This window comes from Microplitis demolitor, chromosome 4, assembly GCF_026212275.2.
Source record: "Microplitis demolitor isolate Queensland-Clemson2020A chromosome 4, iyMicDemo2.1a, whole genome shotgun sequence".
NCBI lineage: Eukaryota > Metazoa > Arthropoda > Insecta > Hymenoptera > Braconidae > Microplitis > Microplitis demolitor.
Window position 1 is genome coordinate 14377580 of NC_068548.1, and position 247130 is coordinate 14624709.

Genomic DNA, 247130 nt, shown 5'->3' on the forward strand with positions numbered 1-247130 from the left:
CGCAGCAGCGGCAGTAACATTGGCAACACGTAAAATTGGGCTTCGACAGATTGGGCACTCAAAGCGTCGATTTTCAGCAATTAATACTGCTCGCCAATTTACTTTGTCCACTTTGTGCCGATGTTGTCACATCATTTGAAATGATATTTTAAATTTTTCATGTCAATTTTTATTTTTGAGTGTATAATCACTAGTTAAGGATTCCGATTATAATCCGATCCCAATCGAATTTCAATCGCATTCAATCGGAAATTACCAATTGAATCCAATTGCAATGAATCGGATTTCTCAAGCCAGGGTATATTTCCACAAAAGTATATAATTTGTTTTAAATAAAAAAAAATAGTTGCGGTCTTTGATGTTGCGGATAACTTGTCCCGAAATTTTTTTTAAAGTTTTTCTGACCAAACTAATACTTTTTCTTTTATTATTATTATTATGATTATTAATTATAAATCATAATAATATTTCCACGTTAAAAAGTTTTTGAATGTAATTTTAATTTTAATAATTTAAAATGTTTTAGAATTATTTTTGGAACTTAATTAAGACAAAAAATTTTTTACTTCCACTCTTTATATAAAAATATAATTACATAATTAGTTATAAGATAATTTAAATGATTGTATGGTTTCTGAAATAAAAAAGAATTTAATAAAAAATGTAATTAAAAAAATTATGTATTTGCAAAATTTTTTACATGGTTTTCTTTAGACTAATTTATTATTAATTACTTTATATCATTTAAGCATTTTACAATAATTTAAAAATATAAAAAAATTTTTTAAATTCCATTATAGCTTAAGACTTGATTACCTAGTTTGTCAGTTACCTACCAAGATTTACTTTACCGACGGTTGAATTTTTGTTCGACGTGATGTGAATTGTCTCTTTTTTAAAAAATTTAGCTTAGATACTTTTTAAGAGTTTGTTATTCATACTATTTGTTTTTTTCATGTTGGTAACTGGATTTTTGTTCAATTATCACATTTTACGATTGAAGTGTGAGTGTCATATCAATTTAGAGTTTTTATTTTGATTTGTTCTTCATTTAGTGTAATATATAAGCTGTGGAATGTATATATTTTGATATTGATCAATTTTGCTTTTAAATTTTCTTGCATTTGTAGCGTTGGCTACATTTTCGTTCGGATCTCTCTTATGCACCCGTACTTTTTAAACAATAGCGCGCTCTACCGGGAAAAATCCGATCTAAATTGATCCCATTCTTTTAACATTACGTTCGGACTCCTGGTATCTATACTTCGTGCTCTTAACGATTTGGGAATCCACCCGAAAACGACATGTGGGAACCCACATAGGAATTTAGGCTGGATTCCTATATAAATTTTTTGACAGGGACAACTTAAGAATTATTTTAGACTTTTGTAATAGTTTATTATTTTTATTTACATAATCATGATCAGCATACAAATTGTGCCATATAAACTAATCTCTAAGTGTCAGAATTTGTTGACCGTGATAACAATAGCCAGTGTTCTACTCTCTAAATGTTGATCCTTTTATGAGGTACATTCACTGGCCTAGGGACTGGCTGGACCTGCCAGACCATCTCATAGAGTCTTCCGTACGTATAGTATTTATGTGATCTATGATACTCTAGGGGATGTGCGGGGTCTGACGAGGGCTAATGGCGAGAAATCTATGACTCACCAGTACGAATCGTGGATGGAAACCGGTCGTGATCACAGGCCATAGATCCACTGCCGCAATTAGAAATAATTATTACTTTACGCGTCGAGTAATTGACGGACGAGTAATTTTATAAATGCTTAAAGAAAAATGAACCGAAAAACAACTAAATTTTATACCATTTTACCATCACATTGTGACTCGCAGAATGTATAAAGATAAAAAGTTTTACTTAAAATATATGAAGAGTTGAGTTTAGATTTACCACTTAAATTAATTTTTATTTTAGTTAATGTTGTACATTCTTTTTCACTATGTCCCGATTCCTAATCCGTTAGGTAGCCTATGGCCGTTATTATTACTGACATTCAACTGCCTACTTGCCATGCCACCTCCACATGAGCTACTCCAATCAGCAGTAGGCAACGGGGTTCGATAAAATTTCGATGAAGTCTTGTTAAATATAGGTAACAGCTCGTTCGCTTCATTCGATAATGCCTAAAAAATAAACAAACAAAAAAAAAGAACAAAATTTGTCAAATCAATTTAAAACTATTATTGCAAATGGATCATTCAGCCAAATTTACAATTTTAAAAATTCTAGTTGAATTTAACTAAATAAAACTAAATTTACTGTTAACTTAAAGGGAACTGCTTGCTCTTCAACACTTTCCTGTAAGTTACCTTTAGAATACGGCAGTAGCTTGGAGTTAACTTACGGTTAGGGTGGCTATCAGGGTGGGTGATTGATTATCTGTATCATCGGGAAATACCTTAAGATAAATTACTGCATCAGTTCCATATCCCTCACAGCTGAGAAGTATAAGATCACCATGAAAATATCTGGCATATAATCGTGATAATGGAAGACCGTAACCATATCCAGCTAATGGAACCGTATGCGCATCAGATTTGCTTGGCTGTGGCGCTGTACTGTACATGTATTTAAAGAGCTGATCCATCTGCGAACGTGGTATTCCACCACCACGATCTGACATCTTAAATAATTTAAGAGACGTGATTGTTAAAGTAGACGTGTTAATATATAACAAACAACGTCGTTCACACCTTCACGCAAATATCCTCTTTTCCACGCACAATATTAACTTCTATTGGTGGATAGTTATCCGAGCGACCATCGTAATATTCCATTATTGCTCTCATACTGTTTTTGAAAAGCTCAAATAGCATATGGTACAAATGACTTGGAACGTAAATTATTTTAATTACTTCACCATTTTCGAAATCTGTAAAAAAATATAATATCGGAATAAACTTACAAACTAATGAACATTAGTAAAAAAAAAAAAAAAAACTTGTTCAAATAACTTGCCATTGTGCTGTTTTACGATCAGCTCTGGACTTGCTAAATAATATTGATCACAAAGGAATCGCGCATTTTCATACGCGTCTTTGATAACACTTACTACGTCACAAGAAGGATCAATGCAACCAACGCGTCGATTATCATTTAATACTCCACCAAAAAGCAACGCTAAAATTTCCAAAGATAAATAAAGTTCAATATTTATACGACTGTTGTTTTGTTACTTAAAAGGGGGAAAAGGGTTTGAAACACAAAATAAAAGAGCATATTTATGTGACTTTTTTTTTTTTCAGAGTACTGTCTTTATTAAAATTCTTAAAATTTGTGACATTGGCTTATTTATCAATATTTTTTTATGAAAACTTAGCAGAATATTCTTGGAATGATGCACGGAAAAAAAAATATTAAAAATTAATAAAAAATAGTAAAAAGTGTAATCTGTTATCAATAATTAGTACTTTTATGTGCTTAATGCAAAGAAGTTTACTAATTTTTGTAGATTCCTAAAAACTACTATCAATTATTTCAAAAACTAACTAAATATTATTACTTTTAGGTATAATGCGTGACTTATCAGTGAAAGTTAATTAATTTATGGCATAATCTATTAAAAAGTAATAATTGGTCAAATTAACAATTGCTATCTTAGATACTGATTTTTACAGCCGACAAATTGCAAAAGTTACAAACTTTTATTTTATAAATTCGATATCACTGATCAATTATTAGCTTAAAATATCTTTTATTCATCAGTATAAATTGATTTACAATATACATAAATCGAATAAGTGGTAAATAATAAAATGAAAAATTAGTATACTAGATACTGATTTTTTGCTCATAAAAATACCGAAAATTTTTGACTCTTATTTTATAAATTCTATCTCATTGACTAATAATTGATATAAAATGTTATTTATTCGTTATTATAAATTAATTTATTGTATACATATTTCGAATAAATGGTAAATACTAAAATGAAAAATTGCTATACTAGATCTTTATATATTATTATGTACGTTTACTAATTTTTCGGTTCCTCATTTTTTAAATTTTTGTATGTTTATTTGAATAGTAATAACTGTCGATACCAATTTATCAATTCTTTTTCATATTAATGTTAATATACGAAATTACAAATTTTGCTCTATGTGTATCAAATTTTAATATAAATAATAGCCATTTTGTAATATATATAATGATCCTGGTTTGATATTAGTATCGAATATACTAATTTTAAGTCGAAAATAAACTACAAACTATTAAAATTTTGAGCATCATTTTTTCCGTGTGCTTAATAATTTTTCAAATTTTATGAATTTTAATAAAGGTACTCTAAAAAAAATTATATGCTCTTTTTTAGTATCTGACCCTTTTCCCCCCTTAAAGGGACAGTTGAAATCTATTAACTCGGACAGTTAGTCTACGAAGGAGAGGAAATATGGAGATTTCGACTTATCAAATTCCCCTTCTTTAATTAAAGAGGAAACTACACGCATGTGCTCTTACATTTACGTGTATCACAGATATATAAATATACACAGATATCAATGGGAGTCACGATTGAGGGGAAGTTCCGGGTTAATGAACTTCGTCTGTGTATAAAATATTTAAAATACATAATACTCACTATGTTGATTTATAAGCATTCTTATTGAAACTCTTGACATAAAAAATCGGTCTAAGAAGTATTGAATATTGCTTTCCATTTGCACATCAACATCATGAGACTCTTTCAACTCAAGAATACCCTTTGCCATTACTTCTACCGTATCTGAATGACGATTTCGTATTTTGATAAGTGCTTGACAAAATCTATTGAAATTATGTATATATACATATATATACATGTATTTTAGGGTAGGCCAACAAATCAATTATTTTGATTTTTTTTTTTAATTACTATGGAAGCATTGTTGAAAATGACGAAAAATAATTCATTTGAATAAAAAGTCGGAAATTGCGACAAAGCTGTTCTAGTTAATAGTAAGAGCTTACATTTAATAGAATTTCTTCGCGTTATTTTCAACAATACTTCCTTAGTAATTTGAAAAAATAAAAATAGTTATTGTTTGGTCTGCCCTAAAATATATCAGTATATTTAGTAGGATGGCCCAAAAAAACCGACTACTTTTTTTTCGAGTTTCTTATGAAAATTTGTTGGCTTACGATGTTTTAAGAAGCCTCTCCAAAAATCGACGATAAAAAATTTTCAAGAGGTCACTCAAGAATTTTGAGAATATAAAAAATGATTGAAATTTGGATTTTTTACTTCGAAATTTTTTCTTTTTCGTGGCAGCAATAGTTTATATATGTAAAATCATGTCTATGCTGAAAATTTCAGCCCAAAATTTGAATATTTAAATGGCGCTCAAGAATTTTGAATATTAACTGATAATATGTGACTAATGCTCTGAATTAATTTCTGTATTTTTTTATAACTCAATTATTGTCATTTTAGTAAAATATAACTTTTGCATAGCCAAAAATATACAGGACAGTCTTAAACAATAAAATTTGCTAAGTTTTGAATAAGCAAAAAAACCTAAAAATTGAATTAAAAAATAAAAAAGTATGTAGATAACTTATTACTTCTATTTCTCTGTCATATTTCCATTCATTGTAATGCAAATTGATGGTGAAAATATCGAGAAGCTTTATTATTAATATTCAAGGGTCGCTCGAAAACGTTAAAAGACAGCACTCTGAAACATTCAAAATTCTTGAGCGAGGTTTAAATATTTAAATTTCGGGCTTATATTTTCAGCGTAGTCATGATTTTACAAATATAAACTATTGCTGCCGCGAAAAAGAAAAATTTTGAAATCAAAATTCAAATTTCGATCATTTTTGATACTTCCAAAATTCGTGAGCGACCTCTTGAAAATTTTTTATCGTCGATTTTTGGAGAAACTTCTTAAAACATCGTAAACCAACAAATTTTCATAAGGACCCGAAAAAAAAAATAGTCGGTTTTTTGGGGCCACCCTAATATATTCATTAATAAAAAAAAAAAAAAAAAAAAAACATCCATACTTATCCAACGTTGTTTCATTAACTTCAGCTTTTTCAAAATGAAGTATTTCTTCAAATGACGTAACATACAAGTTGTTAACAATCCCAAGACTTGGCATTCTCAATAAATGTTCAGGCAGTAAATGAATTTCTTTCATAATATTAGCAAGTCGTACTGGAAGTTCTTTTCTTAAAAATATAAAAGATTTTCTCTCGCAAGCACTTAAACCTAAAAGAAAATATTAAAAATTATTTAAGAATTGATTAGACGGTTTACATTATGATAACAAATAATAGTAATAATTAAGCAAAAATTATCAGTATCGATAAGATTATTTTTATTTAGGTTGCTTTCGTTTCAATTTTATTAACATGCAGACTAATGTGCTCATAAATATGACGTTTAAAACAATAGCTATAGATATTTTAACCGTTGCATCATTTTCCCTTGGGTAAAAATTATGCAAACAAAGACCGGATGCATAATTTTTCTCACGTACTTACTTAATTAAACTATTTTTGTTCAATTGATACTAAATATCAAATATCATAAGTCATTTTTTCAATATATATGTGTATATTTGTTTCAGCAATGTAAAGAAGAAATTCTATATGATGTGTACACACCAGATAAAACCGTCAATCTACAGTCTGTGTAATTATTCATATCATTGGATATAGTCTCTTTTATTACTCTTCAGTGACCTCAATTTAGCAAATTAAAGTAAATGCGTCAATGAAAACTTTTTAAACATCAAAGGAAAAAATAAAAAAATAAGACAATAAATCACCTTGTTTTGAAAGTGAATAATCTTTTTAAAGTATGAATAATAATAAATATTTTTTTTTTTTTAATTTAAAAATATTTGGATATTTTGTAAACCTTCTTTACTATTCATTTAAAAATCTACTAATTTCAAAAATCTATTACGTATTTTTTTATAGATACAAAAAAAATATCTTATATTTTTCTATGTGAATTTTTTTTCTCTAAAAATTTTGTTTGAAAGTTTTCTACAAATTTTTAACTTCCCGCTAAGAAAATCGACGATTCTCAAAAATTTCGGGAAGTTGTTGTTTTCACCCCGATTTTCGAAAATCGAGTTTTCATCAGATGTCGACGTTTTGAGGTCCTAGGAAGCTATTCTGACTATTTTCAGAATGATGTCCGAGTGTGTGTATGTATGTGTGTGTGTGTGTGTGTATGTATGTATGTAAACTCTTTGTAACTTTTGAACTAATGAATCGATTTGGATGGTTGAGGTGGCAATCGAAAGAGCTTGTTGGCCTTCAACTTTTCTGAAAATTTCAGATTATTTGATCGAATAGACTCGAAAATATTGGCGAATTACGAAAAAAAAAAATTTTTTTTTTAGTTTTTTATTGATTTCTCAAAAACGACTTATACGATCGACTTCAAAATCTAATCAGCTCTAGTACTCAATAAAACGCGTCGATTGCCACCTCAGACATTAAAATCGGATAATTCGTTCGAGAGTTATCGCGGGAGAAAGAAATGGTGAAAAACGGTTTTTTCTAAATATTTTCGAAACGACTGACGCGATCGATTTCAAATTTTAATCAGCTCTAGAATTCAATAAAACGCGCCGATTGCCACGTCAACTATCGAAATCGATTGATTAGTTCAAAAGATATCGGCGTTGAAATGTTAAAAAAATAACATTTTATGTTATTTTTTCCGGATAAATCATAATATAACGTAACAAAATGTGCCTGATATCATACCAACTCATCTTTTTTATGGTTTCTTTTAATCATATAATGTCATCGAACTTGGTTTTCAGTTTAAATCATATTATCAACAAAAAAATCGATAAAACGTAGTTTTTAATATTTTTATCGGATATTTCATATTTTATTGTTTCTTACATGAGTCAAAACTGATTTAAATCTTGATTTTGATCCCTGACATTGATTTCTGCCTCAATACACTTATTTTACTGAACATAATCAGGAACTAAATTTTAAAAACCGCTTCATTGATGATTTTCGATTCTTAAATTTTCAAACTTCAGCATAACAGGTAACTTGTTAGAGCTTGAAAAGATCGTAAAAAAACAATTGCATGTGATAGCGTTTTCGAGCTCGATGAGCTCGAAAATATATCTACACTAATGTTTTCGAGCTCTTTGAGGTCGAAAACAGCGGGAAGTTTTGGGGCTGGCCCGCAGGGTCAACCGACGCCCAGATTTTTTTGTTGATGAAATAATTGCGAAAATTATGTTTTTGGGGGTGTTTATATTTTTTATTTTTAGGGTTGTTTATGGGTACCATCATAGACCTTTAACCACATTTGTGCCAATTGTCAAGAATGACTCCTATTTCGGAGCTTCAACTGGATTATATTAACTTTTGTTCAAATTCGATTTCGGCGGGAGAACAATTTAATTATAGTCTAAAACTGTGTAAAGAAAATGTTGAAAAAACGTAGACTATTTTAAACTTTAAAACGTGACACAACGACTAACTTTTTTTAAACTTCTGAAAATACAAAGAAGAAAACAATTAAGGTTTTTATACAGAAAAAATAGTATATTACACACCTAGGGAGGAAAGTTGGACATTCTAACTCACGTGTAAAGTTACCTACACGTGGATTGGGATGTCTTACCTTTTTCTGTGGTGTGTATAGAGTAATGTGAGGCAAATATGCGCAAACTCATGCATTTCAGTCTGAAATGAATGGGTTTGCGCAAGCTTATACTGTATAACTCTACGATTTTTTACCAGAATTACACCTGAAAGTTAGAATTTTTGCCTATGTTTGTGGGAAGATTGGCGCATGCGCGTTTTCTCATAAAATAAAAGAAAAACTTTCTTCCCTTTAAACAGGACAGGAAGTTAAACTTTAAGTTCAGGTTTGGTGAGAAAGCTATCTTGAGTCAAGAAAATATTTTGGAAGACAAATGTTTTCAGGAATCAAATCATGATTTTCTTGAGCCAAGAAAATTTGTCGTCAGAGGAGATTTCTACATTATCCGAGAAAATTAACGTCAAAAAAAGATTATTTACTTTCAGTCGAGAACTTTTTCTGTATAATTGATATTGTTTTATATGAATGTTCGTAATATATCATATTTGAATAATAGACTTAAACAAGAGATTACAATAAGTCATTAATATATACTGATTGTTGATAATAGATAGTAAATAGTTTGAACATTTATTCGAATTTTTAATTATATAACAGAATGATTAGACATGAGGGTCGACTCTCGTTGACGAGCAAGACGAGAATTAAATATCCCGTAGTCAAGGACGACCTTCTGAACTCATGATCGCTTTAGTCACTCGAATCGTTTGTCAAACAATTCGATCAGTCCATCTTGATAGATTGCAGCCGGAATTGCACAATCGTTCTTTGTTTCAGTGTTGGATGTCATTCGTTCCACGAAAATAAATTAATAATTGTTTTTATGTTTTCTCTCGAGAAAATGTGACCACTTAATACTATCAGTGGACGTCTTTAAACTTTTGTTGATTCTATTAAAAGAGACAAATTTTATCATTTTTTTGTCAGTGCAAAATACGGTCAGAAAAATCTGATTTTGAGCTATTTCTTAAATTTTTTTCGACCATATTGCAATAGTATCAAGGCAATTATTGATTTTTCCTATGAAGTTTAAAAAAAAACATTCATATAAGTTCATTGTGACACGTTTTGAAGATTAGAATAGCTAACGCTTTTTCAAGGATTTATTTTCTACACGGGAAGTTGAGTTAAGATACTTTAGTCATTACGAACAATATGTGAAATGTCACCATTCAACGATATGAATATTGATAGATTATTTAAAAGTATGCGTTTATTCATTATCGTTCATCAGAGTAGACATTAATCTAGACTGAAAGAAAAAAAAATTAAATTCGTAATTATTTTTCTTGTTTTTATAAATCTTCTTTAAAATATTAAATATTGAAATTTTATTATTTAGTTGTGTAAGTTAATGTTTAAGATGACAAACATCGATAAGTAACTTAACTAATCTGAACATTAGATAAAAAAGAGATATGTCTAATAATATTTTTATTGACAAAATCAAATTTCTTATAGTTATATTAGTAATAAGCAAGTAAATAAAATACTTGAATAAGGTAATCATTTTATGATACTGAAAGTAGCAAATTTTTATAACAAGCTCAATTAGATTTTTTCAAATTTTTAATATGCAATTTTCGAAAGTTTTTTTCATTAATATTTTATTACTTTATTTAAATGAAATCGATTTTTTAGTGTCTGCTACGCAGAGAAAAAAATATAGTAAATTTTACTAAAAAATATGAGAATAATTAGTAAATTTGGATAGTAATCTTGAAACGCTTATGATTTATATAAAAAATTAATAAATAGATAAGCATATTTTACAAGTCGTTTAGTAATTCCTCATATACTGGCTATGGAAAATATCCTATATTGCATATTCATTTTTAGTTACATTTAGTAAATTTCACTATATTAGAATGAAAAAAAATTAAATTAAATTTTTATTAGCTTTTAACTTTTTTTTTATTATTGCTATCATTTTGAATATTATTGTTATTTATGTCATCTGTATTGGTGTTGGTGTCAATTTTTGTTTTTTAAAAAATCACCTGGTTTCAACCGAGATTCGAACCCTGATCTCCCGCGCGCGAGTCCTTTTCCTATGTCTGACGGCCCGATGTCTCCTTTGGACAAAAGTTTCAGAACTTGTAATACATATTTGTATATGCTATCCTCGCCAACTTTTAATTTTATCTATGCATAGTAGAATTTACTATACAGATAGTAAAAAAATGTAATCGTGTTAGCAAAAAATACATTGCGTATAGTAATTTTTAATATTTTGTATAGTAACAAATCCTATATTGTATTAGAAAATTAACTTTCCTAAATTTGTATTTAATAATAGTACTTTTAGTAAAATTTACTATACAAATAGTAAAAAATACAATTGTGTTAGCAAAAAATCCATTACGCATAGTAATTTTGAATATCTTATTATGCAATTATTACTAACTAGTAAATTTTACTGAACGTTTAGTAATAATTACAATACAGAATGTATTTTTTCATATTTGTTAGTAAATTTTACTATCGTATTGTAATTTTTACTATACTTTTTTCTCCGTGTACTTTCGGTATCATATTGTTTTACTTCATTCAAGAAAATAATTGCTTGACATATTTAAGTACACAGAAAAATGAGATTTCTTGTTCCAAGAAATATTTTGCATTATGCAGATTAAAATTTTCTTGGAACTATAAAAAATTTCTTCGTGCAAGAAAGTTTTTCTTGCCCAAAAAATCTTTTTTGCTCCAAAAAAATTTTTCTTTTCAGTTTGAAATGAAAAATTTTCTTGAGCTGAGTTAAAATTTGCGCGAAGGAAATTTTTTTTAGTGTAACTAAAATACTTAAATCAATCATTTTTTCTTGAAAATTCAAATGTTTTTCTTTCAGTGTATTCTATAAAGAGTGTAATTATTGTAATACATAAATTCGTAATTTCAGTAGTTTTCCATCTTTTATTGTATCGAAAACTACTCAAAAACATTGATAAATAAAACATATGCAGTGAGTCATGTAGAGAGAATATTATAAGATTTCGACAAATCAATTTTGAGAGGCCTACGTGACAACTGAAACATCTGTCACTTAATGACTTTTTACTGTTCACCGAAACTAGTCTTGTCATTTATTTTATATTTTTCAATTTAACAAACTTTTTTTTTTTTAAACTAATAACAATTTATTCTAAAAAAATTATCTTTCATTTTATTTTTTTTTTTTAATTTTAAAAACAAAATATTAAAAAAATTTTTAAAATTTATATTTTTGTAACTATTTTTAATTGATGACAGTAACAGAAAAAAGTTTCATTTTTTTAAACAACTCTATGCAGAAATATATGTTATAAAACTTGACATCTAAAAATTTTTTTATTGTTTTATCTAAAAAAATAAATATATGTAATTTATAAAATATTTAAATTCAAAACTTACCAAAGTCAATAAATTGTTTTATTGAAAGCGGTGATGGATTGAATTGAGAATAAAAGTCCAACATTTTCGTAATATTTCCTAAACACCGACGAGTGAGCTTCATCGTAATTATTGTTCATAAACAACAAATATAATATTTATCAATAAAATATCCACATAAATTTAATAAGAATAATTTATATATATTTTATCTATGTTGCAATTCACATCAACATTCCATACGTCTTTTATCGTTTTCGACCGAACGTTCTAAATCGGATTAAATGTATATACATTCAAATTTTCATATATTTATTTATTTATTATTATACCACGCGAAAGTAAATACTGCGACAACTTTTCATATATCGATCACGATAAAATATGTTACATACAATAATATATAGTGTAAATATATCGAACTGGACATAACAAACTCAGCTATTGAGTATTGAGTCTGGTTATATACGAACACGATATGGGGCATGGGACTGTTCGATACTATCAAGTAATTTCGATTATTTCCGACTCGATTCGCTTTTTATTTTCACGAGAATAAAAAAAAACTCGAAACTCTAGTCTCTCCTCTCTTGTAAGCCACCTACTGAGGTTTGAGTAGCGCGCTCTGTTGACAGATATCGATAGTAGAAACGAACGAGTGAATGTAACAGATATGAATTTTCAAAGAAACTGATTTTTTAAAGTTATTGATTTTAAAAAACGCGCGTACTTTTTCAGTTTTCTGGACCCATAAAGTTAAGTGATTTTTGTTCAACAATAGTTTAAAATGAACATGTAAAATATATGGATCATTTCAAACCAAATGACTAAATGTTTTAAATAAGTATATATTTTTTTATTTATTTTTTGACAACTTTTTGTATGGATCAAATGACTTTTACGTGTAAATTTTTATAGTCTTTAATATTCAAAAGTTCTTAAGACATCAATTTTTGAAATTTTTTAAAAACTAATGGAATGGCAAGTTCAAAAGTTTTCAACTTTAAATTCAAATTATGATGTAGTCTGTGTTAAAATATAATGAGTGTGAATGTAGCAGACATCAGACAAATTTAAAACTATAAATAAATAGAATAAATAATTGAAAAAATAATATTTATAAAAAATGCACTTATTAATTTAAAAATTTTTTCAATGTTTAGAACACAGATTATTTTGATTTTAACACAATATCTTTAACTGTAAACATTCATATAATTAAACATACACGGAAAAAAAAATATTAAAAATTATAAATAATAGTAAAAAGTGGAATCTGTCATCAATAATTAGTACTATTATGTGCTTAATGCAAAGTAGTTTACTAATTTTTGTAGATTCCTAAAAACTACTATCAATTATTTCAAAAACTAACTAAATATTATAACTTTTAGGTATAATACGTGACTTATCAGTGAAAGTTAACTAATTTATGGCATAATCTATTAAAAAGTAATGATTGGTCAAATTAACAATTGCTATCTTAGATACTGATTTTTACAGCCGACAAATTGCAAAAGTTACAAACTTTTATTTTATAAATTCGATGTCACTGATCAATTATTAGCTTGAAATATCATTTATTCATCATTATCAATTAATTTACAGTATACATAAATCGAATAAGTGGTAAATAATAAAATGAAAAATTAGTATACTAGATCCTGATTTTTTGCTCATAAAAATACCGAAAATTTTTAACTCTTATTTTATAAATTCTACCCCATTGACTAATAACTAACATAAAATGTTATTTATTCGTTATTATAAATTAACTTATTATATACAAATATCGAATAACTAGTAAATAATAAAATGAAAAATTGGTATACTAGATCTTTATATATTAATATGTACGCTTACTAATTGTTCGGTTCCTTATTTTTAAAATTTTTGTATGTTTATTTGAATAGTAATAACTGTCGATACCAATTTATCAATTCTTTTTCATATTAATTTTAATATACGAAATTACAAATTTTGCTCTTCGCTGTGTATCAAATTTTAATATAAATAATAGCCATTTTGTAATATATACAATGATCCTGGTTTGATATTAATATCGATATACTAATTTTAAGTCGAAAATAAACTACAAACTATTAAAATTTTGAGCATCATTTTTTTCCGTGTGATCAAACTCTACATTCATGATTAGTTTTCATATTGGCCGCCATTTTTCAACCTTGAAAAAGTCTGTTACTTAACCGGTTAAAGTGGTAACCTAAAAAATAAAAACCGGTCATTTTACTTTACTGATTCGCCAATGACAGAAATGTCAGGTGAGCCTGAGAAAATGGCTCATGTGAACTAGTACTACGCACGACGTCTGTTCTATATAAAGGATATTAATTTCTCAAGGAATTATTAATTTTTTCAAATTTTATAATGAGATATTATTGTTCTACGTCGTGATTTATTTAACTCGCTCGGTAAGTCTATTTAAATATATAATTAAAACAAAATATGCTCTACTATATTTAGGATGTCTTATTTATTTATTTTTTTATTATAAATATGAACAAACGTGTATAAAAAAATTTGTTTCAATTTTAAAAAAGCAAATTCACAAATTTTTTATAAATCATTTTAATATGAACTATTGGATCTAAATATTTTCATGTTAAAATTTAAATTTTTCAATTTGTTAAATTATTTGAAAAAGTCGACATGGCTAAAAAATTGTTTTTAGAAAGAGAAAGTGAATTTACATTGAATAATAAATTTAAATAGTGAAGAAATTTTAAAAATAGTCCAGTAAACAAAAACACCGTTGTAATATTAAACATATGGCCTCTATTGATAAATAATATGAATTTATGAGGTCTAATTGTTTACATTGCTTTGGTATATTTATTTTAAAGTAGTCTTATGAATTAAACTAATTAATATTAATTATTTTTATTTATTGATCTACTGACTAGTAAGTATTTTTATTATAAACCTTGATATATTTTTCATTACGTTCTTAAAAAATTAATAATTTTTGAAAAAATTTTGAGCGGTTTGTAAAAATTTTTTACTTTCTGAATGTCGTGATAATTAAATAATGTTATGCATTTGTGTAAAAAATAAAAACATATGTCTGGGAATAACAGATGGCTCTTGCCACGTAATTGATTTAAAGAATTTTTTACTTGTTTGATTTTCGGTAAAAATATATATATGTAGCGATTAAGGATCTAATGCATATTTTTTAATGATTTTTTTTTTGTTATCTATTTTATATACAGAAAAAAAGGATTTTTTGCGCAAGAAATATTTTGCACTATGATATGAAATCAAAAATTTATTGGCGCGAGAAATCTTTTCTTAGCTCAAAAAATTTCTGTTTCACCCTAAGACAATTTTTATGTTTAATTTACGATGCAAAACATTTCTTGGAACAAGTGAACATTTTTTGCGTCAAGAACTCATTCTCTGTGTATATGTTCAAGTTTTTACAGTAATAGATCTTGAGATTAAAATATTTAGGATGTTAGTTATCAGACGTTGTTTCAGTAATTTTTAATAAAATTTTATTAAAAAGTACACGGCAAAATTATTTTTGATTGAAATGATATAGTGTCATAGTGAAACCGGACCATGTTGGCCATCTGATGGAAATCGAAATAAACACATGCAAAAATTACTATTGCCATGGTAAAATTGATAACAATAATATCACAAATAAACTGAACATTTAATTTGATATTGATGAGATTTGACAAGTTACTAGGTACTATCAATTTCTAGATTTAAGAAGAATTCAAATGCTTTATTTTTAAAACTATTAAGAGAATAGGTGTTTATTACATCTGATAGAAGCTCCTGCATAACCGAATCGCAGATACAACAAACGAGTGCTCAAAAGTTGTAGTACTAAAATTTGGTATTTTATAGGCAACATTGTTGTTTTTAGCTGGAAGTTTGACAGCATCCTCATCTTTAAATATATCTCGTAGAATTTTCGGTTTACTAGTTTCCAGTATTTTAAAAAAATTCGATTCTGTTGGATATATTCCAAAAATTTTCATAAAATCGGTAATTTTTACTATGATTTCATGCTGCCCTCATGCTACTATTACTATAGTAATTTTTCTATAAATCTTTGATGTGAAATATACTGTAAAATTTTTCACGTGTATAATAACTTTGATGAATACTATTCCTTATTCAAAAGTTCCCATTTGAGTCGATTCTATGGAAACTTTCAGAAATGGTTCATTGAAAACTTCTTTGATCTCATGAAAACAGTCGAATTCCTCATCGAATTCAATTGTTTTTCACCATACCTACAGCGAAAGTTTAAACTCCTGCCTTGTTTAGAAGGAAGAAAGTCATTCTTTTCTCTCAGAGAAAACGAATGATAACAATTAGCGTATGCGCCATTTTTCCCCTCAAATAGAGTTGAAATTTTGATCTTTTAGGTGCTGATCTAGTAAAATAATTACAAGCGCAACACAGAAGATACACGTCAAAAAATTGCAGTCCGATTTATTATAAATAAAGACATCACAATTACACATACTAGTAATTATATGACATTCAATGTAGTAAAATTTGCCTCACTGAGTGGTTCACGTGACCACTCGAGGTGTAACCATTACATAGTGTAGTAGCTAAAACCGCAAGTGTGGTTGTCGATGCTACAGATTTTTTTACTTTAATCGATTAGTAGATATAACTAGCCCTACTGTTGTAAATATCGCGATTTTACCTCGAGGTTATTGGGTAAACACACAATATAGTTGAATTCATACCACACGGAGAAAAAAATATAGTAAATTTTACTAAAAAGTATGAGAATAATTACAAAATTTGGATAGTAATCTTGAAACGGTTATAATTTATATGAAAAATTAATAAATAGATGAGCATATTTTACAAGTCATTTAGTAATTTCTCATATACTGGCTATGGAAAATCTCCTATATTGCATATCAATTTTTAGTTACATTTAGTAAATTTTACTATCCCTGTGTAAATTTTACTATCCCGTTTAGTAAATTTTACTATATTAGAATGGAAAAAAATAAAATTAAATTTTTATTAGCTTTTAACTTTTTTTTTATTATTGCTATCATTTTGAATATTATTGTTATTTATGTCATCTGTATTGGTGGTGGTGTCGATTTTTGTTTTTTAAAAAATCACCTGGTTTCAACCGAGATTCGAACCCTGATCTCCCGCACGCAAGTCCTTTCCTATGTCTGACGGCCCGATGTCTCCTTTGGACAAAAGTTTCAGAACTTGTAATACATATTTGCATATGCTATTCCCACCAACTTTTAATTTTATCTATGCATAGTAGAATTTACTATACAGATAGTAAAAAAATATAATCTTGTTAGCAAAAAATACATTGCGTATAGTAATTTTTAACATTTTGTATATTAACAAATCCTATATTGTATTAGAAAATTGACTTTCTTAAATTAGTATTTATTAATAGTACTTGCAGTAAAATTTACTATACAAATAGTAAAAATTATAATCGTCTTAGCAAACAATACATTGCGTATAGTAATTTTTAATATTTTGTATAGTAACAAATCCTATATTGTATTAGAAAATTAACTTTCCTAAATTTGTATTTAATAATAGTACTTTTAGTAAAATTTACTATACAAATAGTAAAAAATACAATTGTGTTAGCAAACAATACATTACGGATAGTAATTTTGAATATCTTATTATGTAATTATTACCAACTAGTAAATTTTACTAAACATTTAGTAATAATTACAATGCAAAATGTATTTTTTCATATCTGTTAGTAAATTTTACTATCGTATTGTAATTTCTACTATACTTTTTTCTCCGTGTAGTTCATTGGAATAACTGTTACTCCATCATTTTTTTACGTGTCGGATGTCCCAATTCGCGTGTTTGCCACCCTCGCCTTTGACTCGTTTAGGCCATTAAACACGCGGCTTGGAATGTCCTACTTTCCTCCCTATGTGTGTAATATACTATTATTAAAACACAGCCGTAGTTTGGATCATAGATCCAAATATTATATTTTCTTATCCTGATGAAATCATTGTTCGTTTTAGGTCTTATGAAAATAATGTAAATTAGTATACTAAATAGTCGATAATATTTACAGTACGTGTGTAGTTGTCAAGGATTGGAAAATATTTTCAACTTGAAGCGTACTTTGCTAATTACATTTAAGTAGTTTAGCTGATAATGTCATTACCTACTTATGATCCAGGACACAAAACCACTTCTACCTTACAACTTTAGTATGTCCGAATAGCGGAAAACATTCTGCTTATGTTGCGTGCTCTGAAAACAAAATAGGTGTTTTATAAACTATCAAAGTGAAATAAATATTCAGTTGATACATCAGAGCATAATATACCAAGGTCTAGTTTTATTCCAGAGATCATTTAACTCGAGTGTTCAATTTTTTTTTTCCACATTGAAACTCTGATTTGACGATTGAAAAAAAAAAAAAAAGAGAATGTAAAAGCGTGGATTAAAAAATTATTAATCGATCTTTCACTTACAGGCTCATTTCGCGTACTAAACTTGCTATTATTTTTTGCAACTATGTACATTAAGATACAATGAAAGTATTAAGGAAAGTATGTACTGTCTACAATTAAAAGTGAAAATAATCAGAGATTGATCATTTTAATTGATAAATAAAAATACATACAATTTTACATATACTTTTGATATTTTTATCTTACGGAAGAGGAGTGGCTTAGACACGCGGACGCACCTCTGACGAGTATAATCACACACACTTAGTTATTTAACTAGAAACCAGAGTTTCTTGAAGATGGAGAGGGATATGAGATGACACTGAAGCGCATAGATGCGAAAAGAGAATAGTCCTTGATACAGCTAGTTAGTAGTAACGGTAATCTTTGATTATTTGGTTCGATAAATTCCTATGTTAGTCATACTTTATTGTACTTGAAAAAGTAATTAAAGTAGTTTAGCTATTAAGGTATATTAAGCGTTAAAAAGCAAAGAGTGGCAATGAAAAAACGCGGTTATTAAATTATTTTTGAGCTATTTACTGCATGTTTAAGATAGTATTTAAGCATAATAAATCATCGTTCGATACTTTAGTGACGTTTCTGAAGGAATTATTGTCGCACTAATAATAAAGAGACGTGTTTATTTTTAAACATTAAATGTACGCAGTGAAAAATATTGGGTATTGGTGTTAAATTGTTTGTGTTAATTTGTGTTAAATCAACACATTTCACTGTCTGACTTGGAAATTTTTAATTGATCTACGATTTAACACTTCAGTGTTAACAAGTAGAAAAATTCGAGTTATTATTTATTAGGTGTTACTTTAAAATTAACACTAAATTTATGTTGAAAACTTAATCGAATAAATTTAATTTAAAAATTTTGATTATTGATATATTAAATTTAGCATTTATCATATTTTTAAAAAATTTAATTATAAATTTGAGTTGTTTTATGTAATGAAGAAATTATTTTTTCGCTAAATAAAAATATGTTATTGGTTTCTTAAACGGAATCAATTGATTTACTTTTTAAAACTGGTATGCAACATTACGCGACTTTTTTGAAATTTTGACTAATAAAAACATTGATTACTATCAAAAAAATAATTTTCTTAATCGAAGAAATCTGAGTTCAGCTCAAAATATGTTGACTGTCTTGTTTGGAATGGAGTAAATAAATTGCGATTTTCTACTGTCAAGAAAATTATTCTTCGCCTTATAGATATGAAATTAATAATATAGTAATTTTTTTTAGATTCTGCTGCAATTGTTTTACTAGATAAATCATGTTTTCTGTATTTTTATTTTTATAAAAAAACAAAACTCTCATTCATTTTTTTTAACAAGTCTGTGTAACAAGGCCGGTTGTTATGTCTTTAAATAGTTTGTTTCAAAAAGAATAACAACTTTTTGTTTTGTCGTAAGAAGAAAGTTTCCTTTAGTTTGTTATACAATATATAGAATATATAAGTCAAGTACTACTGTATATTTTATATTGTATCATTTAAAATAGGAAAAAATTTTTAAACCTCATATTCAGGCATATTTGAAAAGTTAAACAGCTGCAAAATACATACACCGAAAATAAAGATTTCTTGGCGCAAAAAATTTTCCGAAAACTCCTTTTTTTTTTTTTTGTATGTCTAAGATTATGTTTATCGATATACTGGTGTCTAGTTGTTTAGTATACAGTTAAATAAATTTAAAATAAAGATTTTTCGAAAAATTAAAATATAAATTTTTTGGTTTCAGAAAGTAAATTTCTTTCGGATGACGCGATGACGCTTCACTGGTGGATGCATTGGTTCTGGGTGACCTCGCAATTTGTTGGTGAGTCATTTGTAAATGTTAATAATTAATATAGTTATACTGTTCTTCAGTTTAATTTTTATATAGAAAATGTTATGCTAAAGCAGACGGTTTAGAAAATTTAAATTTCTGCTCGATTTTTTTTTTTTTTTGTATTTTCGCCCATTAATTTCTTAAAAAACAGACTACACGTGTTATGTTATTATTATTGTTTTTATTTATACACGTAGAGAAAAGAATAGTAATGATTACTATGCTACACTGTGAAAAATTTCCAACAAATTTTACTATGGGTGCATTGTAACCCCGGACCATAAGAAAACTGGTACAAAATTTACAAGCGTCCTATAGTAAACGTATGCGCAGACGACACGATTGGGACCTATGCGCATACGTTTACTATAGGACGCTTGTAAATTCTGTACCAGTTTTCTTATGGTCCGGGGTTACAATGCACCCATAGTAAAATTTGTTGGAAATTTTTCACAGTGTACATAGTAACCAGACTCTTTTTTTATAAAAAGGTAAATAATGATATGTAGAATAGAACTCATTACCATTTTTCTGGTAATGATTACTATGTTACATTGAAACAACTAAAATGGTAAAAATCGGTATCTCGCATGGGAATCAGGGCTATGTAGAATGCTACTCAGTTAGAGGTGGGTAGTTCCGGACATGTATAGTTCCTTGAACTGTGTCTTTTGTGGGATACGTATCCGGTCGTTCCTCAAAATTCACTTTAGTATGCTCACTAGTTCTCTTTTTCGCGCCACTGTCATCATTACCAACAAGCAGTCAAGCAGCAGAATAATTTTTGATTGGTGATTTTTTATGGAATTTTGAGTTGAATAACAATCATAATTTATTCTCTATTTAGTATAAAATAATATAGTTCGCCGTGAATGCGTCTTAAACACGTAGGTCGCATAGCATGATGTTGTGTATACTGGAATATTTTGTATGTATACGTTCTAAATACTGAACCTTCATGAGAATTAAAAACATTAAATAGTTCCACGGATATGATTCCAGGAACTAGTTCCTTTTTGCTCCGGAAACGTTCCAGGTTCAATCCGGAATGTTCCCGGAACTACCCACCTCTATACTCAGTCCCATGCTGGAATATCTGTCGTTACAGTTTAATAAGAGAGACAAGTAAGTTAACATGCGCGGACGTTTGCGCAGTAACCTGTGTGTATGTGTATTAGGGTGGCACAAAAAAACCGACTATTTTTTTTTTTCGAGTCTCTTATGAAAATTTGTTGGCTTACGATGTTTTAAAAAGATTCTCCAAAAATCAGCCCGATAAAAAATTTTCAAGAGGGCAGTCACGAATTTTGAAAATATCAAAAATGATCGAAATTCGACTTTTTTATTCCAAATTTTTTTCTTTCTCATGGCAGCAATAGTTTATATTTGTGAAATCATGACTACGTTGAAAATTTAAGCCCAAAATTAAAATTTTTAAATCTCGCTCAAGAATTTTAAATGTTTCCGAGTGCTGTCTTTTGAACGTTTTCGAGCGACCCTTGAATGTTGATAATAAAGCTTCTCGATTTTTTCACCATCAATTTGCATCACAATGAATGGAAATATAACAGAGAAATTGAAATAATAAGTTATTTACATACTTTTTTATTTTTTAATTTAATTTTTAGGTTTTTTCGCTTATTCAAAACTTACCAAATTTTATTGTTTAAGACTGTTCTGTATATTTTTGGTTATGCAAAAGTTATATTTTACTAAAATGACAATAATTGAGTTATAAAAAAATACAATAACTAATTTAAACTATTAGTTACGAATTATCAGTTAATATTCAAAATTCTTGAGCGCCGTTTAAATATTTAAATTTTGGGCTGAAATTTTCAGCATAGTCATCAATTTACAAGTATAAACTATTGCTGCCACGAGAAAGAAAAAATTTAGAAATTAAAAATTCGAATTTCAATCATTTTTGATATTTTCGAAATTCGTGAGCGACCTCTTGAAAATTTTTTATCGAGCTAATTTTTGGAGAGGCTTCTTAAAACATCGTAATCCAACAAATTTTCATGTGAGATCGAAAAAAAAAAATAGTCGGTTTTTTTGCGCCACCCTAATGTGTATGCATGTATATATGTGCGATGTATGTTATTAAATATTTTAATTTATTTAATTATTATTTATCTGTTATCAAAAAATGATATTTCTTTTTGAGCAATATCTTAATTATTTCAATAGATTAATTCAATTTCTACATATATCTATTTATAGTAACCTGAGTTATTTGTTTTGTCATAACCTTATTTACTAAAAATGAAATAAATAAAAGATCGTAAACGTTACTAGGTAGCATTGTAGTGATGTCCATTTACATATTTCTCTCGTCAATGTAGAATGGTAATGTCCTATGCTAGCCTAGTCACCGTTACTATGTAGAATGGGGGGGATTACTCTGCCCGGTAACTCTCGACGATAAAAAATCCTCGTTTCTATGTAACATAGTAATGGTTACCATTCTACATAGGAATTACAACCATTTTCTTTCTCCGTGTAGTAAAATAAAATTTACATAATTTTAAGTTTTTTTATGTCTTACAAGAATGTCTTATTAATTTTTTTATGGGACAGTCATTTTAGGAATTCCTATTTCATTGGAAACGGGAGATCCATCTATTAAATATGAGTCGACTACATGGCAAAGTGTCACTGACAAAATGACAACAATTTCTGATCAAGTTTCAACCGAACCAGAACCTACTGTAGCTAATATGAGAAAAGCTAAAGCAATTAATTTTTATCAACCGTCCATTAAAGGAAATTTAGCTACTAATCCTTTGATAAGTAGGCCGTCCACAAATGCTTCCATAGCTTTAAACAGCCCCCAAGAAAATCCCGAGTATCGTAACAACGGTATCGTAAACCCGTATACATTTAATCCTGATGAGCGTACTGCTAATTTCTGGAGTGGTCAAACTGAAATACAGAGAGAGGAGCTGATAGATAATTTTCGTACTAAAAATGATAAAGTTTACGAGAAACGAAAAGATACAAGAATTACATGGATTCTAACTACTGTTAGACCACCAACAAGGAGGAAAAGTGATGACGAAGAACCAGAGAGCAAATTTCAAAACTTCAGTACTACCGAGGAAAAAGATCTTACTGTTCTGCCCTTGAGGCTTGAAGAGAGAATAAAATTAGTAGTAAATAGAACCCAAGTCACGACTGGTGACGACAATGGAACGATATTTAGTACTGGGATTTTCAACAGTTCCGAAGATATTGAAATAGATCAAGAACTGGCGGAACCTCGGGTTTCTTCAGCTACTAGAGTACCAATTTTTCATACTGATTCTACGCGGCTTAGTCGGACTAGGAATGCTTTCGTCAGTGACTTCCAATTAGATCGGGCGCAGGATCGTTCTTCCCAAGATGATGAAGAAATTGACAGTGGAAATATTATTAACAGTATTAATGTTCGACCTACAGCTTTCGATATTGCTGTCATTACCGGAAGCTGTTTGGCTATGGTTGTTTTTCTTAGTGTGATGATCAGTTTTGGATTTATTATGTATAGGTTTGTAAAAGCTCTTTATTTAAATACAGTCGAATTCCATTAACTCGGAACTTCCTCTTAATCTTAACCCCCATGTGCTACGATGAAAAAAAAATATTGTAGAAATTTGAGTCCTTAATATTAATACTAATTAGTCTATCATCGCAATTTTCGATTTTTTTTTTACTAAACGGATTTTTGTCCATAACTCCTTAACTATCGAGATAAACGAAATTGACTTCAATACATTTCTTTAAAAAAATTGAATGTTCTACAAAAAAGGTCTGATTAAAATTTTTTGTCAAATGAACCATTTCCTTATAATCATGCTTTGAATATTGGTATGACTTTACTATTTGATTTTTCGACTAGAACTTTGTAATTTATGTAAGAATCAGTATCCGGAAAAAAAACAATGAATATTCTTGAAGGAAATTAGATGCTCTACAAAAAAAGTCTCTTAACAATTTTCGCTAAATTCACGCCTTCAAAAGTTGTTTACGGTTGAAGTTAGTCAAAACGAATATATTTTTTCCGCTGTGGACTTACTGTTTTGGTTCAATTGAAAAATTGGATTTTTTTACCAGATAATTTTTATTTTATTGACAAAATTACTCAAAATTTCAGAAAGTTACAATATATTCGAATTTGTTCTCATTAAGTAGTTGTCTTCTTTACACGAAGAAAAAAGTATAGTAAAAATTACAATGCTATAGTAAAATTTACTAACAGATACGAAAAAATACATTTTGCATTGTAATTATTACTAAACGTTTAGTAAAATTTACTAGTTGGTAATAATTACATAATAAGATATTCAAAATTACTATGCGTAATGTATTTTTTGCTAAGACGATTATAATTTTTACTATTTGTATAGTAAATTTTACTACAAGTACTATTAATAAATACTAATTTAAGAAAGTCAATTTTCTAATACAACATAGAATTTGTTACTATACAAAATATTAAAAATAACTATACGCAATGTATTTTTTGCTAACGCGATTATATTTTTTTACTATCTGTATAGTAAATTCTACTATGCATAGATAAAATTAAAAGTTGATGGGGACAGCATATACAAATATGTATTGCAAGTTCTGAAACTTTTGTCCAAAGGAGACATCGGGCCGTCAGACATAGGAAAGGACTCGCGCGCGGGAGATCAGGGTTCGAATCTCGGTTGAAACAAGGTGATTTTTTAAAAAACAAAAATTGACACCAACACCAATACAGATGACATAAATAACAATAGTAATCAAAATGATAGCAATAATAAAAAAAAGTTAAAAGCTAATAAAAATTTAATTATATTTTTTTCCATTCTAATATAGTAAAATTTACTAAACGGGATAGTAAAATTTACTAAATGTAACTAAAAATGAATATGCAATATAGGAGATTCTCTATAACCAGTATATGAGAAATTACTAAACGACGTGTAAAATATGCTTATCTGTTCATTAATTTTTTATATAAATCATAAGCGTTTTAAGAATACTATCCAAATTTAGTAATTATTCTCATATTTTTTAGTAAAATTTACCATATTTTTTTCTCCGTGGACTAACTGTCCGAGTTAGTAGAAGTCGACTGTAAATATGAAATTATTATTGACATTATTATTATATTTATTTACAGGCGGAAATATTTGAATCCACCGCAGACTTTGAACAGTGATAAATGCAGTAATCCTGATAGTTCTGGTTACATTGATGATTCTACGATTCGAGTGAGTTCTTTTAAGTTTAATTGTTTCATATTCTCTTATTGATTATTATATTCATAATGAGTATTATGAGCATAGTTGATTGTTATTTATATACGTATCTTTTGTTTCAAGGATAATTCCGAAGAAATGTATAGTTTGGACAATGATTCCTTTTTAAACTCTCTTGAAGCAATGACAATACAAAATTATTGGACAGACAGTGTGAAGCACACTAAGCTATGACATTAAACCATAATGCTTTTAGTCCTAGAAAATAAATTATAAGAATAAAAGCCCAGTAAAAAATATTGTGGTAAAATCAACATAATCTGTGTTATAAACGGTCCGCACAATATTTGTGTTATATTTTAACACAGACTTGTGGTGAAATTTAACTGAAAAAAAATAGCTTTTGTAAAAATAATATTTTCTCAAGTAAGTCAATAAAAATTATATTATTAATTTCACATACAAGGTAAAAGCCCTTACCCGCTCACTTTTCGTTGGAGTGAGATTAAATCACTCAATATAAATTAATAAATAAAATGAAAAACCACATTTTTTTTTTATAGTTATTTTTTGAAGTTTTGAGTATTAGAATAAAATTATAGTTTGAAAAATAATGTTGGTGGTTAATTATTATTAGTTTTTAAAATAAGGTCCTTGAGTGTATCCATAGTCGCTCACTACAAGTTTCGATGTACCATTACTCGATCAACACATAGCCCTACAGTCGCTCAAAGACAATATCAATTAAACTATGATAAGTTTATTGACTTGGACAAATAATTTATAAATAATACTACTTTATTCTTTCATAATATTAAATTTCATGAATTTTAAAAATGTATCTAATAAGATATGTTTATAACAATTCTTAAAAAATTTGACGCAGCCTAAATTTAGTCTAACGAATGAACGTTAAAGTAAAAAATGCCCGGCTAAGCGCGATTTTGAAAAGTCATTTAATGTAAATTTATAATCTATTATAAAATAATTTGATACATGATATTTTAATATATTTAGATTCGCAAATAATTATTTATCAATAATAATATTTTTAGTTGTAACTTCTTTTTTATAAAAATTATAAATAAAACGCCTTAAATAAAGTGAGCGGGTATAGGGGCTTTTACCTTAAGGCGAAGAATAATTTTCGACAGTAGAAAATCGAAATTTATTTACACTATTCCAAAAAAAGACGGTCAGCATATTTCGAGCTAAACTCAGATTTCTTACATTAAGGAAATTATTTTTAATAAAGTTTTCGAATTTTTGCACTAAAAATATATTGGATTGAAAATTTACAATAGCATAATTTCTTGTAAGAAGAAAGTACATTTACTGAAAGTTATTTTTTCTCTGTGTTCAACACTGTGGTAAAATTTAAACACAAAATCCGGGAATACCAGAAGTAAATTCAACACTTTTTAAATGACAGGCAACAAAAAACAATGTTAACTTTAACATTTTATTTTTGTACTACGAATATTTATTAAATGTAATTTATATATTAATTTAAAGTTATCAAAAGTGACAACAATTATTAATCCATTGGAGTATTTTTTGATGTTAGACAATGTTTTTATTAGTCAATTCAAAAAAAAATCACGTGATATTTCATACCGGTTGTAAATAGTAATTACTGGGGGGGGGGGGGGGGGTTATTGAGGAAAAATTTTCATTTTTTAAGACGAAATTGGGTGCACCCTATAAAGGTGAAAATAAACAAATTTCGGGAATTAGACACTCGATTTTTTAGGAAGTATAACGAAAAAAAAAATCAAAATAATGCTCAATTATATTTACAAAAGTAGTCTTGGAATGATTAAACATTTTGAAACTTTTTTTATAAAATTTTGAGAGTCTCCCATTTTGCCCCCTCTCCGTGATTTCTTTATAAAACAAAAACTCATTATTAGAAAGTGTAAAATTTTTACATGACATAAAATAATTCAAAATTATAACTAAATTTTTTTAAATATTTATAATTAATAATACTATATAATATATTAGATTTATATTAGAGTGGCCCAAAAAAACCGGCAATTTTTTTTTCGAGTCTCTTATGAAAATTTTTTGGTTTACGATGTTTTAAGAAGCCTCTTCAAAAATCGACGATAAAAAATTTTCAAGAGGTCGCTCACGAATTTTGACACTATCAAAAATGATCGAAATTTGAATTTTGATTTCAAATTTTTTTCTTTCTCGTGGCAGCAATAGTTTATATTTGTGAAATCATGACTACGCTGGAAATTTAAGCCCAAAATTTAAATAATGAAACCTTGCTCAAGAATTTTGAATGTTTCCGAGTGCTGTCTTTTGAACGTTTTCGAGCGACCCTTAAATGTTGATAATAAAGCTTCTCGATTTGTTCACCATCAATTTGCATCACAATGAATGGAAATATAACCCGAGAAATAGAAATAATAAGTTATTTACATACTTTTTTGTTTTTTAATTCAATTTTTAGGTTTTTTTGCTTATTCAAAACTTAGCAAATTTTATTGTTTAAGACTGTCCCATATATTTTTGGTTATGCAAAAGTTATATTTTACTGAACTTGAGCACCGTTTAAATATTTAAATTTCGGGCCGAAATTTTCAGTATAGACATGATTTTACAAATGTAAACTATTGCTGCCACTGAAAGAAAAAATTTAGAAGTAAAATCCGAATTTCAGTCATTTTTGATATTTTCAAAATTCGTGAGCGACCTCTTGAAAATTTTTTATCGTCGATTTTTGGAGAGGCTTCTTAAAACATCGTAAACCAACAAATTTTTATGAAAGACTCGAAAAAAAAAAATGATCGGTTTTTTGGGCCACCCTAATATATATTAATAATTCAAAACTTTGAAAAATTGGCATTCATAAAATGTCGATTAGATATAATTTGTAAAATAATTCTTATGTAATCCATTGAGATTTCAACATAAATTTAGTTCATTTTAAAGTTACGCGTAATAAGTAATCCGAATTATTGTAGGGGAGAGGTGCTGCAGTTGTAACAAAAAATTTTATTTTTTCGATTCCATTTGTTTTTTTTTTAAGATATTAAACTTTAAAACTGTCAGAAAGTAAGCTGATGGTATCTTTTATGTGACTGACTCGATTAATTAGTGAAAAGTCAATGTTAACTTATTAAAAAATCAATTTATTTAACTAAAGTCAGGGGCCAAGATGGCGGCGCGCGTGTGCTGCAGTTGTACTTAATTAACTCAGAGTCAAGTATTTAAACTTAAAGTAGCACTTATATTTGTATCTTTATAAATTATTAAACATTTATAAATATTAAAACTACACTATCCCAGAGTAGATTTGTGGCGCATCCAGTTTGCGCAGATCCCATACACGACTCTGAGTGTTACAATTGCTACTCGTTCAAGTGTTACAATTGACCCTCACGCAGAATTGTTAATAAAAATCTAATTGAAATAACAAAAATCAGTAAATTGATATAAAATTCGATTATACAATACTCTTGATATGTTCCTTAAAGTATGAATACAAGTCTCACATCATAACATTAGAAAACAAATATGTTATTTTAAAAAATGTGAAGCGTAAAAAAAAAAAGTTTTTACGCATATTTTCAACAATTTTCAATGTTTTAATATCGGAACAAGATTAATAACTGAAACTTTTATCTAATCAATAATTTACTATTTTTAACAAGTTAAAGAAAGAATAATAATAATTTTTAAATTTTCAAATAGTTTTTTATTGAGTGTTACAACTGCAGCACATCTCCCCTACTAAACACTTCAAAGTGTCAAATAGTAAATTAAAATTTTTAAGTAACCCAGTGAAAATTGATGATTTAACACAAAATCACCCAAAAAAATTTAACGGACCGTTTTTAACACACAATATTTTTTACTGTACATGAAAAAACAATTTAAATTAGCATCACAAAAGCGCAGTATTAATTTTCAATATTGTCTCTTTGTGAAATAAATAGTGCAATAAACTTATGTACTTAACTATAAGTTGTAAAATAGGCGAGGAAAAAAAAGAGTGGAAGGTAAACACGAAAAAGAAAGTTGTAGTCTGAGTACAAATAAGAATTTATTTTAGTGTTAGAAAATAACATACAACACATAAGATAAAAAAAGTGTATTCATATATATGTAAATAATTTAAATGGAAGAGGTTTAAGTATTTGATAAATATTAAAAATTTCTATGTATTATATGAGATTTGACATCACATACGTATCGTAAAATTATTAAACAAGAGCTAGTTGTACATTAATTCTATTATTTTATTTTTTTATTTAACTTATAAAAATAATTGGTTTTTTAAACAATATTTTTTTAGAATTAGTATTAATTACGACAATTGGACCAATATATGTAGTTTGTAGTTAATTGCCTTTGTATGACATATCCATTAATCGTTAATGCTATTAATTTTTTAATTCTATTCACAGATTAACAGTATAGCTAAAAATACGTAGTATTAATACCGGAGGTACATATAAATAATCGTTTTGTCTACGATTTTATGTCAATGTTCTCTATTATTATTTTCACGTTAAAAATTATATGTAATTCTTTAAAATTATATGTGTAAAAATTTATGTTTATTAAGGAAGAGTGCGTTCATTGTGATAAGAATTTAGAAAGTTTTATTTGAATTGTAAAATTATTATTAATCCATTTTATTAATTATTAATATACATGAATAAAAGATATATATTATTATCAATGCATAAATTTTTTACTTATTTATTTGAAGATGTTTTTTAACTTCCCGCTAAGAAAATCGACGATTTTCAAAAATTTTAACTTCCCGCTAAGAAAATCGACGATTTTCAAAAATTTCGGGAAGTTGTTGTTTTCACCCCGATTTTCGAAAATCGAGTTTTCATCAGATGTCGACGTTTTGAGGTCCTAGGAAGCTATTCTGACTATTTTCAGAATGATGTCCGAGTGTGTGTATGTATGTGTGTGTGTGTGTGTGTATGTATGTATGTAAACTCTTTGTAACTTTTGAACTAATGAATCGATTTGGATGGTTGAGGTGGCAATCGAAAGAGCTTGTTGGCCTTCAACTTTTCTGAAAATTTCAGATTATTTGATCGAATAGACTCGAAAATATTGGCGAATTACGAAAAAAAAAAATTTTTTTTTTAGTTTTTTATTGATTTCTCAAAAACGACTTATACGATCGACTTCAAAATCTAATCAGCTCTAGTACTCAATAAAACGCGTCGATTGCCACCTCAGACATTAAAATCGGATAATTCGTTCGAGAGTTATCGCGGGAGAAAGAAATGGTGAAAAACGGTTTTTTCTAAATATTTTCGAAACGACTGACGCGATCGATTTCAAATTTTAATCAGCTCTAGAATTCAATAAAACGCGCCGATTGCCACGTCAACTATCGAAATCGATTGATTAGTTCAAAAGATATCGGCGTTGAAATGTTAAAAAAATAACATTTTATGTTATTTTTTCCGGATAAATCATAATATAACGTAACAAAATGTGCCTGATATCATACCAACTCATCTTTTTTATGGTTTCTTTTAATCATATAATGTCATCGAACTTGGTTTTCAGTTTAAATCATATTATCAACAAAAAAATCGATAAAACGTAGTTTTTAATATTTTTATCGGATATTTCATATTTTATTGTTTCTTACATGAGTCAAAACTGATTTAAATCTTGATTTTGATCCCTGACATTGATTTCTGCCTCAATACACTTATTTTACTGAACATAATCAGGAACTAAATTTTAAAAACCGCTTCATTGATGATTTTCGATTCTTAAATTTTCAAACTTCAGCATAACAGGTAACTTGTTAGAGCTTGAAAAGATCATAAAAAAACAATTGCATGTGATAGCATTTTCGAGCTCGAAGAGCTCGAAAATATATCTACACTAATGTTTTCGAGCTCTTTGAGGTCGAAAACAGCGGGAAGTTTTGGGGCTGGCCCGCAGGGTCAACCGACAGACCGATTTTTTTTTTTTCATTTACCTGCTAAATTGTTGTATTGAAATGTATACGTCACCTGGAGATAATTTTGAGTGGAATTTCGTGTACATCTTTTAGGATTAAGATTTTGAATTTATAAATAGATTATTATCACTTCCGCCTTTTTTACATATTGATTGAAAGAAATTAAATTTTTAATATAAATAATATAATTAGTAATTACTTGATATTTGATAATTATTCATAATTAAAATTTTATTGATGATCTATCCTAAAAAATTTGGTGTTATATCACCGCTTATAGTTGTCATGGTAACGGTATCTATAAAGACTGTTACCTTAGCAACGGTTGCTATGGAGACTTGATTTAGCAACGGTTGCTATGAAATCTATTGTCATGGCAACGGTTGCTATGGGGATGTTTGGTCATGTTAGCAGCTAATAGGAACAATAGACATCCATGATGAATATTTTTAATAACGACTTTTCCATAATGGGCGCGCGTCAGCGCGCAAAAACCTTCTAGTAAAGTGAAAAAATGAAAAAAGTTTGTCGGCATGCAATAATTTAAACTATGCACGAAAATAATCGTGTTGAAAAAAAAAATAAGTAGGTCTTATTTTATTATTTTTTTATGTTTATTTAAAAATAAATTACAGAATAAATAAAATATATACAAGCAATGCTTTTTTTAATTATTAAACTTATAATTACATAGGAGGAGCGCATGACCCATCGGCCAGAACATCTTCATCTGGTGCACATGTATTATCTTTAGGTTCCGGAAGATCATCAATAAAGCCGAAAAACGTCGGTGCGACAACTTTTTGTTTAGAAAAATCGTTTTCTTTAGCTTTTAATTCATTTTTATATTCCTCGATGAGCTTATCGAAAGTTTTATCGTAAAGAAAGTCAGTCTTTTCTCTTTTCTTCGGTTCATTATTATTGCTTTTTTTAATAACATATGAATCTCCAAGCAAGAAAAAACTAATATACATAAATGTCAAAAATAAAATCAGTAATTTCGTGTCCATATTTTTTAAATAAAATTTTTCGAATCTTACAACTGGAATAAGAATAAAAATTATTATATATAATCATATTTATTAAAACTATAAATTAATTATTTTTTTTTATTAAAATAATTATTTATATGAATAAAAAAATTCTTACTTTTAGTATTGTTTAAAATATAAGGTAAATGTCCCAATACCGGAACAAGACCCAATACCGGAACGATTTGATAATCATTATATTATATTTCAATTCGTACGCGATGAAACTATATAAATCTTTCTTTATTTGAAACCTTAATCTTTCAGTTAAAAAATAAGGTATAAAATAGATTTTAGAAAATATTTAAAATATGAAAAAAAAAAAAAATTGTTAATTAGAGCAATAGTCTCGGATTCAATACTTTTTCATGTCTCTTAATGGTTTTGCTAAGAAATCAGTCAATGGTCTTAAGCTTATAGAAAATGCATAGAATTACTTCTCAATAATTTTTTATTTGTATATGCATCTTGAATGACATAAAATTCAAGAAAACATATTAAAAATATGAAAAAAATAGTATTATTATATTAATTTTACTGTTCGTCTATTGGTACACCAAAATGAACCCGTGCCCAGTACCGGAACAGCCAATCATATTAATGTTATCGATAGACATTAACGGTGAGTTTAATTGACTGGCTAAATCAAGTACAATATTAATTATTACTGGAGCCCTAGCATTTAATGCAGTATGTATGATTGTTATAAAAAATAGATTAAGTATAGATAAACTCTAATTTAAATCATAAAAAATAAATTTTTGTTTTTAGTTTTTTTTTTTTTTTTAATTGTTTTTTTAGTATAACCTTAAATGATTTATTTTGTTTCTATTCTTTAGTTCAAAATATTTATTTTCATTGAATATTCAATCATTTTTAAATTTTAAATACATTTTACATTATGGGTGTGATATAGTAGACATCAGACAAATTTAAAATTATTAATAAATCGAGTAAATAATTAATAATATAAAATTTAAAAAAATGCAAATTCAAAAAATTTTGAAATTAATAGTGCTTTTTTTGTAAATATTATTTTTTTAATTATTTATCTTATTTATTTATAATTTTAAAGTTCTCTGATGTCTGCTACATTCATACTCATTTTACATTAATATTATTTAATAATTATTAATATTTTTACCATGAATAAATGCAAAAAATAACTTATTTTATTTACTGTTCCGGTATTAGGACAACCGAATTTCCGTATTGGGACAAGGCTATTTCAGCGTTCCGGTATTGGGTCTTTTGGGTGTCAAAGAAAAAAATTTTTTTTTTATAATAAATTTAAGAAAAATGAACTAATTTGATTATTTTTGAATTGGTAAATGTCTATTCATATGATGTAATAAATTATTTTGGTTTATAATTTATTTGAATATTTTTAAAACGATAAAAATCAGTCATATACCCTTCGTCGTTCCGGTATTGGGACATTTACCATATATATTCAAATAAATCAAAAATAAATTATGTAACAATTTTTGAAATTTTGGTTTTTTTTTTCGTATTAAACTTTAAGAGAGCTTGGAGTTATGATTTGAATTTTATTTTACTTACCTTTAAATACTATTTTTTTTTGTTTACTTGATCCCTAAATAACGTCATGATAATATTTTTTTGACGTACAAAAGTTAATTATGAGCTAAAAATACAATAATATAAAACTTGTATTGAAGCTATTAGCAATGATTCTTAAATAAAAGTGGGTGTGTTTCCGTAAAATTAAATAATAATACCCGTAGGCAAGAAGATCAAACGTGGGCGTTATCAAATGACTATGAGTTCTTACTATGAGTTCTTACTAGTACCTCATTTTTATCTACGTCATTTTTTCTATATTTTGTTGTTTATTATTTTATAGAGATTTAATGATACTATTTATTTTAAGCGTAATTTATAATTATTTCTATTTATAACTTCTTTTATACAAAAAAAACTTTACTAGAAATATTAGTCATAGATTATTAGTATGACGTCAAATTATATAGGAATTCCTGCGTAAAAAACGTCGTTGAAAAAGCATAGACTTTAAATTAGAATTTTAAACTTCAAAACGTGGCTTGAAGAACTTTTTTTGGACGAGTTTTGAACTTTTGAAAATACAAAGAAGAAAAAAAGTTACTTAATATTATAAATCAACGTTTTTTATCCTGCAGATTAATTAAAAAAAAAATAAACTAAAAATATGCATATGTAGAAAATTTAAAAAGCTAGATGTGTAATTTTTTCAAATTTTTTTTTTTTTATGATTTATCGTTTTTAAAAAAATTCAAAAATTATTACAAGTTACCAGACAATTACAAATTTTTGAATTTTTTTTTTTAACAAACCGATTGCAAAAAAATAAAAATATGCACATGTAGAAAATTTAAAAAACTACAAGTGCAATTTTTTCAAATAATTTTTTTTTATAATTTATTGTTAAAAAAAAAATTCAAAAATTATCAGACGTAGGCTAACTTTAGTATCATAAAAAAATTTGAATAATATCGAAAAGATGGCAATAATCATATATCGATAGCATTCGAGAATACACTAGTTCAAATCGATTGTTAAAACTCGATACTTTGACAATAATCGTTTTCATTCTCAAATGAAATGTAAACATAAATTACATTGCCAATAAATAAAAATTCGTTTCTTTTTAAATTAAATGTCAAAGTTGATAAGAGTTAAAAATATCTACAATTTAACGCTAAGGTTCATTGTGTTAAAAATTTAAAACAATAGTTAACCTAAAATTTTAAATATTGTGCAAATGCATAGTCTGTAGTGTTATATATTTGTATACATATATAAATAAAAATGGCCACATTAGAAGACAAAATATTGAATGAAAAATTAGAATATTATTGCAGTAGTTCAAGTGAAGACGAAGGAAAAGATTCAGAAGCTTCAGACTCCGAGGAAACTAAACCCGAAAGTGTAAATTCTGGAGAAGCTCCATCTGTCAGCTGCAATGAATGGAATGGAACCTCGAGTAACACTGGACCTAAAGGCGTTCTAAGGGTAAATTTTATTTTTTTAAAATAATTATCAGCTGTCAATTTAATTTTTATCTAATTATTAGGATTGGCAGAGATTTAAACAATTGGAATCGGAAAAAAAAGCAGAACAAGAACGAGAACGTTTGCTGTTGATTAAAAAATTAAGTCTTACTTGCAGAAGTTCCCTGGATGATGAAAAAGATAAACTCAATGAGACCGATCCCGAATTAGCGGAATTACTTGAAGATGATTTTTTACTTGAGTATCAAAAGCAGAGAATGAAAGAGATGTTAGCTAACGCGAGCAAATTACAATTTGGCACTTTAGTTAATCTCAGTAGTGCTGATGACTTTTTGAAAGCAATTGATGAAGAAGATAAATCTGTAACTATTGTTGTACATATTTATGAGAAAAACGTTCCTGGTTGCGATGCGATGAATGGAAGTTTGATTAGTTTGGCGCAAGAATACCCAGCTATCAAATTTTGTAGCATTCTTGGTACGGTGTTAATTATTTTACACAGTAAAAAAGGATTCGTCAAAATTCATTTATTTATTTTCAATCGTAAGGTTTGGCCTGTTTCGATCATATCAGAACTCAGACAACTCAAATCAGTCCGACGGACTTTTAACAGTTCCATACTCATAATTATTATTATCTATAATTCATTTGATTCTTCTAAATCGATGAAGTAATTAAAGCATCTTTGACAAAATAAATCTAGTGATTCTGATAAAGTAATTTCAAATGTGAGTTCCAAAAAATACAGCCTACTAGAAAAAGACTTGATAGCAAGCTATGTATGCAAAAGGGACCTAAAGTGTACCAGTTCGCAATGTCTTTCTATGTGAAATTAGATTAGATCTAAGTTTTAGTTGATGATTAAATAAACTAGCTCTCCCAAGACACAACACTTTATAAAACTCATGCAATGAGTTATAATCTTCGACTCCGTAACTTTAGCCATCCTAAATTACGCCTGTGTTGTAATAGATGTTCATCGCGTCTAAAACGTACACAATTATTTAATGACTCTAAAAGTATTCTTATTTATTTATTTACTAATCATGGAGCAGTCGCTCCCTGTATTTACATTAGTATATATTAGGCTGTATCAAAAAAATCGAGTAAGGTACCGGCGGGTAATAAGGCCTAGCTAAGGAAGATTTTGAATAGAATCGAAAATATTGTATTTAATTATCGAAATGTATCATTAATCTTTATTTCAATACATTAACCATTAAATGTAATCAAGTAATGGTAATTTTTACTATAAACAAACAAAAAATTATACTTTTACAAAAAACATACGAATAAGCCTTATTTTACTACCGTAGGGTAATAAGGCCCACGGGTTAAACAAACTGGAATAGTTTAACTATATTTAATAAAATTGGTATTAAAGATGAATCATCACTTAAATTTAGCAACAATACTTTTTAAGAATCGGAAGACTAGATTGTTTTTTATAATTTCTTCTGCGCTACGACAGCATATGATGGATGATGAAATATAGAGGACAGAGAACGTGGTATCGGGACTCTATAAATTTGTCGTAACATCTATGTAAGACCCTTCTACTAGAGTAGCCTTTAGCGGAGGCGGTTATTTTAAATATCATTTCTGTCACTTAGGCCTCATAACCCGCGGGTACCATATTTTTAATTTTAAAAAGTACTTTGGAAATATTGTTCAGGATACCGAAAAAATGACCCTGTTAAAATTAATCGAACTAAATAATAAGTTTGTTGAATTTACAAGGGTTGAAAATTTAACACTTAAAATCTTAACGGACTTTTTTACACTTTGACGAATCCTTTTGCTGTAAAGTCAATTAATTATTTTTTTCTATTTTTAATTAACTTGTATATTAATACTTCCTCAGGCTCAACAGCTGGTTTAAGTAAACATTTTAAAAAACGCGGAGTGCCAGCTCTTCTTGTCTACAAAAATGGCCAAGTAATTGGTAATTTTATTAACGTATCGGACACATTGGGAACGGACTTTTATGCTTCAGATGTTGAAAGCTTCCTTCTGGAAAATGGAATAATTGTAGATAAAAATTGTGTACCAAAAATCATTGCTAATTCAAATGATGACGGCAGTGAATAATTGATTTGTAACATGATTTTAAATAATTTATATTGATCTCTATACAAAAAATATAAATAAGTTCTTTTTTCACTTAAATATTTTTTAATTGCATTATAAAACTAAATTTTAAAGCCTATTTAATAAACGCTCTTCTTTTTCAATCGTGGATCTCAAATCCAAATATCTTTTCAGTATATCATCATACTCAGTTCCACGTAGGTCCTGATATTGTTTCGATAATATTTTCTTCTTCTTCATTTCTAATAAAATTTCATCCAATTTATCATCCAGCTTTTGATCGATTATTTTGAAGGCATCTAGAGTTATCGATGTTTCAGTAAACATGGATATTGTATACTTAATTTTCATTATTTTTGCTTGGATCTCAAGTATCTCTGCTTCAAGTAATTTGGACTTAGCTTTTTTATTATTAAAACTTTCAATGTCTTCGTGCTTGAGCTGCAACCATTCTTCTAATAACTCTGCACAGATCGAAATATGTCGTTGGTATTCATCGAAAGTATCATCAATTTTATCCTTCCAATATGTTATGTCTAATTTATTGAATTCGGATAATTGTTGTTTCATTATTGAGTCCTTTGTTCCCATTGCTTCTATTAAATTTCCTCCATATTCTTCATATCTGTAAAAGTAATTTATTAGTATAAGTATTCAGATGTTTCATTTGGAACTACTTTTTTTTTCTCCCACTTCAAAATATTGTAGACTTTAACAAGCATTAATTAATATGTTACGAATTACAAGGTTGTCTATATTTTAGAAAAAACGTTATTTTTAACATTAGTAAATTTTTTTTAAAATTATCTTCATAAATACTCGTTTTATAAAAAAAATGAATATGACCTTTTTTGTCAAGAATTTAATTTCCTAATCTGCATATTTCATGAGATATTTAAAAAAAATCACGATTATATCGAAAAATGAACTTTGATCTTGAGGCACGTGAATCGTTTATTTAAGAATCCCCATAAAACAAGAAAACAAAATTTTTCAGGAAACACAAAAAACATTTTTCTGGAAAAACTTGCCATTGAAATAGTAAATAAATAATTGAAGAGAATAATGTTAGCGCCTGAAAAATATTCAAACAAGAAAAATTCAATTTTTTAATTGAAACTACTTAAAAAAATTATTTAAAATTGATTGACTTGTGGGGTTTCTCAACCAAACGGAAGAAAAAGTTATAAAATCATTGTTTTTTTATTTTTTCATCTCAAATAATTTATCAGACTGATAAAATGAAGTATATAATATGTATTTAAACTCTGAAACTCAGAAATTACAAAAAATAATAATTAATTTAAGTATTTTAATTAGCCATATTATTTTTTTTTTCCAAAAAAAGCGCGAATTTTAAATAAAAAAGAAAAAATTATTTCTATAAAACTAAAACTGCATATGTTTATTTGAAAAACCCCACAAGATTGATTTATGGGGTTTTATAATAAAATGAAATTTCTGTCCCCCCGTTAATTGTTTTTTAAACGCTGATTTGATGGATATTTTTATTAATTCCTATGGGGGGACATCCAAAGAACCCAAAAATGCAAGAAAACCCAATTTCGGAAAAACATGACTTATGGGGTTTCTCAAATAAACCATTCACGTATTTTTTTACTAAAAACAAGCTTTTTATGGGACGCCTGAAAAAATTTAATTTTTAACCACCCTACTGTATTTACTCCTAAAATAAGAGAAATTAATAAAAGTGATAAAGGATTTTTTACTCTAATTTTTAAAAATAAACTTACTTTGATATAAAACTATTAATACTCTTCAATACTTCCGTTTCTACAGCTAATTTTATGAGTTTTCTTTCTTCACAACTAAATTCAGGCTTCGTAGTTTCCATAAGTCCCAGTAATGTAAATTTCTCGTTACTGTCATTCGGCAGGACGAGATATTTATTTATTTTGTTGACTAAAATTATTTGTTTCAATTTATCCAGCAGTTCCGGCTTAAAGTTATTATCATCAGCGATTAGATTCTCGAGTGATTTATAAATTAATTTACGATGCGCTACTTGGTAAATGGACTCTTCACATTTTGCTAATGCTTCCAATATTTTATTTAATGACAATTCTTTTGTTTTTATTTTTGTCGTTAAATACATAGAACTGGAACATGATAAATTTGATATACCAGAGATTCCTAAAATAAAATAATTAAAAATTATTATTATTGTCTTAAAAAAAAGAATTATGTTTATAATTTTAAATTCAAAATTAAGCAAAAAAATAAAAAAAATTATCGGATTATTTGTTACCTCAAGAATACGAACTTTTAAATATTTAAATTCGTAATACATGAAACATTTTCAAATTTTTAAATTGTGATAAACAATTTTTTTTTTTTAAACAATTTTATAAATTTTTTGCCGGCTTTAGAAATAAAATTTATGAAATAAAAATTAATTAAATAAATATGACAGTATTTATACCTGATAATTGGCTGCTGTCACTGTTGATACTCATATTCATTAAATTATTAACTAATTAAATTACAATATAATAATTAAAATTTTAAAATAAAACTATAATCAAATAACCAAAACATTCTGAAAAGTGTAACCACGAAATATAGATACGAAGAGTCCGAACGTAATGTTAAAAGAATAGTATCAATTTAGGGGATCGGATTTTTGCCGGCAGAGCGCGCTATCTTTCAGAAAACACTCGTTTAAATTTACGCGGGAATTCTTGTTGCTACTGGACAGCTCTAAAAAAAAATATTTTGAGAAACTTGGAATTAAATAAAAGTTTTAGAAAATTTTTGGAAACTTTTCAAATGTTTCCAACCCAATAATATCGACAAATTTAAAAGATAATCTGCAAAGTTAAAAACATCTGATAATAATAAATAATAATACAAAAATTACTAGGCACCAAACCATTTTGTTTTTTAAAAAAAAGTAGATCAATGCTAACAAAAATTCGTAAAAGTTGAATTTATAGTTTATTTCTAATATTTCCATGTAAAAGTATTAAAAATTGTCTCTATGAAAATTTACTAGCAAAAATATTTTTAAAACTCGCCGAATGCCTATTTGTTTCAGTATCACGATAAACATACTTGATGAAAAAAAAAATAAATAACTTACTGTTAAACATATTATTTATTAACAGTATAAGTTACAAATGAGAATTTTAAATTATTATTTAAATTAGAATGATTAATTTGTTTTGTTTATAGTTAATTTAATTTATTTTTATATTCACGAGCCAGGTGAGCCAGTGCGTATTTACACGTTATAATAATAATAATATCGGTATGTCCTGAATACTTGCGCAGCCAATGATAAAAAAAAAGAACTATCATCTGGGTTCATTTTGGTGTAAACAAATAATGTGAAAAATCCTATACCGTTCGGGCTCCTGGTATCTACACTTCGTGATCATGTACGAGAATGGAGGGTAGAGGTTGATTAATTATTTATTTATTTTTTTTTTTGTTTATTAAATTTTCTAAGTTTATCACGAAATCTAACATTTTTTAAACTTTAAAAGGTCGGAACTCCTGATGAGCTTCCCGGGTATATATGATCAAACTCAAAGAGCTTGAAGGTATTGACAATAATGTTTTCGAGCTCAAGAAGCTAATAAATAATGGGAAGTTTATTGGTTGGCCTGCGGGGTCGACCAGTTTCAAATTGTTTTTCATTTCTACCTAAATATATTATACATTACATATTTAGGTATATGACAGATTATATATATATATATATATATATATATATATATATATATATATATATATATATATATATAACAGTTAGTATATAACAGATTATACACAAACAATATTGTACATTGTTGGTCGCCGTTTTGAATTTCATTTTTATATTTGTCGGGAATATCATACAAACCTTCTAAGTTTTTGCGTGGACGGTTCATTAATATTTTAACAGCTTCATTAACTGATTTTCCGAAATTAATTCGGCCGTACTCAACTCTTGTAGCCAAAGGTATGTTTAACGATTTAATAATCTGTAATTTTAGTATGCACTTAGATGAATTTTTGGATTGTTTTTTAAAACAGTAAATCATAAAAAAAAATATTTGAAAAAATTACACCTATAGTTTTTTAAATTTTCTACATGTGCATATTTTTATGTTTTATTTCTTTGTAATTTATTTGGTAAAAAAATAAATCCAAAAATTGTTAATTGCGTCTGTTAACTTTCTGGATCATCCTAATGATTACTTAGTTTCGATTACTGTTAAATGGTCGAATATTTATATCAGCAAATTATAAAGAAAAATTGAAGAATAATTCATCTCATATAGTATTTGAATATTTAAATAAAAAATCATTTGGTCTTCTTCATACATTTATAAAAGTTTTAGATAAGAAATGTGAGTGTCAGAGAAGATATAATTGTATATGTATTGGTAGAAATTTTGCAAATGTTACTTATCTACAATCAAAAAATTTTGTTGAACATGTTAAATTACTTTTTGGCTTTTTTTTTCAAGTCAAAAAAGGAACAAGCAATACGTGATTTTAACTCGCTTTAGCAAATCAAATCAACTCGATGAGTAGTTACCAAGTGTAGCCAAAATCAAGCTAAATGCAAGTCAACAACTATTACAGCAGTCAAAATCAAGTTACTTAAATCAAAAGCAAGTCAAAAAAATCAAAATCAAGTTATTTTTTTGACCCGGGTCAAAAGTAATTGAAGTTAAATGAATAAAAGGGTAAAACTGTTATTTTGAATAAAGTTTAAATTATTTACAAATTATCCTTCCTTCTCCTTCTCTTACAATTACAAAAATTACATAGACCCTGAATTTTAAGATTTGGTTCTGGAAGACCGTATTACTTCCAGTGGCGCCCTGAAATAGGACAACCAAGGTAACAGTACCCCTATTATACTATGAGATTTTCTAAACAAAGAAGTCATTTAAACTTTTTTTTTGTATTTAATAGATCTTGATTAATTGATAAAATACATTTTTAGATCTTTACTGTATTGTTATAATTATTTTCATACAGGGAGTTGCATTCCGGCTGCTGTAACTTCAAGAATGCATGTACCTTGAAAATAATACGAACTGCATACGTTTCCTTCACATTAGCCATATCCTTGAGATGGATGACACTATAACAAGAAATTATATTTTACCACTTTTCACTTGAAAGTTTTGTACTGTATAGAGTAGTAAAAACAATAATCTTCATTTTATCAACCTTCAATTAACGTGATAGGAAATTAAAATAAACAGGAAAAAAATACTTTGCTGCGTATCGTCAAATTTATAATTAAGCTTATACCCCGTATGAAAATAACATATATGGTCAAAATATATGATAAATATTAGAAAATATATGTGGCCAATTTAACTATATTTTCTGATATATTTTTTTTATATTAAAAAATATACAATATTCATCATATACGTGTCCGTATATGTTTAGCATATATAAAATATATATGTCAATCATATACAAAAAATATATTTTTATCATATATGAAAATATATACTCTTGTCATATGAGAAAACTATATTTTTTTCATGCATAAAAATATATACTTCTATCATATACGAAAAATATACTTTGATCATATATAAAATATATATTTATATTGCTTATGGAAAAAAAAAAGTTCCTTATTCGTATATGACCAACTCCAATTAAATTAGATCTAAATTTTAATATACTCTTTAAATTGCAAGAAAATTTTCAAAATTAGTTAATTTGATGCGAATATATAATATACCCATATACATACACCGAATAAGATATATGCTAAAATATAACAAAGAAAATATATGGTGCCATATAGTAAATTTTGAGATTTTTTTACTTTTCCGGCGAAGCTATCAGTCTTTACGAAAAATGTCATTGGAACTTTTTGTAGATAATTTTATTCCTTACAAATTATTATGAATAAAGTTTTTCGAAATTCCGCATTGTTCACAAGTTATTTTCATTTTAATGTCAAGCTCTTAAAAAAGTAGTTTTCTGATTGATTTTAAGAGCTTGACATTGAAATGAAAATAACTTGTGAACAATGCGGAATTTCGAAAAACTTTATTCATAATAATTTGTAAGGAATAAAATTATCTACAAAAAGTTCCAATGACATTTTTCGTAAAGACTGATAGCTTCGCCGGAAAAGTAAAAAAATCTCAAAATTTGCTATAAATTTGACTTGAAGTTAAATAACTTCCAAACAATGGGATTTATCAAAAAATGATGAGACTTTTTTTGTAGAGCGTTCAATTACCTACAGAAACCTTTATTGTGCATAAAAATCCATTGATTAGTTTGTGAGCTAGAAAATTCTAAAAAAAAAAAAATTTTTTCCCGTGTTATTTAAATAGAAAATAGAAAAAAAATATTGCGGCAAACCTTAATATCATTAGTAAAAGCCCGGATTGGTACCAAAATTTTTATTTTAATACTTTCAATTTTTGTATACCATAAAAAAAAAAATTTGAAACACCCTATATTTATATTTTTTTTTATCACCACCGCCTTAGTCAATTAATGTTGCATTCAATTACTCACTAGATGGCGGTAGAATTCAAAATTGCAACACTTATCGCCCACACGGGCCTCTCTCATTTCTCATACATTTATATTAGTATGGTATGCAATACCAACATCCACAGATTCTGATTGATTCTGATACATACCGAGTAACTGAATAACATTTTCTCTTCACAACACAACCATCAAAAGTTTACTTGATTGTGGTCGAATGGTTGATTAGTCAGTAGCGATACCGGAATCATTCAGATACATCAACATAAAATGATCGACAAATTATATTTACAATAATACAGTGCACTTGTCAAAAAAACAGGATATAATATTGTCATGTACTGTAACTATGAATAAATTAACCAAATAATCTGTGAATTGATAAAATGGGATCTAGATTAAGGTAAATTTCATAATCATATGCTCAAGGATTTGCTCATTACTTTCTCTTTACTTATTTTATTTTTAAAAATCTAAATGTCGCACAATTTATTTTATCTATTTACTTATCACTGCTGTCACTCTTTTGAATTAATAACTTATTATTTTATTTGAATTTGAATTTGAATTAATATTTTCGCAGGCAAAATGTTAAACATTTGTTCGAGTGTTTTTGTGAAGTGGCTGCTCCAGTTGGTGAGAAACCACCATGGATTTTACAAAAATATCCAGAATCATTTGTAGATAATGAATTATTAAAGTCAGTGCCTAAATTTTCTTACCCATGTGATTTTGAAAAGTAAGTTGACGACAATTATTTTATTTATTTTATTCACAAAGAGACAGAGTTATAAATTTTAAACAGTAGGAACAAAATGTTTCAGAGCGATTTATCAGAAGACAGATCTATATGGCAGTAAAATTGATCAAATACGCGGTTACAAAATTTGAACCATTTTTCGATAATTTTATTGAATGCTTAGGACATAAGTTCTTGAAAATTTTCAAACTTAGCTGATGTATTTTTAAGGAGCGAATTCTGAAACTTAAATACTTCCCTGATTAAAAATACTCATTGAAAAGTATTCAAAAAGATAGGAATTGAATTATTTTTAAAACTTTCTATACCCCAAGGTTTTCATCTGGACATAAATTTAATACTTTTCATTTATAGAGAATTCGAAAATAATATAAGAATTTCTAAACTTCCGAGGAATTGAAAAAGATTCAAATATATTGATATTTTTGAATCTTTCTAAATCCTGCTCAATATCGAAATAGTTCTATATTAGATGGCATTGAAATGATGAAAGATTGGATTCGTTTCAGTACTTTTGAATCCCATTTTAAGAATCACAAAAAGTATTCAAATGATCAAAATTTCAATTTCATTCAATACTTTCCAAAACCTCCGTATGGATTGAAAAGAATTTAAATAGTTTTTAATCCTTTTCAATGAGTATTTTTAATCAGGGTTGTTATAAAAAACAACGCACTGAGAAAAAAAAATTAAAGTCGTGATTATGTTTCTTGTTTCCGTAAATGAATCGTTTACTTGAGAAACCCCATAAGTCATGTTTTTTCAAAATTGGGTTTTTTGTATTTTTGGGTTCTTTGGATTTCCCCCCATAGAAATTAATGATAATATCCATAATAATATCCATCAAATCAGTGTTTAAAAAACAATGAACGGGCTGACAGAAATTTCATTTTATTATAAAAACCCATAAATCAATCTTATGGGGTTTTTTAAATAAACATGCAGTTTTAGTTTTATAGAAATAATTTTTTCTTTTTTATTTAAAATTCGCGCTTTTTTTGGAAGAAAAAAATAATATGAGTCATTAAAATACTTAAATTAATTATTTTTTTTTGTAATTTCTGAGTTTCAGAGATTAAATACATATTATATACTTCATTTTATCAGTCTGATAAATTATTTGAGTGGAAAAAATAAAAAAAACAATAATTTTATAACTTTTTCTTCCGTTTGGTCGAGAAACCCCATAAGTCAATCAACGTTAAATAATATTTTTAAGTAGTTTCACTTAAAAAATTGAATTTTTCTTGTTTGAATATTTTCCAGACGCTAACATTATTCTCTTCAATTATTTATTTACTCTTTCAATGGCAAGTTTTTCCAGAAAAATGTTTTTTGTGTTTCCTAAAAATTTAGTTTCCTTGTCTTATGGGGTTTCTCTAACGATTCAAATAAGGTAAAAGCCCCTAACCCACAGTACCCTTAGTCGCTCACTTTGTTTAAGGCGTTTTATTTATAATTTCTATAAAAAAAAGTTACAACTAAAAATATTATTATTGATAAATAATTATTTGTAAATCCAAATATATTAAAATATCATGTATCAAATCATTTTATAATAGATAATAAATTTAAATTAAATGACTTTCCAAAATCGCGCTCAGCCGGGCATTTTATATTTTAACGTTCATTCGTTAGACTAAATTTAGGCTGCGTTAAATTTTTTAAGAATTGTTATAAATATCTCTTATTAGATACATTTTTAAAATTCATGAAATTTAATATTATAAAAGAATAAAGTAGTATAATTTATAAATTATTTGTCTAAATCAATAAACTTATCATAGTTTAATTGATATTGTCTTTGAGCGACTATAGGGCCATGTGTTGATCGAGTAATGGTACATCGCAACTTTTAGTGAGCGACTATGGATACACTCAAGGACCTTATTTTAAAAATTAATAATAATTAACCACCAACATTATTTTTCAAACTATAATTTTATTGTTATACTCGAAACTTCAAAAAATAACTATAAAAAAAAATATGGTTTTTCATTTTATTTATTAATTTATATTGAGTGATTTAATCTCACTCAAATGAAAAATGAACAAGTATAGGGACTTTTACCTTACTCTATTCATTAATAATAATATTAAATTGGTCTGATGTCTGTAACATTTACACTCATGTTGACTAAGATCGTTTTTTCCTGTGACAAAAATTATTATAATGTTTTTTATTTGCTTTTAAACTAAATGTATATAATAACACTAAATATATAATGACTTTTTTAGGATTACTGTACAACATTTTTCATTTGTACTGACGAGTATCGATTCTAAATGGACTTTTGGTTTTTGTCGACATGATCCAAAAACAGAAACTGCTTTAGTTATTTTGAGTTCACTTCCTTGGCACGAAATGTTTTATAAGTAAGCAATTTTTATTTTAAATTTAAACTTTTAAAAGTTATTTATAAAATAAAATAAAACGCATGTATGTGTTATTGTTTTTGAATTTTAGGCTTTTGAATCTTATTGCGACTCTGACAACCAGCAGCAATAGTGGGGATTTATGGAAATTTCTTGGAGATGTTTACGCTAGTAATGTTCCCATGCCTGGAACATCAGTTACGATACCATTACCTGATCCAAATATTGTAAGATTTAATAATAATATTTTTAAAAATACATGAGTTATAAATATTTTTTTTACAGACGTATACTTGTCAAAGTCCACGACAGTTTGAGCTCCCTAGTATACCTGAAAATGTAAGAATTTTAGATGATTTATTATGTGCAGTAAAAAATATTGTGTTAGACTTAAACCTGAAGTTTGCGTTAAAATTTCAATACAAAATTCGGGTATATATATTAAGAATAATTGACTGTCAATTGAGTTTCCACTTTAAATTTAGTGTTAATTTTAAAGTACAATAAAAGTTAAAATTTCGATTTCCGCACTAAATAACATATTTGAATCGTTTATTTGAGAAACCCCATAAATCAAGAAAACAAAATTTTTCAGGAAATACAAAAAACATTTTTCTGGAAAAACTTGCCATTGAAATAATAAATAAATAATTGAAGAGAATAATGTTAGCGTCTGGAAAATATTCAAACAAGAAAAATTCAATTTTTTAATTGAAACTACTTAAAAATATTATTTAACGTTGATTGACTTATGGGGTTTCTCGACCAAACGGAAGAAAAAGTTATAAAATTATTGTTTTTTTTATTTTTTCCACTCAAATAATTTATCAGACTGATAAAATGAAGTATATAATATGTATTTAATCTCTGAAACTCAGAAATTACAAAAAAAAAAAATAATTAATTTAAGTATTTTAATGACTCAAATTATTTTTTTCTTCCAAAAAAAGCGCGAATTTTAAATAAAAAAGAAAAAATTATTTCTATAAAACTAAAACTGCATGTTTATTTGAAAAACCCCATAAGATTGATTTATGGGGTTTCTCAATAAAATAAAATTTCTGTCCCCCCGTTAATTGTTTTTAAACACTGATTTGATGGATATTTTCATTAATTTCTAGGGGGGGGGGGGGCATCTAAAGAACCCAAAAATACAAAAAACCCAATTTCGGAAAAACATGACTTATGGGGTTTCTCAAATAAACGATTCATTTAAAGTGTTCAATAGTAAATTTAAAATTTTCTAATAGTGGAATAAGTTGATTTAACACAGACCGTTTTTAACACACACAATATTTTTTTCTGTGTATTATTTGAATCTGTTTTTTTTTAATTTAATCTCCAAGTTTTTTTTTTGTAACGAACAAAATGAGCTTAAAAAAAATTACTATACTTAAAAAATATATTTTATTACTTAATCTCAGTACATAATTTAATCAAAAATTTAACATATATTTTTGATTGCTTAACTAATAAAATAAATGAATGATAATTTTAATTAATATGATAATTTATTATTATCATTTTTAGCGAAATTTAACAGAATATTATAGTGCAGTTGATTCGCACAATATGATTGTAATATTTGCATCAATGTTATATGAACGTCGTATAATATTTACATCTAAACGTCTATCAAGGCTGAGTGCATGTGTTCAAGCTTGCAATGCCTTAATATATCCAATGATTTGGCAGCACATATATATACCAGTTTTACCTGTAGCTCTAATAGATTATTTATTAGCACCTATGCCATTTTTAATTGGCGTTCCTACTCCGATTCTTGAGGTATTGCTACAATTACTCATACTTATTATTAATCATTAGGCATGATATTTTATTATTTTTTTTAGCGAGTACAAAAAAATGATTTGGGTGATGTTGTAGTACTCGACGCTGACAACAACAAAATAGAATCACCATTTCAGGATTTAGAATCGTTACCTCAAGATGTTATTAATAATTTGAGAAAAGCTTTACGCAACAGACCGGCTCTTCTTGGCGATGGAGTGTCTAGAGCATTTTTACGTGCACTAGTACAACTTACTGCTGGTTATCGAGAAGCACTGACACTTCAACAAGGCGAGCGTATTACGTTTGATCAAAATGCCTTCGTTGAGAGTCGGCCATATTCAATGCAACCATTTTTACGGAAAATGTTAGAGTTGCAAATTTTTCAACAAGTAAGTTGGGCTCTGTCTCGGACCCCGCATGATATTTTTTTATATAAATTTTAATATATGTTTTTTCACTTACACACCATCATATCACCGCATTAAGGGTGTAGTCTAGCTCGTGGACTAAAAAAATAGTCTATTTTTGGGAATTTCTTACGAGTTTACCATGAAAGATAAATATACAACCACTGCTAGGGATGATAAATGAAGTCTTAAATTATAAAAAAAAATTTTTTTCATTTACTTTTATAAGTATGTTCATACAAAAGGTGTACTCTAATGGAGTGTCATAATTTAAAGGCAGGTCGGCTCAATCGCGATATCTCAGCAACGGCTTATCTGAAACAAAAATATCAGAGTGTTCTAGATTCGGCATGACAGTGACTACGAAATAAACTAGCGATATTAATTTTGGACCATTTTTACTAATTTTAACTAACAAAAATAAAAAAATTGAAAAAAAGTGTTCTTCTTTCGCTGTTATTTGTAGAAAAAAATTAGTTAAAATCAAAATTCTAATATGATTTTAGTCTATCCTATAACTACTCATGTGTAAAATATCTTGTTAAAATTTCAGAAGAATCGGCCCACTGGTTTCGAAAAAATCGTGATTGGCGTCAGCGAAAACGTAGTTTTGAGATAAACGTGTTTGAAGTTTTTTTAAATAAAAAAAAATTTTACCAAAATTTAATCTGCGATGCCTGCACCGTACAGAGTGCCTTTTTCTTGATCGAAACTTTCGTTTGCTTCTAACTTGGCCTTCTTTTCCGTTCTGTTCTCTCTTGATGTGTCCAAGCTATGGTTCACATATTCGATACGCGTAAAATCGTGGTTGTCGACCTTTAGATTCAGAAAAATACATTTACTGCTCGGATCCCCATAAAAATTTGGTACAATATGCTTGAATACACATACATTAAAAAAATGTAAAAAAAAAATGAAAGCGATTTTTGAAAAATGACCAACTAAACTACACCCTTGAGGGAGACCACTAGTGTGAAATTTTGAAAAGATCCATTTTTGCATATTTTGATAGTCTATACCTTCATAAATAACATACTAAAATTTAAAGTGCATATCTCAGTTTTTTTGAGTCACAGCCATCTGAAGAGCAGTCGTTTATCGGTTCTCGAAAATACATTTTTCAAAATTGCTGCAGTTATAACTCGAAGACAAATCATCCGAACGATTGTATTAGAATTGCAGCTTCTTTCTATATCTTTCTTAGGGTGTGTCATTTCAGAGCAACATTTTTTTTTTTAAATGCATGGGAAAAAAATCATAGTTCAACACAAAAAAAAAAATTTCGCGCAAGAAAAAAAATTCTATGTCGATTACAGACCTAGCTCATTGAAAAGATCGATTTCCCGTTTAAATAACACGGGAAAATTTTATTTTCAACTTTGAGTATTTTTAACTCGTTAACTAATCAATAGATCGAATAGACTAACACTTATTTTTGTAGTAAATTGTACGCGCTACAAAAAAGGTCTCCTGTCATTTTTTGATAAATCTATCTGTCCAAAAGTTATTGGAGTTTGAAGTTAAGCTCTAGTAAATTTCGAGATCTTTTTATTTTTCCGGTGAAACTATCAGACTTATCACAAAATGTCATAGAATCTTTTTTATTGGAAATTTTATTGCCTACAAATTACTATCAGCAATGTTTTTTCAAATACCGCATTGTTTTGTAGTTATTGTTATTTTAATTTTAAGCTCTTAAAAAAGTAGTGTTCTGATCGATTTAAAGAGCTCAACATTGAAATGAAAATAACTAGAAAACAATACGGAATGTGAAAAAATTTTATTCATTATAATTTGTAGAGAATAAAATTTCTAATAAAAAAGATCCTATAATATTTTGTGATAAGTCTGATAGTTTCACTGGAAAAGTAAAAAGATCTCGAAATTTACTAGAGTTTAACTTCAAATTCCAATAACTTTTGAACAGATAGATTTATCAAAAAATGATAGGAGACCTTTTTTGTAGCGCGTACAATTTCTTACATAAATGTGTATTAGTCTATTCGATCTATCCTATATCTATCATAAACCTCCAATTTTTCGATCAAGTGTAATTTTGGGCAGACCAAAAACCATAAAATTTTCGCGCGAAATTTGAATTTCTTTTAAAACCCCGCCATTTTCTTTTAAATTTTTTCTTAGCCCGAAGGTCATAGTACCGGAAATACCTTCTACTTTAATAAAGTTTTTTGTTTTTCTAATTTTACACACTGTGAAAGTCGCTATCGCAGCAGTGGTGGGACTTTTTTTGCAGCATTGGGAGAGTGTGAATAACTTGCTGAATTTTGAATTTTATGGTCTAAAAATTTTATTTTGTATTCATTATATACCCACAAGTATATCCTTAAGACAGTAAAAACATTCCATGCAGTAGCTTTCTGTCGAAAAATTCCCAAAAATAATCGTTTTTTTTAGGTGATCACACTAGTGGTTTCCCTTAATAAAAATATCATGGGCAAAATTTCAATCGGATTCAATTGGAGTTTTTAATTAGGGTAATCAATTAATTAATAATTAAATAGTTTATAGAGGAAAGACTGCATATGCTCAATTCCGGCCTTGGATTTTCTGATGAATTTGAAATGGAAGCTTGTAATTATTCGGATAAATCTAGTAGTAAAATTATCCAACAATATCGTGAGTGGACAACTACTATGAAAAAAGAAGGATCAGCCTTTTTTCGCAGTGTTAAAGATAAAGCAAACCCGGCCGTTAAATATGCCGTTAAATCAGTTAAAGATAAAGGGAAAAATATGAAGACTGTTTATAAAGGCTTAAAATGGAAAAGTAATTTTATAATTTTATAAATTTATTTATTCCTTTAATTTTATTTATTTTATTTTGAAATATAATTTAGATCATTCGCGGGGAAATGAAAACAGTATTCGTTTTCACCAGCCTCGTTCGGCTCCCAGTTCACCAACGTCCGATAGGAAGCTTAATATATTTGGCTCTGGTTTTAAATCTCCAAGTGGATTTACCGCAACTACTAGTTACCGAAAAGAACTTCGACTGCGTAATAGCAACATTCCCGATACAAGGTATTATGTTATTTTATTTTATTATAATTAATCAATTAATAGTATTTTAAACATTTTAGACATGAGTTACATAAAATAAGTTTATATGCTAATAAATGTTTAGTTTTCTCAAGTAGAGTACAGTTAAATTCTATTAACTCGGAACTTCCCCTCAATGTTGAACACTACTTCGAGTTATGTTGTATCCCATCTGATATCTGTGTATATTTATATATCATCATCCATGTAATGTAATAGCGCATGCGTGTAGTTTTCTCTTTTTAAGAGAAAGGGCATTTGATGAGTTGGAATCCCCAGAAATAGTCTAGTCGAGATTCCGAAATAGGACACTCTCGAAAGTTGGTGTAAATTTGGTTAAAGGTCTATGATGTCACCCACTTCAATCACCTCAAGGGCTGATGAGAAAAAAAAATAAAAACACCTCCAAAAACAGATTTTTCGCAAACATTTCATAAACAAAAAAAATTTATAAAAAACTTTCAAACAAAACTTGTAGAAAAAAAAAATTCACTTGAAAAACAAGAAATTTGTTTCGTGTCTATAAAAAATAAGGCGTAATAGATTTTTGAAATTTCGAAGCTTAAATATACTAAGTGCTTACAAGGAAACACGGAGAGAAAAAAATAGTTCTAATTCCTATGTAGAATGGTAACCATTACTATGTTACATAGAAACGAGGATTTTTTAGCGTCGAGAGTTACCGGGCAGAGTAATCCCCCCCATTCTACATAGTAACGGTGACTAGGCTAGCATAGGACATTACCATTCTACATTGACGAGAGAAATATGTAAATGGACATCACTACAATGCTACCTAGTAACGTTTACGATCTTTTATTTATTTCATTTTTAGTAAATAAGGTTATGACAAAACAAATAACTCTCAGGTTACTATAAATAGATATATATAGAAATTGAATTAATCTATTGAAATAATTAAGATATTGCTCAAAAAGAAATATCATTTTTTGATAACAGATAAATAATAATTAAATAAATTAAAATATTTAAAAATATACATCGCACATATACATGCATACACATACACACAGGTTACTGCGCAAACGTCCGCGCATGTTAACTTCCTTGTCTCACTTATTAAACTGTAACGACAGCTATTCCAGCATGGGACTGAGTACCATTCTACATAACCCTGATTCCCATGCTAGATAGCGATTTTTACCATTTTAGTTGTTTCAATATAACATAGTAATCATTAGCAGAAAAATGGTAATGAGTCCTATTCTGCATAGCATTATTTACCATTTTACAAAAAATGAATCTGGTTACTATTTAGCATAGTAATCATTACGTGTACGAAGTAAAAAAATATGTACCTACCGAAGCTATATTTCCACTCCTCCGTAGACTAATTGTTCGAGTTAATGGAATTCGATTGTATCTTTTATTTTACTGTATTTTATTTTCTTATTAATTTTATGTAAAAAAAAAATTAGTAGGAAACAATACTCTCCATTGAATCCAAGCTCACCAGAAGAATCAGACTCTCTTCCAGAACGATTAAATATAGACTTGATGAATGAACTTCAAGATGTGATATTTCCAAATACACCAGCAGTAGATAGAACAGTAAGTTTTAAATATTTATGGATTTATTTGTTCGGAATATTGGCTGAGTTTGTTTTTTGTTGATGCTTATATAATATGTCCATTTCATATATAAACACCATAAATATTTTTTCATAGTTTTTACACGTTTTAAAAGAATTGATGTTATACTAGAATTGAGTGTATCTTATGCATCAACTTGCAGTTGAAACCAGTGCGCAGTTTAGACAGTTTACGACCTGCATGGAGTGGGCGCTTGAGGCACGGCTCACCTCCCTCTGTACCTTCCAATGACACCCTACCAAATAAAAATCATCAATCTGTTCCTTTATCATTTAAACCATCTAATAATATTGTTTCTAACGTAAAACAGATAAAGGATCCACACGATAACCAGATTAAAAAAATAAAAATTACAAATCCTCCCGCATTCTTCACTCAGAAAACATTTGAAAAGATAGTCGGTACCAATTCAAATAAAAAAAGTATCCAATTGATAAATTTAACTGATCCATTTGTTAACGTTGATGAAACATTAAAAACAAGTAAAGAATTAAACTCAAATAATCCTTTTGCGAATGATGTAAATGAAAACCAATGTGATCCTTTCGATACATCTCCGATGCAAACTGCTCTTAGTGGTTCTTTTAGTAATCCTACACATAACCCATTAAGAAAGAACTATTCCTCTTTAAATAAAGAATTGTCCTCACGCTCTGCACATTCAAAGGTAAACACTATCATTTATTTTTTTTTGCACATTTATTTTCTGCTTTTAACTACATTGTTTTCTGCTGATTTTAATTACTTCAACATTTTGTGACTAAAATCAAAGTTTAAATTTAAAATTAATTTACATAATTTATGAGCTTTACTTGATAAACTTTAGTTTAGTTCACATTGAGGAAATAAGTATCAAAGTTCAGTGTGATCAAGTAATATCTACATAAAAAACTACTCCATTCGATTCGATCAAAACACTAAGGTAGCTAAGGTGCTGCAGTTGTAACAAAAAATTTTATTTTTTCGATTCCATTTGTTTTTTTTAAGATATTAAACTTTAAAACTGTCAGAAAGTAAGCTGATAGTATCTTTTATGTGACTGACTCGATTAATTAGTGAAAAGTCAATGTTAACTTATTAAAAAAACAATTTATTTAACTAAAGTCAGGGGCCAAGATGGCGGTGCGCGTGGGCTGCAGTTGTAACACAGTGCAGGGGCAGTTGTAACACGGAACGAAATTGATATTTTTCACCAAATTGCTTTTATTATTCAATCTTAATACATACTATTATACTTAACTAACTCTTAAAGTCAAGTATTTAAACTTAAAGTAGCACATATATTTGTATCTTTAATATAAATTATTAGACATTTATAAATATTAAAATTACACTATCCCAGAGTAGATTTGTGGCGCGTCCAGCTTGCGCAGATCCCATACACGACTCTGAGTGTTACAATTGCTACTCGTTCAAGTGTTACAATTGACCCTCACGCAGAATTGTTAATAAAAATCTAATTAAAATAACAAAAGTCAGTAAATTGATATAAAATTCGATTATACAATACTCTTGATATGTTCCTTAAAGTATGAATACAAGTCTCACATCATAACATTAGAAAACAAATATGTTATTTTAAAAATTGTGAAGCGTAAAAAAAAAAGTTTTTACGCATATTTTCAACAATTTTCAATGTTTTAATATCGGAACAAGATTAATAACTGAAACTTTTATCTAATCAATAATTTACTATTTTTAACAAGTTAAAGAAAGAATAATAATAATTTCTAGTTTTTTTTATAGATTTTCATTGAGTGTTACAACTGCAGCACCCCTACATTGATGCTCTATTGTCTAATCTAGTAAAATGCGCTTTAATTTTTTGATAATATTTGTTTGGTTAAGCAAAGAAGGAAACTCGGCCAAAGTTACTATTTACTGCGCAATAAAAAGTGCAATAAAAATAGTACCATTCATGGACTTGGGTATATGAGAGAAAAAAGTGCAAACCTCTTATAATTGTTAAGATTTTGTAAATTTAGAACGATTTGAAATTATTATTTGATCAAATTGACCTTAGTTTAGCTTTATCTCAACGAGAACTAATGTCGTGTTATACTGCTTGTTCTGAGCTGTTTGAAATAGAACTGATTAATACCTATAGAGGCAGTTCTTATGAACTGTTCTATATTTGTGTTAAAAGTTTAAATTCCTGCCTTGTTTACAGGGAAGAGAGCCGTTCTTTTATTTTATGAGAGAACAAATGATAAAAATTAGCACTTGCGCAATTCTTCCCATAAACAGAGGCAATAGCATATTACACACTTAGGGAGGAAAGTAGAACATTTCAATCTGGGTGTGCAATTGCCTGAAAGTTTGAATTTTGGCCTCTGAGAGACGAATGGCACATGCGCTAATTTTTATCATTCGTTTTCTCATAAAAAAAAATGACGACTTTCTTCCCTTTAGGCAGGGCAGAAATTTAAATTTTTGGCGCAAATATGGTAAAAACTTATCTAAATATAGTGTTCGGAAAATCTTGTTCAGTTGCGAAGTTTTTCGGAATTGCTCTGCACAACCTAAAACAAACAGCCGAACACTCCAGAAAACTTAAATTTTTGAATAGTGTAAATTGAAAATTAAACAATTGTTTTCATAAAATCGATATGAGAATTAACAAGTTTTGAATAAACACATCTTGCTTTAATTGTAACAATGAATATTCGCTAAGCTATTTGTATTATATTTACACGGTAACGATAAATAAACCTTTTCATAACATAATTTTCATTTGATGTAAATTTATAGATGTAAGGGGCCTACTCAGTAAAGGTTTTTTTTAGTCAGTGAATAAACGAACATTTTTGATTAAGTTTTTGCTTGTTGGCTATTTTTGTCATATACACGGAAATAATTTTTTGATAAACTTTACCCGACAATTTAGAGTAATCCTGGGCCAAAAATAAAATAATAATAGATTCTTTTTTTTTTATTATTTACTCTTTTTTATTTAAAAGTTACTTAAAATTGGGTGTTTTTATCCCGTAATTGAATACTATCTGAATCGTTTATTTGAGAAACCCCATAAGTCATGTTTTTTCAAAACTGGGTTTTTTGCATTTTGGGGTTCTTTGGATGTCCCCCATAGAAATTAATAAAAATATCCATCAAATCAGTGTTTAAAAAACAATTAACGGGCTGACAGAAATTTCATTTTATTATAAAACCCCATAAATCAATCTTATGGGGTTTTTCAAATAAACATGCAGTTTTAGTTTTATAGAAATAATTTTTTCTTTTTTATTTGAAAGTCGCGCTTTTTTTGGAAAAAAAAATAATATGACTAATTAAAATACTTAACTTAATTATTTTTTGTAATTTTTGAGTTTCAGAGTTTAAATACATATTACATACTTCAATTTATCAGTCTAATAAATTATTTGAGTAGAAAAAATAAATAAACAATGATTTTATAACTTTTTCTTCCGTTTGGTTGAGAAACCCCATAAGTCAACCAACTTTGAATAATTTTTTTAAGTAGTTTCAATTAAAAAATTAAATTTTTGTGACAGACACTTTAAATCTACGACATGTAGCGCCTATAGCCAGCAGCTAAAAATATTAGATAAGATACAACTGGTAAAAAAGATATCTAATCGTTCTAAAAGTGACGTCATCATCGGATCAAAAAATATTTTTTGGTTACATGTGCGATAGCAAACGACCAAAAAATATCGAAGTAACTTAACGAGCCATCTTGTGACAAAATTTATCATCATTTTAATTCGTCCACTTACCGACTTCTTTCTAATTTTCAACAAATACTCAAAACAATCTTACCTAATAAATAACGCGAATTTATAAGCTATTATTTATAGGTACTAAATGTAGTAAATTTCAAATATCTGTCACAAAAACTAATGTATTTATCTAGTACAATCGAGTCTAAGACGCTCGCACTCGATAGATAAACTACTATTTTCTTGTTTGATTATTTTTCAGACGCTAACATTATTCTCTTCAATTATGTATTTATTATTTCAATGGCAAGTTTTTCCAGAAAAATTTTTTTTGTGTTTCCCGAAAAATTTTGTTTTCTTGACTTATGGGGTTTCTCAAAGAAACGATTCATCTAGAAACGGATGAGTAATTATTCGTCCAGGCCCAGTTTTACTCATAATAAAAGAGTAAAATTTATTAGATAATTCTCCCCGTGTAGTTATGATGTAAGAGTCTTATTCGCTTCAAAAAAATTTTTCTGGCGCCCAGAAATCCTTTTTTTCTGTATGGCTATTCCACTAGGCTTTTTTTTATTGCGCATTAAAAACTAAAATAATGTTCGGTCACTGGCTAATTTGCCCACCATGATAACAATGATAATAATGTTAAGTAATAACGACAATAAAAAAATGATTTAGGAAACAGTTGGGGTACCAGACCTAATTAGACTGGATTCAACAAATAGCGATGATGATTTTGATCCCCTTTTGTCAAAGTCATTTGTAACCACCAATCAAATGTCACAGTCTCTACACATACCTCAATCAAGTGAGGGTCTTAGTAATCCTCTGTATCCTTATTTTTTACCTCGGCATAATAACACTGATAGTAAAGTTGGAGTAGAAAAAAATTCAAATGATGAAATTGGTGACTTGGATTTACTTCAAGAGTATGGATTAGATTTTCATAAATTCAATTTAACTAATGGCGCATCGTCAACAAGGATAACGGGAACCACTAGTAATATTGACAATGTCTTCGGCTCATCTTTTTCTACGACTACAGCTAAATCACAAAATCATTGGACTAAATTTGAATGAAATTATTATATTAATGATGGAACTGTTCAACATATCATATTATTGTACATAGATAAAATTGTTTTGTTACCCTCTACGTTGCGCCAAAAAAGACAAATAAGTAAGCTTTAAAATTTCGTTACTTTATTACTTTTTAGGGCCAGTGTCGTTGATAATCTTTTATTATTACTATTGCTCTGGTAGTGAAAGTAAATAAATAACTTAATAATATTATTCTCAAGCAACTTTGGTTAATGGAAATGTAGATTTAAACAGTGATATAATAAATAAATTCTTAACAGATAAATCTAATGATGCATACATTGAGAAAAACTTTTTGTAAATTCAAGTGAACCATTTACGTTATAAATAACTTTTTAAGGAAATATTTTTCAGGCCAAGTACATACGAAGAAAAAAAAAGGATTTCTTGGCGCAAAAAATTTTTACTTACCCCAAGAAATTTTATCTAATCCTAAGAAAATCTTAGACTTCAATTCATAATGCAAAATATTTCTTGCGTCAAGATATCCTTTTTTTGTGTATATTAGGGTAGCCCAAAAAACCGACTATTTTTTTTTTTTCGAGTCTCTTATGAAAATTTGTTGGCTTACGATGTTTTAAGAAGCCTCTCCAAAAATCAGCTCGATAAAAAATTTTCAAAAGGTCGCTCATGAGTTTTGAAAATATCAAAAATGATTGAAATTCGGATTTTTTACTTCTAAATTTTTTCTTTCAGTGACAGCAATAGTTTATATTTGTGAAATCATGCCAACGCTGAAAATTTAAGCTCAAAATTTAAATACTTAAACGACGCTCAAGAACTTTGAATATTAACTGATAATATGTGACTAATATTTTGAATTAGTTTTTGTATTTTTTTATAACTCAATTATTGTCATTTTAGTGAAATATAACTTCTGCATAACCAAAAATATACAGGACAGTCTTAAACAATAAAATTTGCTAAGTTTTGAGTAAGCAAAAAAACCTAAAAATTGAATTAAAAAATAAAAAAGTATGTAAATAACTTATTATTTCTATTTCTCTGTTATATTTCCATTCATCGTGATGCAAATTAATGGTGAAAAAATCGAGAAGCTTTATTATCAATATTCAAGGGTCGCTCGAAAACGTTCAAAAGGCAGCACTCGGAAGCATTCAAAATTCTCGAGCGAGGTTTAAATATTTAAATTTTGGGCTTAAATTTTCAGCGTAGTCATGATTTCACAAATATAAACTATTGCTGCCACGAGAAAGAAAAAAATTTAAAATAAAAATTCAAATTTCGATCATTTTTGATATTCTAAAACTTCGTGATGCGATTAACTAACAATAGTACATCAGTTTATCTACACAGAAAAAAAGGATTCCTTAGCGCAAAAAATTTTCAATCGCTCCAAAAAACTTTTTGTATTATAAATTAAAACCAAAATTTTGTGCCAAGAAATCCTTTTTTTTCGCGTATACTATGCATACTATTGACACGTATAATTTGACAATAAATTCATTTTTTACGTGCTCTCATATTTTGAAAGGGTTTATGCCTAGAAAGACTCAACTGATTTTTGACTAATTTTCGAGGAATACTACCTTGGGATTTTAGGTTACATGGGTACAGAAAAAATTTTACAGTGAGCACGAAAGAAAAATTTTGCTGCTAAATGACAGTCTATTATGTATTACCGTGACAATTATTCTCCTTGGTTGAATAGTTTATTAGTTTCTCGCCAAAATATTTCATAATCATCGAAATAAAGAGCCATCAATAATTTGAGTAATTATTATTCGGTATTGGGGCACATAATAATATAAAAATGGAGGAAAATGTATTTCATCATTTGTTCATTGCCGGACCAGGATTTGAAATTGTTAAATTCACAATAATTTTTTACATAGAATTTCGAAAAAAAATCGATTCATACATACTTCTTAAAAATAAAAACAAGTTTTCTCTTAAACCTTTAAAAACTCCTTGTGAAAATGTTCTGAATTTTTTGTAACATTTTTTTAACTAAAGTACGTTTAAAACAAAAATTTTGAAAAAAAGTTTAACTTGGCTTATCTTTTGCAAAGTTATAGGCATTTGAAAGAAAAGAAAAATATCGTCATTTTTCGAAAATTAATACCCCTTTCATGGTTTGATGAAAAAACTTTCAAAAACTTGGAGACGCTAATGCAAACTGGTGGTTAATTTGGCGCGGAAATTTCTGTCCTGTGCACAAAAAAAAATTTCTTGGCGCAAGGAATTTATTTCGCTTAAAAAAGTTTATTCTTGTTCCAAGAAAAGTTTCTTGCTTCAAGAAATTTTTTTTTAATTTATACTGCAAGAAATTACTCGGGGCGAGTAAAAATTTTTCGCGTCAAGAAATCTTTTTTTTCTGTGTATATTTATAATATAAAAATTAAAATAATATTTCAGTCTACCATAGCAAATTATTGTAAAATATATTTTATATTAAAAATATTAATTATGAATTATATGTAAATTATACTAAAAGTTATCTAGTAATACTCTTCCATAAATGTTGTTTAGTCTGTTTTTTTTTTTTTTTTGTTAAACAATGATGTCAATTTTTTTTAATCAAAATACAATAGTATTTAATAGCACAAATAAAAAATATATGAATTTTAATACTACTACTTGAATACATGCAGACTACTCAGAAGTATTAAGGTAATAAAGAATTTTGAGGCGCGAAATTTTAAATTTTTTGATGCATTGTCATTTATAAATTTTAAACGTAAATAGCAAACTCAAAAGTATCAAAATTTTTTCGGGTTCAAAAAAGTTTACGAGCGTAGAAAAAAAAATTTTTGATCATTTTTTCAATAAATGTTTGTTGTCTTTGATAATTTTTTTTTTTTTAATTACAACTTCTTACAACTGACTTAAAATTTATTGATACCTTAATGTTTTTGAGTATTGCATTAATCTTTTTTTTCCCTAATCTATCATATTATTTTTTTGGACATATTGGGTAATTGAAAATTAATTTAATTTACGTAAATGACAGCTCTGTCCGATGAAAAAAGATTTTGTAGTATCAAAAATACATCGGTTTATTTTTTTAATTTTGTGTAATTTTCTCAATTTATTTCATTATTTAATAATTTATAATTTTAATTACTATTATATATTTAATCCTTTTTTTTGCAATTTTTTTTTTGATTCTTTTTTTCGTCGTTCTTTAACTATTTTGAAATAAAATAAATAAAGTCAACGTAGAATAATTAAATAGAAAAAAATAAGTATCTTTTTGCTTCAAACATCGATTTTAAATAAATATTCAAAATTTCTATTTTCAAAATTTACAGTAGAAATTGACAGAAATGTAGTATAAGATATAATAATAATAAATAATTAATGATTGAAAGTACTCATAAGTTCAAAATTTCATTTATATTAATTAATTATAAATCAAAGTCTCCATTAACAATTGCTCGTCCGGCATGAATGTCAGAAAGTCATCTTATTGATATCAGAAAGTTATCTAAATAAATTATGTTATCTTTCTGATATTAAAAAGATATATATCTGACATTCATGCCAGTCGGGTGATTCTTTAAAAAATAACAATTAAGAACGAGCTTGCTGATTACAAATAAGGTGTATAAAACAAGATTTTAAAACGGTAAGTGCAAATTTTATATTAAAGATCTAGCATTCAACTACATCCGTTTCCATTGCCTGGATTGCAACGATTATGTCAGAAATTACTGTAATCATTGTAAATTTTACTATGGTCATAGTAATTTTTCCAGGTGTGTATTTCTATTTCCGTCACCATGATCCGGTGATACGCGTTAATGCCCGCGGACAAAATAACTGCGACAAAATAACCATAAATATGATATGGTTTTATTTCTTTTGAAGAACGCCGTTGTGTTTAAAAGTAATATCGAACAAGATTTTTTGGATAGGCTCATTGATGAAGTCTACGCCAAGCTTGAAGAATTAAAGGAACAATCGCCTTGTTATGAATTTTCAAATATAAGTCGATTGAAAAAGATAATCAAATGTTTATTTGACCATGAATATAATCAATACAACGAGCATAAGATGGTTCTCGAAATTAATGAAGTTACTTTGGACGCTGCAGTATTAAGTAAAGACAGCCTAGACATTAACAAGTTAGTTAATTACAAGACAGTTCTAGAAATATGGCTAAATCGCAAGAACGAATCTATGCTTGAAAGCCGTCAAAAATCAAAGCATATTGAAAATGTAATATCTTTCGTAATAAAACATATCACTACAATGTTAACTTTAGGACTAGATGTATCAATAAGAAATATACAAGCTATTAACACACTGCGAGAAAAAATCTGTATCGCAGATTTTGGTTCATTGTTACTGAATTCTTTTTTCTTTACTAGCCAACATTTACGTGATAAATTCAGAAAAATTTTTTTCCATGGCATTAAATGTACTTGATTTTTTTTTTATTATATCAAAAATTATTTTAGGAAACATTAATGTCTTAATGTAATTTAGTACATATTATATTACAATATAAAAAGTGATACTTATCACTCTGTCGAAAAACAGAAAAGAACTCATACAAGAATTGTTCTCAAGCTTGGAATAAAATACTTCTGAAATAAGTTTCTTACCAAGGGCACTATACAAGAGGTCGGCGCGATCTACTGGCGAGCACGAAACTACTTCCGCTGCTGTTACCTTGTTCTGGTGACTTATCTCTTAGTTTAAGCAACTTTTTTGTATTGGTTGGAGCATAAAAAATTTTTGCGTTAAATAATAGTACTCATTCCGAGAATTAAAAAACTATTTTGAGAAACTTGGAATTAAATAAAAGTTTAAGAAAATTTTTGGAAACTTTTCAAGTGTTTCCAACCCAATAACATTGAGAAGTTTAAAAGATAATCTGCAAAGTTAAAAACATCTGATAATAATAAATAATAATACAAAAATTACTAGGCACCAAACCATTTTGTTTTTAAAAAAAAAGTATATTAATACTAACAAATATTCGAAAGAGTTTAATTTATAGTTTATTTTTTATATTTCCATGTAAAAGTATTAAAAATTGTCGCTCCGAAAATTTACTAGGAAAAATATTTCTAAAATTCGTCGAACGCCTATTTGTTTCAGTATCACGATAAACATATTTGATGAAAAAAAAAAAAAAATAAATAACTTTTTGTTAAACATATTATTTATTAACTAATTTATTAAAATATATAATTTATAAATAAATTTATAAAATAGCCTTTATAAAAATTGTTTAGAGCTCCTAAGTTGCAATAATCAATAATATTGTAAAAATTTGCTTTCTAGAGACCGAACATAAATAATAATTTCATGAATTTGAGTTATTTTGGCAGGAAAAATATTTTTTGTGATGAAAATAATTAAAATAAATTAATGTTATTTCTTTATATATATATTATTGTTTTTATTTATTTGATAAGATTTTTTAATTTGTACTAATAAATTAATTAGTATCCAGGAAATTTCGATTCTACAGACAATAAATCTCAGTTTTTGAATATCATATAATTTTTATTTTACATTTATTTCAATTAAATAATTACTGTTTTTTCGACCAACATTTTGATTAAAAAAAAATTTTTTGATGAAGTTATTATTGGGATGAATAATTTAAGAGATATAAAAAGTAATACCGCGTGCCATATGTATTTGTATATAAAACATTAAAATAATTAAGCACGAAAACCCAATATTTTAAAAAATTTATTAAGTAGCTTTTAAGATGGAATAAAATAATAACCGAATTTTAGTAGATTTCTTAGAGAGCCCATTTTGCTCCAAATTAAAATTTTTATTTTTGGAGTATAACAAGTGAGAACCGCTTAAGAGGCCTAGCCCCATCCCCTCTCCATTCCATTATTAGAATCCCCATGGACTTAGTATTTCCTCAAGCACTCCAGTTTGTCCCTTCCTCCCCAAATTATGGCGATAAATATTTAAGAGTGGGGGTACCATAGAAGGTACCGTAGTCATCAATGTCATCATCATTTAAAATCGTTTATGATCTTGAGACGATCGGTCGCATAGTTACTCTTGTATTAAACTTACAAACTCAAAATCAGCGGTTGTTAATAATTTAACTTTGAATTATTACAAAGCGAACAGCGACTCTAACAGTGAAGTGCTAAAATTTGTTAACTCAAAAGTTCATTTGTTAAAAAACGACAATTACTCACAAAATCCAGTTCTTTACCATGGTATTAAACCGTTTAAATTTTACCTACGAATATGTTTACAACTTGATTGAACAAGGAGTTATCGAAGATATTAATACAGTGGTTCCAGTCATGGGTGGTTTAAAGCTGCTTTATGTAGCTACTTTCAATAATGACAAAAAATTGGTGGATTATCTGCTCCGCAAGAAAGCTGGTGTACATTCAAAAAGTCAATATTGGGGTACACCTCTTCATACTGCTGTTATAATGGAGTACATTCCTATAACTGAAAGTCTAATAAACTATGGAGCAGACGTTAATGCTGAACTACTTTTGTCCTCTTCTGTGAACCATTTCCGGAAAGCAGTTATAGTAAATAATCACAAAATTCCACAGTTTTTATTGAAAAGAGATGACGATCTGAGTACGATTTTAAGTCAGTATCAATTTTGTTCTGTCAAAAGACCATTAAAAATCGCTATTGAACGAAGTAAAGAAGAAATGGTACAGCTACTTTTAAAAAGTAATGCTGATCCGAATCTTAATTCTTATTTTGTCGGAACATCGCTATGTAGTGCCATTTCTCAAAAAAACTTAACAATTATAAAGCTTCTTCTCGCATACGGTGCAGATGTTAATGGTGTAATTGGTAGTGGTATTGGACTAGTAAGTCCTCTACCTTATGCTGCCGAATGCCAAAACTCAAGAGCAGTAGAATTGATATTAAATGATATTATGGTTGACGTAAATATGTTGATAGGGATTGAAAATTCAGCGCTTCATTGCGCAGTTTAAGTGACCAACGAGAATATTATAATACAACTTTTTAATGCTGATGTTGATATTAATTTAAAAAACATTCATGGTATGACAGAATTTACTATAGAACAAATTTTTTAACAAAAAGTTAAAAGTTGGTGGGGATAGCATATACAAACATGTATGACAAGTTCTGAAACTTTTGTCCAAAGGAAACATCGGGCCGTCAGGCATAGGAAAGGACTCGCGCGCGGAAGTTCAGGGTTCGAATTTCGGTTGAAACAAGTGATTTTTTAAAAAACAAAAATTGACACCAACACCAATACAGATGACATAAGTAACAATAATAATCAAAATGATAGCAATAAGAATAAAAATTTAAAAGCTAATAAAAATTTTATTTTTTTTTTTCTATTCTAATATAGTAAAATTTACTAAACGGGATAGTAAAATTTACTAAACAGGGATAGTAAAATTTACTAAATATAACTAAAAATGAATATGGAATATAGGAGATTTTCCATAGCCAGTATATGAGGAATTACTAAACGACTTGTAAAATATGCTTATCTGTTTATTAATTTTTCATATAAACCATAAGTTTCAAGATTACTATCCAAATTTACTAATTATTCTCATATTTTTTAGTAAAATTTACTATATTTTTTACTCCGTGTACTATTTTACTTTATAATTTTAAAGAGCTTCATAAATAGACAACGAATTAGCATTCTTATTCTGATTAGAAATAAAAAAAATCCAATTACACGAAATTTTTGAAAATTAAAAAATTTTTTACCTGGCAGATCATTTTAAACAATTATAAACTTAATTAAATCAATAAAAATATACTTCTCTGGTATGTAAGATTCCTGTTGTTAACGAAAATTTCAGTGTTTTATTAAAGATTTAATGAAAATAAAATGACCTTGACAAAACTATTATTTTCAAAAATAACATAATTATAAATTAATGACGGCCGTGAAAAAAGCATTATCTCGAAAAAATAATTTTCTATTGATCGTACGTGGGCCGATAAAATCCGAATTTGTCCACATATATGAAGATAGTACACAAAAGTTTGTTGCTCGTTGTCATGGAAACAAATAAAGTACATGGCTGCCAGTTCAACAGTTTATATCTCACCATTGTAACGTGCGGGTCTAAACGTCGCAAAATCATAAACAATCATAGTATTTATCACGTAAGGAATAATATCACATGTGAAATTTTTTTAATTGTTCGAAATTTGATACTTTGTTATTAAAAAATAATTAAATAATATTTATATCATGGTTCTTATTTTTAGTGCATTAAAAATTTCTCTGTATAATTAATTTGAAATTGCTAGTTTTCAAAAACAAAAATACGGAAAAAATTGAAAATGATGTTATCATAAACTCATGTGTTGTAATTTGAATTTAAAAATTTTTAAAACAGAAACATACAACATTTACAATCTTGTTTTACTTTAAGTTAATCTATATTCTTGCGTGCCGGATCACCTTAAGAAAGATGGATTAGTGACATGCAATTGTAAGAAAATGCTAATTTTACATACTAGGACTCGATATTGTCCTAATTTAAAAGCATACCATGGTATTTTTTATTATTTGCTCTATATCGAGGCTTTGGTGTCTTTTTAATTTTTTATTTGTTTTCTGTTTTATTATACAATCATTTCAACTTTTTATCAATTTGAAAATTCTGTGAAATGATACCCTATGTATAAAAATATGAGGCACTTGTCAGTAATTTGAAATCAAATATATGAAAAAATTTTTTTAAAATAATTATGAGCATTTTAGCAAGTGGAAGACAACTCAAGATAAATATTGTGTTATAATTGATATAATTCGTGTGTTAGAAATGGTCTACACAATATTTGTTATTTGTTAATACAGACTGTGTTGAAATTTGGACACAAAGTTCGGGGAAAACCAGAAGTAAATTCAATACTCTTTAAATGGCAGTGGCGACACAATGAAAATTTTAACTTTTGATTATTTTTTGACCCTGGATATTTATTGAATATATTATGACGAATGTGAAACTGATGTTTTAATATATGATGATTTATATATTCCCATATGAAAATAGTATATATTCGGATATATATTTTCTTGTATGGGTTATTTGAGGTTATCCGTATGAAAACACAATATATGGTTAAAATATATAAAATCATATATGCTTGCAACAAAAAAATATATGATATATTATATCGTATATTATGAAAAAACATACAGCGATTTTGGCCGATTTAATATAAAATTATATACAGTAGTCAATATATGTATTCCATATATGTAACTTATATATTTTTTATATGAAGCTATATATATACATTTACATTTACCTTACAATATATTGTATTGATATATTTCCTTTTATATTCAAAAAATATAAAATTTTTACATGAAATGAAATATATGGTAGCATATAATTTATATTATATATGGCACCATATATTTTCTTTGTTATATTTTAGCATATGTCTTATTCGGTGTATGTATATATCATATATTCGCATCAAATTAACTAATTTTGAAAACTTCATCTGCAATTTATAGAGTATATTAAAATTTAGATCTAATTTAATTAGAGTTGGTCATACGAATAAGAAACTTTTTTTTCCATACACAATATAAATATATGTTTTTATATATGATAAAAGTATATTTTTCGTATATGATAGAAATATATATTTTTATGTATGATAAAAATATAGTTTTCTTATGTGACAAGAATATATATTTTCATATATGATAAAAATATATTTTTTGTATATGATTAACATATATATTTTATATATGCTAAACATATACGAACTTGTCTATGATGAATATTATATTTTTTAATATAAAAAAAAAATATATCAGAAAATATAGTTAAATTGGCCACATATATTTTCTGATATTTATCATATATTTTTACATATAATTTGACCATATATGTTATTTTCATACGGGTATGTAAATGGTAAATTGAGTTTTCAACATAAATTTTGTGTTAATTTTGTACTAGCCCTAATTAAGAAATCTAATTTGAAATGATTTGAAAAATCTAAATTATTTCATACCGTATCATATCATAAAATTAAAATTTGAAATAATTCAAAAAAATTGCAATATTATTTTCTAATTCAATTTAATTTCAAATGATTCGAGAGTTTAAATCATTTAAAATAATTTTAAATCATAAAGTAATATTTCGTTATTTTTTAATTTAATGATTTAAAATGATTTGTTTCAAAATTTATACTCGAAAGCAAAATAACTCAGACAATTTGGAATGACTCAAAATGATTAAGAGTTACGTAATTTCAAATCATTCCAAATTAGATTTCTTAATCAAGGAGGTAACACTTTTAAATTGTTAAATAGTAGACTAATTTAAAATTTTTAAAAAAACATGGTGAAATATGTTGATTTAACACAAAACTTTTAACACGGGTCGTTTTTAACACAAATACACTATTTTTTTATTGTGTACACTCTAAAACTAAATGTGTAGTCAAAATTAACACACTTACCAAATAACATTGAAACGCTACATGTGATCTTTAGATATTTCGCGTTACTAATTCCAGAAGGATTTATAATTTTATACGCCCTTTTTATTTTTGGGAATTTCCTTAACACCAAAGGGGCGTTTTTTTTGACTTTAAGAAGCTCTGTGAATTCAAAAAGACGTATAATAGTATAAGCCTTTTTGGAGTTAGTAACGCAATTTAACACACCGTAAAATGTGTTTTAAGCACTTACAAAAACCGATAATTCTGCGTATGGCCTTAAACGTGGAACAAATTTGATGTGTGTTAAGGTTGGGTCGACTCAACGAATTCTCGAATTTTAGATTTCTATAGTAGTCCCGATGAAAAAGTGGTCCTAAAATGGACAGTGGGGCTATAGGAAATACGTGTTAACTAATGGTAGTGGGAGGACGACTTTTTCGCCGAGACTACTATAAACTGAAAAAAAAAAATATTGCTAATTCTCTGACTATTAGTATCTGAAAATTCCACACAATCACCTACGAAAAATAATCAGTTAGACACTTTACTAATTACAACGTCGATATAATTAAATTGACAATACTTTTATTTAAAATTGAAGATAGTCAATGCAGCAATTCAGTATTACCAAGTTAACGATACATTTTGTTATGATAGCTATCTACCATTAGCAATACTTGAGATGGTTACAATAACCACATTTGTTTTTCAGTATGCAAAATATTTCTTGCGCCGAGAAATCCTTTTTTTCTGTGTAGAAATCTAAAATATGAAAATTTGGTTATTAATACGAATCCTTAAAATAATGCACTTGTAACACACTTGGTTTTAGATCGTATTTTACTATCATTATTCTAGGAACCTCGAAGTTTTAATATGTATTTGTAATTATTTATCGATTAATTCACAGAATTTATTGAATATACGATCCAAAAATAATCTAATGATCTATTTAGTGAAAACAATCGTTAATGTGCCTGGCATAGAATAAAACAATAAAAAAGGCATTGATACTCAGTACTTTAGTAACTAGAGTCTATAGTACAGCTCTGTGATTAATAATTAGTGAGCTTAGTAAAGCTTTTACTGTAAAATGAGTATTTTCAATGTTAAGTTTTGAGGACGGTGACACCGATGACGTTCTCCGTGACCCTATTGACAGAATGCAGTGCAAAACAAATACAATTAGAAATGACATTAAGATCCACTGGTTTAAGTGTGCTAACATGAAGAGTAATTATTTTTATTTTGTATATTAATTTATTAATAAGAGCCAAAAAAAAATTTTGCTGGAACAAAAACTTCAATATTTTGGTATTTAAATTTTGATTGTCAACGAAAAAAACATGAATCGATATATAACACTTAATCAATTGGGTGATGGTACTTTTGGATCTGTCGTACTCGGGCAACGAGTGGATACTGGGGAAAAAGTTGCTATCAAAAGAATGAAACGAAAATATTATTCCTGGGAAGAAGCAATGAATCTTCGAGAAGTTAAGGTTTAGTTATATTTTTAATTATTTTACTGTACATTGTGTTAATGTTATTTTTTAAATGATTAATTATTGAATTATTTTTAGTCTTTGAAAAAATTAAATCACGCTAATGTCGTAAAACTGAAAGAAGTAATAAGAGAAAATGATATTCTTTATTTTGTGTTCGAATATATGAAAGAAAATTTATATCAGCTTATGAAAGATAGGTAAAAGTTTATTAATCCACATACTTTTAATAAAGTTGAAGTATTTTTAGTTTTATAAGACAGTCGTCTACCCGTCATCAGCCTGGTCTAGGAGATGCAGGGGAAATTTTTGTTGGAATTTCAGTCTCCTCACTAACGTGCGTTTAGCTTTGTTATCGACTACCCGTTATTAGCCTGTGTTATTTTGTATGATTTTAAACGTCATATTTATGTTTTGTTACACACACAGAAATGTAATCATTACCATGTATTATGGTAATGATTACCATATGTTATGGTAATGATTACCATCACGATATAGTAACCACTGCCGTATGTTATGGTAATGATTACCATCATACTATGGTAACTATTATCATCATGTTATAGTAACCATTGCCATATGTTATGGTAATGATTACCATCACGTTATAGTAACTACTACCGTTTGTTATGGTAATGATTACCATCATGTTATAGTAACCATTACCATCATGTTATAGTAACTATTACCATCATGTTACAGTAACCACTACTGTATGTTATAGTAATGATTACCATAATGTTATTGTAACCACTACCATATGTTATAGTAACTATTACCATCATGTTACAGTAAACACTACTGTATGTTATAGTAATGATTACCATCATGTTATTGTAACCACTACCATATGTTATGGTAATGATTACCATCACGTTATAGTTACCACTAGCGTATGTTATGGTAATGATTACCATCATGTTATGGTAACCACTACTATATGTTATAATAATCACTACCATATGTTATGTAATGATTACCATCATGTTATAGTAACTATTACCATATGTTATGGTAATGATTATTATCATGCTATGGTAATGATTACTATAATATATGGTAATGGTTACTATAACATGATGGTAATCATTACCATGTTACGGTAGTTATTACCATAACATATAGTAATGATTATCATACGTGATGGTGATGATCACTAACATGTTAAAGTAAACATTACCATATATTATAGTAATCATTATCATAACATACGGTAATGGTTACTATAACATGATGGTGATTATTACCATAATATATGGTGAGGTTTACGATAATTGTGTGCGAACTATTCACTGTGGTATAGGAACAATTACCATGATATTTTTTTGGACTCAGTAAATGGCGGATAGTCGACTGTACTAATTTATACTATCAAAAATATAATTTTCATTTATTAATGTCAACAATAATATGTGTATATATTTTTTTTTAATTTGAACAAATTCTTATAGTTGAAATTAATTTATTTTAGAGATAAATTATTTCCGGAACCAATTATCAGAAACATGATATATCAAGTACTTCAAGGTCTAGCATTCATGCATAAACACGGATTTTTCCATCGTGACATGAAACCAGAGAATCTTCTGTGCATGGGTCCAGAATTAATAAAAATAGCCGATTTTGGGTTAGCTCGTGAAATTCGATCCAGACCACCCTATACAGATTACGTATCAACAAGATGGTAAATTACTAAAATATTTATTTTACCGTCAGTTTACATAATTAATTAATGACCATAATAGATGAGTCAGTTACACGAGCAAGCGCGCATGCTAATTATTGATATTAAATTCAACACATTTATCATACAATCCCGATAAACAACGATTTTGTATAACTGTACACAGTTATATATGAATTATATACAATTATATACAATCGTATATAATTTTATACAAATGTTATTATTTGTATACAATTATATAGAATTTTATATGATTCTATATAATCAATATGAATAAAGTATGTAATCATATACAAATGTATATATTTGTATACAATTATAAAGAATTATATATAATTATACATAATCTATACAAATACGGTATGCAATTATATATAAATGTATATACTTGTATACAATTATATAGAATCGTATATAATTATATATAATCTATACGAATACAGTATGTAATTATATACAAATAAGATATAATTATGTACGATTGTATACAAATTGATCATTTTTTCTATCGGGATATCAATCAAATAAATGAAGTGTTAAAATTTAATTAACTTAAAATACAATTAGGTATCGGGCCCCTGAAGTATTACTTCACTCCACAACTTACAATAGTCCAATAGACATTTGGGCAGTGGGGTGCATTATGGCTGAACTATATACTTTTCGACCTTTATTTCCTGGCAAAAGTGAAATTGATGAAATTTTCAAAATATGCGCTGTCATTGGAACACCAGATAAAGATGATTGGCCTGAAGGTTATCAGCTTGCAGCCGCAATGAATTTTAAGTTCCCTGTAATATCAAAAACGCCACTGAAAGATATTATTCCTAATGCTAGTCAAGAAGCAATTATTCTTATGGAAGATATGTTAGAATGGAATCCCATAAAAAGACCCACAGCTCAACAAGCGTTACGGTAATATTTTACATGGTATTCATCTGATTTACAGAAAAATTCATGTTTAATAAAAAAATCAACTTGTAGATATCCTTATTTCCAAGTGAATAATGCGACACGGGTAATGAGTAGCAGGAAACTAGGACTTAATTCTCATCAAGAGCTCGCTATGAACAAGATTAATTTCCCTCCGACAGGACAAGTATTCAAACACAACCAGGATCTTAATAAAAATATTGTAGAATCTCAACCGCCAGATAAAATAGTTGTTGCACAATCGCAACAGCAATTTACTTTGCCTCTATTAAGTAGTCGGAAACATGACAATGTGCCAAGTTGGGAAGATGAAAATTTCACTAGAGGATTAGGGTAAATTTTTCTTCTAGTTGCTTATATTCACACGGCTCATAACGCGTCGCGCTATGCATATTCTGGAATTTCCACAAAATTTTCGTCCAATTCACTCATTTTAAATCTTTGTTATTACATGCTTTAGCTTTTTTTAGCTTAGAAATATCTCTTTCGATGTGGAAAAAATAATAACAGTAAGTCCTCTCCTGGTGTATCCGAACTACGGTAGTTTGCCGTAGTTTACGGTGAAATTCGGTAATATAAGTATTTTACGGCAAAATTGTAGCATTCTTACCTCGATGTGCATCAAAAGAACGGTAATTTACCGCAAAATTGATGCAAGGTTGCGGTATTTTACCATAAAGTAAAGTATTGAACTTTCAAAACGAGAAATTACCCTGGCGGTTCCGAATTACGGTAAATTACGATCTTCGGAAGAATTATGGTTAAATACAGTATTGTATGGGCAAGACACGGCTAATCTACCATAATTTCACGGCAATTCTGCAGGATTTATCGGTAACCATGCGGTAACATTACAGTATTTCACCTACAATACAGTATTTTACCGTAAATTACGGTAAGAATACCACTAATTGCAGTAAATTGCCGTGTCATACCGCAAATTATCACATTTACTGCAAATGACTGTAAATTATGTGAATTTACCGTAAGCATGGTAATTTACCATAATTCGTATCAGCTCGGGTATACGGTGTTCGCGGTAAAGATGCCGCAAATTACAGTAAATTGTCTTTTCTGAACTTTTATTTGTCGTAAAATTCCGGAAATCACTCCCTAACAGATCGTAATTACGGTAAATTACCGTAGTTTACCATAAATCATCGCAAAGTACCGTAATTTACGGTATTCAGAAGAATTGCCGTAATTCACCACAAATTGTCGTGAATTACGGTAGATTGCGGTAATTTACGGCAAACTTTGTTGAAATACCGTATTTTTCAGTAAAAATTCGACAATTCACCGTAAAATTGCGGATGTTTCGCCGCCATTTACGGAATTTGGAGTAATTAATACGATATTTTACTGTAATAGCGGTAATTTACCGCGAAGTACCGTAATTTACGAGAATCTACCGTAATTTGCGGCAATTTTCCGTAAAATGCGGTACATTGCCGTAATTTACGGCAAATTTACAATAAATAGCGGTAAGGCGCGGTCATTCCCCGTAAAATACGGTAATTGACCGTCAGTCGTATCCTCTATAGCTATGCATTATGACTAACTGCTGTAAATGACCGTAAAATGCGATAAATCATGATAATTTACCGTAATTCGGATCCACCGGGTTCTAGAAAAATAATTAAATAAACTATTGTAAAAATGAGGTTAAGCGCGTATGAGGCGCCCACTTTTGAATTGTCCAAACTTTTTTCTATTATGATTAACTTGTTATTTTTTTTATAGAAATAAAGTAACCTCAGGAAATACTGAAACAAAGCTTGCGGCAGATGGAATTTGTAAACAAAATGTTATAAATTGGCATGAAAACTATGAAACAGAGAATCAAAAAATGAATGGTAATTGGATAACAACAGCATGGAATGAACAATTGCCTTCAAGAAACTGGAACCACTCACAGTCAAATCTTCGAAATAATCGAAAAGTCTCAGCAAAACAGCATTATCTCAGTGTTGCCCGATATGTTGTTGGCCAGAGCACAAATCTGTCATCCAGGTACCAAAAGTTCCATCGTATCATCAGAGAAACAGTCATTGTTTATTTATTTCTCGGGATTACTTATCTATTTGGATGTTTTTGTTTGGGTCAAAAATCATTTCACCTTTGCCTTATCTACTTCGCAAATCAAATTGGTCAAAAAATAGATTCAATTCTTATTTTTATAGGCTTACAAAAACCACTTCCTGCCCAAAATTCTTATCCACTAAGTTCATTGCTTTTCATTGTACAATTTATTTTAAGAGCTTTCGAACATATATCAAAATTTTTTAATTACATTAGCGACTTCAAGATTCTCGATATATTTTTAGATTATTTTACAGATTCGGCAACTTTTACAACATCGATAACTTATCGCATATTGCATTACTTAATAAATTTCTTTTACACTTTTATACAGTAAAATTGTACCGTCATATGAATAAAGCCTAAAACTATTTTTTAATTACATTTGCATTTATTTTTTCGGTATTGTCAGAAGTGGCGAAGTCGACGTCGGTCGACCCAGATTGTTGTTGAATGGTATGGTAGCCCAACCGGTATCAGAAAAACTAGATGATTCAATGGATACTTTTTGGGGAACGCGTGATAATTTAGAGTCACAAGCAAGACAGCATTATCTCTTGAGAAATCGTTATATATCTGAACAAAATGGTAGAATGCCATACCCTAGCGTTTATGGGACATACGCCATTAGTAAGAAGTTGCTATTAATTAAACATTATGGGTATAGTTTACTGTTTATTAACACGATTTGTTATTTAGAAGCACCGACAAAAGCTATACTTCAGCCAAGTTTATTTGGAAACGTATTAACGTCCCGTCCAAGTGGTGGCCTTCATGGAAGAACGGACTGGGCCGCAAAATACCTCAAGTAAAATTAATTATGTGAACAAGAAAACTTAACTGTGATATTTACATCTAAATATTGATTGAAAGTTGTCAATTTAACTCTAAATTGGTCAGTATTAACGAATTTGGTCACGTCATGAAGTACGTGCAGTATTATCGTCTGAGACATTATCATGTTTGAGCTAAATTTTGGCAAGAAGGTATTTTACAGTAAAAAATATTGTGTATATCTGTATTATAAGCGGCCCGTGTTGAATTTTTTGTGTATAATCAAGACATTTCACTGTGTTACTCAAAGAATTTTATAGTTGTCCTATAGGAAGTTTGGGATTTAGCCCTACTGCAATTATTCCTCCTGTGCCTCTACAAAGTATAGATACCGGGAGTCCCAACGTAATGTTAAAAGAATAATATCAATTTAGGGGATCGGATTTTTGCCGATAGAGCGCGCTACTTTTCAAAAAGGACCCGTTTAAATTTACGCGGGAATTCTCGTTGCTACTGGGCAGCTCTAAAAAAAATATTTTGAGAAACGCGGAATTAAATAAACGTTTTAGAAAATTTTTGGAAACTTTTTAAATGTTTCCAACCCAATAATATCGACAAGTTTAAAAGATAATCTGCAAAGTTAAAAACATCTGATAATAATAAATAATAATACACAAATTACTAAGCACCAAACCATTTTGTTTTTTAAAAAAAGTAGATTCATGCTAACAAAAATTCGAAAGAGTTTGATTTATAGCTTATTTTTAATATTTTCATGTAAAAGTATTAAAAATTGTCTCTATGAAAATTTACTAGCAAAAATATTTTTAAAACTCGTCGAATGCCTATTCATTTCAGTATCACGATAAACATACTTAATGAAAAAAAAAAAATAAATAACTTATTGTTAAACATATTATTTATTAACAGTATAAGTTACAAATGGGAATTTTAAATTATTATTTAAATTAGAATGATTAATTTGTTTTATTTATCGTTAATTTAATTTATTTTTATATTCACGAGCCAGGTCAGCCAGTGCGTATTTACGCGTAATAATAATAATATCGGCACGTCCTGAATACTTGCGCAGCCAGTGGCAAAAAAAAGAACTATGATCTGAGTTCATTTTTGTGTACACAAATAATGTGGAAAGTCCCATAGCTTTCGGACTCCTGGTACACTCGTTGTCATTAATGCCTGGTGCCCCAAACTATAAATTCTTTACCAAGCACTTCGTGTCTGCCACAATATTTGGATTTGCGCCTGCGCAGAATATCCTTTTCATAGAATATTATAAAAGAGGAGAAAAAGACAATGGTGGGAATCCCAAGCTTTTTCCAGAACAACTATAATCGATCTACTACCACATTAAAATTGTTATTTTGTACAAAAATCCCAACTTTTATCTTTTATTGAGTGTTACTTTATAATTAAGACAACATTATGTTGAAAATTCAATCGATCGTCACAGAAAAATTATGGACTGTTTCTAACACGCAGATTATACAGGTTCTGACACGATACTTTTTACTGTCAACCCTACTAAGAAAATCTCATAAAATCCAATAAACTCTTAAAAAGTTTCTTAGACCAATTTATGGTTAAAAAAAATTAATTTCTCTAATGAAAAATGATGCATCTAATTGATTAAATGTTACTGTCTTTTATTATTTGTGCATATTAATTGTTAAGGAGCGATCATTAAGCATACATAATGAATTTTATTTCGTTATAGTAATTTCTACGCTTGATGTAACATCACAATGTACAATAAGTAAAACATTTACGATAATAAATTTAAAATACAAAGAAGATAACTTTTGTCTTGTTTTTTATACAACATCTTTTTACATTTATTAGCAAATTTGTTACATTATTATTTTTTTTTCTTGTCACGCTTATTTGAAAAATATTTTACAACAAAAAATACAGAGGAAATTCCCTGATATTGAAACATTTTTTTTACATATCCCGTTAAAAAAAAAAAAGATAGATACTCATAACTGTATGGATAATTTCCATTTCATTTTTTAACAAGTCATTTCTTATAAAATTTTAGTGAAAATTTATTAGAATCTATCGGACTTTATGATATGATTATAAGCTACGTGGAAGATTCTGTGCACAGAAAAAAAGAATTTCTTGCGTCATGAAATTTTTCCAGTCCTAAAAAATTATTTGTCTTCGATTCGTAGTAAAAAATATTTTTTGCGTGAACACGGAGAGAAAAAAATAATTGTAATTTTTATGTAGAATGGTAACCATTACGATGTTACATGAAAACGAGGATTTTTTAGCGTCGAGAGTTACCGGGCAGAGTAATCCCCCCATTTTACATAGTAACGGTGACTATGCTAGCATAGGACATTACCATTCTACATTGACGAGAGAAATATGTAAATGGATATCACTACAATGCTACCTAGTAACGTTTACGATCTTTTATTTATTTCATTTTTAGTAAATAAGGTTATGACAAAACAAATAACTCTCAGGTTACTATAAATAGATATATATAGAAATTGAATTAATCTATTGAAATAATTAAGATATTGCTCAAAAAGAAATATCATTTTTTGATAACAGATAAATAATAATTAAATAAATTAAAATATTTAAAAATATACATCGCACATATACATGCATATACATACACACAGGTTACTGCGCAAATGTCCGCGCATGTTAACTTCCTTGTCTCACTTATTAAACTGTAACGACAGCTATTCCAGCATGGGACTGAGTACCATTCTACATAACCCTGATTCCCATGCTAGATAGCGATTTTTACCATTTTAGTTGTTTCAATATAACATAGTAATCATTAGCAGAAAAATGGTAATGAGTCCTATTCTGCATAGCATTATTTACCATTTTACAAAAAATGAATCTGGTTACTATTTAGCATAGTAATCATTACTATTCTTTTTTCTCCGTGAAGAAATCCTTCTTTTCTTCGTATGATCAGTTGATTAAAATTGAAATGGATTATTTTTTATTTATTTATTTTATTAAATATAATTTAAACTATAATTATTATTACAATAAACAATCATCAAGAATAAGTTAATTTTTATTGAGTAAGTATATTTTAAAGTGAGATGTGTATTTTATAAAAAATATTTTATGTAATTTATTAAAAATGTCAAAAAACTCAACTCTACTAAAACTTTGTACTCTTCCACGGCTTTAGATATGCTTAATTAAGGTAATAATAATTAATAGAATATTTAATTAACTATTAAGTTAATAACTCGATTCACGATTACGTTGCTATAAACAATACGATGTCTTTTTGCGGACATCAGTATGATTTTATGTAACATGCTTCTTTAGCATAAAGACAATTATACAAAATAAAGTTCATTAATCATCCCCATAAAAAATTACCTGATAGGAATCCATCTAAATCAATTTAGGAAAGATTGGATTTACATATAAGGATCCATGGGGATCAACATAGGAAAGTACGGATTGATATAAGAATTCATGTAGATGAAGAGAAATTTATGGTAACAATTACAATGCATTATGGAAATGGTTCCCATAACGCATGGTAGCTGGTTTCTTTTAAATGTCGATTATACGAACGATAACCATATATATTATAGTAATTATTACTATAATATATGGTAATCATTACCTTAATATTATAGTAACCATTGCCATATATATGGTAACCATTACCATAATAGATGGTAACCATTACCATAATATATGGTAACCATTACCGTAAATAAGGTAACCATGACCATAATAGATGGTAATCATTACCATAACATTATAGTAACCATTACCATAACATTATGACAACCATTATCATATATATGGTAACCATTACCATAATAAATGGTAACCATTACCATAACATTATGACAACCATTACCATAAAAAATGGTAACCATTACCATAACATTATGGTAACGATTACCATAATCATATGGTAATAATTCTCATAATAGATGGTAACGTTTACCATAATATAATGGGAATGATAACCATATTATTATGGGAATATTCACCATAATATAAAGGGCTTATTCCCATAACTCAGGAACCTTTACAATATGTTTATAGGATTGGTTCCTATTTGCTTATGGGAACTATTCCTATGAGTATGGTAATCATTACCATAATTATTTCACATGCGATATGGGAACTGTTACCATAATGATGGAAATTTTTTCCATACTTATGGAAACTTTTCCCAGAAAGTATGGGCCTATATCCCATAATACCAAGTAACCATTAACATAACGGTATGAGATGATATTTTATAAACGTACTAGGAACGGTTACCATAAGTTTCCCTCCATGCAGAAAAATATGGGTAAAAAACAATAAATACCTGGATTCTCTAACAAGAATTCCACGTACAGAATCTATGGGTACCTGGATTCCCATACAAAAAAATACATAGTATCGTCATCTCACCAAGAGAATGCACCTCGGGTTTCGTCGGTTTTTACTCCCACCCTAGATGTTTTATATGCTGAATGTTCTCCTACTTTTCTGTGCGCATGCGCAGTTCATAAATGTATGGTAGTGGGGGCAATTTCCAAAGTCTATTCTTTTACTGGGACTACAACACAAGATTAATTATACTCAAATTGTTTTATGCTGTCAAGATAATTTAGTTACACATTCTCAGCTGGATTGTCAATAAATTTAGCAGAGAACAGTTCGAACCACGTAACACGAGGCTCCGAAATATCCTAATCTTATTAGTTATTAGTTTCATCAAAATATATTAATTTGAATTTTATTTTTTCCGGGAATTTTATCATTTTATAAATGCATACCAATTTGCATTTCCAAAGAAGTGGTTAAGTGGGGGAGCTGTTTGGACCCAGTAACTGACAACTGAGGGGAGAGGCTTATAACACCAGGCTTATGAGGAGTAAACTGCAATTATTGATTTCTAATTAATTTTGATTTCTTGTATTTCATGTTTGTCATAAAAAATGTTTCAATTTTTTTTTAAACCTGAGCACTCATGACTTTTATTGAATCATATATACATATATAACGTATCACGTGACCCGACACTCTACAATCCATTTTTTTTTAGCACCACTTTTAAGCACTTCTGGGATAAAGGTTCTCTCTAGAAGTAACTGTTGGGTCAAATAATTTCTTTTAACATCTATAGCAACGATTTAAAATGAATAACTACTATAATAGTATCTTATACAACTAGTGTCATCAAATATAATACTGGCGATTCCACAAGATGTATAAAATGCTATTTAATAACAGTTTTCTTTCTACTAATGAGTGAAAACACTTCCAAGATTAAAAACTCCGATTATATCCGAAGTAATCTGATTGAAATTCAACTGGGAACAAATATTTAATCAGAATTGCTAAGGAGCATTCTAAATATCCGCGCTTATTTTTCGATTATTTTCTGATTTTATCTGATTAAATCCAATATAAATTTTTTAATCAGATTCAATCGGAAAATAATTTCAATCGGATATTATCGGAGTTTTTAGTCAGGGTAATTAATAATTTATTTTACTTTATAATTTTTTACCCTGGCGGATCCGATTTACGGTAAATTCCCATAATTTACTGCGTTGAAGCGTAATTTACGTCAAATACGGTGTTTCCACAGCAAATTTGCCGAAATATACAGCAATTTACCGCGATTTGCGACATTATTTACCGTGAGCACCGTATACCTAACCCTAGTGGATCCAAATCACGGTAATTACCATAATTTACCGTAATTTACGGTATCCGGAAGAACTATCGTAATTTACGGCAAAATGCAACATTTACCTTAAATTACGGCAAATTGCGGTAAAATGCCGTAATTCGTTACAAATTACCTAATTTTGCCGTAAATTACGGTAGTTTCGCCTGAAATCATAAATTACGGTAATTACCGTAATTTACCTACTTCGGATCAACTAAGAATTTGTCTTTTTATGGTGCAATACTTTAGATTACGATAAAATGCCACATCCTTGTCACAATTATACGGTAAATTACCGCCTTTAGTGTAAATTTACGGAAAAAATGTCGTAAAATACCATAAATTACACATCCACCAGGATGAGCTGATATATCAAAAGAGTCGAAACCTGTTCTCCATTTTTCGATTTGAATAAAATATAAGGTGGGAATAAAAATTTAGTCTTCAAAATCACAACTTAATAAAACTGTCATGAAATATAATCTTATTTTAATGCGGAACAATCGCATTACTAATTGTTGATGTGACATTGGTAAAAATCATTGGTACTGCTGTTGTTGATGTTGTGTTAAGAGCAGTTCCTAAAAGTATTAATGTTTTATTCGCAAGAAATGAAGTCGTCAAAAATGTTGTCATTTTTGTAGTCGCTGTTGTCACTAATGTATTCGATACTTTGCTTATTTTTTTTACTGTTGGAAGAGTTGTGTATTTGATACTGCTCGTTAAAATTTCAGTTGTTGTATTATTTATCAATGTTGTCGGTGTTATAGCTGTTAATAAATTCGAACAAAGTTTTTTTGTAGAAACTGGATGAGCAAGAAGTGCATCCAACATGTAAGCTATCAATGATCCAAGAGTAAGACCAGTAGTGTATGATAAGGTCATGATATTTCCTGCTAGTTCACGATGTTCTTCAGGAACTTTACTTGGCGCTTGGATCATTGGGACACTACCAACTATACCATTCGTAAGTCCAAGTAACCATGAGAACATTAGTGGATAAATTTCATTAGATAAAATTGGCGCGTGCCTTGGAATTGCACATAAAAGAAAAAGAGGAATAAGAATTACACGTGCACCAGAAAAATATAGCAGTTGCGTTCGTGTCCATTCGTAGGGTATCGATGCTAAAATTTTTCCAAGTAAATCAGCACCATTGAATGTTGCCATTAATATTACTGGCATCCATGATTCAAATTTGCAGGATATTATCTCAGATACAATGCCAGGGTAGAGACAAAGTGTAACGAAATAAGCTACGCCAATGCTTGCCATGTAAGGAAAAATGAGTTTTGCAACTTCAAGTCTTGCTAATAATCCCCCTGAAATTATAATTATAGTCAGTACTTGATATTATTCATTTGGTTCACTTTCCACATAACAACCTTGTTCAAGGCTTGAGCAAGCCTGGTCTCAAGTTCGATAGACTAGTGTCTTTTCCTACCTTCACGGAAAGATTGAAACCCGACTGGTTACTGTTCTGCACCCGACTCAGTACAGTGCTGGATGAAAATGCTCGATTGTGGTGCAGCGCCACACTGATTACTGTGCCGAACCTGACTGGGCGATGTGCGCACACGACTCAATCAGTTTCCGCACAGTAATCAGTGTGGTGCTGTACCACAATCGAGCATTTTCGTCCAGTACCGTACTGAGTCAGATGCAAAACAGTAACCAGTCGGGTTCCAATCTTTCCGTGTCTGTGTCTTGCTGCAGATACTTGTGGCTAGATTTCAATAGCAAATTTAGTGCAAGCCTTACACAAGAAATTCGTACCAGATTATAACTCAACTTTGGAGGAAGACTATAGTTGAAAATAGTTGCGCATATCTTGCTCAAGATCTGCTCTAGGCTTAGAATTGATCTTGAGCCTAGAGCAGATCTTGAGCAAACCATGCGTAAGTACCTGCCGTAATTTACTAATGTAAGAAATGCGCTAAAAGCTTTTCAACTACACCATATCTAAAATATCTTCAATATTCTTGTGTACAATGCTTTAAGCAACACGTGCTCAAGTCTTGATGGCGATTTATTGCTACATAATCTTACACAAGACCCATACGTAGAAAAAGACACTAGTGACTAGGAGTTTTGCTCAAAAAACTGGTACCAGAATCTTACTCAAGCGTTACTTGGGTATTTAAAAGACTTACTTTTGATGCCTGACCAAGGTTTACTGGTTTGATTGCCAGAAAACCCTCGCATTACAACGACATCTTCGACTTTATATTTTGGGCCGGTACCACTTAAGGGATTCCCTGACGGACCATTAGGCTCGTACACTGGGTTGCTGAAGGAAAATGCTGAATATTGGGCGCCACTTGGATCGCCGTTAGAATCTACAGCCAAAGGACTCGTTTGAAGTTTTAATATTCCATATTGTCCTTTACTTGAATCAACTTGCTCCAACGGGTCCATCAAACCTATATCTTCCGTGGGTTCAAGGGTTATTTTATTACGTTCCTGACAAAGATTTATGTAGAATTTAACAAATTCTGTCTTTCTGACGAGTTGATAGAGAAATGAACACATCAGAATTATCGATGCCGATAACATGAAAAATATAGAAGTATTGCCACGTTCATTATCAATAATAGATTTCGTAATTAGTCGATTAATTGACACCCAAAAACCCGCTAAACTTTCTCCTGTCATTACTGCCTGAGTATATCTTGATGGTAACATTGACGTATACCCGTAAAAGCTTGATTGTTGAACTAAAAAATAAATACCGTTAAATTAATCTGGTAGTCTAGTCCTAATTGGGATTTTGGTGTAGGAAAAACAAAAACCTTATTAGATGAATTTGGAAATTATAAATTATTTAAAGTTAAAGGTATTTAATTATACAATATATCCAAAACACTACCTGTACATCCTACTGAAACAACTGCTACTGCAATTAAGTTAATTGTATAAGATGTAGCCACCCCAAAAAAATCCCACCATATTTCTGATATAACGACGAAGTTAAGAGTAACAAATGATACAAAATATCCTGAAAAAATTAATTATGAAAGTGTAATATATTGTGTAACTAGAGACGGAACAAAACGATTTCCAACCAAGGTGAAGTTCGCTGCCCGAGCCATATGCGAAAATATTTTCATGATACCAACATCGAAATTTCGAGTTTCAGTGTCTCCACAGCCAGTCGAAACAGCCTCATTTCAACTCAATTCCGCGAACAAATATTAGGAAATAACAAATTAATGTAACGGGGCCGAAAACCACTTCCTTTTTACGGGAGGACTTTTCCTTGTCCTTTTGTGTACAAACGCGTTGCGCGTTCCCTAACAATTGTCCGCATCGTCGACTTGAAATTAATTTATTTCTTACTCGCTGCTGACACTGAAACTTGAAGGTCCGATGCAGGTAATCATGAAAAATATAGTGTGTGACTCAGGATAAAACACAAACATGGTAGATTCGCGCTATGACACTTCACACATATACATGTGTTTGAACGTGTACTTGGCGCGGGATACTACCGTGTCTCCTGAATTTCAGACTAGGGTGATGTCGGCCAACTTCACTCTGGTCTGAAATCGTTTCATTCCATCCCTTGTCACAAAATATACTATTATGTTAATGACAGTTCTGACTTTATGATTAAGTTTGTAAAAAATTAGCGTAAATATAATAAGTAGCATTTATAATTTCTGCTTAGTAATAAATTTCAAATCACAATTCACGCTTACGATGATAGTTAATCACACCATTGGTCTAAAATCGTTACTTTCATCTCTTGTCACCCAATGTACTATTATTGAACCTTACCGAATGCAATCCTTGTATTTAGAGATATTGTTTCTACAAGAATGTTATTAGCACAGACAGCAAAAAATGCCATGGTTATATATACAACTGACATATCAAACACCACTGTCGTACCTGGATATCGTGCTTGAAAATAATCTACTGGAATAACAAAGCTGAAAAATATCACATTATTAATATCAACATTCATCTGCATGAAATAACAACTTTGAAATAATTTGACGAATGTACAGTCGACTACCCGTCATAAGCCTGGTCGAGGGGTCGTAGGGAAAACTTTTCTTGGAATTTTAGGCTCCCCACTACCGTGCGTTGAATTTTGTTCTCAACTTCCCTTAATAAAATATATTCTACGTAATATTGATTCAATAATTGTCTGCGAAACATATAGTAAATTTTCATCATTTGTTAGTTTGTAATTTTGGCAATTTTAACAGAAGCTTATAACGGGTTGTCTGCTACGAGACTCAAGGAAGTGGTTAAAGTGGGGGTTGTTTAGAATCAGTAATTGCCGTTTGAGGGGAAGAGGCTTATTACGAACAGGCCAATGACGGGTAGCCGACTATGTTTATTATTATACCTATTGTACGGTAATAAAAATCCTGCACCCGCGAGTATCAAAGCAATATAAACAAAACTATAACGATCTGTCGGAGGTGTTATATGATCTAATCCATTAGAAAACTTGAACTCGTTTACACCCCTGGCTTTGCCAAGCTGCACGTAACCACGACTTAAATTTTCATCCATATTGCAACTATTTTCGAACTATCTGTCACTGGAAATAGTTAAACGAGCCCTCTGTAAGGGCTCATCATTCCATTTTTTTAAATCAAACAATTACTTTCACCCCTTTTCTGTTATTGTTCTTCACTATCATTACTGTTTCACTTTCAATTTATAATTACACTGAAAATGAATAAAGGAAGCTCTTTACTTTTAATTCCAGCTAGACTCGTTTATCAAGCGCATGCTTTGAAAATCGCATTGATTTCAGCGCACGCATTCTCTCGGAATTTTTTTCTCTTATTCCTTCTATATTCCTTTTTTCTTTATATTCTATATTACAAATATTAAAAAAAATAAACTACCAATAATTTTAAAAACTATTTATAGATTAAAAAAAAATTTTTTTCTCTTTTATTCAAAGGCAATTATTATTTAAATTTTGTAAGATCGAACGCTGTAAGAAATAAAAAATTTTTATTAATAAATAAAAAAAAAAGGCTATTTAACGTAAAAGATTATTTTAAATTTTGTTTTTTGTTAAATTTAAGCTTTCGCGCTAATCGTTTTGTACCTGTAGTTGCTAAAACAGATTTTTTTTTTTATTAAAATTATTAAATTTTTATTATTAAGTATAAAAATCTATACTCAAGTTCAAGGTCGACCTTATTGGCTGTATCGAAAAATCTAGAGCCTTAAACAGAAACACAGATTTCTTGGCGTAAAAAATTTTTGTTCGACCCAAGAAATTTTTTGAATTATGAATCAAAAGGGAAAATTTGTTTTAGGCCTTGAAAAATTTTGATTATCATTTCTTAATGCGAAATTTTTCTCGCACCAAGAAATCCGTTTTTTTCTGAGTAGTAAACTATGCCCAAAAGATATGAAGCCTTTAGTTATAGATTTTTTGAATTTTTACCACGCAATAATATATTAACATACTATAAAATTAAATATATATTTGACAGAAAAAATTTAATGAACCACAAACATTAACTTTGTATCGATAATTTGTAATCGAAAATGATAAACAAAGAAATTTTTAACATAGATAAGAGATATTAAGGGAAGGGGGGCAAAATGGTCCCACAAAATTTAAAGGGCCCATTTTGCCCCCAAATCATCCGAGGCACTCAAAATTTTAAGTGCCCCCCCCCCCTTCCCGTATTAGAGGAGTGGGGCAAAATGGGCTGACATTTATATTACATATAAGTCTTCATTTCTTAAGTGGCCCATTTTGCCCCATCCTCTATATAAAAAAATTACATTTTGAGATAAAAAAAATTTTTTTTTTTTTTAAAAACATCTTTATTACATCTGAAAGTTGTTCTGTGCTACTTGGTAATACAGGTGCACGCGGGAAGATTTGAATTGCCCGCCACTAAACTTTTTTTTTTATTGGTCGCGCAAAAAAACGTAGTGGGAGACAGAATTGTTAACATTAGAGAGAGAGTCTCGTTGAATTCAGAGAAAGACAGTAACATATAGTATTTTGAAATGTAACAAATTACTTGACACAGCAGGAGCCGAAAAAAGCCGAAGTGAAATTTACGATCGCTCGGTCTCGGTGTCTCGCCCATTAAAAACATAACAGACGTAAGTGAGCCGTTGAGTTGGTGTCATTCTAGTTTTTGTTGTAAAAGAAAACCAATACAATAACAAAATGTCATTAAATACCGCACATGCCAATAATGGCGTTCTTTTACATGCGGGAGAATGGTAAGTAATTAAAATTATATGTAATTATATTTACTATTATAAATATGACGTAGATACGTTTCTATCAAAATGGCCTTCGCTCAATATGTCAACATGAGCTATAATTGAGTCATTATACATTTTTTATGATTACTATCTTTCGTAATTTAAGTATCAGTAGAATGCGTATGTGTATAATTTTAATTTCTCATAATATGAAAGTTAATAATTAGATATTAAATGCATTACAATTATTGCGCAATAATTGTAATTAATTATTTATGTGTTTTTAGTATTCTCCTCTTTTGTGACAATGTCACTATGGAATTTCACGGGCAAGAACAACCGGAGTTCATTGGTTCGAAAAAGGGTAGGATATATCTGACAACACATAGAATGATATTTAATGCCAAAGATCATAATGAAAAAATGCAGTCATTCAGTTTTCCGTTCGTCACTTTGAGTGAGGTAGAGCTGGACCAGCCATTGTTTGGCGCTAATTTTATTAAAGGAAAATGCAGGGCACAACCTAACGGTAATTGGGTTGGAGAATGTAAGTTTAAGCTGCATTTCAAGAGCGGTGGAGCCATCGAATTTGGACAAGCGATGCTTAGAGCAGCGGCTTTAGGTACAGTATAATTTATATCATTTAAATGATACAGTAAAAAATTGGGTTAAAATCAATACAATTTATGTTAGAAACGATCCATATAATATTTGTTTCATTGGACATTAAATTCGGGAAATACCAGAAGTAAATTCAACATTTTTTAAATTTCAGCGACACTGAAGAATAATAACTTTTGAGGATATCAAAAGTGACAATTATTATTTCCCAGATAGCAAAATGACGTCTTGATGAGTTCTGAATGAGTTCCTATTTATGATTTGGACATCTTAAATAAGTTTTCAAGATGTCGAATAAGCCGCCTAGGGAACTTAGATAACACTTTTTTAGTGTGAAATAGTAAATCGATTCAAAATTTCCGCGTAGTACAATGAAACGCATTGTTTTAACATAAAAGACACTGACCGTTTTTAACACCTACACTAGGGTAGCCCAAAAAAAACCGACTATTTTTTTTTTTTTCGAGCCTCTTATGAAAATTTGTTGGCTTACGATGTTTTAAGAAGCCTCTCCAAAAATCAGCTCGATAAAAAATTTTCAAAAGGTCGCTCATGAGTTTTGAAAATATCAAAAATGATTGAAATTCGGATTTTTTACTTCTAAATTTTTTCTTTCAGTGACAGCAATAGTTTATATTTGTGAAATCATGCCAACGCTGAAAATTTAAGCTCAAAATTTAAATACTTAAACGACGCTCAAGAACTTTGAATATTAACTGATAATATGTGACTAATATTTTGAATTAGTTTTTGTATTTTTTTATAACTCAATTATTGTCATTTTAGTGAAATATAACTTCTGCATAACCAAAAATATACAGGACAGTCTTAAACAATAAAATTTGCTAAGTTTTGAGTAAGCAAAAAAACCTAAAAATTGAATTAAAAAATAAAAAAGTATGTAAATAACTTATTATTTCTATTTCTCTGTTATATTTCCATTCATCGTGATGCAAATTAATGGTGAAAAAATCGAGAAGCTTTATTATCAATATTCAAGGGTCGCTCGAAAACGTTCAAAAGACAGCACTCGGAAACATTCAAAATTCTTGAGCGAGGTTTAAATATTTAAATTTTGGGCTTAAATTTTCAGCGTAGTCATGATTTTATAAATATAAACTATTGCTGCTACGAGAAAGGAAAAAATTTGAAATAAAAATTCAAATTTCGATCATTTTTGATATTTTTAAAATTCGTGAGCGACGTCTTGAAAATTTTTCATCGAGCTGATTTTTGGAGAGGCTTCTTAAAACATCGTAATCCAACGAATTTTTATAAGAAACTCGAAAAAAAAATAGTCAGTTTTTTTGGGCCACCCCACACAATATTTTTTACTGCGCATTCATAAGGTATCTTTTGAAACTGTAAAAACAAACATTAACTTCCAAAATATTTAGCTCAACGTAGTGGCCCTGGATATGATGCTCCTCCACCGTACCAGCCCCCAACATCTGACTGGTATGCAGCTCCACCACCAGCTTATCAAGCAGCAGCCTGTGGATACTATGGTTGGATACCTCCTACGAATATCTTTCCTGAGATGCCTCCAGGTTCGTTTATTTCATAATTATTTCATATTTATATTATATTATATTTTTCTCTACTAAAGTCTGTTGTTTTCACACTCAGCAAACAGTGTTTATATGACGGACTCGCCACCTCCATATCCAGGAATAAATTCCGGCATGAATGCTGGTAATGTACAGCAAACTGGTGCTCCAGCTTGGGCCAACCCAAACTATAATAGTCAACCAAACCCCCAAGCAGGTGCGCATCCTGGTTATCCAGGTTACCAGCAAGCTGCAGGTTATGTACCACCTCCGAATTATCAACAGTCTGCAGGCTACTATAATAATTATCCTCAAAACCCTCCACCCTATTCTCCCCAAGGATCGTACAATCCGTACTAGTTATCAAACCATAGAAAAAAATATAATTATTTAACGACATTCTTCTGTAGAATAGAAATTATTTAAATTAGTGGCTAATTTTTTCAGCACGAAACAAAAAATACTTCCTATGTTAATAGAATGCAATTTTAATTTATAAAATTGACGCAGCCAATTTTGCTATAATTTCAAGCGTAAAATTAAAAATCTACGAACATTACAAAAATTCAGTTCATAAAAAAAAAATGACTATAAAGAATAATTGCTTTATAATAATTATTTGTTTATACAGATAAAACTGTATATAAAAATTGTCTCTTATTAAAACAATAAATCTGTTGAAAATTGAAATAATACAATGATAATTATTTTGAATATTAATTTTTTTTTCAATTGAAATTCGTCATTAATCATCTGATTCAATAACAAACATATGACATACATCAAAAAATTTTTTTCAGTTTTTTTGTATTACAAGCATTGATGAGTAACTGATTTAAACTAAGTTAATCAGTTTTACTCTGCTTTTAATAATGCATTTGAATTATGGTTTAATAATTATCAGCAAATAAAACAAATGATTTGAATTTTTTGCACACCTCAAACGCGAAGCGGAGAGGTAGTACTCTATTCTCACCAAATTTTTCATCTTCAAAGCTAAGAAGGCTGACAAAAATCAGGTCCATTTGTAAGATTTGTACGAAGATTTGTTAAGTAATAATCAGTCATAAAAACAAAACAGAATGTTTACCATAACTTCTATAGAAACCGGGATATCTGGATTTCTATATCTATCTTTTATTGATACTCATAAGGTACCAGCGGATAATAAGACCTAGCTAAGGGAGATTTTGAATAGAATTGAAAATATTGCATTTAATTATCGAAATGTATCATCAATCTTTATTTCAATACATTAGCCATTAAATGTAATCAAGTAATGGTAATTTTTACCATAAACAAACAAAAAATTATACTTTTACAAAAACCATACGGATAGGCCTTATTTTACTACTGTAGGATAATAAGGCCCACGAGTTAAACAAACTGGAGTAGTTTAACTATATTTAATAAAATTGGTATTAAAGATGAATCATCACTTAAATTTAGCAACAATACTTTTTAAGAATCGGAAGACTAGATTGTTTTTTATAATTTCTTCTACGCTACGACAGCATATGATGGATGATGAAATATAGAAGACAGGGAACGTGGTATCGGGACAATAAATTTGTCGTAACATCTATGTAAGACCCTTCTTCTAGAGTAGCCTTTAGCGGAGGCGGTTGTTTTAAATATCATTTCTGTCACTTAGGCCTTATTACCCGAGGGTACCTTAAGTGTGTAAAAATTGAATTTAACTTAGTTAAATTTAACATTCATTTGTATTATTTTTAACATACTTGAGTGTAACTTTTTATACACAACGACGTATGGTTAAATAAATAAGTGTAAACCGTTCGTTTCACATACAATTAGTAAAAATTCTGACGGACCCTTGTTTACTGTGTGAATTAAGTATATGCAGATGTAAAAATTGTAAAATGCAAAGCGTATAATAAATAAATAATTAATAATAATAAAATAGTAAATAGTATACATTTTTACAATTATGAAATTACATACAATATAAGGACATCACTATATCCTTAAAATAAATATTTGTTTCAACCATATTCTGATGTAATAGTAAGACTTAGAGTATTATTTTCAACATGAGTCCCATGATACCAGATTCTTGTGTCAAGTAATAGAATATCTCCAGTATCTACAGAAAAATTGAAAGGTTTGCAGACACTGTCACATTCAGGAGTCGGTGCAACCGACCACATTTTTTTCCCAACGATCTGTCCTTGCCACATAAGACGTGGAATGTAATCCAACTGTAAAAAAAGGGATGTCAATGAAAAACAAGTAATGGAAATTTTCTCTAAATTACACTGCGAGAAAAAATATATATTATCAAAAAACAATACATGGTTTAAGTATTTTAGTTATTTAAATAGTGTCAAGCATTTAATTTCTTCAATCAAGTGAAATAATTACTTTATTCAAGTATTTTATTTATTTGCTCAATACTATGAAAAAAATAATAATAAATTAGAGAAGGTATCAAATAAATTGTCAAAATATTTGCTTGCCTAGTAACTGATGCTTCTATAAACTCATTACTAAAGTATGCAATATTTTTTTTAAAATAAAAACTATCAATTTAATTTCAGTAAAAAATTATTTATTTTAAGTATTTATGGAAATAATAAATTACTTGGATTTAATTCTTTTTCTCTCAGCTCGAAGAAAAAAGATTTCATATAACTGTATACAGTTATATATGAATTATATAAAATTGAATAGAGGTGATGCATAAAAAATAATAAAATTATATACAAATATGTATATTTGCATTCAATTATATAGAATTGTATATAATTATGTATAATCTATACGAGGACAATATGTAATTATATACCAATGTAGATATTTGTATGTAATTATAGAGAATTTTATATAATTATATATAATCTATACGAGTACAGTATGTAATTATATACAAATGTATATATTTGTATACAATTATGTAGAATTGTATATAATTATACATAATCTATAAATACAGTATATAATTATATATAATCTATATGAAAACAATGTGATTATATACAAATGGATCGGGCCATTTTTTCTGTCCAATTTATATATAATTTTATACAATTTTATAAAATCTTTATTCATTTGGAGTGTATGGTAACATAAATGATGGATTAAAAACACTTACGTGCATAATTGCTCCCTGATCATATCCTATAAAAATATAATTTATTTGTGGAACTTCCGCATCAGCCGGTAGAAAATGTGGTATGTCATAATATTTCTTCATGACTTCTAATACCTGCGGATGGCAATTTTTCCATCCAACATACCACGGATTTTCATTTAAATAATTCGATGCGCGTTGCTTATTCATTGTCAAAACTTGTTTCAATACTGAAAAATTACTTTTAAAATGCAGAAACTGACATTCATCTTCAATTGATTCGTAAGAGCCGTCTATACTTTCATACAAATTTTTAAAAAACTCTAGATTAAAGATTTTCGACGCTTTCCATGTTTCGGCGGCATTTTTTACAATAATCGGTCTCGACGAATAAGCGTATGGCGTAAAGTCTTCTCTTGTAAGATTCGTTAAAACTAAAGCCGTATTTATTCCACGGCAAAAATCACAATTCGATATCGGTCTTGTAAATTCCCACACTAAATAGTTGTTTGGAATGAAGCAACGTTTCTCGTAAATAGAATTAATTAACAAATATATATTTGGATTGTATAAAATAACAGAAATAATAAACGATGCAAAGACAGTCAGAATAAATTTTCTGGATACAAAGAAATAAAAATATGAAAATTTCTTATCTCTATCATCTTTTAATTTAGCTATTTTTTTCAGACTTTTAAATTTCGCGCCTTGACATAAAAATTCTTTATTTACAGCAGTCAATATTTCTTTTATAAATATTATCTGTTCTTGTTTAGTTTTTTTATCATTCATTTTTGAAAATTAAATAATTGTCATCTTTGTATAAAAAATTTATATTTTTTTTTGCAGACCATGAATAATGTCTCAGTCATCTCTCAATTTATCGCAACGTGTAATCTTATCTTAACTTTTTTTTTTTTTGTGACGCAGAATATTTCATTAGCTTATATCACAACATATTTTTTAAATGCACACACCCATATTTAATTTCAAATTAATTACCGTTCAAATGATAATACTGTGTTTTAAAGTTCGGAACAAATAGATGGAATACTGCAGAGTGGGATTTATTTATGACGATAAATTGCGCGTATAAAAAAATAGCAAACACTAAAATTTGAATATGAATGGTATTACTGTCAGATGGTTGTTTTTAACTAACTTACGTTATACGTCAACTTACATTTAACTGAGAAAGACTAAGTAGGGGAATATTGATCACACGTGGTCAAAATTTCTCCTTGCCATTGGTGGAATGTTATTTGATTCTCTTTAACACTATGGACCTGTGAATGCGCTCGCATCTGCTATTTAGAAAAGAGAGATGAATTGATGAAAAAAAACGAGTAAGAATAAGAGAGTAAAAAAGGAAATTTGTCTATGGTTAGTAATGCAAGCTGCTAGTTCCTCTCTTACTTGCTCTTGTATTGCTACAGTATCCAACCTACGAACTGGCGACGACTATTTTTGTGATGAGGCATTTCCTGCATCAACAGATGTAGACATTATTTTTCCTTCTTACTTTCTCTTTCTATTTCTCTAGCTATGCAATGCAGTGCTAGATTCTCGGTTTCTTTAAAAAAGATACAGAATAGATTCTTGTATTTTTTTTTTTTTGATTTAGTAATATTAGGAAATTATAATAAATGACTAATTTCAATAAGATCTTATGGTTTTATCTGTTCAGATACTTAAATAACTATGGAATGTTTTTTTTTGGTGTAAAATGAGTGCATTTTTATAGGGGAGGGGATTACTCTTAAAACTTTTCGAATTCCCGTTAAGAAAATTGAAAATTTTCAAAAAAAAAGGATAAAACGTTTCATAAATGTCTTCATGTCTTAAAATTTACTTCAATTCAATATATTGGTTACACTGTTTAGACTGTTTTCGTTACGAGCCATAATAAAAGTAAATAGATATTTTTCACTGCACGGAGAAATTTTTAATGTTTGAAATGCTATGGTACCATAGTAGTGCTGGACCATAGTAGCCGCCTATCGAAAATTGAAATAATCACAAGTAGAAATTACTATGACCAGAGTAAAATTTACAATGGTTACAGTAATTTGTAATTTAATCTTTGTTGATTTTACTATGACCATCAGGGTGGCCCAAAAAAACCGACTATTTTTTTTTTTCGAGTTTCTTATAAAAATTCGTTGGTTTACGATGTTTTAAGAAGCCTCTCCAAAAATCAGCTCGATGAAAAATTTTCAAGACGTCGCTCACGAATTTTAAAAATATCAAAAATGATCGAAATTTGAATTTTTATTTCAAATTTTTTCCTTTCTCGTAGCAGCAATAGTTTATATTTATAAAATCATGACTACGCTGAAAATTTAAGCCCAAAATTTAAATATTTAAATATTAAACCTCGCTCAAGAATTTTGAATGTTTCCGAGTGCTGTCTTTTGAACGTTTTCGAGCGACCCTTGAATATTGATAATAAAGCTTCTCGATTTTTTCACCATTAATTTGCATCACGATGAATGGAAATATAACAGAGAAATAGAAGTAATAAGTTATCTACATACTTTTTTATTTTTTAATTCAATTTTTAGGTTTTTTTTGCTTACTCAAAACTTAGCAAATTTTATTGTTTAAGACTGTCCTGTATATTTTTGGTTATGCAAAAGTTATATTTTACTAAAATGACAATAATTGAGTTATAAAAAAATACAAAAACTAATTCAAAATATTAGTCACACATTATCAGTTAATATTCAAAGTTCTTGAGCGTCGTTTAAATATTTAAATTTTAGGCTGAAATTTTCGACATAGACATAGTTTTACAAACATAAACTATTGCTGCCACGAGAAAGAAGAAATTTAGAAGTAAAAAATCCGAATTTCAATCATTTTTGATATTTTCAAAATTCGTGAGCGACCTCTTAAAAGTTTTTTATCGTCGATTTTTGGAGAGGCTTCTTAAAACATCGTAAACCAATAAATTTTCATAAGAAACTCGAAAAAAAAAATAGTCGGTTTTTTGGACCACCCTAATGACCATAGTAATTTTTATAGATGTTCATATCCATTTCCGACAGGTAGCCAGCAATACTATGACACTATAGCATTTTAAACAAGGATAATTTCTTCATGTTCTTAATTCAAATAACTTGAGTGATATTCGTTGTTATATTAATGAACATGTCTTAATGCAACTCAGCAATTAATAAAACTCAAAAGAGTGGTAAAGTTAGGAAGCTGTTTGGACTCAGTAACTGCCAACTGAGGGGAAGAAGCTCATTATGGGCAGACTTATAGTGGGTAGTCGACTGCATCTTATTAATCATAATATTCATAAATGAAATTAACAAAACTTCTATAAAGCGAATCTTATTAAAAAATAAAAATAATTCATGCATTGAATTTAAATATTACTGATGAAAATGTACTGGTTATTAAAACTATGTAGTTTTTACAATTTCTTTAATTATATATTTACAAAAATGTATAGTATAGTTTACTTTTTATTATAAATGTCAGTAATAATAAATTAATCTCATATATAACGTAGATATATCATTAATTAATCATTTTTAATAACATTTATTTGATTTTCCGTTTTTATATATTTCGAAATATGATATTCAGTAAAACTGAAACGAGTATTAATCATTCATTTGTCTATGAATAACCGACTTTTTCACTTAAGATCTTTTATGCCTTTATAAAATCTATTAAAATCGTTGTTTTTTAGAAAGTTTCCATGATTAATCCTGTTAGATTGTAGATTTCGAAAAAATGAAATATTTACGGTCACGTCATCAATTTTTCAAAAAAGTGCTCACAAGATTTATAAGAATCTCATTGTTTAAATAATTAGAATATTAGTTACTATATTTTAGTAGTACATTGTGTGACAAGGGATGAAACCAAACGATTACAAACCAGAGTGGAGTTGGCCGATATAACCCCCAATCTAAAATTGTGTTTCACACGATATTTTTCATGATTACCTGGTACTTAAGGTTTCAGTGAGCAGCCAGTCGAAAGCAATTTAATTAAGTACAATAATGTCATCAATTATTAGAGTAAGCGTAAATTGTGATTTGCAATTTATAATTAAGCAGAAACTATAAATACTATTTATTATTTATTCATTTTTATAAAACTATCACAAAGTCAAAACTGTAATTTATGCAAATGAAAATGATGATCTGAAGTTACTATTAAGCAAATGATAAGTATTATAACGTAAACTTTTTTTATTTTCACGACGGAGACGCGAAACAAAGCCCGGAGTCGTGGTCACCCACGTGTAATAAAAATTATAAATAATAATAATAAAATAACTCAAAATAATAAATAACTATAAACAACTCTACTCAGATCGGGTTAGTGTACGAGGGCGCCAGCCCCTTAGAATTAAAATTGCGAGCTTTTAGTCAGCGGGCAGAAACATTATTTGTTTCTTCCCAAGAAACAAAACCCAGACGTTTCTGCCAGCTTGAAAGCGTTCGCAATTAACGCGTTTGCAATATTTGGGCAAGCAAGGGTCCAACTTTGGTTCGTCTCATATAATCAGAATTTAAACTCGTAGAGTAGAAGATCCTTAAGGACTGAATAAGTGGATGATAGCTTTTTTGCAGCTTGAATGATTACAAATAAAGAGGACCCTTTTAAGGGTAATCAGGCGAGGCTGTGTTTTACCATTTTGCCTCGAAGCAACTTGTTGACCAATACAAAAAATTGGTGCGAAGGGCCTTTCCAAGCCCACTTCAAGACTCTCTTCATTTCCTGAGATGGAAGGAGTATTAGGCCTATAAAGGTTTGGATTCATGATGGTTATGGTTAGACACCATGGGTCAATTGGGGTTCTTCGAACTCTTCTCGGTTAACATCTACCTTTGGTTACTTGATTATATTTTTCGATTAAGGATGTCATTTGGACAGGAAGTAGGGGCTTCGCGTGTATATTTATCAGGGAAAGGAAACGGCCTCCTATGAAAAGGGGGTAGGCTTCGGCTTAGTTATATAATTTTGAAGCTAATGTTTGTTCGCGGCACTGGACGGAAATTAATTTGTTTCGACTGGCTATAGAGATACTGAAATTCGAAATTTCGATGTTGGTATCATGAAAAATTTTTTACTTCAAAATAATTGCACAATTTAAATAGTACAATTATCACAGAATTCCACGGATTTTTAACAACGTAAAACTTTTTAAATTAAAAATGTAAGTTCAAACATTAGTGACGTTATTATATCAGTTTCGACGCGCCATTGCAGGGAGAAATGAAAAAATATCATTGGTCAGCTCTCAGCTCTAACAAATGTAATGACGTCATTACTGATCATAAAATTATTCATTTTATAAAATTGATTTATAAAAAAATGAAAATGTTGACTTAAAAAAATGATTAAGACATAATCTAAAAAAATTGTTCTTTCATCTATAAATAAATTTGTGATGATAAAAAATTCATACGACTTCTCTATTATCATATAATTTTCAAAGTGATAGAGGATTTCAAAATAATTTTCGAAGCTCTTGTAAAATTTTTGTTCGCATGAATTTTAATTTTTATATTATTTTACAAATACTTTCTCAAACTTAATTAAAAATTTTTTTTTCGTTTTCAAAATATTTGTGGCACTTTATTATTAACGGTAAATAGAAAAAATGGAGATAAAATTTCTCTCAGGATTATTTTAATTTGACGTCTATTTTATTTATAAACAACCGAAAATTATTAAAACAACCCGGAAATTTTGATAAGATCTGATGATATTTTATTTACATTTAAGATTTTAATTATTTATTTTAAAATTACTAAGTCGTTTATTGAAGAATATACGACGAAAGCTCTAGAACCATAATATTAATATTAATAATAATAATAAATTTTAATAAAGTTATTTTTATAATAAAAATGCGTGACTAGTATAGTCGTTTCATGACAATGTTCACTTTTATTAATCGCGTAATTATTTTAATTATTATCGAAAATTGGACATAAATTAAAAATAACACCACTTGCCAAGGACAGCATCTTTGATGGCAGCGATGTACTGTGCAGGAACCCAATATATCCAATATCTCGATGCTTCTGTTGTGCCTAATTGTATTCCCTGAAAACAATGATCAATTTTATTAAAAACAAAGTCATTCGGCATCGAAAGAGATTTCTTATTAAGGCACCGGCGGGTAATAAGGCCTAGTTAAGGAAGATTTAGAATAGAATCGAAAATATTGCATTTAATTATCGAAACGTATCATTAATCTTTATTTCAATACATTAGCCATTAAATGTAATCAAGTAATGGTAATTTTTACCATTAAAAAAAAAAAAAAAAAAAAAAAATTATACTGTTACAAAAACCATACGAATAGGCCTTATTTTACTACCGTAGGGTAATAAGGCCTACGGATTAAACAAACTGGAATAGTTTAACTATACTTAATAAAATTGCTATTAGAGATGAATCATCATTTAAATATAGCAGCAATACTTTTTAAGAATCAGAAGACTAGATTGTTTTTATAATTTCTTCTGCGCTACGACAGCATATGATGGATGATGAAATATAGAAGACAGGGAACGTGGTATCGGGACAATAAATTTGTCGTAACATCTATGTAAGACCCTTCTTCTAGAGTAGCCTTTAGCGGAGGCGGTTGTTTTAAATATCATTTCTGTCACTTAGGCCTTATTAACCGAGAGGCCTTATTATCCGCGGGTACCTTATTTATTAATTTGTTCTCAAGTTTTAAGATACGATTGAACAAGAAATTTTTTTCGACATTTCTATATTTCGAAACGAAATTAACTATTACTTTTTGAATTAAGATGTTAAGGTTTGAAAAGTGTTAAAGGGCAATAAATTTCATGGAATCCCACAAATTTAGGGAAAATTAGGAGAATAAATGCAACAGCTAAATTTTAATAAGTAAGTAGGTAATCTGTTTATGAAAAGGTTCTTATGAAGATCTGGTTTATGTAGATGCATTCACCTGGAATATATTATCTTTTTGAGTTCAGAAGTTATTTGATGATCAATCAACAAGAACCGAACTCGTTACTTAAAAAATAACTAAGGTACCCGTGGGTAATAAGGACTGTCGGGTAATAAGGCCTAAGTGACATAAATGATATTTAAAATAACCGCCTCCGCTAAAGGCTACTCTAGGAGAAGAGTCTTACGTAGAGATGTTACGACAAATTTATAGAGTCCCGATACCACGTTCTCTGTCTTCTATATTTCATCATCCATCATATGCTACCGTAGCGCAGAAGAAATTGTAAAAAACAATCTAGTTTTCTGACTCTTAAAAAGTATTGTTGCTAAATTTAAGTGATGATTCATCTCTAATACCAATTTTATTAAGTATAGTTAAACTATTCCAGTTTGTTTAATCCGTAGGCCTTATTACTCTACTGTAGTAAAATAAGGCCTATTCGTATGGTTTGTGTAAAAGTATAATTTTTTTTTTTTTTTTTATGGTAAAAATTACCATTACTTGATTACATTTAATGGTTAATGTATCGAAATAAAGATCAATGATACATTTCGATAATTAAATGCAATATTTTTGATTCTATTCAAAATCTCCTTTAGCTAGGCCTTATTAACCGCCGGTACCTTATCTAAAGTTTTATCAAGATCTGTATAAAATTGTAATCGCTATCGTGGGAGAACGGCGCATCAACTTTAACCAATAGAATTTTCGAAACCTAGTCGACTAGCCGAGACAGGAAACGGTAAAATTTTTGTAAAGTCGCGCCAAGAAGTCAAATATGATAATTAGGTGTCTATGTAATCTACTGAAAAGTATCTTTTATAAAAAATAAACCGATACTAACCATAATGTGATATTCCGGAAATTCAGGAATCGGTTCACTATGAATATTTTTGATCGAATTCATCGATATTTTGTCAGTTCTCTCCTTAGTGCCGATCCATAATTGATCTTGTTCTAGCTTAAATGTTAATCTAACTTTACCACCTGATTTATTAAGCATTCCTGATAATGGGAATTCCGGAAGAGGATCCTGAAATCAGATACTACATAAGCAAAAAATACTAGGATATGAGCATTAGTGATAAATAATGGTACCAAACCTGAGCATTTATAATTCCAGGCATAGCATCTTCAGGTACTCCCTTATCTAAAATTTTCCTGTGGATTTTTTGTTGTGTCAAGGGTTCCTTACTTGAAGCTGCCGCAGCTTCATCTTGTACTTCTTGTTTATTTGGAACAGAAACTGATAATACATCATCTAATTTTGATCCGACAATCATTACTTTGGCCCCTATAAAATGTTAATTATTTTTTAGTACTGGTAAATAAACTAGTGGCATAGTCTTAAGTTCCTCGACGAATGTCCTTCAGCAAGTTTCTTACGGAAGATTTAAACAAGACTTGAAGATGGATTTCATAAGTATACTTGCTGCGGATTTCATCAAGTCTTGCTTAAGATTCTTCTTATAGACGTACGGAAATCTTTAGAAAGTCTGCAGCAATTATTAACAAATATACGTTCCATAAAACGATGTTAGGGCAGCTGCAGAATTGCTTAAGATATCGGGTTTCTTTTTCTCCAAGTCGCTACAAACTTAAACGCAGTGCCTGTAGCAAACCCAGTGGCCTTCATTTAAATTTGAAGAGCTACAAATTGCTAGTGTTATTTCTCGATAAAATTATATGGGACATTAAGAGAGCGCTACTGAATTTACTATACTAATGCTGAATAGACGGCCTACGAAGTAACAAAGCGAGTAGCCATGTCCAGGTATCTTAAGCAATTCTACACTAAATCTGAGCAAATGCATCTTAAGTATGTCCTTTTAGTAAGTATTACTACAGATTTACTTGACGTATCTTACGGAAGTGTCTTACCTCAGACTTGTCTAAAACTATTAATGCAGACTTGCTGAAGACTCAAGATTACGATGGCCCACAAAAACTGACTATTTTTTTTTTCAAGTCTCTTATGAAAATTTGTTGGTTTACGATGTTTCAAAAAGTCTCTCCAAAAATCAGCTCAATAAAAAACTTTTAAGAGGTCGCTCACGAATTTTGAAAATATCAAAAATGATTGAAATTCGGATTTTTTACTTCTAAATTTCTTCTTTCAGTGACAGCAATAGTTTATATTTGTGAAATCATGACAACGCTGAAAATTTCAGCCTAAAATTTAAATATTTAAACGACGCTCAAGAACTTTGAATATTAACTGATAATATGTGACTAATATTTTGAATTAGTTTTTGTATTTTTTTATAACTCAATTATTGTCATTTTAGTGAAATATAACTTCTGCATAACCAAAAATATACAGGACAGTCTTAAACAATAAAATTTGCTAAGTTTTGAATAAGCAAAAAAACCTAAAAATTGAATTAAAAAATAAAAAAGTATGTAAATAACTTATTATTTCTATTTCTCTGTTATATTTCCATTCATCGTGATGCAAATTGATGGTGAAAAAATCGAGAAGCTTTATTATCAATATTCAAGGGTCGCTCGAAAACGTTCAAAAGACAGCACTCGGAAACATTCAAAATTCTTGAGCAAGGTTTAAATATTTAAATTTTGGGCTTAAATTTTCAGCGTAGTCATGATTTTACAAATATAAACTATTGCTGCTACGAGAAAGGAAAAAATTTCAAATAAAAATTCAAATTTCGATGATTTTTGATATTTTCAAAACTCGTGAGCGACCTTTTGAAAATTTTTTATCGTCGATTTTTGGAGAGGCTTCTCAAAACATCGTAAGCCAATAAATTTTCATAAAAATAGTCGTTTTTTTGGGCCACCCCACTGAAGATACAGATTTACGTAAAACTTCCTTAAGAATGCTACTAGACTATGTTCTTATAAAATAATGTTTTACCATTCGTAACTCCTAGACTGCGAAGAGTATCTTGATCTTTGGCTAAACCTTTGATCATAACTTTTTGCATTTCCTTTGGTACTGATATTATATTTTGTAAGTGATTTTTTAAATCAATTACTAACCCATCCAGTGGGAAGGTGACGTCAATTTTTTTTTTATTATAAATAACTTTAAATTCTATATTTTCAATAACTTCATTGGGTTCTTCGCTGTCTTGGTCATCCTTATTTTTAGGTAAATCTTCATTTGATAATTTTTCATTGTTATCTACGGTGTTTGGTGTCTCGTTTAATTTAACTTCAGAATGCGTTGAGTTGCCACAATGATTTTCATGACAGTCAGCTTTTTTTGTATCTAAAAAAAAATTATATTAAAATTATAATTTGGTTGAAAGAAATTTATCTTCTGAAAAATATGATTATCATCGTTGCTGTAAATAAAAACCCTGACTTGCATTACATTTTAACAAAATAATTTTAATATATGTGATGATTTTTAGCAGCAGTAATTTGTTGCAAATTTTTTGAGTCAGTTTAAAAATTTAAATTTTAAAAAATGATAATTAATCATTGCATTGGGAAAAAATAAACAATAATAAAATATATAAATAATAATATGCTTACGTACCAACGTCCATGATGAATAAAGTTTTGTCAAGTTTGGTTAGAAAGACACCGTTAGAAACTACAAGTTTGCCTGCAGGAAACAAAAGCAACAAAGTTCCTAACAGTACCAACTTTATAAAATAATATCGTATTTTTATCCCCAAAAATTGTGGTACTAAATTTAGTCTCTACGCAGATGACGTCTCGTGCTCTTTCTCTCACAGGCTCCGTTCTGCGCATCTTTTTTGCGCACGCAGTACTTACAAGTATTTCAAATGAACTGTAGGTGCTTTAATGTTTTTTATTGTTAAAAAAATTATTTCGTAATCAAAATTTATAAGTATGACATATATTTTCATTGTAAGTACTTTTAGATACATAAAATATTGAATGAATCGAATAAACATGTCAATAAATAAACGGAAAAAACAGAATATTAAAAATTAATAAATAATAGTAAAAAGTGGAATCTGTCATCAATAATTAGTACTATTATGTGCTTAATGCAAAGTAGTTTACTAATTTTTGTAGATTCCTAAAAATTACTATCAATTATTTCAAAAAGTAACTAAATATTATTACTTTTAGGTATAATACGTAACATATTAGTGAAAGTTAATTAATTTATGGCATAATCTATTAAAAAGTAATGATTGATCAAATTAAGAATTGCTATCTTAGATACTGACTTTTACAGCCGAAAATTCCAAAAGTTACAAACTTTTATTTTATAAATTCGATAACACTGATCAATTATTAGCTTAAAATATCATTTATTCATCATTATAAATTAATTTACAATATACATAAATCGAATAAGTGGTAAATAATGAAATGAAAAATTAGTATACTAGATACTGACTTTTTGCTCATAAAAATGCCGAAAATTTTTAACTTTTATTTTATAAATTCTATCCCATTAACTAATAATTAATATGAAATGCTATTTATTTGTTATTATAAATTTATTTATTATAGACATATATCGAATTAGTGGTAAATAATAAAATGAAACATTCGTATACTAGATCTTTATATATCGATATGTACGTTTGCTAATTTTTCGGTTCCTCATTTTTTAAATTTTTCAAAAAATGTTAGCAAATAGTTATAAAATAAAGTAATAAATGATGACTTTTTGGGTATAAAGTTACCATTTTAATCCTGACAATTTGTTATCCAAATGTTGACTTTTTTTTACGTTATTTAAAAGATAACATTAAGTTATTAATTTTGTTAAACTATTTTAGGTGAACATTTTGTTATATTTTAATGTTAGCTTCATTTTGACAACTGTCAATTGAAAAATGCTGCCATTGTTTGTGTCATTCTTTGTTACCTTTTTGATGACTTTGTCTTGTTTATGCTGACATTTTTTTGTTGTCATTCGCGTGTTCAACATGTCGATCGTTATACAACAAAGTGCGCTCAAGAAAATAATAAATGTCTCAAATTAACTTTTGACTCTATTTAAATTATTTAATAAATCATTAAATATAATTTGAAATATTAAAATTGTATAATGTATATAATTGTATATACCGATAGTGGACAATTAAGAGTTAGTAGATAAATGAAACACGGTGCATTCCATATCTTATTGTAAAATGAGAAATCGTTTTTGCTTGTTTGATTTATAAAATAAATTAAACCAAAGAAGTAATTTTTTAGTTGACAATCAAATATGCTCAGTAGTTTGTTCTTGTTTATTTGCGTACTTTTAATTTCACAACTATTTATCTTATTGACAAGCCTTCAAAAATTCAACAAGCTAGCATTAAGTCAACATAAAAATATTTAATTTGTTAACATATAAGATTCTGAATCTGATAGATCGACCTTCAAAAGTGGTCAATTTGTTATCTTTTTGGTATCAAAAAACTAATTGCTATCTGTCAACAAAGCGTTACAAAGTGTTATCAAAAAGTTATCCAAATGTCAAAAAGTTGACAATTGTTACTATAAAGTTATCTTTTCGAAACATAAAGAAATTAACTTTTGGCTGGACATTAGTGATGTTTGTTGGAAATAATCTACTTTTTTACATCGCAAAAGGTTACATTTTTTTTTGTTAACTTTTTCGATAAAAAAGAAGTTAACATCAGGTCACTTGAGGCGCACTATTGTTATTTAGAGAATTTCCAAACATGCGCAGTACGGACATAATGTCCCGAAACAAAAAGAAAATAAATATCGTACCGTGGTGTTGCTACATTCTGTCCTATATCAACTGGTTATATTACACATAAACATTTATTCATAGTACTATTAAAAGTCGAAAAGAAAATGGTAAAAAAATTTTAAATAAAATTCATCAGATAATACATAATTTATTATTTATGATACTGGTTAGCCGACGTCTAATAATTTTTGAATTTTTTGAAAACGATAAATTATAAAAAAGAAAGAAATACTCAGAAAATCATGATCCTGAAGTTAACAGACAATTAATAATTTTCAAATTTTTTTTTCAACAATTAAATTTAAAAAAAAAAAAACTAAAAATATGCACATGTAGAAAATTTTAAAAACTACAGGTGCAATTTTTTCAAATATTTTTTTTTTTAAATTTATCATTTTAAAAAAAATCTAAAGATTAGTAGACGTCGGATAATTTCACTATCATCAAAAAATTCGATTATAACTTTTTTAATTTTTTACATGTGCATATTTTTAGTTTTTTTTACAATTTATTTGTTGGAAAAATCCGAAAGTTTTTGTCTGCTAACTTCAGAATTATTATTTTTTTACGATAACCCTAGAGTTTTACGATTTATTAAAGTCGACCAATGAAAAAAATTGAATTAACCGCCATTTATAAGTTTCCGTTGTGTACATGATCGCGCGAGTTTACTTGTGTAGATTAGTTATTAATTTTCGCGCAAGAGCGCAAAAGGTAGATGTAAAAAACATAGCGACCCCTGAACGACTATCACTCGCTATCTGATCGAAAAAGAACATAAGCAGCATATAATTTTCGCGCGGAGCTGGTGTCCATATACTTTTAAAGAGTGTGATAAGTTAATTTTCTTAACAAATATCGTGTTAAATAAAGTGAAAATGCCGCCAAAGAAGCGGGACAAAGAACTGGAGAGCCAAAAAACTCCGCGAATGGATCAAATACAAGCTGACCATGAGTTGTTTCTCCAAGCCTTTGAAAGTAAGTTTGTTTAAAATGAAATTATCATTTTTTACATATTTTTGTTGTTCTGTTCTTGCTTTTGTATTATCAGAAAATAATATCGTAACTGGAGTATATTTCAGTTAGATTTTACACTTGACATGATATCTAACATAACCCCTACCAACTTGATAAATTTTGAAGCGCTATGCGCGCGTCAGGTCACTTACCTTCTATATCAACGTTAAATGTACAGACACCTGCCATAATTATTCTAATCTTTTTGATAGAGTCTTTAATGATTTATTTAACTGGTCTTTATTGTCGAATAACTTGTTTAAATTTATGATCAAAACTACGCATCACTTATCTTATGAGAAATTTCACAGAGAAAAAAAATTAAATTCAAGTAATTGAGTCGATTCTTTAAAAAACCCCATAAGTAATCTTTTTTCGAAATTGGGTTTTTTTGCATTTTTGGGTTCTTTGGATGTCCTCCCATAGAAATTTATTAAAATATCCATTAAATCAGTGTTAAAAAACAATTAATGGGCTGACAGAAATTTCATTTTATTATAAAACCCCATAAATAAATCTTATGGGGTTTTTTTAAATAAACATGTAGTTTTAGTTTTATAGAAATAATTTTTTCTTTTTTATTTAAAATTTGCGCTTTTTTTGGAAAAAAAATAATATGAGTAATTAAAATACTTGAATTAATTATTATTTTTTATAATTTCTGAGTTTCAGACTTTAAATACATTATATACTTCAATTTATCAGTCTAATAAATTATTTGAGTAGAAAAAATAAAAAAAACAATAATTTTATAACTTTTTCTTCCGTTTGGTTGAGAAACCCCATAAGTCAATCAACTTTAAATAATTTTTTTCAGTAGTTTCAATTAAAAAATTGAATTTTTCTTGCTTGAATATTTTTCAAACGCTAACATTATTCTCTTCAATTATTTATTTACTATTTCAATGGTAAGTTTTCCAGAAAAATGTTTTTCGTGTTTCCTGAAAAATTTTGTTTCCTTGACTTATGGGGTTTCTCAAATAAACGATTCTATTATTTTTTTTCGTTTCCATAAATACTAAAATAAGTATTTTTATAAAATTCAATTGATAGTTTTTATCTTTAAAAAACTATTGCGAGACGAGTGATTAATTTATAGAAGCATCAATTGCCTAAAGGGTAACGTCAACCGATTTTCAATTCAATTTAAGTTATGGACAAACACTGGGAACCAAAAAAAGAGTCTGAGGGTTTTCAAAACCTTAACAAAGGGTTAAAAATTTCATATTTTCGAAGATTCTAATTTGTCTCCAAGAAAAATTGTTTTAAAATTCTCATTTACTTTACGAGTGCAACGGAGATGGTTCTGTTTATTTTTCTGAATGTGAGAAAGAAGTCCGATGGCGTTTTCTCTTGAAGCAAAAAAATATTTCTATAATTTAGTTTTTAAATTTATTGTTATTAAAAACTTCAATACAGCAATTATTTGAATAAAAAAAGTCGGTCTGTCAGCTGACCCTGCAGGCCAGCCCCAAAACTTCCCGCTGTTTTCGAGATGTTCGAGCTCGAAAAAAGTTGGGTTTTTTATTAACCTTTGAGAATTCGAAAAATCGAAAATAAATAATGAGGATCCTTTTCTAACGTTTTGCTCACAATTATGCTTGATAAATTCAAGGTCCGAAAGAAATTAATAAAAATGATCAAGATACAGAGTTACGTGAACTTTGAATGAAACCAGCAAGTTAATACATGAAACATCCGAAAAAAAATGTCAAAAAGACTAATTTTTCAGAATTTTTGTTGATGATATTATTTAAACTAACGAACCGATTGCAGTTAATTATGTACCGATCATGAAATACTGTAAAAACAACCCTGTTTAGAAAATCTCATAGAATCCAATAGATTCTCATAAATTCTCATAGAGATTTTATACGAATGAATGAGTTCTATGAAAAGCACTATAGTTAAGTATAGGGCCTTACACATGCAGCTATAAGAATCTATCGGATTTTTTAAACACTGAAAAGACCATTATAAGTTTTGGAACATACGATGAATTATATTATACGTTGTCCGGAAAAAAAGTAAATTGTTGTTTTAAAAATTTTTTATTCTCAAATTTTCAAAATTCAATATAAAACCTGATTTGTTTTGAGTTCGAAGAGCTCGAAAATACCAATGTAGTTGAAGGTACTGTCAAGCGCAAATAATTTAAAAATATTGGTAATGCTAATGTTTTCGAGCTCTTTGAAGTCAACTGATATCCAGATTTTTCTTGTAAAGTTTCTCTTCAAGAAGTAGATAATTATGAAAACCAAAGATACATGTGGTCAAGTTTATAATTTAACATTTTATAAAAATTAATATACAAATTATCTCATATATTTTTTTTCTACTTACAGAACCAACTCAAATATATCGCTTTTTACGTACAAGAAATCAAATTTCGGTGAGTGAAAACTTTAATATTTTAATATTATTATTACTTTTAATTATACATCATTTATTTTTTGAATATCGTTGCTTTTATTGTTAAATGTTCATCGTATCATTAGAAATTTTAAAAATATATAATGAATTTTAATTGTAACGTCACACTGTAGAAAATTTGTGGTGTAAGCGCGTATTAAATCATAAGTTTAGACGAAACGGATAATGTTTTCATTAATTTAATCCCCTCAAAGTAAAATTCACTCATCCCTTCCTATATCCACATTGGAACGGTTCCTAGATAGGGAACAAACCCTATACATCACGGAAACCGTTCCCATAATATATGTCAAATATTCCCATAATATTATGGAAATCATTCCCGTACTATTATAGTAGCCATTGTCAGATATTATCTTAATAGTCCCCATAATGTATGGTAATAATTATAATATTATGGTAATAGTTACATGATATGTTGACCATTACCATAATACATGGTAATGGTTATTATGCTAATATGGGAACAATTACCATAACTATGTGATAAGGTGGTCGTTAAAAATTCAATTTTCTCAGGCGACCCATGAAAAGCTTTTTTTTAGTGAAAAAATATATGGAGAATTTGGTTTTTTCTTTTTAAGTAAAAAGAAGTGCCTCAGGACGATCGTATTTTATTTTTCGATGCAATTGCAGTTTTTTAAAATATCTATTGAAATATGCAGATTTAAGGAAAAAATCATAGGCACAATGGGGTTCCGTTTTGCCAAACTCCTCCGCTTGAGAACAGCATAATAGCAAATAATTGGAAAATCCAAAAGTGCACGCCTCGAACGCTCATATTACGAACGCTCATATTACAATAAAAAAAATACATTAATAATTTTTGTTTTAATTACAAAATTTTTGTCAAACATCTAGGGCCAGTTTTTCAAACCGAGTTTATTTATATCTGGGTTTTAATTAATATCGCTAGTATATCTATATATTAATAATATATAGATATACTAGCAATGATAAGCAAAACCCGGATAAAAATTAACTCAATTTGAAAAACTGGCCCCTAGACATTCGTTATTTTCTTTTAATTTAGTTAATTGGATAATAATTCAGAAGCCGATTTCTCGCGACATAATAAAGAAAAAAAATTTTATAAATAGCGGTGTCGATCGAAATAAACCCGCCACTAAATTTGAATTGAAAAAAAAAAAAAATCGATGGATAGTTTTTTTTTTAATTATAAGTTACAATTATTTTTTTTTATAATTGCAATTTATTTAAAAATAGCTGCAATAAAATAATTATGTATGCAAAAAAATAATAATAATAAAAAAAATAAAGTATAAATCTGACAGCTGGTTCAGTTTTTTTCCCCTAGAGGGCGCTAGTAGTACATATAAAGTCAAACATACAGTATACACAGGGAAAACAGAGCGAGATGTATACGAATGTAAACGTAGAAAAAAAAGGACAGAAAGACATATGGACGATAAATTTTAATAAAAAATCTCAGAAAATTCATCAACTTTCATTGATATCTTTTAAACGGAAAAGAAGTAGTTGCTGATAATCAATAGGGTTCATCCCAAGGATGAATGGCAACTTCTACAATAAGAATTATGTTGATTCATTGTTCGTGACGGCGTGAATCCAGGCGACTCACAGACATACATCCTAAAGGACGTTACAAGAAAAAATTTGTGAATTAATTTTTCTTTAATTATAAACAATTAAATTTGATAAAAAAATCAATCATCACATCAATCAGACTTTAAGATTTCCAAAAGTCAGTATTAAGTACACAATTAACTGATTCGTTGAGTTATTGACAGGTATTTATGCAAGCATTTTGCGAAACGGTGGCTACTCGACAGTAAAGCCCACCTAATGCTTCGCATTTGAGGCGTGCAATTGGTCGAGCGTACATTTTTAAATGTCAAATTTAAAGAGACAAAAAACTTGTTCTAGAGTGATTTAGGAAAAAAAAACCAAAGAAATTTTCAAATTTACAATCAATTATATGATGTTTTCGATAAATAATATAAATGGCAGACCATAATAAATATACAGTATATTTGTCAGTTAAATATGTGTTTTGGAGTAGTTACTAGTGTCGCATGATCATCATATATATTCGATATCAAAGAAATTAAAAAATTATACAGAATATGGGTAAGTGATGCGCTCCTTTTTGTAAAAGAAAAGCAGCTTTCACTTTTCCCAATGATGGAAAACTTCGGGCCCTTTGGGAAAAAACTATAAATGTAAATTTTCGGTTTTCGAAATCGTCGAGGTCCTAACCATTTCGCGAAAGATGTTCTTGTTGAAAAAAATGAAAGCTATTACACAAATAAATAGTTGAGTTATCTTCTCTTAACTGTGCAACATTCCTTGTGAAATATTTATTATTATTTGTATCTATATTGTTAGATAAGTTAAGAAATTATTTTTAACGTTAAATTTTTTCACGCCATCGAATGAGCTATGATGCTGCCTCCTGGGCCTAGTTTGACAAAAACGGAATCCCATTTTGTAGGAAATTAAAGTTTTGACAAAAAAGGTCATTTTCATTTTTTTGAAATGTGTATTTATGAAGATATTTTGAAACATCTTTTTCTAGATCTCATGAATTGGGCATTTCAAGAACAAGAAATGTTAAAAATGTTTTTTTTTTTAAATATAGACAACTTCGTAACTCGTAACATATCAATCATTAATACTTATTATATTTTTTATATACTTACAAACAAGCAATTACAGTTTTACAATTATCAATAAATCATTGGATTTAATGTTTATTTAGTATATTTAAAATACTTATATTTTCAGCCGGTATTTTTGTATCGAAATTTATCATATATGAAAGAACGCATGTCAAGGAGTCACAAAACTCGTTGTGGATTTAGAGTTAAATCGATATTAGAAAAGTTGATGTTGAAAAATAGTGGTCAAAATCCAGAAGTCCATGGCTATATGACACTTACTTTTCTAGGCTTTTATGATAAGAAAAGTAAGCTTTCTTTATCAATTCTATTTACGTTACAATTTAAGGTACCAGCGGGTAATAAGGCCTAGCTAAGGGAGATTTTGAATAGAATCGAAAATATTGCATTTAATTATCGAAATGTATCATTGATCTTTATTTCGATACATTAGCCATAAAATGTAATCAAGTAATGGTAATTTTTACCATAAACAAACAAAAAATTATACTTTTACAAAAACCATACGGATAGGCCTTATTTTACTACCGTAGGGTAATAAGGCCCGCGGGTTAAACAAACTGGAATAGTTTAACTATATTTAATAAAATTGGTATTAAAGATGAATCATCACTTAAATTCAGCAACAATACTTTTTAAGAATCGGAAGACTAGATTGTTTTTTACAATTTCTTCTGCGCTACGACAGCATATGATGGATGATGAAATATAGAGGACAGGGAACGTGGTATCGGGACTCTATAAATTTGTCGTAGCATCCCTATGCAAGACCCTTCTACTAGAGTAGCCTTTAGTGGAGGCGGTTATTTTAAATATCATTTCTGTCACTTAGGCCTTATTACCCGCGGGTACCTTATTCTATTATCATAATTCAAATAAATTATAATCGTTTTTTCTACTACACAGTCGAGGTATCTCAAGATCCCGTTAAAGTAGAAACACTATTATTAAAAATATGTCACAAAAAGCGAAAAGATGTGACTTCGCCGATAATGCAGGTAATGAAAATTTTGTTTTAGAATCTTAACAGAATGAAACACAATTTCAGACTGCGGGTGATGTCGGCCAACCACTCTGGTCTGAAATCATTTCGTTTCATTCCTTATCACATAATATACTATTTATTACAATGTTTAATTTTGAAGGTATCGGTTGGAACAAGTGAAGTTCCAATCAATCCATCGGAGGATCATCCTCCACCAAAAGCACCCACTATTTCCATACCTAATGAATCATTTAGCTTGGACAACGGCCATGTTGCAAAAACTTATATGCTGCTCTTAAGAGTTTACTGTATGTCTAATAATAACAGCTGCCTTATCAGTAACTGTGATTTAGATACAGGTGAGAAATCGCACGATCGATATAAATTAAATAAAAACAGATGTCTATGTTAAAATGACATTATTCTTAATTAATTTAGAACCAGCTCAAAAACGACGCAAGTCTTCACCAGGAAACTACAAATGCGGAGAACAAGTAAAACTTTACGGTTCAGAATTGATCGTTTACGATAAGCACAATCGTTGCCTATTAACAGACGGTGATTATGAATTGGGTTTACAAGAAGTTCAAACAAACGTTCGATCAAGTCCTAAGAAACATAGCTCTTGGGAACCAATTGTTGATATCAAAGAGTCGGGTCCTTTTGAAGTGTTCAGTCTAAGTCCGACATTAAAATTTAGACTTAGTTGGACGGTCGAACCAAGCAATGGCCTCGTCGATAGACCCACACTTATTCATCCGATACCTAATGGTGATAACAAAGAAAATCGTTCAGAAAACAGTAGGTGTTACTAGAATTAGTCATGCCCATGTAACAATTTATATCACGTTGCTGGTCAAGGCACGAATTACAAGAATCTTTTGATAGATACCAGGGTTGCGAATTCTTTAATAAGAATATTTGCAATTAAAAATTAAATTTTTAATCTGTAATAGAAATCATATCGATTAAAGTTACGAAATTAGCTTTTAATTCAAAAACTTGAATTGAAAAATTAATTTTAATTCAGAAACGTGAGATTAAATATTAAAAAATTCATTTTAATTCAGAGACGTGGGATTCAAAATTTAAAAACTGATATTTAATCCGGCACAAGAGATTCAAAATTTAAAAATTAATTTAAATGTACACACGTGGGATTAAAAATTGAAAAACTAATTTTTAATCAGACAAGTAAAATTAAAAATTACAAAATTAGTTTTTAAATTGACACGTGGGTTTAAAATTTCAAAAATTAATTCTATTTCAGAAATGTGGGATTAAAAATTAAAAAATTACTTGTTAATTCAAACACGTGGAATCAAAAATTGGAAATTACTTCTTAATTTAGATACGGTACGCAATCAGATAAGTAATCAAGACAAAAAATTTGACGACACATAACAGGAAAGAATACTGTTTTACTTGACCAAGTTTAAATATTTTTAAACTTACTCTTGATGGTCAGATATAATAGAATTTGGAATAAAAAGATTATTCATAGTTGAGACATTGAAGAATTGAATTTTTTGAATAATTTTCAGTGTAAATAGAGAATTTAAAATCAAAACAACACTAATCCGATGTTCGGAATTTAAAATTTTTTATTTATTTTTTGATACGAAAATAGAAAATTAAAAAACGGAATGTAATTTTTGAATCCCCTTTAGCTATGGCTAATTAAAATTTTTGATTTACTTTTCAATTATTAAATATGGAATTTGAGATTAGAAATAAATTTTTGTATCTGATTTTCCGAATTGAAATTGTTCATTTAATGTTTTATTTTAAAACGTAGATTTAAAAACTAAGCCATTACATTTTAACGCTACTTAACGAATTAAAAATTTGAAATTTAATTTTTAATTCAAAAATGTAGGATTTAAAATTAAAAAATTATTTTTAATTCAAAGATATTGAATGAAAAATTAAAAAACATTTTTAATTTGTTGTTTTTGGATTATGAAATATAAAAGAAAATTTAATTGAAGCACTAATGCAATTATAAATTTAATGCGCTATTTGCAACCCTGGCACTGATGACCCAACTTGGGCAAGATTGTTATATGGGTAATATTTATTGACTTTTTGTCAAAGAATAATCTTTTATTGTTGTATTTTATTTACAGTAGATTTAGATCGATGTGGTACAAATAATAATAATAATAATAATAATAATAATATTAACAATAATAATAATGATAATAGTAGTAATATGAGTAGTAATAATAATGCCCTTCAAAATTCAAATTCACTAACCCCGTCGAAAATGTCTTCATACGAAAAAATATCAAAGTCAGATGGAGCTCAGCAGATTGTCTACCAATTTTTGTATAATAACAATAGTCGTCAACAAACTGAGGCATGCGAGGATCTACACTGTCCTTGGTGTTCGTTGGACTGCGGCAAGCTTTACTCTTTACTAAAACATCTTAAACTTTGCCATTCGCGTTTCACTTTTACATATGTGGTATGTTTACTTTTTTAATAATTGCATTATATTGTAAATATACTTGAATATTAAGTTTTTTTATTATGGTTTTGCAGCCAATATCACAGGGTGCACGGATCGATGTCGCTATAAATGAGTGTTATGACGGTTCTTATGCAGGAAGTCCTCATGAACTTATATCACAACCTTCTGGTGTTGCATTTTCACGTACTGGACCTACAAGACGTACAAGTGTAACAAATATTTTAGTGTGTAGACCAAAGCGAACTAAACCCAGTCTTTCAGAATTTCTGGAGCTCGACGAAAATGAATTTGAAAGTCAGCGGCCTTATATAACTGGTCATAACAGGTAATAGTAATAGTAATAGCTCATATATAATCATTCATGGGCAGATATCATCATGTATGATCATACGGAGAATAAAATATAGTAAATTTTACTAAAAAATATGAGAATAATTAGTAAATTTGGATAGTAATCTTGAAACGCTTATGATTTATATGAAAAATTCATAAACAGATAAGCATATTTTACAAGTCGTTTAATAATTTCTCATATACTGGCTATGGAAAATTTGCTATATTGCATATTAATTTTTAGTTATATTTAGTAAATTTTACTGTCCTGTTTAGTAAATTTTACTATCCCGTTTAGTAAATTTTACTATATTAGAATGGAAAAAAATATAATTAAATTTTTATTAGCTTTTAACTTTTTATTATTATTGCTATCATTTTAATAATTAAAGTTATTTATTTTATCTGTATTGGCGTTGGTGTCGACTTTTGTTTTTTAAAAAATCACTTGTTTCAACCGAAATTCGAACCCTGATCTCCCGCGCGCGAGTCCTTTCCTATGTCTGACGGCTCGATGTCTCCTTTGGACAAAAGTTTCAGAACTTGCAATACATATTTGTATATGATATCCCCACCAACTTTTAATTTTATCTATGCATAGTAAAATTTACTATACAGATAGTAAAGAAATATAATCGTGTTAGCAAAAAATACATTACGCATAGTAATTTTTAATATTTTATTATGTAATTATTACTGACTAGTAAATTTTACTAAACGTTTAGTAATAATTAGAATGCAAAATGTATTTTTTCATATCTGTTAGTAAATTTTACTTTAGTATTGTAATTTTTACTATACTTTTTTCTACGTGTACATGACATCATACACGATCATATGTGCGCTCATATATGATCATACATAAATAGACATGATCATATCTGAGCATTTTTTTCCGGATAGTAACATAGTGGTAGAAAGTAAAAACAAAAGATATGAAATCATATAATGATCATAATCATTGAAAAAAGCCGAATATTTCCGAACAAACTCGAATTTAAGATATTTTTGATAAAATTATGTTGTAAAGTACAAAATATAAAAAAAGTTGGAATTGTTATATTTAAATTAATAAATTTTCTATCGGATCTAATTTTGCACTAAGGTACCGGCAGGTAATAAGGCCTAGTTAAGGAAGATTTTGAATAGAATCGAAAATATTGCATTTAATTATCGAAATGTATCATTAATCTTTATTTCAATACATTAGCCATAAACTATAATCAAGTAATAGTAATTTTTACCATATAAAAAACAGAAAATTATACTTTTACACAAACCATACGAATAGGCCTTATTTTACTACGGTAGGGTAATAAGGCCCACGGGTTAAACAAACTGGAATAGTTTAACTATACTTAATAAAATTGCTATTAGAGATGAATCATCACTTAAATTTAGCAACAATACTTTTTAAGAAACAGAAGACTAGATTGTTTTGTTCAACAGCACTTAAAACTATCAGTATCCTTTTTAAGAGTCAGAAGACAAGATTGTTTTTTATAATTTCTTCTGTGCTACGACAGCATATGATGGATGATGAAATATAGAAGACAGGGAACGTGGTATCGGGACTCTATAAATTTGTCGTAACATCTCTATGTAAGACCCTTCTTCTAGAGTAGTCTTTAGCGGAGGCGGTTATTTTAAATATCATTTCTGTTACCTAGGCCTTATCACCCGACAGGCCTTATTACCCGCCGGTACCTTATAAAATTCTCTGCGTGACACTACAAATTTTCAATCTAAAAATATTACATAAATTATTTATTTTTCAGACTTTATCACCATACAGTAACGTGCCTACCAATTTACCCAAAGGAAATGGATATTGATTCAGAGGGAGAAAATGATCCTAAATGGTTGCAAACCAAAACTATGATGATGATCGATGATTTCACAGACGTAAACGAGGGCGAAAAAGAATTGATGAAAATGTGGAATTTGCATGTTATGAAATACGGGTACGTTGGCGATTGTCAGATACCTTTAGCCTGTCAAATGTTTTTGGAATTCAAAGGAAAAGAATTACTGATGAAAAATTTGTATCGCAATTTCGTTCTGCACATGAGCAGCCTTTTCGATTTCGGGTTGATAAGTCCCGTGATTTTGTATCAGACTATTCAGAAACTCCAGGAAATAATGAAAGAAGGCGGCGAAGAAGGAGATGTTAGAAAAATATTACGAAAATCCCATGAAGCTCAAGTTGAACGTTGGGTTTCTACAGGCATGTACGCATCCGAGAATCAAAAATCCTCTAACGCGAGCGTCAAAACTCATTTTAATAATGAAGTCTGCAATTCAAATGCTAGACGAAAAACTTGCATGCAACTGGGATCACCACCGTCTTCACAGGCCGTGAAACCGGTCCACAATACGGTCAGCAAACATGCGAGCATGACCAGCACACCATCGACAAAATCCATCCTATCAAATACCAACCCAACGTCCATCCCGTTTGCGTCAGTGCAGAACACGTTGAAGAAAATGACAAACGACGTTACTGTATCTAGTAGCAACGTAACCAAAGTGTCGGAGGTCAATGGAAGTTCGAACAACTCGAGTCAGAGCGATCGACAAAGTGATCCACCGGCTAGGAGGAAAAGTACCAACTCGATTGTCCTGTCAACGAACAATATGGTGCCGTTGCGAAGGAAGTCGATGGCTAGCGACAGTGCCAACACTGAATACTATCGAAGAAAATTACTTCTTGACGCCATACCACCCGGAAATGGTGTCAATCAAAAAGCGGCTGTCAATGGTGATACTTTCTAAGAACAATGCGGGATTGTACTTTTCTTTTGTACAGTATTTGTTACGGATAATCACTATCAAAATTATAGTAATTATAACTAATTGATAGCATGGTATTTTTCATTGTTTTAGTTTTAAGTTTATTTTCATATTTAATATCAGCGACACGAAAAAAATTTTAGGTTTCTTTATTACAAATTAAGATTAGCAGAATATCGATCGTCGTTCTCAGTAAAAATTACTTGGTTACATTTTTGCAAATTATACTGTGCTAAGCGCATAAGTGGTAACACTGGGGTATTCTTGTAAAGAGATTATTCTTGTTTGAAATGCTATGGGGTCATAGTTAAGCCGGATCATGTTGGCCACCTACAGAATTGAAATGAATATGGAAACATTACTATGGTCATGGTAAAATTTACGACGAATTTTTTTTTTATGGCATCCAAAAATTTAAAGTATAACTAAAAATAAAAATTTTGGTTGCAATCCGGGCTCTTAATAATGATATTAAGGTTTGCGTCAATCAATTTTTCTATTTTCCATTTAAATAATACGGGTTAAAAAAATTTTTGTTTTTAAGGAATTTTCTAGTTCACAAACCAATCAACGGATTTTGATACATAATGATTTTTTTTGTAGGAAATTAAACGCTCTACAAAAAAAGTCTCTTATCATTTTTTGATAAATCCCATTGTTCAAAAGTTATTTAAGCTTCAAGTCAAATTTATAATAAATTTTGAGATTATTATACTTTTCTGGCGAAACTATCAGTCTTATCGAAAAATATCATTGGAACTTGTTGCTGATAATTTTATTTCTTACAAATTATAACGAATAAAGTTTTTCGAAATTCCGCATTGTTCACAAGTTATTTTCATTTCAATGTCAAGCTCTTAAAATCAATCAGAAAACTGCTTTTTTAAGAGCTTGACATTAAAATGAAAATAACTTGTCAACAATGCGGAATTTCGAAAAACTTTATTCGTAATAATTTGTAAGGAATAAAATTATCTACAAAAAGTTCCATTGACATTTTTCGATAAGACTAATACATTCGCCGGAAAAGTAAAAAATCTCAAAATTTATTATAAATTTGACTTGAAGTTAAACAACTTTCAAACAATGGGATTTATCAAAAAATGATAAGAGACTTTTTTTGTAGAGCGTTCAATTTCGTACAAAAACATTCATGGTGCATAAAAATCCGTTGATTAGTTTGTGAGCTAGAAAATTCTAAAAAAAAAAAAAAAATTTTTTTCCCGGGTTATTTAAATGGAAAATAGAAAAATGGATTGAGGCAGACCTTAATATCATTAATAAGAGCCCTGATTGCTACCAAAATATTTATTTTTATACTTTCAATTTTTGGATACCATAAAAAAAATCTATTTCTTTTGAAACACCCTAATGATCATAGTAATTTTCTTATCCGTTTTCTTGATGAAAAACTCTGATTAAATCTGATAGGAATTCAATGGGATTTCTATAAAATTCAATCAGAAACATTCAACCTCAATTACATTTAATAAAAAAAAATATTTATTTTAAATTTTTCAATCAGATTAAATCGGAAAATAATAATTTTTTTTATCAACTTTGAATCGGATTCAGTAGAAAATTTTCTATTAAATCCAATTAGAATTTTCCATTTTTCTATCGAAGTTTTTAATCAGGAAATATAATTTTTTATACAAACTTACATAAAAAAAATATTTTTTATCTTAATTTTTGAAAGTATCAGTCTTCTCTTACATTTTTTTTATGAAATTGCGCGGTTTTTGCGTGACAATAATTCAAAAATTTATCTTGAAAATGTGGAGTTACGTAAATTTCTACTGAGAATAACGCGATATCTAAAATTTATTTCCTACAATCGACTTAAGTCGTAAAAATTTTAATTTCTAAAGTCACTAAAAAACAGTTGGTTCAATTCTTTAATAATTTAATTTTTGCTTCCATTTAGTATCTATAGAATACAAACAAAAAATAAACTTACGTATACATTATTTATACTAGTCAAATATCTGCTGCCCATATTTGTCAAATGTACTATTTTTTTTTTTTATTATTGAAAATTTTGAAATTATGTTTTGAATTTAATTTTATAGTGTAATTAAATGATTTTTATTAACACTTTGAAATATTAAAGGTAATTGTAGTTCGATTTTTATAATTATATTTTTTTTTTTTTATGAATCTTTATCCATCGCTATAAGTGTCAAGATATCTGCGGATAAATGTATCGATAATTATTGATGTATAGTTTAAATAATTTATGAGTTTATAAAAGACTCGATCATCGACACAGAAGGAAAGTGCCTTCAAAAAATCCGTTTATGAGAGTGCTATCATTCCTACACTATGCTCTCTTTTCACGTTGAAACAATTAATGATTATCGTAAATCGTTAACATTCATGGAATATGTCCGTGGGTTATACATTTTGGTATTCTATATATCAATAAAGATTTGATAATCATCACTAACATTTGTATCATATAATAAATGTGTGATAATTGCTGCCTATAATTGCATTTTTTATTGTCTGATATTTAGGTTTTAAAATAATTAAGATAAAGTACCCGATATAGATAAAAGCCCTTATACCCCGTATGAAAAAACAATATAAGGTTAAAATATATACAATCATATATGTTTGCAATAAAAAAATATATGATATATTATATTGTATATTATGAAAAAACATACAGCGATTTTGGCCGATTTAATATAAAATTATACACAGTAGTAAATATATGTATTCCATATATGTAACTTATATGTTTTTTATATGAAGCTATATATACATTTACATGTACCTTATAATATATTGTATTGATATATTTTCTTTTATATTCAAAAAATATAAAATTTTTATATGAAATGAAATATATGGTAGCATATAATTTATATTATATATGGCACCATATATTTTCTTTGTTATATTTTAGCATATGTCTTATTCGGTGTATGTATATGTAAATGGGTACATCATATATTCGCATCAAATCAATTAATTTTGAAAATTTTATCTGCAATTTAAAGAGTATATTAAAATTTAGATCTAATTTAATTGGAGTTGGTCATACGAATAAGAAAATTTTTTTTTTCCATACACAATATATGTTTTTATATATGATCAAAGTATATATTTCGTATATGATAGAAGTATATATTTTTATGTATGAAAAAAATATAGTTTTCGTATATGACAAGAATATATATTGTCATATATGATAAAAATATATTTTTTGTATATGATTGACATAAATTTTATATATGCTAAACATATACAGACGTATATGATGAATATTATATTTTTTAATATAAAAAAAAATATATCAGAAAATATAGTTAAATTGGCCACATATATTTTCAGATATTTATCATATATTTTTACATATATTTTGATCATATATGTTATTTTCATACATGACCCGCTCAATACCATTAGTCGTTCACTTTAACTGTTTAAGACGTTTTATTTATAATTTTTATAAAAAAAAAAATTACAACTAAAAATATTATTGATAAATAATTATTCGTGAATCTAAATATATTAAAATATCATGTATCAAATTATTTTATAATAGATTATAAATTTAAATTAAATGACTTTTCAAAATCGCGCTTAGCCGGGCATTTTTTACTTTAATGTTCATTCGTTAGATTAAATTTAGGTTGCATCAAATTTTTTAAGAATTTTCATAAATATATCATTATTAGATACATTTTTAAAATTCATGAAATTTAATATTATGAAAGAATAAAGTAGTATAATTTATAAATTATTTGTCCAAATCAATAAACTTATCAAAGTTTAATTGATATCGTCTTTGAACGACTATGGGGCCATGTATTGATCGAGTAATGGTACATCACAACTTTTAATGAGCGACTATGGGTACACTCAAGGACCTTATTTTAAAAATTAATAATAATTAATTACGAACATTATTCTTCAAACTATAATTTTATTCTAATACTCGAAACTTCAAAAAATAACTATAAAAAAAAAATATGGTTTTTCATTTTATTTATTAATTCATATTGAGTGATTTAATCCCACCCCAATGAAAAGTGAGTGGGTATAGGGGCTTTTACCTTATTTTTTTATTTATTTTTTTTTTCTATAAAAAATTGAGCTATAATTTTTTTATCAATTAATTTTTGCTATAAATTTTCATTAAAATCAACTGCTTATTACGGTTGTATTGAAAATATTGAGGAAAATCAATATTTACATTTTCAATATTCCAATTTAAGTTACGTCTAGCAATGCAACGCATAAATTCTTCATACATCGGAGCAACAGAGTCTAAATCTGCTATTGTGAATACAAAACGTTTTTCCAACGCAACGTATGCCGTTCGTTTAGTATCCGAATCCAAAAGTTTGCTCAGAGTATCAACGAATCCTTCGGTTATTTCATTATCGTAAATTACTGAAAATGATAAAAAAAGTCATATATATGTAATTTATTCTAGTATTTTGATATTATTACAAATATATTGTACTTATAATTCAAACACTCACCATCTGCAGCTAGAATAATTGTTGTTTCTAATATTTTTTCCATTAAATCTGACGACCAGTTGCAATCTAAGAAATTCAATTCCATGACATTGAATTTAGATTTGATGTATCGAGAATTCCGGTCGAAATTTCTTTTTATTAATTCAATGATTCCGTGAGAATTTATGTCTAGAAAAAAACGTAATTTACAAAATATTTATTTTTGTTTGTTGAGTAATTAAATTTTATGATATTAGTTAATTTACCGGTACAAGTGACTTTATGAGCGAGCATACTAGCAACGATACTTGTCAGTCCCACGCCGGATCCCAATTCTATAATATTTTTATTTTTAAATATTTTAGGATTATCAAAAATATAATCAGCTAACAAAAATGCTCCTCGCCACACCTGTAACCCAACTAGTTGAAGTTCTGTAGAAATACTGTGCTCTAAAATCAGTAGCAAATTTTTTTTTACCATTTAGACTATAAGATTATAACAGAGCAAGCAATTAAAAATAATAGATAGAAAGAAAATAATGGTAACCATTATCATGATATTGTGATAACCTTCACTATAAATTATGGTTATCATTACCGTATATCATAATTATTACCATACTGCCATGGTAACCTTTCCCATAAATTATGGTAATTATTACCATAATACATGGTCATTATTACCATACTATAATGGTAATTATTACCATGATATATAAAACCATTACGATAAATTATGGTAACCATTACCATAATTTATGGTAATTATCACCATACTATTAGGGTAACCTTTGCCATAAATTGTGGTAATTATTACCGTAATACATGGTCATTATTACCATACTATAATGGTAACCTTTACCATAATATATGGTCATCATTACTACAATATCATGATAGTTAATACCATAATATATAGTAATTATTACCATACAATCATGACACATTTCCATAATACTGTGGTAACCTTTACTATAAATTATGGTAATTATTACGATGATATATAGTAACTATTACTATGTTGTAACGGTCACCATAGTATTAGGAACTCTTCCGATATCGTATAGGAATGAAACTTATATATAACAGAATGGTTACCATAATCTTTATAGATACCATTCTCTTAATGTATTTCAATTTTTACCATAAATTTCTTTCCATGTATCTAGGATTTTTTAAATTAGTCGAAAATCATAAATCATATAAAAAAAAAAAAAGATATTTTACTAATTAAATACATTTAATCAACTGACCAATAAAAAGTTGGCCTGTCTTCGATCTGTCTAAAATTAAATCTTCATCGCTATCATATTTTATCTCCTTATTTTTTAAATTCAACATATGTATTGGATAATTAAATATGAATTTCGAAATCGTAGCTGTAATTTAATCAATACATTTAATATTTAAATACATACATTTAGGTAATTAATAAATTAAATATTTATATATACTCACAATTATTTTTTTCATTTAATGAAGTTATATTACGATTTTCCGTATGTATTTCTGAAGTGACCCTGAAGTTAGACATCTAAGAAGAATTAATGAAAGTAATTAAAAAATAATGACAATAATTTGTAAATATAATGGAAAATTAATTTGTACATCGGAAAATTAATTGCTGACTTACTTTTATCGGATTAAGTAAAAATATTATCTTATAAAATATATTAAACTAAATTAAGTGCGGTATATAACTTTTGTGGCTTGACGCCAACAGGTCAAGGTTTATCTGTCAAAAAAAAAAAATAAAAAGTAATTAAAACTGACTAAATAATTTAAAATAATCATCAATATGATTAGCAATAACTTTTTTATTACAATTTTTTTCTTAATATCAGGAAACATTTGATTTGGCAAAATTTTTTTTAAATTTATCAGTCTTCAGTTTAAATTCAATGACGTCATTTTTAGCATCCATGCGCTCTAATGACCAGGCCTGCTTTTTGTTCGCTTTTGGTTGCCCATTTCAAGTCAATTTTCTTCTATTTAAATGTTAATAGAATGATGACAAATATAATTTTCAAAAAGTCAACTTTTAAAAGTTATCTTAAAGTTATCAATAAGATGTTAACAGAACGTAATCTAAAAAATGTTAGCAAATAGTTATAAAATAAAGTAATAAATGATGACTTTTTGGGTATAAAGTTACCATTTTAATGCTGACAATTTGTTATCCAAATGTTGACTTTTTTTTACGTTATTTAAAAGATAACATTAAGTTATTAATTTTGTTAAACTATTTTAGGTGAACATTTTGTTATATTTTAATGTTAGCTTCATTTTGACAACTGTCAATTGAAAAATGCTGCCATTGTTTGTGTCATTCTTTGTTACCTTTTTGATGACTTTGTCTTGTTTATGCTGACATTTTTTTGTTGTCATTCGCGTGTTCAACATGTCGATCGTTATACAACAAAGTGCGCTCAAGAAAATAATAAATGTCTCAAATTAACTTTTGACTCTATTTAAATTATTTAATAAATCATTAAATATAATTGGAAATATTAATATTATATAATGTATATATTTGTATAAACCGATAGTGGACAATTAAGAGTTACTAGATAAATAAAACACGGTGCATTCCATATCTTATTGTAAAATGAGAAATCGTTTTTGCTTGTTTGATTTATAAAATAAATTAAACCAAAGAAGTAATTTTTTAGTTGACAATCAAATATACTCAGTAGTTTGTTCTTGTTTATTCGCGTACTTTTAATTCCACAACTATTTATCTTATTGACAAGCCCTCAAAAATTTAACAAGCTAGCATTAAGTCAACATAAAAATATTTAATTTGTTAACATATAACATTCTGAATCTTATAGATCGACATATAAAAGTTGTCAATTTGTTATCTTTTCGGTATCAAAAATCTAATTGCTATTTGTCAACAAAACGTTACAAAGTGTTATCAAAAAGTTGACAAATTACCATAAAGTTATCTTTTTGAAACATACAAATTAATCATTTATTTGAGAAACCCAATAAGCCAAGAAAACAAAATTTTTCAGGAAACACAAAAAACATTTTTATAGAAAAACTTGCCATTGAAATAGTAAATAAATAATTGAAGAGAATAATGTTATCGTCTAAAAAATATTCAAACAAGAAAAATTCATTTTTTTAATTGAAACTACTTAAAACAATTATTCAAAGTTGATTGACTTATGGGGTTTCTCAACCAAACGGAAGAAAAAGTCATAAATTCATTGTTTTTTTTATTTCTTCCACTCAAATAATTTATTAGACTGATAAATTGAAGTATATAATGTATTTAAAGTCTGAAACTCAAAAATTTCAAAAAATAATAATTAATTTAAGTATTTTAATTACTCATATTATTTTTTTTTCCAAAAAAAGCGCAAATTTTAAATAAAAAAGATAAAATTATTTCTATAAAACTAAAACTGCATGTTTATTTGAAAAACCCCATAAGATTGATTTATGGGGTTTTATAATAAAATGAAATTTCTGTCAGCCCATTAATTGTTTTTTAACACTGATTTGATGGATATTTTTATAAATTTCTATGGGGGGACATCCAAAGAACCCAAAAATGCAAAAAACCCAATTTCGAAAAAAGATTACTTATGGGTTTTCTCAAATAAACAATTCAAATGATGACTTTTAATTTGACATCAAATAAACTTTTAACTTTCAAAAGTTGACTTTTTGGAGCGCAAAATAAAATGTCAAAATCTTACCATTTTATCAGCAATAAGTTTACAATTCGCCACTTTTGAATTTTTATATCGAATACAAAAGCGGCAATTTCAAATTACATAATTCTCTAACTTTCTTTCTCTGCTGTTTTAATTTTCATTGACAATTTTCCGTTTTTCTCATCATTTTTACCCATTCAAACATTTCAAAATTCTAGGTTATGATTTTGCGCATGTGTTTCTGTCAACTTATCATCAAAACGTCTGTAATCAAATAAAAAAAAACTTTTATTACAGCAATTAAAAAAGTTATTAAACCCAACAAATAATTATTTATTATCAACAATTAATTAACTCGCTGATTATTTTCACAATTTAATTATTTAATTGTCTCAATTATATAAGATCAAATAAATATTGACATTTTAAAGATTAAGTAACTAATTATTGATATTAATTTTTTTTTAGCGGCATAATATTAAAAAAAAGGATATTCTCAAATTGGAAAAGTGTTTTCGTGGCTGTAGCGGCAAACCAATCAGAGATTACCACGATGTACAAAAGTTGCCACGCGTTGCTGTGATCTTCCGCCGTGTTCGTGCTTGTCCGAGTATACCATTCATATATATATTATATATATGTGTTGCTCCGTTGTCTTTTTTTTCATTCCTCAGTCGGTTTCTCCAGGCGTATCATTCGTCACGAGCCGCCACGATTATTTAGTAATTAAAAGTTAATTATTGAATATTTAACCGCCCAATTTATTTTTAAAATTTATCAAACATATATTAGATTTATTTAAAAGTTATTACGATATTATTTGCAACAATGGGGCTTGTGGGAATATTATTCGTCACAGCATTGAGCGTCGTCGTATCCTTTGCTGACATCGCAACTGAGGATGGAGTTCTCGTTATAACAAAAGATAACTTCGAACAAGCAGTTAAAGATCATTCTTATATTCTCATTGAATTCTGTAAGTTTTTTTAGTTTTTTTATAAACACTTATTTTAGTTTTATTTTTTTATCTGTGTCCTGTTGCTTCTAAAAAAAAACGTTTGTATGAAAAGTAGGTACTGTACATCTTCTATGGTATTCAACACGTCATCAAGACTCAAGTTCATTTTTTTTTTTTTTTAGTATTATTGATTTTTTATTATAATTATTTACTAGAAATTTGAATTTTTTATAATTTATATGTAATGGGATTTTTCAAAAGTTCAATGAACTTTGTCATATATTTTTGATTAATTTTCATAGTATTTATTTCCTATTTTTTTTTACCATATGCACTGAAAAAAAATGTGTTTTAAAAAAAAATGATTGATTTAAGTACTAATTGATTTTAGTGCCAAGCAATTATTTTCAAACATAATATGGTACTGAAGTTAGCCGTCTAATAATTTTTGGAATTTTTAAAAATCCCGCCAATAGTTTTTTTAATTTTTTACATATGCGGATTTTTAGCTTTTTTTTTTTTTTCTGTCATAAATTTGTTGAGAAAAAAATTTGAAAATGTTAATTTTTTTCTAACCACATGGAAAAAACAGAATATTAAAAATTAATAAATAATAGTAAAAAGTGGAATCTGTCATCAATAATTAGTACTATTATGTGCTTAATGCAAAGTAGTTTACTAATTTTTGTAGATTCCTAAAAATTACTATCAATTATTTCAAAAAGTAACTAAATATTATTACTTTTAGGTATAATACGTAACATATTAGTGAAAGTTAATTAATTTATGGCATAATCTATTAAAAAGTAATGATTGATCAAATTAAGAATTGCTATCTTAGATACTGACTTTTACAGCCGAAAATTCCAAAAGTTACAAACTTTTATTTTATAAATTCGATAACACTGATCAATTATTAGCTTAAAATATCATTTATTCATCATTATAAATTAATTTACAATATACATAAATCGAATAAGTGGTAAATAATGAAATGAAAAATTAGTATACTAGATACTGACTTTTTGCTCATAAAAATGCCGAAAATTTTTAACTTTTATTTTATAAATTCTATCCCATTAACTAATAATTAATATAAAATGCTATTTATTTGTTATTATAAATTTATTTATTATATACATATATCGAATTAGTGGTAAATTATAAAATGAAACATTCGTATACTAGATCTTTATATATCGATATGTACGTTTGCTAATTTTTCGGTTCCTCATTTTTTAAATTTTTCTATATTTATTTGAATATTAATAACTGTAGATTCAAATTTATCGACTCTTTTTCATATTAATTTTAATATACGAAATTACAAATTTAGCTCTTGTATGTGTGTCAAATTTTAATATAAATAATAGCCATTTTGTAATATATATAAAGATCCTGGTTTGATATTAGTATCGAATATACTAATTATATATCGAAAATAAACTACAAACTATTAAAATTTTGAGCATCATTTTTTTTCGTGTATGCACTGAAAAAAATGTATATTTTCAAGAAAAAGTGATTGATTTAATTACTAATTGATTTTAGTGCCAAGCAATTATTCTTTTCAAACAAAATAATATACTGAAGTTAGTCGACGTCTAATTTTTGGAGTTTTTTGAAAGGATAAATTTAAAAAGAAATTTTTAAAAAAATCCCGCCAATAGTTTTTTTAATTTTCTACATGTGCATATTTTTAGTTTTTTTTTCTGTCATTTAGGTGAAAAAAAATTTTGGAAATGTTAATTTTTTTCCTAGTGTGTCATAAAATAATTAGGATACTGAAGATAACTGACGTCTAATAATTTTTTGAATTTTTTTTAAACGAAAAATTATAGAAACAAAAAATATTTGAAAAAATTGCACTTATAGTTTTTTTAATTTTCTACAAGTGCATATTTTTAGATTTTTTGTTTTTGTAATTGATTCGCTGAAAAATAAATTCAAAAATTTTTAAATGGTTAACTTCAGGATCATAAATAATTATATTATTCAAGTAATTTATTTACTTGCTTAGTACTAAGAAAAAAATTTGCTTTTGTAAAAATAATAATATTTGATATCTAATGTCATTCAGATTAGTTTTGTAATCCCTGATTATGCAAAGTGATTATAAAATATTTACAAACAATTTGAATGTTTTTTTCCCTTTTTGAATTCTGAATAAAAATTTAAGAGTAGGGTAAAAGTACCATTTTTTGACAGAGTTCTATTTTTGGAGTTTTGATATTTTATTTAAATAAATGAAAAAGTTAAAAAAAATTTAATTATAATATAGTAAAAAAATTGTCTTTGAACGAATTAAAAAAATTAATTGTGATTATAATTCTGAAGTTAGCAGACAATTAGCAAGTTTCAGATTTTTGTTAGCAAATTAATTACAAAAAAAAAAAAAAAATCTAAAAATATGCACTCGCAGAAAATTTAAAAAACTACAAGTGCGATTTTTTAAAATATTTTTTTTTTATAATTTATCAAAAAAAAAAAAAATTCAAAAAATTTTGAATTGTCTGCTAACTTCAGAATCATATTGTCATTGCGTACATTACATATTATTTTGTTAAAATTTTTTAAGTGGTTAAAACAGGTTCTCAACTGACCACAAAGAGTACGTCTGTCCATTTGAAGCGATTAAAAAATTTTTTAGTGATTGTAAACTATTTGAAAGTATTCAAAAAAGTTGCGTACTTTTGAATCGTTATAAATTTCTTCAGAAATCAAAATTTGACTATTATTTAGCGATAAAAAAAAATTTTGTATTTTAAAAACGTTAATTTCAAATAGTTTCAAATCTTGTTATAAAATGCAATCCAACTATTAGTGATTCAAAAGTATTTAGAAGAACTAAAAAAATATAATATTTTTGAATTTCTCTAAATTTTTCCTCGAGTCAAAGTTTTAGTATCATTTAGTTATTTAAAGAAAATTTCAAAGTATGTTTAAAAATTATCATATTTTTGAATTCTTATGAACTTCGTATAAAATGAAATTCAATTATTAAGTGATTAAAAAGTATTTAAAATAATTTTATATTTTTGAATCGTCCCGTTTTTCAACAATTAGAAAATTTGTCTATTATTTAGTGATTACAAATAATTGTAAAGTATTCAGAAAATTGATTAACTTGAAACCTTTCCAAATTATTGAATGACGAGTGATTTTTAATTTTTAGCTAAAAAATTTAATGCTCAAAATTTAGCAGAATTTAAAGTTTGTAGAAGAATCAAAACAATTTTTTTTTAATCTTTCCAAATCACTTTTCTTAAGCTATTTATCAATGCTCGTTATTTTAAATATTAATTTACCCAACTAAATGATAAAATTTAAATATTTAATAGTTTATGGAAGTAACTCTCCAAAAAACTTATACATTTTATATTTCTATCAATACTAATGAGAAATTTCATTATATTATAAAAACGAATTTTTTTCTTAGTGCAAGAATTTTTGTCTTATACCTTTCTTCAGTTCCTTTTTAGTAGATTTTATAAAATCTAACTGTTGTATTTGTCCTCATGACGCAACTTTACAAAAATTTTAACATTTTCTATCTATTTGAATCAAGTAGGTTCCAAAAATACTATTGGTGAAAAAGTTTATATATATATATATACGATATAACGCGCGGTTCTCCCATGATAGCGTCCACAATTCTGTACCGATCTTAATGAAATTTTTTTTGCATATTATTCAGCTAAAGAGCTCGGTTCAGCTCGAAGATGAGCTAAATCGGCCGAAAAGTTTAAAAGTTATAGTCATGTAAAGATTTTTTAATTTTTCAAAAAATTCAACTTTTCTTGATTTATCTTTAAATAACTTTTGATCCAAAAGAGATAATCTGTTTTTGGTGATTGAATCTTTATGTTCATTCAATTTGCTTTAATTCAAACTATGTTGCTTACTCTTTAGATAATTTTTTCTAATACTTTGATGAATTTCAAAATTTTCAGAAAAATAGAAAAAACATTTATTTTTACTTTCTCACTTAATAACTTTCAAGTAATACATAATAATTGAATCTTGTTAATATTTTTATGTAGCTTATCTAATGAGCTTCATATTTCAGTGCTATTTTTTTATATTCAACGAAAATTAGCTATTTATTTATTGAAATTTAGCTGTTGCATTCGTTTTTCCACTTTTTAATAAATTTATGTAACTGTTCCAATTTTGATTCCTGCCGTGTAACACTTTTAAAATCTCAACATTAAAGTATACATAAAGTATTTTTTTTAAATTGACAAGCATAAATATAATTGACCTTATAAGCTTTAGATGAATCTTTAAACGCCACCGCCTACCTTACAGATTTAAATAATTAAATAAATAATGAAAAATCTACTTCCATTTCGGCTGCCGAATGGCCTTTTTATTTTTAAATTAATCAAATTATTGCATTACTGAAGTTTTTGATTATAATAAATTATAAAAAAAAAAATAAGGTACCGGCGGGTAATAAGGCCTAGGGGCTATTCATAAATTATGTAAGCAAATTTTAGGCAATTTTGAAACCCCCCTCTACTAAAATAAGCAATAGTAAGATTTTTAATTTGGACCCCCCCTGCCTTAATATTACGTAAGCATATTAAAGTAAAAATTAGAGTGTTTTAAATATCGAAAAATCTTCCCATAATGAAGAATTATTTATTTAATGTAATCTCTTTCTTTAGAACACACGAAATAATTACAACTAATTTAAAACACACATTTCTTCTCATTGTTAACTTTTTTTAGTCGAAGATTTTTGTTTCGTTGCATTAAAATATAACATCTAAAACATAATATTAAAATATAACATATAACATTTAAAATAAATATATATTAAAAATGCAATATATACATATAGTATCATAATTATATCATCTTAAATAATAGACTACCAGCCATATACTATCACCGAATATTATTAATTTTTAAAAACAAACTGAAGATATTATAAATATAAATGTGAGACCGAAGAACAAATACTTCATATTTATCACCTTTATACCTATAGCTATAAAATATATAAAATGTTCCCTCTGAATTTGTTTCTATGTACTGATACAAGTACAGTAGTAAGGTAATACCGAAAACTGACGCATATTAAAAATTATTCAAATTATCGACTGATCTGTTGGAAAAAATCTTACGTAAGATTCCTTAAGTAGCACCCTCTGGGTACAGTAAGCATGCATAAAGATTCAAGTTCACCCCCCCCCCCCCCCCTGAAAAACGCTTACGTAATTTGTGAATAGCCCCCTAGCTAAGGGAGATTTTGAATCGAAAATATTGCATTTAATTATTGAAATGTATCATTGATCTTTATTTCGATACATTAGCCATAAAATGTAATCAAGTAATGGTAATTTTTACCATAAACAAACAAAAAATTATACTTTTACAAAAACCATACGGATAGGCCTTATTTTACTACCGTAGGGTAATAAGGCCCACGGGTTAAACAAACTGGAGTAGTTTAACTATATTTAATAAAATTGGTATTAAAGATGAATCATCACTTAAATTTAGCAACAATACTTTTTAAGAATCGGAAGACTAGATTGTTTTTTATAATTTCTTCTGCGCTACGACAGCATATGATGGATGATGAAATATAGAAGACAAAGAACGTGGTATCGGGACTCTATAAATTTGTTGTAACATCTCTATGTAAGACCCTTCTTCTAGAGCAGCCTTTAGCGGAGGTGGTTATTTTAAATATCATTTCTGTCACTTAGGCCTTATTACCCGCGGGTACCTTATATTCTACAGTTTTTTTTAATTTTCTGCATGTGCATATTCTTAGTTTGATTTTTTTGGAATCGATTCATTGAAAGAAAAATCAGAAAATCTGATTGCCGGAATTTGTAAAAAATATTTAAATTAAAAAAATAAATATTTATTTCAGACGCTCCTTGGTGTGGTCATTGCAAGGCATTAGCTCCAGAGTATGCCAAAGCAGCTAAAGCACTTGAGGAAGAAGGCTCGAAAATAAAGTTGGGTAAAGTTGACGCGACAATAGAGTCAGAGCTCGCCGAGAAAAACGGAGTTCGAGGATACCCAACTCTCAAATTCTATCGCAACGGTTCACCGATTGATTACTCTGGTGGTCGTCAAGCCGACGATATCGTCAGTTGGTTGAGTAAAAAAACTGGTCCGCCTGCTAAAGATTTACCATCCGTTGACGAGGCCAAGGCACTTATTGATGCCAGCGATGTCGTTGTCATTGGATTCTTCAAGAACCCAGAGTCTGAGGATGCTAAAGTTTTCATGGACGTCGCTCAGTCTATTGACGAACAAGTATTTGGTATTTCCAGCGACGACAAAGTATTTGATGAGTATGAAGCCAAAGATGGTACTGTCATTCTCTTTAAGAAGTTTGATGAAGGCCGCAGTGTTTATGACAGTGAAATTGACGCTGAAAAGTTGAAAGAATTCATTGCAGTTCACTCACTTCCGCTCGTCGTCGACTTCAGTCAACAAACAGCTCAGAAAATTTTCGGCGGTGAAGTTAAAAGCCACCTTCTCGCATTCATCAGCAAAGAAGCTGGAGATTATGATAAATATGTCGAAGGAATTAAGACATCTGCCAACAAATACCGTGGAAAAATTCTTTTCGTTACAGTTAATATTGATGAGTCTGATCATGAACGTATCCTTGAATTCTTCGGAATGAAGAAAGAAGACGTACCTGCTATGCGTATTATCAAACTTGAACAAGATATGGCCAAATACAAGCCAGAAAATCCAGAATTGAGTGAAGAAAATGTTTTGGAATTCGTGACTGCCTTCTTCGAGGACAGACTTAAGAGGCATTTACTTACCGAAGACCTACCTGAAGACTGGGACAAAAAACCAGTCAAGGTTCTCGTTGGCACCAACTTCTACGAAGTCGCCCACGACAAATCGAAAAACGTCCTCGTCGAGTTCTACGCTCCTTGGTGCGGACATTGCAAGCAGCTTGTTCCTATTTACGATAAAGTAATTCTTCATTTCTAAATTTATTTATTTATCATTATTTGGTTTTGAGAATTTAGTTTTTTTTTAATTAATAACATTTTTTATTTTTAGCTTGGAGAGAAATACGAAAGCGACGAAAATGTTGTGATCGCTAAGATGGACGCTACAGCCAATGAACTAGAAACAATTAACATCAAAAGCTTCCCCACTATCATTTTGTACAAAAAGGAAACCAATGAAGTAAGACTTTATTTTTATTTTAGTTAGACCATGTCAGAAAAAAAATTTCTTTTAGATTAAGTATATCTCAAAAGTTACTTTAACAAACGTGTCTCAAAAATTGAATTTATGCAGAGGGGTCTTCCTACTTAAAATACATAGAAAACATTTTTTTTTATTTTGTAAATATGTGAAAAAAAATTTTTTTTTAATTTTAGGTTTCATGATCGTGTCAGAAATTAAATTCTTTACAAAATATGTCCTTCAATTCCAACGAGATTATAAAACAAAATTTAGGAAAAAAAATTTTCTATGTATTTTAAATGGCAAACACGAAGTATAGATACCAGGAGTCCGAACGTAATGTTAAAAAAATGATATCAATTTAGGGGATCGGACTTTTGTCGGTAAAGCGCGCTATTTTTCAAAAAGTACCCGTTTAAATTTACGCGGGAATTCTGGTTGCTACTGGACAGCTCTAAAAAAAATATTTTGAGAAACGTCGAATGAAATAAAAGTTTTAGAAAATTTTTGGAAACTTTTCAAGTGTTTCCAACCCAATAATATCAACAAGTTTAAAAGATAATCTGCAAAGTTAAAAACATCTGATAATAATAAATAATAATACAAAAATTACTAGGCACCAAACTGTTTGTTTTTTAAAAAAAGTTGATTAATACTAACAAAAATTCGAAAGAGTTGAATTTATAGTTTATTTTTAATATTTCCATGTAAAAGTATTAAAAATTGTCTCTATGAAAATTTACTAGGAAAAATATTTTTAAAACTCATCGAAAGCCTATTTATTTCAGTATCACGATAAACATACTTGATGGAAAAAAAATAAATAACTTATAGTTAAACATATTATTTATTAACAGTATAAGTTACAAAGGAGAATTTTAAATTATTATTTGAACTAGAATGATTGATTTGTTTTGTTTATAGTTAATTTAATTTATTTTTATATTCACGAGCTAGGTCAGCCAGTGCGTTCTTACCCGTAATAATAATAGTAATATCGGTACGTTCTGAATACTTGCACAGCCAGTCGCAAAAAAAGAACTATGATCTGGGTTCATTTTTGTGTAAACAAATAATGTGAAAAATTCTATACCGTTCGGACTCCTGGTATCTATACTTCGTGATGGCAAATATGACCCTTCCCCACCCTGTTCGCCAGCTCAATTTTTGAGATAATGAACTGTCTTTTGCAGGATTTTCTTTGTTTATTGAAGTATTTTTTGAGATGTATTTAATTTAAAAAAAAAATTTCTTTTCTAACACGGTCTAATTTTTTAATTCATTTACAAACAATTAGAATACAAGTTCTGATTAACAATTTTGATGTTTACAAAATTATTTATTTTTTAAAAAAATTCTAATTAAAAATAATTTTTCTCAGGCTGTTGAATACAACGGAGAGCGAACACTCGAAGGTCTTTCTAAATTCATCGACTCCGATGGCGCTTACGGACAAGCTGCCGAAGAAGTACAGGAAGAAGATGAAGACGATGATGTGCCAAGAAAAGACGAACTGTAATTTAAAAAAAAAATGCTATCTTAATTATTTTTCGTTTTTTAATTCAGTAAACTTTTAATTTTTTTCATTAAAATTTTATGCAACAAAGAAATTATAAGGACTAAACATTTATTTAATTTTTGAAATTTAAAACGCGCGTTTAAAAGCTTTAGTTATTCAATAATTATTTTAAAGTAAATAATTACAAAGTTAGATGTGTATTTATTTTATTACAAATTAATTATAACTAATAATCTTCCGAGAAAAATTAAAAACTATTTCTCTATACTTCCGTGATGGAGATATTTTTATTCCTCGGTTAACACGAGTCTGATTTAGCAATAGTGCAAATAATTTTTGAATATCAATTGAACATAATCTCTCATTTAATATTTTTTATTATCATCACGTAAAGTTTATTAACAGAGTATGCTAATTCAGTAATTATATAAGATACGTCTTTTTTATTTTATTTATCTTCATTTTTATAAAAAAATTAATCATAGTTTTAGAAAAAATACTATCTCATTAAAATTGTATCTCACAATTAATTAATCCAAAAATAAACTCATCAAATGTAAGGATAATTTTTACTAAAACTGCATTCCGGGTAATCAGGGAAGAAAGGAAATGGATTATTTTTTTTTAATAACTTTTGAATGTGAAATGGTTGTAAAATGAGTAAATTGAATGATATTAACTGTAATAAAAAAAAACTAAGGTCAAAATGTGAAAAATAGATGAAAAATTATACTATTAATGTTTTTATTATATATTATTCTTAATGTGTATAAAATATATTATTCTACTTTACTTCTTATTAATTAATTATTATTGTTCTCATATATTACCTTTTAATTTATTTAAGAAATTAAGGTACCCGCGAGTAATATGGCCTCCCTGATTAAACAACTGAAGTCGATAGAATTAAACAGAATTAAATTTTTAATTCTATTTAATTCAGATAAATTTTGTTAATTCGTCGGTACCTAACTTGAAAATTCTGTCTAATTCGGCAGGAAAACCAGAATTTGTCCATATTGAGGAGGTTCGACCTATACTAGTGAGTCAAAGTAGTGTTTGAATTTTGTTGCTTGCTAAATTCTCCTAATAGTTATGAAAATTCATTATTTTAATTTATAATAACCTAACGAATTCATAAATTAATATTTATTACATATTTAATTACAGAAAGTAATGAAATGACTTGGTTATTTTTGACTCATATGATTTAATAAAAAGATTTGGCAACAGCGCGTTCTAACCTCTTACACATCGATATTCGAATTAATGCGGGAAAAATTTATTTCTAATCTCGTCTCTCTTATTAATGTATTTCTATCTTTGTTTTTTCTCTCAGCTGCTTCCGCGACGTTGTCAGACCCTCAATAATATGTATCTCTGTCGATGAACGAGATTAAATAATAAAGTTTAGCTTGAATTATTTAAATAATTACAATAGTAACACTATATTGTTAAAATCTTATCATATTCAAAAAATATTTAAGTTTATGGCATGTGGTTTTTTATGTCTTAAACTTGGGAGGTTAATTATGAAAATAATCAAACAAGTCATGACGGGAGCTTGTCCGCCATAAGAGCCTGATGTGTATGAGAACTTTAAAAACGTCATTTTTTAATTTTTTTTTCTAAAAAACTAGACGGTGGATCATATTCAAATTTTGAGAATACATAGATAAACTACTTCTTTACATGTATACTAAGTTTCAAATCTTAAAGTTGGAAAATCCTTTTTACATTAGATTTGGTCGAACCTCCTTAAAACGAATTTAAATAACTCTATTCGGTTTAATTCTGATTAATTCGAAAATAATTCTCCAATTTCTGGTTCTGATTCCGAATTAAATTTAATTAGAACGAATTTGAGATTTTTAAATTGCTTTTATTCTGTTTAATTCAAATTCAAATTTTCAGTTCAGTTGAATTCTGTTTTGCAGAATTCGACAGAATATAACAGAATTAAAATTTTGAATTCGGTTGAACTCAGTTGTTTAATCAGGGTTAAGTGACAGAAATGATATTTAAAATAACCACCTCCGCTAAAGGCTACTCTAGAAGAAGGGTCTTACATAGATGTTACGACAAATTTATAGAGTCCCGATACCACGTTCCCTGTCTTCTATATTTTATCATCCGTCATATGCTGTCGTAGCGCAGAAGAAATTATAAAAAACAATCTAGTCTTCTGACTCTTAAAAAGAATACTGATAGTTTTAAGTGCTGTTGAGCAAATCAATCTAGTCTTCTGATTCTTAAAAAGTATTGTTGCTAAATTTAAGTGATGATTCATCTCTAATACCAATTTTATTGAGTATACTTAAACTATTCCAGTTTGTTTAATCAGTAGGCCTTATTACCCTGCCGTAGTAAAATAAGCCCTATTCGCATGGTTTTTGTAAAAGCCCCCTCTATTGGCCAGGCCCCCTTAATCAGCCACTTGGTCGAAAAATCGATATATTTCCACAATAAGTACGTTTTAATGCGTAAATAGTTTTCTAAAAAAAAGTAAAATTAATCTAGTTTAGATTAAACATACTTTGATTATTGTACAAATTCATTTTGTAATTAAAAAAAAAAATAGTAATGCGTCAGACGCGATTTCTGGTAGTTTCTTATCAGGAGGATTAAGTATTCTTTTTTTTTCAATAACCGATTGCTAATTAAAAATAACAATAAAAGACCGATTTTTTTGTAATCTTATTAGCTCGTTTCATAATAATTTCAGAAGTTAAAAATTTAATGATTTTTACCTAATTTATAATAAAAATAGGGGGGCCGAATATAGAGAATTATACGCGAAAATTACCTCTGTATGCATTATCGGCCATCTTAGTTTTATTATTTTTTTGAGGTTATTAGCATTTATACGCAAAATAGTGAATTTAATTTTTTAATGTAAAAATAAATAAACAAAGTGATTAAGTTATATTTCAAAATAAATATAAATATTTATAATAGATGAAAATAAATTATATACATCCGATCAGCTAAAATTTGATCTAAAAGGTGGCCGATAGAGGGGACAGCTAGGCAGGCCGATAGAGGGGACATCAGGAATTGAAGTTATTTTCATTTATTATTAAATTTCTAATAAATATTTTTACATATATATTTTTTTTTAATTTAAAGTTGAATGTTTACGCTTCAAGGTTCTATCACTGTTTTATGCATGAATTGTCTTTTTATATTTTAATTCTTGATTAAAAAAAAAACGCTTAACTGGTCGATAGAGGGGTCACTTACCTTACTTTATTTTATTTTGCAAAGTCTAGTACATATATATTCTTTATATATGTACATATGTATAGAGCGCTCAAGTATAACATGAATTTCAATTGTTTATTCTCCATGACAACTTCAGATTTTATCAACAACATTGAGATTTAATTTGTCTCACGAGTTCTTATAAAATAACTATTTTTTGAATAAAAACTAGATAATATTCTAAAGTAATGAGTAAGGAACCAGATTTATTGAGTGTTATTACAAACAGTGATGAAAATCATTCAGAAAATGTATCTGCTACTACAACCATAGCAGATTATCGGTGATATATTTAGCCTTACTTATTTATATATATTTTCTAAAAAATAATAGCAATTTATTTTATGTGATTTATAGAATTTTGTGGATTTGGAATAAAGTGATGAAATTTCTGGATCTTGATAGCGGCCACAAATATCTGTTCGATAATCTATTAAAAGTAATCGAAATTATTTATAAAATATTTACGTTATGATTTTTTGACTTATGATTGTTTTTAAACAATAATTTTAGGATGGTTTAGAAGATAAGCTGATGGAATTCTTCACTTTAGATTCAAATCAAGTCATGGGGTTAGATAGTGTCGTTTTATTTTTCCATAAAACTTTTCGGAACGAAGTTATCCAAGAAGAGGTTTCAATTTGGGAAGAAAGTAAAAATACTATTTTAGTTATTCAATAATTTTTTGATGTTTATCTTGAAAATCTTTCTTACTCAAAAAAATTATTTTAAATATTTTGAATTCAAATCATATTAAATACTTTTGAATTCTTGAATAATTTTATATAATTCATGTCCGAAGAATACGTCGCTAATTGGCTGAAGTCATCGTCATAAAATGTTATACTAAAGCATAATTTATCCTGATTGGCCGAAAGTGTGATTTAATATATATTAAATCATGAAATTTTAGTAAAGTGGGCGGAAGCTATCCCTACTCAATAATTCAAGCCGCTAACGAATCTATTAATTCCATCTTTACGACGTCAATTGAAATTTAGCTGCCTTATTAACAATTAGCAAAATCCCTAGACCACACATGCGCGATTAATTAATCAGCACACGTATGTGTAGATTATAATAATGAATGATAATGAAGTAAATCTTTTTATAACTCTGTATGACATGATCCTGAAGTTAGCAGACAATTAAAAATTTTTTGACTTTTTTTTTAACAATTAAATTTGAAGAAGAAAAAAAACTAAAACTATGCACATGTATAAAACTTAAAAGACTACAAGTGCAGTTTAAAAAAATTTTTTTTTTTTTTTTTTTTTATAATTGATCGTTTTTTAAAAAGTCAAAAAATTATTAAACGTCGGCTAACTTCAGTATCATCTGCATGACGCTGTCTTTAAACATTTAATGGCGTTTTTCTTCGTGCATTAATTACATAAATTATTGTATACATCTAGTGACATCGAGTATTTTACTCTCGTGTATTGGCAACATTTGCTTCGTTCATGCTGCCACAACGGGTATAATACCGATCCCTAGTGAATCCAAATTACGGCATTTTACGGTAAAAGTACGGCAATTTACGGGAAAGTGTGATATTTTTACCACAATTCGCGGTAAATTTCTGCGCATTACGATAATTTGCCGTAAGTTATCTAATTTCACGGTCAATTGCGGTAAATTACCGTAATTTACTATAATTTTGGATCCGTCAGGGATTTGAAAAGATGTTCAATATATTATTTAATCATAGCTTTTATGGGTACTCAACATTATAGACCATTTCAAATCATATTTCATAATATGAGTTTGATCATTTTCAGATAAAGGACGATCTCAACGATTGAATAAAAGTGCCTATGGTAAATACAATAAATTAATGTCATTTATAAATCTATTTTAATAAGTTAGATTGGTTAAAAAATTTTTTTTCACCCCCCGATTGAATGGTGACAGTTTTTTTTTAAATATCGATTATAGGAATGACATCCATACAAATTATGGCAACCATTACCCTAATAGCCACTTTAGCTGAAATTGACAGCAATTTAATTTAGACTTTCTGATCAGAAAGTTTGTGTACATGAGTTGCGACCAACTTGACAACATGTTGTTGACAACTTTCAGCTTATGTAACTGTTGACTACAAGTTGGTCGCAAGTTGCTCAGAAACTTGGCGACAATTTATTGCCGTAACCTGTCACCAAGTTTCTGAGCAATTTGTCAGCAACAGTTATACGAGCTGAAAGTTGTCAACAAGTTGCGGCCAACTTGGCTACCAGGGATTGTAAACATATTGATGTATACATTTGTTTACTTTCTGAAATGGTAAGAATGAACTTTACCTACTTTTTTTATCTTGTAAAAAGTTATCTCTGACAGCCACCTCCCTGATAGTCACCCTAACCATAAGTTCAATACAAGCTACTGCCGTATTCTGAAGCCAACTTAAAGAAAAATACTATCCAGCCAAGCTTACCAGGAACTTTCTCGTTAAGTTAGCCGTAAATGTTTCACTGCAATACTTGTAGAACAATGTCTGGTTATCAGGGCTTAACCGTACGTTAACTTTAAGCTACAGCCGTATTCTGAAGTCAACTTAAAGGGAAGTGTTGGAGAGCAAGTTGCCTTTAAGTTGACAGTAAATTGTCTATAAACTTGAATTCAATTTGACATCAAGTGTTGCTGTCAGATAATGACATTAAGTTAATTGAAAGTTTCACTTCAAATTGACGGCAAGTTCTGTCAAATTACATTCAGATGACGGTAGTAAATTTGCATTAACTTGCACGCAAGTATTATTCAGCCGAGGCTTGCCAGAAACTTGTTGTTAAGTTAGTCGTCATTGTTTCACTGCAGAATTTGCTAAGCAATTATATTTAGAGTGGCTATCAGGGTTACCTTTAAATTGAAGAAAAATTAACCCCAAATTTTTCTTTCCAACTTTTGCTGTCAATTTGTTGACAAATTCGGGCAGCAAATTTCAGCCAAGTGAATGTTAAATTTAAAATTATTAATAAATAGAGTAAATAGCTAGTAAAATAAAATTAAAAAAAAAAATGCGCATTTAAAACATTTAAAAATTAATAAGTGCATTTTTATAAATATTTTTATTTTTATTATTTACTCTATTTATTTATAATTTTAAACTTATTTGATGTCTGCTACATTCACACTCATAAAAAAACATCCAATAAAAAAAAGCAAGAGGAGTAAAACATTCCCAATAAAAATGGCTGCAATCTGTGTTTGTTCCCATTGAAAAAATGCCGGTTTCATCAGAAATGTTTTATTATAAAAAAAACGACAAGGTCCACCATAGTGATTTTCGAAAAAAAAACCTTGCATGAGAACATAGAAAAAAAAAAAAAAAAGGCAAGTCCTCAAGATATCCGTGCCACAGACTTTGGACTGCAGATCAACTGGCGTCCGCGGTAAATTTTTTTATTTTATTTTATTTTTTTATAATAATACGTTTTGGGCAACTTAATGAAATTATCAGGCTCATTTATTAGTGTGTTCTCTTTATATTTATATGGTTTTTATAACGCGTAAGTGTAACATGAAAATAATAAAAATAGTTCAATGTAAAAAAATCGCGTAACCTTGACAAGTCCGTTATAAAGGACAACCTCCTTCGCGTTGGAGCCGTGGAATTATCTTATCAAATTTTGCAAAAAAAAGTCAATCTTTATCAACTTTTGCTTTTATTTTCACAATAAATATTTATTTAGGTGATGATTTTGAGTTTTTAATTACAAAAGGCTCATTGATTTACTTACTGAACGGAAGACGGAATATAAAAATTAATTCTCAGTTTTTGATGGAAATTTTCATAAATTTTTATAAAATCTTTTAAAATTATTGTGCGTTTTAAACACTCGAGTTTGATCATTATTAGGGACATGATTTTTGCCTTATTTTTGAAATGAGTAGTTCAAATTTTTGATATTGCGGCGAAAATATTGGTCTTATTGAAAAAGTTTTCGGGCAAAAGTTTTAGGAAATTTAATTTTTAAAAGAAAATATCTTTTATGATTTTTTTATACGATTAATATTTGCACCATTATTTCAAACTTAAGATTCATAATGAATGATTTAAAATTAGACTAATTATAAAAATCTTAATTTTGAAATTACGACTTTCTTATTAGTCTTAAGAAAAAATGATGAGAGATATTTTTTTTAGAAAATTAAATTTCCTGCAACTTTTCTTTAAAAACTTTTTTCATAACACCAATATTTCTCCCGTAATATAGAAAATTTCACACCACTAATTATTAATTATTTTTAAATTAACGCAAAAATCCTGGCCCTAATCATTATAATTTGCATTTCTTTAGACAAGTCAACATGAAATTATTTATTTAACTAAAAATATCGAAACAAAACAAATTTAAAAAAAATTTCAACTCATAAATAAATTAAATCGTAGTATAAAAAATTAACATTTTATTCTCTAAGGAAAAATAGAGAAAACGGATGAAGAAAAGAAAAAGAAAGGAAAAAAAAATAAAAAGGGAAAAAAAGATGAGAATTATGAAGTAAATAATGAAACCCTCAGTACATTATTTTCTGGTGTAACATCAACTCACATGAATTTAGATGTTGATGATGACGAAGATAATGAAGGGTCTGCTACTCAAGATGAATATGAAGAAAAAAATGTTTGCAAATCATATTCGCAAAAAATAAAGGCTTCAATGAAACGCGGGGAATGTAATCTATTTGAATTTTTTATAAAAGTTTTCAATATTGATCAGTAAGTGAAACTTTACACTGTAAAAAATTCGCGAAGTGAATGCGGATTAAATCCAGAGTGAATGCGGAGTGAATTAATTTTTAATTATTCACTCCCCTCGGAGTGAAATTCACTCCGAAGGGGAGTTTTTGCGGAGTATATAATTTTTTATTAATTTATTTTCTCCGGAGTGAATTTCACTCCGGAGAGGAATTTTAAAGATAGCATTAATAAAATATAACTCCATTAAATATAATCGAAGTAAAAACTCGCGTATTATATTACTGATAAGCTGATACGCACGCACATATTCGGGGACACACGCACACACATATTCGCACACACGCACGCACAACCATACAAACCCAAACAAACGCACGCACACGCGCACACACACACACATCCGCACACACCCGGACACACACACGCACACGTGCACACACACGCACATACTCGCGCACACACACTCGACACACAAACAGTTCAACAGTTTAATATTAATTAAATTCATTCAATTCATCAATTAATAAATTTATTTAAATGCTAAAACTCCGGATCGGAGTGAATTGGGAGTGAAATAAAATCCGCGTCACTCCGCAATCACTTCGCTAAAAAAAATCTCCCAATTCACTCCGCATGCAGAGTGATTTTATTTAAAACTCCGGAACTCCGAGTGGCGGAGTGAATCCGGAGTGAATTCGGATTCAATTTCACTCCAAATTCACTCCGGATTTTTTACAGCGTATCTACTTTGACCTATAAAATACATTTTAAATGTTTTTTCATGATACCAGCATCGAAACTTCAAGTTTCAGTGGCTCGTCAGCCAGTCAAAATAAACTAATTTCAGTTCAATGCCGCGAACAAATATTAGCAAACGCGTAAATTGCGAATCCTTTCAGTCAACGGGCAAAAATGAAGTTGTTTCATCCCTTGGGAAGAGACAAATAATGTTCCTGCCCGCTGAAGACATTTGTGATTTGATACTTGTCATTTATTGGGCGCCTTTTTAGGAAGGCAGGGAAAGAAACCACGTCTCCTTTTGTCCAAGTGGTATGTCGACCAATAGTAATACACAGAATTGGTGCTATGGGAGAACCTATCCAAGCCGGCATGAGGGAAACTGAATGCTAGGAAAGGATCCTATGGGCGCGTACTAGTAGCAGCTGTTGGTTCAGCTCCGCACGCAAGAGGATCTTTGATTTGATCATTGATTTTAGAGTAACGCTAATAAATAGCATTTATAGTTTCTGCCTAATTATAATTGCAAATCACAATTTATGCTTACGTTAACAGTTAATTACACTATTAGTCTTAAATTAACTTGTTTTTAGTGGTCTACTGTCACTGAAACTTGAAGTTCCAATGCAGGTAATCATGAAACATGTAGTGTGTGGAACAGAATAAAACATGATTTCAAACTGTGAGTGACGTCAGCGTACTTCACTCTCCTTTGAAATCGTTTTGTTTCATCTTTTGTTACACAATGTATTGTTTGATAAAGAGTTTTTCTTCCACACATAGTTTTTTTATATTGGCAAATTAATGATGTGCGAATAGATCGAACTTACGAATTATTCGTGTCGAATTGAATCGAACTATTCGATTCTTCGAATTATTCAAAAATTGTATTTTGAACGACTTAAAATTGTAATATTTTTTTTTAATAACGTACCCGCGGGTAATAAGGCCTAAGTGACAGAAATGATATTTGAAATAACTGCCTCCGCTAAAGGCTACTCTAGAAGAAAGGTCTTACATAGAGATGTTACGACAAATTTATAGAGTCCCGATACCACGTTCCCTGTCTTCTAAATTTCATCATCCATTATATGCTGTCGTAGCACAGAAGAAATTATAAAAAACAATCTTGTCTTCTGACTCTTAAAAAGAATACTGATAGTTTTAAGTGCTGTTGAGCAAAACAATCTAGTCTTCTGATTTTTAAAAAGTATTGTTGCTAAATTTAAGTGATGATTCATCTCTAATAGCAATTTTATTAAGTATCGTTAAACTATTCCAGTTTGATTAACCCGTAGGCTTTATCACCCTACCGTCGTAAAATAAGGCCTATTCGTATGGTTTATGTAAAAGTATAATTTTTTGTTTTTTTTATGGTAAAAATTACTATTACTTGAGTATATTTTATGGCTAATGTATTGAAATAAAGATTAATGATACATTTCGATAATTAAATGCAATATTTTCGATTCTATTCAAAATCTCCCTTAGCTAGGCCTTATTATCCGCCGGTATTTTAATTCAAATTTTCGTCAGAGGTAAATACAGCTCACTATTAAATAAAAATTGAATATTTGAAAGCTGATCCGAATTTTTGAATTCGAATCAAATTACTGAGATACGAATAATTCGATTCGAATTTCACGTAAAATAGTTATATTTGATTCGATTCGGTTTGATTATAATTTGCACATCGCTAGCAGATTGAACAAAAGAACAACAGACAAATTTTTAAGAAAATTTTAAGGGCTTGGAATATAAAAAATGCTTTACTGAGTTCCATAAATTGTAAAAAAAAAATTAAACTATTAAAACAATTTCTGCAGCTCAAAATCGGTAGAGTTTCACTTACGTACGATCATAAAATTTTGTTTTTTATTAATGAATAATGAAGTTTAAACGATAAATATTCTACAGCACTAAGATCTCTACTTGCGCCTCTTCCTGGCGAAGAAGATAAATATGTTCTCACAAAGGTGAGAAAAAACTAAATTGATTGTCTGACACTTAGATAACTATAATTAAAAAAAAAAGCATGAACTAAATCTGAACATTTTCAATAATTTTAGAAAGTAGTCGACAAAGTTATAGAAATTCCAATGATACATATAACATATGGCCAATTAACTCAAAACGATCCAGAACTAATGAAAACAAATTTTTTTTACTTTTTAAGAATAAGTGATGAAAAAATTCCAAATTTTGATTCTCAGGAAACTTGTGATAATGAAATTTTAAATTATATTGTGGTCGGATCTTTAAATGGATTTTTTCTGGAATCTCTAAATGAGATGCTGGTTAATGTAAATTTGCTTTAGTAAAATATTTATAAATTTTAATGAAATCAGACAATTGATTGAATGTTTTTTTAACTAATAAAAAAGGTATTCGCTCCTTTAATGGAAATTCAGTTATATGCCAAAACTCCAGAACAAATATATGAAAATCACGAACACGCTAATAGTGACAAAATCGTAAAAACTGACGTTAATCTCATTGGTTCAGAATCTCAGGTAAGAAAATAAAGAGAGTTAATTTTAGTGTGACTAATAAATACAATGGGATTCCGTTAACTCGGACAGCTAGTCTACGGAAGAGCGGAAATTTTCTAGAAATTCCGACTTGTCGAATGCCACTTTACCTTTAAAGAGTAAACTACACGCATGCGCTCTTAGATCTACATATATGATGGTATATAAATTGTAACGTATCTTTTACTTAGATAACTCGATTAAACTTAACAAAATTACACATAATTCTTATTTAACAAATTTACTCAATCCTCTCATTTCCTCCAGATCCTGACGGGCGCCACCCGACTTTTATTTCCCCGGTATCGGCAACCGGTCTAAACGTACACGTAAATTAAAACCTAATATCTAAATCCTTCGGAGATGAGAGAAATGAACGGAGGTAGCGGCATGTCCTGGTGCGCTCAGCATGCTAGGTTGTGGAGAGAGGGTCGCGGTTCTTTTTACGCGGAAGAAGCCGATTAATTAAAATTAAATTAAACAAATTAAAGAAAAGAAAACTACATAAAATATCGTAAAGAGGACGCGAGAGCGACGCGAAGGGTCCAAGCGGCTTGCGGTCGAGTACTCTCGGTTCATCAGACAAATAAATACCTGGGTATGACATCGGGAACCTCTTGTGGACGACGAATCACAAAACTTAACACAATTCTAGATAAATAATAAAATTAAAATAAATAATGCGGTAACTCAAAACGGCAAAATCACGACAAACGGCTCCAAAACAACAAATAAAGCCACAAGCTCCAACGACATCAGCCAAGGGTGTGGTCGAGGCCTACCTTTGGGGCTCTCCGACTCACAACCACTCGCTCCAAGACTCCAAACTCGACTACTGGGTCGACTCGTACTCGAGCGACTCCAAAATCCAACTCTCGGACACCATGGTCAGTTCTCAACTGCCCTTCTCTCGTCTCCTACTCCATTCACGTCTACTCTCTACTACTCCCAGTCACTCTCACATTCACGCTTCTCCATCTATTCTTCCCTCACCACATACTAGCCGTGGACTCGCGGGTCTTCCCGCAGTGTCACTCCCCGTGATATCCGGAGTTAGCGAATCTTTGGCTTCCTCGAGCATCGCAAACGAGGCCTGCCATTCCCAAATAAACGTAAACGTACCCCAGCTAACTCCGGGTACCAACTCGCAGGGGCGGCGACATCTCAGTCGCTCCTCCGCGATCACCACGTCAACCCCGAGAGCTAGGCCTAGGCCTGGTCGTCATCACTGGTCGGGAGGCACGGTATTTTGGCCACTATCCGCAACACAGCTAGACATCCCTCGTTAAATCCACGCTCAACCACACAGACACTCCAAAACATACCACATACCGTACACGTACTCATACTCTCAACACACTTATTTCACCACACACGTACGTCATACTCTCTACTCACTATCCCCTACACTCAACTCCACACACGTACTAACTTTATCTCTCTCTAACACACAGACTCACGCTACTCCCCCTCTAACTCCATCTCCTCGGCAATGTAACGTCACAAAATATACACAGCTATACAAATGTTTAGCAGAGGGTGGGAGATATTATAGCTCGTAGTCGGGTTAAAATTGAGGGATAGTTTCGAGTTAATGGAATCCGATTTAATAGACTTGGACTAGATCATTAATTTGATTATTAATAAATACAGACACTTAAGTTTCATAAAGCTTTGGAGGATAAAGAATGGTCAATAAAGATTGAAAATTTTGATGAATCGCAAAAACAATTGATGTCAACAGGAAAAGATGTTACGAATCAGAGAATTTCATCAGAGTGTGTTGAAGGTATTAATGACAAAAATAAAAAGTTTGAAATTCCAGAAGTGCACGCCTTATACGCGTGTACCATCATTTTTATAATAGTTTATTTACTTCATTTACTGTATAAGCTTTATTCACATTATTTTGCCCCCATCGAAAAGTTATTTTTGAGCTAGGAAAATATAAAGCGCGCAATAGTTACACAAAAACATGTTTTGAATTTTGCGTTCCTAGTGTGACCGCTAGAGTGATTGCACTGCGCACAATACGTTGAATGTACAGTAGATGATACCTTGATAAGTGTTGGTTGGATAAAGAGAGCCCGTGATAGTATATCTTGTCAAAATCTGTTCAAGGCTCAAGGTCAATTTTAAGAGTTGAGCAAATCTTGAGCAAGCCATGCGCAACTATTTTCAACTATAAGGTAAATATCCCAATACCGGAACAAGACCTAATGCCGGAACGATTTGATAATCATTATATTATATTTCAACTCGTACGCGATAAAACTAAATAAAACTTTCTTTATTTGGAACCTTAATCTTTCAGTTAAAAAATAAGATATAAAATAGATTTTAGAAAATATTTAAAATATGAAAAAAAAAAATGTTAATTAGAGCAATAGTCTCGGATTCATGACTTTTTCATGTCTCTTAATGGTTTTGCTAAGAAATCAGTCAATGGTTTTAAGCTTATAGAAAATGCATAGAATTACTTTTCAATAATTTTTTTTTTTTTGTATATGCATCTTGAATGACATAAAATTCAAGAAAACATATTAAAAATATAAAAAAAATAGTATTATTATATTAATTTTACTGTTCGTCTATTGGTACACAAAAATGAACCCGTGCCCAGTACCGGAACAGCCAATCATATTAATGTTATCGATAGACATTAACGGTGAGTTTTATTGACTAGCTAAATCAAGTACAATATTAATTATTACTGGAGCCCTAATATTTAATGCAGTATGTGTGATTGTTATAAAAAATAGATTAAGTATAGATAAACTCTAATTTAAATCATAAAAAATAAATTTTTGTTTTTAGTTTTTTTTTTTTAATTATTTTTCTAGTATAACCTCAAATGATTTATTTTGTTTCTATTCTTTAGTTCAAAATATTTATTTTCATTGAATATTCAATCATTTTAAAATTTTAAATACATTTTACATTATGGGTGTGATATAGCAGACATCAGACAAATTTAAAATTATTAATAAATCGAGTAAATAATTAATAATATAAAATTTAAAAAAATGCAAATTCAAAAAATTTTGAAATTAATAGTGCTTTTGTGTAAATTTTATTTTTTTAATTATTTATCTTAGTTATTTATAATTTTAAAGTTCTCTAATATCTGCTACATTCATACTCGTTTTACATTAATATTATTTAATAATCATTAAGATTTTCACCATGAATAAATGCAAAAAATAACTTATTTTATTTACTGTTCCGGTATTAGGACAACCGAATTCCCGTATTGGGACAAAGCTATTTCAGCGTTCCGGTATTGGGTCTTTTGGGTGTCAAAGAAAAAAATTTTTTTTTTATATTAAATTTAAGAAAAATGAACTAATTTGATTATTTTTAAATTGGTAAATGTCTATTCTATATGATGTAATAAATTATTTTGGTTTATAATTTATTTGAATATTTTTAAAACGATAAAAATCAGTCATATACCCTTCGTCGTTCCGGTATTGGGATATTTACCTTAGTCTTCCATCAGAATTGAGTTAAAACTTGGCACGAACTTTGTGTAAGGCTTGTATTAGACTTGCTATTGAAATCTAGCCACAAGTATCTGCAGTAAGACATATAGGTGGGAAAAGACACTAGTGTTTATCGACTTTGAGATCGGGCTTGCTCAAGTCTTGAACAAGATTGTTATATGGATAACGTTTAATAAATTGTCTGAATGATGGTATAAGATTTATTTTCTTTCTACAAACTGATGAGAGTGTAACAGAGATTTAAAGTAAGTGAATTTAACGGAAATTTTGAAGCTGTTATAGAGCTTTTTTAACGTGGCACATTATGAGGCATGCAATAAATTAAACTAAGGTACCGGCGGGTAATAAGGCCTAGTTAAGGAAGATTTTGAATAGAATCGAAAATATTGTATTTAATTATCGAAATGTATCATTAATCTTTATTTCAATACATTAGCCATAAAATATAATCAAGTAATAGTAATTTTTACCATAAAAAAAACAAAAAATTATACTTTTACACAAACCATACGAATAGACCTTATTTTACTACGGTAGGGTAATAAGGCCCACGGGTTAAACAAACTGGAATAGTTTAACTATACTTAATAAAATTGCTATTAGAGATGAATCATCGCTTAAATTTAGCAACAATACTTTTTAAGAATCAGAGGACTAGATTGTTTTGCTCAACAGCACTTAAAACTATCAGTATTCTTTTTAAGAGTCAGAAGACAAGATTGTTTTTTATAATTTCTTCTGCGCTACAACAGCATATGACAGATGATGAAATATAGAAGACAGGGAACGTGGTATCGGGACTTTATAAATTTTTCGTAACATCTCTATGCAAGACCCTTCTTCTAGAGTAGCCTTAAGCAGAGGCCGCTATTTTAAATATCGTTTCTGTCACTCAGGCCTTATTACCCAACAGGTCTTATTACCCTCGAGTACATAATATTGTAAAATAAAAGTATTAATAACTAATTCATTGATTTCAGAACATTCTGAATCACTAAAAACATTTAGTGATCCCTGTCATAAACATATCAAGAAAACTAATATTAAACAACTTTTGAAATATCTTGAAGAATTAACAGCTTCTGTGCAGTGGAATCTCGAGAATATCGGAGACGATATTTTGATACCTCTACCAAAAACATTAGATTTATTAAATACCGATTTTTTAAATATTGAGTTTGCTGCACTTGATAAAAATATGATTGAACAACTGGAGAATATTGTTATCAATTGGGAAAAACATATAAATAAAGTATTAGATACTTATAAAAATAAAATTCCACAAGGCAAGGGCCCAATGGCTGAGTATGACTATTGGCACGATCGATTAATTGGCTTGTCGATATTAGTAGAAAATTTGAATTCACCAATAGCCAAAAAAATTAAATCAATTTTAAATGAAGCTCGGTCATCCATATTATCAGCATTCCATTGGTTTGAAATTGAGCTTTGGAAATATTACACAGAAGCACGAGAAAATAACAAATTTCTCTTCACAGTATTACGATACTTCAACGTAAGTGTAAATATATTATTTTTTTTATTTATACATCTATAGTTGAGATATTTATGTAGAAGTAGGACTCCATATTCTAATATTAAGCGAGAATTCAAAATTTTACACATATTGCTTTCCCTATTGAAAAAACCCATCTGGGATTGTATAGGAACCCATTGGAATCCATATAGAAAAATATGAATTTATAAAAGAACCTATAGGGATTGATACATAGGTGTGTATCTTATGTTACTTTCATCAATTTTTTAATCCTTCAGCTACTAAGCTCAAATAGGTATCATGAGTTATAGATGAAACTAAGACCATAAAATTTAATTCTTCATGTAACTAAACATGTGAGAATGAAATAATTATAAGTAATTATTCTGCAAGCAGGAACTTCAGAAAATGTGTGAAGTCCCGCTTCTATACAAATACCAAAGTTCAAGAGACTGTGGTTGAAGTGGGGCTTGGAATGGGTCCCCCGTGGTACCGATTCCCTGTATTGGTTTACAGATTTCTCATGGTTAGTGGTGGGACGCAATTTCTCCCCATACCCATAAAGGTTTCCTCCACTTATATAAACACTAAGATTTTCAGACATGCCATTATACACTCTTTCCCTCATCCATCACCTAGTGTTCTCTTATCTCCGAGTTTTTGCGGGCGCCATGATGTTTTAAGACACAAAATAGCGGGGTAAGGCACATTCGGGATGTGTGGTGTAGGTAAAGTAGTATTTTGTTGTGGTTGATGAATAAACTATAGAATTTATGTTTGAGTCTACTTTCAAATTTAAATCGCTTTTGGGCGTCACTCAAAAGTCAGTTTTCGCTAAAACACGCATGCAAATTGTGAAATAAACGTCATTTACACCCTATTAATTCTACACGATTTTAAATTGCCCGCAAGTTAGAATTAACGAAACAAAATTTGAACATGGAATTTATTTAATAAATAAATATATCAATACTTTATTGATCATTATCTCGCTTAACTACGCCATAAAATAATTAGATATCTATTTTTTTTGTAAAGATTATATTTTTTTGATATTAAGCTTTACACGCTCGTCTGAGGTAATACGATATTTTAAACGATAAATCGTATGTTTTAATGTATTTACCCGCGGCTTATTACGTTTGAACATACTCGTCCTTGTTGAAAATGCGTCACAACCTCAGACTCGTGACGTCAAGACAAGCCTACAGCGATATTTCGCCTTATACCTATAAATAAAAAATAATTAATTAATTTGTACTTTTAATAACTATATAAATGAATTTTGCACAGTTAATTACTGAATCTAATGAATTGCAAGTTATCAATGAGGCTCTTCCATCATTAATGGAAGGTATGAAAATGATTTGGATTTTGTCTAAGTATTTTAATACTGAAGAAAGAATGACTTCACTTTTGGAGAGCATTTCTTGGCAATTATGTGAAAATATTAAAAATACTTTATCAGTAAAGGAACTTTTCAGGTATTTGGTTTTATATAAAAATTAATTTTCCCGAAGTATAATTTCAAATGAAAATTCGAATTTCGAAAACTAGAATGAAACAAATATGGTAATCATTGCTAAAATTTTAAAGAAATAATTCCCACAATCTTATCGTATTACTTCCCATGCATAATGGGAATGATTACCATAATATATAGGGTTTATTCACATAGGGGCCGTTACAATATGATTATAGAATTTATTCTTGCCCTGGCGGGTCCGAATTACGATAATTGCCGTACGGTATTCTAGAGAATTACAAAAAATTACGGTATTTTGTGGTAAGTTACGGTCTTTCGCGGCAAGTTACAGCATATAACGGTCAATTGCGGTATTTTACGGTAAACTGTAGGTTTAAATTATAAAATTTTTATAATTAGCCTAATCCCATCGGAAATTTGCGGATTTTTTACCGCAAATTACCGGATTTTCTCGTAATTTACCGTAAATCATTTTAAACTGCAGCAAATTTGCTGTCAAATACAGAACTTTACCGTCATTTGGATCTGCTAGAGTATTAGCTTATGGGAACTATTCTTATAAGTATGGTAATCATTACAATAATTCTATTACCATGTGATATGGGGACCGTTACCATAATAATTGTTCCCTACAGTTATGGAAACATTTCCTAGAAAGTAATGTTCTGTATCCCATAATTCCAAGTAATTATTACCATAACTATAAAATTTCATAAACGTATAAAAGGAATGGTTACTATGAATTTTTCTTTGTGTAGAAAACCATTGGAAGAAATTTCACTGCAAGCTCAGAATGCCTATAAAATGTTGAAAAGTTGGAAAACTTTGTACTTAGTAACACGCGAAAATATCGAATCGTCTGAAAAAGGTAGACGATGGGAATTCGATCAGCAACGATTGTTTAGTGAGACAGAATATATCGCGAAAGTATGCAATGATTTCAATGAAATTGCAAGTGTTCTTCAAAACTTCTACAACATTTTCGGGCCTGAGTTGAAATCAATCATCACTGATCCAGCGCAAATAGATGTCATTGTAAAAAGAGTTGATGAGTTAATTGAACCGATTCTACATGCTGATTTTAATATTTTTAATAAACTTAATCAAGAAAACTGGGATGCTACTATGGCTTGGTTTTACTTGGAAGTAACTTCTTTACAAAACGAAGCACTATTTTTAATGGATGATTGTTTCATGATATTAATTAATGCTGAACAAGCTTTGGAAGTGCTACTCAAATTTAAAAATATTCAAACGAGGCAAGCTATTCAAGAATGTTTATCAATGAAATTCGATGTTATTATGCAGCAATTCAACAAAGAAATTAACAAAGTTGAAAATATATTTAATTCAGGTAATATTACATTTTGAGTTTTTTTAAATTTCATCGTACACAGTAAAAAATATTGTGTATTTGTGTTACAAACGGACCGCAATGAATTTTTTGTGTTGATTATTTTGTGTTAAATCAAGGCATTGCTCTGAATTAGTCAAAAATCTTAAATCAATGTACAAATCAACACTTTAAAAGTGTTACAGTGTTACCTACTACAAAAATCCAAATTGTTAACATTTTTTAAGTGTTACTTTAAAATTAACATTAAGTTTATGTTGAAAACTCAATTGATAGTTACGGCGAAATTCCCTATAAAAAAAATCCATGTATAATTTCATGGGAACCCATAGAAATTCATATTTCATGTTTTGTGTAAAAATCACGCGAAATTACCAGATGTAGCGTGATAACCTTGTCACGATTTCTAGATATCGTTTTTCCCAGAGTAGTACGTTGTCCAGCATGTCCGTTAGGACTATCTAATGACACCCGATTGACCATCTCTAATTCGAGATATTTATAATCACAGTTTGGATAATTAAAATTACGAGCGATGAGGAGTACACGTTTTAAGTCGCGTTTGTGATTCTAATCAAAAAACTAACAATCAGAAATTTTTGAAAAGCTAATAGAAAATTAATGAATTTGTCCTAAATTATAAAAAAAAAAAAAAAAAAAAAAGGATTTACCATCTCATTGTTGGGATATAGCCACTCAAAGTTCAAAAATAAATAAAAAATATACTCGTGGATGCATTGGAAAGAAAGAATCTGACAACGCTGTACACGAGTATGCATTGACTATTTAAACGGTAAATTTAAACAGATACTTACTTCACTATACAGCAACTGGTGAAGCATATGTGACGATGTCAAATTATAATTTAAGAAAATGTTTAACAGCATTTGTGTATACGTATATTTGAGTAATGTGTAGGTAAACTTTTTACGGGTACAGTATTAAATAAAAGCAATGTCTCATTTTAACTACAACCTAACCTACCCTTGCTACGCATAGGGGAGATGTGCTGCAGTTGTAACAAGGGGCAGTTGTAACACTCAATAAAAAACTATTAAAAAAATTGAAAATTATTATTATTTTTTTTTTAACTTGTTCAAAATAGTAAATTATTGATTAGATCAAAGTTTCAATTATTAATCTTGTTCCGATATTAAAACATTGAGAATTATTGAAAATATGCGTAAAAACTTTTTTTTGTACGCTTCAAAATTTTTTAAATAACATTTGTTTTCTAATGTTATGATGTGAGACTTGTATTCATACTTTAAGGAACATATCAAGAGTATTGTATAATCGAATTTTATATCAATTTACTGATTTTTGTTATTGTAATTAGATTTTTATTAACAATTCTGCGTGAGGGTCAATTGTAACACTTGAACGAGTAGCAATTGTAACACTCAGAGTCGTGTATGGGATCTGCGCAAACTGGATGCGCCACAAATCTACTCTGGGATAGTGTAGTTTTAATATTTATAAATGTTTAATAATTTATATTACAGATACAAATATATGTGCTACTTTAAGTTTAAATATTTGACTCTAAGAGTTAATTAAGTATAATAGTATGTATTAAGACTGAATAATAAAAGCAATTTGGTGAAAAATATCTATTTCGTTTCGTGTTACAATCGCCCCTGCACTGTGTTACAACTGCAGCACACGCGCGCCGCCATCTTGGCCCCTGACTGTAGTTAAATAAATTGATTTTTTAATAAGTTAACATTGACTTTTTACTAATTAACCGAGTCAGTCACATAAAAGATACTATCAGCCAACTTTCTGACAGTTTTTAAGTTTACTATCTTGAAACAAACAAATAAAATCGAAAAATAAAATTTTTTGTTACAACTGTAGCACCTCTCCCCTATAGTTCATAACTTTTTGACAATATTGTAACAGAAAAACTACCTTAACTAGATTTCCATATGAATTTTTGCATGGTGTGAATTTCCATGGAAATCTATCGAAGAATCTATGCTGGATCGTTTCTAACCCAAATTATGTTGATTTCCACACAATAATTTTTGCTGCGCAAATTAATTAATAATTAATAAATAATTAATAATTAATAAATAAAAATTTTTCTAGGCAAAAGTAACCCGCCTTTATTAAAATATCATTTACCGATCGCTGGTTCTATATTTTGGGAACGACAACTAGTTAATAGGTTACATGGCCCAGTGATGACATTTAAACATGTCCCAGAACTCAATCAAAGTCACTTAAAGTCGTTAGTTTTTAGTCAGTATCTAGATGCCGCTAAACGAATGAAACAATTCGAAGATACAAAATTTAGTTCTTGGAATAATAAAGCTAATTCGCTGATATTAAATGCAATGAAGAGACATATTTTAAATATCGTTTCAATAAACAAAAGTATATTATTCACACTTAAATACGAAAGATTGAAATAAAAAATTTCTGGTTAACAAATTTTTGTTTTAGTTGTTATACAAGAGCAGACAGTTGCAAAGAACAAAAGTGTTACTGTTAGAAGGTTGCGATGTATCGACTCTCAGACACAAGAGCTTAGTTCCGGGGGGAAAAACTTATACTTTGATTCGGCAGGTTCAAAAATGGGATCTGGTTTAAAGGGCTTAGTTAATAAAGTGCTCAAGCTACAAATCAATTTCAACAAAATTCATGAGACGCTACGTCCAGTGAAAATAACAGATGATAAAATAATGGTTGAACAACAATTATCTTTTCAAGTTAATTTTGATTTAAAACTTTTCGAAATAATTTGTGAAGCAGAAATGTTGGAACAATTGAAATTTGAATTGTCAACTTCTATGAGAGATCTGGGGATCCAAAAAGATCGACTAAAAGTAGATATAGAGCTCACACAAACGACAATTGATCAGTATAATAGAATAATGAGTAAATTAGATGTAGCGGATGTAAGTAATATTTTTTTCTTAGGGAATTGGTATTATACTCAAGTGAGGGTTCAATGGCACAAGTGAAGCGAGCCACTCACAAAAATGACTAAGGTACCCGCGGGTAATAAGGCCTAAGTGACAGAAATGATATTTAAAATCAGCGCCTCCACTAAAGACTACTCTAGTAGAAGAGTCTTGCATAGAGATGTTACGACAAATTTATAGAGTCCCGATACCACGTCCCCTGTCTTCTATATTTCATCATCCGTCATATGCTGTCGTAGCGCAGAAGAAATTATAAAAAACAATCTAGTCGTCTGACTCTTAAAAAGAATACTGATAATTTCAAGTGCTGTTGAGCAAATCAATCTAGTCTTCTGATTCTTAAAAAGTATTGTTGCTAAATTTAAGCGATGATTCATCTCTAATTCCAATTTTATTAAGTATCGTTAAACTATTCCAGTTTGTTTAACCCGTGGGCGTTATTACCCTATGGTAGTAAAATAAGGCCTATTCGTATGGTTCTTGTAAAAGTATAATTTTTTGTTTGTTTTTGGTAAAAATTACCATTACTTGATTAGATTTTGTGGTTAATGTATTGAAATGAAGATTAATGATACATTTGGATAATTAAATGCAATATTTTCGATTCTATTCAAAATCTCCCTTAACTAGGCCTTACTACCCGCCAGTATCTTATACAGTGTTATGTATAATATTTCAGATTTGATTATTATTAAATTTTTATGTACTTTTCTTATTTTAGGTTAGGTTACTTAAAAACATGATAAAAAGTATTGATAAATACATACAGTCTGGAGTGACGAGATTGAACTGGTATTCCTTAGATATACCTAATTTCGCTACGCATAGTAAAAAACTGTTAAAAAATTTAGAATCGGTCATTACTCAAGTTAATCACATAAAAAAAGATCTCGATAATCGAATAGAATATATCAGCACTTATAATCTAGTCACTACATCGATTGATCTCACTGATTCAGATTACAAGTTACTTCAGTGCAACGTAAGTACTTTGTGATATTTTAACTTCCAGCGTTCATAAACTCTTTTTAAGAGCGGTTATCAGTTATTATCGGCTGGGTTTTTTTCGGAAACAAAATCTCTCAATACGAAACACAGACCGCACTTTTATGCATTACTGTCTAATCTAGCATAGTGCGCTTTAATTGTTTCATAACATTCGCTTGTTTAAGAGAAAAACTCGGCCAAAGTTTCTATTTACTGTACAAGTGCAACAAAGATAGTACCGTCCGTGGACTTGAGTATAATAGAGAGAAAAGTGCGAACCCCTGTTAAATGTTAAATTTTCTCGATTAAGTCATTTATTTTATTGGGTTTCAATTATTTTGATTTCCTCTGTGAATCTCAGTTAAACACTAAAGTTTACTAGTTTTTTTACTATCGCTTACGAAAAATTCGTACACTTGAAAGTGTGCAAAAATGAATTATTTCTTACGGAAAGCCTAAAACAACTGCATTTGAAGTGCTGATAAATAAAACTTTTAAGAGAAAAGCGACTCTTGAATAATGTTCTTCATTGACCAAATAGTAACTACACTGAATTATGTAATCACTATAGGAAGCTATACTGCCGTACTCATTCTGGTGGATCCGAATTACGGTGCAATTATCGTGAATGAGTGAAATTATCATAAGCGGTGAAAAATGAAACATATGGCCAAACATAGTTATTTATGGCTATATATGATCATGTATACCCGTAATACATGAATTATATATGATCATACATGGAAAAAAAACCCACATCTCATGGCTCGATCTCGAGTTTTACCGATTCAGAGTCTAATTTTTCGATGCAATAACTATTGTAACGGATTGAGTAGGAAGGGCTTTCGACACTCGTGTGTTGGCAACACTCGCCTAACGGCTCGTGAACCAATCACATTCGTTGTCGAAAGCATCTTCCACTCAATGCGTTAACACACTAATTTAATTATGTATAACTTTTTTCACCGTGCTAAAATTAATTATGTCGAGTATTTGCTGTAAATTACCGTAATACAGTAGTGTAGGGTAAATGATAGGCTTTACAGTAATTCTACTGTGATTAACAGTAACGATATTACTCTTAATCAAGAACAAGAACTTTGCTATTGATGATTGCACAAGTAATTACTGTATTGTTATCGTAGTTTTACTGCAAATTTACTGTATCCGTTCAGCCATGCTATCGTAGGATTACGACAAGATTACGGTCTATTACCCCAGTTTCACCATCTACGGTATTTTACCGCAATTCTACCACAATATTGGGTCCACCAGCTCACTGTTTTAAATTAATGATTGTTAAATTTTGCAAAGAAATTATTTTCAGTTGACCAAATTCAATTGACATGTTTTTTAGATGTATTTTTCGGATATAAAAGCAAAGAGAACAAAGTTAGTTGACGGAATTTTAAAAGCTTACCAGTCAATTAGCCCTATATTGATAAAATTGGAAAGTCTAGTTGAAAACACAACCACTGGCAAAAGTAAAGCGATGCAATTTTTTTATGAACGATATGAACAAACAATTTTCACAGCCTTTATAACGTAATATGAAAAGATTAATTACTTTCAACAGTATTTTATAACGATTATAGTATAATTGAAAACATAAAATTTAAGGTGCCTAGTGAGCAATTTAGACGCTTTAAATATTCTATTATTGGGAAATAGATCTATTTTCGTAGTCGATGCAGCTTTATTATCTTCTGAAGTAATTCTTCGTCCCTCTCCGAATGAAATCAACGTAATAATCTTGGGAGACATAAAAGATTTGCTTGAAAGATTTAAACTGTTTCCAAGATGGGCAGCGGAAAGTTGTCACGAATGTAAACAAATGAAAGAAACGAGTACAGACAGTTTTTACAGATTCAGTTTTTTTGATAACGTTATGAGCATTCAAGTAAGACATTAAATTTTAGTTAAAATTATTAATTATTATAATCGATAATTAAAAAATGGTTTTTTAGATTATCAATGATCGTATTGCTACTATTCAAAATACGACTCAAAGATTGACAGTAGAATGTTGGAAATATCTGTATAAATGGAAAAAGTACAGTAATTTATGGCGAGCTGATAAATCTCAAATATGTGAAAAATTTGTTGTTACGTGTCCGACTCTCAATCAATACGATGAAAAATTCACGTACTACGATACAATAATAGAAAAAATCGAGGAATGGACACCATATTATGACATATCCAGTATCAAGTAACTTTTCATTATAAAATTATGTTTTTTAACTTCCCGCTAAGAAAATTGAAAATTTTCAAAAATTCGGGAAGTTATTGGTTTCAGTCCGATTTTCGAAAATCGAATTTCTAAGAGATCTTGACGTATTGAGGTTCTAGGAAGCTATCCTGACTAATTTCACGATGATGTCCGAGTGTATGTATATATGTATGTACGTACGTACGTACGAGTGTATGTAAATATCTATAACTTTTGAACGGGTAAACGGATTTTGATCGTCAAGGTGTCATTCGACGCGGCTTCCTAGAATCTCAAAATGTCAAGATTTATTAGAAATTAGATTTTTGAAAATTGAACCGAAACCAATAACTTCCCGAATTTTTGAAAATTTTCAATTTTCTTAGTGGGAAGATAAAAAAACACAAATATTGTATTGACCGTTTCTAGCACACAGATTATGCTAATTTTAACACAATATTTTTTACTGTATATGATAAAAATTTTTACTTATATATCAATTCAATAAATTATATGATTATTAAAACATTTGTTTCACAGAATAAATTTGACTCCACTACTAAAAAGCATTAAAGAGCATGCCCAAAAATGGAAACAACTTTTGGGAGATTATCTAATATCAGAAACCAAACAATCAATGAAAAACTTGACATCTAAAATTAATATATTTCGATCGGAAATAGAACTTGTTATCAATAGTTTGAGCAGATTCAAAGCAGTCATGCAAACAATAGGAAATATTAAAAAAATGTCAATACAAGCCATGGTTCAATATAATGAATACCACGAAACCTTCAAAACATTGAGAACACGTGGAATAGTATTTTCACCCGAGCTTGAAGACCAAGCTTATAAAATTCAAAAAGATTGGGAATCGATTTATTTTGAATCACTTTATCGAGCTACAACATTAGAGAGCACAAAAGATCGCTTTCGCCAAATGACTGAAGAACAAATTTCTGATCTTCTGAAAGAATGTGAAGAGTTTGCTGAGTATTTCAATGAAAATGGACCTGGAAGTGTTGGTAATGATCTTGATAGTGGACTCGTAAAAATGGAAGTGAGTTATTTTTCGATATTGATACCCATATAACAATCTCATAGCAATCTTGCTCAAGTCTGATTACCAGTACACTAGTTGTCTACGTTTCTATCCCTGTTTAGAAAATCTTATAGAATCCAATAGATTCTCATAAATTTCCATAGAGATTTCATAAGAATGAATGAGTTCTATGAGAAGTGGTATAGTTAAGTATAGGGAAGTCAAAAACTTCGTGTTATGTTATACTTCAATAATTGTGCAAGATTGAAGATATCTTGCTCAAGGTGCATATGTACAGTGACTTGAGCTATCCCTGCTCCAGAAATTACTTGCATATACTAACGCATATCTTGCGCTAGATTCGCAAAAGAAGTCATATCAAACTATCTGTCTCACTTCTGTCTCTGTCACTTCATCCCCTTCATCCGGATACCATACAGGATCTTGGTAAAAGTGACAAAGATGGAAATTACACAGGAATAGTGTAATATGACACTTTTTGAGCAGATCTTGAGCAAGATATCTTCAATGTTCTTTTATACAATATCATGTGCTAATCCTGCGACAATCTTGTTTTAGAATACTGCATTAGTATTTTGTAGATCGATAGATATATAAAACGTAGACACCTAGGGATCTTCTGATACAGAAGATTGTCTTGTGTTCGTTATCATAGACGTCCATGCAGTATTTATCAAAAAATTCTTGTGATCAGTGTCTTGACCAGCAACTTGTGATGGGAATTGTTTCATGGGTGTTACAGTAAATAATATTCGTCATATATTTTTTTATTTATATAACATTATTTATTAGGAGTTTGAAAAATTGATAAGCACTTTAGAAGAGCGACGACTAGATCTTGTCAATGCTGAAATTTTATTTGATCTTCCACCAACAAATTTTTCAATTTTCATATCAACAAAACAAGACTTTGAGGATATGAAACTAATTTATTCTTTGTATAAAACCCAAAAAGATGCAAAGGAAGTTTGGTCAAAAACTTTATGGTCAGATTTAAATTCTCAGCAATTAATTGATGAAATAGATCTGTACATCAATGAGTTTAGGAAACTCCCAGAAACAGTTAAACAACTTGATATTGGTAAAGTTTTCGAAATGATGCTGGAATCATTTAGAAATTCAGTGCCACTATTTGTTGAGCTGAAGAATGAAGCGATGCGTGAAAGACATTGGAAGGAATTGATGGACAAAACAGGAAAACATATTGATTTTCCCCCAGATAAATTGGGTGGTTAAAATCTAGAATGCCTTCGATTTTAATTTTAAAATGGCAACTGCGAATTTTTTTTTTATTTCATTTAAAACTATTTTTTTATATATTTAGGACTTACTTTATAAATAATTGCCCCCAATCCTGAAAATATTATTTATTGGTAACAATTTTATCGTTAAATTCATTTTTTAATTGCACGTATTATGTATAATTAATTCTATAAGGGGTGGGACAAAATTGATTATAAAAAACTATTAATTTACGATTAATAAATGGTTTTGAACATAGGTTTACATTAAAAAATTTGTTTGATATGGAGTTAACCAAGTTCCACGAGGTTGCACAGACGGTTGTGACAAATGCGATAAAGGAATCAGCAATCGAAAAAGAAATTGAAGAAATCGCGGGCTTATTAAAAACGATGGAATTTAAACTAACTAAGCGATATGATGGTAAAAAAATAAAGATAAATTGATTCTTCTGTTTTGATTTTTATTCTATTTTGTTTACAAATTGTGGTCAATTTTCATCGATTAAAAAAATTAATTTTATATTCAAGAATATATCAAACTAAACATGTGTTATGTCCGCCGCTGAAATTAAATTTTATTATTTGGAATTTCTCCCTTTGGTAGCGATAGGAAAATTTTTAAATATTTGAAATGTAACCTACTTCATTTTTATACTATTGACTTTTGAGTTTTTGTATCCGTTTCGAATTGTCAGGATCAAAGGAAAATGGCTTTATCCTTGGATCAGTGGAGGATTTAATTCAAATTCTTGAAAACAACATAATCAAACTTCAAAACATGAAAAATTCAAAATTTATTGAACCATTTTTGAATACAGTTCAAAAATGGGAAATAATTATGCGAAAACTATTAGATGTGATAGAAGTCTGGAATGAACTAGAAAAAAAATGGCTACATTTAGGAGGAATTTTCATTCGCAGTGACATAAGAACTCAACTTCCTAAGGAAGTGTCAAAATTCGACGAAATAGATAATACTTATAAACAAACAATGCTTGATACTTCAAAAAAATTAAATGTTTACGATTGTTGTACGATTACTGGCCGTAAAGAAGCATTTGTAAAATTAATTTCTAGCCTTGATAAGTGTCGGAAATCATTATCTGAATATCTCAATATTAAACGATTTATTGTTCCAAGATTTAATTTTTTAAGTGATGACGAATTACTGAGAGTTTTGGGTCAGCGTGGGCCAGTTGAAATTCAAAAATACATAGAAAAAATATTTGACAATTTGGAAAAATTTCGGCTTGAAGAGCAGAAAATAAATGATGTTACAAGAATTAATTGTACTGGTATAATTTCTTGTGAAAGTGAAATAATGGAATTTAAAAATCCCGTAGTTATTCTTGAAAATGTAGAAGAATGGATGGTAATTTTACTAAAGGAAATGAAGTATTCTAATCGATATCTAACGAAAAAAGCGATTTATGATTATGGAAAATTAGAAAAATCTCGTATTAAATGGTTGCTCACTTTTCAAGGTATGGTAATATTTGTAGCTAATCAAATATGGTGGACGGCAGAAATTGAAGATGTTTTTTTAAGGATCAAACAAGGCAAGAAACGAGCTATGAAAAAGGTGAGCTATTCATTTATTTGTTTATTCAAAAAATTGGAACATAATTTTCAGTCTAATTTTTCCCTTCAAGTATTTAATACAACTCAACAATCAGCTAAATGAAGTAGTAAAACTTATGGGTGAAAAGTCTCTAACCAATAATGACCGAAAAAAATTGAATACTGTTTTAACCATTGACGTGCATGCTCGCGATGTAGTCGATGAATTTGTAAGAGATTGTATAACTAACACTGAAGAATTTAAATGGGAAAGTCAATTGAGATTTTACTGGTGTTGCAATTTAGATAATGTTTGGATTAACCAATGTACAGGAAGCTTTGAATACGGTTACGAATATATGGGTTTAAATGGAAGACTTGTTATAACTCCTTTGACAGATCGGATTTATTTAACAATTACGCAAGCTCTATCAATGCATTTAGGTTTATCTTTGGCAGGTAAATGTGAATTATACTGTCTGGTCACAATCGTGTTTCTTTAATTTTCTCTGATAGCCAGATAGCAAGCTAGCAACAATCTACTGCTGTGACTTATCGTTGTTCTACGCAAAAATTGGGATTTCCATAAGTTGACGTGATTGGTCACCAACTTTCTGAGAAAGTTGATGGCAAAAGTTAGCATTTCATTAGCTGACAGAAAGTTGTCTTCATTTTTCTCAGAAAGTTGGTAACGAATTGCGGCAGTAGATTGTCGCCAACTTTCTGGTAAAAGTAGTTCGCCTGAGATTCATGAGGCTTTTTTACAAGCCTTAGGCCCATGACGCAACGTTACGACTGCCAGTAAATCGCCCATTTGCGGCCGAGTGACATGAATGTCTATTTTAGGTCCAGCTGGTACAGGAAAAACTGAAACAGTAAAGAATTTAGCTAAAACATTTGGTCTTTTATGCATTGTAACCAATTGCAGTGATGGGCTGGATCACGTTTCTATTGGAAAGATTTTAGGAGGATTAATACAATGTGGTGCATGGGGTTGTTTTGATGGATTTAATAATGTTGATGAATCTGTTCTCTCTATTATTTCGAGTCAGTTCCAAACAATACGTTCAGCGTTGCAACAAAAGGCAATGAGATTTATGGTATAAAAAATATATATTATAGTTTTAAGCCTTAAGCGTTTGAGTCTCGAAACGTCTCGGGTGTATCGAGTGGGGAGAGAGCAAATCAAAAGGCGTCGTAAATTCGTATGCGTGCAATGTGAGAGTAGTAGATTACTGTGTGTCCATTTCCTCTCATTTTAACCCTACTTTATGTTAAGTCCCTCGCGGTTTTGAATCACCCTGGAAACACCCTTGAAACACGGTGGAATCACGGTGGATCCACGGCGGTTACACGGTGGGTTTTTTATCATGTTATCACCATGATTCCACGGTGGTTACACGGTGATAAAATGGCACAAACCCACCCTGTAACCACCCTGGATCCACCATGATTCCACCGTGTTTCCACTCCCAGAGTGTTTCCAGGCTGATTCAAAACCTCGAGGGGTAACAGCGTCGTAGTTAGGATTGCTTACACGACCTTCTTGAATACTCAAAGAGAGAAAAATTTCTTTTTCCTGCAAAATGTCCTTGCTGTAAGCGTTACCGGCTCACTCCAGTTTCCCGACAACCTGCTTGAATATGGACTAGATTTTCAAGGTCAAACGCTAAAGGGTTGAGATAACATACTTTTTAATTTATTTTATTTCTTCAAGTTTGGAACACAAGATATTGGATTAGATTCAAAATTTGGAGTATTCATTACTATTACTACTAGTAACGATTATCGGACGAGGCTTCCAGAATCATTAAAAGTATATTTCAGGCCTATAGTTGTGATGACGCCTGACAACGAATTGATTTGTCAAATTAAACTCTTTAGCGCTGGCTTTTTAACTGCAAAAGTCCTTGCAAAAAAAATGACTGTGTTATACAGCCTCGCAAAAGATCAATTAAGTAAACAAGCTCATTATGATTTTGGACTGAGAACTCTCATTTCGCTTTTAACTATGGCCAGACATTTGAAAAAAGTCTCAGATTTACCAGAAAATGTAATATTGCTGCAAGCTTTGAAAGATACTAATCTCCCTAAATTTATAACTGACGATGTTCCCATTTTTCTTGGACTTTTGAAAGATCTTTTTTCCGGATTAGATTGCTGTGAAATAGAGTATCCATTGCTTAAGAAGACTGCGGAAAATGTCTTGGCAAATCATGGATTTACTATTCTACCTGAGCAGGTTAATTATCTAAATATAAAAATGAGTTGGAGAATAAGTTAGGTGAATAACAGCAGTCTTCTTATAGGTAAATAAAATTTTACAACTATATAAGTTAATGATGACAACACATGCAATAATGATTGTGGGTCCTACTGGAGGAGGAAAATCAGTAATTATAAAGACATTGTGGGAAGTACAGAAAAGTTTGAATAATCCAACAAAATGGTATGTTTTAAACGCTAAAGCATACACAGTATCTGAACTTTATGGAACTCTGAATCCCCTTACTCGCGAATGGAATGACGGACTTTTGAGTAACATTTTCCGTAAAATCAATGAACCTTTTGACTCTTCATTACAAAATGAAAAAAGATGTATCCTTTTTGACGGTGATGTTGATTCTTCGTGGATAGAAAATATCAATTCAGTAATGGATAATAATAAAACTTTGACGCTTTCAAATCAAGAAAGAATAAAGTTAAAGGATAACTGCAGTTTAGTTTTTGAAGTTGGCAATTTACAATACGCATCACCAGCTTTAGTGTCACGTGTTGGAATGGTTTACGTTGATCCAGAAAATTTAGGATATGAGCCGTATGTTAATAAATGGATTAAGAGCCGATGTGGATCTGAACAAGAATATTTGAAAATATTATATAAAAAATACATTCCTGGAGCTGTTAAGCTGATTATTGATGGAATGTTAGGCTCACAACAAGTCAACTCTTTGCAAATGATAATTCATCAAAGCGCGTTAAACTTGGTTAATATATTTGATCTATTTTTTCTTACTAAAATTACAATTTATTGATTTAGAAATTTTTAAAGGTTATTCAATTGTGTAAAATGATAGATAGTCTGTATCCATCTTGTCATAAAGGAGAATTAATATGGGAGAAGTATAATAGAATATCAGCAAATGACGAAAAACTCTGTATTCATAAACTTGAAGATAAAAATGATTTATTAGAAGCAGTGTTCATTCAATCATGCTATTGTTCTTTGGGTGCTGCTCTTGTTGCAGAAGCTCAGTATAAATTCGATGATTACATAAAAAAAACTTCGGGGTTAATGATGATTGACGACACTCCAGAAAAATTGGCTACCATATGTAAAAGAATCAGTGATTGACTATATATCGAACTATTCTACATACTCTAATAGCACTCTCAAGGAAGTCTTGTGTAAATCTGTAACTTCAATCTTCAGCAAGTTTGCATCATCAGTCTTGGACAAGTCTGAGGAAAAATACTTGCTTAAGATACGTTAAGTAAATCTGTAGTAATACTTGCTTAAGATGCATTTGCTCAGGCTTGCTGCAGAATTGCTTAAGATATCTGGACATGGCAACTCGCTTCGTTACTGCGTGAACCGTCTATTCAGCATTAGTATAGTAAATTCGGTAGCGCTCACTTATTGTTCGGCATAATTTTATTGAACGATAGCATTATTAACTTGTAACACTTTAAATGTAAACGAGGACCACTAGGTTTGCTACAGGTATTGCGTTTGAACTATGAGTGACACGGAGAAAAAGAAACTCGATATTTTAAGCAATTCTGCAGCAGCTGCACCTAATCTCGTTTTAGAGTACGTATATTGGTTAAGAATTGCTACAGACAATTTCTACAGATTTCCGTGAGTCTCTAAGAAGAATCTTAAGCAAGACATGATGAAATTACGTGTACAGCAAGTGTATTTACGAAATAAATCTTTTTTAAGTCTTGTTTAAATCTTCCGTAAAAAACTTGCTGAAAGATATTTGTCGAGGAATTTGCTCAAGACTGTGCTACTAGAGTAAGGTTAGATTTCTCTGAAAGATGTTTTTATTTTTTTAGATCATATTCCTATTGCATGTGCATTGTTATATGACTACGTTTTAGACGTAGAAAATAAAGTGTGGAGATTATGGAAATTGCTTATTCCTCAATACATTCATGATAGAAGTAAAAATTTTGGTGAAATTTTTGTTCCTACAACTGACACGCTACGCGTGACCTGGTTCATAAGATTGATGAATAATTTGAAACAGTCTGTTTTGTTGGTTGGTGAAACCGGAGCTTCAAAAACTGCAACTGTTGAAGCGTTTTTGAGATCTCTTGATTCGGAAAAATTTGTAACTCATTAATTACTAATGTTTTTTTTTAACAATTAAATTCACCCAACTGATCTATTAGTTTTTATTTTTAATAGGCTCCATTGAAAATAAATTTTTCACTGAGAACAACATCGATGGATGTTCAAAAAAATATTGAGTCTCGTGTAGAAAAGCGAACACGAGATTTATACAGTCCGCCATTAGGAAGAACACTTTTAGTTTTCATTGATGATATAAGCTTGCCATTGATTGATATGTATGGAACTCAACAGCCAATTGCACTACTCAAACTTCTTTTAGAATATGGTGGTTTTTATGATCGACATAAAGATTTTAACTGGAAACAAATTAAAGATATTTGTAAGTTTTTGATGATTAATTGGTCAATTTTTATTTCATTTTATTAAGACTAGTGTGTAAGCTCACACACGGACAGACAGACGTCCATCTAAACATGGTCAGAATAGCTTTCCTAGGACCTCAAGACATCGACATCATCTGATGAAAACTCGATTTTCGAAAATCGGACCAAAACTAATAACTTCCCTTTAGTTGAAAATTTTTAAGTTTCATAGCAATAAGTTGAAGTTCTTCAAATCGGGGTTGTATGGTCTATAAAAGCTATAGATACTTTATGTTAGTCTTATAGTACAGATTAGTCGTAAGATTGAAATAGAGCGATTGGTATGAGAAAAGCTTAGAATAATTTTCAATGAATTGAGGAAGAAATTTTTTATTCTGTTGTTGACTGATTACTAAACAAAATTAATAAATTGTTTGTATTATTATTTTTTACTAGGGTTTTTATCAGCGATGGAAGCAAGAGGAAAAAATGCCGTTGATCTTCGATTTCTTTCTTTACTTTCTGTTTATAATATTCAATGCCCTAACGATACAAACTTGAATTATATTTATACAAGTATTTTAGCCGGGCATCTATCAATATTTTCCGAAAAAATTCAAGCTATTACAAATGTTCTCATCGAAATCATTATAGAATTATATGAAGTACATATTTTTACAATACAATTTCATACATTATTATTTATCATTTACTATAGCAATAATTTTACAAATTTAAAAATAGATGGTTAGAGTGAAATTGCCACCAACTCCATCGAAATTTCATTACATTTTCAACATGAGAGATTTGTCAAAAATATGCGTAGGACTTCTCCAAAGTACTCCTAATTGTTTTTCAATAGTTCCGCAATTCGTAAGATTATGGAGAAATGAAATAACTCGAATTTTCTGCGATCGGTTAATTACTGAAGAGGTACGAAGGCTTGGTTATGTTATGAGTAATAATTAAGAAGAATTTATTTTGCTATAAATAGGATCGAAGTTTCGTGCAAAAATATTTGGAGTTGAAAATAAAATCAGTATGGAGTGAGAATCCGGATGTAGTTGAAAATACTCTAAGAGACCCGTTACTGTTTGGCGATTTTAGAAATGCTTTTAATGAAGATAAAATTCAAATATACGAAGATGTATTAGACTACGAAGCTGTTTATAACCTTTTCATTGAGGTTTTCAACATTTAATTGTATTTTTCATGATACCAGCATCGAAACTTCGAGTTTTAGTGTCTCTACATATCCAATTAAAACGTACTTTTTTGTCTTTAAGTGAGAGAGCGCGAGTCTATTTAGTAGAGAAAGGGTTGAAAACATAGTAGAAGGAGACGCATGCTCTACTACGATTGAACCGGTATTAGTAAGAACTGTGGTTTTATCCCCACACAGCTTACACCGATAGTCCTCGATATTCCATGCCAGGAAAAGGATTAAATTAACTTGTTTCTGATTAACTGCTGACACTGAAACTTTAAGTTCCAATGCAGGTGGTCATGAAAAATATAGTGTGTAACACAGGATAAAACACGATTTCAGACTGCGGGTAGTGTTAGCCCTAGGACAGCCAACTTAACCCTGGTCTGAAATCGTTTTGTCTCTTATTACACAGTATACTATCGATAGAAAGAAAATCGATTTAATACTAATCAGCAATTTTCCAGATTCTTGAATTATATAATGAAAAATATTCTAAACTTAGTATGATCCTTTTTAATGATGCACTTGAACATTTAATACGTGTTCATCGTATTTTAAAAATTCACCGTGGTCACGTATTAATCGTTGGAGTTAGTGGAAGTGGGAAACAATCAGTAATAAGACTTGCATCATTCGCAGCCAAATGTGAAATTTTTGAAATTTCGCTTAATCACGGATATAATGAAACATGTTTTCATGACGACATGAAAAAGCTTTTTAATTTAGTTGGCATTGAAAACAAAAAAATTACATTCTTATTAACGTCAGCTCAAATTATAGATGAAAATTTTTTAGAAATGATAAATAATATATTGACCACTGGCATTCCTTTCACATTATTTACTGAAGAGGAAATTGACATGATTATTAATACCTGCGGAACTAATGCAACCCAAGCGGGATATGGCACAACAAAGTCAGTCGAAATGATAAAAAATCGAAAAAAAGAAGACTTTGTTTGATATCAGATAATTAATAAATTTTTTTTTTTCATTACAGAGAAAGTATTTGGTCTTATTTTACGAACAATAGCTCCTCGAATCTTCATATTGCTTTTTCAATGAGTCCAGCAGATGATATTTTCAAGATGCGTTGCAGAGATTATCTTGGAATTATTAAATGTACAGCAATTGATTGGGTGTGTTCTTGGCCTCAAAAAGCGCTTTTCACTGTTGCAAATGTTCTATTAAAGAATGTAAGAGGAAATAGATATTTTTGTACTTATATGCTAATAAGATTTTTATGACAATCAAAATTTTTTCACTATACCTGCACCGAAAATTTAAATTCTCGCCCTTTTTAGAGGAAAAAAAGTTGTTTTTACCTTTTATGAGAAAAAAAATTATAAAAATTGGCGCATGCGCCATTCTTCTTACAAACAAAGGCAAAAATTTAAACTTTCAGATATAAATCTAGTGGAAAATAGCTATTTTTCTATTTTCTAGCTATTTTCTATTCTTAGTTAGACAATCTTATGTAGTAGTCTTGTACTATTTTTATGAAAGTATCGAATGTTTTATCTACCTATCAATCTATTACAAGATCTTAATGCAAAATTCTAAGACAAGATTGTTGAAGGACTTGCACATGATATTGTACAAAAAAATCTTGAAGATGTCTTGCTCAAGATGTCTTAGTAAAGTTACTTACGCGTATTTTGAGTAAGTCTTGAGCTAGAAATTATTTGCAGACACTAACGCATATCTTGCGCCCGATCTGCTCAAGAAGTTTCATATAACACTTTATATATCTCACTTCTATCTCTGTGACTTTATCCCAGGATCCTGTATCGTGTGCTAATGGAGAGGGCAAAGTAGAAGGGACATAGATAATGTAATACAAGACTTTTTGATCAGATCTGATACAAGATAAGCGTTAGTATATGCAAGTAATTGCTGGTGGAAGATTAGCTCAAGCCACCTTGGTTAAAAAAAAGACGATTAGAAATGATTCGAAAAACTCATTTTTAATACTATATACATAGATATGCACTCATCATTGAGTAAATCATTTTGTTTAATCAGGGCATTGTACCAATACACCTTAAACAAAATATCTTCAATATTTTTGCACAATTCTTGAAGTAAAACATAACACAATGTTTTTTTTGTCTTATACACGACTTGCAATTCAAAACTTTGTACCAGTATCTACAGTAAGATCCGTAGTTGTATAAAGACATAGACAACGCTATAGTGTACTGGCGCCCAGACTTGGGTAAGATTGCTATAAGATTGTTATGTAGGAACATATTTTATTGTTACAATACTTTATAACATTTAAAAACGTAGTTTTTTTTCTTTTGGTTAAGTAGAAGAAAACCACTGATACCGCACCATTAAGAAATCTCAAGTATTTATTGAACACTAGTGTATGGCAGGGCATGAAATGACAATTTCAGATTTCGGGAGATGTCTGCCTTCAGCTCGGTCAGTCAACTTCATCCTCGTCCGAAATCGTCTAATTTCATCCCTTGCTACGCAATATAATATTGAATTACTAAAATCATTTAACTACCGTAGGACGAGTGTATTTCTGCAGAGTATCGTGAAAATATTGTTCTGCATATAGTTAGTGTACACGTTGGTGTTGAAATATATACTTTGGACTTATTTAGAAAATATCGAAGAAATAATTACGTTACGCCAAAGCATTTCATCGGTTTTATCAACACGTTTCTAGAACTTCTAACGAAAAAAAAGAAATATGTTAATTTTCAATGTGATCGGCTGTCGGCTGCAGTGAAAAAAATTACTGAAACTTCAGAGAATCTTGTTAAATTAAATGATACATTATCAGTTCAAAGTATTGATGTAATTGAACTAACAAAAGAATGCGACGCATTGTTTACTTCGATTGAAAAATTAGAAAAAATAATCACACAGATAAAAGAAATCAATTTAAAAAAAAAAGATGAACCGACAGAGAAAAATAAAATTACAGCCGAAAAACCCATAGAGTGTGAGAAAGTTTTTGCCGATGCATTGCTCGAACTAGATACTTCGAAAAAAGCATTGAAAACTTTAACGAATAGTGATGTGGCTGAGTTTAAATCGTTTCCATCACCTCCACAACCTATTCAAATAGTCGGCGAATGTCTTGCGATAATAAAAGGCTCGGATGAAATTTCATGGGAAAGTTTTCAAAATTTGGTTAGTAATTTAAACTTTCTAGAATTTCTTCAGGAGTTAGATATCCACGAGATCATGACGAAACAACATCAGTTGATAAAACCATGTTTGAAGAAATGTGATGAACTAGATCAATTGAAATCAATAAGCAAAGCAGGTTTTACATTTTATAAATTTATTCTTGCTGTGTTACATTATAGTGAAGTTTATCAAAACGAACAAGATAAATCAGAACGGCTAGAAAAGTTCAAAATTGAATCAGAACACATCCATAGTCTATTTAAAAAAGAAGAAAATGAATTAGAAGAATTAAAAAAACAACTGGCAGAAGTAAATGTAAAATATGAGGCTACGTTGTGTAAAAAAGACAAATTGCAAGAAGAAATCAATGTTTCTCAAAGAAATTTGAGTCTTGCCGACGAATTGGTGAATACGCTTTCATCTGAAAGTGAGAGATGGCAAAAAGAATTAAAATGTTTACAGGATGACTACGAATCCATTATCGGCGATTGTTTATTGTCTTCTGGGTTTTTAATATACTGCGGACCTTTTTCTTGTGAGTTTAGGAATAAAATGGTCTATAATGATTGGCTAAAGAGCATCACAGAAAAAAATATTCCATTATCTAAGATATTCCGATTGGAAAATCAACTAACTAATGACGTCGAAATGCGAGAATGGAATTCTCAGGGGTTACCCCAGGATGAATTTTCTACTCAAAACGCAATTTTAACAATCTACTCAACAAAGATCGCTCTTTGTATTGATCCTCATAATCAAGCGCTCAATTGGCTAAAAAAAAAAGAAGAGAAAAATTTAAAAATTGTTTCATTTTATAATAAAAATTATATTAAAGACCTGGAAGTAGCTATTGAAAATGGATATCCAATTATTTTTCAAGACGTTGATTATTTTGATTATATTTTAGATAATGTTATAGAGAAAAATATCCAAAGTGAGTTATTTTTACGATTCCTTAATATAACACATTTAAATTGATTTATTTTACAGGTGTGAATGGCAGGTCATTTGTGATTCTGGGGGATAAAAAAATAGAATACAACGTGAATTTTCGAGTATACTTTATGACAAAAATTTCTAATCCTAACTTTGATCCTGCAATGTACTCAAAGGCAACTGTTATAAATTTTATGGTCACTATGGTAGTAAGTACAAGAATTTTTGTTTAAAATGTGTTCTTACTTTTTTCTTTTTCGGACCCAAGAAGGCGAACGGTATTATGTTTTTTGCACTAATACAGTAATCAAAAACATTGGCCTAGTTTTCCTTTTGAACAAACTTACGAGTAATGAGCTCCTTGAGATCGAAAACAGCAGGAAATTTCGGGACCGGTCCGCAGGATCAACCAGTTTACAGATTTTTGTTAATTATATTTAAACCAAAAGAATTTGGAAAGTGAATTTCAAAAGGGTTTTTCTCATTTAAAAGGTTGAATGTGATAAAAAATCAAGTATCAATCGGTTGTGCCAGCCCCACAACTTTCCGCTGTTTTCGAGCTCAAGGAGCCAATTTTTAAATATAGTGAAACCTAAACTTACAATTAACCTTCTTAATAAGACAATTTATAGATAAATTGAGAAAAATATAGATAACTCGAATTGGGAATCGAACCCAAACCATGTTGGTATCGCACCGAGTACTCTCCCAGTTGAGCTATTCGGTACTGTACTATATTTCGTTCAATTTGATCTATAACTTATTGAGCCACACCGTCCATTGTAGGGTAATACACCATTTTTTTTTTTAAATATAGTGAAACCTAAACTTACCGAGCTGCTTGAGCTCGAAAACATTGTTGTGAACACATTTTCTTTTGTATGCCATTGTTTTCGAAAAAAACCCTTTTTTAGTATTTCTTTCTCCCACGATATCATGAACGAATTTTGACTGATTTTGATGGTTGAGGCGGCAATCGATATATTTTATTGAGTTCTAGATCTGCTTAGATTTTGAAGTCGTTTCGTAGAAATCAATAAAAAACTAAAAAAAAAAATTTTTTTTTCTTCCTAATTCGCAAATATTTTCGAGTCTACTGGATCAAATGATCTGAAACTTTCAGGAAAGTTGATGGCCAACAAGCTCTTTCGATTGCCGCCTTAACCATCAAAATCGTTTCATTAGCTAAAAAGTTACAAAAAGCTTACACACATACATACAGACACTCGGACATCAATCTGAAAATTGTCAAAATAGCATTCTAAGACCTCAAAATATCGACATCTGATGAAAACTCGAATTTTGAAAATCGGGGTGAAAATAATAACTTTCCGAATTTTTGAAAATTTACAATTTTCTTAGCGGGAATTTGAAAATAACTTAAATTTACGTTTGTTTTATTCATTAATAAACTATCTTTCAAATGGTACGAATTTTGTTCTAGTTAAGAATATTTGAATGAGTGTAAAAATAATTTTTGCGTAAGTGAATCAGCTGACCGAGTAAGCGTTAGCAGAATACATTTCATTGCTTCGCAATTGAGTTGTGCGAAAAAAACAATTGAATTAATTTCATTTAATTAAAAAACTAATGATTTGATATTTTTTAATGATTTTTCTCCGTAACGATCAAGAAAATAATGTTGTTCAGAAATAATTCGAATATATTACCAGTAAATTTTTTACTTTGACAAATTGCAATAAAAAAAACCCTGAAAAATGGAAAAACCCTGAAAATTGGAAAATAATATATTTTTTTTTTATTTCACGATTGAAATGGTTTAATTGATTTCAATCGGAGCTTTTAATCAGAGGTCTAGTTTACGTCTTAAGTCACAAGATTGGTCAACCCTGTTTAAAAAATCTCATAGAATCTAATAGATTGTCATAAATTCCTACAGAGATTTTATAAGAATGAATGAGTTCTATGAGAAGTGCTATAGTTAAGTATAGGGTGGGGTGGTTCAAAAAAAAATTATTTATTTTTTTTTATTCTTACCCCCTGAAATGTTAGTGGTTGCCGAGAAAAAAATCCTCTCAAGAAATGAGCTCTCTAGCTCAACTCTAAGAGGTCGTTATTTTAATTTTAATTTCCTATCTAATTAACATGAAAAAATTTACTTTTTCACTAAAAGTGTAATTACTCGTACGCTGCTCAATATTTTTCAAATTTATACAAAGATCGTTAAAGCTGATTCCTCAAGCTTTCCGAAACCCTATGATAAGTCATAATTATCATAAGTAGAACGCCAATTAGAGCTATCTGAATAGTATCGATTTTGTATTTCAAAAGGAAATTGTAAATTTTTTTTTTTTTTTGCTAGCTTCAATTGGCGATAATTTCGAGTTATCATCGGGTTTTGGAAAGCTCGTAGAATCTGCTTTGAAGATCGTCGTATAAATTTGAAAAATATTGAGCAGCTTACGAGTAATTACACTTTTAGTGAAAAAGTAAATTTTTACATGTTAATTATATGGGAAATTAAAATTAAAATAGCGACCTCTTAGAGTTGAGCTAGAGAGCTCATCTTTTGGGAGGATTTTTTCCTTGACAACCACTAAGGTTTCAGGGAGTAGAAACAAAAAAAAACTAATTTTTTTTTTTAACCACCCTAGTATAGGGTTTTATACATACAGCAATAAGAATCTATCGGATTTTTTAAGCAGGGAATTCACTGGCTTTTAAGAATTAAAGAAATTTTTATTATTATATAATTAATAATTTTATATACTTACATCAAAGTTCTGGAAACTTAATTACACAGAAAAAAAGGTTGACTTGGCCCAAGATAATTTTCGCCTTCATTTTTTTATTCTTGGGCTGAGTAATTGGGTTTTTTCAATCCGAGAACATTTTCTTCGACTAATATTATAAAAATATTGTATCAAGAATAATTAAATTTTAATTCAAGTTAAATAATCTTGGTTTAAGAATAATTATTTCAAGTCAAATATATTTTGTTTCTAACCAAGTAAAAAAAACTATCAAAACAAGATACTTTTCTGTCTTGGTTGGTGAGTATACTAAATTGTCACAATATATATCAACATCTCAAACCAAGAACTTTTTTTGCGTGACAGAAGAACATTTACTCTCAGTTTGAGAAAACTACATTATCGACTCAAGACAACGGTCTATTGTAATGAGAAAATTTTAATTTTGATTTAAATAAATTATAATCTTAGCTTAATAAAATAACTTTTTTTGAATCATGCAAATATTTACTTAACGGAAGACATAAAATTCTTCCATTGATGATTTTTTTTCTTGACTTAAAAAAATTCTAGTCTCGATTCAAGAAAATATATGACTCTACTTAAAAAAATATATTGACCTATATTTTTCAGTGAATCTAACCTAATATAAATATTAAATATTGTCAAGCAGGAAAGTGTATGCGTATATTTAGAACACCGCAATACAGCAGTAGAGAGGATAAGGAATAAACTCTCTCGATTAAATGGCTTATGAACGAATTGAGAAAAATAAATTGTTTGCTCATGGTAGGAATCGAACCTAGACCGATTCGGCATCACGCGAGAGCTTTACCAGTTATGCTACCCGACCATTTCCTGAACATTCGTTCACTTTACCCATATCTAGTTAGCACACTGTACAATGTAGAGTCTAAACTACCGCCACTTTAGTATAGTACAGTTAGCTTTCCCAAGAGAATTTTTGCGTTGAGCCGTGAGTGCAGGTGCTGTTGGTTCAAACGTCTACGCTTACTTGCCGCAACACAACAAATACTTAAGCCAAGATATTTCTTACTATTGAATCGAGTACTTTTAATTCTTGACTCGAGTCACAAATTATCTTGATTCAAAATAAATTATTCTTCAAGAAAGAATATTTTACTTTTCGGACAATTGATTGTATATTGGGGCAAAATATTTATTTTTCTCACTTTAAGAAAATAATTTTTACTTCAAGAAACATATATTATATTGGTTGAATAAAAAAAAAATCTTATGCCAAGATGACTAAATTTAAGAAAATTTTGCTCTTGAACCAAGAAAATTTTCGTTTTCATTCAAAATTGCAAAAAATATTCTTGCGGCAAAAAAAAAATTCTTACGCCAAGATATCCTTTTTTTCTGTGTAAATATAAATTGTTGAAAAATTTGGATCAATAATTTATGATTTATTATTTCAATTTAATATTAATATTTTATCTGTAATGTAAAAACAATTTTACAGTAGATCAAATTATAATTTTAAATTAAGTATAAAAATAAAAATATAAGTTAAGGATTTAACATTGAAAATCAAAACTTAATTAGAATTTCTCAAAAATAAATAAGAATTTCTTACAAGAGATTATGCATCGGAATATCAATTCCCTACTTTTTAAATATCGCAACATTTCTCTTACACTTTCTGGATTTAATAACTAAATTCGCGAAGTATAAACAACGGAGATCTTGACTTTAACCAATAGTCTAGCCTTTTTTGATGCTCTTACCATACAATACGCAATAATTATTTTATAAGAAGAATCCTGAGTTAAAATCCTTAAGAAGGAAGTGAGAAATCCTACATCAAGATAATTTTCATACAAAAATTTAAGTTTTGGAGCTAATTTATAAAGCGGCATACGCAATAACTCATAACAGGTTAGCGTAAGGTAAATGTCCCAATACCGTAACAACACCTAATACCGGAACGATTTGATAATCATTATATTATATTTTAACTCGTACGCGATGAAGTTAAATAAAACTTTTTTTATTTAAAACCTTAATCTTTTAGCTACATAATAGAATATAAGATATATCCGAAATATGAAAAAAAAAAAATGTAAATAATAGCAATAGTCTCGGATCCATGACTTTCTCATGTTTCTTAATGGTTTTGTTAAGAAATCAGTCAATGGTCTTAAGCTTATTAAAAATGTATAAAATTACTTTTCAATAATTTTTTTTTATATGCATCTTGAATTATATAAAATTCAAGAAAGCATATTAAAAATATGGAAAAAATAGTATTATTAATTTCATTTTACTGTTCGTTTATTGGTACACCAAAATGAACCCGTGCCCTGTACCGGAACAGTCAGTCATATTAATGTTATCGATAGACATTAACGGTGAGTTTTATTGACTGGCTAAAATCAAGTGCAACATTAATGTTGGAGACCTAATATTTAATGCAGTAAGTATGATTATTATTAAAAATGCATTAAATGTAGATAAACTCTTATTTAAATCATAAAAAATAAATTTTTGTGTTTAATTTTTTTTTCTTTTATAATTTTTATAATATAACCTCAAATGATTAATTTTGTTTCTATTCTTCGGTTCAAAATAATTATTTTTTATTAAATAATTAATCATTTGAAAATTTTAAATGCATTTTACATTAATATTATTTAATAATAGTTAATATTTTCATTATTAATAAATTCACATCATTGCATTTATAAATGATTTCATAATTTTTTTTATAGATTTAACTAAAATGCCAAAAATTAAAAAAATTAAAAGTTTCATAACATCAATGATATTGACGCTGCTTTAAACGATATTCGCAGTGGTGTACCGTTAGGTGTTATTAGTAGAAAGTACGGTATACCTAAGAGATTGCAAGCAAAAGAAGCTAAAAAATTATTGCAGGAACAGAAAAAACAAGAAAGAGACCGCAAAAAACAAATAAAGAAAGAACAAAATGAAAATAGAAAAAAAAAAAAAATAAAAAACAATAATGTTTTTGATTATTACTTTTCACAATATTTTGTATTTATTATCAATTAATAAAAAAAGTGTTCCTTTCTACAATTTTTTGAACTCATTTACTTAAAAAATAATTTGTTTTATTTACTGTTCCGGTATTAGGACAACCGAATTCCGGTATTGGAACAAGGATATTTCAGCGTTCCGGTGTTGGGTCTTTTGGGTGTAATAGAAAAAAATGTTTTTTTTTTATATTAAATTTAAGAAAAATTAACTAATTTCATTATTTTTTAATAGATAAATGTCTATTTTATATGATGTAATAAATTATTTAGGTTGATAACCTATTTTAATATTTTAAAAACGATAAAAATCAGTCGTATACCCTTTCTCATTCCGGTATTGGGAAATTTACCTTATTTATCATTAGTGAATTTATCAATTTAATTTCTTCAGCATATAAAGCGCGTAATAAATCATTTTTTATCAGTAACCGCTCTTATTTTATTGTAGCAGCTACGTTATCACTTTCATCTTTCGTAATACATTCTTCATTGATTTTAATAAAAGTTCAGCAATATCTATGTGCTTATAGTGAAGCGCTACTTCTACAAGTTGTTTTTTGTTGATAATTTTATTGATATCAGCTCCATTATCAATTAAATATTTTGCGATATGAAGCCGATCAGTAACAACAGATACATATAATGGCGAGGTATCATTACTATTATCATTTACAGCAGCGCCATTGTCTATCAAATATTTCGCTATTTCAGTTTGATCGTGAAGAATAGCAAAATATAATGGCGAATGATCATTACAAATACCATTTACATCAGCACCATGGTCTATTAAATATTTAGCTAATTCTATTGCATGGTAAAGAATAGCTATCTATTATGGCGAGCTATCATCCGTAACACCATTTACATTAGCACCACTATCTATTAAATATTTGGCTATTTCAATGTGATTTACACCAATAGCAAAATATAATGGCGGATTATCTTCATAAACACCATTTACAGCAGTGCCTTTTTCTATTAAATATCTTACTATGTCAATTTGTTTCTGAACAACAGCAAAATTTATGAGCGATTCATTATAACAAATACCATTCATATAAGCACCGTTATTCTTTAAATTAGCCCACTGGTTTGCATGGCATTGAATAACCTTAAATAATGGCCAGTAATCATCATAAAGAATATTTACTGCAATACCTTTATTTATTAAATATTTGGCTAGGCCAATTCGTTCTTGACAAAAAAAAAAATTTGATGGCGAGTTATGACAGCAAACACCATTTACATCAGCACCTTCATTGATTAATAATTTAGCTGGTGCCGTATTATGTCTGTCAATAGCATAATTGTAATGGTCCATGATCATTAAAACCACCACTTAAAGCAGCACCATTATTTAGTAAATAACTAGCTGATTCCATTTCATTGAAAACAATAGCCTCATATAATGGCCCATTATCATGATCAATACCAATTATATCAGCACCGTGATCGATTAAATATTTAAGTATTTGAGGTGTGCGTGAGTAGATAGCTACCTCTAACGGCGAGCGATTATGATGTTCACCATTTACATTAGCACCAATATCTATTAAATATTTAGCTAATTCCGTTGCCCGGTGTTGAATAGCTAAGTATAATGACGACTTATAATTGTTAACATCTTCAGAAGCACCACTATTTTTTAAATATGTATGTATTTCGCTAGAATCAATGTTTCTAATAGCGCAATGTAATGGTAAGTTATCATTATAAATGCCATTTACTTTAGCACCTCTATCTATTAAATACTTAGCAATTCCATTTCTTCTTTTTTCAATCGCCAGACATAAAGGAGTTTGATTTTGATAAACGGCATTTACATCAGCACCTTCATCTATCAGATATTAAAATATTTCATTCTCACTCTGATCCATAACCAGATATGATTGCCGTTTATTTTTATAAAAAATTATTGCATAAGCACCTTTATCTATCAGATATCGAACAATTTTATCCTCATTCTTATCAATAACCAGATATAATCGCGATTTATCTTCACAAGAAAAATCTACATCAACACCTTTATCTTTCAGATATTGAATTATTTCATCCTTTCTCTGATCAATAATCAGATATAATCGCAGTTTATTTTTACAAGGAGTATTTACATCAGCGCGTTTATTAAAAGAATAACTCATTCCAAGCACATCTCTATTCGTAAAAATGATCAAAGGTCTTACTGAATCTTCATTTATTTTTGGATTTTCAATAGCCAACATCAGGGGCGTTTTATGGTGACAAGCAACATTTACATTAGCACCTTCATCTAACAAATATTTAGCAATCTCATTTCTTTTTTTTTCTCGCTAGCGCTAATGGTGTGGTTCCATTTTTAAAAGTCATGTTTACACAGACCCCATTATTTACTAGATTTTATAACGTAAACCGTTTTTCTTTTCACGACGGAGACGTGAAACAAACCCGGAGTCGTATGTGGTCACCCAAGTGTATTAAAAAAATTATAAATAACAATAATAATTATTACTCAGAATAATAAATAATTATAAACAAACTAAAGATGTGCCTAGACCAGCTCCTCAGGCTGGGTTAGTGCACGAGGGCGCCAATCTGTTTTTACAAAACGGACAAAACTAATAACGATCAGGGGAGAGATCACGGGACAAAATCTTGAGCGAGAATGTATGCACCAAGCGGAATGACAACCAAACAAATATATAATGAATAAAAAATAATAATAAGGAATAATTACTACTAAATACATCCAGGAAACAAACAAATAAATATTGGCTATCACTGGGTTCCTTTTACTAAATTATTCAATTCAAAATATATTTAAATAAACTCAACAAATGGTTACAATAATAATCAATTCAATTCAAATAATATTATTAAATTATCCACTGGAGAAACCAAATTACAAATTACAAACTTTTACCCAATATAATTAGTATACTTAATTCTTTATAATAAAATTGTATTAAATAATAATAATAATCTTTTCTTATTTTAAATTATTTACTCTGGGGAGAGAAAGACACGGGTACTCAATATATGTGGCAACACTGGGTTGCATACCAAAAAATAAATTTTACCCAGAGAAATAATATTATACACTCAACTATACTTTTAAAATAAAATATGAAATACTAGTGTAAAAGAGAGCCACACTTGCTATCTTTGTCTAATCCTTTAAGGAATTTGCTCGACGCGTCTACGTACATGGAACGTACGCCAAACGAATTCAACTTATTATAACAATATAACTCAGTGTCAAGTATTTATCAAGCAAATACCGCGATCAACTCTACCGAAGAACCAGCGATAGCCGATGCAACAAATGAAGATACAACTGACTTACCGGCGTTGATAACAATCAACTTCTGGAACTTTTGGATAATAAATATCACATGAACTATATTTTTACTTCATATAACAGAATATCAATTATCCAAATTAAATAAACTTTAACTATTTAATTTTACAAAATTACGGCAACTGGGTCAGAACAATTTTCTCAAAAATAATCACGGACAACAACACGTCTTACCTTCACAAAATCCCGGTCCTCTCTGACTATATCTTTCCTTGATTTTTCCGAGGGAGGTTAATCACTCACGTGTTATCCCCTCTCATGACCTCGGACCCGAAATTATCAATTTAAATAAAACATATAAAATTGTCACACGACCTGAGTTATATCATAATAATAAATTGAATAATATTTCCAATCAATAAACATAAACATAATCGATACTATCACTTTCAAATAATAAAATAATAATTAATTTAGTGCACCACGTGGCTGGATAAAAATATTGATTTTTATCCCCACTATATCGACTTACTCTCCCTTCGGTCGATATTTTTATCTATAACATACGCGCACGTGTGCTACTAACTGAAAGTCTAACGACATCTATAAAGTTTTGGCGGTAATACGATAATATACACTGATTGACTCGCCAAAAATTATGGCGGGAAAAACTAATAGCATTGTGCCCTCGGCATTGTAGTATGGGTCTCAAAGCCATGCTGTTTCACCGTGCCTGCTATGCATACGTAAGAGAAATACAATAGCTCCAGTACTATACAGTATAGTAAATAACGCCATTCTTCTGGGACTCCTTACTATACTGTCTTGGAATATTTCACATACTATTTTAGTATCTGTCTTAAAATCATACCAGCAGGGTGTTAAACGCCATCTTTCTTTTACCGTGCATTAACCTTAAACACCTAAATAAAAAACCCCTTTTATAATCACTATTTAAATCTTACTGGTTCAATTATAATTAATAACTTGAAACTAGCGATTCATGAAAAAAAATCAGCTGCCTTTTTCTTTTATCATTAATACTATTTTATACTTTTTTCTTTTAATACTTTCATGCAGATACGAACGCAGTCTACTGGCAGTTTTTCGATTAAGCAAGTAAATCGTGCACGTTTGAATTTTCCAATATTTTTCATTTTCACTCGAATTAATATAAATAAAATAAAATAATTTGAATTGATTAAACACATCGATTTGAATTACTTGACTCAATAAAAGAAAGGTACCTGTGGGTAATAACGCCTAAGTGACAGAAATAATATTTAAAATAATCGCCTCCACTAAAGGCTACTCTAGTAGAAGGGTCTTGCATAGAGATGTTACGACAAATTTATAGAGTCCCGATACCACGTTCCCTGTCTTTTATATTTCATCATCCGTCATATGCTGTTGTAGCGCAGAAAAAATTATAAAAATCAATCTAGTCTACTGACTCTGAAAAAGGATACTGATAGTTTTAAGTGCTGTTGAGCAAAACAATCTAGTCCTCTGATTCTTAAAAAGTATTGTTGCTAAATTTAAGTGATGATTCATCTCTAATAGCAATTTTATTAAGTATAGTTAAACTATTCCAGTTTGTTTAACCCGTAGGCCTTATTATCCTACGGTAGTAAAATAAGGCCTATTCGTATGGTTTTTGTAAAAGTATGATTTTTTGTTTGATTATGGTAAACATTACTATTACTTGATTACATTTTATGGCTAATGTATTGAAATAAAGATTAATGATACATTTCAATAATTAAATGCAATATTTTCTATTTTATTCAAAATCTCCCTTAGCTAGGCCTTATTACCCGCCGGTACCTGAATTGAATTCGAAAAGTGCATATAAATTTATTTAAAAAATTAATGCAAATAAATTTATTAAAGTTACTAATATTTAAATTTATGAATTACTTCCTAATTAAAATTAACTATTAGATAAAATAATGCATTGCAAATAATAAACAGTGAATAATTTTTATTGTAAAATTATCGAATTATTATTAATTCACTTCAATACATTGAAAAATTGAAGTATTGTCATTGATTTAGTTAAAGTTATTTGTGACGGGATCGGTGTGCGGACCAGTTTTTTTATTACGATTGTGATTTATCATTATTATTATTACTACTACTACTACTATTATTATACTATGGACTGTATTCAACTATTACTATTATTTATGATTTCTTATTACTATTGACTAATTATTTGTGATTTTCTTATTACTATCATTATTACTATTATGATTTATTACTATTCTATTGACTACTATTACGAGTATTAGTTACTATTTTATATTAATATTTCTATGACTTATAACTAGTATTATTATGATTACTATGATTACTTTTGTTTGCTTATGACTAAACCCAAAACTATGGTGCTTACTCTAATTACTATTTATCCTTAAAAACTATTTTTTTATATTACCTATGACTAGCTTAACTACGATTATAACTATTACTACTACTACTTAATTACTACATGTGATTCAATTACTATTGATCTCTATTTCTTTTTCAATATACTTTACACTATTACTATAATTATGTGATTTATTATTTACTATGGCTGTGTTATATTATTACTAAGATGTTGTGTGATATTACATTGGTACGAGTGTATAAGTATGAGTATAGGGATACGCGCCGAGTGAAAATTATTCTAAGTCCCGAGCCGACAGAATCGAAGGGAAAGAAAAAACGTGAAAAATAATTCCATGTGAATCTTTTAAAATTTTTAAGAGATCGAAAGAAATATAAAATAAAATAAAATTATGAGAAATAATGTGTGAGAGTTGAAATTAACTTAGTATTTTAATCGCGTATTCTTCCATTCTCTTTCCATTCGCTCGCGAGTGCGTAAGCCGTACGGCTAACTTCTCCGTATTCAATATTTGCTCAAACTCTTAAACACATTCTTTTTCTTTCCAAATCATTTTTATATTTCGTTTGAAGTATATTTTTCAATTCTCGTTGATATTACCGCACAAAAACTTAGAAGAAATTCAGTCTCTTGACATATTATTTTGTAATTTTCTGTTTCCCTTTGATTTGGTCGCCCAGGGACTTAAAATAATTTCTCGATCGCCACGCTTAAGCAAGCGACGCTAGAGGGCGATGAAATTTATCCCTTTTCGTATGTGTGGCGGGTGGATCAGGTAATAAAAGCGCTCGTAAAGGCCGTATTGGCAACTTAGTCTCCCGAGACGTTTTCTGGAGGAAGACCATTCCCTGGACAACATCTGGAACTTCGACTACCCCGAGTCCGACCGGACCAAGGTAAGCGAAATTTGATTCTCGGGGAGATTTGAGGGTCCCCACTCTGAGGCCTTCTGCCAAGGGGTGCTAGGTGAAACTAGCCGATTAGGTGGGGATTAGACGGAGACCATCCGCTTACCCTCGGGGAAGGGGAATTCGTGCAGGGCCGACGGGGAAGTCGACCAGACACCCCTGAAGCACCCGGGAGAGGGTAGAACCGCGTCACTAGTCCGCGTAACTTTTGTGTGTGTGAATTGACCGCGTAACCGTGATTTAAATAATTAAAAACCGTAATCAATTATTGTAGAGGTTGTAGAACCAGGGCTCGAAGCCCATGTAGAGTGTTGATTTGAATAAAATTTAAATCGCCATATTTAATATTGTCTGTCTCTTTGAAGACCCCTTTTGTTTTCCACCCTGGACTTCGGCGAGCAGTACCCGAGCCAAAAGGGGTAGGTTGTGTTTCTAATTTGCTTATTAAAAGTTACTACGATATTTCAGTGAACCAATTTTATTCGCATTGATTTAAAGTAATATTTATCTATTAATACTGGCTAATTATTAAATTCAGATTCTTATCAATTTACTGGTTCATCTTTTCTGGTTAAGTGTGGTTCTTTTTTTTTTTGAATTATCAATTAATTAATAACTTTTAATTGGCAACTGAAAGTAACCCCAGTTTTACCCTATACATATTATTAGTACTAAAATTAATATTAAAAATAATAAATTATATATTACAATCTAGACTATATATACAACAATTAGCTTTCCAGCATTTCTACTTGAATACTACTAGCGAAATTTAAAAAACTATTTTTGCAAATTACGTCTGGCCATACTTTAAATACTAGTTGATGATGATGCTGCTGAAGAAGGTCTCGACAAAAATTCTTCATACTCTACATGAACATATAGAACATGAGACTTGCCAGTTTCTCCTAAGCGGTATGTCACCGCTAAAGGGTCGATCCAAATGGTTAACTCTTTTGGGAGAGACGCTCGGAGTAGCCTTGACTTAAGACCTACGTTGACTGCTGCTCGGGTGATCCTTGGGTCCATTTTTTCATTTATCCGGAGGCACTGGAACCCCGATCCACGGCTTGGAGCTTCAGGATACCAGTGGCCCAAATACAGATGTTCAAGTACTTGGGTGAATGATACCCTGAAGTTGTCGAGTTGATCATCAGAAAAATTATCATCGGGTGCGTACCCTGATCTCACCTCTAGCAATTGAACCAGGAAGTTGGCTGTTGTTGATATTTCGGCTCTCATGACGATTATTTGTAGCTGAAAGTTAAACAAACAATCAAATTGATTAATTTATAATTTTTTATCTTTCTTTCATATCGCCGGGATTTGGCAAATAAAGAAAAAAATAAATAATGTGAGACCACATACAACAAAACGTGCTGTAGACACGTGTAAGCAATAGATACTTTTTCTGCAGTTGAGATAATCGGTTTTTCAGAAGGATGATGTTTCTTTGATTTCTCTTCTCTTATCGCACTCGTAGGACAACTCGCACTGATAACTCACGATACAGCACAATAGTTGAAAAAAATTAATATTGTGTTGTAGATAAATAATTTAATTCCGAGAGATTTAATGCACAATAGTGACGTGTATAACTTAGAGGCTGAACTGTTCTAAGATTCAAGACTTTCTGATGCCTTATGGTCCCAGTTAGCATTTATATGCAAGTCTCGTACGTTATCCTCACTACATTTAGCGATGGTGGGAGACTTTCACTACCCCCACTGCTTCTTCTGAGGCGCCTCCTAGCTGTTATTACCATGACAAGGTTATGACAAGCTTACGAGGTTTTTACAAGCTAAAATTTTGCTCAACCGCATGTAGAAAAATATGATAGAAATTAGTAAATTTAATTAATTGTCTATTTAATCATAATTTTTTTTTTCATGAATAATACTCATTTTTTTAAAGAAACTATCCATGAATTATTTTAATTACTTATCCATTATTAGTTTTAAGTAGTATATGGGGCATTCCACGCCAAATCGGACGGTTTGAAAAATTTTAATTTTAGATTTCCTCAATTTTTTTTTATTTTTTTGTACCCATCAAAAAACTCTTTTTCCGAAATGTTAAAATTTTTTTGATCACCGGTTCAAAAGATATCAAATTTTAAAGAAAACCGCTCCTTTTATGGTTTTTTACGGATAACTTTTTAGGGAATGGTTTAAATCAAAATACTCACTGAATAAAAAACTATCATTTTCCCATGTACTTTTGGAAAAAAATACAAAAAAATTATTCCAAGTGTTTTAATACGTGATTTTTTATTTTTAAAATTTAAATTGCATTTTTTAAAGTTAGTGCATATTTTGATTTTCTTCAAAATTCTTTACAGTAAACTACTATTCAAACCACAACTTTTTAGGCCGGTCTGGTCATGGGTTTTCAATGGCTACTATTTTTTTTTGATTTTTGAAAATTAAAAAAAAAAAATTTTTTCTCTATTTTATTAAATTTTATCACTGGTTTCTCTCTTTCAACGTATTTTGAAAAAGTTCACGTATATTTTTGATTATAATAAGCATAGGAAATTGTTAATAATTAAAAAAGACTAATGATTATTTTCAATGCAACTTTCTGCACTGATAGAAAGATTTATTACTGAGTACTAAATGGATTTAGTAACAAAATTTTTAGTCATGTATTTGGGAGAGAAAAATATTTTGTGCCTATTAACACAATCTATTATAATTTGATAAATCATTTTTTTATCTCAATTAAATCTCATTATGGTAAAATAAATATTTGTTTCCACCAAAAAAATATTTGGTAATCGGTACTAAATTTTTTTTTGGTAAGTTTTGTCGGTAGATGGCTTATTTAGGATTAAAATCGCATGCAATAAATATTTTCTTTATTTGAATAAATAACAGTATACAAAAAAATATTCATTTAAAATTTAAAAATATTCTCATAAATCTCTCGCGTATTCTTGTTTAATTATCTATTTGATGAGGGACTTACTGAAAAGGATTAAATCTGTTTTTTATTATTGAATAAATATCGGCGACTGGTGGGCTTGAACCTGATGGTTTTTATTCTCCATTCTAAGTCTATTTTCTTATGCACTGCGCTGACTCTTGACGTGATCACGTGTGAATAAATATTATATATATGTCAAGCTAAAGCGAAAAAACAAATATTTTTAACTTCCTGCTAAGAAAATCGACGATTTTCAAAAATTTCGGGAAGTTATTGTTTTCACCCCGATTTTCGAAAATCGAGTTTTCATCAGATGTCGACGTTTTGAGGTCCTAGGAAGCTATTCTGACTATTTTCAGAATGATGTCCGAGTGTGTGTATGTGTGTGTGTGTGTGTGTGTGTGTGTGTGTGTGTGTGTGTGTGTGTGTGTGTGTGTTCTGTATGTATGTAAACTCATTGTAACTTTTGAACTAATGAATCGATTTGGATGGTTGAGGTAGCAATCGAAAGAGCTTGTTGGCCATCAACTTTCCTGAAAATTTCAAATTATTTGATCGAATAGACTCGAAAATATTTGCGAATTACGAAAAAAAAAAAAAATTTTTTTTTGTTTTTTATTGATTTCTCAAAAACGACTTATACGATCGACTTCAAAATCTAATCAGCTCTAGTACTCAATAAAACGCGTCGATTGCCACCTCAAACATCAACATCAGATAATTCGTTCGAGAGTTATCGCGGGAGAAAGAAATGGTGAAAAACGATTTTTTCTAAATATTTTCGAAACGACTGACGCGATCGATTTTAAATTTTAATCAGCTCTAGAATTCAATAAAACGTGGCGATTGCCACGTCAACTATCAAAATCGATTGATTAGTTCAAAAGATATCGGCGTTAAAAAGTTAAAGAAATAATATTTTATGTCATTTTTTCCGGATAAATCATAATATAACGTACTAAAATGTGCCTGATATCATACCAACTCTTTTTTTTTATGGTTTCTTTTGGTCATATAATGTCATCGAACTTGGTTTTTAGTTTAAATCATATTATCAACAAAAAAATCGATAAAACGTAGTTTTTAATATTTTTATCGGATCTTCATATTTTATTGTTTCTTACATGAGTCAAAACTTATTTAAATCTTGATTTTGATCCCTGACATTGATTTCTGCCTCAATACACTTATTTTACTGAACATAATCAGGAACTAAATTTTAAAAACCGCTTCATTGATGATTTTCGATTCTTAAATTTTCAAACTTCAGCATAACAAGTAACTTGTTAGAGCTTGAAAAGATCGTAAAAAAACAATTGCATGTGATAGCATTTACGAGCTCGAAGAGCTCGAAAATATATCTGCACTAATGTTTTCGAGCTCTTTAAGTTCGAAAACAGCGGGAAGTTTTGGGGCTGGCCCGCAGGGTCAACCGACAGACCGATTTTTTTTATAGCTTTGGGGTTGAATTTGTACCTGATAAAATAAAAAAATTATTGAAAAATAAAAGAAGTTTTTTACGCAAAATTCCGAGATGGACAACTGACTTTTAAAATAAGCAATGAATTAAAATTTTTGAACTTAATATCAGGATTTTTTTTTTTTTACTTATAATCTTTGAAAACATCTATTACTAACATCTGCTTTATAGTCTTTTGTAGTATCAAATTTTGGTAATTCATTACCTGATTTCAATGTTGCACAATTCAAACCATCTCATGAATTTGGAGTACAAACTTATGACGATGCTTTAAAACTTAGTAAAGTTGATAATAATAATAATAATTCAATTAATTAGTTTCGAAACATCTTAGAACTGTCGTTTTCATGTAAGTAATAATTTATATCTCTATTTCATTTCTTGATAAATAGTTTCTTAAAAATATCATTGAATTGTAATAAATATTTAATGATATTACTTTTGGAAAAAAAGCATTGAAAAATGTACAATTTTATTTCAAATTTTCATAAACCTTCCAATTATCCAATTTTTCAGTCAATAGTCAACTTTTCATTATTATTAACTTCAAAACAAAGGATTGTAAAAAAATTTTTTAAATTGTTCTAGAAACTGTAAAAAGTGCTCTTCATAGTCAATAAGAAGTTGTGAATGAAAAAAAATTTTCTTGGACTATTGTTGTAATTTAAAAAAATAACATGCTTCATATTACTAGTATTCGAGGGAAATGTTAAGTTTGAAATCTCTATATTTGGTAATTTTGAGTTGTTTTCGAAGATTGTGATTAAAAATAAAAATTTCATTAAAGCCGAAAATTTTAATTTATTACTTCTTTTAAAAGACAGTATGCCACCTATAACGGTGACCTTTGGCTACTTCGTGTCCAGTAGCCACTAACCACAGTTAAATAATTTCCCGATTAAATAATTAATTATTAATAATAAATATAAATTTTAATTATGATGTTGCTGGTTCTGAACGCGGGAAATAGATCTCAGAGATGGGTCGACTCGTTTTGACCGGACACGCGGCTGAAATTTAACTTATTCTAAAGACACTGGTGATGAGAGTAAATTTCTTTGAGACTTAATTCAATTATTATATATAATGAATTTTTATTTAACCAAGTCCCAAATATTTACAAAATTTCCCCTTTACTTATAAAATAATAAATGTCCAGCGACAACAAAATAAATTTATTTACACGTAATTATTTAATGGACACGGGGTAATAAATTAAATAATTATTTAAAGTAAAATATTACGTTGAAGAGAGAGAGAGAGAGAGTATAAAAATATATATATAAGAAAATTTATTATAAATCTTATCTGATTTAGTACAGACGACATACAGGTGGAATCGGGCGTCGGTTCATCCTTGATTGCCGCCGTTGATTCTGGAAGTTCTTGGGCTGCTGACTGACCGGAACTTGGCGCTGGACACTCTCACTAATCACTTAGGCAAAAAGAAACTCCACGAAATATTTGGTTTTGTAAACCAGGTTATAGAGAGAGCAGATATAATTTAAGAATTTTTAAGTTTTTCAATAAGAATAATGAGCGACGATTTCACGAGGCTGTATATATCAGCACTTCCACTTGAGTGTCCTCTACGATAGATTTGTCTCAAGTCTCAACCTCCGATGACCCCTACCTAATTATGCGCATATGACCGATTTACGGTCACCTGCTGCGCGAAGTCATCCCTTGTGGTCTAGCGCCTAACTCAGCCAAACTCAGCAATCAGGCTGTAATGAGATAGAGAGAGAAAGACCAAATTCAACAGAGACAGCGAGAGAGCCGCACTCTCACGTCGTATACCAACGCTGCCCGGTTACACTCCCCGTCGCCAGACTTGAGATTGGGGCTCGGAAGCTGAAAAAGAACTAAATAAAATTATACCAGAGGATTCAGAGTTGAAAAGCCAAAATTTTATTATTGTTTTAACTACATATAAGTGGACAACTTGGGATGGTTATTCCTCGTGGGCCACCACAGGCACGGCCGGCTCCACTTCGACGACCTCGTCAATGATGAGAAGATCGGGATCATCAGAGTCCTCAGACTCCTCCTCTTGCTCCACTTCGTCTTCCGCCAATGGGTCTTTTCCTGGCCCTGGTTTCTCTGAAACTATCTCTTCGTCTGGGGTCACGAAAATTATCTCAGGCGCAGCCTTTGGTGGTACAACGGGCTCCGGAATGACAGGTACATACAGTTCGTCGGTCTCCATGATGTTCCATCGGGTCTTCTTAATGGCCTGCGTAACTTCGGGCGAAGACACGGGTCGAGCCGGTGGAATGTAACCTGGCTGGACAAAACGAGCCACAGAGGGGCGACCCGTCTGCTCTACCTCCTGAGCCATAGTACAGCGTTTGCCCCAACGCTCTGAAAGCCCTGGTCGAGAAGTGCAGGCGACCACTCGAGATGTCCCGACGGATGTCACGGGTGCTGCTGGAGTAGGTGCCAGTGGGGACGTCGGGCGAGGCGCAGGTGGACGGCGTGGTACTGGGAGTGGCAACCCCAGACGTGCTGCTTCAGCCAGGAAGGCATTTTTCCTGTCCCGACGCATCCAGGTTCGGCAGTGAGTCTCATCTCTGAACCTCCCGGGCTCACGAGCCATCCTCTCCCGAACTCGGCGATCACGTTCTTCTCTCTAAAACAAAGTTAAACATTTTTTGTAAATCGGGGACTACGCCTGGGCAATTTCAAGTCCGGTACATAATGATTGCCCAAAATTTTCCCAGTCTCTGATTTTAACTCAACGACCAAAGGACTAATGATTTTGTTAACAATAGCTGGTCCTAAGAATTTACAAGCCAAACTAGACGAATATTGGTCGGCTTTCTTACTCAATTTCCGATTTGGGTAATATACCGTATCACCCACTTGCAGTTTGGGTGGCTCTTTAAGTCCCTTATCGTGATATATGGCTTGTTTTTCACTTTCCTTTCTCATTACGTCTTCGATTTTATGCCGTAATTGATCAAGGCGATTGACCCGAGTACGCCACGAAGTATCATCAAGATCCAAATCATCTATTTCGAGTCCAGAAATTTTACCCGACAGCCGTGGTTCTTTGCCATGAACCAAATAGTATGGCGACATATGCAACGCAGCATGATAACTACTATTATAAGCGAGTTGGAATTCGCCTAAGTGCTCATCCCACGACGTCTGATCTTTCGAAATAAATGCTCGAATCATTGGTTTAAGAGTACGGTTAATTCTTTCAACCGGGTTACTCTGAGGGTGCGCGATCGCGGTTGGTACTGATTTTACTCCCGTTTCGTTTAAGTACTCTTTGATCTCGTGATTGATAAACTCTTTGCCGTTATCCGTAATCAAAAACAGAGGGTATCCCCAGCGTGAGAAAACACGACGTAAACTCTTCTTAACATTTAGTCCCGTCTGCTTACGAAGTCTAAAGACCTCAATGAAGCGCGTGTATAGGTCTTGTACAATTAAAACGTATTGATAACCGGCTTTAGATCGCGGAAATGGGCCAGTCACATCGGCCGCGACTATGGCCCAAGGTTCGATAGGCTGTCGCGTGCGCATCGTCGCTTGAGACGAGGTCTGTTTATATTTGACCTTTTTACAAGTTTCACAGTTCTCAACATACTCGCCGACATCGCGATACATACCAGGCCAGTAGTAGCGTGTGCGTATCCGATGATACATCTTATCGCGACCCAAATGACCCGCATCCGGTACATCGTGGTTTTCTTTTAAAATATCGGGGATCTCATTCTCTGTTAAAACCAATTTCCACGCATCTTGATCGTCAATATACTCTTTCAAATAATCAGGCTTATAATACTCTAATCTATCTTCACTATTTATACGCCAATCAACAAAATTCTCAGGATATTTCCTAACATTAGCTTTCTTTATATCGTACCACGAGCGAACTTGAATATGTACGAAATCTACGCCTTTAGTTTTAATCTCATCGAGGACTTCGGACCACTCCACAGGCTCCTGGTCCTCGTATAAACGCGACAAGGCATCCGGGCCTTCATTCTCGGTTCCACGACGATGTTCGATCGTAATTTGGTGGGCCAAGAGTTCCATGGCCCAGCGGGCAAGCCTACCGTTCGGATTCTTTAAAGTATGGAGCCATTTTAATGAAGCGTGATCGGTAACCACAACAAATGGAAACCCTTCAAGATAACATCTTAATTTTCTTACGGCCCATACAACCGCCAAACACTCTTTCTCGGTTGTAGTGTAACGCGTCTCAGCACCCCGCAATGGCCTACTTAGACATATGATAAGAAATTCTTTCCCAGTATTTGGTTCCTTTTGAACCAAGAACGCGCCTAGACCCGTATCACTCGCATCGGTATATAGATAGTACGGAAGATCTGGTTGTGGTACAGCCAAAGGCTTAGCATTAACAAGAGCTAGTTTAAGATCTTGGAAAGCCTTCTCCTCTTCGTCACCCCACTTCCACTCAGTATTTACGCTACATAATTTATTTAGAGGTCCTTGAACCTTCGCGACGTTTTGTAAATGTCTATGGTACCAGTTTACAAGCCCGCAGAAACTGCGTACCTGCTTCCTAGACGTTGGACGTGGAAAACTCGCGATCGGTGCTATTTTTTCAGGGTCAGGTCGTAGACCCCCGCTATCTACAATGAAGCCAAGAAATTTTACCTCGGATCGCGCGAATTTGCATTTACTTGGATTAATTAATAATCCAGTCTCACGAAAGATTTCAAAAACAAGAGACAAAATGGCTTTATGCTCATCGTAATTCTCACTTATAATTACCCAATCGTCCAGGTACGCAAAGACCTTTTCAGTCCAAGAACTCGGCAAGTTTCTCTTGTGTACTTGCTCGATAAACCTATCGCGAAGCTTATCCATGGCTTTTTGAAACGTTGATGGTGCTCCCGCGAGACCATAAGGCATGCGAACCCATTCAAATTGCCCCCTACCTTCGACAGAGAAGGCAGTATAAGGAATGGACTCCGGTGACATTAAAACCTGATGGAACGCTTCCTTGAGATCCATGGTTGTGATATACTTCGCGTTATGTAAAGCACTTAAAATACGTAGCATATTAGGAAGAGGGTGAGCGGGTAAAATAGTATATTTGTTGATTGGTCTGTAGTCGACGCAAAAACGCCAACCACCCGAGGCTTTGGTCACCATTACCGGAAAACACGACCAGAAACTGTTACTAGGCCGAATATAGCCTTTCTCGAGCAGTTCGTCTATTTGTTTATTTAATTCCGCCGCAATAACAGGACTACGCCGATACGGACGGATTTGAATGGGTTTAATTCCCGGTTGTAAGACGATCGTATGCTGCACGAGGTCAGTTAGACCTTGGTTCGGTAACTCCGCGAATTTAGACATTTCCGATTCTAAAAATACATCAAAATCTTTTTGTTGATCCGAAGTCAACGTTTGACAACTAGTTCGTTTATCACGACAATTTATTAATTCGAATGGATGACTTTCGTTAGTGTCTTTGAATTGCCAAGTTTTCGTAGCGCAATCTATCAATATCCCAAACTGAAGAGCGAAGTCCATACCTAGGACTACTGAATAGCTCAGGTCCTCGAGGACACTTAAATACTGCTCTCCCGCTATTGTACCAATTTTAATTATGAACGGAGCTCCCCCAATAGTTTTACATTGGGTATGATTCGCGAGAAGAACTCCCCGACGGTTCGTATCATCCTGTTGTAGTCGACCAGAGCTAAGCTCACGTATTTGGTCATACACTCGCCGATTGATGTAGGACCTCTCACTTCCCGTATCAATAATACCGTTCACTTGCACCCCGAATATCCAGATGGACACCGGTATACGAACTGTAATTGTTGGTGGAACAGGACCAGTACCCGTATAAAATTTGGTCCGAGATGCAATACGATTGGCGATACGTGAGGGTAATGTTTTATCTCTGAGTATCTCAGGAAGATACGACGCGCGCGAAGGCGAAGCACTCGGTGGTGGAGAGCTATGACTAAGAGCTGGACCTTCAGGTTCTAATCCTGGGTCCAATTCATCCTCCCACTCTTCTTCAGTCTCTTCGTCACTCTCAAGTGGCTCCAGACCACATAAATATGGCATACCGGGGACGTCTACGGAACTTGGTTCTTCCGATTCGTCTGAACCAATTGACACAATAAAATCGCTAGCCTCTAAAGTCTCTAAGATTTTCGGATGTATTTCGTTCGGATCATTTTCGACCGAAAGAACAGAACGATCAAGACCGGCACAAATTTCCTCAAATAAATTATTAGACATTGGTAAATTAACCATGGGCTGTGCTTCTTCCCTCAAGCCTTCCCAGTGATTAATTTCGTCGGAATTTAAAATGGATGGATTAATTTTGTGATTATTTAAAACCGATAAATTATTATTTAAAACCAATAAATTATTAAAACTAGATACGTTATTATTTAAAACAGATAAATTATTAAATATTGATAAACCGTTCATATTATCATATAAATCGAAAAACTGCGCGAATGGATTTTCTTCATCATCCAAATTTTCTAAATTACTACCATTACTAATTTCATCGATAGCATCATACCAAATTTCATTTTCCACGACATGATATAAATTATTTTTCTCTATAACTGGACTGCATAGGTCAAATAAACTGACCTCAGTCTCAAATTTATTATCATTATTATTTAAAACGGAGCTAGTCGAATTTAACGCCTGATTTTCTAATATGAAATCACCTATTAGTTCACCACTGGTTAAAGCAATCGGACCGACAGTACTCTCTAAGACGCCGTCTAGTCTTATTAAATTGCTACCTACTACCTCTTTAAATTTGAATTCTTCTACTGGACCGACAGTACTCTCTAAGACGCCGTCTGGTCTTGTTAACAACTTTTTACTCATTAAATTTTCTTTTACCGGACCGACAGTACTCTCTAAGACGCCGTCTGGTTCCGAATCTTCTTTTATTAAATTGATTTGTTTAGTTGGACCGACAGTACTCTCTAAGACGCCGTCTGGTTCCGAACTTGAATCTATTAAATTTTCAACATTAATATCTATAACTGGACCGACAGTACGCTCTAAGCCGCCGTCTGGTTCCGAGTTATTATTTGTTACATTAATTACTTTAATTCTTTTAAATTTATTTGGTTTATTCAACCAGGCTTCATGTGAACTATTACGACTAGGGCTCCGATTTCCCCATATTATTTGTTTAAAAGACCTTCTACGTTTCGCGCCCTTTATCCTCGGGGAATAGGATGGCGAAGCTAGTTTTTTGAACGATCAGTGTGACTAACGTCGCCAACACTGGTCGGTTGAGCTTCGACGCAATTAGAATGGTTGTTTACATTATTAATATTATCATAATTATTATTAACATTATTATTACGAACAAAACGATTAGAACAGTTACCACGATTATTTCGATTATCATTTCTTTTAAAATTATTTACAATTGGGTTCGGGTTTCCCCTATTAAAATTATTTGCATTTGGTTGCCCACGATTCAAATTATAATTATTACTATTATTATTAAAATTATTATTATTCGAATTCTTATTTGACTGAATGACTCTAAAACAATTTTGTCTGACATGTCCTATTTTAAAACAGAAATTACAGACATCTACTCTGTTATTAATGCACTGTTCAAATGTATGACCATTTTGCCCGCAGTTAAAACAAAAGTATTGGTCGAAATTACGACCAGCAGTAACTTCACTAAACGTACGCGATATGACATTTGTGTTGCCACTATTATTCGCGTTATAAGAATAACGTACTCGATTATTTGGAGATCTATTTGATGAGATATTATTTTGAGGAGTTTGGACAGTAGCTGTCGATGCACAAACAATTAATTTGCCGTCCTCTCCCTCTCTAATTTCCTCGATAACGAGTGGTTGTTTATCATTCATCATCTCAACCAAAATAGGAGTACGCGGGAACGAATGTACTGCTGAGAATCGCGATTTTTCTTTTGTCTTAGCGTGCGACCTATCGGATGGCTCAGACGCGCGTTTATTTTCTTCTAGTAGCGCGGTGGCCTCATGTAATACCGATAAGAGGTCATCATAAGTGTTCACTGACCTAGAGAATACTAAGGTGGAAAGATTTCTAGGCAAGTGATTACGGATGCACGTAACCTGTTCTGATTCCGGAGGTGGGTTACGCATCTCACTATATTTTTGTTGAACTCTAAACGTGAAATCGATTGACGATTCACCGGATTCTGGTCTTAATTGACCAATTTCCATCAACAACTGGGTGTCCGTCTTTTGTGAGCCGAATGCTCTTAAAAATTCCCGTTTAAAATGGTCATAATCAGACCAATGTCTGCTGTACACGTCATACCACTTAGTAACTTTTCCTTTCCAGTAAAAACATAACCAAGAATTTTTACGTAATCCGTTATGAGCCAACCCTCGCGAAACGCCATAGCTTCAAATAAAGCCAAGAAACTATTGGCTGATAAATCGCCTTGCGGAAAACGTACAGGCCACGCTCTGATAATTTCTCTTATATCGCGCCATTTACGTAGCGAAACCGCCGCAGCATTAGGTATTACCAAATTATTTGCTCCAGGTTGCTCATAATATTCTTGGTGATTTTCTTGACCATTAATATTCCGGTACCCGGCGTAATTCCCATTGAAATTATTATTATTAACGGCGAATGAATTTTCCCGTAATATTTCCAAATTATTATTGTAATTATTATTTATTGGTAGGTTATTATTTAAATTATTATTTTGAATTACGCTGGGATTAATAGTAGAGTGATTATTATTATTATTGTTTAAATTATTATTAAGATTATTGTTATTGACACCGGCTATATTGTTGTGGACATTATTTCTTTCACTGGTACTTGATTGTAAATTTACCGGGAGGGCTGAGTTCGTAGCAGCCCTATTATTGTAATTCGAGTGACCTGTACTACACTCCCCGTCGCCAAAACTGTGAGTTACCTCGCGAACAGTTTGTGTAATCGTCTGTACAGGCACTTGCGGATTGTTCACCGGTTGGGCGCTCATAGCTAAGGTCAGATTTTGTAGACAATTTAAAATCTGAGCCAGGACAGCTTGAGTTGTCGCTTGATCAGCCTGTGCGGAAACTGGAACAGTGCCAGGAGGAAAAACGGATCCCGCATGAGGCTGGACTTGATGTGAAAGTACCGGTGGGGGATTCTCTATGAATACTTCGTCCATAGACTCCCGTAAATTATTATTACTATTTATTAAATTTAGATTTAATTGTCCATTTGAATTTGTGGCCGATGGGCCGCTCGTTTGAATCGACCCAGATGAAGTAGTTACAATAACTGGAGTAGTGGTGACGGTAGTTGGTATTGTCGTGGTAGTAGTCGCAGTAGTGATTGGTATAGTATTGGTCACTGTCGTGACCGTGGACGTGGTAGTTGCTACCATATTCCCCAAGCTACGCCTTACTGGCGGTCTAACCTGCTGTGGGGTGTCTGCAGTCACGGTCAAATTTGGTATACCGGGTAATGGAGTATGATTTGGCATCGTCGAGCTCGCTGGCGAAACCGAAGTGCTTGATGTTATTGTACACGTAGTCGAGGGTGGTGAATGCACTACCCTGTTTTGATTTCTACCGTTTGAGGAACTAATTCCTTCGAAGATTATCTCTTCACTTTCCCGCCTACCCGATTGTTGAACCGAACGCTTTGAGTTTTGACGCGTCACTGGTCGAGTGTTACTCGTAATACGATTATTGGGACTTAATTTTGATTTATATTAGCTGGTAAGACAAGCAGCTTACGAGCCCCAATAATACTTAAATATAAAATTTAATTACCGGTAGTAAATCCAAATAAGTTAAAATATTTCTATTGTAAATTACTAAAATTAAAATTTATTCCTTTGTCACCGGATTAAGAATTTATTTTAGTTACTGGGTGACGATAGCTAAGTAATCTCTAACAATGACAGTCTTTGTAAATTAAATTTTATTTATTTGAATTAACTATGATGGTTTACGTAATGAACCACAAATCTATTGAATTTTAATTTGTTTAAAATTATGATAAAGAAAATTTTAGACAATGGCTAAAATTTTAAGCTACTATTTTATTTTATTTATTAACTGATAATTTTTCCGACGCTTAAAACTTCAAGCCCTGAATTCTATTTTAAACGATAAAGATTTTAGCTATTTATTTTAATTTATTTAATTGAAAGATTTACCCAGACTTAAGTCTAGTGAGTAAATTATTTTGAAATTTGAATATAGTATTATTTTTATCAACAATTCTATTGCAATGACTCATTCACTACGTAAACTTTTTTTCAAACTTATTTTAATAATTTCAAACGGCAGTTCATTTTAACCAAATAGAATTTAGTAATTTTTATTTCTATTTTGAATTTTAACTTATAATATACAAAAAATTTTCTTTTATTATTTTGTTTCTTTTAATGATTTAAAAAAAATTTACTGTCACTGTTAGTCTCATAAATATTAAAATTTTATTTATTAATTTACTTATTTTAACTTAGCTTTTTCACAAAGGATCTACCCAAAGACTACAAATGATTTTATTTTATATTTATTTCTCTAAGCTTAGTATCGTATTTATTGTTTGTATAACAAGTAACACTCGATATTTTATATTTTAAAATTTAAGTATTTTACGTCCTAATTAGCCAGTTATGATTTGAGTTATAATTATTTTATAAAAATTTACTTTAGATAATTTTGGGCAACCAATATATTTATAATTTAGCACAGTATCAATCCAATATTATCATTCACAGTTCAAATATTTCTCTCTTCAACGGTAAAATAAATTAATTAAATTTTTTTCAAAATTTTCCAAATTTAATTTTAACTTTATCACCAGGTCTAGAATTTTCCAAAACGAGGAACACGAGTTGGGCGCCACCTATAACGGTGACCTTTGGCTACTTCGTGTCCAGTAGCCACTAACCACAGTTAAATAATTTCCCGATTAAATAATTAATTATTAATAATAAATATAAATTTTAATTATGATGTTGCTGGTTCTGAACGCGGGAAATAGATCTCAGAGATGGGTCGACTCGTTTTGACCGGACACGCGGCTGAAATTTAACTTATTCTAAAGACACTGGTGATGAGAGTAAATTTCTTTGAGACTTAATTCAATTATTATATATAATGAATTTTTATTTAACCAAGTCCCAAATATTTACAAAATTTCCCCTTTACTTATAAAATAATAAATGTCCAGCGACAACAAAATAAATTTATTTACACGTAATTATTTAATGGACACGGGGTAATAAATTAAATAATTATTTAAAGTAAAATATTACGTTGAAGAGAGAGAGAGAGAGTATAAAAATATATATATAAGAAAATTTATTATAAATCTTATCTGATTTAGTACAGACGACATACAGGTGGAATCGGGCGTCGGTTCATCCTTGATTGCCGCCGTTGATTCTGGAAGTTCTTGGGCTGCTGACTGACCGGAACTTGGCGCTGGACACTCTCACTAATCACTTAGGCAAAAAGAAACTCCACGAAATATTTGGTTTTGTAAACCAGGTTATAGAGAGAGCAGATATAATTTAAGAATTTTTAAGTTTTTCAATAAGAATAATGAGCGACGAGTTCACGAGGCTGTATATATCAGCACTTCCACTTGAGTGTCCTCTACGATAGATTTGTCTCAAGTCTCAACCTCCGATGACCCCTACCTAATTATGCGCATATGACCGATTTACGGTCACCTGCTGCGCGAAGTCATCCCTTGTGGTCTAGCGCCTAACTCAGCCAAACTCAGCAATCAGGCTGTAATGAGATAGAGAGAGAAAGACCAAATTCAACAGAGACAGCGAGAGAGCCGCACTCTCACGTCGTATACCAACGCTGCCCGGTTACACACCCCAAAATATTGAGTAAAAAAAAAGTTTTTTTCTTCAAAAATTTTCTTTTTGTATTAGATAATACTAAATTAGACTTTTTTTATTACTTATTCAAATTCTACCCCAAAGTAAAGAAAAAATATTTATCGAGATATAACGTATTAAAACTGTCATAATAAATATCATTACTCTATTTTGAAAGATCTGGACTTTCGTGTTTATGTTTTGACATAGTAATTTGTCCTTTCTTAATGAAATTCGTTTTGGATATTATTTTTAAGCCGGATCTATTGATATCTCATTAAGACAATTTGCCCAAAGGTCTCATTGTATTCGGTCTGCAGGGACAAACAGTAGGTATATTTGTTGATATACCCAAAATAAAGTGAACCTTTCAGAAATATTAGTAAAATGAATCATAATGCTGTAATCATTTAAGACCTTACAGTGAAAAATTTATAATTGTAAAATTTTATGTATACTTAACTTAATGAGCTTTTTCAGAATGATATAATTAACTTGAAAAAATCAAGAAATTCCTATGACTAAATTCCAACATTTTCAACTGTTTTTTTTTTTTTTTTTTTTTCAATTTATTAGATTTCAATAACCAACTTAAATATTTTGATCTATAAATTGTACAAAGTAAATTATCGAAACCTAAAACTAAAATAATAATTATATTGATGTATAATAAATATTTGAACTAAGGTAAATGTCCCAATACCGGAACAAGACCCAATACCGGAACGATTTATTTTGTTTCTATTCTTTAGTTCAAAATATTTATTTTCATTGAATACTCAATCATTTTAAAATTTTAAATACATTCTACATTATGGGTGTGATATAGCAGACATCAGACAAATTTAAAATTATTAATAAATCAAGTAAATAATTAATAATATAAAATTTAAAAAAATGCAAATACAAAAAATTTTGAAATTAATAGTGCTTTTGTGTAAATATTATTTTTTTAATTATTTATTTATAATTTTAAAGTTCTCTGATATCTGCTACATTCATACTTGTTTTACATTAATATTATTTAATAATCATTAATATTTTCGCCATGAATAAATGCAAAAAATAACTTATTTTATTTACTGTTCCGGTATTAGGACAACCGAATTCCCGTATTGGGACAAGGCTATTTCAGCGTTCCGGTATTGGGTTTTTTGGGTGTCATAGAAAAAAATTTTTTTTTTATATTAAATTTAAGAAAAATGAACTAATTTGATTATTTTTGAATTGGTAAATGTCTATTCTATATGATGTAATAAATTATTTTGGTTTATAATTTATTTGAATATTTTTAAAACGATAAAAATCAGTCATATACCCTTCGTCGTTCCGGTATTGGGACATTTACCTTATTTGTTTTTCTAAAAATTATCAGTCAGAAAATTTAAGTTTCATATTTTTCGAAGAATTTGAAATTAAAATGACTTTAAGTATCCGTTTTTCAGAAAATTAAAAATTGAAACATTTTTGATCATTAGTTTTTTTAATTATTTATATAAATTTTATCTAGGATTTTGAACAAAATAAATCACATCATTCATTATTTTTTTTTTGTTTTCAATACACAGAGAGAGAAATTAAAGAATTTTTACTTAATTTGAAAAAAAATGACAATCCGAGAAAGTAATTTCAAAATGTTAAAAAAAATCAAATCTTTTACATGAAGTTAAAATTACTACATATAGTATAGAATAATAATGTTTGTTGATTATACAAATTACTGCATTCAAGATAAAATTTAGTAACGATGAAATGAAAACTACACGGAAAAAAATTTCCTGTAGCTACAACAGGATTTTTTCCTGTTGCTGCAACATGACTGTCTCCTGTTGCAGCAACAGGAAATTTTTTTCTGTGTATAATGTACTAACCATTTTTACTAATGTACTTAGTAAATCTTTAACTTAGTAAATATTATTTAACGCACTTCAGGAAAAATGTATTCTGCCGAGTAATTTTTACAATCCAAATTGTAATTTTTACAATCCAGATTGTAATTTCGTCCCCACTCTCAAAATAATATTCATGCGCATCGGGAGACGAGTATTCAGGAATTGCTACCTACTGACAAACAGTACTTACACACATAGAATTTTTAGTTTTTTTATTTTTAACCACAATATAAATCATTTAACCTAAAAGATTAGACCGAAAATGAAGAAAATAAAAAATTTACCAAATTTTTGAGGGGGACCGTCGTGCCCCACCTTCCCTATATAAAAAATATATTTTCAATAAAGCGAACTTTTGGCCGTATTTTTTTTTATATTTTAAATAAATTTAAAATATATCTTACAATATATTATATATATAATAATAATTTTTACTTATTCAGGGGCTTGAAAAGCAACTACTCTCAATCGTCGTACAATCAGAAAAAAAAGATGTTGAAGAAAAGAACGATAAATTAATAATTGATATTGGTGAAAATAAGGACTTGATTCAAAAACTAGAAGATACTATTTTACAAGAAATATCGACGAGTACAGACAATTTATTAGATAACATTAATTTGATGAAATTTATAGAAGATTTCAAGACTATTACCAGTGAAGCGGTAAAGAAAATCGATCAAGACACTGTTGCAGCAATAGATGTTAATAGACTTAGGAATGATTACCGCCCGGTTGCAACGAGAAGTGCAATACTATTTTTTGTACTTTTTGATCTAGCTACTATAAGTCCTATGTATCAATATTCATTTTCAAGCTATCTCAAAGTATTTATACATTCATTAAGACACGCACCATTCAATTCATCATTTTCTGAACGTTTAGAAAATATCATTCAAACTCTTACTGCAAATATTTTTGATTATGGATGTATGGGTAGTTTCGAGAAGCATAAAATTTTACTTTCTTTTCATATTGCTACTAAAATTGAACTAAGTAGTGGTAAAATCAGCCAAGAAGAATTCAATTTTTTTATCAAAAAAAACGTTGCTGTCAACAATCCTCCGAAAAATCTGATTTTTTGGCTTCCTCCATCTGGATTGGAAGATATTCTTAGGCTTTCAGCAGAGTTTACAGAATTCTCTGATTTATATAATGATCTGCAAGTTCACTCAGACGATTGGTATGAGTGGTTTCATTCAGATACTCCTGAATCGATTCCTTGTCCTGGTCAATATTCGAAAAAATTGCGTAAATTTCAAAAACTTATGTTACTAAAATGTTTCCGGTGTGATCGAGTTCGTTGTGGAATGATTAATTACATAAGTGAATGTTTGGGAGAAAAATTTATTACTTCTCGCATTTTGAGTTTTGATCTGATTTATGAACAAAGTGATTCAACCATTCCTGTTATCTTCATTCTCAGTCCAGGAACAGAACCAACATCAGAACTTATCAAATTCGCAGAATTGTATGGGTTTAGGGCTGGAAAATTTCAAAATCTTTTTTTGGGTCAAGGAGAAGAAGAAGTATGTACACCAATATATTAATACCATCATATTATTGATGCTAAAATGACGTACTACGCAGAGAGAAATTTATAGTAACAATTACAATATATTGCGGAAATGGTTTTCATACCGTATGGTAACAGGTTTTTTGAAATGTTGATCATAAGAATGGCGCCTATACAAATTATCATAATTATAGATACTATTTTTTTAGTTTTGTAATCTTTTCCAGAAATTTTGAGCATATATCCTATAATTCTAAGTAATGATTACTATAACGTTATGGGTTGATATTTCATAAACGTATTCAAGGAATGGTTACCACAATTTTTTCTCTGTCAGACAAATTTATGTTGAAGCGCCCAAGAAGCAAATAAAAAACCGTCATTGCACTGATAGAAAAACTATATTGATTCAAGAATAATTTTTTCTTCAAAATGTGGTTCTTGTTTGAACATTTTTAATTGTTTTAATTCAAAAAATAAGCCTTTGAATCGAAAAATTGAAATTTTCAGATAGAGAAAAAAAAATTCTTCGTTTAAGCATTTTATTCTTTGATGAAGCCTTTTTTGTTCTGAAACAAAATTCTGACATATTTCGCTTAAGAATTTCTTGCTCTTGGATTAAGATACACAAAATGTAGGTTTAAGACACTACTGACTTGTTTTGAGAATGGCGCGATTTTTAAATCAAGATATCAATTTACTCAGCTTGAAAAAAAACTTTTTTTTTTATTTTAAAAATAAAAAATTTGAAAGTTATTTTTAAAGACTACATTCATTTACTTCAAATATGTTAAAGTAGAAATTTATTTAAAAAAAAATTTTTTTTTTTCATTACTTTAAAAACATCTTCCATCAAGGAATTATTACTTGAACCAAAAATTTAAAGTTCTTAAAATAATACGACATTTTTAGTTGAAGAAAAGTGGTCTTGCTTGAAGAATTCAATAGTATCGATTGAAGATAATATAGTTTCGGGTCAAGACACTAGAGTTATCCATCAAAGACACAAAATCTTTAGAGCCAATAAAATCTAAATCAAGACTAGAATTTCTTGAAGCAAGACAATTGCTTTTCTTCAGAAATAAATTCTTGGCTCAAGAAAATATTTCTTGAGTCAATATAAAATTTCTATCCGTGTGGTCATTTGATAATATAGTGGCATTCAGCGTACCAATAACAGTAATATTGTGCCTGTTTGGTTTTAATTTCAATCTACTTTTTTTTTAACACTTATAAACTTAAAATAAGTCTACTTATCAATTTGCAAAAATTAAAAAAATCATAGGCTTTTTTGACATCAGTAATGCGTAATATTTAAATAGATACTAAATAATACTATACATTTATCAGAAAGCTGTTGGATTGCTGGAAACTGCCATGTCTACAGGACAATGGTTAGTTTTGCAAAACTGTCATTTATTGTTAGAATTTATTCGAAGACTTGAAGAAAAAATTGATACTTTTACGAAACCACATCCTGATTTTCGTTTATGGTTAACAACCGAATTATCAAAAAATTTTCCCATTGGATTTCTACAGCGATCATTAAAAGGTAAAGTTTTATTGATTTGATTTCTTTTTCGAAAGTATGTTTCTTTTTGTGGTGGATGTTTTTTAATTTATATGTATTCATTAAAAAAAAATCCGTGTCAATTCGAATAGCATAAAATTTCAATGACAAAGAAGGTTTGAATTTTTTTCTGATACTGAAAACATGTGAAAATTGAATTACCTATAACGTGCGCTCAGTCCCCACTACCTCAGTTTACGAGACTCACGTATACACACTAACGCGGACACGCCCCGCCCACTTGACAGTCTGAAAAATGGAGGAAACGCCCAGAAGCGTTAAAGAGATATGTGTTAGTGTCTGCAAATAATGTCTGATGCAAAATTCGCTCAAGGAATGCATAAGTAACTTTACTATGACACCTGGAACAAAATATCTTCAATATTCTTGCACAATTCTTGAAGTACTAGATAACAAAAAGTTTGTTTCTTGTCATTTACAAGCCTTGCAATTCAAAACAATGTACCAGCAGTGTCCGCTTAGTCTGCATAGTTGTTTAAAAACGTAGACAACTAGTGTACTGGTGACTCAAGTTCGGGCAAAATTCCTATAAGACTATTGTATGAAATATGTTAACATATCTAAAACAACCTAAAAAGAAAATTTATATCCAGCAACATGTATCTTACAGAAAATTCTGTAATAATGAATACAGAATAATACCAGAACTTTCCCTTCTTAAGTAATAAATTTCTTGTGTAAAACATCTTTTCATTTATCTAATAATTTTTATAATTTTGAAACATCACTATTAGGATTATTTTCAGGCTCAATGAATAGTATTACTATCATTATAATGTTAGAACAAAAAATCTTAGCTTGTTATAAATCATAAAAAAATTAAAATTGCATATTTTATAAAGTTGTTTCCGAGTCACCAAGTGGATTGAAATTCAATTTGAAGAATACTTACATAAAAATGGAGAACGAAAATCTGGAAAATTGTAATCATCCAAATTATAAACATCTTGTTTATGTTCTTGCATTTTTTCATGCAGTTATTCAGGTAAAAACCCACACACATTCTTATGAAAAAAATTTGTAAACCAGCTGACTCTGCAGGCCAGCCTCGAAACTTCCCGCCACTTTCGAGCTCAATCGGCATATTCTTTCGACAATATTACTTAAACTAACGAAACGATTGAAGTAAACTCTGTAGTGTTCGAAAGAGAATGTAAAATGGTAAGCTTGGTTCAATTTTAAGTATATTTGATAACTTATATAGTGAGGTACTATGGGAAGACAATTGTTATTTTGAAGACTCGGAAATATTTATGAATTACAAAAAAAAAAATTTTTTTTTTAGTTTTTTATTGGTTTCTCAGAAACGAATTGAACGATCGACTTCAAAATCTAATCAGCTCTGGAACGTAATGAAACGCCTCGATTGCCACGTCAACCGCCTCAATCAGTTAATTCGCTCGAGAGATATCGTTAAAGTAATAAATGGTTAAAAACGTTTTTTTTTCGAAAACAATGGCACACAAAAGTATTTTCGAGCTGGAAGAGCTTAAAAATGTATTCAGAACAATGTTTTCGAGCTCAAACAGCAGGAATTTTCGAAGCTGGTCTACAGGGTCAACCAATAGACAGATTTTTTGATAGCTATGCGTAAACAATATTGATATTTTAGAATTCATATTGTTATATTTTATAGGAAAGAAAGAAGTATGGTAAAATCGGTTGGACTTTGGATTATGATTTCAGCGATTCAGATTTGGCTCTCTCAATGACAACTGTCAAAACGTATTTGAGTAAATTATCCTCTACTAATAATTTCCCCTGGAATAGCCTTAAATATATGATAGGTGAAGTGATTTACGGGGGGAAAGTAATTGACAACTATGATCGTCGAATATTTGGAGTGTACATGGATGAATACTTTGGTGATTTTCTATTCGATGCTTCTCATCCCTTCCATTTTTATAACAATAATGATACTGTGTACGTTATTCCATCGATTAGTCGTAAGAACGATTACATAGGATTTATAGAAAATTTATCTCCGAGTAATTCTCCTGAAATTTTTGGCCTGAACTCAAACGCAGAAATTGATTATTTTATTCAAAGTATGACAGATTTGCTGATTGATTTAAATGATATGCAACCTCAACGATGTAAGCATAATTAGAATAAGTTAGTAATTATAGTATAATTACAAGATAATTTTTTCTGTAGCTGATAGTCTATCAAAAAGTAACCGAGAAGAACTTGTAGATAATATAGCTACTGATCTTTTGACTAAAATTCCACCGGAGTATAATATGACAAAAGTAAGGAATAATTTTGATCTCGTTGTTACCCCAATAGTAATCGTTTTATTTCAAGAATTGGAAAGATTTAATAAATTAATTAAGAAAATGAACACAACTCTAACACAGCTTAAGAAAGTAAATTATTTTTCCTTTTTTTTTTTTTTTTCGTGTAACATAAAAAAAACGGATGATAACCTTTTAATTTTTGAAAAAGGCTATAGCTGGAGAAATAAATATTGATAGAACATTAGAAAGTCTATTGGATTCTTTGCACAATGGTGTTGTGCCAAAAGAATGGGCATCTTTAGCTCCAGCGACGAAAAAAAATCTCGCAAGCTGGATAAATCATATAAATAAAAGAACAGATCAATATACTGAGTGGTCCGGAAGTAATGAGCCAATAGTCTTGTGGTTATCTGGACTATACAACCCTCAATCATATCTAGCAGCATTTTTCCAAATGACATGTAGAAAGAATAATTGGCCGATAGATAAATCTTTAATTTATACTCAAGTATCGCAATTTTCAAGAGTTGACGAAGTCGAAGAAAGACTTCATCAGGTACTTATAGACAGATGGAATGAAAATAATTTTCCAACAAATGTAATTTATTTTTTCAATAGGGATGCTATGTACATGGTCTTTATTTAGAGGGAGCCAGATGGGATGTGAAACACCAGTGCTTGAAGAAGTCATACCCAAAAGTGAAATTTGATGAACTTCCGGTGTTATCTATTATTACTAAAGAGTCTCATCACTTAACTTTAGAGGTATATTGAGACATATGATATGAATTGTAATCACGACTATGCTTTATATTTCTCATTTTATCTATTATGGAGAATCATAAAACTAATATATCACACAGTTAAAAAATTCGGTTATAATCAACATAACCAGTGTGTTAAAAACGGCTCACATAATATTTATTTTATTTTTTGACCTCAACTAATTTAGAAAATTAAAGAGAAAATAGTCAGAATACCTTCCTAAGACCAAAACGTTGACATTTAAGGGAATTTAAGTTTTCGCCAATTGGGGTGAAAACAATAACTTCCCGATTTTTTTGAAAATCGTCGTTTCTTTTAGTGGGAAGTTGAAAATTTAAAAATAACCGTTTTTAACACAGGTGCCCAATATTTTTTGCAGTACATAATAATTTATATTGTTATACAGTTATGTTAATTATAAGTCAATTTTTTACTTGCAGTATACCGTGAAAACTCCGGTTTATGTAACATCGGATCGCCAAAATGCTATGGGAGAAGGATTGGTTTTCGAAGCTGATCTTAGAACGGCTGATCACAATTCTCTATGGATCTTACAAGGTCTCTGCTTGCTACTAAACGTGGATTAATTTACTGCTTTTGACCAGTTAAGCATATATGGCAGGTGTGAGTATCCGTTGATTATCAGAGAGATTGTCACGGGACTCAATTATTCTCTAATCCAAAAACCAATTGGTCTGAAGAAAAAACCGTATGATTTTTTTAATCTTCGGCTTCGAAAAATTGTTTGGGAACTGTTTAGATATGATCTTAAATGGACTGAATATCGAGTAAAAATACTTTATGTTGTATCATAAATGATCATACATGACCGTATATAATCTTATATGGTTTGTGTATATGTCAGAAGAAATATATTTGCCTTCATATATGATCATATATGAACACGTATGATTCATACACAAACATATATGAATCATATATGATCTTATAGGGTTATATCTAATTATATATAGCCAGATCTGAACTTTTATTTCCCGAGCTACTATTATTATTACTACGATTATTACCATTGTGATTATTATTACTTGATATTATTCTATTACTAATACTATAGTTACTATTACTAGTGTGATTATGATTCTCATTTCTTATGACTATGACTATGACTATAACTATAACTATAATGATTCTTATTATAAATATTCGTACTATTATACTATTAGTACTACTTTTCTGATTGTATTATTTTTACCATACCTGCTCATGTATGATCATGTAGGACCATGTATGATCATGCAGGATCATTTATGAACAGGTATGATCATGCAGGGTCATATTTCAGATCTGATCAGATCTGAGTATTCATACATGATCATATATAATCATATCTGGACATTTTTTCCCGGGGAATTCTAAAAAAAAAAAGAAAAAAATTCCCGTGCTATTTGAGGTTTATCGGATAATCACTTTTCTTACGATATTTGTCAATTTTTAAATACAAATACTTTAAAGTGTCCTGTATACGTAGGAATTTTTTAAAATAGTCCTTGCGGTACTAAATTTCGAAATATTAACAATTAAAAATCGCACATTTAACATGCATTCCCTATGTTGACAGTAATTAGAGTGAGCATTTTATTAAATAACAATCATACTTTTCTTACAACATTTTTTTAAAAGGTGAAAATCATTAATTCAATTGATAACAAGTAATTTTTTTCAGAATTAAATTTCTTTGGTTTATTAATTAGATTTTTTGGCAAGATTTCATTTTCTAAATAGTCTAAGACGTTGTTTATACTATATTTTTTTATTGCTATACCTCGAAATTATTCAAAACACTTTCTAAAACACATGCTCAAGGGGAAAAATGTTCTAAGTTAGAATGCAACGTAGCCAAGTCTGAGAAAAGACGCAATGGGATCATTCCTATACTTCTGCGCATATAAGAGGATGCGCAAAAGTGTACTGTATCTCAAACACTTCTTATTGTGTTAGAATGTTTTACACGAGAGAAATCTTTCTAAAAGTTGCGAACTACTGCTACCGATGAACCTCCTTAAATAGAAAATAGAAAAATATATTGAGGCAAACCTTAATATCATTATTAAGAGCCCAGATTGGTACCAAAATTTTTGTTTTTAATTATACCTTCAATTTTTGAACACCATAAAAAAAAAATTTTTTTTTCTTTTTAAACACCCGAGTGCACACGGACGAGTGCCAGCGATTCTTTCATTAACAACAACTTCATATAGGTCATTTAAATAATATTAGAAACATCACTTTAGAATGAAAACAAATATTTAAAATTTTTTTCGTAAATCATAGATTTTTATTGAATGACACAATACATTTATAAATTTTCACCGTATTGTTACAATTATTTTCCTCTACTGTGTATCCGATCGTATTCCTGTGGGGTTACACATGTACCTTGCAACAAATATCTACTGCATACGTTTCCGTCACAACATCCATATCCTTCTGACGGATGGCACTAAAAAAAAATTATATTTTATCCCTTTCCATTTTTCAGAGGAAATTGCTCTACTGAATCGAGAAGTAAAAACAATTAAATTTCTTTTTTCAACTGCGACTCGTTAAATATAGAATTTATAAGCTTATAGGACTCTAAAGTGAAGAGTGTTAAATATTTAAATTTCGCAGGCTTGCTCGATATTAATATCAACTGTTTTTATATGAGTGTTGAATTTGAAGGTTGAAATGTCAAAACTTAAAGTTTTATCAGTTTAAACTTTTATTGATTGAATTTAAAGTTTGTTAAAATTATTCATGTCTACTTATAATATTTTTTTTTCACTATATTATGATAATGACTTACCCAACCGCCAGGACATGATGCATATACACCAGGATAGATAACAACCAATACGAAAATTGATAATAATAAAATTATTTTCGACATTTTTCTGGTTTAGTATCTTAAAATGGAAAAATAAAATAATTATTTAATTTAAATATTGCAGCTAAAGTATCAAGATATATCTATAGGATAAAAGTACTGTGATTAATTCAGAGATTATTGAATATTCTATAAAAATATTTTACTTGATTATTTGTAAATTAAATTGTATAAAAGTTATTAGTAAAACTATACAAGCAATTACTATTTATTACCGACTGTTGTTTTCTTAAGTTTTACAAGCTTCTATGTGACTGATCCGCGGATTGCTGACTTTTATTATATTATGATAATTGTGTCCTTTGACATTTCCCATGATAAATACTGTTTTTTGTGATACATTTTTTTTAAGACGCAAAATTTATCTTACGCAACAGGAAAAAACGGGGTCAGTAAGTCTAGGCAGGGTACAAGGCTGTGAAAAAAATAAACTTTTAAAATAGGTTCTTATCTGTTAACTAGTTTAAATTATCAAACTTATTTACAACATAACCAACTCGGACCAGAAAGCTTCTACTCACTCGATGAATGGGGGATCGCCAGAAACAGATGTCTTAACTTATTATTATTATTATTTTTATTTTTATTGTTGTTGTTCACTGATAGAAGGATTTCTTAGTATTAAAAAAGATTTGTTAATATTTAACAAATTATTTCTTAACGGAGCTTTATTTAAGAAATATTTATTAATATTTAACAAATCATTTCTTAAACATCATTTTTTTGTATTTAATAAATATTTCTTAGCATCTAATAAACGATTTGTTAATATTTAATAAACGATTTCTTTCCATTTAAAAAATGATTTATTAGTATTTAATAAATCACTTTTTAACATTTAATGAATCACTTTTTAATAATTAATAAATGAATATTTTATATTTAATATATTTTTTATTATTTGAACAAATTTTTTTTTTATATTTAAGAAATTATCTATTAACTTATTTATTAAAATTTAATTCATAAAATCACACAGTTCAAGAATATATATCTATATATGTTTTTGCATGCAGCTACACACATTCATTAATATTTGTATTTATAAACAAAAATAACTAAAACAACCATCGTATAAAATTTTCTGTTCTTTTAATTTCAAAATACAATTTCATAGTAATTAACACTATAACTAGAATAAACAAATTAAAATTTCTTATATTAAACTACGCTGAGAAATAACATAAAATCCGTTTGATAGTACATGTGTTTTTAATGGTTTTATATTTGATTAAAATTGAACTGAATAAAATTAACAAGGCTTCCATATTTTCATAGTTATAATATGGATGACAATTTACAAAACACTTCTGATATAAATATTATTTAAGTATATGAGAGCTTCAGTTGTAGGTTACGTTTAACCAACAATGCAAGCTAGAACGGAGTAAACAATATGACGTCGCAACGACACACACATATAGCTTTTTTAATACTTGTACACCACTACAGGCTCGTGTGTAGCCCTCTACCGACAAATTCGTCTAAGAAATATTTATTAAATGTTAACAAGCCTTGTTTGGTGCTAACAAATATTTCTTTTATGTTAATAAGGCTTTGTTAGCATTAAAAATATTTCTTAATAATAAAGAAGTTACTTATTTCATTATAATAAATATTGTTAATAATTACTAAATATTTGTTAAATCCAAAAAAGTCAGTTGAGAAAAATTTAATAAATCAATTTATTACTCCTAAACAAATCCTTCTATCAGTGTTGTTGTTGTTGTTGTTATATAACTTATAGTAGATCATTTATTTTGAATAATCACAGACTATACCAATGTAAACGAAGTTAAATATACTACACCACACGGCTTTGAATACTTGTATATACCTAGGCTTAGCCCTCGGAGTTAGCTGGGGTACGTTTACATTTATTTGGGAATGGCAGGCCTCGTTTGCGATGCTCGAGGAAGCCAAAGATTCGCTAACTCCGGATATCACGGGGAGTGACACTGCGGGAAGACCCACGAGTCCACGGCTTGTATGTAGTGGGGAAGAATGAATGGAGAAGCGAGAATGTGAGAGTGACTGGAAATAGTAGAGTGTAGAAGTGAATGGAGTAGGAAACGAGAGAAGAGTAGTTGAGAACTGACAATGGTGTCAGGGAGTTGGATTTTGGAGTCGCTCGGGTACGAGCAGACCCAGTAGTCGAGTTTGGAGTCTTGGAGCGAGTGGTGGTGAGTCGAAGAGCCTCAAAGGTAGGCCTTGACCACACCCTTGGCTGATGTCGTTTGGAGCTTGTGGCTCTGTTTGTTGAATTTTGGAGCCGTTTTATTATTTATATAGAATTGTGTTAAGTTTTGTGATTCGTCGTTCACGAGAGGTTCCCGATATCATGCCCAGGTATTTATTTGTCTGATGGACTGAGAGTACTCGAACGCGGGCCGCTTGGGCCCTTCGCGTCACTCTCGCATCCTCTTTACGATATTTTATGCAGTTTTCTTTTCTTTATTTTGTTTAATTTAATTTTAATTAATCGGCTTCTTCCGCGTAAAAAGAACCGCGACCCTCTCTCCACAACCTAGCATACTGAGCGCACCAGGACATGCCGCTACCTCCGTTCCGGCGATACCGGGGAAATAAAAGTCAGCTGGCGCCCGTCAGGATCTGGAGGAAATGGGAGGAGTGATCGGTGGGCGAAGTGTAAAGTAGTCCGATTTGTGAATTTTGAGTTCGAGTCATTGAGTAAATTTAATGAATAAGAATTAGGTGTAATTTTGTTAAGTTTCATCGAGTGATCTAAGAAAAAGATACGTTACAATATATATATATATACTAGCTGACCCGGCAGACTTCGTACTGCCTCAATCAATTGTAGAGCAAAATAAAAATAATCAACTCTGCTTAGGTTTCCAGTATATAAAATTGGTGTATTACCGTACGATAGACGGTGTGGCTCAATAAGTAATAGATCAAATTAAAAGAAATATAGTATAGTGCCAGATAGTTCAACTGGTAGAGCACTCGGCGCGATACCGACATAATCTGGGTTCGATTCCCAATTCGGGTTATCTATGAGGCGTTCCACGCCAAATCAGACAACATTTAGCTTATGAACTTCGGATTTTTTTGTAAGTTTTTTAACTTTTAGTAAAAGTTGAAAGAGGCCTTTATGATTTTTTTCTAATTTTTTCCTCTAATCGTTTTCGAAATATCGAATTTTGAAAAAGGAAGAGATTTTTCTTTCAAATGCCTGTAACTTTGCGAAAAGTGGTTTAAACAAACTTTTCAAAGAGTCAAAAAATGTTTGTCTTTAGGTACCTTTTCGACAAAAAATATCAAAAAAATTTTTTTTGGAACCACGCTTCTATTGAAATTTTAATTTTTAAGTATAAATTGTCGATTTACAAAAAACCCGTACTGATCGATTTTCCTCATAATTTTTCACAGCAATTGTGGCCTATTCCACAACTTTTCCAGCTACGCTCATAACGGGACAACGATGGGATCTATTTTTATTTAATTTTTTAAATTTCATATTCCAGTTTTTTTTTAAGAAAAATGTCTTAAAATAATAGCATGCTCAGGATTTACTGTTACTAATTATCTGACACACAACTATTATCAAAATTTTCTAATTTTATTCCCTCAGAAAAATTATTGTTAATTAATTAATTATTATTATTATTAATTAAAATGATTATGTAAGTTGACTTATTAAAATTATGACAACTTACATTTTGTAGCAGAGCAAAAAATACTACCCATACGATCTTGATATTGAAGTTTACGACTGTAGTTTTCGAGAACGCCAATTTTTATTCCAAGATCTGCTGTATTCTTCGGAATCAGCAAATTTTTCCTTCATTATTCTATCAAGTTACTCGTGATAGCTGATTTTCTGCCGAGTACTTAAGTTCTTAACTTCGGCTTTTGAATTGTTGAATTTTTAAACAAACGCTCCACCCGGTTTTTGATTTTTGGTGAAATTTTATTTGAAATTGCCTTGAACTTCCTCCTGTCCATTTTGATCAGCAGATCGAATGTGACCTTTCGATCCAGCAGCCAAATCTAAAGACTCCCATCTATGACTTCTGGAATCTTCCATTGAGAAGATTGAATGATCAGATATATACAATAAGAGGCCACAGCTGCCATTTTATATTTGACGCACATTGACGTTATCTGCAAAATGTTGGTTGCCACCTGCAGAAAAATTTTGCAAAGTCCTCTGCATGCCTTTCTTTCTCTGTAGAATTCTATAATATTTTTACGCAGATGATTTACTCCCATCTTGAATCCCAATATGGTCAGAAGAATGTGCTCGTTTAATATTATTGTCTTAACATTCTCCCGGTACTCAGCAGAGGTGATGTCCAGTTGGTAATCCTTGTCTTTTTTCAGACAGATGTAAAGAGCATTGATGAAGTCTTTCAATTTTTGTAGCTCTTCTTCGACCTTTCCCGCCACAAAAATTGCCGTCGTTGCCACTTCAAATTGATGAAATTTAGCCAATGAATGTTGGGTATAAAATCGGTGCATGTATACCGTAGCTGTATGCACACAGACTTCTGATAATTTAAGTCGCGTACCCAAATCGTTTGTCAAGTAAGCGGCTTGTTGTTTGTGGTTCAGTTCCTTCTCCACGCTGATACCATCCTTGAGAGTTGGGGATTCTTCAATTCTTCTTTGTTGAAATACCACTTTTGAGCCATACCCGGCAAAAAATCATCAGGCCTGATCATACATGATCGTGCATGATTCGTACATTATTCAGATATAATCGTGCATGATCCAGACATGGATTTGCATGACCATGCAAAGACATGTTCAATCATGTATGGCCGTACATGACAAGGCAAGAATAGTCATGCATGCTCCATGCAATATCATGTATGTTCCATGCAATATCATGCATGGCCAAGCTTAATCATGAATGATTATGCCTAAATTTGCATGATTCGTGCAAAGGCATGCATGTCCATGCAAAGCCATGTTCAATCAAAATTTAATGCTCTACAAAGAAGGTTTCTTAAAATTTTTTGCTAAATTTACTTTTTCAAAAGTTATTCAGGTTATTGAAGTCGTTTTGACTCAACTTTAACCTTTTTGCATAATGGTGTCAGTAAAAATTAATATACATATGCAACCTGATATACATTATAAATTATGTTGTAACAAATAATAAAAATATGATATTTTTCATTAAGCCCTTTATTATTAAATATTAATAATGAAAGAGTATTAAAGCAAGGATTTAAGTCAAGGGAGATGAAACTTGAATTATTTTTTACGCATAAAAAATTTGGTGGTCTTGAAAAGGGCCGTTTTCAACTTAAGTCTGGATCTAAGTATCTAATGGGGGAGTATCGTCACATGTACAATTACGGTAACTAACAATTATGGGCCTTGAAAGGAGCAGACTGCTAAGTGACTGTCATCAGGTTGTCGAAGAAGTCAAGTGCGTAGCACTGTACCGAGTATCTGGTATTCTGGTTTCGGGAGCCCGATGTTTGAACCCCTAACGAAAGCCAAAAGTTGTCCTCTTCGTCGTGACTCAGCTCTACACGAAAACTCCATGTTTCTTGGATGTCCGGCCTCGGATACAGTGGTGACTCCATAACCTCAACAGCTCCTGACTCTGTCGTATATATTCTTTCTTATTTCAGTCAGCTTGAAGCTGTGGCCATTTACGTTCGTCGGATGATTTTACAAATATAAACTATTGCTGCCATGAGAAAGAAAAATATTTGAAATGAAAAATTCAAATTTCGATTATTTTTGATATTTTCAAAATTCGTAAGCGACCTCTTGAAAATTTTTTGTCGAGCTGTTTTTTGGAGAGACACACCAAGGGAAGAAAGTAGGATGAAGTTTTTCCATCTATCGAATCCGAAAAAAAAATTTCTTGTTAAAAAATTAAAATCTCATTATAAATTAATGCAATGTAGCTTAATTGAAATCATGTACATCGTGATATTTTTCTATAAAAATCAGTTATTCATCAAACTGATAAAAGAAAAAATAATAAAAAAAAAATAAAATAATTGATTTATGTTTTTAACAAATATTTGAACGTAACGTTAGACAATGTTATATCTGGTGTACGTGAGAATTCTACTTTATATTTAGATAACCATCTACTTTATTTTATGTCGTCTCTAGCCTTAAGGCAACTAGTCTTGAAAAACAAGATAAAAATTCCTACCCGTCTTTATTTGATTAAAACTAATGACAAGTTCCGCAAGTGCTGTCGTTGTGTGATTCGTCGAAAGTACATTAAATTTGATAAGATAGACGCATTGAACCGCAATAGTGTCTCTAATGAATTTTTCTATAAATATCAAAAACGTTACATGGACAATTCATCAGACAAAAAAGTAAACTGTATTTCTTCAAAATGATATCGAAAGTCTTAGTAATATTTTTTGCAGTCTTCGTGACTCTAGCTGTACTCATGGAGGTTGAGGCTTATGGTAAATGTATCAAACCAAGCTATGAAGTAAGTATTCAATTGCTGCATTACAAATATAACCAGATTTAAATATTGACAACATTCAACTATATAAGATTATATATTTTCGGTTCCATATAAAAATTACGTTGAATGTAACATAAAAAAAAATCTGAGACCAAGTTTGGCCCTCCAACTCAACTACAAAACACGCGTTCGCTTAAATAACATTTGTCATTTAAATACCATGGAAATTTTTTTTTTTAACTTCGAAATTTTATAATTCGTTAACGGATCAGTAAATCAAAACGACTAAGGTACCGGCGGGTAATAATTCCCAGATAGCAAAATGACGTCTTGATGAGTTTTGAATGAGTTCCTATTTATGATTTGGACGTTTCATCAACATCTTAAAGAAGTCTTTAAGAAGCTCTCAAGTTGTCGAATGAGCCACCTAGCAAACTCAGTAAGACGTCTTTCAAAAGAGTTTTCAAAGAGTCCTTTTTTCTGACTTCGTAAATAAGACTTCAATATGAATTTACCATGACGTCTTTAAGGAACTCCTAATTTTGACTTCATGAAGAAGTTTAAAAATAAATACATTTAGATGTCAGTAAACTGACGTCTTATTTATGGAGTCTTCAAGAACTCTTAATTAAGAGTTCTTGAAAGTGACACCTTTAAGAAGTCTTATGTTGACTTCTTGAGGAGTCTTTCAAAAAGACGTCGTAAAGCAGTCATTCCGACTTGAATGCTGTCTGGGAAGGCCTAGCCAAGGAAGATTATGAATAGAATCGAAAATATTGGATTTAATTATCGAAATGTATCATTAATCTTTATTTCAATACATTAGCCATGAAATGTAATCAAGTAATGGTAATTTTTACCATAAACAAAAAATTATACTTTTACAAAAACCATACGAGTAGGCCTTATTTTACTACCGTAGGGTAATAAAGCTCACGGGTTAAACAAACTGGAATAGTTTAACTATACTTAATAAAATTGCTATTAGAGATGAATCATCACTTAAATTTAGCAACAATACTTTTTAAGAATCAGAGGACTAGATTGTTTTTTATAATTTCTTCTGCGCTACAACAGCATATGACGGATGATGAAATATAGAAGACAGGGAACGTGGTATCGGGACTTTATAAATTTGTCGTAACATCTCTATGCAAGACCCTTCTTCTAGAGTAGCCTTTAGCGAAGGCGGTTATTTTAAATATCATTTCTGTCATTTAGGCCTTATTACCCGCGGGTACCTTATAGCGCATTTTTGCAGAGAATCGAATACTCTACAAAAAAGATCTCATAATTTTTTGATAAATCTAACCGTTTAAAAGTCACTTTTTTACAAAAAATTAAGTTTTCGTCCGAAACAATTAATTTGTAAAACCTGGAATTTTTTATTGCAAGAAAAAAAATTTGTCTATCGGTTGACCCTGCAGGCCAGCCCTAAAACCTCCCACTGTTTTCGAGCTTCTTGATTTCGAAAACATTGTTGTGGATAGATTTTCAAAATCTTCGAGTTCGAAATTACAATTGTATGCCATTTTTTTCCAAAAAAAACCGTTTTTTAACATTTCGTCCTCCTGCGATATCTTACGAACGAATAAACCGATTGAGATGGTTGAGGCGGCAATCGACGTGTTTTATTGAATTCTTGTGCCGATTAGATTTTAAAATTGATTAATCGATCCATTTCTGATAAATTCGAAAAAAAAACTGAAAAAAAAACACACATACACATACATACAGTCACTCGAGCATCCTTCTGAAAATAGTCAAAATAGCTTCCTAGGACCTCAAAACGACGACATCTAAGGGAATTTCGATTTTCGCAAATCGGGGTGAAAACAATAACTTCCCGAATTAATAATTTTTTTAGCGGAAAAGTAAAAAAATCCGAATGATCAAACTTTTTCTAAATTTAACTTTTCAAAACATACTATTAGGCGAGTACTTTTGGATTTTCTAAACCTTTTCTTTTTATTTTATTTTCAGTGTCTTGATGATCGTCAGTGCTGCTCCAGACGTTGTGCACCTTCATTTTTACCGGATATGAAAGCATGTTATTAATCATCACCACATGTGCAAAAATACTCTAGTATAACAAAAAAAAAAAAAATGTTTAAAATGAGTATACTTATTTCCTGTTATTGTCGATAAAATAAAAACATATAACGAAAATATTCAATTTATGACTTTAGATACACTGATTGATTTATTCCTCAACTTGCAAATTAACTACAAAATCCTCAGAACGTTATCGACAAATCGTGGCCAAGTTTCTGGAAAACCTGTCGTCAACAGTTACAAAAATTAAAAGTTGTCGTCAAGTTGATCGCAATTTCTGTACACCAACTTTCTGATCAGAAACTCTGGCTATCAGGAAAAATGTATCCTAATAGCCAGGCTGACGGCAAGCAAATCGATAATCTACTGCTGTAACTTGTCGTCAATCTGAACGCGAAAATTGGCACTTCCACAAGTTGACGAAAAGTTGCCTTCCAATTTCTCAAAAAGTTGGTTACAGGTTGGAACAGTAGATTGTCACCAAGTTTCTGGGAAAGTTCGTAACAACTTGTAATCAACGGTTAAAAAGTCTGAAGTTATCGATAAGTTATCATCGACTTGTGGTTGACATGAAATTTCTGATCTCCTGATAGCCAATTGAGCTCAATCAACAGTCGAATTGCACGTAAAGTTGATGTCAGATTAAAGCCGCTATTTGACGTACTCGAAACATCGAAAATGGAGTAGCAAAATTTGACTGCAGAAGTAGCTCAAATTGACCTAAATTGTTTAGATTCGATTGTACCCTTTGATACATATTAAAGAAAAGGCAACTCGTGACATCTAGCAACTATTCAATAAAGTAAATTCAAAAATCAAAAAGTAGAAAATATCTCTCTAGTTAAGGTCTTGTTGACGTCATTTGTTGCGTCTCAAATTTTGATGTCTCACAGTCGTCAAATAACAGTTTTAAACTTACGTCAAATTTATGTGGAATTTGACGTCAAAAAGAGCTCCAAAGTTGACATTGAAATTTTTTATGTGTACCGTACGTCACTGAGACGACAAAAGTTTCAGCTCAAAAATTGCGCTGAAACTCTAGTTATATGAGTATTTGTATGCAATTTGCTATTCAATTTGACGTAAATTTAGTACCCAAATCAGAATGCAAATTCACTTCAAAAGTGTAAACGAAAAAACTTGTCGTCAATTTAGAGGCAAATTTTATGTCAATTGTTGGTTAACTTGACTTGAAAAATTGTTAAGTATTTTCCTACCATCAAATTGTAGACAATTTTGCTTACTATCTGAAATGGTAAAAATGAATATTACTGCCTTTTTTTTTTATTAAAAAGTTACCTTTACCTTAATAGCCAATTTAGCTTGAAATTATCGATAATTTGATGTTGAAATTACCTGAAATTTGCTGCCCGAATTTGCCGACTACTTGACAGCAAAAGTTAAAAATAAGAATATTTCCTTATAAGCCCAGATAACTAGAATTTAGCGCAATTTTCGAGCTAAAACTTTTGTCGTCTCAGTGACGTATGATACACAAAAAATTTCAATGTCAACTTTCGAGCTCTCTTTGACGTCAAATTTCACATCAATTTGGCGTAAGTTTAAAACTGCTATTTGACGTCCGTGAGACCTCAAAATTTGAGAGGTCAACAAATGACGTCAACAAGACCTCAAATAGAGAGATATTTTTTACTTTTTGATTTTTGAATTTACTTTGTTGAATAGTTGCTAGATATCAAGAGCTGACTTTTCTTCAATATGTATCCAACGGTAAAATCGAATCTAAACAATTTAGGTCAATTTGAGCTACTTCTGCAGTCAAATTTTGTTACTCAATTTTTTGATGTCTCGAGTACATCAAATAGCGGCTTTAATCTGATGTCGTTTTTGCGCAATTTGACTGTTGGTTGAACTCAACTGGCTATCGGGGAAATAAGCAAATTTATACATAAAATTGTCAACAATTTGACGGTAAAAAAATACTCAACAATTTTTCAGGTCAAGTTAACAACAAATTGACTTAAAATTTGCCTGTAAATTGATGACAACTGTTTTCTAGTCAACTTTTGAAGTAAATTTTTATTTCAAACTTTTGCTGTCAAATTGTCTGCGAATTTGGCAACAAATTAAAGGTAATTTCAACATTAAATTAACGTCAATTTTAAGCTAAAGTGGCTGTTAGGGGGGTGAGAATCGATGATATCAAGTTGGTATGACTCACAACTTTGCTAGTAATTTCACCATCTGTCCGCTCTCCGCTGCGCTTTAGTATCCATGTTGTTTCCTATATTCTGTCTCGCTTAGTCGAGAAAAAAAAAATAATTAAACGTCAAACCAAAGAAGCTCTTTATTGTATACTACGTATTAATCAAATAAAACCGAATAATTTATTTTATCAAACAATATTACTTGGACACTGTTTTAAAATCATACATTTTATTGCGCTCTATACACCCGAGTATAAAACAATAAATTATACTTCATTTTAATACTCAGTTAAAAAATAAATAAATTAGGTATGAAGCCGATCGGTTTACATGTTGGATTTATAATAATTGCGCTAAAATACAGTATGTACAGTTTTATTTTGTGGAGTTATATAAAGAACCGCAAGTCAGGGATTTAAGTAATTGATCAAAAAGATGTCAACAATTAAAATCCATCAGCGTAAAATAAAAAAAATTGCGTGACGTAATTGACGAGTCGTAAATGAAAGCCAAACAATATTGTGTTGAAAATTGAAAGGAGAGACGTCACAATAAATGACGAGTCATAACACAATAAATTTCGGTACGTTAATTTAATACTCAGTAATTTTAACAACTCAATGCATTAAATATTTTTTGTTATTTAATTTAATTTTAAAATGTTGACATTTGTTTTTGTATGAGATATCGATACGACATTTATGATTATTAATAAATTTTTTTATTTTAGATTAATTTGATGTTTGAAAATCAATTAGTTCTTTGAATTTAAAGAGTTTGATACACTGGAGGTTATGTTGTTTGTTATGAAGTCAATGAATCAATCACTGGTGATTAATTGATGAATCAACGGCTGTTTATCCTCGATAATTTATATATGCAAATATATGGTGATATATTTCAGTTATTGGAACGAAGTGACATGTAGATTGTCAAGGAATTAAAACCCCAGCAATGTATGGAGGTGGAGAACAAACGGTTTCTGAAGGGTGGAGAAAACCACTGGATTTGGTGACCACTGTGAATCCAAATGTCAGTTCAACCATGGTTGACGATGAACATTTTTGCAAGCTAGTTTTATACAAAGAAATTCAGGACTCAAGGTTATAGATTTATTTCTAAAACAATTTAATGATAACTAATGACTCAGTAAAAAATATTGTGTTAAAATCAAAATAATCTGTGTTATAAATAGTCCACACGAAATTTGTGTTATTTTATAACACCAAATTCGTGGTGAAATTTATTACATTTTATTTTTGTACCACGGATATTTATTAAATATATAATTTATGGCTCTCTGCCTATAAAGCCGGAATAATTTCTTATACAAAAATTTCTCAGCAATAATTTCTCAAACAAAAATTGATTGGACACAAAAATTTTTCGCTACTAAGATTTTTCAAATCTAGAACAAATAAGTACATTTAACGAAATGATCAGCGACAGTATAGAAACGATACTAAATAACTTTCAAATAATTTTCATTATCGTAATAACCCTGATTAAACAACTGAATTCGATCGAATTAAACAGAATTACATTTTTAATTCAGATAAATTCTGTTAGTTCAATGCGAAACTTGAAAATGAATTCTGTCTAATTCGGCAGGAAAACCAGAATTTGTCCAAATTAAAACGAATTTAAATAATTCTATTCGGTTTAATTCGAAAATAATTTTCAAATATCTGGTTCTGAATCCGAATTAAACTGAATTAAAACAAATTTTTATTCTGTTTAATTCAAATTCAAATTTTCAATTCAGTTAATTAATCAGGGAAATGCAATATCAGATAGTAGAGGGCATAGAAGACTATTAGAGGGATTAGCATACAATTGCAATTAAAACAAAGAATAGCGTACCCGCATGAAAAAATTGTATGTCCTAAAATTATACTGAATAATATAACACATTTTATATTGCAATATAATTATTAAGATGAAAAGTTATTTATATTAATATAACTATTTTTTTGCCGTTTCAATTATATAATTATATATTTTCAAAATATACAAACATGATATATAATATTATTTGTTGGCATGTATTCAAGCTATATGAACTCCATATACTGAAAATTATATTATAAGCTCATAAGTAATTATATAATTATAATATATAAGCTAATATATTATCGACTTATAAAATTTCAAGTCTAAAAAGTTTATTCCAAGCCTATATCATGTTGTAAACCTAAAAAAGCTCAATTGAGTTTTTTAAAGTCAGAGTCGTAGGGTGACATCCCCTGATTGAAACGCACACTTACATGTAAACATCTATATGGTCAGATCTACTTAATATGTACTGAGATATCCGTTCTTTCTTTATTAATCTGTACCTTTATTTTCTTTCCTGAGTTAAACTGATAAATTGAATGTTCATTTTGCTGATTACAAAAATATTTATATTATATATTTTTAAGTATATTATCCACTATATAATGCGATATGTTGGAAAAATATAATGAACATTTTTTTTTTTTTTATAACAGTTACTATACTTTAAAATACATATCTCGATTATATTTCATTATATTGGAATTTATAACCGGCAAATTATATTTTGAAAATATACAATGCTCTATGATGAAATATATATTTTTTTTTTATAGTTTGTGTTATAAGAAAAAATATACTTTCAAATTATATGAACATTATATTCAAATATACATAAATTTTTGTCGTTTAATATAATTTTATATTTACATATATAAAATAAAAATATTAACTTTTTATGCGGGTAGGAAAAGCCCGACAATGACGAAGAAACTAAACCAGATTAAATACGACTCCCGGCTTTTATTAATCCCAAATTATTTTCAGAACTAAATATTTTACATCAAAAATTTCGCGCCCAAGAAAATAACAACAATTTGTCTTTAACATTTACGTGACGTGTTAACTATTTAACACTTAAATTTTATATAGTAGATCTATTTAAAATTTCCAAGAAACACAATGAAATGTATTGATTTAACCCAAAATAATCAATAAAAAAAATTAGCGCCGACTGTTTTTAACACAGATACACAATATTTTTTACTGTGTAAATTAATCATTTATTAACGATGTATACTTTATAATTTCAGAGTAAGAATATGGGACTTAGCGATATTAGTACCCAATCTATTACTACTATTATTCATAGCAGTACGATTTAATCGGGCCCGGCTTAAATTAAGAGCAACTAGTAGCCCAATATTCTTAGCATTCTATGGACTCGTTATTTGTAATGTAGTAATATCAGTGATAAGATGCGTGGTATCTATGACAGTTGATGCTGCTACTAACATTGGTGGGAAAGCTGATAAAGTATTGTGGGTTACAGTGAGATTTTTCTTGTTATCAACTGAAATGAGTGTCGTAATTTTTGGATTAGCATTCGGTATGTTGATAAATACTTTAATGCATGAATATTCTTATAATTAAGTGTAAAATAATATAAACTATATTTAATTTATGGGTATTCTTACAATTTACAAACTCAATTCCACATGTTAATTATATTTAACATCTACATTTCAGGCTGCCCTTTAATTACAAAGTTCCAAAAATACTCAATTAGAATAAATAAATTTTTCCAATCCGACACAAAATATTAAATAATAATCATGTGGGTTATACTTATACATAAGGTACTGGCGAATAATAAGGCCTAGTTAAGGGAAATTTTGAATAGAATCGAAAACATTGCATTTAATTATCGAAATGTATCATTAATCTTTATTTCAATACATTAACCATTAAATGTAATCAAGTAATGGTAATTTTTACCATAAACAAACAAAAAATTAAACTTTTACAAAAACCATACGAATAGGCCTTATTTTACTACGGTAGGGTAATAAGGCCCACGGGTTAAACAAACTGGAATAGTTTCACTATACTTATTAAAATTGGTATTAGAGAAGAATCATCACTTAAATTTAGCAACGATACTTTTTAAGAATCAGAAGACTAGATTGTTTTGCTCAACGGCACTTGAAATTATCAGTATTCTTTTTAAGAGTCAGAAGACTAGATTGTTTTTTATAATTTCTTCTGCGCTGCGACAGCATATGGCGGATAATGAAATATAGAAGACAAGGAACGTGGTATCGGGACTATAAATTTGTCATAACATCTATGCAAGACCTTTCTACTAGAGTAGCCTTTAGCGAGGGCAGTTATTTTAAATATCATTTCTGTCAATTAGGCCTTATTACCCGACAGGCCTTATTACCCGCGGGTACCTTATTGTTTTTTTTTACGCAGTAGGCAAACATCGACTAAATTTGCAGTGAGAAATGAAAAATGTATATTTTCAAGAAAAAATGTTTGATTTAAGTAATGTACCTGCGGGTAATAAGGCCTGTCGGGTAATAAGGCTTAAGTGACAGAAATGATATTTAAAATAACCGCCTTCGCTAAAGACTACTCTAGTAGAAGAGTCTTGCATAGAGATGTTACGACAAATTTATAGAGTCCCGATACCACGTTCCCTGTCTTCTATATTTCATCATCCGTCATATGCTGTCGTAGCACAGAAGAAATTATAAAAAACAATCTAGTCGTCTGACTCTTAAAAAGAATACTGATAATTTTAAGGGCTGTTGAGCAAAACAACCTAGTCTTCTAATTCTTAAAAAGTATTGTTGCTAAATTTAAGTGATGATTCATCTCTAATAGCAATTTTATTAAGTATAGTTAAACTATTCCAGTTTGTTCAACTCGTGGGTCTTATTACCCTACCGTAGTAAAATAAGGCCTATTCGTATGATTTTTGTAAAAGTATAATTTTTTGTTTGTTTATGGTAAAAATTACCATTACTTGATTACATTTAATGGTTAATGTATTGAAATAAAGATTAATGATACATTTCGATAATTAAATGCAATATTTTCGATTCTATTCATAATTTCCCTTAGCTAGGCCTTATTACCTGTTGGTACCTTATTCGTAGTTTTTCGAATAACTTGATTTGAATCGAGAAAGAACCGATTGGCTTTCAAGTATTCAATTCTTATTTAATGGTGTATTTATAAGAAGAAATTATTCTAAAAAAGAGTAACCTTCAGTAACTAAAATACTCGAATCAAGCATTTTTTCTTGAAAATATAAATTTTTTTTTCTCACTGCAGATATAATCGGAGTTTGCCTACTGCTTAAAAAAAACAATAGTCGTTTATTTTTAAGAAAAAAAAATATTAATCAATAAGAACTTGAATTAATTTATAAATATTATTTACATTATCAGGACATCTTGATAGCCGATCGAGTATAAGAAGAGTCCTGTTTGCTACATCTCTCATAGCTTTAACTTTTACAATAACTCAAGGCACTCTAGAATTAGTTTTGCCAGATGACACATTCCATATTCCCAGTCGGGACTTTTATGTATTTGGTCATGGCGGCATGATGTTTTGGTTTTGCAGTAGTCTTGTATTCACTTTGATATATTTTTTTATCTTGATACTTCCGTGGACAAGATTACGAGATAGACTAAACTTACCAAGTAAGTTTTCATTTAATTTATTGCTTTTTATGCATTGCAATAATGTCTTATTTTTTTTAGTAAACATAATTGTGTCTTCTCAAAAACAATTTCTTGAATTTTTAGCTCGTAAAAGTTTTTACGTTTATGTTGGAATATTGACAACTTTAAATTTGGTACAATCCGTTGGAGCAGGCTTATTAAATTACACACAAAATCTTGTGGGATTATGTGTGGTTGACATAACAGCTGTCGTGTATCTCACGCTATTTACTCCCTTGGTTTATCATACCTTCTTGTCTGAATTTTTTGGGTATGTATAATCATTATAGATAATGCGATCTGTTTATGTCCATCAATATTTAATAATAATTCAGGTTATCGATTGAATCCTATTGGAAAGTTCTAATCGGATTCGATCGGGAAATATCAATTAATATCATCAAATATCCAGGGTTGCGAATTCTTTAATGAGAATATTTGCAATTAAAAATTAAATTTTTAATCTGTAATTGAAATTATATCGATTAAAATTACGAAATTAATTTTTCATTCAACAACTTGAATTGAAAAGTTGAAAAATTAATTTTAATTCAGAAACGTCAGATTAAATATTAGAAAATTAATTTTAATCCAGAGACGTGGGATTCTAAATTTAAAAATTGATATTTAGTCCGGTACGAGAATTTCAAAATTGAAAAATTAATTTAAATGTACACAGGTGGGATTAAAAATCGAAAAACTAGATTTTAATCAGACAAGTGAAATTAAAAATTAAAAAAGTAGTTTATAAATTGACACGTGGGTTTAAAATTTTAAAAATTAATTCTAATTCAGAAACGTCGGATTAAAAATTAAAAAATTACTTATTAATTCAAACACGTGGGATCAAAAATTGGAAATTACTTTTTAATTTGGATACGGTACGCAATCTGATAAGTAATCAAGACAAAAAAAATTGACGGCACTTATAACAGGAAAGAATCCCGTTTTACTTCACCAAGTTTAAATATATTTAAACTTACTCTTGATCGTCAAATATAATAGAATTTGGAATAAAAAGATCATTCATAATTGAGACATTTGAGAATTAAATTTTTTGAATAATTTCCAGTGTAAACAGAGAATTTAAAATTAAAAGAACACTAATCTGATATTCGGAATTTAAAATTTTTTATTTAATTTTTGATACGAAAATAGAAAATTAAAAAACAGAATGTAATTTTTTAATTCCCTTTAGCTATGGCTAATTAAAATTTTTGATTTACTTTTCAATTATTAAATATGGAATTTGAGATTAGAAAGAAATTTGAAAATCTGGTTTTCCGAATTGAAATTGTTTATTTAATGTTTTACTTTAAAACGTAGATTTAAAAATTAAGCCATTACATTTTAACGCTACTTTACGAACTAAAAATCAGAAATTAAATTTTTAATGCAAAAATGTAGGATTAAAAATTAAAAAATTATTTTAAATTCAAAGATATTGAATTAAAAATTGAAAAATCATTTTTAATTTGTCGTTTTTGGATTATAAAATATAAAAAAAAATTTAATTGAAGCACTAATGCAATTATACATTTAATGCGTTATTTGTAACCCTGCAAATATCAACAATTTTTAATTTTTATTTTTCTTTATACTTATTAATTAAATGATTATTTTTTATTTTCAGAGTTTCACAACCATCTATATTGTTTTCATACAAAGCTCAGGTAGATGACGCAATGGAAGAAGATACAGTATCACTGCCTTATCAGCAGAGTTTTTCATCACTAAAAACTGACAGTGACTACATCTATCAGGTCCATACTCCATATAATCACTTACCCTTGTATGAGCCATTCACTGCTAAATTATCTTCCCTAAAACAAAGAACTTCTTTGTACTCTTCAGCGAAAAATAATCAAAAACCTCTTGGTAAAAGTAGTTATAGTTCCCAAAACGCATTAGACAATGTCCCTGAGATGCAGAATAGTAGAAAAGAATGTAGTGTTCATTCAAGCACACCCAATTTTTCCAGTTGTATGGAATCTAGCCCGAAAGTTTTTGTCGGCACCAACACTCTTTACTTGGATTTTGACAACCAAACCACACTTACACCTTCTAATATTGTGTGTTGTGCCTCTAGTAGCGAATCTAATTTGATCCTATCACCTGATACTGCTGCTAATGTTGATCATAAATTAGATAATACTGATAGTGATATAAATACGTCTACGAAATGTTGTAAGAGTGATGAGACCGATAATCAATCTTTGAATGTTTGACAACATTCGATATCGATTATCGATAAAAATCAATTCACAATTTTTTTAAATTACAGAATTTCAGTTCGATATTTAAATTACCCGCTAATCGGTCACGATTAGGAAATCTGGAAAATACCTTAATAGGTCTAGTCATTTTAATGGAGCTTTAAGCATGGGATTATCGAAAAATTTTGTTTCCAATCGGAGTTTTTAATCAGGGAAATTTTAATAAAATTTTATTAAAAATTACTGAAACAAGTGATATTGTTCTCCAGAGTGTCGAGGTGTCCAACTGTCACCTAAAATTTTTAGGAAATTCTTACTATAAAGTTCTCTGCGTGTCTTCTACCGTAGAATCCTCTGCAGTGCGATGATAGGAGGGTTAAAGTATCGACAAAACTAGATCGATAAGATTTTTATTCGGCTTTAAAGTCAAAGCTTTTTAGAAGTAGTTGAACAGTAACAAAATAAGCAGATATAAATAAAAAAACTTGTATATAATGTGATTTTTATAGCAAATTAGGTTCTAAAATTTCCAAATTAAAATAATTTAAGTGTACCAACCTTTAATGTACATAAAATGCTAGCTGCAATTCCCGGTGTTGCTCGGATGGAAACATATGATCATGCATTGATAGCAGAAGGGAATGGGTGGCTTTTTTGTTTTAATTAATAATTTTTTCTATTTTTAGTTCACTTAATTACTCACATTTTTTCATACAACACTTGTTTGTATACTATACTCGGTCTTGTTGTTTAGGCTTAATCAATTTGAAGGTGACTCAACTCGTGAGCATGCGATGTAAAATTGACAATGCAGGAAACATAATTCCTTTAAATTAATACTATGATATCGGGCGTTTTGCTTTGCGCCTTATTGATAGTCATACTGTAAGCTACCTTTGCTGGAAATTGAAGGATAGTTCGGTCGAAATTTAAGATATTTATGGTCAGAATACCGTTTTTCCGTTTCCTAATGGAGAAAATATAATAAACACTATTGAAAATTCATTAGTGATTACTCCGACTAGTGAATCTTGCACGACAAGGTGTCGCCAACTTTCTGGAAAAAAATAATGAAAACTTTTGCCTTCAACTTTCTCAGAAAATTGGCGCCCAACTGTCGAGAAATTGTAGAATAAAAACTTTTTCCTTTAACGTTCTCAAAACTGGCGCCCATGTGTCGTCAATGTATGGAATTCAAACTTTTTCCTTTAACTTCTCAAAAAATTGGCGCCTAGTGGTAGTCAGCTTATGGAATGCAAACTTTGGTTTAAATTTTCTCTGAAAATTGGCGCCCAGTTGTCGTCAACTTGTGGAATACTAACTTTTTCCTTCAACTTCTCAAAATTGGCGCCCATGTGTCGTCAATGTATGGACTTCAAACTTTTTCCTCTAACTTTCTCCAAAAAATGGCGCCCAACGTCTGAGAAAGCTGGCGACTACTTGTAACCAACGGTCACAAAAGTGTCAAGTTGTCAACAAGTTATCGTCAACTAGGTCGCGAATAATTGACACCAACTTTCTGACCGGAAACTCTGCAATGCTTCGAAAGTTTTAATTGATAACTTTAACCCAACATAATTCTTTGAAATGCGCTTTTTTAAATTATTTAAACTTTTTTTCATCACTTAAGCGATAAAAGTATGCACGTCCGAGTTTCTCATTTTTTATTCCATTTATTCAGAATGTTGATTATATTACACGCAGTTGTGAATGTTTTTCTTGGACCCAAATGATTTAAATAAAATGTTTTTAAAATTTTATTTTTAAATATAATATAATTTTACATAAATTACATGTTATTATTATTTGTCCACATATCCTTGAGCTTCTTCCTAAGTAGTTATAATAAATTCGCACCTTTATTATATGTTTAGATTATAAGTGCAAACTTTGTTATTTTTTTAGTCTAGTTTGAATAGTTTTTTCAAAGCATGCAGAGCACATATGTGTACAAAAAAAAATAACTTGACTCAAGAAGAATTTTCTTGACCCAAGAATATCAGTATAACGAAAAAAATTTTTTGGTTCAAGAATATTTTTTTCTTAATATTGATATTCTTGATTCGAGAAACATTTCTTTAATTCATAGATTTTAATTTTCGACCCAAGTAAAATTTTATTCAGTTGAAAAGAAAAGGTTTCTTGTTTAGATAACCTCAAATTTTTGTATCAACTGCATTACCGACTTAAGGCAAGACTCCTAAGAACTCGGCTCAAGAAAATTAGTCTCTTAGTTTTTAAATAGCTTTATTTGACTGTTCAAACTATCGAGAATAGAGAAACCGCTCTGACGTCATAGTATTTATAGTTAAAATTTTAGGTTATAATATCTCGGGCATATGTCAGCCTAGTGGTTAGTAGACGAGAATTCTAATTCAAAGAACACGAGTTCGATCCCGTCCAAACTCAGTGATTTTTAAAAATTGAATTGCAACGTCAAAATATTAAGTAACTTTGGTCATTTATTTAATTTGAAAAAGAAAGTCCATGTGTTAGTGCGATAAAGTGTCGCCTTGAGTCAAGTCGCTAGTATCTCAAACCACGGGAATCCCTAGTGGATCCGATTTACAGTCTTCGCACAAATTACGATAAAATACGGTACTTTACCGTAGAATGCGGTATTTCACGGTAAATTGCCATATTTTATGGTAGATGGGGTTCCGATCTGCTAAACTCCTCTGCTTGAGAGCAGCATAATAGCGAATTTGGTCGAGCGCACATTTTTAAATGTCTAATTTATTAAAAAAAAACATTTGTTCTACAGTGATTTAAGAAAAAAAACCCAAGAAGCTTTAAAATTTACAATCAATTATATGATGTTTTCGATAAATAGTATAAATGTCAGACCATAATAAATATACAGTATATTTGTCAGTTAAATATGTGTTTTGGAGTAGCTACTAGTGTCGCATCATCACCATATATATTCGATATCAGAAATTAAAAAATCATACAGAATATGGGTAAGTGATGTGCTCCTTTTTGTAAAGGAGAAGCAACTTTCACTTTTCCCAATGATGGAAAACGTCGGGCCCTTTGGGAAAAGACTATAAATGTAAATTTTCGGTCTTCAAAATCGTCGAGGTTATGTCCTAACTATTTCGCGAAGGATGTTATTGTTGAAAAAAATGAAAGCTATTACACAGGTAAATAAATAGTTGAGTTATCTTCTCTTAACTGTGCAACATTCCATGTGAGATATTTATTATTTGTATCCACATTGTTAGATAAGTTGAGGAATTGTTTTTAACGTTAAATTTTTGCGCGCCATCGAACGAGCTATGATGCCCCCTGGGCGTAGTTTGACAAAAACGGAACCCCATTGCCGTGTTATACGATAACAGTACAACAATTTACCGTAAAATTGCGGTGCATAATCTTACACGTGTAAATTTACTGCAAAATGACGGTATTTTACAGTAAAGTGAAATATTGCACTATGTTTATGGTAAGAATGCCGTAAATTACGGCAATTACCATAATTTACGGTAAAATACGGTATCTTACAGTAAATCAGTATTTTACGGTAAGTTGCAATATTTTACGGTAGATCGTGGTATTATACGATATAAGTACCTTAAATTTGCAGCATTCTTATGGTAAATAACGAATTTACTGTAAAATTACGGAATTTTACCGTAAAGAAAGGTATTGCAACATGTTTACGGTAAAAATGCCATAAATTACAGTAAATTACCGCATATTACTGTAAATTGTCGTAAAAAATCGTAAAATGCGACAAATTTGCCATATCATATACGAAATTTCGCCGCAAAATACGATAATTTACAGTAAATACTAAAATTTAACGTAATTCGGATCCGCATAATGTTGATTCAAGTTAATTTTTTTGTGCAAAAATTTTTACTAAAATAGTCACTATTTAGTTAAATGAAGTACAGGCTATACATAGAAAAGGAATAACTTCGATGAAGGATTATTATCATTTCTATTTTGCAATCCTTTTTTTTTTGTCTAGATCTACATTTAAGGAAACCACAGCGGAATGTTCTTTTTGTTTTTCAGAATCACAGTGTCTATGATTCAACGCAATTTGACACTCATGCAACTCCAGTGAATCCACTTTACGCAGCTTCTCTACAGAGTCCTGACAGTATTACTGGTTACAGTATAGACAGTCAGGAAACGCACATTCATGTTAACGGTTACCAGCAGTGAACTTGTTAATTATATTCCATCCATGGTTTGAAAGAAATATATAGAAAATAAATTTGTATACTGCGGATAAAATTTGCGAAACATAAATATTTTTTTTTTTTTATAAAATAAGATACTTAATTTTTTTATATTCTAGTCTTATCTTATAAATTTTTCGCTTCTTAGATAATTCGGTTCTTAGAAAATGAAATTATGCCTGGAAAGAATCAGTCATAGATTATAAAAAAAAACAAATTGATAAAAAAGAAAATAGATTTTTTTGAAATTCCAAAAGTTGGGAAAATCATTTTTTAACCCTATCAAAAAAATCCATGGGGGAAAGTATGGATTTATGTAAGAATTCATAGGAATTAATATTCGAGTGTATGGATTTATACAAGATTTTATGTAGGAAACCATGGGTATCTGGATTTCTATGGGAAATCCATACAGGAAATTGTGGGTACCTGGATTGCCATATAGAAACTTGGATGCATGGATTTCTTTATGGAGAATTCATATAGGAGTGTAGGTTTCTATGTAAGTATTTTCTGTAAAATCCCGACTATCTGGATTTATGTCTATGGTGTATTGATATATGCTGAATTTCTATAGAACACCATATGGGAATCCATCCCAAAACGCCATGTGAGAACCCATATATTTAGGCTCGATTTCCATTTAGTTTTTTTGATAGGGCTATTTATGGTACTTGTATTAATAACGTGACCCTATCAAAGAATCCTAATGGGAATTCGGCCTAGATTCCTAAATGGGGTTCCCCATGGTCTTTTTTGATAGATTGCTATATGGTTTCCTATGGAAATCCAGTATAGATTCATATACTTCATGCGAATCTAGGTACCCACAATTTCCTATGTGGATTTCCTATATGGAAATTCAGATACCCATGATTTCCTACATGGATTCTTCTATAAATTCATACACTCCTATATTAATCTCTACGGATTCTTACAAAAACCATACTTTTCTATATAGATTCCTATGGGGTCCCATGCAATCCCACATGAATTTATAGTGGACACTTTTTCTTGATATTCCTAATTCCTAATCCATGCAAGATCCCCATCTAAATTTTGACATGGTGCAGAGTCCCATAGGAAATCAATGTAAAAATCCACATTGGAAACCATACTAGATTCCCATATGGATTTGACATAATACGAATTCTCCTAAGAACCCATGTGAGAATCTATGCTGGATTCTTATAGGAAACCATATGGGACTCTATTCGAAAACATTATGGGAAATTAGGAATCTAGGCTGGATTCCCATATGGATTTTTTTGATAAGTGATAAAAAATGATTTCCAAAATTTTTTTTTAAAGCGTGCTGATAAATTAACTTAAGAATGATCTCATAACAATGTACATTGTATACTTATTTAATTATAATATATCTTGTGATTGAACTAATTTATACTTTTCCGTCCTTATGTAAACCTTATCGATAAATTAATACTCTCTTTACTTGAACGATTGTAACAATTATTTTACGTATATTGTTAATCCAAGGAAAAAAAGAGAAAATCATAAAAAAAAAAACTAATTAATCGTAATCTATGTCGCAATGTAAGCATGATATTTTCTTACTTTTGCATCGAATTATTGTTAAATAAATTATTGACTGGTTATCCTGTCATGCCAAATGAAAATGTTTAAATACAAATAGTTATCATCTAAAATTAATGAAATTGAATAAAAAGTTTCATTTAAATTGTATATATAGTATCATATTAAATATATATTATAAAAAAGAAAGGTACATAGTATCTTGTACTTCTGGTGGCGTTAGTATTATACTCGAGCGTCGATTTCGGCACGAGCGACGCTAGTGTTGCCAACATATGAAAGTATAATATTCGATGTCACTAGATATATACAATAGTTTATGTGATGAAGGCACGAAGAAAAACGCCGTTAAATGTCTAAGGTCAGCGACACGCGGAGATGTAAAAATAATTGACTTTATGAAATCCCTGCCTCAGAAGTTCAACTTAAGAGCGTTGGATGGCGGTAGAGAAGCGAGCAATTCTTGATGCCTATATACCACTTTATTATTTCATACTGCACTGTATAGGAGAACGTTATTGCATGATCTATACTTTTAATTCACTAACTTACAAACATTATGATTAGTTTTCCCAAGTAACACGTACTTAAACAAATGCTCTTGTATAAGAACCTTGTGCAAAGTTCATAGTTAAAAGTGTCTCGTTTTTCGATGTACCTTGCGCAAGATTGTGTAGCAAAGGACTGACTTAAAAATTGTACATGATTTACTCATGGTATTGTAGGCAAGAATATTGAAGATGTGCAGCCAAAAGTTCCTGACGCATTTCTTGCCCAAGAAACTTGCGCATGGCTTGCGCCAGATCTGCTCAAGACGCGCGATACTCTCCATCTATTCCTTTCCCCACCAGTTTCAACTTGAACAGATCTTGAGCAAGCTGTGCTCAAAGTAAATTCAACATGCTTCTGGCGCCGATTTTCCTCTAGAATTGAATGATAACCACCAAAATTCTTGTATAAGACTAGCGATTCAAATCTGCCCGAAATATCTGGAGTAAGACTCATAGGTGAATGGTGACGCAAGCAACGTGACAACTTGAGAGCAGGCTTTACAAAATTACTATTTGAGTTAGTAAGGATTTGTGCGTTCTGTGTTCCGCGCATTAACCTCTGCTAATTTTGTCAACAGTACAATATACGTGTGATATTAGTTATTAATTAGTGATAATGTTCTCCATAAATTGAACTTCTGAATCATGGATTGCATAAAATATTGTATAGTATTTCTCTGATGAGTGACAAATCTGGCATGGGTCATTTACAGAATTCGCCTCTGGTTGTGATATAGCGCAACCTGTCAGTTCATTCTGGAACCGACCCATGTTATAATCTGTTACTTTTCCTATTTATATTATAAATAGCTATTGTTATCATTAAAAAAGATTTATACTTTGTGGAACTGGATAAATTGTTTGATAGTATTCACATAACAAAACTTAACTCAATACAAAAAACGTCAACTTTGATGTTATGTCGAATCAATTAATCGAGATATGTAAGGTTATAAAATTCAGCTGGCATTGTATTGGTCTACACATGCGTGTGTTGGTTAATTAAACGCGCATGCGCAGTCTAGATTTTGGTCATGTTAATAAAGTAGCTAAATTCAAAGTGACGTTATAAAAGAGGGAGGTAATAGATGGAGCTAAATACCCTTCTGTCTACGGTATAGAGCACGAAGTATAGATACCAGGAGTCCGAACGATATAGGATTTTTTTCATTATTTGTGTACACAAAAATGAACCCAGATCATAGTTCTTTTTTTTGCCACTGGCTGCGCAAGTATTCAGAACGTACCGATATTATTATTATTACGCGTAAATTACGCACTGGCTGACCTGGCTTGTGAATATAAAAATAAATTAAATTAACTATAAATAAAACAAATTAATCATTCTAATTGCAATAATAATTTTAAATTCTCATTTGTAACTTATACGGCTAATAAATAATATGTTTAACAATGAGTTATTTATTTTTTTTTCATCAAGTATATTTATCGTGATACTGAAATAAATAGGCATTCGACGAGTTTTAAAAATATTTTTGCTAGTAAATTTTCATAGAGACAATTTTTAATACTTTTACATAGAAATATGAAAAATAAACTATAAATCCAACTCTTTCGAATTTTTGTTAGCATTATTCTACTTTTTTCAAAAAACAAAATGGTTTGGTGCCTAGTAATTTTTGTATTATTATTTATTATTATCAGATACTTTTTACTTTGCAGATTATCATTTAAACTCGTCGATAGTATTGGGTTAGAAACACTTGAAAAGTTTCTAAAAATTTTCTAAAACTTTTATTTAATTCCGCGTTTCTCAAATTTTTTTTTTTAGAGCTGTCCAGTAGCAACCAGAATTCCCGCGTAAATTTAAACGGGTATTTTTTGAAAAATAGCGCGCTCTACCGACAAAAGTCCGATCCCCTAAATTGATATCATTCTTTTAACATTATGTTCGGACTCCTGGTATCTATAATTGGTGGTATAGAGACACGGTAGGCTCGCGCCATGACACTTCACACATGTGTTTGATTTGAACGTGTACTTGGCGCGAGACACTACTGTGTCTTCTGATTCGTTAGTGACTTGAATCATTGAGTAGGGATATACTCTGCCCATTTTATTAAAATTTCATTTAATATAAAAGTAGTGATAGTAATATATGTTAAATGACACTTCTGACCAATTAGAAAGAACTGTTTTTTTTAAATATAAAATTTTATAAGGCTGACTTTAGGTAGTTAGCGGCGTATTCTTCGGGCATGAGTTACATAAAATAAATTAGTAATATGATGTGTTCCATAGTAAAGTAAAAATTTTATTATGATAATTCTTTTTTTTTACATTGAGTGATTTGTTGATAAAAACGATTTTATTGTTAAAGTATAAAATATTCGTAAAACATTAAGAAAAACAAAACAACCGTTAGTTATACTGGGCGCAATAATTAATGTTTCAGCGATCACTTTTTCCATAATATTGAAATTCATACCCATCATGAAAAAATTGTGTAGCTCTGATATTAATAATTCTGAAGATATGCATAAATTAAAGTGACATTGAGTGCGATATAATCTGTACGAAATTAAAATTTAATTAAGCTATCTCTATTTCATCCATATTAAATTTAAGTGAATTTCCATTGATACATGATTTGGTCTTGAAATAATTCACATTTACACTATCGGCAATGGTCAATTTTTTATTGTCAATTTTTACCTGAAATAATTAGTATATTAAGAACTTATCGAAGTATGAATTACTGTATCGTTATTAAAAAAACGATAGAATAATAAAATATTAAAAAAAGATTGGAAAAAAGTTTTCAAGTGTTTTTTCTTGGCTTAATAAAAAAAAAACGATTCCAACTCAGTTCGAACAGGATTAAACTGGAAACGGTTTTTTTTTCTATAAGTTTTTGTTTGACTCGAATTCTCCATCTTATCATGCAGCTGTGTTCATCTTGGTCTTAAGTTAACTTACTATTCACATACTTTAACCATGGATTTTCAGATAATTTTATTTTTCTATTTTAATACGGTATATTCAGTACATGGAGAGAACATTATGGCAACCATCTTAGTACGTTTATGAAAAATCAACCCATAACTTTATGGTAATAATTATATTTGGAACTATGGAATATACGCCCATAATTTTTAGAGTTTCCATAACTATAAGAACAATTTCTATAATTATGGAAATAGTTCCTGTATCGTATGGTAATTGGATGATGGTATTGATTACCATACTCATGGGAATTATTTCCCATAGTCACATAGTAATCAATCTTATACCTCCATTGTAACGGTTATTAGGTTCATATGGAGATAAACTCTATATACTATGGTAACCGTTCCTATGATACATCTGAAATATTCCCATAATATTACGGCAATCGTTTTCATGCTACTGCGGTAAACGTAACTATATATTATAATAAAGATTACCATAATATTATAGTAATGGTTAATATGAGAAATTTTTTGAGGTTATAGTAACCATTACCGTGATATTAGGATAATGATTACCATATTAGTATGGTAACGATTACTATGATAGTATGGTAACCATTACCATAGTTTTATGGTAAAGATTCCTGTAATATGAGGAATTTCTAAATGTTATGGTAATCTCTACCATATATCATAGTGGTAGTAACCATAATATAGTAGTAGCCATTACTATAATATCATGATAACTACTACTATAATACGATGATAACCATTACTATCAATTATGGGAATCATAACCATAATATATCGTAACGTTTACGATAGTAGTTCAGAATATTCGATAATTACATAGGAATTATTGCACGGAGAGAAAAAAATAGTTTTAATTCTTATGCAGAATGGTGAGCATTACTATGTTACATAGAAACGAGGATTTTTTAGCGTCGAAAGTCACCGGGCAGAGTAACCCCCCCCCCCCATTCTACATAGTAACGGCGACTATGCTAGCATAGGACTGATTACCATTCTACATTGACGAAAGAACTATGTAAATGGACATCACTACAATGTTACCTAGTAACATTTACGATGTTTTACTTATTTCATTTTTAGTAAATAAGGTTATGACAAAACAAATAACTCAGGTTACTATAAATAGATATATGTAGAAATTGAATTAATCTATTGAAACAATTAAGATATTGCTCAAAAAGAAATATCATTCTTTGATAACAGATAAATAATAATTAAATAAATTAAAATATTTAATAATATACATCGCACATATACATGCATACACATACACACAGGTTATTGCGCAAACATCCGCGCATGTTAATTTCCTTGTCTCACTCATTAAACTGTAGCGACACCTATTCCAGCATGGGACTGAGTACCATTCTACATAACCCTGATTCCCATGCTAGATACTGATTTTTACCATTTTAGTTGTTTCAATGTAACATAGTGATCATTAGCAGAAAAATGGTAATGTCTCCTATTCTACATAGCATTCTTTACCATTTTTCAAAAAATGAGGTTGGTTACTGTGTAGCATAGTAATCATTACTATTCTTTTCTCTCCGTATACCATAATTTTATAGGAACTATTCCGATATCGCATGGGGATGGAACCCATGAAGACAGGAGTGATCACCATACTTCGTATTAATGCCATTTCGATAATCAATTTATGTAAAAACGTGTTACCACACGAATAGGAACTATTTTCGCATAGTACATATTGCAACTGTTACTATAAATTTCTCTCCGTGTCTAAAAATACGTTTCATTAACTGTGTGTCTAGACAGGAAATAATATAGATCTGTACAAATTTTGTATTTGGTATCTACCAGATTAATACGGTATTTATACTATACCTGGGATATGTCAACACGGTATACAAGCAGTACAGGGAGTAATTTGTCGTTTTATTTACAGCGTTTTATTCTCGTGACAATGCTAATACATTCTGTAATTGATATACAACATACAGCTATCAAAGCTACTTAATGTTATCAATTGAGTCAATTCCGCTTATTCATAACAAGCCGAACATAAAACAATGCTAAAGATATAAAGGATATATACTATTTTGCCGGGATATATATTTTTTCTTGCGAGAAAGTCTATATAGGAACGTGGGTACCTGGATTTCGATGTAACTGTGGTGAACCATGCTCACATAGGTATGTTCCCATATGAACTTTTGCATGGTTTAGATTCCCATGGGAAATTACTGTAACAACCCACTAAGGAAGATTCCCATTAGGGTTTTTGCCTGATTGGGATTCCTAAGTAAAACCACGAAAGAAGCTATAAGAATCTATGCCAGATTCCTAAAGGGAACCATATGAAGATCAATCCGAAAACATCTTACATGAATTTTTTGATAGAGTAATAGAGAATACTATTTTAATACTTCTTCGCATAAAAATAAGTAACACATTCTATTATATGACATTGAAATACTCTATTAACGATAAATTATTTACATAGTGTAGTTATGAGTAAGATAAGAGGTAAAAAAATATAAGTTACTTAAAAATCATTTTATGTCCACACAATAACATTTTTAGAGTCAGGAATCAATTGATCAAAAACACACCAAGATAACATTACACTATTAAGTATGAAAGAGATGTGCTATAATATGAATAATTTACAAACAGGTAAAACATTTGTGTCAATAGGAATTAAATACGAAAGAATTTACATAGTTATTTTTCAGCACTTATTTTATATTCTTCTTTCATTAAATTTTGTTTTCTACTTTACTTAATTGAATATTTGGATAGGTCAAGATCCATTAAAATTAGCTAATAATAGGACTTAGCTAAAAACATTATATATTCTCAGTCATGGTTTTGAATAATAATTAGTTCTTTAATAATTGCCACACTTGTTTTTATTTCTTACTTCAATTTTTATAAAATGATATCTTATAAGATTGGGCGAATCGTTAATACGTTAATTTGTATCCGAAAATCGGATTATGTTTAAATGTTCTAACGATTATCGATAACGTGTACGGAAAAAAATGATGCTAAAAATTTTGATAGTTTGTAGTGTATTTTCGACTTAAATCAATAATAAATATCAAATCAGGATCATTATATATATTACAAAATGGCTATTAATTATATTCAAATTTGACACACATACAACAGCTAAATTTGTAATTTCGTACATTAAAATTAATATGAAAACGAATTGATAAATTGGTATCTACAGTTATTACTATTCAAATAAACATAGAAAAATTAAAAAAATGAGGAACCGAAAAATTAGTAAACGTACATATTAATATATAAAGATCTAGTATACGAATTTTTCATTTTATTATTTACTAGTTATTCGATTTATCTATATTGTAAATTAATTTATAATGGTGAATAAATGATATTTTAAGCTAATAATTGATCAGTGATATTGGATTTATAAAGTAAAAGTTAGTAAATTTTGCAATTTTCGGCTGTAAAAATCAGTATCTAAGATAGCAATTCTTAATTTTACCAATCATTACTTTTTAATAGATTATGCCATAAATTAAGAAACTTTCACTAATAAGTCATGTATTATACCTAAAAGTAATGATATTTACTTACTTTATGAAATAATTGATAGTAGTTTTTAGGAATCTACAAAAATTAATAAACAAGGGGAGGATGGGGCAAAGTGGGCCCCTTGGGGCAAAGTAGGCTCCCCTAAAATTTGGAAAGCCTCAAAAATTTAGGGGCAAAGTGGGCCCCTCTAAAATTTGAGAGGAAAGAGAGCACCCTGAAGTTTTCTATAAACGAGGCTCATAATAAGTCACCTTTACTTTTTTACGACTATTCATTTATTACTTATTAGCTTATCTATGTCTTATCCATTTTTGCCCACTTTGCCCCATATTTTAAAATTCGTAATTTATTATGAACACAGCTTATTCATAACATTTTTAAAGTGAAGAATTTAAAAAAAGTAAAACGAGCAAAAAATTCGTCTCACACAATTTTTTTAGATGGGGGCACACTTTGCCCCTAATTTTCGATTTTTCAATTTTAATGGACACAACTTATTAATGTTAAATAACAAACAAGGGCCTATAAAGTAGTGTAACGAGTAAAAAAAAGTAAAGATAATCCCATTTCTAGCTTACCGGGCCCACTTTGCCTCACCCGCCCCTAATTTGCATTAAGCACATAATAGTACTAATTATTGATAACAGATTCTACTTCTTACCGTGTATTGACAGACGTTACTTGAAAAGTTAGGGACATGGATAAGGTCAACGAAAAATAAATGATCAATTGTTTATTGAAATCTGTTCTACTAATGACAGATTTGCAAAACATAATTCATTTAATGTTTGATATTTAATTCAT

The 247130-nt window shown here is 29.6% G+C and overlaps 16 protein-coding genes and 1 long non-coding RNA gene across 31 annotated transcripts; 11 read left to right on the plus strand and 6 right to left on the minus strand.

The window, feature by feature from the left end:
• Positions 1-1587: 1587 nt before the first annotated feature.
• LOC103576368 (pyruvate dehydrogenase (acetyl-transferring) kinase, mitochondrial) lies at positions 1588-12559 on the minus strand. Of its 2 annotated transcripts, XM_053737997.1 has the most exons (8): positions 12000-12559; positions 6017-6224; positions 4611-4795; positions 2987-3148; positions 2722-2900; positions 2427-2651; positions 1919-2151; positions 1588-1724 (listed from the first exon to the last, which is right to left on the minus strand). In XM_053737997.1, exons 1-7 carry the CDS (start codon positions 12100-12102, stop codon positions 1966-1968), a joined length of 1248 nt encoding a protein of 415 aa, XP_053593972.1. In that variant the 5' UTR covers positions 12103-12559; the 3' UTR covers positions 1588-1724; positions 1919-1965. The 2 variants fall into 2 exon arrangements, with proteins under 2 accessions (XP_053593972.1, XP_053593971.1); XM_053737996.1 differs by having other exon boundaries at positions 1588-2151.
• Positions 12560-14254: 1695 nt separating this feature from the next.
• Positions 14255-27070, plus strand: LOC103576375 (uncharacterized). Of its 2 annotated transcripts, none has more exons than XM_014444765.2 (5): positions 14255-14410; positions 20213-20290; positions 22886-23834; positions 25458-25548; positions 25660-27070. In XM_014444765.2, exons 2-5 carry the CDS (start codon positions 20239-20241, stop codon positions 25768-25770), a joined length of 1203 nt encoding a protein of 400 aa, XP_014300251.1. In that variant the 5' UTR covers positions 14255-14410; positions 20213-20238; the 3' UTR covers positions 25771-27070. The 2 variants fall into 2 exon arrangements, with proteins under 2 accessions (XP_014300251.1, XP_008554794.1); XM_008556572.3 differs by lacking the exon at positions 14255-14410 and adding an exon at positions 18815-18834.
• Positions 27071-35072: 8002 nt separating this feature from the next.
• On the plus strand, positions 35073-37723 carry LOC103576395 (phosducin-like protein). The gene is made up of 3 exons (XM_008556594.3): positions 35073-35547; positions 35609-36023; positions 37411-37723. Exons 1-3 carry the CDS (start codon positions 35344-35346, stop codon positions 37635-37637), a joined length of 846 nt encoding a protein of 281 aa, XP_008554816.1. The 5' UTR covers positions 35073-35343; the 3' UTR covers positions 37638-37723.
• LOC103576384 (uncharacterized) lies at positions 37635-40231 on the minus strand. Its single transcript, XM_008556583.2, has 3 exons — positions 40081-40231; positions 39392-39791; positions 37635-38262 (listed from the first exon to the last, which is right to left on the minus strand). Exons 1-3 carry the CDS (start codon positions 40118-40120, stop codon positions 37746-37748), a joined length of 957 nt encoding a protein of 318 aa, XP_008554805.1. The 5' UTR covers positions 40121-40231; the 3' UTR covers positions 37635-37745.
• Positions 40232-44221: 3990 nt separating this feature from the next.
• On the plus strand, positions 44222-59196 carry LOC103576418 (DENN domain-containing protein 1A). Of its 2 annotated transcripts, XM_008556629.1 has the most exons (12): positions 44222-44535; positions 44716-44871; positions 47131-47268; positions 47360-47495; positions 47554-47607; positions 48799-49056; positions 49122-49451; positions 51992-52256; positions 52327-52510; positions 53968-54100; positions 54285-54809; positions 58504-59196. In XM_008556629.1, the coding sequence occupies exons 1-12, from the start codon at positions 44519-44521 to the stop codon at positions 58903-58905; spliced, it is 2598 nt and encodes an 865-aa protein (XP_008554851.1). In that variant the 5' UTR covers positions 44222-44518; the 3' UTR covers positions 58906-59196. The 2 variants fall into 2 exon arrangements, with proteins under 2 accessions (XP_008554851.1, XP_008554860.1); XM_008556638.1 differs by lacking the exon at positions 54285-54809 and having other exon boundaries at positions 44223-44535.
• A 5897-nt stretch (positions 59197-65093) lies between these two features.
• LOC103576555 (ankyrin-1-like) lies at positions 65094-65849 on the plus strand. The gene has a single exon (XM_008556828.1). The coding sequence runs from the start codon at positions 65094-65096 to the stop codon at positions 65847-65849; it is 756 nt and encodes a 251-aa protein (XP_008555050.1).
• A 4827-nt stretch (positions 65850-70676) lies between these two features.
• On the plus strand, positions 70677-76352 carry LOC103576432 (serine/threonine-protein kinase ICK). Its single transcript, XM_008556648.1, has 8 exons — positions 70677-70832; positions 70914-71035; positions 72310-72522; positions 73093-73440; positions 73510-73791; positions 75202-75471; positions 75953-76170; positions 76240-76352. Exons 1-8 carry the CDS (start codon positions 70677-70679, stop codon positions 76350-76352), a joined length of 1722 nt encoding a protein of 573 aa, XP_008554870.1.
• A 4126-nt stretch (positions 76353-80478) lies between these two features.
• On the minus strand, positions 80479-86721 carry LOC103576443 (equilibrative nucleoside transporter 4). Its single transcript, XM_008556658.2, has 5 exons — positions 86382-86721; positions 85802-85956; positions 84891-85019; positions 84175-84738; positions 80479-83343 (listed from the first exon to the last, which is right to left on the minus strand). Exons 1-5 carry the CDS (start codon positions 86549-86551, stop codon positions 82511-82513), a joined length of 1851 nt encoding a protein of 616 aa, XP_008554880.1. The 5' UTR covers positions 86552-86721; the 3' UTR covers positions 80479-82510.
• A 1297-nt stretch (positions 86722-88018) lies between these two features.
• Positions 88019-90959, plus strand: LOC103576450 (WW domain-binding protein 2). The gene is made up of 4 exons (XM_008556671.2): positions 88019-88246; positions 88519-88853; positions 90250-90402; positions 90482-90959. The coding sequence occupies exons 1-4, from the start codon at positions 88191-88193 to the stop codon at positions 90760-90762; spliced, it is 825 nt and encodes a 274-aa protein (XP_008554893.1). The 5' UTR covers positions 88019-88190; the 3' UTR covers positions 90763-90959.
• Positions 90960-92335: 1376 nt separating this feature from the next.
• Positions 92336-95003, minus strand: LOC103576562 (uncharacterized). Of its 2 annotated transcripts, XM_053738894.1 has the most exons (3): positions 94913-94930; positions 93518-94803; positions 92336-92624 (listed from the first exon to the last, which is right to left on the minus strand). In XM_053738894.1, exons 2-3 carry the CDS (start codon positions 94286-94288, stop codon positions 92409-92411), a joined length of 987 nt encoding a protein of 328 aa, XP_053594869.1. In that variant the 5' UTR covers positions 94289-94803; positions 94913-94930; the 3' UTR covers positions 92336-92408. The 2 variants fall into 2 exon arrangements, with proteins under 2 accessions (XP_053594869.1, XP_008555063.2); XM_008556841.3 differs by having other exon boundaries at positions 93518-95003.
• A 4391-nt stretch (positions 95004-99394) lies between these two features.
• Positions 99395-104053, minus strand: LOC103576459 (ubiquitin domain-containing protein UBFD1). The gene is made up of 5 exons (XM_008556682.2): positions 103975-104053; positions 103345-103701; positions 101570-101760; positions 101311-101499; positions 99395-99577 (listed from the first exon to the last, which is right to left on the minus strand). Exons 1-5 carry the CDS (start codon positions 103982-103984, stop codon positions 99467-99469), a joined length of 858 nt encoding a protein of 285 aa, XP_008554904.1. The 5' UTR covers positions 103985-104053; the 3' UTR covers positions 99395-99466.
• A 2794-nt stretch (positions 104054-106847) lies between these two features.
• LOC103576470 (polycomb protein suz12-B) lies at positions 106848-121976 on the plus strand. 2 transcript variants are annotated; one of them, XM_053738895.1, is made up of 9 exons: positions 106848-107112; positions 109497-109543; positions 112354-112534; positions 113154-113245; positions 113393-113591; positions 113671-114033; positions 115365-115702; positions 115780-116033; positions 117820-121976. In XM_053738895.1, the coding sequence occupies exons 1-9, from the start codon at positions 107013-107015 to the stop codon at positions 118814-118816; spliced, it is 2571 nt and encodes an 856-aa protein (XP_053594870.1). In that variant the 5' UTR covers positions 106848-107012; the 3' UTR covers positions 118817-121976. The 2 variants fall into 2 exon arrangements, with proteins under 2 accessions (XP_053594870.1, XP_008554914.1); XM_008556692.2 differs by having other exon boundaries at positions 115362-115702; positions 117820-121975.
• A 110-nt stretch (positions 121977-122086) lies between these two features.
• LOC106693109 (methyltransferase-like protein 22) lies at positions 122087-184899 on the minus strand. 8 transcript variants are annotated; one of them, XM_053738902.1, is made up of 8 exons: positions 127028-127515; positions 125139-125302; positions 124948-125049; positions 124773-124848; positions 124568-124693; positions 123579-123764; positions 123334-123501; positions 122088-123241 (listed from the first exon to the last, which is right to left on the minus strand). In XM_053738902.1, the coding sequence occupies exons 4-8, from the start codon at positions 124846-124848 to the stop codon at positions 122961-122963; spliced, it is 837 nt and encodes a 278-aa protein (XP_053594877.1). In that variant the 5' UTR covers positions 124948-125049; positions 125139-125302; positions 127028-127515; the 3' UTR covers positions 122088-122960. The 8 variants fall into 8 exon arrangements, with proteins under 8 accessions (XP_053594876.1, XP_053594874.1, XP_053594875.1 ...); XM_053738901.1 differs by lacking the exons at positions 124948-125049; positions 125139-125302 and adding an exon at positions 184751-184899 and having other exon boundaries at positions 122087-123241; positions 127028-127249; XM_053738899.1 differs by lacking the exons at positions 124948-125049; positions 125139-125302 and adding an exon at positions 127538-127621 and having other exon boundaries at positions 122087-123241; positions 127028-127249.
• LOC103576480 (protein disulfide-isomerase) lies at positions 127698-137442 on the plus strand. Its single transcript, XM_008556702.3, has 4 exons — positions 127698-127961; positions 133837-134909; positions 135000-135128; positions 136513-137442. The coding sequence occupies exons 1-4, from the start codon at positions 127814-127816 to the stop codon at positions 136648-136650; spliced, it is 1488 nt and encodes a 495-aa protein (XP_008554924.1). The 5' UTR covers positions 127698-127813; the 3' UTR covers positions 136651-137442.
• On the plus strand, positions 144430-213326 carry LOC103576982 (dynein axonemal heavy chain 10). Its single transcript, XM_014444728.2, has 40 exons — positions 144430-144591; positions 147272-147330; positions 147424-147657; positions 147739-147867; positions 149539-149674; positions 152372-152907; positions 154183-154373; positions 155134-155729; positions 157824-158111; positions 158181-158635; positions 159384-159644; positions 161007-161194; positions 161270-161549; positions 161617-161861; positions 162402-162921; positions 163717-164143; positions 164422-164589; positions 164864-165750; positions 165821-166187; positions 166575-166828; positions 167446-167970; positions 168038-168715; positions 168781-169063; positions 169791-170068; positions 170146-170410; positions 170850-171058; positions 171138-171326; positions 171388-171579; positions 172068-172519; positions 172603-172798; positions 174126-175689; positions 175746-175900; positions 206609-207694; positions 209032-209233; positions 210115-210257; positions 210909-211368; positions 211430-211641; positions 211721-212068; positions 212131-212277; positions 212718-213326. Exons 1-40 carry the CDS (start codon positions 144468-144470, stop codon positions 212862-212864), a joined length of 14076 nt encoding a protein of 4691 aa, XP_014300214.1. The 5' UTR covers positions 144430-144467; the 3' UTR covers positions 212865-213326.
• Positions 213327-221338: 8012 nt separating this feature from the next.
• LOC128667589 (uncharacterized) lies at positions 221339-223767 on the plus strand. The gene is made up of 2 exons (XR_008403529.1): positions 221339-221612; positions 223575-223767. It is a non-coding gene; the product is annotated as an uncharacterized LOC128667589 (long non-coding RNA).
• Positions 223768-225862: 2095 nt separating this feature from the next.
• LOC103572242 (transmembrane protein adipocyte-associated 1 homolog) lies at positions 225863-237793 on the plus strand. 3 transcript variants are annotated; one of them, XM_008550759.3, is made up of 7 exons: positions 225863-226397; positions 226545-226917; positions 228904-229199; positions 231052-231309; positions 231415-231601; positions 232964-233093; positions 237573-237793. In XM_008550759.3, the coding sequence occupies exons 2-7, from the start codon at positions 226769-226771 to the stop codon at positions 237723-237725; spliced, it is 1173 nt and encodes a 390-aa protein (XP_008548981.1). In that variant the 5' UTR covers positions 225863-226397; positions 226545-226768; the 3' UTR covers positions 237726-237793. The 3 variants fall into 3 exon arrangements, with proteins under 3 accessions (XP_008548981.1, XP_008548980.1, XP_053594242.1); XM_008550758.3 differs by lacking the exon at positions 237573-237793 and having other exon boundaries at positions 225864-226397; positions 226545-226644; positions 226719-226917; positions 232964-235348; XM_053738267.1 differs by lacking the exon at positions 237573-237793 and having other exon boundaries at positions 225864-226397; positions 232964-235348.
• The last annotated feature ends 9337 nt before the right edge of the window (positions 237794-247130 follow it).

Excerpts from the sequence above, each read along its gene's own strand:
- LOC103576368 (XM_053737997.1), bottom strand. The coding sequence starts at position 12,102 with ATGAAGCTCACTCGTCGGTGTTTAGGAAATATTACGAAAATGTTGGAC. Across the intron at positions 4,796-6,016 it reads AATGAAACAACGTTGGATAA|ATTTTGTCAAGCACTTATCA; the intron begins GTATGGATGTTT and ends TAATTTCAATAG. Across the intron at positions 2,901-2,986 it reads GATCGTAAAACAGCACAATG|ATTTCGAAAATGGTGAAGTA; the intron begins GCAAGTTATTTG and ends ATTTTTTTACAG.
- LOC103576375 (XM_014444765.2), top strand. The coding sequence starts at position 20,239 with ATGACGCTTCACTGGTGGATGCATTGGTTCTGGGTGACCTCGCAATTT. Across the intron at positions 20,291-22,885 it reads GGTGACCTCGCAATTTGTTG|TCATTTTAGGAATTCCTATT; the intron begins GTGAGTCATTTG and ends TTTATGGGACAG. Across the intron at positions 23,835-25,457 it reads TTTGGATTTATTATGTATAG|GCGGAAATATTTGAATCCAC; the intron begins GTTTGTAAAAGC and ends ATTTATTTACAG.
- LOC103576395 (XM_008556594.3), top strand. The coding sequence starts at position 35,344 with ATGGCCACATTAGAAGACAAAATATTGAATGAAAAATTAGAATATTAT. Across the intron at positions 35,548-35,608 it reads GACCTAAAGGCGTTCTAAGG|GATTGGCAGAGATTTAAACA; the intron begins GTAAATTTTATT and ends TCTAATTATTAG. Across the intron at positions 36,024-37,410 it reads CAAATTTTGTAGCATTCTTG|GCTCAACAGCTGGTTTAAGT; the intron begins GTACGGTGTTAA and ends ATACTTCCTCAG.
- LOC103576384 (XM_008556583.2), bottom strand. The coding sequence starts at position 40,120 with ATGAATATGAGTATCAACAGTGACAGCAGCCAATTATCAG. Across the intron at positions 39,792-40,080 it reads TGACAGCAGCCAATTATCAG|GAATCTCTGGTATATCAAAT; the intron begins GTATAAATACTG and ends ATTTTATTTTAG. Across the intron at positions 38,263-39,391 it reads ATTAATAGTTTTATATCAAA|ATATGAAGAATATGGAGGAA; the intron begins GTAAGTTTATTT and ends TTACTTTTACAG.
- LOC103576418 (XM_008556629.1), top strand. Across the intron at positions 47,269-47,359 it reads TGGCACGAAATGTTTTATAA|GCTTTTGAATCTTATTGCGA; the intron begins GTAAGCAATTTT and ends TTTGAATTTTAG. Across the intron at positions 49,057-49,121 it reads TTCCTACTCCGATTCTTGAG|CGAGTACAAAAAAATGATTT; the intron begins GTATTGCTACAA and ends TATTTTTTTTAG.
- LOC103576555 (XM_008556828.1), top strand. The coding sequence starts at position 65,094 with ATGGTATTAAACCGTTTAAATTTTACCTACGAATATGTTTACAACTTG.
- LOC103576432 (XM_008556648.1), top strand. The coding sequence starts at position 70,677 with ATGAATCGATATATAACACTTAATCAATTGGGTGATGGTACTTTTGGA. Across the intron at positions 70,833-70,913 it reads TGAATCTTCGAGAAGTTAAG|TCTTTGAAAAAATTAAATCA; the intron begins GTTTAGTTATAT and ends AATTATTTTTAG. Across the intron at positions 75,472-75,952 it reads AGCACAAATCTGTCATCCAG|AAGTGGCGAAGTCGACGTCG; the intron begins GTACCAAAAGTT and ends CGGTATTGTCAG.
- LOC103576443 (XM_008556658.2), bottom strand. The coding sequence starts at position 86,551 with ATGGATGAAAATTTAAGTCGTGGTTACGTGCAGCTTGGCAAAGCCAGG. Across the intron at positions 85,957-86,381 it reads TTTTTATTACCGTACAATAG|CTTTGTTATTCCAGTAGATT; the intron begins GTATAATAATAA and ends GATATTTTTCAG. Across the intron at positions 85,020-85,801 it reads AAATACAAGGATTGCATTCG|GATATTTTGTATCATTTGTT; the intron begins GTAAGGTTCAAT and ends TAATTTTTTCAG.
- LOC103576450 (XM_008556671.2), top strand. The coding sequence starts at position 88,191 with ATGTCATTAAATACCGCACATGCCAATAATGGCGTTCTTTTACATGCG. Across the intron at positions 88,854-90,249 it reads GCTTAGAGCAGCGGCTTTAG|CTCAACGTAGTGGCCCTGGA; the intron begins GTACAGTATAAT and ends CAAAATATTTAG. Across the intron at positions 90,403-90,481 it reads CTTTCCTGAGATGCCTCCAG|CAAACAGTGTTTATATGACG; the intron begins GTTCGTTTATTT and ends TTTCACACTCAG.
- LOC103576562 (XM_008556841.3), bottom strand. The coding sequence starts at position 94,288 with ATGAATGATAAAAAAACTAAACAAGAACAGATAATATTTATAAAAGAA. Across the intron at positions 92,625-93,517 it reads ATCAGGGAGCAATTATGCAC|TTGGATTACATTCCACGTCT; the intron begins GTAAGTGTTTTT and ends CTTTTTTTACAG.
- LOC103576459 (XM_008556682.2), bottom strand. Across the intron at positions 101,500-101,569 it reads CTGGAATTATAAATGCTCAG|GATCCTCTTCCGGAATTCCC; the intron begins GTTTGGTACCAT and ends ATCTGATTTCAG. Across the intron at positions 99,578-101,310 it reads TTCCGGAATATCACATTATG|GGAATACAATTAGGCACAAC; the intron begins GTTAGTATCGGT and ends CATTGTTTTCAG.
- LOC103576470 (XM_008556692.2), top strand. The coding sequence starts at position 107,013 with ATGCCGCCAAAGAAGCGGGACAAAGAACTGGAGAGCCAAAAAACTCCG. Across the intron at positions 107,113-109,496 it reads GTTTCTCCAAGCCTTTGAAA|AACCAACTCAAATATATCGC; the intron begins GTAAGTTTGTTT and ends TTCTACTTACAG. Across the intron at positions 113,592-113,670 it reads TAACTGTGATTTAGATACAG|AACCAGCTCAAAAACGACGC; the intron begins GTGAGAAATCGC and ends TAATTAATTTAG.
- LOC106693109 (XM_053738901.1), bottom strand. Across the intron at positions 124,694-124,772 it reads ATTAAATGAAAAAAATAATT|CTACGATTTCGAAATTCATA; the intron begins GTGAGTATATAT and ends ATTAAATTACAG. Across the intron at positions 123,765-124,567 it reads GACAGGCCAACTTTTTATTG|AGCACAGTATTTCTACAGAA; the intron begins GTCAGTTGATTA and ends TACTGATTTTAG.
- LOC103576480 (XM_008556702.3), top strand. The coding sequence starts at position 127,814 with ATGGGGCTTGTGGGAATATTATTCGTCACAGCATTGAGCGTCGTCGTA. Across the intron at positions 134,910-134,999 it reads TTGTTCCTATTTACGATAAA|CTTGGAGAGAAATACGAAAG; the intron begins GTAATTCTTCAT and ends TTTTATTTTTAG. Across the intron at positions 135,129-136,512 it reads ACAAAAAGGAAACCAATGAA|GCTGTTGAATACAACGGAGA; the intron begins GTAAGACTTTAT and ends AATTTTTCTCAG.
- LOC103576982 (XM_014444728.2), top strand. The coding sequence starts at position 144,468 with ATGAATTTAGATGTTGATGATGACGAAGATAATGAAGGGTCTGCTACT. Across the intron at positions 144,592-147,271 it reads TTCAATGAAACGCGGGGAAT|CACTAAGATCTCTACTTGCG; the intron begins GTAATCTATTTG and ends AATATTCTACAG. Across the intron at positions 207,695-209,031 it reads TGGGTCAAGGAGAAGAAGAA|AAAGCTGTTGGATTGCTGGA; the intron begins GTATGTACACCA and ends TACATTTATCAG.
- LOC103572242 (XM_053738267.1), top strand. The coding sequence starts at position 226,769 with ATGTATGGAGGTGGAGAACAAACGGTTTCTGAAGGGTGGAGAAAACCA. Across the intron at positions 226,918-228,903 it reads AAAGAAATTCAGGACTCAAG|AGTAAGAATATGGGACTTAG; the intron begins GTTATAGATTTA and ends TTATAATTTCAG. Across the intron at positions 229,200-231,051 it reads AATTTTTGGATTAGCATTCG|GACATCTTGATAGCCGATCG; the intron begins GTATGTTGATAA and ends TTACATTATCAG.